Here is a 240,226-nt window from a genome sequence, read left to right on the forward strand (position 1 = left end):
GGACTATGTTACAACATTAAAGAATTTGAATGTTATTGGTAGCAAGAGAGATGATAGTATTTTATGGTAGGAATATTTGTTGCTTTTCAATTTTTAATTAATTGTTCACATCATGTAAAACAGTTTTGTTTCAATCAATGTTGCTTTTCAAACAAGGTAAGATTGTGGAAAAACCTGCTGTTTTCTGACAGAGAACAGTAAAAACAAAAACAAAAAAGAGAGAAACTTAGGAAGAAGTTTTGATGGTGAATGCCACTTGGTGCATACCAAGGTTTTGTTGTCTGTTGAAAGTCCAGTGGTTAAAGTCCAATGAGAATTTATAATAACTAAACCATGAAACTGCAAACTTTTTTAATATCTATTATTTATTTTGAGAGACAAAGAGAGTTAATTTTTCTTGCTTGGCTAGAGACCATTAGTGATGTAAAATTGCAAATTTGAATGACTGTATTATACGGAATCAAAAACTGGAATTGTTGAGATCGAACATTTCTGTCTTACCCTGAATCAATAATGGTCTAAAAGTTTATAAAATAGCATTTGCATAAATTGCTGCAACTGTTCTGATATTGAACTTATTTTGAGATGGTAGAAATCCATTTTCTTCTTGTACCGACTAAGATGTGTTATACAAATCAACTTCCAGGACCATTTAAACTGAATTTTTACAAAATGTCCTCAGTGGTAACATTTTAACAGAGACTCACATCCCATGAGTGAAGTCCTGGTAAAAAAAAAAAAAAAAAGGAAATACACCTTTCAATTTTAAGGTTTAATGGCCTCTGTTTTACCAAGTTGGAAAATTCTTTAATCTCTAATTTCAAGTGTTCAAAATCAGACAGTATACACCTTCACCTTATGCACATATATATATATACATATATATAGATAGAGAGAGAGAGAGAGAGAGAGAGAGAGAGAGAGAGAGAGAGAGAGAGAGAGAAGCACATATACATAAAAATAACTTTTTTCTCTCTCAATCAGTGCATTGATGTTAATTAGCATTTTGTTAACTTTTCCTTAAATGTTAGGAATTAGTTTCTATCTTCTGCTTAATGCATGAATGATTATAAAAAGCAGAATTGTGAGTTTTGAATATATTCTCTGTTAACCAGTGTTAACGTTCTCGTCAAAAATTATCACAATGTAGGCTCTTTTACGGATGCCTCATTTGTGATCATAGAGAGCTGAAAGAAAATTAGTAGCGTGAACAGAAGCAACTACACTGAAATAAGCTGAACTACTTCGGTGTAGTTCCTTCTGTTCTCTTCACAAATGTGCTGATTTTTCAGTGTTTGCATCATACAGGGTCACACAGAGTGACTCATTTCAATACAGTCCATCATTGGAAAATCAACATTGAGAAGCAAAGAGGTGGCAGTATTGTGGTGTGGGGATGCTTTTCTTTGGGAGGAAAGTAGACGCTGGTCACAGTTGATGGGACGATGCTTCATAAGTTAGAACCGCCCAATTAAAGTCCAGACCTCAAACCAATCTAAAATCTGTGGCAAGACTTGGAAGCGGTTTCTGAGTGGATTCTCTCCAAGGCGTCTTATTAAGCTGGAGCTGCTTTGCAAAAAAAGAGGCAAAGTTTATTCACCAGATGTTCAAGGGTGGTAGAGAGATGCCCCCATGTACTTTGACACTCTTTACAAAGATGCACTACTCTTGCAAAACTTTCACACTACATGACAGTTTGGTGGTTGCTGTATGGCAAAACGTGAACATGTTCAAAGGGTATGAAAACTTGTGTTAGGCACAGTAACTTGCCACCTGTCAGACAACATAACTTATGACTCAATTTCCAGAATTCAATGCAATTTTTATAAAATAAATATTTTTATTGTTTATAGATTCCCCAAGTCATTTTTTATGAAGTTATGACGTGTTTGCATACAACTACGGGACCAAATGGAAAAACTGTAAGAAAAATGCAACCAGCATATCCATCATAGAGTTGTATGTTTTTTAACATCAGCATGATGTATTGATTTTTGTACTGCATCCAGATTTATGGTTATGTGAAAGCAGCGAACGGTTTCGTGAGTATAACATTTACAGTACGCAGGTGATTAATGCTCACACTGAAAACCAGAGGCCATTTTCCATCACGTCTAAACTTTGCCTCGGCCGCACATGTCTGTCACCAGTTAGGAGAGCATTTGAAGGCAGCTGACAGATATATAAATCGCCATAAATGGTTCCCTGGACTGAATGTTGAAAAAAACACTTAACCCCACGGGATGAATGAGTGTAGACCTCCCTGGCTTTACCCACATTAAAAAGACACCCGAGCATCCAAATACAAATATGGGGTAATTTGTCAGCTCATTTTTTTGTAATTTCGTGACATTTCAAAATGGCAATCTGCAAACTTCAGACGGCGCGAACACAATCAATATGAGATTAGTTAGGCCAGAGTTTCCAAAGAGGCTTTGTGTAATTTAAGAGTCTGTGAACAAACATCTGATGAATGAAAAGCAAGTACTCGATTATGCTCACAGACAAATGATTGAATCTCACCGGCTTGTAAATATAGAGCGGCACGGGCCAAATGTTTAACATTTACCGTGTGCCCCTCTCATTGACAACACAGCACACACACACATGCACACGCGGCATTGCTAAAGTATTCACAAAACTTCTCATTTTCTCATTTTGTCACATAACCACAAGATCTAATGTGTTTTAGACCAACACTTTGAACCTGCAAATAAAAATCTGAAGAGTGGAGTGAGCGATTTATTTCACCCTTTGTAAAAAATAACTTGTCCTCAAATCCAGAGCAAGATGCTGCGATCACCATATCCTGCTTTGTTTTCATCTGACCAGATCACCTTCTTCTATGACTTCACATCGTCACTTACACATTTTTGTTTGTTTGTTTGTTTGTCTTTTGCAAACTACAGATTACCATAGCAACTATTAGTTGTGCTCTTCACACCTTTCAAAAGCAAACAATTTTTGAAGGAATAATGCACTCTATGACTCCCACAGAGGGCATTATTTGTTTGTTTTTTTACAGACTACCTGTATTTCTTCTGGAATTACACACCATACATAACTGGACTCTGTTTTCTAAACAGGTTACAACTGCATTGCTTAGTGTTATCCTGATGAAAAAGTACATATATTTTGAAGAACCACGCATGCTTTCCTTCTGTCTCACAATAATCCTGTGAATTGTGTTTGTTTTTTTCCACATATAATCCCATTATAATTATTCGAAGTCAGCGATTGTGATCTGTAAAGATGCATAAAGGTCAGTGGGGTATGCCGTTCCAAGCTACTGGATAAAACTGAGAGTAAAAAATGCGGCCCACTGAGTGTCGCCTTTTCTTTCAATAAAACCCCCTCAGGGTTACTGATGCCACAGGTCTCAAATCATATACCCCTGTTATGTCTTTTTCCCAGGGCGGGGGATTTATTTACTATGTTATCTCTCTAATCTCCAAAAGCAGCTGTAACTGGAACTGAATTAATAACAAATAAAATGTGCCTGGTACATAAAATATGTGTAGATTGCCGGGGGGTGCCTAAACAGGAAACAGCGAAACAATTAGACTTCTTGTTTTGTTCTGACCTCTCTCTTTTTGTTTTGTTTTGTTTTGTTCTGCAGCGCAGTTGAACAGAGTTACTGTTATGTGCGTCTTTTTTTGTTTTTGTTTTTTTCCTTTGCCTGTAATCACTGTGGTTCAGCCTGCCTGTCCGTAACACAGGTCAAATCAGAGCAAACACCCACTTTTGATCCTACAGTGGTATTAAATACAATGTTACACTCTGCATAAATGCTGTAATTCTCTGCTGACTGCAACCCACACCAAGTGCTGCGGTTAGCCACTCAGGCCCTTATGCAGCGTGCTCATTTGATAACAGGCAGTGATATGGCGTCGTAATTGCTGGGCCTGTGAGTGCTATTGTAGGGAGTTTTCAGCAGGTTTCTTTCTCACTTTCACTCCATTTGACGCCTTTGAAGCTGGGCTTTTATCTGACTTTGCTCCTGATGGCTGTTGTCTTTGGTGCGGTGCTGTGTGCGCCCTGCTCTTTGAGCACTCCAAACATGTAACAAAGGCAAGCCCTTAGAGGAAAAAAAGAAGAAGAAGAAGTAGAGAAAAGGGAGCGCTCGCTCTCCTGTGTTCTCACATGAATTCATAAATGCACAAACACCATTTACAACAGATCCAGCCACAGTCATTCAAATGCAGCAAAAAGAAATTGCTGCCTTCGCTGTTGTTTAAAAAAAATAAAAAATTAAAAAAAAAATTCCTGCTCTGTGAGATTGTTTAAAGTGTCCTAATTTGATAAAGAGCCAAGAGCGGGAAATGAGAGAGTAGTGCATTTGTCTCAGGGGTTGTAGTGGGGTAAATATAGCAACAAGACAGCACCAGTTGATGTGAAGGATTCCACGGTGTCGAGTGCTGTTGTGACTCACCAGGCACAACAGGCTATGGAGAGCTCTGTGTGTGAGTCTGCGAGACATGCATTCGGATTCATATGTCCACTGCAATTGATTAACTTTAATATAATTGCCCTTCTCCTGACTCACCCAGCTCCGTGTACAATAACGCCTGGGTGAGAGTGTGTGCGAGTTAAGCGGGGAGAGTGGGGCGGTGGGGGGCAAGTGAGTGGGATATATGGCTGAGCAGAAGAAGAAGCTGGCGCTCCTGGCTGGCTCCTCGCTGGCTGTGTGGGGGGTGTGTGTCTTTAAGAGTGTTGAGAGGAGAGTGAGAGCTCATGGCCAGCCTCCATGTCTAATCAGAACACTTGTGTGTCCCCGTCTCATTGTCTCCTGGGCCCCTCAGGGCAAAGACCCTCCTCTCCACCACTGTATGTGACTCGTGGACGAGCTGAAAGGTGGACAGACCTCTTCTGCCTCCGATTAACAAGAGCAAGGACTAGATGGATGAAGGACTAGATGGATGAAGGGAAATATCTGTCGAAAAGGTGTAAAACACTGAAAAGCGTGATTCACGTTAAAGTGCTCTTGTGTGGCAGTAACCTTCTAGTGTAAGAGCTCTAAACTATAACCGGGCTAAACCTTTAGAGAACGCTTGGAGTCAAAATGGCGAAAACTTTTGCTCTCGTTCTGCAAACATATTTTTCTCATTTTGACAGTAAGTTGATGTATTTATGTAGTTCTTTGCTGCTTAAACACTGCAGAGTCACTGTAGTTATTGGATTTCAAAGCAAAACTATTGTATTCCCATCAATCTTACATTGCATTCTGGGAAAACAACATAGGCCTATTTGAATTTTGGCCATGCTAACTGATCTTCAACATGTACATATTTTCTATGCAATACGACAAATTACAATTGTATTTTTAGTGGTTTGTGGTGTGTTTTGTTCAACATTTCTGATTTTCCGTTTTCCATAATACTGTTGCGAGTTGCACAGTACTGATGATGTCTTGTATATCAGTGTGTCATTCATTCTACATTCCAGTTAAAATACATGAACCTCTGAATAATTTTGAATACAAAGTGACCTTTTAGTAATTCATGTAGAGATTAATTACACACTCTTAGTGATAAATTTCAAGCACTTGTTTCTGTTAAAGTGAAAGAATGTGGCTTACGAAGGAAAGCCCAGATTTAGCATCACATAAAATTTGTATATTGCACGACACACCGGAAAAAAAAAATGTTTGTTTGCTGTGGCTTTGAAGTGTAACCCTAAACATGTTTCACTTTTTCCTTCCACTTAACTTTCCATTGATCTGCCTGGACACAGTTACCTCTGAGTGTTGGGCTTGCTTATCGATTCTTTTTTTTTTTGTGGCCTGCTCTTCTCTTTTGATTTCACCGAGTACTTGTAAGTTACTTGACCATAACGACATTTCTGTATTCGAAATCTTTTTTTTTATTTTGTTTCATGAAACATTTCATTCAAAAGATAAACTAATTCTGGGTTTCCATTTAGTGCAAGCTGCAATTATCTAAAATAACATGGAATTTAGAACTGTATGTGTATCGACTTATGAGCTTCATTTTCCAAGTTAAATGGGTGAGATGTAGCCTACTAATTTTTCGATTATATTTAGATTAAGTGAGCACAACCTGTACATCTCAAATATAATTCCTGGTGATTTACTGTTATAATAGCTGTAAATTATGGCTGTACAGTATAATTATGAAGACCTAACGATAGGGACGAACTCGACCTGAGACCTGGTGTCTCTACAAGCAAAGAATTAATTTGGGAGAATCCGAGGAAGGTGCGCGCCCCCGACTCCAGTGTTTAAGCCCCATCAAGCATGCGCGCCCCCCCTCCCCCAACACCCACACCCCGGCCCCCCGGATCAGCACTTTCCCAGTTCCGTCTCCTCCATTTACTGGCGAGGGCTCGCAATCAATAATTCAATAGTTTTGGCGTCTAAATCCTGCCCCAAACACCGATGAACACACAAACACGCCAGGCTCCCGTGCCGTGCAGGCCCGGTGAGGTCGGTATTAATTAATAGCTGAGGATGTTTGTGTTTTGAGTGGAAATAAAAAAAATAAAAAACATATCGGAAGAGTAATGCGATCTGGATTCCCATAATTGTAGGCTTCCCGTGTCAGGTGTTTATTAAATGTTCAATAAGAGGCGGTTAAAGATGTCAGGGAATGAATCGGGCAAATTTGTGACTCAAGTAAGGGAAGCGTTAATTAATAGGTTTGTTGTTGTTGTTGTTGTTGTTTGTGCACAGCCTTTTGGCTTCGTTTTCCAAGCTGTGGGCTGTCTGTATGTTTTTTTTTTTTTTAATCACAATGTCAATCTTCGGGTCATGCAACAAAAAAACAAAACAACACAGGAAACATTTGCATTCGACAGATACGGGCAGGCTGCCAAATTCATGAGATAATATCCTTATCATTTCCCTCTTAATGCTTTGCTTTATTTCATCTTTTTTGTTGGTCTGTTAATCGCTTGCAACACGTGGTGGGAAAATAATGTAAAATGGATCAAGGCCGAGTCTAATTGCGCGTTCATACTGCTGCGAGCCGATGTGAATGGGATAATTCAAATTAAACGTCTAGATTTGTTTTTGACTGATTATCGGGCCTCCAGTCCGGAGGGATTCAAATTCCAGTAACAATGAGGTTTTACATTGAAATGCCGCAATGGTATCCACATTGTAATGCACTGTATGTGTTTATTAAAACGCCTATAAACTTCATCTTTGAGATACTGAGCAGCTTTGTGTCTTTTATCTGCCTGTTAACTTGTTCTGGAAATGATCAGTTCTCTTCTAAAACCCCTCCATAAGCAAACTATGAATAATGCATGGCTTTGGCAAGGGCGCTGCAACACACACACACACACAGACACACACACACACACACACACACGTAACACACACGTAAAGTTCCCGAGTAAACGGACCTGTCACAACTCTGATGTTATCAAAAGACTTTCACCTATAAATGATTAAAAAATCTATTGCTCCCAAAACCTTCTCTGATTGCAACAATAACAATAACGACCATGAAGATTAATCGAATTAATATGAAAAATCAAGTCATTAAAGAAACTTTGTTAATTTATTATAAGAACAAAAAAAAAAAAAGACAACTTTTTGTTAAGGTGGTTTCACGTTTCACATGTGATGGAAAAAAATAAAATAAAAATAATTTTATGGTCATTCTTTCTCCCAGACCCTTTTAAAAACCCCGTGAGTTCATGTTCACTGTTATTAAAAAAAAAAAAAACATCCAAAATTACATACAGAAAGCACATGACTTTGTTTTTAATGCACGGGGAAATAATACAAAATGAATAAATCCCCAACAAGGCATTCATAAAGCCACTAAAATCATAAAAAATAATGCATGTTTTTTTTCTTCTTCTTCTTGAGTATAAACATATTTTTACATGTGCCCGTACCGGTTCGCATACTGTGTCAGAGATGGTGTTTGTTTATGAGATATGCCTTCCTTTAAAAAATAAAAAATAAAAAGAGGGGGAAAGTGTGTATGGTGGAAATCACCTTGAAGGCTAAATATATGGACACTGGCTCATATGATGATTTAAAAAAAAAAAAACGCTCGTCTTGTTTTATAATCTCACATGTCTGGCGTGGAGTCCGTTTCACCTTCAGCCACGGGAGGTCTAGTCAAAGTCAGGAAGGCCAAACTTTCAATTGAGAGGGGAGGACAGAGGATAAGAGCTGATAGGAGTGGGTTGCTGCGGGGGTGGGGAGGGAGTGGGGTAAGTAGATGGCTCACGAACTCATGCAAACACTGCAGAGGCATTTGGACGAGAAACAGTGGAGGGAGAGATAATGTCCCTATTTTGACAGAGAATGTCCGCTACTTTAACAGAGGGGTTTTGTTTTTTTGTTTTTTTTTTAGTTGTTCCTTTTCTCTCTCTCTCTCTCGTTTCTTTTGACATATTATGAGGCCAGCCTCTATGTAGAATCAAAAAGAAATCATAACAACAAGAATACAATATTTAAACAGGAACAAAAAAATGCAGAGTGGTTCGCCTTGTTTGACAAAGAATCGACCGACCCAGCTGCATCCTCCTCCTCCTTTTCCTCCTCTTCCTCGTACGGGGTTTCTGTCCCCGCGTCGCCGTCCAGCCCGTCCGCCTCTTTAGGCTTCCTTGAAGGCTATCACGTCACAGTCTTCCTCGTTGTATTTCATAAATAGCCTATATGTTATAATTAAACTCGTCCTCCTTCATTGAGAAAACATAAATTACGTCCGTCGGTACTTTCTCGCGCCCTTCCGCCCTCTCCTCCTCACTTCGCAAGCAGTTTTGGTTCAGTGTCTCCTCAGCCGCCTCGCGCCCTCGCTGTCACAGTCCCAACGCCGCCGTGTGTTTTTTGGCCTTCAGTCTCAGGTCGGCGATGCTGGAGTTCTTGCTCGTGTTCTTGGCCGCGGCGGCGGCGGCCACCACCGAGGCGGCGGAGGCCGACTCCGCCGCGAGCGTCGCCAGGGGCAGGCCGAAGGGCGGCGCCGGGAACATCATGTAGGGCGCGTGCGCCGCCAGGTGAGAGTGCAGGTGGTGCTGCGCGTGAGCCACGGCGCTGTCCAGCTGCAGCTGCGCCTGCACCTGAAAGGAGAAGGGCGGCACGTTGCAATGACTATCCTACGGGACGGGACGCACGGATGGGGAGGGAGAGAAGGGGGGAGAACATGCGTTAACTTTGCAGTGGGATGGATGCAGGATCATTTTCACCAGAGACTGTATTTGTGACTGCATTATTCAATCAGTGGCAGTTACCACACAAATGATCATCTTGTTTGCATGTCCATTTCATTTGTCATATGGAGATTTTCAGATGTTTCTTTTAAATGTGACATATGAAAATTAATGTCGGTTATGGATTGTTGATGGAAATCAAGTCTCGGAGGACTTAAGCTGGCATTAAGTGTACATGGCCCCTGCTTGATACACTACAAACACAAACAATTGGAAACAATCAACAGACAAGCATGAAAGCCACTCTATTCCAGTGGCAACACAATCACACCTTATTGTATTTAATGACTGCTAATTAAGAAATCAGCTGAGACTAAAAGCAATGTGAAGGACTGGTGGCTTTCATTGAGAGGCAAAAAAGCCCTAAATTAAAATCAGGGTTATTCCACACAGCATTAGTTTCTGAACTCTTCAGGTAAAACATGGGTACAGTTGTTTAAAAAGTAAGACGGTTGTGTTTGCTTTTTTTGTTTGTTTTTCTGCAAACTGCTTTCTGAAAATCTCAATTAATTTGGCATTTTCCAACATTAATGCTCAAAATGATAATATCACTATGTATAATTTGGTAGAAAATGTCAGAATTTTCAGAATAAAATAAAATAAAAATGCTAATTTCACTTAAACATGTACCTGTAAATATAAAAAGAAAAACAGAACTTGATTATATTTTCACCAGTTAAAGAACTTTCTGGTCATATGCAGAATTTTCACCCATCAAAACTGTGCTATAAAAACTGCAATTCAATTCAAGTTTGACCCGTCTAGATTTTTTGAGGGTCTCATCCTGACACCCCGAAAAGCATTAAATATTCTTTTTTGCATTTCACTGTTGGAATTAGCTTAGATTTTAAACTTGCGAAATATCTCTTTAGTTTTGCGGCGAAAATGAATCGGACATATTTACACACTGCGCAAAAAACAAATGGATGCCCTCTCACTCATCAACATGACACACCTCCAAAGGTAATGGAAGCATCTAAATGATCACTTTTATTTCTTTTGTCTCAACCTGGAAATCCTTGCCCATAACAGAATGACACCCTGGGCAAAGAGCCACATGAAAAAACGACACAATATGTAAATACATAATATTATGGATTGACAGCCTTGTAACTGAGGATACTATGGTCTAATCGACCTTGACCACCTTTGAAGCTGTTGCCATTCATTAACAAAGCAATAGCACTGATCCTTATGTTTTTATAAGCAGCAGCCTCCAGCGTCTTTGCTCACATCAGAATATTCGTTCAACCCTCATCTAAAACGTAGCACTTTTGTCCCTTTGAACCATGGTCTGAACTCAAAGACATTTTTGCAATATAGATTTCACCTTCAATAGTTTTACTGAGAACATTTTATGCAAAACTGTGTGTGGTTCAGTTTCCTATGAAAAACAATGTGCTTACTTACGCCAACAGTAGAGTGCAGGCCACAAGGCGCTTTTAATCTTTCTGTGAACTTTGAAGCAAAAGTCTCCACAATAACTGCATCACTAAAAACTATTGTCTATGTAAGTCTTTTCATGACAATCTCATGACATCGACCAAAGTCTAAAACAGTCACAAAAGTGCAATGGTCATTGTTTCAAAAGCAGTGCAACAGCATGAGGAAAATCTGCATGGGATCAAATCTGCATCAGTTCTGGTATAGAAACAATATTCTGCTGCTCACCAGCAGAAAACAAAAGACGCTGCCTCATGCAAAGTCTTCTAAAATGTTTTGTTTTCCTCCAGTATAAACAGGCCCAGAGATGGTCAAAAAAAACATGAGAGGGACTTTTCCAATTAAGCTGTGCTGTGCTGGCACAGTGTTCTCACCAGTGAGGTAATAAGAGTTTAGCCTCCCCCCCCACACAGTTCCCCTCACACACACACACACACACACACACACACACACACACATGGAACAGGATTTTCTGCACATAGCACTAGGGCACATCCTGTGCCAAGACAGCAGTCAGGGTTGGATGTGTGGATGGTGGGGGTAGATGTATTTTTGTTGTTGTTGTTGTTTTTTAAGCCTGGAAGCTTCAAAGTTACTTGCCTGTTGGAATGGCATTCGTAAAGCCCCCACGTTGACATATGGCGCTACACGACAAGCTTCAAACTGATTCGCTGCTCCAATCAGGACTCCTGCGGAAAACACAGATGATAGTTTAATTGTGAGAGGAATATTCAGAGCTGCATAGGGCAAAACACAACACTGTACAGTGGATCTTAAACTGGAGGAAGAACATCGTTTTGATGTACAAATTGTTCGTAAAGACTGACTTTCAAAGGAGTCCAAAGGTCTCATTCAGAAAGGTTTGTAAATGTAAAAAGTTGGAGAAAACGGAGCTTTCCTCAGCAACCATAGCAACCGACATATTTTTTGTGAATTCAGAAAACTTCACATGGTTGCGCAAGAGCAGTGAAGTGTATTTTAAAAAGTTTAACCTTTTTGTTACAGCGTGATGCCTCACAACTCATTTGGCGTTTTTGAAGGCATTTTATCCGTGGAAAAGATTTTCAACAAGAAAAACGGCACAAATATTTGAGAAAGACCTGAAGACTCTCCATTCATTCAAATACAATGATTTAAAAAAAAGAATTATTTTGTATATTTTTGAAAGGTTAAAGTCACAGCAGGCATTGGCTTATTGAACTTAACAGTTTTAGTTGAATGGGTTGAGATGGCACAGAGCATGCAGAGACAGCAACACCAAAAACAGAAACAGGATCACAACATTGTGCACCCTTTACACCATTCATGCAGCAACTCAGGAAATTTGAGAGAGCATAATTAACTCAATATTTAACAATGATGTTAGCTGTGTAACAACACAGAATAGAATAGAATAGAATAGAATAGAATAGAATAGAATAGAATAGAATAGAATAGAATAGAATAGAATAGAATAGAATAAGGTTTGCTTTGATGTGTGAGAGTTTACCTTTATGTAACTGGTTCTCCTGCTTCCTGCATTTGGCTCTTCTGTTCTGGAACCAAACCTGCGGGGACAGAAATTAATTAGAGACCCGCTGATTGGCAGCTGCTTGTGAGGCCATGTGTAATTCCTCTCAAAGTGACAACAACCGCAGAAAAACAATATCCCCGAGGAGCACTGAAATATTAATGCCTCTGCTTCACCCCCGGATTTTAATTGTTGTATACATTTAGCCTCCAACGAGAAGGAGAAAAGCAAAACTAAAAAATAAAATCGGGGGCTAAATGTAGTAAATCTGATGTCAAATTCATTAGGAGAATAGAATGACTCCGGTTGGGAAAACGAGCAGGACTTTCTCTGGTATAATAAATAACCTTGTCAGCGATGGTTTCATCTTTCCATAGATGAGTGTCCCCGAAGAGTTGAATGGACTCTCCGATATCGGATTGCAGCAACGCCACCGTGGCTTTTTTTTTTTTTTGGAGATCAGAGCGGAGAGGGACGTGAAGCGCTCGTCTCCCATCCTTCTCTGACCGCCGAAATTAATTACCCTTATCTGCGGGAAAAAAATCCATGTCGGAGTCACGCTCGAACGCCTAATCACCGCCACGACACTCAGTCCACAGAAAGCGAGAAGCGCCGTGGCTCACGTTTCCCAGAGAGCCGCCTCGGAACGCGCGTTAAACGGTTTATCCGCCTTAAATACCTCAGATGAAGCATTGTGGCTGCAGCAGGCCACACTGCGACGCGTCTGCCCGCAGCCCCACGCAACACGAGGCCTCGCAAACGACGCGAGCGTGATTGAAATATCATATCGATTTGGCTGTCAGCTGGCTTCATTTATTGATCACAGCGCGTGTCGCTCGGAAAGCCCTTCTCGCGCACTAGTTTATGGATGGGATGAAAACCCAAAACGCACCGAAGGCTGTTGTTGTTGTTGGTGGTGGCGCCCAAAATCATTATCTAAATAATATGTGGGATGAAAAGCTACTATAATACTCATATGGAGATCAAAATAAATAAATAAGAGAGAGAGAGAGAGATGGAGACGAAAGCTGGTTTCAAATTGGGTTGAAAATAATACATAATTTATGCAAATCCCTGGAGCTGTGCTCCTTGTCCGGGACACAATGTGTCTTATTTTGGAGGGGGGAGATTCCAGTTCGGGGCTCGGGGAGCCCCGCAAAAAGCTGGCTTGAACTTTTTTTTTTTTTAAAGGATGTAGTAGTGGGTGAGTTTGAGCCCGTCTGTGATAAATAAGAAAAGAAAACAAAACTTATTCCTCCAAAGAGCTTGTTAATAGCAAAGCAGTTGTGAGAATTTGTGATATTGTTATAAAACAGAGGGGTGGTGGGGGGGGGGGGGGGTGCCTTCATGCATCCTCTCCCCCTGATCGTCTTACACAGGACATGTCTGAGAACCCCCCCGAACCCCCCAACTCCTGCCCTCCACACCTCTCACATCTCCCACCACTCATACTGTGTTTCTGCACAGATGGTCTATCCCTGTGACTTAGTAACACATATCTTAAATGCAAAAAAAAAAAAAAAAAAACACTGTGGGAGTATTGTTTACTGTGCAATTTGGATAATAAAGATTAGATGAACAGTGGTGAAGCAAATAGGGACTAATTGAGACAAGTGCTTAAAAATAATAAAAACGACCAAAAGAGAGAGAGAGAGAGAAAGTGCATTTTGGGGCATTATCTTCACTTCTGGTGTGTAATCTGTTAAAGTACTGGAGGCACTGTCAAGTTTTACTGTGCCAATATTCACAAATCAAGGCAGTTTAATAATAATAATAATAATAATAATAATAATAATAATAATAATAATAATAATAATAATAATAATAATAAACATATCATATCCTGGAGCCTTATCATGGAAAAATCTAAAGGAAAAAAAATTAGAATTATTCCCCTGTTGTTCATTTTTATATTGCTGATAATGTTAAAAAGTTACGATTATTATTATTATTATTATTATTATTATATTATTATTATTATTATTATTATTATTATTATTATATTATTACTATTATGCAGTTATTTATTTTACCTGCACTCGGGCCTCTGACAGTCCCAGTCTCTGGCTCAGCTCCTCCCGCATGAAGGCGTCCGGGTAGTGGGTCTCGTCAAAGAGCCGCTCCAGCTCGTTGAGCTGCTCCAGCGTGAAGTTAGTCCGACTTCTCCTTTGCTTGATTTTTGTTTGCGTCTCATCCTCGATGGGCTTCGAGTCCTCTTTCCGCTCCTTCACGTCCGTGGTGCCTGCGAAGATAGCAGGGGATGAGGGATGGGTAAGATTCTGAGCTTGTGTTTTTGTTTTTTGTTTTTTTTTTTCTCAAGAATGACATCCTCCTTCATGGAGGAAAACAAAGCGAGCCCTGCAGTGTGTGTAAAAAAAACCGACAACATAAAACAGGATAGCGTAAAAAAAAAAAGACAAAAAAAATAAAATAAAAACAAAAATAAAAAAACGAGGGAGAGAGCAAAGGGGAAGGGAAGGCTCTGCCCTCTGATATCACGCAGCGATCAGACCTCGGATGTTTTGTCGGGCTACATAAAGCTCTTTAATTATTAACCGCTTATAAATATGCAGCGCCGTGCCTACTGTTGGGTGTCTGATGCGCGCTTGTCGCGGGTTCCGCTTTTAACCACGCTGCCCGTGACGAACAGATGTCACTTTTACAAGCCTCCCAACTCTAAGACATCTTGTCCAGCCTGTTGTCACAGGACACGGGAGAGGAAATAGCCTGCACATAAACGCCACGTGCATTACACAGCAACGCTATGCGGAGTACATGCTTGGATAAATGCAACACTTGCATTTATCCAATATTATTTCTGTATTCATTTTATTTCATTTTTATTATTTTCTTTTTTGCATAGAGTATTTAGCAGTTTTACGCTGAGGTGGGACAAACCACAGCAAAAGTGTCTCTTCCATCTGGAGGTTATATTGTTATAAAACAGAGCCCGTTTCAGATATTGATGATGTGATTTTATCTTGAAAATTTGTATTTGTGACGTTTTTCTTTCTTTTCTTTTTTCTTTTTTTTTTTCTTTTCAACTAAGACGCCGTTTACTTTGCATAGGCCAAAATGCGCTTTAATGAAACAGACATAAACAAGGATTCTTGAGGCAACTCACACTCGGTTGCTCTAATCTTCTCGCCAGAAATGAAAAAAAGGCCAGAATAAAATAAACGTTAGTTTGTCTATGACGTTTTCACGCGAATAAATTGAGTCCTCTCGTTTCTTTCTTTCTTTTTTTTTTTTTTTTTACATCTGTCTCCATCCGGAGCAGAATCCCTTTCGCCTTTTCGAAAAGTGCAACGAAATTGCATTGCATGACTTTTACATGCAATCGGGCTTTTCTCCTGTTTGTGAAGCTGCGTGATTTGAACTTCAGCAAACCTCTTAAAAAGATCGACGTGCGAAACAAAAACAGATTAGTTCAGGACTGGTTGTTGCTTCATGAGTGATACATGTCAACAAATAACTTTAAAAAAAACGCTTTCGCCTTTTTCACATAACTCGACATTTGTTGTTGTTGATTTAAAAATGTTAATACAATTTTTTTGTCCGGCCTTTTTTTTGTTTTTTGTTTTTTCCCCTATTCCGCCCCTCTTTCGTGAAGCGGACGCAGATCGCGGAGCCCTTACCGTCGATGAGTTTGGGACTCCCCGCGTCCCTGATCCTCTCCGGCCCGAGCATGTCCGTCTCCCTGCCCGGCGAGAGAGCCACGTTCCGGGCGACCGCGGCCGCCTCCTCTCGGCTCCCGGGCTCCGCGGATAAAGACTCCCGGCTCCCTGCTCGCGCCGCCCCGGTCTCCAACACCTCCCGGTAGGTTATCACTTCCTTCTTCTCCTTCACTTTCTGATCGAAGGACTTGGATACGAAAGCGGTGAGCTCTTCCATCACTGCTTCCTCTCCTCTCGGAAAAAACACCATGCACTCACTCCCTCTTTTCACACACACTCTCCCCACTTCGCTGCTTAAGACATCAATGGTGTGGCTCGTTGAAAATGATACCAGATGATGCAAGCCAAACTGTGGATGAAGGTGGAATATATATATATATATATAAATATCTTCTCAGCCAATTCCTCCTCCTTTGGTATAGCGGAGTTAGGGAACCTGCTGGTGATCCTCTATTGAAGTCACAGTATTTATACTTTACGGCGCCTTGCCCCCTTGATCCGTGCAAATTACCTCCCCTCAGGATGCCGGGATGAGCCCCCCCGTACCCCCCTCCTCCTTGCTTTTCAATGATATGGGAGGGAAAAAAAGAGAGAGAGAGAGAGAGGAGCAAAAACATTAAGCAGCGCCGCCGCTATTGGCCATTAATCCAAGATTGACAAGAAGGACTAATTAATTTAATTACGCGCTCATTCGCCGCTATTGTCCTGAGTTAGTTTTTTTAAACACCCGGGAGATGGTCATGGATCTGTCTCTCTCTCTCACTCTGTCTCTCTCTCTCTCTCTCTCTCTCTCTCTGCAGGGGCGTGGCTTAACAAAAAAAAAAAAAGAAAATAAAAAATCCGAAAAAATGACAAGCAGAGAGGGAAGCGCACGGATGAGACGAGGAGTTCTTCCTCGCTATGTATCACTGTGATCTGCGGGCGAGGAAAAAAATAAATAAAGAAATAAAAAAAATAAAGAATAAAAATGAGACGCACAATCAGGATGACGCGGAGCGGAGAGAGGTGACAGCGGACCAGCAGCGCAGGAGAGACGTGCGCTCCGAGCTCCAGGTCGAGCTCCAGTGAACACATCATGGGGTCCCCAAAACTTTGGCCCGAGGCCCTGCCGTAGTTTCGCTTTTAGATTGATAAATGAGACGCTATTATTATTATTATTTATTATTATTATTATTATTATTATTATTATTATTAAAAAAGCAGCACGTGCGTTTCTCACCAGTGATTATGCGCTGCAGCCAGACCATATCGCTTAATATTAATCCTCACTGGGCCATTTTAAGCCATTAGGGTGTTAAACAGCAAATAAACGCTTAATTATAGCTCAGTGCCTTCTTATACGACATGTTGCCATTGGGCTCGCTAATTAAAGTTTCTATCCCCCTGCTTTTTTTTTTTTTTACCCCTCCCTCCTCTTCCTGCTGAAATAAATGTCCATATTGAAGAATGCACAAAACCACGGCTTGTGGTAAACGCGGTAGCAAATTATTTCTGGGTATAATTTACACACACACACACACACACACACACACACACACACACACACACATATATATATATATATATATATATATATATATATATATATATATATATATATATATATATGAAAGGAAATGTCAATGTCAAATGCATTTAAAAAACAGGTGCAGGTGTAAAACTGCACCAAAGATTCTGAAAAGTGTTGGGTTGAAGAGTAAGACGCAAAACATCAAGCATGTTTATTGATAATCCATATAAAGCCCCATTTCTACACACAGAGCCCGAACAATTCTCCCAATTAATTATTAACGGCGCTTCTACTCGGACCGCAGGCATTAATTTCTATTAATCCCGCCGCATCCGAGAGCGCGGACGCATCCAGATAGCGTTAAACAGATTCTTTTATCAATTTGCAGCGCGCACTCCGATTACTTTGTTTCTCGTCAGCTATTTCCAGCCCGTGCGCGCCGCTGATCAATCAGTCGGTGTACGATATTAGTCGTTTCACCTTCAGCTCCGGTGTGTGTTTTAAAACTTCATCCGAGCAATTAATTATTCTGCTTTGCTGCAAATTGCCCGTGCGCTCCGTCTGACCTTGCAGTTTGTGCGTTGTTATTATCTGAGCAGATGAGCTCGCTGGCATTTTTATTTATTTTTTTTCCTACCAGAAGGAATATGCATTTCTGAAGATATTGGTGGAGCAGAGCCCAGATCAAAAACCACAATACTAGAAGCTCGGAGTGCTGGTGCCTACATGTGTTTCTTTGAAATGTTTTCATTCACTGTAGTCTGCAGACAATAAATCTGCACAAAGGGTAAAGAAAGCAAAACTAACCAAATAAATAAATTCATTTTTTACACGTTTTTCAGGATAACTAAGCTACTCAGTTTACTTATACAGAACTATTTCAAGTTAAAGGTTACCTGTGATCAGGTTACAAATAATCAATCAAACAGTTCAGCTGCTATGGGCCTCCAAACCAACAGGTGGCACCGAAGAGCAAGGTCGTTATCTCACGGATCATAATCACAAAGGCATTTGTTTCTGCACAAGGATAATTATTCTACATATTCAAAATTATATGAAAGTCAGTATGGTCAATTTAAAAAAATTTTTTTAAATATTCTGCTGCTCAACAGACTAGGATTTATTCAACAATTTTTACACAACTAAGAAGGAAGCTATAGGTTTTTACAAGTGTTGGTGTATGATTGTGGAATTTATAAGATGTAGACTCCAGCAGCAGATGAAATGCCAAGAAACACTTTTATTAACAAGCCAGCACAGTTTGGTTTGTGAGATTTATCAGATTAGTCTTTTGAAATGCAAATCAAAATGGATTAGTCTACTCACAAAGTTGCTACTCAGCACTTCTGATATCACTGGAATCTTCGAATGATCAGAATTTTGACCCTCTACGTACATGAACCTTAACAGTCAATAAAGTTGTTCCAGAAAGTTTGGCGTTTCTCGGTTTCAGATCTTACACATTTTAAAAATGAACTAGCAGTTGTAGTATTATTTAAACGCGAGCTTGCTTTTTCCACACATTTTAAAAGCAGTCTGTTTATCAGAATTAGGCTAGAAGTGTTTTAGTGTTTTCATCATTGCTTCTGGAGTAGTCTATGAGCTTTTTTGTTGTAACTTATCTTTGGAGTGGGTTTATTTTTTGTGTGTTTAGAGAAAAAAAAGTGCAAAAATCAATTCTAAAACTGTTGCTGCTTAATTATGACTTTCAGCTGAGTTAAATTATTCCGTTTATTTACAAACAGATACATCAGATTCAAACTTTGGAGAGCATTTAATCCAATTTGTAGAGCCAGTTCAAGGCATATCTAGTAGCTCTGTACTCCAAAGTAAGAAGGGCCCCCAGAGAGGACTCCATTTGACACATGAGTAAAATTTTTAATTGATTTTCTGCACTGGAAACACAGTGATACAACAAATTGTTGCAAATCATCGAGGTTTACATTTTTATATGTAAATCAGTTTTACAGTGATTTCTGACTTTGTACTTTTCAAACACATACTGGCATATTTTATTTATTTGTTTTTACATGCCATATTCTGAACAAAGTATAAAGACAATCTATTTACATCTGTGTCCAGATGTAAAGATTATTGGCTTTCCCAGACAATTCCTGGATTATTTTATATTTTAATTTTTTTTCTTTTGAAGGAGTAGATTGAGGATAATTTGAAACCATTTGGCAGTCAATAGCAAACATTTATGAGAAAAAGAACCATAACAAAGATATTGAAGCATTTTGACAACACACATGTAAGACGGATTTAATTTAAAAATTACGAAAAAGAAAGAAAAAAGAATCACCTTTGAAAATAAAAATTTTAACCAAAAACTACTGCTGCTAGAGTAGAAAAAAATAACATTATATATTTATATAAACTAAACAATGAACATTAAAATCCATAAAACGCGTCAATCGATTGTTTTGTGTTCAACTCTTAGTTTCTGAATTCGATCGATGTTTCCGGGCTCGATGAGTCGAGCCTAGTAAGCAGTGCGTGTCTCCAGTCGTGGGGAATTCAATGGAGTAAAAGAGAGGAGCGGGACGTTCACTATCAGGTTTCTGTCTGTTTTGCTTCAATGAACGTTCACGTACAGCTGAGCTATTGAAATGACACGCAAATAATCCGGCACGAAGGTTAAATACGTCTCTTGAAACGCTATGTTTTGAGATTATGTATTTTAGCTAGTTTGGTTAGCACAGTTAGCCTGCTTGTAGACTCAATACAAATCAATAAGAACTACTAATTACAGGTTTTTGTTGCATTATGGCACCGCAGAGTCGTTGCTGCTTAATCAATGACATACTTGACACACAGACCTCCTTTCTGAATGCGATCGTTAGTGAGTGGCAATGTTAAATGAGCTCTACATGAGCCGAGACGATGTAAACATTGTGCATGACAGCTGATCATGTTTAATGTGGTATTTTTTCCACCGCATCTCAACGCGGCTGTTATTCCAGCTGACCGGTAGCCAGGATGGGTCGGCGCTCCTCTGACAGCGAGGACGACAGTCGGAGCCGGAGGAAAAGAAAACAGCGTCGCCGTTCTTCGTCCTCCTCGTCTTCCTCCTCCTCCGGGAGCCGGGTGAGGAGTAGCCGCAGCAGGAGATCCAGTCGGAGAAGCCGCTCTCGCTCCAAAGACAGAAGGTGAGATAGCACTGATCCCCCCCAGAGGCGGCAGGGATGGAGACTGCCATACAGCAGTGGTTTTAAGGAAGATACTTTAAGGTTCTGATACAGGCGGCTACTCTGGTGCTGCTTCTGCTCATGAACCTTGATTAAAATAATAACAGCAATCATACTAATCTCTCTAAGTTTTGGTTTATCCATCCAACCATCCATCCAACCTCCGTCCGTCCGTCCGTCCGTCCGTCCCATCCATCCATCCATCATCCATCCATCCATCCATCCATCATCCATCCATCCATCCATCCATCCATCCATCCATCCATCCATCCATCCATTTTCTGTTCACCCTTGTCTCCAATGGGGTCGGGAGGTGTTGGTTCCTCTCTCCAGCTACGTTCCGGGCAAGAGGCGGGGTACACCCTGGACAGGCCGCCAGTCTGTCGCAGGGCAAAATAGAAACAAACAGGAAAAACAACCATGCACACACACGCACTCAAACCTAGGGAAAATTTTTAGAGAGACCAATTTACCTGACAGTCATGTTTTTGGACTGTGGGAGGAAACCGGAGTACCCGGAGAGAACCCACGCATGCAAACTCGATGCAGAAAGACCCCAGGCCGGGAATCGAACACAGGTCCTTCTTGCTGTAAGGCGACAGTGCTACCAACTGCGCCTTTTACTTTAATCAGTATAAAAAAAATCCCCCTCCTCTACATTTATGTAGCAAAAATGTTGATAACCATAAAAATGCACAATGTAAATAAAGAAAACTCAATTTAAATTATTTTGTCGTGTCCTATTATTAACAGTGGTGGTCTGCAGAACTACAAAGTTCAGCAATGAGTTCTGTCTTCAGTTCTGCTCAAGTTTCTGAACTGTATGTGGTTTTATTGTTATTTTCAATAAGAATGCCACCTTCCTGTCTAAAAAGTATTCATAATAACTAATAAGTATTCATCACTTTAAGCAGTGTAAGTCGTCATCGTCTCAATTCAGCCAATCATGTCGTGAAGAATGTGATAGAATTCACCTTCTATAGTCTTTAGATGGGGTTAACAATACTTATGTTGTCTAACAATTTGTTATGAACAAGGAAATTATATGATTCACAAATCAAGTGCGGGTTTTCAGAGGTTTTCCCGCTTTCTCGCGCCAATTTCAAACTTTTACTTTGAAAAATAACTCAGTGATTATCCAGTACCTTTACTGGATATTTTTTATTTGCTTAAAAAATACTTTCACTAACTGCTGTTTGTATAAAACTTCTTATGGCCTGAATGAATTAACATGAAACTTGACTTTTTGTGTTCTCGTTGGTGCCTCTTGTTCAACACTCCCTTGGAAAACAAGTTTTTAAATCGCTTTAATCAGGTTTTTTTTTTAATTCTGGTAAAAACGAGGCTTAAAAAACAAACAAAAAACTTTGGGATTTTAAATTTGTGTTTGTATTCATGTTGCTACAATAATTATTTATTGATAGCTTGAATTAATGCATGGGTGTCATTGATTTTCTTCAAACAATTGTGGAGTTATTGTTTAAAGAAACAATAACTCTATTAATTTGTTTTCTATATATTTGCATCTGATATAGTTTCTCTCATCTATCTACCCACTAGCAACTCCATCCATCTGTCAATCCCTCCATCCATCCTCTGACCCACACGCGACTGCCTTGGTTGTTCTGACAAGGCCAGTTGATGGTAATTATTTATGAGACCTGGTCAAGGTCCATTACCGCTGATGGAAAGTACTTGCGTGCCTGCACAGAGTGGGTCTGGGTGGACAGTGTAAACCATGGGACCACAGTCCCTCATCTATTAGCTGCGCATTTTGATCAATTAACCAAGACCTTGAATTTGTTTCTGTGCGTCTGTCGAAACAAGTTCCTTTAAATAGACTTTAAAAGAGTACACACACACGCAAGCCACCAACAGTGACCTCACTTGTGGTAAAACAGAAGAAGGCTTGTGTTCTGGGTGGGTGACATCATGACCACATAATTAACATGTATATGTAAGGAGAGTGATTGTAGCCATTACTGTGTATGCGTCTGTGTGAATAAGGAACAGGATGGTGAAAAGTGTTTGTGAACGAATAAGAGAGATGGCAGCTGATTTGTTCCGTGCTACCGAACAAATCAGCTGCGATCTAAGAGCTTTCTAAGATTAAAAAAAAAAAAAACATTTCCCCTGAAATTTGTTCAAGCTGTTGTTTTCTGCGACATTATGTCTGCACAGGCGTTGGTGAAAATGTGTGAGCAAACACCACCTTCCAAGGAAACCTCTGCTCACTCGTGTATGCGTGTCTTCTGTGGGATGTGTGAAGTGGTTTTAGCGGAGCAACCGTGGAAGTGATTTCATAAGGCTTCGCTCTCGGGATCAAGCCTTGAGAATACTAATAGATCTTTGCTGCGCTGCTCTAAGTGGTACAAATTTGGTTTGATAGTTCAGCCTCTGTGTTATTTGTATTGCTATCCTCTCCTCCTCTTCTCTATCTTGCTGAGGTCCCACAGGAGTAAGTGTGTTTTTTTTGTTGTTTTTTTTAGATTGCGCTTTGGAAGGTTTGGTTATTATTATTGTTTTCTTTGGTGAACCAAAAGGAGAGACTTCAGATAATGAGTATTGCACAAACTGTGAAGTACAGGACGGAGGTTTCTGCATTTACATTCACCCCCGTCAATGCCTCCTACTTCACGATATCAATAGAAACATGGTGTTAGCTGTGTTTGGGAAAACAGGCACTACACACGCTGCTGTTGCTGCATTAAAGAACACCAAAGGGCCCCTGTGGAGGAACTGTAGTGCAGTCAGCGCGGTTTTTCAGCCTTGGGCCATGGATGAGAGTGTTTACTAATGCAAAGTTGCTATCAGAGCTGCTTACTTCTGGAATTAGCTGCTGAAAAGGAATGCTGCCTGGGTTTTTCAGGGGAGGGGAGAGTTTCACATGAGCTGCAGGAAACTGGTGAATAAAACAAAACACACAGAATTGTCTTTGTTGGTTGAAACATTTGGTAGAAGTAAAAAAACAAAAACAAAAAAAACCCCCAAACTCTGAAATGTTCTTCATGGACTCGTGTGTATTTAGCTCCATCAAACTTCTCTTCTTTGACCAACTTCTCAATCCCTGCTGAAGAATAGCATCCCAACAACATAATAGCTCCATGGACATGGTGTGTTTGGGGTTTTGTTTCTGCGTATAGGGTGAAAATGTTCAATTTTGGGGTCATCGAACACGAGCACCATTTTTCAGGTTCACGTATCCCCTACATGGCTTGTGGCAAACTTTGATTTGAGCTTCTGTTTGTTCTCTTTCAGCAAATGCTTTGTTCTTGCCACTCTTATTTCAAAGCCTAACGTTTTGGAGTGTAGGCATAATAATTGTCCTGCTGACAGATCCTCCCATCTAAGCTGTGGATCTCTGCAGCATTCCCACACTTCAGTGCACCGGACTCAGTTTAGGAATATCAGAGGAAAGGAGGCTCAATACACATGCACATCTCACTTTTCAGGTTTTTATTTGTGAAAAAATGTAAAACCGTGTAATATCAACAGCATCTTTCTAATTATACTGACCACTCAAAGCACTTTACACTAAATCAACATTTTCCATATCTGCACTTACAATTGTAACTTCTCTAAGGCCAGACCAAAATGTGGGAAAAAAAATAGAATTAATCTCACAACTTGTGGATTGCAAAACACAACAAAAAATCCTCTGCACAGTTTTTGTAGTTGAACAAGAAGCAGTAAGTGGAATGAAATTGAACGAGGTTGTTGTGTGTCCACTTCAGGAGAAGACGGCGTTCCAGCAGCAGTTCATCCCAGAGTTCGTCTCGCAGGAGAAGGAGCCGAAGTACGGACAGAGACAAAGGAAGAAGCCACCGCTCACACAGATCCCGCAGCCGGGACAGAAGGTAGGAGGTCATTTGACTGGGTTTTAGCTTTACATGACCGTAATGAAAACGCATGATTTTATATTTATTTTCAAAGTTTTCAGACATTAGTAAATGGATCCTCATGTGTCAGCAGGACATAGTTATGTGTGCATGCAGTCTCAGTTGCCCTGGCTATGTGTATATGCAGGAGGGCAAGTGTGGATGATGCAGAGATGCAAGAGAAACAGCAGCATATATGCTAATAGTAATACAATGATATTAGCTCATGGACATTACTGTAATTACATCATGAAATACACAAATGCAAATGATGATCATCATTATTCTAGTATTTCACTACTTTTGTTTCCTAATGGACACAGTTATTTATGCTAAACTAAATAATAACTATACACACCTGCTCACACATGTCACACGCACGCATAAACACCGGGCTGTCTACTGTCGGATGATCTACATCGCAAGGGTGAAGCTTAAATTATTCATTGGTCTTCTGTGTAGACATGCACCGATAAATGAGCTAGCCGATAAATCGGCCCTGATGTCTTTAATTAGGGGAGATCAGTGATAAGCCGATACTGTGATGTGACTATTGACTGATCACCTCATCAAAGAAATCAACCTCTGTCCTCTTTTACTCTGTCGTGAGAGAAGTTTGACTGACAAACCGGGTCATGTCTGCATGTTTACAGTTATCAATAATCCTCTCCCCCCTGTTTCCAACTCAGCAACTTTCTTGCTATATTTAATAATATTTCAGACAAAAATAAATGGAATCTACAAAAACCTGAATCTGCCTTTCAGGCTTTTTAAAGATGGTAATTGGCAATCGGCTGGAAAACTGCAATTGGTGCACCCTTACTTTTGACTCTATAACATATCACATTATCCAGAAAAGTGTAGGACTGTATACGTTGGCGAAATCTGTTCCTATTGATGCTGCCAAAGACTTGGGCTGAGTTAGAAAAAAACTTGGTTTTGATTTATTACATTGTTTAATCTTTTATTTATGTCGTGGTGATCACTGAGGTTTACTTATTTTATTTTTTGCATAAATTTTCTCTTCGATTTTCTTTTAGTGCTGTTTTTGTTCAGGTCACCCCTGTAAAGGAGATCTTAAAAATCAATGGGTCTTTCCCGGTAAAATAAAGTAATAATTAATAGCGAGTCTCTTATCCCTTTCAGACACATAAAGAGAATATCTCTGTGTGTGGTGATCCATGTCATTTGCATCACTAATCTGTTGCTAATGAACCAGTAAACTGTTCTGTTTTTTTTTTTTTTAAATCCCTCACACACACCAACTACTCTGAAACACACAAAAACATGCACAGATGCGCAATTGAGGGAAAGGTTGTTATAATATATGCGCGAGCAAGGCCCTTTGTTTACTTGTGTATGGCTGCGGGGGAGAGCAGAGATCATTTTAATCACAAAGAGAAAAACTGATTTAATATCTTCATTACAGAGATTTTGGGATGAATGGATTATGCAACAGAAAAGCTTTGACACGTGTGGCTGATGGTGTCATGAAAAGACACCACACTTCCACTCTCCAGCCACAGAATAAGCGACGAACTGCAACCGCTGAGGGGATTCGGACGAGTGGTTTTGTTTCAAGCGTCTGTGTCTCCCAACTCTCCGAGGCTGTGAGTCCGTCACTCGGCGGAATTGCCTCTGATTAAAACGTCGGCGCAAAGTGGCATCGCTGGTGTGTTGTGAGATGAAAGGTGGAAGGGATTTGGGGAGATTTAGGACTACGGTGAACGCTGGTGTTTGCAAAACGCTGCGTTGTGATTAGGAGGGCTCCGTTGTGTAATCGGCTTAATGGTGAGCGAGGAGCAGGTGGACTGGCCGACGTTGGTGAGAGAGTGTGTTGGGGGGTGCTGCTGAGGCGGAGTTAGGGATGTGCAAAACGAGAGCATTAATTATGAATTTATGCGGATGAGTGATGGCGTCTCCAGTTTGTATGGTTTAACATGCTTGTGGTTTTTGTCGGTTTTTGTCTGCTGTCACACTGTTTCTTGTCTCGCCATACTTGTTGATGTATCTAAAAATGTGTTTCACCTAAATCTAAAACGGAAAGAAATTAAGAACATTTGGGGATTTTGTATTGTCGGTGTGTGTTGAGATAAAGGTGCCAAATTTGCAATTTTACCTTAGGCCGCTTTTGGGATTATATCCCTATCTTGTTTTATTGTTTTTCCAAACTTAGTGGAAACTAAAGGTCTAATGATTAAAGTTCAGTTTAAGATCTTCCAACTGGTCAAGTAATAATTATCTGAATTAATCAGAAAGTAGCCATGTAAAATTGCATGCAGGAGGCTGGTATGCTAACTATTGATTCAGTAAAAAGTAGCAGTTCTAATTACGTTTTAGCTCTAATGCCATACTACTTCAAATGATTAACTAATCAATTGCCGTGGGAATTGTTAAATAGTGGAATCAATTCTCCAAAAGCGTTGATTACTAAGTTAGTCAGAGCTAATACAGGATTACTTACTCAAAATAAAGTTCTGTCTTTTTGCATGAATTGGTTGTTTGAAAAACACAAAATTGTCATTTTGTGTAAACTAATTCTTAAACTCAATCCACTTCAGCAGTTTTTCTAGAATCTCATTTAAATGTCATCTAAATTGAAGGAAACTGAAATGGTGGCAAATTTAAATGTAGTCTTTCTTTGAAACATTTATTGTATTATAATTGCTATTTAAGTTTTTTTTTGTTCCTATGCCTGGAATTTATTTACTGGCACATTCTTGTCATAACATTTTGTGTGTCGACTTGTGGTATTTTTACTCAGGATTATCATTCCATGACAATCCCTGACACTAGTCTGCAGTAACCTGAATAAGTTTACATATTAGCTGGCAACTCCTTTGTACATAGTTTTTCTTAATTGCTTAATCTTTATCCAGCCTTTCAGTACTTAATAGAGTTATTTTATAAGGAGACATTTGACAATTTTCGAGCCTGTACATTTACGTTGGACACTGCCTATCCAACACCCAATAAGTTTAATAGATGTTGCACAATGCTTTGGTGCCAAGACCACCATTTGTCAGGGCTCTGTGTGTTTGTGCGTACATGTGTGGATGAGACTGTGTGAGAGGCTCTCTGATGGATCAGAGGAGGATTGAGTGGACAGGCCCTCGTGATTGATACTTAGACAAGATATAAGGCGCCGCCTGCCACCCCGCACCTGTCCGCGCACCAGAACCTGCTCCACCTTCAGAATGTGAAGGAGCATCTGGGAGATGGTGACAGGAGAGGGGAAAGAGGAGAGGAGATGAAAAGTTAGGGGAGAATGGAAAAAGCGCAGGTTCAGTTGGGAAAGCGAGCGGCGTGGGGAGCAAGAGATAGACTCGAGAGGGATATTATTCAAAAGAAATGAGAATAATCATGTCCACAACAGAATATTCCAGGAGGAAAGATTAGAACCGCGTTTGGCTGGTGCGGGTTGAAGTGAGGATTCTTATTACCCCTTTTTGGATCTCTCGCCTATCAATAAAAAATAGAAAGATCCATGAAATAAGAATAATGCTCCATCATGTGTTTACTATTTATTGGAGCTACCTGCCTCTCTTCTCTCCCTTCCTCCTTTTATTCCTGCCCTCAATCAGAGAAGCGCCAGGTCCCCCAGAGGCAGTCAATCTTGCCCTGAAATGTAAAACAGACAAGAGGAACAGATTACCTATTTGCCACTAATGTTTATTCTCTTTGATGTGAGCAGGCATATCAGGCAGTGTGTGTGTGTGTGTGTGTGTGTGTGTGTGTGTGTGTGTGTGTGTGTGTGTGTGTGTGTGTGTGTGTGTGTGTGTGTGTGTGTGTGTGTGTGTGTGTGTGTGTGTGTGTGTGTGTGTGTGTGTAAAACGGGCCTGGTTGTGGAAGGGTGATTGAGCCTATGCACGTATGTGCAGATTTCCATGAATGCATGCTCATATGGGGGTGTCAGTGAATAGTCCACTGGGGGAGAGCAGTGTGGATCGTGGCAGCTGCCTCGTACAGTGATCTGATCGGTGCAACAAAGACAACACGGCCTCTCATCACAGCCGGATCACAGGCTCTTCTTTAGGCGAGCACGCCAGAGCGCCGTAGTTCTCGCCTGTTAATGGCAACCGCATCAGGGGTTAAATGTGTGTGGCTCAGTCAGTCAATCTCTTCAGTTGCTTTTTCACTGCAGCCTGATGGCGCTAACGAAATGTGAGAAGGAATCTCTGGCGCAACAGACCCACCACTTGACCAATTGGGGAGAAGCCGAGCATATCGTCCTTTGTTAGGTATTCACACATGTGCTCGTAGGTTAGCGTTTACTTCATGGGGGCTGACACGCCAATTTACTTCATTAATATTTCAGGGCTGCGTTGAGCTAGCAGGTCAGAGTGCTGGCGTCAGGGTTTGGCCCTGCTAACACTGGAGTACCTCTCTTCAGTCAAAGAAGAATGAAACCTTTAATTATCGGTGTTTCCCTTTGGGGAGATGGCAAACTAAACACCCCACCCAGGAAACTGGATCAGACACCTGTGTATGAGACTCACAACTGGGGCCTGGTTAAAGTAGAGAGATAAAAACTGTTACACTGTGCTTCAGTTAATCAAATATTTTAAAGCAGTGATGCTTTGTAACACTATGGTTGAGACAAAGGCCCCTTTTCCTACCGACTGTGAAGTTACTGTACAACACCAGCCCTGCCCCTTGTACGAGGCCAAAGTAAAGCTCTTAGCTTGTGTGTGTGTGAGTGTGTGCGCACATGCAGCTGAGCGATGACCTGGTATTTATTTCACACAGCAATTTTCCCCCTGTATGAGATGAGGTGTCGTACATCTGCTAGATAGCTTTTTCTGCCTTGCTCCGACATGAAGAGTGCACAAGGTCATTCGGGCTGCTTGGGATTGGGGAGAACTGAGGTGAGGAACCGAAGGGTGGTGCAACAAGGTTTTACACACACAGAGAGAGAGAGAGGAAAGGATGGCCAGCTAGTTGATGTGTGAGAAGGCTGAAGGACCCTATTGTAGGCGACCTCTATGGCCTTGATCACCAGTCGTCCTTCCAAGTAAGAAAGGAGATATTGGTACATTTGTGGCCCTTGTATTTTCATTCACAGAGATTAGTGTGTGAAAGCAGTGCAGCAGGTGGCGTTGGGTGTTGCTGGTTTCACCAGGAAACAACCCTGAGTGTGTTTTAAAGATGTGACAAGTGGATTCTATGCGCTTGTGTTGTTTCAGGAGAACCGTGAGCTTTAATAGAGTGCTGATGGATGCAAAACGAAATCAAGAGGAACAGTAGAAAAGCTTAAATCTTCTTCAGGGTGCACGTTCTGTCATTGTGTTCTCACCTGTGTGTATTCTTCTTCCATTGAACTAAAGTGTGCTGGAGTGTTGCAACACTGGAATTTAAGAGCGAGCTCCTGGCTGTTATTTTTTTTCTTTATTTTTTTTATAATCCAACTGTCTGTTATCCCATGGCCTCTCAACATCTTCTCTTCTCCCCGTTCCACAAGATGACACTCTGCCCTTTCTTCCTTCTTCCTCTATTACTGGACCTGCAGAGGGTTGATTTAAACTGAAAGATGACCTGGTTTGGTTCAGCTACGTCTTCTCTACTCCATAAAAATCAACATGCTTCCAGTCGTAAGATCTGAACGCGTTTGTTGTTGCGCCTCTCTTTTCCTCCCTCTCTCTGTCTTGCTCTCTTTCTGTGTTGTCTTTTTTATTTATCTGCTGTAAAGGCCAGTCAAGCGCTGCTCAGCTTTGTTGTCAGAAACCTTTATTTACCAAAGGGAGGAATAAGTGACTGACACAGACAGCCTCTTTCATCCCCTTCTCGCCGCGAGCAGTGTTTCCCTCCACCGCCAGAGGAAACCCTCTGCCTCCCTCCCTCCCTCTGCTCTCTTCTCACTTCTGCCAAGCTGCCCCCTCCTCCCTCGCCCCTCCATCACACTCCTGCATCCTGCAGGCTCACAACACACCGGCCCGCTCCCTCGGGTAGCAACCTAGCTGTAGAGTCTGCACCGAGTTGCATGCAGACACACAAACAGAAAGTTCACCTCACACCAGTCATCAGCCGCTCCTCTCATGCAGGTTATCAAATGAAACGGACTCAAACAAAGATTAGCTTCACATACTATTCTGCGGCCTCTTTCGTTATAATCCTGTCTGGAATTTTCATCTTAAAGTAAAGCTTAGTTATCAACTCTATCCCTAAATAAAATAAATATCTTTCAATTGCTGGTAGTGAATACTGTTAGAAGAATTATTTAAAACAGATTTTTGTCAGAAAAACAAGGCAGTACAACAATGTGGTTGCAGAGTGCTAACGAAAAGCAATGTCAGTTTTTTTTGAGTGTTTATTTTTTGTAAAGCTTTTACCTTTTGGTACCAATTTCAGCATATTGCAAAGGCTTCTACGTCCTCAGGCAAACTGCATATCCTGTGAGCCAAGCGGCTGGTTGAGATTTTGTTGTTGATTGTACTGATTGCATAAATTTCTGATGACAAATTTCTTAATTTCCCACAAATCAAATGGATAGTAATACGTTTGATGAGCTGATGTCCACCAGAACAGCAATTGCACACCTGTTAGTACGCCACAAAGTGGCAGCCTGACTGATGTATTTCCTTCCTTGACTGCATCCAAAATTGTTTTATTGCAAACACTGCTTCCTGCTGAACCGTTTAGCATGCGGCATTTAATATGCAGTCATAAAAAATTATTTTCTGTCTTTCATTTTACGTCCACAGAGCAATTCAGATTGGCTTGTATAACGATGCTAAATAAAGACAAGTGCCTTGCCTAAGATGAAACTTTTCTGCAACAAACATGTGGAACAGTAAAACAGGAGTGATTATCTAAATGCACTTCATCTTCATTAGTAGGAAAACATGTGACGCCGTCGAGTTGTACCCAGTTCATGGCATCGATAGTCGTTGGAAATGTGACTTTCAGCAACAAATTGTGCTATAAAACTGAAAACAAGCCATGATTTGATCTGTCAGTAGGAAAATAAACCAAACCAAAACAGAACTGATTTAACAAAGAAAATTAACTATTTTCGTGGCCGTCTCGGGTTCAGTATAATGTTTTTTGGCCATCTTGACAATTCAAAGATTGCCCTCTCTATCTGTTCCAACCTTGTGAAATAGGGATGCACAATTATGAACAGTTGAGCCAATATTGATATCTGACATAACATCACTCTTTTGGCTGATGACGAATATTTACTTTTGCCACCTTGAAAAAAACGACCACCCTTCACCACTGCTTCAGTTAAACTCACCACAATCTTGATTACATCACTATCACTGTGACATGACCAAACACACAGCACTTACCAATCTCTTTCGTGGCCCTTCAGAAACTGATGAAAATAAATATCGGCTATTAATATCAGCCCAGTTTTACTTATTACTGATCCCAATATGCTGAAAAATGACTAATGACAAATGTATGTCCTGCAAGTTAAAGGATTACAACTGTTAGCAGCACAGATATTTATAAGTATATATGTGGCGATTTGTCTAAAATCACCACATTTTAGACAAAATGTCTAAATTGAAATGTGTCAATTTCAAACAGTTAATTTAGTAGTTGGCAGAAGTTTTTAAGAATGCATCTCAAATAATGCAAATATACAGTTAAAAGCTTTGTGACTGAAATGTCCCAGACATGGTGCCTATATGTGTGTGTATATATATTCACCAAACAAAAAAATCTGTTCTTTTGATAACTGAAATCTAGTAGAAATTTGTAATGCCACCTTTTTTTTTTTTTGGGTGGAAAGGCAGATTTCACTGTTTTGGTAATGAAACCTCCAGGATTGCCAAAGACTAATAATATTCAGTCCGCCCTTCTTGCGTTTACTTTGTGACAGTGAAAAGCTTCATCCGTCTGGCCAGATCAACAGAAAGAAAATGAACACCAAATGTATCTCCGTCTCTCTCTGCCTCCTTCTAGCCTTCTCTTGGTCTCTCGCTCCCATTTAAGCTTCTTGAAGTTCTTCCAAATTGGGTTTTAAATGCCAATTAGGAGGTTGAATGTAGTAAAATAAAAGCAAATGCAGGCAGGATGGCCTCACCTTCTGGCTGGTTAGGCTTCAGAGAGAGCCGAGCCGGACCTTTGGCTCCCAGCGAGGCTTTGAGAGAAATATCCTGCCTAATGAACACATTAATTAGAACCATAACTATTTATAAGATGATAATTAGAAACGAAGGGAGGTAAACTGGGCTTTTCCTGCAATTAATGGAGGATTAATTACGGGAGCTAATGAAGTGGATTTTTGAAACGCGTGGAGGTGAAGTACAGAGATGTGCAGCTTGCTTTGTGATCACTGGCATAATTATTTTCTCCAGCACCAAAGCGTTTGAGGCCCTGGTCCTCGCTGGCTCAGACCGGCTAATAAGCATCATTGCATCGTTATATATGCACTTAAAAAGACTTGCCACTGAAATGACTGTCTAATTATTTCTAATTGGCAGGCCCTGTGTGTTGTCATTGAGCTGTTGGGAGCGGCGGCAGAGCCTTGGGTCTAATAACGCTCAGGGCGGAGAAGGTTGGGAGAGAGAGAGCGAGAGAGCGAGGCAGACAGTGACACGGATGGGGTGAAGAGGAGGGGAGGGTGTGTGTGTGGGGGGGAGAGGGGGTCTCCACTGGTCTCCTGCTGCTTATAGTCGGACCAACACATTGGACCCTGGTGTCAGTCTCCCAGCAGGACATCAGGTCATCGGTGGTCCGGCGCACTCCGAGGTCACCCTGACAAGTATTCAATTACCAAACTTTCATTTTATCTCTGCCCGTTTTCCCGTCTTTTAATGAAATGCCTGTGGTCTTAATTTATGCACAAATAAACTATGTTTATGTGCTATGTGTGATTTGGTGGCCAGGTTCTGAGCCGGTCCTCTGAGACTGGAGCTGAGAGTGCATGCATGGACCAACCTCAGTCAGCTGCTCATGCTAGGGCTCTAACCATATGGATGCCGACACCCGGAGGACCCTGGCACAGACTTAAGTGTTAACTTTCTAACATGCATACATTAGGAAACTCATATTCCTTTATACTGTGCATGAAAATACAACCTTTTTCACTGTTAGACTTTTACCACATTTTGTCTGTTAGGATTACTACAGCTATTTCTATTTGCTAAGTGACAAAATAATATGAGGATTTTTTTTTTCTTCAAGTTAAAAATTTACATACACTGAGATTACTAAATCTTTACACAATTTGAGGATGCTTCGATGATAATTTCATGGATTTGAAAGCTTCTGTTTGCTTAATTCTCAGCATAAATTGTGGCAAACCTCAGATATTCTACTTTCTTGTGTGACAGCAGGGAAGCGTCAAAATAAACTGGGAAAGGATATCAGGGAGAGATCTGTGGACCTCCACAAGTCTGGCTGCTCCTTGGGTAAAATGTCCAAATCCTTGAAAGTTCCACATTCATCTGTTGAACAGACCCTCAGGATTATTCAGACATAATACTGTTTGAAAAGGAGACTGGGTTGTGGCAAAGGTGCTAGTGTTTGGTTGCAAATTATGTGTATTAATCCCTGGAACAAAAGACTCAGATACTTAAGTGAGTAATTTAAGTTGATGTAAGCTGAAAGGCCGCTCAGAGAAGAAGAAGCCACCGCCCCAAAAGCAACAAATGAAATGCAGGTTACCGTTTGCAAAAGCACTCAGGGAAAAAGAGCTTAATTTTTTGAGACGTCCTGTTGTCTGGTGAAATTAAAAGTCAACTGCTTGGCTTTGTCGATATTGTTATATGTCGAAATAAAAAGACGCAGAACAGAACACAATCGTAACTGTGATCATATTGTTTGCGTGTTTTGCTCCAGGCGGGCCTTGTGAACTTAATAAAGAGCTGGTATTGTGACAAAATAGCAACGTACAGATTCTGAAACAACATCTTGAGGAAGAATGTTTCCCCCAAGCCATACGGTTTAAAAAGACAATTCGACCAAATACTGAGTAAATTTGTGCCAATTTCTGAATTAAAAGAAAGAAATGAAAAAAACAAAACCCTAAAATCTTATTATTTAATCTCTTCGGTCAGCTGATCAGAGATGTGAATGAGAGATGTTTTTACAACGTGATTTATTTCAACAACGTAGGTATAAATTGAGCCTTTAAAAGGTGTGTGAACAAAGGATACTGTGTGTCAGATCACAAGTCGAAGCAGTTATTTTGCATTTTGTTTTTAGGTTCCATTATACGAGTTATCTCAAACTAAAGGTGTGCAAAGTTTTGATATAATTTGGCAAAAAACCCCCAAAAAATTGCAGTTTGGATCTCCAGTATAGAGAGTATATTTCTCTGTGCAAGTACTTAATTGAACTTATTCCAAGCAGAGCCGTGCATGTTGCCAAAGAAAAACTTTGTGACACACCTTCTCTCACTTCTGCACAACTCGAGAGCAAATTGCCTGCTAATGAAACCACTGCCTGCACTTGTCAGTTCACTTTGGACAAGCAAAGCACGACGCAAACACACCCGCCAACATGTGGTTTCACTCTCACATTTGGGAATATAGCTGTGAAAGCAAAAAAAGAAAAAAAAAAAAAAAGGAGAATCAATAGCGGAGGGTTGAAATGAATATCATGTGCGTCTTGACTCGAAAACGTGACAGTCGGTTTGAAAGTAATGAAACACTTTCTCGGCGTGCTCATGAGGGTTTTATATTTGAGGTTTGTCCTTCTTTTTTCCGCTGTCTATCTAGTGAGGGTTTGGCTCAGCAGAGGACAAGAGAAGCAAGCAGAGATAGTTGTGGCCTGATATTGTGTTGTACAAACAGCAGAAAAGAGTCGGTGCCGAGGTTGAGAAAGGTCAACCGCAATTTTGGCATTGGCATGATGAAAAACTGCTTGTTTTAAATGGAGCGAACAGTTTTGTCAAACCACGTTGGTTTGGCATTTTAACACAGACTAAATTAGTTGGTGAACGTCTTCTTGATTTTAATTAACCTTTAGATTTCGCATATCAAAATGACATAAACATTCCTCATTTGGATTAGAATAACTACAATCTACTTGTTACGTAATCATTTATTTATGCTAAGGATTTGCTTAATTTTAAAACTTGGGCACAAATTGAGATTATTTTTAAAACAAGCACAAAATAAGTGTTCACATTTTTAACCTTCATTTATGTTTTTTGTTGGCTGTGGGAACTCCCTATACAGTTAGTAACATGTAGAAAACTTTGGTATCTAGTATGTTCAGCTTCCTACTTTCTGCTGGAGTCTGACTGCCTGCTTAAAAGAGGGAGCAGAGAGAAGGAGCCTACGCACCTCCTTAGAAAATATTTTCTTTCCTAGAAGCTTAATAGATCCTGTGTGCTTCCAAACTTTGTTTTCAAACTTCTCCTTGATGCTAAAAGTAGCTAACTCTTTTTTTCCCCACTCAGTAACAACCTTGAGACAGAAAAATGTCGTCAATGTGACTCTATGTTGTTCGGGTGCGGTGCATTCACTGTTTCAAATCAGAGCCAATCAAGTTCTAAATCACCGGACAATTTCTCTGCGCATGATGCGTTGAGTCTGCTCAGACGAAGGCAGTATGTTGTCAGATCCTTTTTGTTAAACAGGTCTGCGTAGCAGAAATTCCCCCTTCATAATTTGAAAAGAAGCTAAAATCTGCCCTCTGTAGTCTGTGAAGCGAGAGCTTTACTGGAGAGGAGAGGGCTTTTCTCTCTGAGGATGGAAGCCTTTTCTTTGCTATTCACTTGTTGGTTTTTTGGTGTGTGTTTTCCTCCTCTCCTTCCTTATTCAGCCTTGACAGTGTATGGGAAACAAAAATGATTTTTCTGAAACTTCTTTGTGAGGGAAGTCTCTGTTCTGTCAGAAGACAACTCAATGTTATTCCAGCGAAGAGGCAAAATTATCACCACTGTTCTTTTTCCTGTTTTTTTTTTTTCTTTCCGCTTTTTATGGGGCGCTACTCCATTTGTGTCTTGGGTGTTTAATTAAGTGTAGTTTCCTTTTAATAGTGGAATGTGTGCCTGCTTTTTGTCGTCCTGTTCCTCGATGCCTTTTACAGTCTGCCCACATGGTTTGTCTCAGCATTTATGATTTTTCTTATACCGGAGTTGTGAGGTTCCTAAATCACTTAAGCACACGGGGCCCGAGCAGTCCCACATTTAAACAGTAAAAGGCTGTTATGCTAAAGGCCCTTAGATCTCCTATCACTTCATAAATATATGCGTATAAAAGGCAGAAAAATACATCTTCCCTGACCAGAGCGAAAGAAGGGGGGGAGGGAGTGAGTGTCTGAGAGCACACCTGCTAATTGGAGCCAGCTTGATGTGAAGCATGCTCTATCTTCTCCATAAACCCAGAATCTCTTTTTTTATTCTATTTTTTGTATTTTTTGTTCTTGACTGCCACGTCGAGGGTTACTTTCCTATCCTTTCTTTTCAGTGCTTAGTCCTCCCGTTGTCCTTCACCTGTTTTCTTTGCGTCTCATTGGAGCATACCAGTACAATCTTAAGATGTATGAAATTTGCTTTTATTGTTTTCTGGTCTGGATAAGTCTGGAAGAAAATAAAGTTTTTCAAAACTTTTTTCTTCTTCTGTTGTCCAAAGGAAAATACTTTTATCGCTGATTTGTCACATCAGCATGTAAAGATTTCACCCATTGGTGCTTTGAATTTGATTTTTGAATCATCTGACTGAATGCACCAGGAATCCATATCTAATATCAAGATAGGCCAATATTAGTAATTTTTTTATGTTTTGCTATCTGTATCGGTTCGATGTTAACAAATGATGTTCATTTCCTTTTTGCTGCATTTTGTTTCTGTAGGGAGAGTGAACGAGGTTGGTCATGAGGCAATGATAGTGATGCACACAGGATTGTGGGGAGTTCAGCTGAAGCAGTGTTGGAGTCGGTAGTGTTGTCCTGTTTTTCAAAGCGTAAAAAAGGATGCTGAAATATGCAAATAATAAGTAGAATTCCACCATTTTAACAGCAGTATTGATATTGTATATCTATGTTGGACCAAATTTACATATCAGTGCATCCCTGGTATTCCGACAAACTGCCTGTTCGCTCATCAGTTTGCGTTACATTCAAGTTGAACTTGACCAGTGACCTCAAAATAAACTAAATCGCCAGAAAAGCTCTAAAACTATCTTTAAGAAAAATGTAAGAAACAAAATAACAGATACCAAAGATCACAATCTGTTTTGAATAATCTACATTTAGTTTTAGATTTTGAGACAGAGCTGATCTAATGTATTGCTGATGCCAAAAGAAATACATTGAATAGACACCACATTCTGAAAATTAGAAACTAGTTTAAGGATTGTCCTGCTTCCTAATTTGTGAAATTAATTAGTAAAATAACCCAATCAACATTCAAGCAGTTTCAAGGTTGATATTTTGCACTCAAATGTTCAAACACTAGAAAAAATCAAAAAATTACAGCCCTGGTGCAGAGACTCTCTACATTTTAACCAACTACACTAAGCAACAAAATGCATTGCGGTGAACTGAGCGGTATAAATTCTATAAACTGAATTGAGTTGAGTCAAATTAAACAAAGTGAAACTGGTATTTTATTAGTAAAGCCACAAGATGCTGTCCCACTACTAAGTTGTAAAAGGAGGTGTTGAGAACCAAAACAGCTCTCTCCTAACTCGACCACAGAGAATCTAATTGTTTCTATACCTTATGCGCACGAGAAGTAAAGGAGAAAAAAAGTGGGTTATGGCTGCGCGAGTGGCTGTAAGAGAGTTGGCAAGTTAGCACCTAGTTGAGAAAGAGACCTCCACTTGACCTCGTGTCTGGACTGAATGGCTGAGCCGGGCCACACAGAAAACCCTTCCCCATAACTCCAGCTGCTAATGGGTGTCACGTCGAGCTGCGGCTGCACGGAGGTCAGGGGTCGCGCCAGACGGCCAAGTTTAGGATTGCGATGAGGAGTGATGCCAGTCGTATGTGACTAAGCATTGGACACATGCAACATTTAACAACACACACACACCTTCTCGTGCACAGATGCAAGCATGCAGATGTCGTCCATATCTAGCTGCTGAATGTCGTCTTTTCCCTTATCGTTGGCTGGCTGTTGTAGGTTCATATAGATCAGAGGTGCCTTTGAAGGCCTTTGAACTCTGCTAAATGACTTGACCTTGTGGCTTGTGGCTGAATCTAACTGTGTGAGTGTGTCTTGGTGGGACACAGCGAGTGGGTGGCCTGCATGGGGTCTCATTTCTGCTTCACGGCATCGCAGACGTTTGTGTTGACGACTGCTAAATTAAAAGCAAACTGAAGATTATGACAAATCTAAACACTGCTTTTATGAAGCAGAGGGGGGGGGGAAGAAGGGAGAGAGGGGAGTAAAAAAAAAAAGAAAGAAATGATTCTCCGAATCTTTCATGCTTCATCTTTTGCTGTGTTAATTGTGCTCACAGTCAGCTACTTTCCCGTGATTCCCGGCGTGCTATTTAGCGTGTGGAGTTATATTTATGTTTTCGCAGACTCGTGCACGGTGGATGACGGAGCCGAGCCAGAGTGTGTGCGTATTCTGTGAACCAGGGGAACAGATAATGTGGCTGCTTGGAGGGAGGAGGCAGCTTGGGAAATGATTTCAACAGCTCTCATAATTAGAGGAATATCATAAATTAAACTTGTGTCTGCCGTTGCGTTTGAAGAGCACTCAAAAGTAATAAATTCTGGATGGTTAACATATTTGCATTCCATTCAGCAGGCAGCGTCAGGCGGGAACAGCTGTTTTCCACGTCTTTTTGGCAGCAGGAAATGCTCAGTGCTCACTCAAGGTGCTTTTAGATACGTTGAAATGGCAGCAGAAACAAAAAGAAAGAAAAAGGAAAGTCACTTTTTAGTTGAACATGAAGCTGCTGCGAGCCTCCGTCACTGGAAATAACTCGACGGGGAACGACACATTAATGAAGTTCTTCAAACCTGGATTGCCTTAGATTTAATAGACTCATTTCCTTTTCAATCAATCAGCTGCTTGGAAAGTTGACTGGCGAGTTTTTCGGTAGTTTCCATGTGGCTTGTGGGTACTTTTTGATTACTTATTAGTCTGTGTTGCTCTGGTAAAATAAACTGTATCATCCAACAATTAGATCTAAACATTTAATGTAAATTTGGGACTTCCCAGTTGATTCTGTTCTTGATCTTTTTTAGCCCTCCTCATTCCAGAAGTATTCACGGCATATGCATTTCAAATCCTTCTTTTTATTGACTTATCTTCATACGACATAAATAGTCCTGTATTCTTAACCACACTTTCTACTTAGAACAGGTTCCTACCAAATGCCACTTTTTTTCCTCAGGCTGTATGGTATGTCATTAATAGTAAAGTTTCCAGGAAAAATCCCAGTTTAATGTCAATGTAGGTTAGCGCATATATACCAGCAGATTTTTTTTTTTCTGTTTTCATTTCACCAACATGCACATATGGCTTTTACTGAATATTATTGAGACCTGATGCAGTATTGTTATACCAGCTCAATAAGACTAAGATCAGAACGGAAACGATGGATAAATGCAGCGCAGCTTGTAAATACGAGCATATCTGAACAAACACAGATGTTTCCGAATACAGATGCCGCATTAAGACCCCTGGGAACATTTGTTTCTTGTTCTGTAGAGTTTTTTTTTACCTTTCGAACAAAACAAAACAAAACACACACACACACAAAAAAAACACTTTTCATTCTAGTTCATCGTATCAAACAGTTGCATGTCCCACAGAAACTGTGCTCATTTAATTTTATAAATTTTTCCTTTTACAATGCTTCTGTCAACCCTATTGTGTAGTATTAATGCCTGTTATGCCGAGAATGGCTGATAGTTTGGGTGTTGTTCATTTTTTTCAGGTGAGTTGAAACCTGTTGTTTCCTGTATTTTAAAAAGAGATTTCGAGATCCAGACGGCCTGATCAAATTAATTACATTTGTGTTCAGCAGTCCCAGAGTATGTTGAAATGCACCCCATTGTTAAAGAAGGTGGGTTGTCTGAGATGCTGCGGGCGTGTTTCTCTACCAAAATGGCAAGGAGGCTAGTTAAGTTGCACAGCATATTGAACCATTTGAAATACCAGAAGTCTGAAATGACTGGAACTGAGGAAAACAATGTTTATTTTGCTCTTGCGCATAGTGAGGAGCATGATAAGGAAGGCAAAATCCCTGAAAAAACCTAATCTAACTTTTAGAAAGCAACACTGGTTCATCTAGTCTCCATGACAATCGTTTACTTTAGCACTTGTGTTGCAGTGCCTGTTGAAGGAAACGTAAACTTTAAAAGGCTGTAGCTATTAGTAAAATGAACACCTTTGCTTAAGGACACTCCTATAGTTGTTTCTTTAGATATTCAAATGTAAAATGTAAGATAAAAAGTGTTTTTCTTTGTTGCATACGCTACCATTTTCATTCAGGAAAACAAGATGGACATCATATTACATCGGAAGCGCATTTCTGCTTTTCAGCTAATCATTTGTCAGACTGCCTTGAGACTACCAAGATGGAAATGGGTTAAAGTTACATGGACATCAATCACTGCTGTGGAACATTGGCTTAATGGGCATGCTAGCTCCTTTGGGTATCATCACTGATGAGATGAGCTCCATGTTTTACAGAATTCACATAATTTAAAGCTAAGCTTACCATTGTCTTCCTCTCCTGGCTTGGCAGTTTGGGGTAAAAATAAAACAGTGAATGTCCATCACTGCATTGAGCGGGGGGGCAAGATAAGGTTAGAGGAACGGTTCTCGGACGATTCGTCTGTTTCTGCCAAATGATGTACTATGAATAATGATTTGGCTGGGGTCAGATTCCAATGGAGACGCTCAACTGTATCTGACACTAGTGGTATCGCATGGCAGCCGTTAATGTCCAATTTTCAATGAAAACAGAAATAGAATACAGATAAAGGCAGCACACCATCCAGCTTCACACCCGGACACATAATTACCCCAATGGGCCGTGGTGAGGGATCATATCCCTGCACGCCGTGGGGGGTCAGCGGCGATAAGCTTCAGCCCAGCTCCCAACATGGAGCATAATTACTCTATTGATAATTCACCAGGAAAATGGTCCCAGCCAATTGCAGAGCTCCGATATAATGGATTGGACGATGAAACGAGGAACGAATGGAGGTAGAAGGCTGCGAGGGGCCGTGTGTATGTGGGTGGGTTACATGTGGGGGCAAGCAGCAAGGGCCTTTTATTAGAAATGAAAATATGTTTAGGTCATAGGGGGACCCATTTTCCCTGGAGATAATAAAGCCAATGAAATGTAAAGCAGGGGAAGAGCTTGGAATGGGGTCCAACTGGGGCTGTTTATCTGTGTGTGTCCTGCATTAGCCCATTTATTCCCAGCCTCAAATTAGCTAATCATTCTCCAAGGGGAAGGACTTGGTCAGGAAATTGACATTTAGCAGCATAGGCTCACTCTATTAACTACAGTAAATTTAATTTGCTGCACACCCCAGAAGTGGGATGTTTGTGTTGCCATCAGAGGGAGAAAGGGAAGGGAGAACAAGAGCAGAGAAACTGAACTGGGGTTTTTGCTTCCTCTGCTTCTGGCCAAAATTTGCTTGGCTGTAAATATGGGATTCAGACTTGGAACTCTGTGGCTTTGTTGCATTTTTTCCTCATGTACTGCTGATTATAAACACACACAAACAATGTTAACTCATTTATTGTTTTCTTCATGTTTTTTCCATTAGAACTCATTTTCTGACTTTGGCCTTGTCAAGTTGTGTGCAGTGCATTAAACACTATAAATCACATTTCTTCTGACCACTTTCACATGTACCCCTGAATCACATGTGTCGTTATGTTTATTATCCTGAGTAGATCAGCATTTAGCTGATTCGAGCCTTAAAATTTCCAGTTAATGTTTCCAAGTGTGCCTGGGCAGAATACGAAACCACCGATTTGATGCAGTTCATTTTATTTATAAAACAGACAATTACAATAAATGTCATTTCCAGGCAAATATAGTCAGATCCCATTCATATTTGGTTATCTGGAGTCCAGTTTGGTCCAAATTTAGTCACACAAATTTACTTGATCATTTAATAGCGTAGTTAAGAAGCAGTCTTTGGGAAACCAGCTGATTTGTTGACGATACAGCAATCTTTCCTCCTTAGCAAGCATATTTAATGACCTACTCTCTTTTAGAGAAAGAAACCAACAAAACTTGTCTTATTCAGGGAAGTGGTTTACTTTCTGCCCCAAGCAGCTGTAAAGTGACAGAACAGTGAGGTGAATTGAAAAACACTGGTATTCCAGGCTAGGAAAAGAAGCACAAATAAACGCAAGAGCACAGGGTCGGGTGTATTTTCTCCTGAAAACAGAATTCACAGAGTTTATGTCAATAATGTCTGACAAATGCTTTGTCTACCAAAACAAAACAGAGTAAGCCAGATGGACATTTTCTAAGAATAAGACTACACATGGGTAATGGCAGCAGTAGCTTCATCAGTGATTTGCTCCAGGACTGAAACACAGATAAGCAAAGAAACACAAAGTCAAGATTGGTTCTGGTGGGAAAGAAAAACAGACTATACAGAGTTGTTTTTAACAATAATCTTTGAAACCTGGTGTAAGGTCTTTCTGCATAGAAATGACACGTTCTCCCTTTTTCCGGCTCAAAACTATGGTCTCGAATTCGGCGGTATTAATCTGCATCCAGAGAAAGCTGGAGATCACAATCTGATAAAGCCTACAGAACCACATCATCTGCACAGGGGAGAGAGACCCGATCATAAGGCCACGTAAACTCCTAATCGGATCCCCTCAACACTTTAGTTGCACAAAGGACTTCCATCCATAAAGGTTACAAGCAAAATCGCTGACAAAGGGCAACCTTGGCGGAGGATGATTGCACCTTATAGACAGCAACCTGCACCTTCGACCTGAGGGAAAGAGAACAAATTCCTCTAAAAGGGATTGTCTCTGCTGGCTACGGTTGTTTTGACCTTTTTCACAGTCTGTCTGTTCCAGATATCAGACACGGGGTGCTGCCGAACGCCAATTATTTTGCTGCCCGTTTTAACAAGACAGAACAGACTGTTCTTATTTTTCAATGACACATTGCCATGCCAAGCAGTAATACCAAATGTTGAAACAGACTCGATAAAAGATTTGCAACATAAAAATGGGAGTGTTTTATCAAAGCTAAAATGATTCAACTTTCATTGAAAATCAAATCATTCTAGACCCTCCTTTCAAACTGCTGCAGTGTTCTGCTCGAAGTTGAATTCTCCACGATTGTCTCCGGGTATCTGTAACTGTCCACAGTTTTCACTAGAGATTCATTGATTATTGTTGGTGCAGCAGAGTGGGTAGTTTTCCTGAACTCTATGACCATGTCCTTTATTTTTCTGGCATTCAGCTTCAGGCAATGTTCACCACACCACTTCACAAAGTAGTCAAAAACAGATCCACGTTGAATCCCTTCCTACTGCAAACCGAATATAACAGTGTCAACTACAAGCTTGTAGGTTCCTGATTTCAAAGCCATTCTCGCTGTAAATTAGTTATAAAATATGCAAAAAAGGAGGAGAGGAAACATCGCTGGATGGAACACCAGTCATTCTTATTGTCTGCTTATGCATGTAAAAAGTCTTAAAATCTATTTTACTAAGGCAACCTCAAGATTAAGATGGTGGAGGAGTTTGTTCAGCAAGATGTGATGTTGAATCATATTGGGAGCTGAAGTAAAATCCATAAATGAAATCTGTGCAGGGGTTTTTTTGGCCTCAAGATGCTTGAACATATAACTGGTAAGCAAACTGTAACAGGTCAAGCTGACCCAGTTCTTAGTCAGTCCGAACAGAAGGCAAATCCACCAACCAAAAATTATCATCAAGAGTCTATAAAGTGAATGACAAATGATCAATAGCTGTTGCTTTTCTCCTCTCTTTTGCCCCCTAACTCTTGTCACTTTTTCTTACTTTTCGCCTTAGGATAAGTTGTTGGTTTATATTGCATTTTTCATTGTGTTTTAGGGATTAATGTCTTGATCCAGTGGTTAAATATCATTTATGTGAAGAAAACGGTTACATTTTTTGTAATTCTTCCACAACACAAGCCAAGTGAAAATATAATTTAAGAAAACATTCATCATTTTGAGACTTTAATTGCTAAAGAGAAAGTCCTCTGTTTGGGCATCGGTGACTTTGGAAAAAGTGCCTTGGGTTTTTGTATTTTTTTAATTTTTTTTTCAATCCTCTTTTTTACTTTTCCCCAAGATTCCCTCGTGGAGAGAATTTGACACGGCTCGGTGGCCCTCGGGTGATCAGGATAGCCGGGGCCTAATTGATTGCAACAGTTGTCGGAGTGTTGTCTGCCGGGGTGGTGACAGGTGTCTGAAGAAAATGATTAGTTCTCTGTTGGGAGAGAGACAGCTCTGGATGTCCCAAACTGCAAACTAATAAAGGGGGGAAAGCAATAAAGCTCACGGACAGCAGGTTTGACTGTTTTTATAGACAAATCAATAAAATGATAGATGATGGAAAATAACGGCATCTCAGCTGCCGATTTCTACTGAGGCAACCAATCACGGCCCTCCCCCCGACCACCCCGAACCCGTTTGACACACAGCGCACACACACACAATGCGCTCGAGACACAAACTGCAATCACGTAAACACTCATATTTATACACCATGTCTGTGTTATGTACTGTGACACATAAATAGGGTTTATTAGATCATTTAGCCGCAATGACACAAGTTACTTTAGATGTTTTTCTCTGCTGTTTAAATCAGCGTATAAATTTTTGTGTGCTACAACTAACAAAGTAAATCTTCTACTGTAAATCTCTGAGAGACCAGAGGTCCAGCGTCAGGATCAATACTGAGGACAGGTCTTCCTCTAAGCCCGTCTCTAATTGGCTCCATTTCTGCAGTGTGTGTGTGTGCGTGTGTTTTATGGTGTATTGGTTTGTATAGAACTATTATTACACCCATCCAATGAAAGATGAATCCTTCCACTCTTGGGAAATTTGATCAGATTAAGTATCATTTTGTGGTTTAAAGGATGCAAACATTGCTGTACTGTGATAGTATAATGCAATCTGTACAGTGCTGATCTAATTTTCTGATGGGTGTTTGAGTAGATTTCATCAATTTGGTTTTGATTTAAGGTCTGCTGTAGTTCCAAAAACCCAGCTGCAAGTCTTCATTACACTGAAATATGTTTTGCTCGGAGAGTTTCTCTGTGAAGTACAAAAACCATCCAAAGAAACATTACCTGTTCTGTTCTGCGTCTACAAATTCCAGGTTCACTCCTCTTCTCAGTTTTGTTTCCTGGTACTGCTGCCACTTACATCTTGTTGATGAAACTGCCATAATTACATTTGGACAGAATGATTCATGGCCTTTTTGTAAATACCTACAGAAAATAACTCAAGTAGAAACTTAAAAATAGAGCAGGTAGTCATATGTAATGAAAAGGGTTAAAGAAACATGGGTTGTCTTGCTGAAGTATTTATATTAAGCTGATATAAAATTAAGAAGTGTGCTTGTTATAAGAACAACATAGATTATGTAAGAAAAAATAATTTAACTGTTCATGGCTTTCTGCTTTGGGTTCAAAGCAGACATAGACTCCAGATACTGAGTACTCTATCCAGAAACATTTTAGAATGTCCTTGTCAAAGTCCAGACCTCACTCCAGTGTGGAAAGACTTGGAAAATTTGTTCATCCGACGCGGTTCCAGTATTCTAACAGCGGTTTTATTTTCTTCCAGGTCTCATTCTCGCCACAGACGGTCCCGCAGCAGGAGCAGCAGCCGCGGTCACCGAACAAGCCACAGCCGCAAAAGAAGCCGCAGCAACAGCAGGGAGCGGGACAGGAGTCGGCGCAAGGGTCGCGACCGGGACAGGGACAAAGAGAGGGAGCGAGATCGAGGAAGAGACCGAGACAAGGACAAGAGTAAAGACAAGAAAGGGTGAGCGGAAGGATAATTTGCGTGTTGACACGGCTGCTCCTGCTGCACAGCTCATTTGAAACTATCATCCCCACGTGGGAACAGAATATGTTGATTGGTGATATATTGATACAAACTTTGAGTCCAGAGTCTGCTGCTTCATCCATCACTCAGTCCCTCCATTCATCAATCCATCAGCTCATATTTTTCTTCTTCTCCCATCTTGCTATTAGGCATTGGCCTTGTAATGTCATGCGATTCCCTGCTGTCAGAAAAAAAAAACGTTACAGTCGGACAAATAAGTGGTAGAAAGGTACGCTGTACAGGTTTAGCTTGTAAGAGCGCTTTGGTCACCAGAACAACATGGTGATTATTTTTCCTCCCTCTGGAGTCAGGTGCAATAAGTCTAGAAACAAAACAAGATCATATGCGTCTTCAGTGTCTTTGTAGCTAGTGCCAGGAAAAAAAGACATCTTATTGAAGTAAGAAAGGTTGACATCTTCACTGGCAACTTTGTGGCCTCTTATGGCTGTAAAATAGACCAAAATCGGATTTGTTGTAGTAGAGACATCTATGCTATCACACCTTCAGAGGCCTTTCTCTGCTTCTACTAGAAACACATTCCCAATTCTGCCCCAAGACAATAATCCCAGACATGACAGGGAGGATACTGGAGTGCACACAATTGTTGGTAGATCTATACCTCACCACCTGAAGGTATTACACCCCTTCACTTTAATTTAATTAGACCGACCGTACAAAATTATTCTAATATAAATTTCTGCATATTTTCCTCAAAGATCTACACACTAACACGTAATGAGCTAGCAAACACAGCTTTTTAGATTATAATCCAGTATTTCATAAGTACTGTCATCCATTTTGATTTAGGTTTTTCCTATCCGACTGACTCTAAATTCAAGATGGCTACCATGTACTTCCTGTCACTCTAGCACAGAGGCCTGATTGGTCAAGCTTATTTGCACCTTCTGAATGGTTCTCCTGTCTCTATAGGAGAATAAAGTTGTTTGCTATAATGTCCACTAGTTTCTTCGTCACCTCTCTGACCAGCTCCCCTCTTTTTTGTTTGCATAGTTTGCTTAAGCAGCCAGATCTATGGAATGTCCTGGTAAAACAAGCACAAAAAACATTTCTTTTGCTCTTTTGAAATACATTCCTTAGATTTACAGTTGGTAAATTTTGCTAAAGTAAAAATCTGATGTTTACTTCGTGGCACTTTGTTACCAGAAAACTAGCTCGTCTCTTAGCAACAGATTAACAACAAATATTGTTATTGTTCAAAAATCCTTAAATTTCTTTTGCTCCTCTGAAATGCTGCTTATCTACTACAGAATTGTGCATTTGGTAAATTTTGTAGAAAAGTGGAAATGCGTTTTTTTTGTCATTGCTGGTAAATGTATTATAAAACAGACCTTCGACACAAATGTAAAATTCTGATTTATACTTCGTGGCAGTTCGTTACCAGAAAACAAATGCTTATCTCTTAACACCAAATTACTTATTGTTTATAAAACATAAGCTCTTTTGAAATACTGCTTACCTGCTTAGAAAGTTGGTAAATTTATCAAGAGTAAAAATTGGATATTTACTTAATGGCACTTAGTTTCCAGAAAAAACACACTCAATTCTCAGCAACAGATTAACAAGTTATTTTAATTGTTCAAAAATCATAAGATTTCTTCTGCTCTTTTGAATCACTACTTATCCTAAGGAATTGTGCATTTTGGTGAACTTTGCAGAAAAGTGAAAATGTTTTTTTTTTTTTTTTTTGTCATTGCTGGTTAATATATTATAAAACAGACATTCAACACAAATGTAAAAATCTGATTTATACTTTGTGGCAGTTCGTGACCAGAAAAAAAAAAAAAAAAGCTAATCTCTTAACACCAAATTAACAAGTAATATTATTGTTTCCAAAACATAAACGCTTTTGAAATACTGCTTACCTGCTTAGAGACAAGGAATTTACAGTTGATAAATTTTGCTGACGTAAAAATCAGATGTTTACTTCGTGACACTTGGTTACCAGAAAACGAGCTCGTCTCTTAGCAACAGATTAACAACAAATATTGTTACTGTTAAAAAATCATAAGATTTCTTCTGCTCTTTTGAAATACTGCTTATCTCATACTAAAGAATTGTGCATTTGGTGAATTTTGCAGAAAAGTGAAAGAAAAAAAAGAAAGATAAATAAACAGAAAAACAAAAAATAAATTTAAGAGATATGTGCAGTTATGTGTCTGTGTGTAAATAAAGTATGAGGTGAAGCTGCAGCTTCACAAAATCCCTCACAAAATCCCTGCCCATGAACTCAAGCAGCCGTCAGACTGCTTGAGTTCAGCAGTCTGACGGCTGAAGGGAAGAAACTGTTCCTCAGCCTGGTCGTCTTGCTCTAGATGCTCCTCAGCCTCCTGCCTGAGGGGAGCGGCTGCAGCAGTCTGTGTGCAGGATGGGTGGAGTCCTTGATGATGAGGAGCGTCCTCCTCCTGCATCACGCTGTGTAGCGGTCCGAAGTGGAGGAACGGCTGCTCCCCACACGGTGATGCAGGTGCAGAGAACGCCCTCCACCACACAGCGATAAAAGCTCCTCAGGACTGAGTTCCCAAATCCAGCTCTTCCTGAGGAAGTAGAGACACTAACCATAGATAATCAATAAAAAAAATAGTTAAAATGATTGCTCTGCAAGGCAGTGTGCTGGGTGGAGGGCAGTGAAATGCTACGTTTTACTTAAGAAGTGAATGCTAATATTTTTCCTAATGCCTCCTATGTGTTGCTATGATAGACCCCAATTAAATCTGAAGGTAGGATTGAAATATTCACAATTTGATTATTTTCTTTCTTAGAATTACACAAGCTAGCCAGTATTTTGTAAACTTCAAAGTGAAACATATGTAACTGTCTATATGATCGACCTAAAAGCATTTTGAGTGCAGATTTTCCATACCATAGCATGCATCTTTAGCTCTAAAGGACTTAAATAACAACAACATAACAGCTGATTAAAGTGCTGTGCAGAAAATGTAACGTTTTGATTAATCTTCCTTAAAAAAACACCCAGTCTTAATTGTTTTTTTTAACAGAGGGGGGATAGCAGCCTTACTTTGAAGGAAACGTGTTCCATTTATTTTAAGCTATTGCCTTTCTTAGATCACAATCGCAAAAACAAATAAAGCTAACAGTGCAACGTAAGGCCAGGAGACTATATCTATTTTCTTATTAAGGCTTCAATATCCTTTAGCATTGATAGGAATCTTTTTCTTTATCTCTGACCCTGCTTTCGCTGGTCTGCCTGCATGAATGTTTGTTGTTTTGTGTACCTGTGTGTTTGCATTTCCACCTGTGGACGTGTTAATATATTTCAAATGGTTGATACAGCTGTCTCGGAGGCAAGTTGATTAAACCTGCTTGGATTGAATCATTTTGATGAAACTGTAACACTGACTGGACACGAGGGGCCTTAACATTAAAGGAAACAATGGATATTGTTGGGATGTTGATAAGGAGCCTGTAGGAAGGAGTGTCCTGTCGTCTTGGACAGTAAATTTTGAGCAGGATCATTTAGGCCTGGACTTTCTTGGTTTTCCTTTAGTCGTCTTGCTATTTTCATTTATTGTTTAATTTCTGATTGATTAGATAGCTAGATAATTAGCTAGCAAGGGTCAAGCTAGCTACCTTTTTTACGTATGTCATGGGTATGTACATATTTATCACCAGTTGGCTGGACGATGTTTGTCTTAGCCAGTGCCGTACTTCTGTTGCCAAACTATCGGATGAATATTTTTGTAACTTTCTGTTCTACATTTCTGTTCTGATACAGGTCTTAAATGTCACTCATAACGGTTTTAATGTTTTGAAAAGGTGAAACCGACAGAAACCGTGTTTAAAGTGGACCAATCGGATCTGGTGTGAAATCGCCTGTAGAAGAGCTGACTGTCATCACCACACTGCCTCCTTTCCTTATCTACACCTTCCTGCCCATGAATACCACACACTGGATTTTTGACAAAGCCAACATTTCTCCTAAAGTGGCCCAACATTCAACAGGAGCAAGGTTGAGAATGTAGAGAAACCTTTCTCTGATATTCTACAAAGACCAGCAGCATCTCTGGCATCCCTCACAAAATGCCTCCTGTTCTCCTCGGTTACAGTTAAAATAGTTTGATGTTTAAGCTTGAGTTTAGGGCTTAGAAAAAGTCCCCTTTCCAGCAAAAGAAAATCTAAAAGACTTTTCCGTCGCAGAATCTTTGAAACCTCCTATTCTGTCTAAAATAAGATATGTCCCTTTTTTCCCCTCGCTTCCCATCCAACTTTTCCTGATAAAGACGAGGGTAAGATCTATTCCTAAAGGCGCCTGAGTCTCATTCTTTTCACCTGCATCCAAAACACGCACTCATACACCTATTATAACACTCCAACTTCATTTCTATCCAGGTTCCTTCGCTGGGTGAAAGAAGGAGAGCGAAGAGTGGGGTTGGGTGGTGAAGAGGCTCAGGAGCTTTATAGTGTCTGTCAGGATAAAAGAGGGGCCCCATCACAGCGGCACCCTGACACCAACTCTGTGTGCGTGCACATGTGTTTGGTGTTGTTGTCATTAAACATTTAAGACTCCTCTAGTATGACAGCAGGCAACTTGGTACTCCGGCGGTATGTTTTCATGCAAAATTTATTGAAAAAGACGAGTCGTTGTTAAGAGATCTTGTTGCCTTTCACCAGTGGCAAAGGGTAAGTGGTTGATGGTAGGGTTCTCCGTGTGTGTCTGCGTGTGCATGCGGGGGAGTTTAGTCAGGCTCGTGAACAAGGTCAGCAGTTCCGTTTCAGTCCAAGGTACCATCTTACTTCCTTTAGGAATCACACTGTTTTGTCTTCTGTGAATGTTTAGCTTTTTACGTAGTCGGAGCTGAGCTGAAGAAATTCTGACGAGGCTTTCCTGAAGTTTACTTTGATGAAAGGTTAAATAAAATTAATACAGAACTACTGATCATTTCAAAGCTGTGTTCATCAGTGCATGGCTAATTTGCAACATTTGTATGATTACACATGTTTTCAGGTTTGAAATTTTTCAGGCATGCTCTCCATTAACCTGATGTAATCCTCTGAAATGAACAAGGCGAAATGAATGCAATTTGTGCAAATAATTTACTTTTTAAAAGGTGTTCTTATCTGAAAAACTATTTCAGTTATTTGTTTCGCACTTTAGTACATATTGTACATCAAGGCACATTATTTTAACCAGCAATATATAATCAGTCAGATTCTATAAAATCCAATTAAATAGACTGAACATCTATGTGGACCGTAGATCCCAGATTCAGTGATGAATGGTGCAGTTGTATTGTAGCCATAATCCTGCATGGTTAAAAACAGTTGATCTTAGAATAATTAGTTAATGGTAAATAACTAAAGAAAGTTGAATTCTACATACTCACCAGCTGAAGGTGTGTTTTTTGTACATCATTTTTAGTGCTCCTACACAATAACATATATGGGGTTTCTAGGTGGCTCAGTTTTTTTTGTCACACCATGTTCAGAGGCGATAGTTCTTGATGGAGTTTGTCCCAGGTTCGATTCCTGGACTTGACCCATTTACTGCAAGTTCATTCTCTTCAGGCGCCACTTCCTTTTCTGTCAGATTATTGTTCAGAAAAGGGTACAAGAGCCAAAATTACAAATAGAAAAACAAAAGACGATAATATTTGTACAACAAAATACTTTTCATTTTTGGTTAGGCATGAGCCAGTTACCGATATACTAAGGTTCTGAACACCTATGCTTTCACCTTGAACCCTAAAATCTTCCATCATGCTGTTCACAATATTTAAAATGATTTTAGTAAATTATTGGAGTAATCAATTATCCTTAGTAGTGAGAAGCAACATATTGCTGCCCAGGGCCAGTGAACTGGCTCAGTGAAGGCTACACTTTTCCCTTTCTTAATGATACCTAGAAAGGTGCCTATAACCATACCAGTAACTGGTATGGTTACTGGTACCACCGTATGTTTGGAAACTATACCGTCAGTGATAGCATGGAAACTCAAGGAGCTCCGTCAATTTAAATGACAAAAATTAGCAGCAGTTGGGTTATCCTACATTATTGCTGGTAGATGTAAATCAAAAAAAGAACAAATAATTGTTATAGGTGATTAAACCTGACAAATTATATATACATTAAATTGCTTTATCTTTTTTAAAAGACATTCTTGCCCTTTCCTTTGAGCTCTGCCAGCTTCTTTTTCTCTGTGACGGATCGTCAGGGTTGGAGAAGAACGCGAACAGGCCGTCGTCTCGTGCTCAATCAGCGAGGTCTGTCCAATTAGGCTGAACTCGGTGTCCACACTGGTTCATTGAAGTGCGTAGCACCATCTTAGTTATTTCAGTGTCAGCCGAGTGAAGAGTGGGCAAAAGCAAGGCCGTCGGAGCGCCATGGAGACCTCTTATCCCTCCAAAGACCTTTAATGTTCTTACACTTATTATTTAATACCGAAGCTGATATAATGAGCTGAGGGTTAAAGAAATGAGATAACTGCCCGTCTTTAATTAAAGCCTCTCACTGATGTTCTCGTCGATGCATAGGAAGGATTTTCTGGCTCCGGGACTTCAGCTGGAATAATTTTTTATCAAGATAGGAATACATTTTTAACAACGTAGGTATTTGTCTGATTCGTGCCTATAAAGCAGTGCCCACTGATTGCAGCCGAGTGCCGTGGATGTGATTGTTTAATAATTCCTCTCATTACCGCGTCTCCTCCCCGACAAGCCAAACAGAGCCCAGCTTCACCGCAGGGATCCCGTCAGGGCCTGCAGGATCTGCAGGCCCTGCTTTGGCTAGCTTTTCTCCATCACTCAGCTTTAACCTCTGAAAGGCGAGATGCTGTGAGGTAGAAAGAAAATAAAAAGAGAAAAAAGAAACAAACCCACACACACGCACAGGCACACTCATGCACACATTTTGTACTTAGCGCTGTTGATTTTTCTCTCCCGTCTTTTCTCGCTCTGAGGAACTGATTGTCTGCTTCTTTGCCTCCGTCGAACATCTATCAGCTCATTAGGTTTGATAATACACCGAAAAAGTAAGCGTGATATGTGTGTGTGTTTGTGTCTGTAGCTCCTGCCTGCGGCTGCCTCTCAGCCTGCTGGGAATGTGTGTATGGGTGGTGTGGACGGGACCACAGGCTGCTGTGAGTGTCTGCAGGACTTTAGGCTGTGTCTGGCACTGGGAGAGAGGGTCTGGGGAGGTAAAAAAGACTTCAAACGCCGTACTCGGAAGGTTAGGATACACTCGCATTGACTTGAATCAGTGAGCTGTAAGTGTGGGTTTTTATTTGTTTGCGCACCAATTGGGTGGGGGGAAGGTGAGTCTGGTGGCCAGAAGCAAGAAGAGACAAGGATGGGTGAGGCTAAAGCCATGTGGGTGTGTGCGTGTGTGTTTTTGGGTGGGTGGTAAAAGATGGAAGTTGAAGTGATGTCTGCATGCAAAATGGGGGACAGTACACACACCCAGATGCTCTCACGTCCCAAACGCCTGCATGCACTGAGGGGTGCAGCTGCAGTGTTTCATGGCCCGTAGCTATTCACAGTCATTAGCTTTTTCTTTTTTTTTTGTGATCAAACAAAAATAAGATTAATTCTAAGTGGAAAACAGCCCAAATCCTCACTTTCACATTAAAACATTTATGCACACAAATGAAAGATTCTGATAAAATGCATCTGTGCTAACTCTCTAAACCTAATAATCAAGAACAAAAGTGTGTAAAAGCAATAATATTAACAATATCTTCTTGAAGAGTGTCTGTAGTTTTTTTATGTCTTGATTGGGTGTTTAGGGTAATTCATTTTGGTTTCAGTTTGTTTATGTAGTGCTAATTCATAACATGCTGCATTTCAAAGCACTTTACAAGACAAACGATTGCAGTTTAGAAATATTAAATTAAATTAATCCAATCACATAAACAAATTCAAGATCAGTTTCATACGGTTTTTCATTCATACATGCATACAGCACATGCTTATATACATGATGTTGCTGGAATGTTGCTCCAAATACCAGGCAGTGAAGACAACAGCAATCCATGCAGACTTTTGTAATAAACATCTTAAATTAATCCCAACTTTGACTGGCTTCATAACTATGTGAAGGATAATTAACGTGTTGCGAACTGCTTTGATCGCAATTTTTTTCTTCAAAGTATTTTGTCGTTCATTCCTGTTTCATGTTGTTGTTGTCAACATGAGCAAGTATAATAGCTCATGTTATTATACTAGCTCATAATAACATGAGCTAATAACGTCGAGGTATCCCGCGTTGGACCGCAGCTCAACCCTCATTGCGAAGAGTGGCTCAACCACTCCGATGAGCTCCAACCCCAGGCTTGCGACCCACCATCCTTATGTTGTGTTGAGAATTTGACTTTTACGGTTTGCAGTATTATATCATCTGACAAAAATGGAAAAAAGAACAACACCAGATTTGTTTTTGCATTCACATTACATTATTGATTCAAAGAGACATTTTAGTTGTTTGATTGTCAATTGAATTTGGAAAGCTTTCTGGAAAAGCAGAATTCCAACTGGAGTCGGAGGTTTCTGATATAGCCTGACCTCAAAATCCAATATGGCTCCCCACTTTTTGGCACTTCTTACAGTAATCCTTATATTAAATATTTAACACCCACACAGTACTTCAACCCTGCTCTTAAATCATGTTGCTTAATAGTTAATATGCTATAAAATTTAAAGAATCAACTTTATTTATTTTCACTAATAATATGAAAGTATTCAAAAATTGTACGAACGATAACAGAGAAGTATTTCCTGTTACTTATATTTGACTGTGTGTGTGTGAAGGGGGGGGGGGGGGAATTTGGCTATGTATAATCACCGGAGAGACACTCTGAGTGTGTGATAGAGAGCTGTGACAATCCACTTACTGCGCTCTGTAATCTGTTTAACCATTTAGTGAGGTGTTAAGGGAATATGCAAACACTCACACACGAGAGGGGAAGAACACAGCAGACACCCTGCAGGCTGCAGCGGCACACAGGAGAGTTTGACTCCTGAACCGGGTTGCATATTTGGAACAGTGTGTATGTGTGTGTGTTTTTTGAGACCTGCTGTAGGCTCTGAGAGAAGCCAGGTCCTGGAGCGTGATGACAGAGACCAGACCTGGCCAAATAGAAGACTCCCCCCCACCCCCGTCATCCCATCCACCCCCACCCCCAGCAATCCAATTAGCCTCTTCCTCTCTTTTATATTCTCCTCTCCTGTCCTTCTTTTCCACCCTGTCCTCTTTCCGCCGCCGTGTCTTAGCAGGTGCTGTCGAAGCCGCTGGCCGCTCCGCTTTCGCGGATCAGAAAGAGGATGCAGGCAGGATTATAAGCAGCAGGTTATGAGCTGCAAACATGACAGGCCAGCATCAATTTTGGAGGGTTTTGTAAATGGGAATTTGACAAAATGTGCTTTTTTTCCCCTGGAAATGCTAGGTAGGTTTTGTTTGAAGGAAACAGAGTAGTGTTGAATCTAAATTTAAAAAAAAGACACAACTTGTTAGTGTTTCCTTTTCTCCAGGCTCTTGTGCTTATTCATCTGGGCCACGGTTAAAGGACGGTGTTGGCAGAAGACTTTACAAAAACATATTACCAAATAAGGTTTTTTTTTTTTTTTTTTGGTCAGATAAAAGAGAAAGAAAAGTGGGAGGCGAGAAGAGAACAGCTTTCTCCGTGCACTTGACCCATGCTGCTCAGAGACAGAAATACAGCTCTGCAGATATTGCCTAATGGCATTGATCATTACAAGAATACCCTTCTCAGACTGGGTAAACAGCTTTTCAGACGTACAGTTAAGTACCATGACTCAGTGCTGGAAGTAAATATTGCCTGAGAGGCGCATATAACAATCGTCCTCAGTGGAGGCTTGAAATCGACTGCCACTTCCAGAGCATTTTCTTTTAGCTGAAATGAGGCAAAACAAAACAGACCTTGGTGTATTTAGCCAGTCACATGAGTGGGATTAATGTTAGACTGTGATGAGAGAGGGATGGGAGCGCTTATTAGTGTCACTGATAGAGTTTGGCATTTGTGTAGGGTTCTGATTGCGCTCCTCGGAGCAGAAGGAAGGTATAGTAGTGTCCTTTCTCTTCTCTCTCTTCCCCTCCATTCCTGCCCATTTAGCCTGGCACTTTTTTTCCAGTAGAAGTTTAGATCTCTTGGCCAATGTTTAATTCATTTGTACTAATGTCTCGCTCAGTCTTACGCTCATGTACTCTGTCTTGCTCTTTCGCCTGTCTAGCCTTGATGGTTGTCTAATGGAGGTATTCTACTTTGCCTCTTACTCATTCCCCTCTGGCATACACACGCACTCAGGTTTTTCAACTTCACACTTTTTTTGAGGTAAACACAGTCCTGATTTGAGTGCATTAGCTATTCATAGAGTCGAGTTTTACGTTAAAAATAAGACCTAGTCGATTTTTTGTGCCCAATTGAAGATGTTTCTCTCCCAGATGAAGCCGCTAAAGGAGCTACTACTTTCATTAACCTTTTGCTTCTTTTTAACAAAGAAAGTTCAAATTCTTTTGTTTCTTTTTGTGTGTATGCTTTGACTTCTCAAACTCACAGCCGGTCGTGTCAGATAGCTGTTCACACTGAGCCAAGTGTGATTTCCTCCTGTTGAAGTAGAGTTTTTCCTCTAGACTGTCACTACATACATGCATTTCTGATGTCATACATGACATGATACAGCAAAAAATGACGATGCAATTCAGTAAAATTTATTGGTTTTTTTAATATAAAGCGATGAATCTAAAATAAAAGATTTTGTGGAAAATTAAATCCATGACAAAGTCTGCTAAGTATTAACAAAAAATATATTTTAGAAACACATAATAGTTCAGTACATTTTACTTAAGCTTAAATAGAAACATCTGCAAGAATCAACATCACTGTTATGTTTTATCCTTTCTCAAACATTTAGTGTGGACATAGTTCACTAAACAAAAATGTCACTTTTGTCTGTGTGTGTGTGTGTGTGTGTGTGTGTGTGTGTGTGTGTGTGTGGTGTGTGTGTGTGTGTGTGTGTGTGTGTGTGTGTGTGTGTGTGTGTGTGTGTGTAGCTAATAGGTCACATTTCATCCACACATGATGACTAATAACATGGATCCCTGCCAGTACCAGGCCAAACATACGTACAGGGAAACTGGCATTCACACTATGTTTATGCTTTCAATTTGGAAACATTGTGTTTATGTGCTCTCATCAGTTCATCTATTTTTCTTCTCATCTTTTGATCTAAATCAAAAGATATTCTGTTTTTCAGTTTTTAGTTGTTTTTTTTGTTGCTCTCTCTTTTTTGAAAAAAGAGAGAAAAATTCAGCTGTTTTGCTCTTTTCATTTTTCACAGTTTTTCCTGTAAATGCCTTTGTGTGTGCCCAGCTCTGACGATACGGACACTATGCACGGCATGTTTAATAAAAGATTCAACCCAGCAAAGAAAAAATAAATTAATTAAAAAATAATAAGAATTAATGAAAAACTCTATGTATGGACACATTAATAGAGACTGTGAGAAATCAGTCAGTACTGCGCTCTGCCTGGAAACTGTTTAAGTGGAAAAGAGAGGACAATAAAACACTGCAGCACATCATCTTGTTAAGTTTTCAAACAGATATTAATCAGGTTGAATAATGCAGTTGAACACAATGTTATGGCACCTGCACTTTGGCAGGTTTATATTAAGGCTGCATATAGAGCGTGTATTACAGAGAAGTATGAGATCATACAGGATGTTGGAGTGTCTCTTTTTGCAGCATTAAGTATATTGATGCTGTGAATGGGAGGTGATGATAGCTAATATGTTTTTATTCCTATTAATTTTTTTTTAACAGTTCTTGTACAAATCCTTGTGTGCTTTGAGAAATATCCAAAGATCTGGAGTTTTACAAATTGCCCTAGCATATAGCAATTCAGCATAATAAAGTAGTTCATTAGTATGAATATAACCTTTTGTGGTTGGAAACATAAACTTGTGTAAAATAAATAATTAGACTGGATTTATGTTGTACTGCACTGGAATATTCTTGCACTCAAACATTTAAAAAACAAATCCAACCTTTAATTTGACTAGACATATTTGGTGCTAAAGTTTATGTGTTGTAATCACTACCAGTCCCTTCAAAATAAAACTAATTGAATCACATTCTTATAATTCACCTTTGTAAGTTTTTTTAAACTTTCTATTAGTAATTGGCGTCCTTCATTGAGATGTAAATATATGACTCAGAGTTACATTTCTTCTAGACTTTCCTCAGCATGGAAAAGATCTAAACCTGTCAATAACTACTGTGAGAATAACTAAATGGTTGGGATAAAATATATATATAAAAAAAAACTGGACAAGTTTTCCATTAGCTTTTTGGACTTTAACAAGGATCATGTTTTTGGGCCAGTTGAGACTTTGATAAATCTTTGCTGCAGTAAACATTCCAGATGAGTCGGACATGAGACAAAAAATGAATATGTGTGGAAAAAAAAGAGAGAAACATCTGACGCCCACTGATGGAGGAGCTGTGGTTCTCTGTGCTGGTTTCTCTTCCAATGACTCTTGTTAGACTTTATAACGTTGTCAAATCCTTTAAATGCGAGGAGATTTCAAATGAAAATCTTCTTTTCTCAACAGGAAAACCAAAAAAGGCTAATCTTATTCTCAGATTATGCCACTGCAGTAAAGTAAAAGACAATTTTATTGTAAGTCTTTACGCAGTAATCAACATAAATAAGATCCAAGCAGACATGAAATTAGACTTCCTATTTTTCAGTTTCTAAAACACTTCTTTAACAAACTCACCTTCCCACAGACTTAATTAGGCTACATTTATGCATTTAGAGTGGAGTATCTCGTTAACCACTTTGTGTGGATTTCAGCCTTGTGCTGTTTGTTTGCATTAGTGTGGGAACTGGGCTGGGTTTTCCTTCTACGCCCCTTTTCCTCAACGACGGCAGCCAAACAGAAAACCGTAAAGACACACAAGGGCGCAGCAGAGCGCATACTCCAGACATCTCTCCCTCCAGGCCCGACTGCAAAGTGCTCGGGGCGATGTTGTTTTGTTTTCTGACAGACCGATAGAAAGAGTGGCAGACTTACCCAGGCCAGCGATTACGCCAGTTTGACACCACGGATAAAAAGAAGCGAGAAAGGCAACAGCAGAAAACGGCGTGTGGATGATATGAATAACAATGTCTGCGGCGTGTCTCAGCGGACCCTGATAACCTGCGGACCAGAGCCCGGTGCCTGTGACAGGCCGGGCCTTTGTGGCCCCTTTATCCTGCCCGTACACTTGTAAGGTAGAGCTGGGATAATCGCACCTAATCTAATTAAGGCTAAAGAGGGCCATGACTGCGGCTGGCCAGGAGCAGACTGGGCACCCAACACACACACCGGCAAATTCAGCTCACAGGCGAAATCCTGTTTGCATCAGAAAAATAAGGTTGTCATATTGATTATGCAGATGAGGGACTAACGGGGACTAACTGGCTCACAGACCAGCCGGTTACAGCTGACACAGGCTAAAAGAGAGGGATACAGAAAGAGGAAGAGAGGATTAGAGCAGGTTTAGCTCTGTTTTCTCTGCATGTACCACTTTGGGTTGCGGCGCAGCATTGACTCGACTGGCACTCTCTTACTTGGCAAAGCAAATAGAGCCAAAAAAGTTCTGCAGAACATCCAACCAGGTGGACCAGGTGACCTGGTGGATATTACAGTACCAGTATCAGGAACTCTGGAAACCCAGCAGAATACATTAGTTGAAATGCAAATACTTTATTTCACAGTTATTCAAATTTGGAGCAAATATCTTGTTTTTGTTTCTAAAATATTCTGTAGGATGGCCAAACATTTTAAATCACCAAACTACAAGCCATCATGTCTTGTAGATCACAATAAATAAAAAAAATAGCAACCAAATATTCTAATGATGCAAAATTACAAAATCAAAATACAAACACATATGCAAAAAGTAGAGTTAATGCATGACACACTGGAAAAGCACAATCTTACCAAATATTTTTGTCTAGTTCCCTGTGCAAATATCTTACCGGCAGTTTTGTCTTATTTCACATGGACCTGCTTTTTTCACGTATAACAAGATGTTATAAATGAAATAATCTGCCTGTGGAACTAGAACTTTTTTTTTGTCAATATTAAGAAATTATTGACTTAAAACAAGCTCCTATTTCTTGCTGAAAATGTACTTGGTAGTTGGTTTTGTCTTATTTCACATGTATCAAGGTATGTGCACTAGCAGTTAGACAAAAAATACTTTTTTTAGTGTGACCTGCTTTACCTCAACTTTTTGCACACATGTATACATCTATTTATAACTTTACTTTAGGTCTGCGTGTGTGTGTGTGTGTTTATTCACCCAGGATGCTGCCAGCAGCAGCCAGATTGCTATTTCCCCCTCTGCCCCTATAGAAAGATCTGGGTAGTAGCCGTCTGAGGGTGCGATGTACAATTGAAGGGCAGGATTGAAACTGATTACCTTGTTAACTCCTGGCACCCACCAGCAGCTTGAAATAGACCTGAGCACCAGGGCCTGATTTGCAAATGAATTACCACCGTCGCCCGGCCCTCCCCACCCCTCCATCTTACTCCCTCTCTTGTGTTCTTTTTCTGCTTTTTTTGTGTGTGCGTCCATTCATTGCCAAGATCATCTTTTTATATTGTGCCATGACAGATGCTGCACTGGGTTGCCATTGTTTCCCATAAGGTTTTCTGGGGCTGTGAGGAGAGCCAAAAGATTTCCACATGTGATTTTTCTCCTCCAACCCCCTTCTTCTTTAAAGACAGGCGTCCTGACTGCTGTGGAATAGCACGGCGCTTCGTACGGCAATGTACATGGTTCAGGAGCAGAGAGAAATGTGGAGTGTCATTGTCTGGATCTCAATAATGGAGAGGTATTTCTTTGATTAGGATTGGTTGTAATTGGGAGCTAAGAAAGGGCTGAGCGCTATTGAGGAAAACCACGGGGAAATTGATTGCTCTCTCTGTTCCCATTTTACTTTTTGTCCAGTCTCCAACTCCTGAATATGAAACACTGAAATTAAATCAGTTTTTCCTCTAAATCTGGTTTGGAAAAGTTCTTAGAAAACTTTTACGTGCATTGTCACTAAAACGTTTTGTGAAAGCAGCTGCAAATCTCAGTGCATTTTATGTGATGGATGCTCATAAAATGCACTGAGCATTTGGTACAAACTGATACCAAAAAGTGAGCAATAAAACGAGTATTTCAAACTATTTTTTCAGGACTCCCATCTGAAAATGTTCAAAAACTTAATTTAATTAAAGAATCACCTCATATATTTTTGGATATATATTGTAGAGATTAGACTCTTCTGTCATGATATATAGGGATGGGTACACGTATTACAGATTTTATTTGGCAAATAAAAGAATCAAATTTAGTACACCTTGTCCTGTTGCACACTCTTCCTGATTATAGGAGTCAGAGTAAAGCAAATTTCTCTTGTTGTTTAGATTGCAAATATCAGCCCCACATGCGTGAGAATGTGTTCCAAAGAGCAGAAGGAGCAGCTATAAATTAGCTTATTTCGTTCCTATTCTTCCCTTCCCGACTTTTTTATCGACTACATTTTACCCTCCCTCCCAGTGACTTAAAGTGCTGAATTTGTTAGCTCCCTTTTTAATGGACTGCCTCTCTCTACCATTTTGGGATTATGCTAAAGTAACCCCGCCACCTCACCCCGTACATGCATGTGGAACGAGGCAGAGAGCAGGGAACGATAAGTCTGTGTTTTGTTCCCTCTCGCGTGTGCTGTACAGAAGAGTGACAGCTCCTGACTTACCTCCGCATTATCCCTCCCTGTCAGTCTGTGAGTGTGTGTCCCGCTAACTTCCTCTCAGCTTTATAAAACCCAGAGAGGTAGCTCTGATAGCACATACAAGAATACAATTTCAATTTCAATTGGCGGCTCTGTTAAAAAGGGCCTATGGAGATGGCAATCAGGCCTCAGGGAAAGCTTCGCCCTCCTGTATTGCAGTGTGTGTGCGTGGGTGTGTGTGCGTGTGTGTGTGTGTGTCTGTTCTTCAGTTGCATATCAAGCGTTTGCCTTCTAATAGTTAAACAGGCAGATGTCACTGATGCGGACTGTGTATTAGTGGATTGTGTGCGCTATCTGTGTGTGTGTGTGTGTCCCTCATCACATTGACTCTTTAATAAATACGCCTGCCATTCTATCAGCAGTCAGACAACATATGAATGCTCAATGACACGCTTGACAAGGCATGCAACTGTGGCAAATGGGATGCACACACTCGCGCTCGCTCGCTTTCTCACACACAGCGACTCTTATGTATGATGTCTCTTTTATAGCGTTGCCATGTCCCATCTTCCTTTGCTGCTCCTCTCAAGTCGTCCTCTCACCATCACTCACTGAGATCAGGCGGAGAGCCTGCTGAAGGGCAAGTTGTATTTTAGCATGCAAGCGATGCCAAGAAGAAAATATAGGTGTACTTCAACAACATCATTGTAAAAACAATTTTTACATTATGTTTACAAGTTATTTGGTCAGAAGCAGTTTGAACTCAGTTCAGGTCATTTATCTCCTAATATATAATCCACATATTAAATAATAATATTGACACATCTGTTCACTTAATAAACATTTGTTGACATCTGCATTAGTTATCTTCACATTCTACAACTATATAGAGTATTGTCAATTACTCATGTGTGCTGGCGGACTGTCTTTTACAGTTTTTCGAGCTAAAAAGTAGTTACTCAATATATCGAACTACAGTCATTATCATAGTATCAATGTGTGCAATTCCACAATCATGAAGGACGTCTTTGTTGTAAGCATTTGGTAGAATGCAAATTTTGTTTCTCTATGAAGTATTTTAGAGAATGTCTATTCTGTTGGGTAGACTTTCTTTGCCTTTGATGAACACAGTTAATGCATATTTTTGGTGGCCATGATACTGACGCTCACAGGGAGCTGCTCTAGAGGGGTAGGGGAGACTAATGAGGGAAAATGTCAAGAAAATTGTGAGTTTCTGCATTACCATTTTCATTAACAGTATCATGACTATATGTTCTTCTGAACTCTTCTTCAGCTGCACTGAGAATGCTATTTGAACCGTATAGAAACTTTCGTAGAGTCGCCACTAACATTTTTAACTAATTCAAATAATATAAATAATTTCTTACAAAAAGGGGTAATTTATTTTGTTTCATAAACTTTTTTTCTTTTTTAAAATCAAAATGTCACCACAGATTAGAGCTTTGGTACGTCTTTCTCATACTTTGTGTACGAACAAGCAAGCGCACTATTGCAGGTTAAATTACTACAATGATCTGCACATCTGTGCTCATGAACTCCCTTCAGCGACTGCTACTGTGGCATCTGAATGACATCACAGGCTCCCTTCTGGATCCCATGCAATTTTCTTATTGGGGAAAATAGTCAGACCATGCAATCAACTTTTGTCAACTTTCATTGACTGATTTAGGACCAGACAAGCGTGTCAATCTGACTCCAGACAAGAGACGGATTGACTGGTCCACTGATGTGGTAAGACCACTTGGCTGTGGTGATGTAGAGGTGAGATGGCTGCATATCTTTGGAGAAAACACCCCGCACTTCCTCCCCTCACCATCCTCAAAAGCACTGGCTTCTAGCAACCACCCTTTCTCTGGACATGAGATGGACGTCAGACATACTGTTCGGACAAAAGCCCAGGAGAAACTGTAATTTCTGTGACGACTCAAGAAGTACAACCAACTGCAGAAGCTTCTCGTCTTCTTCTCGATTGCCATAATTTTGTCGGTTCTGCGTTTGTTCATCTCTGTGTGGTTTGACTTATCGACCAAATAGGACAGACAACAACCAGCTCGGTCTGCAAAGAAAATCATCAAGCCTGATCGTCTGTCTAAACTAGACTTGTAGAGAGCCAAGGTCCAGAAAATGTAGGCTAAAGTTTCTCCAGACCCCACACATCCTGGACACTAACTGGAGACTTATTCTTTCATCGGACAAGAGGCTCACTTTAAAGGCTCGCTTTATTTGCTAAAGTGAGCCTCCACAGAGTTGAAGCACACATTTGGTGGACAAAGCTGATTCTGATGCTAAATTAACAGTACACTTTTGCAGTGAATGCCTACCTCAAAATACAATAAGCAAATATTTGCACTGCAGATTATGAGATAAATATATAGCTGTCATGTCCAAGATAGCAGAAATAAGTTAAATGGAGCCCTAATCTGTACACATAAAAATGCTTTAAATTTTAAGGTTATCAAATATAATGAATTAAATTTAAATGTCTTTTCAGTTACAGTGTGCTCTTCAGGAAGTTTTGCTTTCTATTGCATGGTCAGAAAGGCGAGCAGTGGGCAGCAAAAGGGTTAAAGCTTTCACTTTCAGGACAGCAGGTCTGAGAGGTAATGCATGGCTGATGAGTGCTGGGCTAATGGGCAGCTCTGTTAGCTGGAAATCAAATGACTGCCTCTGCATTTTAAGTCCCCGTGTCGCCTCCATTGACTGACTGAAGATATTCATCTCTGTCGTGTCAAGGGGCTGGGAAAGAAAAAGAGAGAGGCTAAGGGAAAGAAAAGGAAGGGCATCTTAGAGGAACCTGAAGACCTAATGCAATTATTAGAAACTTGACCACAAATGACAACTCATCTAGTGCTGGCCCTGTAATTAATTGTCTGCTAGCAGGAGCGCGTGGGCTCGCAGGAGAGTGAGGGGGAGAGAGAGAAGGAGAAGAAAAGGAGCGGCAGGCTGGTGATTGGAAGAGGACAAAATGACTGGAGAGGAGAGATAGGGGGACGGGGATGAGGTAAGGTGAGGCAACAACTTCAAAACTGTCATTACAGAGCAAGAGACAGAAAAAAGGGGGCTTTGGACACTTGGAAATAGAACATGCACTGTGACTGATGAAGGCAGGAAGAATGCGGAGAAGAGTCGGCAAGAAGAAAAAGTATGCGAGCGTAGGCAAGGAGCTGAGACAGGGAAGCAGCAGAGTGCAGACAGTGTGATGGATCCAGCCACCATGTTAAATTGGTCAGTATTGACCTTGCCAAGGCTCACTTTAACACTCACACTTGTTTGTCCAGTTTAACTTAATTGACCACGGATAACTAATTACCGTTTCCTGGAACAGCAGTACATTACTCTCTGTCTCTGTCCTCTCTCGCTCACTCGCCATTTTCTGTCAGCCTCCACGTCGTGGTGGCTTGAAAATCTTTCCAAGGGAAAAGAAGAGCAAGTTGGGAACATAAAGCTCATGTCTGACATTTGATCATTCAAAATTTCCATCTTTAACGTTTCTACCAGGCAGTTCTGTAATAGCTGATCATGCCCAAAACTTGGGTTAGAAGACTTTTCATCATTAGCTTGGTCAGAGTCCCACACAGTCTGTCCTCTAATGTCAAATACTTATGCAAAGATGATAACAGGGTACATCAAGTTGTGGCTTTTAGTCTATTCGTTAGCTGCTACAAAGAGAGTTTTACCGTCCTCTGCCCTTGTCCAGCCCTGGTCGGCACTTTATTAAATATTCATTTAAAAAAAAGTTTCCCAATCTCAGCCCAACAGAATGGTTTGGAAAGGATTTGAGGAGGAGTTAGCGAGCCATTCCACATTAGTGTCTGACTATCAAAACTGCAGAAGAATGGTTGTAAATGCCTCTGGAAAGCTTTCAAAGAAGAGTTGGACGTGGGCCGACATGATTAAAAAGTAAAAATTAGATGTTTAACATTATTTTAGCAACATTTGCATGTGACGAGAGACATCAAAATGAACACCAAGAAGTAAAGTCATTCATGTTTAACGACAACTTTTTCTTAAAATCGAAACTTAAAGGTTTTATGTTGAGTTTGGCAGCTTAGTAGCAGAAGTAGCACAGACATTTGAAACTTGCTTGTCAAAATCATTCGATCAGCTGCTTTTGATCAGCTCCAGATCCCTGATTCTGATCAAGGTGGATCTCTGGCCTATCTCTAGCACTGGTGTTGAAATGACAATAAGATGTAGTAAGTGCTTGTAGGGGTGAGAGCTGAAGGAATTGGTGTTATTCAAGCATTCACACAGCTGTAGCACTGAAGCTTTATTGTTGGAAAAACCTTTTATGGTGTATCAAAAAGAAGACACATAGATGTGTTAAATGTACTTTAAAAAGAATAAAAAATGTTACATAAATCCAAATTATAACTAGATACTAGAAGGAAAGAGACCAAAGAGCAGAGACGAGTTTAATTGGTGCAAGGTTTTCCGTCTTGCTCGGACATAATATAATTCCTGTCAGAGTGAAGTCCATCTTGGGAAGATCTAATATGAACAAAACAGCACTTGATCTGCCGCTGCAAGCTAATGCTACTTCAAGGAGCACCAATATTTAAAAGCAAGTTGTTACGGCCTGACAGCCCCTGTTTGGTCCTGAAGTAAAGCGATATTTCCTAATTTTTAAGGAATCAGAAATTTATTTGAATGTTTCCCATTTAAAATCTAAAGTATATGAACTGCTCAAATTTACCTTGGAAAACTTTGTTCTGTGGATTGCAATTTGAGCTTAAAAAAGCAAACTTCAGAGCATGCATTTCCTGTACATTTTTTGTCAACTATAAGACTACTTTGGCTCAAGACAGGCATAAATATTGCTCAAATATAACGTGTGATTTATAAAACTTGTTAAATCACAGTAAACAAAGTTAAAAAAAAACATTCATTCATTTCAAGTTTGTAAAGAGTTACAGGGATTGTAGTTTACATCAATTTTTTTTTTTAAGCTATGATATAATGTAACATAAGCACATGTAACTATATGAAAATGATGTTTTAATGTGGCATTTGTACTGTTATATGATAGTATCTCCCTCCCCCTCTGTCACATTCTTCACATTTGTCCTTCCATGTCTGCGCTCTGTTTTCCTCCCCATGGCTCCGGTCTCTCTCTCTCCCTCCCTCTCTCTCTCCCTCTCTCCCCTGGTGTGCCGCGACTGTAATGTGTTCCTGCGGTTGTAGTGAGCAGGCCATGGATGTCTCTGAGGCCTTGTGCTACACCACCATTACTATCTGGCCTGCCTCCACTACAAATTGGACGAACAGGCACTGACACATTTTCAATATTATTACATTAAACCAAGTGGATTTTGATTGATAACCTAATATTGGCCTAATGCAAAACATCAATCACTGCAAGTATATTAATTATTTAATATTGTGGCGTAATTCAGAAATCGATGCTGCCTCTGTGTTGAAGACATCGTGTGCAGGGAGGGAGGGAGAAAAGGGAAAACTGCCTCCCAGAAGGCCTCGGCAGATTATATGATGCTTTGAAAAGAGAAATGAGGATGTAATACGGGATAAGTGTGTGTGTGTGTGAGAGAGAGTGTGTGTGGACGGAGCGATCCCCTCGGCCCTGCTGAGGACACCGCTGGACAGCTTGTCCTTGATAAAAAATAAAAAAAAAGGTAGATGAAAGAGCTGGACATTAATTGAATGTGAAGAGCTAAATAAAGGTCGAATGGGGGAAAAATGCAAGAGGAGAAAAAGATGTCATTGTAAAAATGAGAGTGAGAAGGGAGATGAAAGGAGAGAAGTGGAGGGGGGAGAGGAGGAGGAAGGATGGAGCGCTGCGTCTCCCCAGTGTTGGATTGTTTCTCGCTAATTGCGCTTCATTAGCGGATTACACACACTGTCACCACAGTAACAAATGTCTTGCTGTCTGGTTGCCGGGCGCCCGTCATGTATAATGAATGTGGCGGGGTGTTTGTCAGAATGTAATGTAATTACAGCTAGATGAAGTTTGCCTTAAGTGGTCGACTTGTCTTCTTGCGGTTTTTCTGACGGAGCGCAGAGCAAACAAACAAACCCCCTTTCTCTTCTCTTGCGCATTTTTTCCCCATCCATCTGCCTCTCATTCTGTCCTCTCCTTCATGACATTGTTTTAGAGAAGCTGAGGGCATATATGTCTGTGGTCGTCGTGTGCGTGTGTGTGGGACACGTCCTGCAGGACGGCCGGATGGACGGACGGAACGGAGAGGCAGAGGGAGTCGGATAGATTAGACAGTGTGTAATTTTAGAGATGGTGTAGATTTACACAGTGATGCTGCCAGCTGCATTAGCAACTGATGCCTGTCGATAAGCCTTCCTCCCTCTCAGTGCAGGCACACACACACACACGCACACGACACTGTAAAGCGCTGCAGCCTGGGTGGAGTTGTCAGTAATGGAGGCCCGAGTTGGACGAGGAGGGGCGGAGTGGGTGCTTGGTGATCGGAGATGTCGAGCTGGTGGGGGGGAGGTGGGTGCTGTTTGTGTTCTCTTGATCTTTTGATTTGCACTGCCGCAAATTTGAGATGTGCCAAAATTGCATCTATTATTTACTGCCAATTTGCTCTTTTTTTTAAATTTTATTAACAGAGCCTCTCCCCCCTACCTTCCTCAGCTCAGTCTGCTGATAATCACACACACATTTCTATTATTATTATATGATTATTATTGTTATTACTTCACAGATAATAAGCTCCCAGTTCTTTCTTTGTAGTTGGAAATGATCATCACGCCTGCCAGCAGTGTGGCGACAGTATTAGTTAGCCTCAGTCTGGTTTAGATGCAAAAAGCATTGAAATGCGCTCTGCATTTTAGCCTTAGAGGTTAGCAATTAGGATAAATCTGTGTGGTTATTTTTCTTTTGATTAGCCAAACCCTCTGTGATGTCATACAGATCATTTACTCTGATTATTGTGATTTTCTTCAGTGTGAGGCTTGCTGACTGAACATCAGTCAATACTGAGATGATTTTGGATAATCTTTGTGATTCTCAGTGGGTGAGTTATGCAGTTTTTTCCCCTCGACTAAAACATGTCTCCCAGAGTGAGACCACAAATCCATGTGTCTTTTCTCGGTTGCACTTGTGTGCCTAATATTTTCCATGTCTTCTCTCATGTAAATATCAGTTGTTTTTTATTTTGTTTGTCTGTCTAACATACAGACGGCACAAACACGGCTTTCATCTTCAGCTTCCACCTGTTGCCTTCACTCACTCTGCCTCCAGCTAGCGCTAAGCCAGTTAGCATTTAACCGGATGTATGCAGCAGTCTTCAGGATGGTGTTGGTTGTCTGTTCAACTTGTTACCAGATTTATTGGACTTGTTGCACTGTAGTCGACAGGCTTCTTACCTCAAGTAGTGAGGGAAGTATTTGTATTTTCCCTAAAGTATGAATTGGGCAGGTAGACACAACTTCCTTTAAACATTCACAATAAGAACACAAAATATGCCCTTTCACCTTAAAATTCATACATTTTTAAAAGCTCATGAAAATAGCTTAGAGGTGCTTCGCGACTCATAAAAGCACTGAAGATGCACTTAGAATAGGGACTCACAACATACTTACCAGTCAATCACTGCATACGGATACCTGAATATTATATTTTCTTATTCCATAATCAGTTATTGGACTCTAACAAAACTTTTACAATTTTTGTATATTTTTTCACGCCATTTTGTGATAAACAGACAGAAATTGTATAATTTGCAACCCAAACCAGTTATGTTAGTACAAACCAGATCCCGAACTGTTACATGTGGGCTGGCTTGTTTCAACATACCGGATCACATATAATCTGGTATGTTAAAACTAGAGAAGTCCGCTTAAAAGAGTGTGCTGTAGATTGTTTTAGGTGTAAGGAAAATTCAGCTTTTATGGAATGAGTTTTGTGTCTGAATCGTTTTTTAAAGTAAGGGGAATTTGTGTTTGTGTGTTTCAGGGATTCTGGGAGTATCAAAGACAAATTAGAGCATCTGGTAAGTTGTATTCAGCACACACACACACACACACACACACACACACACACACACACACACACACACACACACGCACACACATGTGTGCGCATTGATATCAACATCCTCAATGAAGCCTGTGCAGTCTCCAACGGTCAGGGAGGCAGTGACAGAACATGGACATGGATCATGGGTATTGCCTCCACAAAGACACTGATTTCTGCTTTCTTATAGGCATTGGATTGGTCTTTAAAGTATCAACTTTTATCCTAACTGTTGGTTGATAACATTGGCATGTTTTTGTTCTTGTGTGTATTATTATTATTACTTTTCCATATTAAAAAAATTGATTATCACTCAGACACACATACACCTTGCCTTCCTCGTTCGGTATTGGTTATCCTGCCGACATGGTCCCTTTCCTCAGTCTCTTCATGTCTGTGAATCAAGGACCTTCTGGTTCTGCTCTCCTGGGACGGGCCTGAAAATTTAATCACCAGGTTTCCTCTTGCTGGTTGCTTTAATCCAGGGTCAGAGTTCCACGCAACAAAGTGAGAAGGTCTTTTTTTTTCTCTCTCTCTCTCTTTTTGGGCGGGAAGAAACCAGGGTTTGATGCGCCCCATATTCCAGGGGATGAATTATAGACAGGGGTCAAAGAGGGTCCCGCCTCTCTGTGGATGTCACATGCCCTCCCTCCCCTGCTTCCCTGCATACTAAGCCGCAGCTTCCAGCACCTTACACAAATGACCCACGCCCCACCTCGCTGTACGCAAATGACCCCGAGTGTGCCACAGAAATGTCCGACCCCGGATTCCAAACATTTCTCGGTGGTTGTCCAAGTTGAAATCAGTTCTTCAGAACATAAATTTCAATTGAGTGGTCTTCAGAGCTGAGTTATTTATCTGGAATTTTTCTGCATTTGGTCACATGGCTACAAAAAATGTCTATACACTTTTTCATATTTTTGCGATCGACCAACACAAAGTGGCACATAATGTAGTCGTGAAGAGTATAGAGAAGATAAACTGGAAAACATCATATGCATTTGCATTCAGCACATTTCATGGAAGTAACTTTTACTACAGTTTCAGATCCACATCTCCAATCCAATCAGAAGTCTTTTGTAGTCTCTAACATGTTTTCTTTCACAATTACCCCACATTTTTTGTTCCATCCATTGTTCAGTCAACTCTGACCAGCTTCCTCCATCATGACGCTGTCATGCCCACAGTGGGGATTGCTTGTTTAGTAGGATATCTGGTGTTCGTCTTCCATATAAGCCAGATTTGTGGAGTGTGAAACTACCTGGACCTCCTCCAGAGAACCTTCAGAAATTCTTTAATATCATTCTGTTTTGTGGGAGACTTCACCACCTTTTCCCCTCCAAAAATCTAATTTGAATATGAAGTACTGTATGGTGTACATTTTCCTAAAACGTTCGCGAGTTAAACATCCATTAGGCCTATCATATCTTTAAGTAGGAAATTAGTAATGATCCTTCCTGGGTATGGTGATTGTGTTGGTGTGGGTCTGCAGGTGTGATTGATGTACGTGTCCGTAAAATGTTATTTAAATTATTCACGAGGGGTTTAGATGCATAAACAGCAGTAATCAATACTCTTATGGGCAGTTATACCCAAGCAAACATTATGAGCGCCTATATCTAATGCTGAGATCAGTGTTTCCTCTTGTGTATGCAACTGAAATAGGAAAGACCGCAGCAATTCAGGGTCAGTGTACTGATGAATATATCTGCAAGTGCTTTACTCTTAAGTGCTTGAAGGCACAAATGAGTGCAACTGATGCAGTTTGTTTATCTACTTGGGAGAAAAGTATTAACCTTAAGGAAATGTTTTATTTTGAAAAAAGAAAAGAAAAAAGCTCTAAAATTGAGTGGCCCTTTTGCGGTTTTCATATCCGCTGAGTTTATCTGCAAATTCACTTTTGGTTTCTAATTTACTTTTGCTCAACTAACATAACTAAAAGCAAAGCACTTACCTTAGTTCACATATATGTTTTGGAAAGGCATATACAATTTTATGTTTTTGGTATCTTTGTGTGTGAAAACAAAGATAAATAAAAAGTTGGAAATTGATTTATTTTCTTGCATTAGTGTAACCTTACACTGAAAAGAATACAACAAATAAAATTTTTAATCTGTGCATGTCTATTTAGTGGGTTAAGAAATGATGTGTTGAAACACTAGTATTCACTCCTATATATTTTTGTAAAGTTCATTTTGGCAAGTTAGCTTTTTCCTTTAAGTTGTCTGATGACTTCTCATTCTTTAATTAGCAGAATTTCATATTTATTGCCTTTTATCCCATCAGAACCTGTAGAAGACGGTGTTTCTGTACAGATTTAAGATAACTTTTAAGTTGTATTAAAACCTAAAAGCTACTCCTTTTTGTCAAAATGGGAATATTTGTTTTTTTCATTATTGAAAACAAACATCTAAGTATCTCTCTTAGATTACAGTCAATATCAGCGCCAGTCGGTGGCAAGGAAATTGACTTTTTTAAATTATTTTTTTAGCTTGACATTAAAAAAAACGTTGGCAAAGCGCAGTTGTTTTGAAGTTGTGCTGTAAAATAATGATAATAAAAAAAAACTTGACAGTAGCATTCTCACTTTTTGAAACACAGAGCCCCATTTATCGTTCCAAATCTTCAAAATGGGAAAGATGTGAGATCATACAATTTGATTTGGTCAGGTGCATGCTTTTCTTCAAAAGTCAGTAAATGGCTGTAGGTTTTTAAAGGTTAAAAACAGGTAGATCTTTGAACAAAGCTGAACCAATTTGTGACCACTCACACTGAACAGGATATGAAGGGATGTTAAGATATTACAACAGTTTATCTGGTTTTGCCAATAGTTATAGAAACTGCTGTTTGATTTCCATTTTAATCAAGATTTTCCAGACCCGACTCTTAATAATCTACGAAAGGTCTTTGGTACACATTCTGTTGAGCTCTCTAAGTAACACACAACCTTAACTGGTTCAACGAGTTTACCCTCAAGGTCTTTTTATTAAAATGTATTGTTTAATTACTGCCTCCTGCTACGTCCTTATTTCCTCATCAGGGTGACCCTGTTTACAAGAGCCACATATTCACACACACAAGCACACATCTGTGTATTTACCGGGATATTTTCCGTATTTATATGTGAGGGAATTCGAATCCCTGAATACCGAGTGTTTGAATTTATGGGCGTGTTTATGCTTAGGGGGGAGATTGCACCCCAGTAGGCAGCTGCCTGCGGAGCGCAAGGCTCTGATTACGATTCGGGACGGAAAACTGTAAATAATGGAGCTCATCTCACTCGGAGCCGGAGTTTGCGGGGCTGTTCAAACACTTTTTTCTTTCAATGCCTCAATCTACATGTATAACGCATATCCCTGAAGATTTCTAAACAGACATTTATGACTCCCTGTTGATCTACCATGCTTAAGATTGGAGCATAAATGATATTTACGCTTGGCCTGGGGTGTCATAAGGCAGAGGAACATCATGTCGTCAAACGAGTACCTTGAACATGTCATCTGCAAAGTTGCGTCTTTTTGATTCTAAAAGAAAATGGAGATTATGTCGTATTTTTTCCTCAAATAATTGTTTTTGAGTAGCTGTTAAGCATCTAAGCTGGCGTGACGGGCAGGCGCTTTTGTTCCTGTTTTCCTTGTATTTGATCTTGCCAGCATTACCCTCTTCTGTTAACTGTAAAAGTGAATGTCTGCTGAAGTAATTAGGCAGCCAATTAAGATCTGTGTGGTCTGAGGTTTGTTTCATTGTTAGTTTTTTGTATTTTTGTTCCCCCCCCACCTCCTTTGTGTTTCACCAGATTGATTGAATAGAATCAGTAGCGATGAGGAGGGAAACGCTGAAGTTAATTGCTCCCAGCGCTCCGCTTTTACTTTCAGCTTGCGGTACGCGAATGTAACGCGTCCAAATAACACTCGAGCGGACAAACGCGAGAAGCATCAAGGCGGATTTTGTTGCTCTGGGAGAAAGAGGTGGCCTACAGCAGCTAATCGGTCCAGATGTACTGCTTTTTAGAGCAAAGCAGAAGAAAGCCAGCAGCTCAATCAATAACGCGAGGAATCAGCATCATCGGGGCTGCTGGCTCAATCAGCAGCTGTACCCATCGTTTTAACCACACACACAGCCTGAGGATGGACAGAGAGAGAGCACAAAAAAAAAAGGGGAGGGGAGAGGCGAATGGGATGAAGAAGATGTGTCAACAGTTTCAGGGAGAGAGGGCTGGACGCCCTGTGATGGCGGAGGCTAGTTTACAGGTCAGTCTGCGGTCATGGGGTGAAGTTGAGGTCACATTTTGTGGGACACTGAACATGAAATCTATGTTCACAGTGAGGTTTCAGCCAGAGCTCTTCAGGTGTAATAGTTTTTTTTTGTCTTAAAAAAACAAAACATGCATTTGCTTTAATGCATTTTTAATGCGTATAAATATTGCAGTTGCCTAAAAATATGTCATAAATCAGAAGGATTTTGAACCCCCTAAATAGTCTGTATCTGTGGAGTATAATGCTGATTTATCATTAGAGACAGTTTAGAATCAGGCACCTTTCTATGTTTGATGCCAGCGTTCTGTCGGCCACATGGCCCATTTTAGGCATGGCTGCTGTGTAAATGTCCCTCGGTGAGTTGAAAAGTTTACTGAAGCGAATAGACTGGTCGGCCTGCTGACAGAGCGGCAGCAGCAGCTGTATACAACACAACACGCTCCAACAACAACAGCGATGCAAACCTGCCGTCACTTAAAGTGGAATACGATCCACCCAGAAAAGTCCCAATGTGTGATTCTAGTTTGGAACTGGACCGTTGTGGATATTCATGGATATTCTTCGGTCAAATCCTTTCCTTTCATTGCTGCTTGATCTTCTGCTTTTCTTCTCAATGAAAGTGATTGTTCCAGTTGTTAAGTGTTAATGAGTTAGCCTGGCTAGCACAAAGTTAAGCACTTTTAAAACGTCACAATAGTTCCAAACCATTTTTGTGAATTCTCTTTCTGAAGGTGCAAAGAAAGTAGTTCTGAATTTGTTTTGCTTGTTTGTGTTGATTATGTAGTTGACTGATAAAGATTGTCCTTAGGGGTGGAAATTTGCACACACTAATGTCCAACTGCTGATAAAGGGGTGGGGAATGTTGTTGGAAAAGACCTAAGCTTATCTTCTTAACTAAGATAACTATCCAACCAAGAAATTTGCTTCTGTTAAAAAAAAGAGAAAGGCAACTCTCAGAAAATTAATAAAATAGCATCAGTCTTGAAGAACAATATTTCTAATTAAAAATTGCATGTCTCAAATGATTTGTGCTTTCTTTATAATAATCAGCTACAAGTTCTTTATTGGCATGACAACAATCAACTTTATTCTTGTATTTGGACAATTTAGCTTTGTTGACGTCTTTGAGGGTGGAAGGCCTCCTTGCCATCACCCTAATCTTCAGCTACCCCCCGCCCCAGATTCCTTCTTTGCTCCACATCTTATGATTTTTAAAATCTTTACTGAATATATCATTACACCCTGAGTGATTGTTTGGGATAAAAAGGATAAAAAAGGGGAACAGATAAAGGAGTGGAACAGGGGGTGCTGATTGTGGTGGTTTTGTGGGGAGGGGATGTCAACAATAATCTGCAAACAGATTTCCATGCTTATTACACTAATGATTTTGTGATTTGATGCAGTGTTGGATGTTTGCAAGACGCGGGAGCAAAAGATGGTGGTGGTGTGAATGAGCGGGGGTGGGGGAGATGTCGTTCTATTTTTCTCTCATCTCAACGCCGGGGCTAAATGATGGAGTAATTTGACTGACCCCTGACTCGGGGCAGGCCTACACATAATTGCATGTCATTCTAGCGTTGAACAGGGGGTTCACAGTGTTTGCAATACCTCCATTTTTGTCCCTCCTTTCTCACAAATCACATGCTTACCCCCCCCCCCCCCCACACCACACACACACACACACACACACACACCCCTCCACATTTGCGTCCTCGTCACTGTCTTTCCATCCTCTCACATCCCTACCAAAAAGAAAAGAAAAAAAGAACACCAGAGCATCACCAAACAAAAGAAAGATTGCATTAATTTGCAAATGATGATATTACATTAAGCGCGGGGAGATCTCATACATCAGAACGTGAGAACTACTCCCTTACTGTATGTGCTTCATCTTAATGGTATCGCTGGATGTCAAGGGCATGGAGGAAATTAAATCGGAAAGTGCAGATAGACCAAAGAAGATATTATCTCTGGATGATTGCAGTTTTGATAGGTATTCCAGTGAATTTCATTTTCTCCGGATGGGGAGAAGATGAGTTAGCCTGCACATTTGCTCATTTTTCTTCTACATGATTTATGTGAGTTGAGTATAAAACTCCTTCCACCCCCTTTATCAGAAACGCGCGCACGCGCACCGGGGAGCACGTCTCGGAGCGCCGAGCGGTAAACGGCCGCGCGTTTTCGCGCCGCAACTTGTTTATGCCGGCGCACGCGCGCATGGGCTCCGAACACACGTGGCAAGAGAGTCGCTTGAACTCGCACGCACGCTTTGGTGCGTGCGCGTTTGTACTTTTCGTGTCTGGAGCCAAGATAGTGGCGGAGCCATCAACGGGAATGAATCCAGGGAGACGACGGGGTGGAGGAAGAAGAAGAGAAGGAGGACGGGGCGGGGGAGTGTCATTACTCAGACTTGTTTACATTCTAAATACGTAATGAAATCTTGTTGGTAATAATGACGGGAATAAAAGTTTAGGAAATTGTAAAAGTGGTGAAGTTTGAGAAATGAGCCCCGGCCTGTGAAATAGCATTTGGGGGCAGGAAACGACATTATTATGCAGTGCTCCTGCCTGCCTGAGACATGAAGATGAACTGCTGGTGGGTCATAAAATGCTGTTAGCCCTAGCCTGAAGTATGGCACATTGTAAAAGAGCCCTGATCCCATATTGCCATTATATATAAAAGTATATCCATACACAACATTATTTTTCATATAAGATGAGCTCCGATAGAGTGGCTCCGGCCTCCCAAATACGTACACTGATAGGGAGGATTTCCCCCCCCCCCCTTCTCCCCTCTCTCTTCTTATAAAATATATAAATAAACATATTGCCGTGGAACCCATCTCTGCCCTGATCTTATAGACCTCGATATTAAAAACAGAAATATTGCATTTTCGAAGGGCTCTGTTTTCCTCTGGCCTCTTTTGGGTACGGGATATATCTGCGTGTTTGTTTGGGAGGGCGGGGAGGAGAACGAGGAGATGCAGAAGAAGCCCGGGCGGGATTCAACAAATAAAAGAAAATGGAAACAGATGAAGACTTTAAAAATATAATGAGATGAATATTGAGCATATCAACTGCAGGATAAGGAGAGTTAGTTGGGGTGAGGCGGCCTTGCGAGCGCGTGTGTATATTGGAAACAGGTTATTGACAGAAAATGATGGTTAAGGTGTCGCAATTAGGATTAATGTTCCAGCGTATGGACAGATGATGTGCTCTTTTTCTTCAACATGGTTGCTTGAGAGAGATTTCAAATGTATGGAGAGTTTACTGACAGGTACTAAGACGTTCATTTATTTTCCTGACTTTTTTAGTTTGAATTGCAAATCTGAAAGTAGGAATTTTTAGGATTTTTATTGTCTTCAAAGTCAGAAAAATGCATAAAAGTTTTACCCTGTACTGTATTTTTTTGGCTAACATCGCTAGGGAAACGTTCAGATGTGAAAGAATAGTGAGCTGCCCTTTCTACGGGTGGATTGATTATTTAGTACCATCATGTACCCCACCCCTTCTAAAATTTGGTAAAAAGCCCTTAACAAGTCATGATTGTGACTGCATCACCACTTTTTTTTCTGTCAGAATTGTTAGGAGTTTATCTAAATTGGTTTCCTGGCACAGACTGGGCTTTTAAAGATGCTCTATAAATTTTGAATGATGTTAAAGTTTGGCCCATTCCAACAATATAATGCTAGCCGGTTTTATCCATTATAAAAAACTGTTTTTATATCTATTTAGTATTTTTGTTCTGTTGAAACGGCTGGACATATCTTAAATTTTGAAGTTGTTTGATTTGTGGTAAATTTAATGAGTTGTGGAGGGGGTTTCTTTTCTGAATTGTTTCAACCACTTGATGTTTGAGCAGTTTCCAGCTTATTCTAAGTTTAATGGTTCTTGGAGTATTCTTAAACTCCAAGAACTTACTAACTTTTCATCTTCTTAAGTCTGTCAGTGTGGGTCAGAGGGGGGAAATCAGACTCAGTAGGATCATTTGGGCAGTCATCCCAAACAAACATCAGAGCTGGTTTTGGATTGGATGAGTCAAGCTAATAATACGCTTTGGAAAACCCTGACCCAATCCATACTATGTACTAATAAACTGAGCAATTTAAATTGTTTCAGATATCGACAGAATGTTAATCTTTTCAGAAAAAAATTTGAATCAATTGAAACTTTTGCAACCTTTTGTTCGAGTTTAGAAAAATTACACATCTTGTCCATCCTGAACACAGATTATTTGAGATGAATTATTAAACACCAAAGATAAATTACATTTATGCTCAGGCTGAGTGTTTGTGGACTCTCCACGCTGGCTTCATGTCGGCAATAAATAAAAAAAAACATAATGTAACAATAATTTGCTTCTCTGTTCAAACAATGAAGCAACATTTTGACTGAGAAAATCAATGTACATCTGACTTCCTCTTTAATTTTCAATGGAAATTAACTAGGATAGTTATAAAACATGAACATGTCCCTCCCTCAGAGTAGATCTGACACAAGGTTGTCAAATACTTATAGTTGATATGAATTGTAAAAACGAAAAAGAAAAAAAAAATCAAACGTTGGTCTGCGCTGCATGTGCCTAGTGATCTACGTTTCTGTGCCTACAGAGACACGGAGTTAGGTTAGAATAGCTGAGTAAAATGTAGCCTATGTCCAAAAGATGTTAGTATTACACTTTTTTGTGCAAAAACAAGTGTTTGCATGTAAATATGATGGGAGAAAAGTTCCAGTTTGCAAATAACTAGATTAGTACAGCCTCGAAATTCAGTAAGTTCATGTCTCATCATTTCTGTTGATTGCTCCAGCATAAAAGTCCTTTCTTTTTTCTTTTCCAGGTTTAATGTTGCTTCTCTACACTTTTTAAAATGACTTCCACCTGCTTTTAAGCATAAACTAGTTAATGGTGCAATGGTGTTTTGTTTTGTGCAGTTTTCCTCCAAAGTGACCTAATTTCTTCCTGAATGGTGCTCTATCAGTGATAATTTACAGTTTCTGCTTCTCCTTGGATCTGCCTGAGTGATGATCGCTTATTGTGCCTGCCGATTCAAGAGATCAACTAATCATGGAGAAGATGAGCGGCGCTTCCCTCATCACCCTGTCTTCCCGCTCTCTTCCCCAGATTTTATTAATTTCTCACATGAGCTGGTAGACTGACGTGAATTGAAGATCATTATCACAGATTGACAGAGAGATTAGTGAAAAACAAACGGGCGCGCAGATTATGTGAGGGACAAACTGCTGCTGACAGTGAGGTATTTGGCACAATTTAGTGGTTTGCTCCTTTTCTCTCCTGTTTGCCAAAACGTGAATGAGAAAATAAATCACTTAGTGAGAGAGAAGTCCAACAATCTGGTCCCGACTTCAGCAGAAACGTCCTGTTTGACCTTTGCTCTTCCTTTCTTTGTGTCCTCCAGTTATGGACTGACCGACCACACTGTGCTTTGCCTTCCTGGCCTCAGCCTCAGTGATAATAATGATGATAATAATCTTCTGGTTTACCAGAACAAGGCTACAAATAGATTAAATTTCCTGCGTGCTCATTATACACAAGATTGCATTGTCTTTACAAAGCAGAGTGAGGATAATTTATTTTTCTAATGGGATGTGTTTATTTTTGAGTAGCGCAACAGACACTGGGCACTTAACTCGGCTAAGCGTGTCTCGGTGCGTCTGTCGTCGCTGTGATTAGGTAGCGGCGCAGGCTATAGGCTCACTGGGAGTATGCTGGACTTCCTGTCATGTGTAAGGCAAGTGTTATCTGGCAGTAATAAACAAATAGTGGTAGATTTATCTAAAGCAGGACTTTTCATTTCCTTTTTATTTTATTTTCTTCCTATAAGTGTTGATAGGAAAGATTTTGCCTTAAATGCATTCAGTGGTGCTCCAAATATCATGGTTGACTAATAGTCTGCTTTACATATCACAACTAGAAAATATTTGCTCTTTGAATTTTGGATGGTTAATGTAGATTGACAAGATGAACAAAAATAAGCCGCTTTTGTAAAATTGGATGTTTTAATCTAAACATTTAATTGAAATTAGGAGACGGCAGCAGCCAAAATAACATTGTCACAAAAAAAAACCTGAAGTGAATCTAGAAGAATGATGAATTCTTGCGCTAGTAGTTTTTAGGAGTACTAGCGTTTTAGTCATAAAGGAGCAACAGTTAATTCGAGTGTGTATGAAATGTCCGTTTTGTACAGCTGATGTGCTTATTTTAACTCAAGTTTAAGTTTGAATCTTTTCAGTTCATTTACTGTAGCTAACAACAGGGTTCCCCATTGATCTGGATTTGTATAAAATAAGTAAAAAAAAGAGTTTGGAAGTATATTTATATCTATATTTCAGTAGGTGTGTGGCTTTTGGAGGTTGCAAAGAGTGGCCTAAAGAGATTTAATTATATAACTGGATGGATTTTCAATGAACAAGAGAGACATTTCAAACAAGGCTACCTTTCAGCAGTCTCTACTCTATCCTCATCACATTTTCAGCAGTAACATGTTTCTTGTGATCATTTACTACTCTTATTTAATACCGATTAAGAGTTAAGGTCTGTTCTCCTGCTCTCATTACTGGGGCGATGCTGTCAGCCTCAACCGGAATTTTTGAGATCTTGAACCAAAAGTGAAAGAACGAGTGTAATTGTTCTTTTCACTTTTCACAAAAAACTGCTGCTGGCTGCAGCAGTTTTTTTGCCACTTTTCTCTAGGTGGCCGCATACGCTGTCTCCTCATTAGGAACAAAGGAGGAAAAAATGCTGGCGTTCAGGAAAAAAAAAATCAAAGAGGAACAAACAGCGTTTGGACACAGGCACTACACACTACATCAGTTAGAGTTATTGCCAGGCACGTCATCCTTTTCACTGGTTAACAGCACTGCAGTACATAAGTGAAGTCCATTAACTGTATGAATTGCTCTGTAATGTAACGCCGTTCAATAGAAGAAGTGTATTAACCTTCTTCCTTCTTTCTTCCTCTCTCTCTTTTTCTTTCTCTGTCTTTCTCTCTCTCACTTTTGAGCAACACATCTCTGACTTATCACCTGGTTCCATTTAGCATTCGATCTCTGCTCTTTTAAATCAAAATGTCTCTCTAAACAGAAACCCACCGAGAACATCTTCTCCCTCACGTTGGTTTGTGTACGCTGGGATGGCACAGTCCTAATTGAGGTGGGATGCCACTTCAGACGCCTTCCTCCCTGTGGGAGGTGCAAAAATCTGCCTCTTGAGAGCTCAGTTTCTGTCTTCTTTATTGTTTGCTGATTAATTATGCGCAGAGGAAGTAGCTACGTGAAATACGAGAAAAATGTGTTGGAAAGCAATAATCTGTAATTTTATGACTGTTTAAGTGCCTTTAACAGTCCTTTATACTTTGGGATACATTTATTACTGGTTTCTTCAATCTTGTTAATGCTTTTCAAATAAACTGACAGGAATATATGACACTCCTCTCCTTGCTTGAAAATGTTGTCTGACTGATGGAAGAGAAATATTGTCTAGAAATATGTACAATTTTGGAAACAGTTACAGATGCTAACTGAGCTAACTACTAATACAAGTTACTCAAAACAGTTTAAATGTCCTACTTAACACTATAAACTGAAGGGAACTCTTGCAACTTTTTAAAGTTACAAGAGATATCACAGAGTAATGAAGATGCAGCTTAATGCAATCTCTCACTTAAAACTTTTCTCTCAGATCATGGTACAGGTGGGGGGGAAATCCTGACTGGGATTTTTGTATAGAGCTCCAGTGCTGAGTATAGGACCAGTGTTAGGATTCACTGTTTAGTTCCACTTGAGCCTGCTTTGTGTGTGTGTGTCTGCGCGTGTGGTTGTGGGTTCACAATGCGTGGTCCTACATATACCTCAAGGCCAACGTAAACAAATGCTAATGTAATTACTGGTTGTGCATGGAAATAAACTGTAACTAAAATGATTGTGACGTATTTATGTGTGGCGTTATTGCCTAAGGTGACTGATTGCACCGTGACTGAGCTGTGTGTCATTGTAATTGTTCAGCAGGTTAAGCTGAAGAGCAGCGGGTTTGAATCCGGTGCAGCGATTTCATGTTGCTGCCTCTGATCATTCGCATTTGACGTAGACAAGGAAAACAGCTTCAAAGATGCTAAAAGATATCGTCGTATCGGTTTCTCGCGCGGACGGCGATACGGAAGCAATCACTGTGCCTTTTTTTTTTCTCTCCTTTTTAAGGCATAATGATACATTTTATTTTAGGTTTTCATTCAGAACCCCGTACACGCATGCTACCACTAACTTGCATTAAATGCGTCCCGGTGGGTTTCTGCGGCGGCGCCTTGAAGCGCGTTCCGACTAGGATACAGCACCCTGACATCATGACATTAAAGCCGGTCATTATATTTCCCCCGACTGCCACCGAAAAGTGACGTTTTTACAAAGTGACAAGTTTACAACTTGATAAATCAGATTTTTTTTTTTTTGGGTGGGGGAGCAGTGAGAAGACGGGAACAGTGAGAGCAATAGCTGGGTGAGTAGGAGGAGGCGGAGGAGGGAGGAAGCGCTGCCTGTCAGCGACGCCCCGGCCTTGTCGTCTAAATGATGCTCCCAGGCAGCAGATTCAGATCCCATCCCCATTAGCATTTAATTTCTCTCTAATCCTACACGCCGTCTCCACCGCTGCATGGTAACGAGGGGCCGCCGTGCTCCGGCAGCTCCACAAAACCTTCCAGGAGCAATCTGCGGCGCGCGCTGCCTTTTTATAGCTCTGTCGTAGCTATCATTCTTTCTTGACAATTAAGACCCACAAATCTAATAGCAATGATATTGGAATTACAGCGAGGCCCTTTTGAGAGGGCATGTCAGGAAAAAGAGCTGCGCCTCCCAATACAGCTGTCAGAGCGCAGGGGCCTCCCGCCCCCCCTCCCCAGCTCGCTCCCGCTTAACGTGTCCCGCGCACGCGCCAGCGAGAGAGCGAGCGAGCACGCACACAACAGGAAGGGGAATATATTGAGCCTCTCGCTGTGATCTTTGTAAAATGTGCTCTCTGTGCCCTCTTATCCAACTCTCCAAAGACTTGTTACAGCAGCTTTTGTTTTCTCTCTTCCCCTCTCACTCCTCTCGCTCTCGTTCTTTGTCTCTAAATTTCTCTTTATCTCTTTTTCATTGATTCTCCCTGGTGTGTCAGAGTTGTTGCTTTCTTTTTATTTTTCACCAGCAGGGTTTTTTTTTTTCCTTTCCTTTCCTTCCACAGATGACAGGGTTAGTAACTCGCAGAAGTTGTCCCTGGGTACTCCGTGAGGACATTTTTACGGGTACATTCGCTCTAATAGTGGCAGTTAAAGATTATCATGGGTGAAATCTGTTTTAGCCTAAGGGACACAGCTGTTTTATCACAATATTACACGGATGAAGTTGTGCAAGTATGGCATCTGTCCTGGGCTGTGTGATCTCTCAGTGGCAAAGCAAACGAGCTGATTGTTCTTCTGGCTTTGGATCCGATTTACTCCGAGAAGCAAATTTACTTAGAAGCTTTCAAAAGTGTTGGCACCCCTGCTAAAATACCATTTTCTGTCATAAAAAACTAGATACTAATGTATTTTTTCTGCTTTAAATATAATTGTTTGGCCACAGTTTCCAACAGAAGAACAAACAAATGAGTTTGCAAAATTTCTAAACATTCAAAAAAAAAAAAAAAGTTGCAATGACCTGGTTGCATAAGTGTTCACATCCTTAAACAGACTCAGTTGATTCAGTGTTAAACTTCTCCAGTTCACTCTGGTCATAAGTTATGGTGAGTTTAATTAGACTGAAATAATGCAGAGCTGTCCTAGAAGGATGTTCTTGACATTTAATTATTTATGTACTTTAGCACAACACATTTTTTAAAGATCTCACAAAGGATTGTTTACAATCATTTTGTACGAAGGTATCAGTCAGGAAAAGGGTAACAAGACGGCAGTTGTCAGTAATTGGATAAAGTACATCAATATGATGCCATTTATTTGAAGTTCCTTACAAATGCTGTGTTCTTAAAGCCAAACAAATCTACATGCTACATTTTAAAAGAGATGCTTTTATTACGTTTCTCTGTAGTGCTTTTCTTTGGTTCTGTTCATTGTCATCTTTTTTTTTTCCTGCTTATTTGCCTTGAACAAACTTGACTTACCTCCTGTAAGTGACCTGTAACCAAGACAGCTCCGCCTGTTTGTCACTTTCCTGCAGACTCCAGCAGAGCAGGTGAAGGTTCGAATGCATTTGGTCCTACAGGCAGCAGGTAAGTGCATAACATTCACGTTTGTTCACTTCCACCTAAGTCTCTTGATTTCTTCATATATTTAGAGACAGAAATAGTTGAATTGTTGCCTATTCTTATCTCTAAAATGTCAGAAACTAAGATTGTATTTTAACATTGATTATATGGATTTTAAAATCATAGATTCTTAGAACTGAACTTTGTGCCATCTTAATAGATGGCTTTGCTTTGATTCAAATTGTTTCTCCGACTGCTTTAGTGTTTCCAGTAGTTTTTTCTCCAGAATTACTCATCAACACTTACCAGATTCTCTGTCCCTGCTGAAGAAAAGCTGTCACACAAAACACCATGCTGCCAACATCATGTTTCACAATAGAGATGTTGTGTTCAGGGTACTTAAAATTAATTTAGCTTTTTTGCTACTCTTCCATGAACTTCTGACTTGTGTAGTCCACAGCGAGTAGTTTTGCTGGTTTTTCTAATCTCTTTACTCTTAATCACTTCAGATTAAAAGCCAGATATTTGTGAGAGTTCACATCTAACTTCTGTCAGTCTCTCCCATGAAATCCTAATAAAACACGCTGAAATTTGGGGCTGTAACTTGATAGACTGTGAAAACGAACAACGAATATAAATACTTTCCCACAATATACAATATTCTGGCCGGGAAGAAAAAAAAATCAAATTATGAAGTAATATAAGAATAGAGGATAAATAAAGCTGCGAAAATCTGAAGAGCTGTCAGCTGTTTTCTGAAATTTTACCGCAAACGACATGTTCTCTGGGTTTCATTGTCAGTTTCCCACACGCAGTCTCACACTCCTCTTCCCACACGTCCCACAACTACAGCTCGAACACACAGCGTCTCAGACGACTGGGAGCGCGCGCGCTGTACCCACTCTGACCGCTCGCGGGCCCATATTCACTGCAGCTTAATTTCAAACGCTCCTCCCAGTACATAAGTCATAGATGTCACCATGCACACGGTGTATATATTCCAGTGTGTATTCGAGGAGTAGAGTTGCGAGCCAGATGTGACAGGCAGAGATTGACTGTGGAGAAAGATGTCTTCATGTTTACAGTCACGCACACACACACGCACGCACACGCACACACACACACACGCACACACTCAGATACACAGAACACTTCAGAACAGGGCTCTAATTTCACCACAGGAAATATATGAAAGGACCAGGCATCTATACATCATCTATAAAGCACCCGCCAGCTACATACGCACCTCACTTAAGACTTGTTCAGCTGCTGCGGAGGCCAAAGAACAACACTGCCATCCCTTGATCTGATTTTGCTGAATTGCGCTTTGTGAGGCATGTATTATGTACTTCGTCATGCTTCAAATTCACTCGACATAGTTTACTTCTGGTTACAGGAGGGGTTTTTTTGATGTGGGAACAACTTAATTTCTGCGTAGCAGTCAAGTTTAAGAAGAACGCTTGATCTTGATTCAGTATTTATCCTCGGCATGTGAAATGCCCCGACCTCTCCGTCCCACCTTAACGCTAATGTTCCGCTAATGGCAATAAAGCCTCCTGGCTTTGAGCTTGTGGCTTTGAGTGCTTCGGGCCAGACAGCTGCAGACGAAGGCTCAGGGCCTGGCGCACCGTGAGAGGAGAGGCTTTAATGCGCTGGTTGGGTTTCTGGTTTTTCTCTCTATCTCTCATGGAGGTTTCCCAATAAAACGTTTATGGCCCAGTCAAAGATTGTCCCGAAAACAGAGAACCGAACGGTCTGCATCAGGCCTGTGGATACAGTTGGTTTAGCAGATTTGAGCTATTTTTTGAGCTAAAACTAGAACTCTGATTGCTGATCAGAAGATGAAATAGTGAAAAATAAAGAAAAAAATCACATTTCCCTCCTGCCATCAGACATATCTAATGGCTGGGCCAGACTTTAGAAGAAGGATAGTAACCAATGCACCAATTTTTTGGGCGGCCCAAACATTTTTTTTATTTGTTTTAATGAATGCACTTTTCGCATTTTACTCTATATAAAACTCATAGGTCTATATCAGATTAACTATATTGATCTTTTGGACTTTTTATGAATATAAACAATACTCAAGTATTTGAAAATGGTGTAGTTCCAGTAATTTTATGGGGACAAATTGAGGCTAGTTTTCAGAAGATGTTTTAAACCTGCCATGCATCAGTTCATGTATAAAGCTACCTATTTTTATGGATTGTAATTTGCATTAGAAATATTTTTCTGACACAAATAGGGCATCAAAACTGGCTCCACATCCTTGTAAATTAGTTGTTTAATGTACTTTTATTCACTTTGTTTTTTTAGTTTAACCAATCAGATAAAAGCTTGGGATGCATATTGTTTCTCACTGCCACCTTCTTTATTCAAAAATCATTAATACTTCAGTTAACCAACAGATGCTAAGCATCCTGTAGTCAATCCTTCGTTTATTTTATCTACACTTCTTTATTAGTGACTTTTTTTTTATTATTAGTCCCTCTAGTGTCTCTCAGCTCACCCGCCATCCTCCTGTCTTTGTTCCAGAGTTGTTGGTGGGCAGAGGGAGATAGGGATGGAGGGCAAGGAGGAAGCAGCAGATGTTGGAAGGTTGAGTGAATGTTAATGTCCTGACGTAGCCGTGGAGCTTAAGCTTCCTCCTCCTCCTTCCCTCCGTTCCTCTCTGAGCGCCCGCCAGGCTTTCTCTCTCGGGGTCTCCTGACATCCTTAAAGCCCGCGGCTCTCCTCTCCTCTCCACTCCTTTTCTCTCCTCCTCTATGCTCTCTTCCACCTCGTCCCCTCCTCCTCCCCTCTTTTGTCCGTCTATGGACTCTCTAGTCAGTAGAGAGCAGATCATCCCATGGCTAAAGCGGCTCAGGCCTTTTGTGTTGGGGGGGCTCTGTGAACCTGTAATGAGCCCCCTCGGCTGGCCCGCTGGCCTGCTTAGCGCTCACTGGGGGCCTTCGATGGGTGTGTGTGTGCGTGTGTGTGTGTGCGTGTGTATGGAGTAGGATGAGGAGGGCAACACTGGCCCCCAATGAAAGAGCTGGATGGATATGTTTATGGGTCACTTCCTGCCTGGCCTACATATAACACATATAAACACGCACAGAGGATGCTGCTCCGCAACAGGGATACTTATTATTTTTGATTAATAATTAAAATTATCACGTAAATATTTTTGTTGCCACCTTAGTACAATGGTTTGAATGCAATGCCCTTAAATTTAGTCGCAATTTGCCACATCACAACTGGAAACTTCTGCTTATTTTATGACAGAAGAACAAAAAGGAAAAGGAAAAGTTTGTAAAATGTGCTTTAAATAAAAATAATAATAAAAATAGAGCATACACTTTTATTTAGCTCTCTTTACTATGCTTCCATTGAATAAATTTGAGTGCAACCATTTGGTGGTGGTCGCATCATGCTTGGGTTACGCCTTTTTGTCAGAAATTGTGTTGGGTATCAAACCTGATGGGGAGGAAAATATGATTCAGTTTTGTATGCAAACGTATTAGAAGTTGCAAAATACTTTTTTAAATGTTTTTTTTTAATTTCATATTTATTTCATTTGTTTACAGTTTCACATGTTGACAAAACTTTTGAATAAAGTGAGTAGTTGCTCAAAGGGCTAAAAATGACTGAAAACCTTTGAGTATGTGGCTGTCATGCGACACATTGTGTTGCATGTTTTTAGCAGGCCTGTATTTGTACAGTTCCAAGCAGCTAACTCTAAGTAGCAGCAACAATGCTTCGTATTGTCTGCTATGTCATGATCCGTTCCGCCATGTTTTTTGTGTCTCCACTTTGATTTCCACATCACAAGGAAACGCTCTGGACAGGTGCTCACTGCAGAGGAAGTTCAGCCTTTTATTTCTCGTTGCTGTGCATTTTTGCGTCGTCATCCACTGAACCGCAGCCGCTGCAGCTTCCCTGCAAAACATTCACAAAAGGAACAATTTTTGCATCCACATATTTTCGTGCACACACACGGCAACCATGACACTTTCACTCTTCATATTGTGCTCTCTGCTTTTCAGCCACTCGCTCGGGTCCTTGCTCTTTTCACAGCGATGTCCATTTCCACTCAAATGAGCATAAGTACTTTGCACGGCAGCGGGCTTCTACTTATCCACACGTCAATAGGAAGTGTTTGCAGAACACCCACTTAGGACCTGAAGGCCGGAGGTCATCAAAACCTTCTCCTTCTCCCTATTTAAACCTTCGACAGCAGAAAAACAAACAATCCTTAAGATCTCATCAGAGGCTTGAACTTGGAAGGGCCTCACTGGTCTGAATTAATTTTCGCTCTCCGGTTTGATACCTTGGTGGATTCGGTAGGAGGAAGGCTCAGTTCTTCATTCTCAATCTTAAATTTGTCAAAGTTTCATTACTAAATACTGCTTAACTAAAATGTATCTTTTACTATTGCACTTTTCTTTGAAAGTTTTGTGCTTTCTGTGAAAAGCATCTTTCATTACATTCGCAAACGTCAATTATTATTGGAATTTTTATGTGATAGATTAAGGGAACATAGTTCATCATTGTGAAATAAAAAGAAAATAATACATGGTCTTCAAAATTAGAACTTTTTTCCAATTGGGACTGCCCGGACCGGCTGAAGAAAAGCGTTCCCCACAACATGATGCTGCCACTACCATGTCTCAAAGTGGCTATGGGGTTCTTGTTAACATGCAGTGTTAGTTTCTCACCACATGTAGTGTGTTGCATGTTGGCTGAAAAGTTGGATTTTAATCTCAACTAACCAGATAACTTTCTTTCACGTGGCTCCCATGTTCCCTTCACAGTAAACGGGAGAAAATGTTAAAAACTTCTAGAGGCAGAAATACTTTGGCAAGGCACTTTAGAGGCTGAAGGTGCAGGGAGATCCATGATGCCCAAAATCATAAATTGAAACTTCAAATATAATTGTTTAATTTAAGAAGGTATTTATTATGCTTCCATGTATTTGTGAAATTCTTTAAAAGCTACTCTTGCAAGAAAAAGAAATGAACAAAACAGATTTAAAAAAAATCTTATTTCAAAGCAGAATGTGCTTATCTTGTGTTGATATTTGTAACTTTCCTGCGACCTGTGTAGAATCGGCCATTAAAAACTTCAACCACTCAGTCAACAATGGCAACGTTAAACCAAACACCTTGTTAAACATTTGCTTTGAAGTCTGTTATGTCATATTTTTTAACATATTAAAGACTATCACCTTCAGCATCACATGTATCAGCCTATTTCTACTGTTCTCCATCTATTTTTGTGTGTATATGTTTGCTTTTTTAATGAGTGACAGGCACGAAGGAGCAGAATGGTGACTGATTAGCTCAGCTTAATAGCATCACCTTTTATGATTAATACTTCCACAGTGAATACTGTGTTTTAAGCTTTTCTGTCTCTGCACGGGTCCTTCACACACAGACACACCCTTTCTCTCAAGCTTTTCTTCCCACTGCCCCTGACAGATGTGTGCTGAACAGACCACATACATGGAGGGTGTCACCTTACCCCCTCTGGAACTAAAGGGCTAATTTGCCACATTTAGGAGGCTGCCATCTTTTGTTCTGTGTGGATGATTGGGACAGAGACTCGGAGAAGATCTAGTTGCTCGATTCTGTGTTTTCTCGGTTTTTTATGTGTTTGTTTGAATGCAACACAGATTCTTTTGGGGATCCAGTTGAAGTATTTTTGTTTTAATTACCTATCAATCTGGTCATTTTGGTATTCTTCTAACATGACCCTCCTTTCAAAGGAAATTTCCATTAGACGACTTCAGGGGAGTTACCCTGTAATAACTACTAATAACATGCTATTTGTCAGTGTCTCCAAATGTCTTATTATTGTACCCTCAGCATATACCACTTTGCTGTGACAACTGGGTACTGTAATGCAATAAGGGGATTTTTAAGATAAAATTAATGGGGAGCACATTCTGTTGTTTTAGAAGAGCAGTGTGGTGTAATTACAAGAGTAAAGAATGTTTTCAGCATGTCAGCTCATCTGTTTTAACAGGTAAAATCTATATATGGCATTCAAAAGTAACCACCAATCATAAAATAGTTTTAGCTTGCAGTTCTTATTAAACTCTCAAGTTAAAAAAATTGCAGACGTAAGAAAATGAAACAAAAGCGGTTTTCGAGCCTTAGCTCTTGTTGTGGTCCAGTATGTGGACGAAGTACCTGGTAACGGCTCGTTTTGCATAAATTCCTGCATGTGATCAGTTTGATTTTTCTGGCCAATCAAGCACAGCAACACATTGGCCAATGGCGTCTTTGGCAGAGTGGGCAGGTGCTGAGTCCTGCTGGAAAATAAAATCAGTGTCTCTGTAAAGCTTGTCAGCTGAGGGAAGCATAACTTCACTTTATTGAGATGCACTTATAACAGTAATATTTTTCTTACAAGAGATGAATTGAGTGGTGATAAATGAGCAGCACCATGATGATAAGGTGGCCTGTGCTGTCAATATTCCCATGTGCAGTCGGAAAATTACAAATTACGCTCTGCACAACCGTGCTGCTGTTATTTTGTGTATGAGAATCCAAAGATAATAGGTTGATGTCATGTTTGGGTCAGCCTCAGAAATGGAGAAGCACAGAGAGTGGTATTGCATGTTCATCCATATACAGGTCAGGTGAGGTTAAGATTCAAATTTAAGAACGAAGTAAACGAAAAAAAGACGAAGACGTAACTGCACAGTCTATAAACTTTACTTTGCAGCTCACAAATTAAGCTTGCTGTTTCAGCTGGAGTACTCTCACATCATTCGTCTATTTTATTTTCATTGAGATTCTGTGTTGTAAAGGTAGAACCAGTTCCATGCAGCCTCCTCTTTGTTCGCATTAATGTAAGTATTTCGGACCAGCGGTTGAAGTCCCTTTGCCTGCTTGCAGGAATGTTGTCCTTCGGTAGGATAATGGCACTGGGCTGTCCTGTAATTTAGCCTCTGTAACCATTGATCAGCAGGATTTATGTGCCATTACCTCACTCTTCCAGTCAACGCTCGTAATTATGTCTTTGAGATAGAGAGGGGAGTGGGGCTTGGCCTTATATCGGACTCAAATACCTGAATTAGATTTTAACAAACAACCTCTAATGCTCACCTACTTGCTAACTGACAGCAGTGTGAAACAGACTGAACCACCGATGGACAGAAAGCTTTTATCAAACTTCATGTGCAGAGTCATATGTCATACTTGGAGCCTCTTGCCTCAATCTGTTTCTCCCAGCAAAGGAATTGCCTGACGTTCTGTGCTCTGTACCTGGAAGTGTGTTTCCTTTTAATGAGAAACTGTTTTTTCAATTCGGAGGTTCCTGTAAGCTGCAGCGGGGAGGAACGGGTGACCTAAGAACTGACGGGATCAGAGGTTTATGTACAATTGATTTTTTTGGTTTGTTTTATGGGTATAATAAACACAAGGCACTTCTGCGTCCTTTTTGTGTTGCCCAGCGATGCCCTCTCTTGTCCTCTCAGCCCTGCCACTTATGGGGTCAGTTCAATAAAGCTTGACCCAGTAATGCTTTATCCTGGAGGCTAATGCTAATCCCAAAAGTTTTAAGTAAGCATCATCAGAGCACTAATAAAGGGCTGATTATTTGCTGTACAAGAATTTCTGAACAGCTGTTTACATTTTTTGGGACTCAAATGCAAGTGTATATAACAGGTCTTCATGCTGTGTGCAGGATTTGTTTTTCAGTTTTCTCCAAGACATGTATAAGGAAAAGATAACAAATTGTGGGGGTTATTTCTCCTCGTTTTAAAAGAGCATTTTTGCTAAAACTGACTAAAATATAATGGATGTGAAACCAGAATTGTTCTTTGTAGCAATACCTTGAATGTCTGAAATGCATTTGAGAGAAATACTATAAAAGAAATATATATTTTTTAATCATTTCATTTTATCCTTATTAAACTGACATTCATGAACGTAACAGCCGATCTTGGTCAAAGAAGACTGCATTTACGTCTAGATCCAGACCCTGATTTGCCATTTGAAACCTCTCTTCTAAATTGGGAAAATAATATTTATAAAGTGAACAGAATATTTCATTACTAAAAAGCTTGTAACGAGATTTCACAATGTTAAAGCACAGCCATATTTTTTTGTTATCTCGCTGGAAAGTGAATGTTCTCTGTTTGTAAAGCACCATCTACAGTGCCTATAAAAAGTATTCACCCTTGATGAACACATTTTGCCTTTATTAAACAAAAAATGTGCAAAAAAAATCTAAATTTTAAAGTGAAGACTGATTTCTACAAATTAATAGCAATAAATAAAAATATTAAACATAAAGTAAGTTATTGCATAAATACCTCCTCCCTTCAAGGAGATGCACATTTTGCTGCAAACACAGCTTGTACATCTATAGATTCTGAAGTTAGGTGGCGATTGACTGTGAATTGCCTGTCACAAATTCCTCATCTGATTGAGGTCTGGACTTTGACTGGGCCACTTGACTGAGCTCAATATTAAGACTTGGTCACATTTTTATTTTAGACCATATAGGAACTATATATAGGAACTTGTCTAAAAATAGATTTCATGACAAATGTGTCATTGTGAACAAGTTTGAATAGAGTTTGCTGGGGTTTTATGGTTTTTATAGGATGACCACAGTCCAAGCACTTCCTGTTTGTACTGATACATGAAAAGGGGGGAAAAAAATGAAACTGAATTTTTAAATATTTGCTGCCTTTTGCTCAGGTTGGCATTGCAAATTAGAACTAGTAATCACTAATTAGATAAATAAAAGCAAACATATCTTCAAAATAATTTTATTTCTGAGATTTCTTTTTAGCAGACTTACACTAAGAAATATTCAGGTCACGGCTTCAAAATTGGTGTGAAATTCCATGTTACATACGGAACATGTTTAATAATCATTATTAAAACTGAATCATTTTTCAGTAATGAGTTAATTTATTGAACTCTGGAACAAGCCAGGACCTGCATCTCTAAGTTGTATATATTTTTTTGTTGATGTGTGTTATTTCTGTGTTCGCCATCTTCACATTTCATTGATATCGGAGGTGTTACTTACGGTACATGTTTGTGAAATTATGCACAACTTTACTCGTCTTACCTTGGGGAGCGGTGTGTGTACTTTGCCAGTCGGAGCCTGTTAAAGAAATCACTCTGATTCTGTGAACGTGTGTGAGAAAGAGCAGGAGAGTAAGTGATTGTGTAAGTTTTGTTTACCTTCAGTGGGCAGATTTCAAACGGCATCTGGCGAGCTTTTGAGAAAGAGCTCCTCCAAGTAAGCCCCCCCCGCCAGCCCTTCAGGTTTTTTCGCTCCCCTACTTGTCGGTGTTCGAATACACATGCAGACGACTGCTTCCCCCCTCCCCTCTTCTCGACATGTAGGCATTTCCATAACAGAAAAAAAGAAGAATATTTTTAATTTGCCCGCTTTCCATAATCTTCCAACATATGGTTTTAAATGATTTCGATGCAAATGTATGCGCTAATTATTTGCAGACGAGCCTTGTAGAGGCCAGCCATTGAAGTGGAATAAAAGCAAATTTGCAATCACCTTAAATTTTGCTAACCATTTACTGTTAAGTAAACTTTGTGAAGTAATTTAATTACCTTGGACTGCTGGCGGAGCATTTTGGGCGGCGGTGGAAAGGGAAGCAGAAAGGTAAAGAATGCAGAATAAAGAAAACTCAGTCGAGATTGTATTTTTGAATTCATGTGGCATTATTGCTGGGTAATCTTTGTGAGGGAAGAGCTGTAAATATTTTAGCAGGCTGTCTTGTGAAATCATGTTTTCATAGAATCATGCCATCTCCTCCATTTTGTAAATGTTTCTGCAGGGATTTAATGGATGTGGCAGCTCAATTGGCCTTGAATTAGACATAAATGGATTACAGCGGCGCTGACCTGCACTTTGCCTCATGATTTGGAGTAATTTCTGCTCTCTGACACACTATTCTTCATGTTAAGGCCAGCGCTGTGCAATTATGCCTGGAATGTAATCGCATCTTTACCTATTATAGAAGTGTTGGTTGTTAATCATGATTGGTGGTCTGTGAATTTATGCAGGGTGAGACTGCTCCTTGTGGCACCCTGAGCACACAAGTCTCATCTTTTACAAGGAGTACTTTACCTCCCAAGTAGCGCTAACCTCTGACAGGAGGAGACACTTTAACATCAAAGGAAAAACTGGCTTCTACATAAATTTTAAAGTAATTACAGGCGTAGAGTAGAAAAGACACACTTTAGTAAGACATGTTAACTGTTAACAACTGTGTTTTAGCCCTTTTTTAAATGTAATTGTTAAAAGAGGTAACTCGCATTGTTTGTAATGTTTCTTAACTTTCTGACGTCTCCTCTACCCTAAACTGAATACGAAAATAGAAAATGTCCTTTATATTGCTTGTATTTATTCAATGTACTCGGATTTTATTACATTGCAAGATGTCATTTTAAAATTAAATGAGTTTCTAAGCAAATATTAAGTTTAATTTAATTCAGTTTATCTCATTTCAAAAATAATTTACTAATCCAAAAGGGAAATTCAATTCAGCTGCTCAAATTAAGAGTAATTTGTAAGGCACATAAGACGTAAGGCTGCACGTTAGACATCAGCTCGTACTCTGACATCCTGCAAACAAAATGGAAATATTGTCAATTCGTTAAGTAGTTTAATGATATGGCTTTTTGTGCTATTCCACAAAAAGCATATATACAGACAAAGAAAATATGTATTAAATATAAATATTATGTTATTGTCGCTCTTATAAATGTGTTGTGAAAACCTGGGATAGCGACGAAGCATGTAGAAATATTTAAAATATAACATCCAGTTCGCTCACCAGCTTTGAAATTATATTTTGGTAAAATCTTTGGTGAAGGAAACAAATCAAAAAAAAATTTTTTTTTCTTTCTTTACCTAAAGTATGTAAAGAAAACATGCATTAGTAATTAAAAATGGACAGTCTCAAATAAACATTCTCTTTGCTGTATTGCCATTAAAATAGGTAAAAATAGCCATGAATGTAGACTTTTAAACATCAGTGTGTTTTTGTAATGAGTTAGCCAAGCATAAATGCGAATGACAAACAGAGTTAGCCTTGATCTGCCAAACTTTAGTTCTTCTGCCCTCCGTTTCTTTGCAGAAGAGATATAACAAATTCATCAGCTGGGTTGTAGCTGACGCAGAAAAGGGAAAGCAATATGTCTTTCATTCATTTTGTAGTTAACTGCTAAATGTTTACCCCCACCCCAAAAACTGTGATGTTCTAAAAAATAATGAAACATTATTTAAATCCAGATGGTCAGTCTTACAGCGCCTTTTACGGTCTTTTTGTCGTGTTTTTACTTTTAATCCCTTGCACTCAGTAGTACCGCATGGAGAAAAACGTGGACGTCCCATGCTGTTTTGGAAGCGTTGTGGTTACCCTGCATCAACAGGCTGCAAACATGCTGGTTAGGTCCTTGAAGCCTTGCATGATCAAGAAAAATCTCTGACTTTGCTGCTCGTTTCTTCATCTTTATCAACTCCTGTGGGGGGTATGTGTGGTTCACACACACAAGTGTTTGCTGCGTAACGTTTGTGTGCATCGTAGGTGAACGGATGATGCACTTGTGTGTTTCTGTGTGTTGCCGTCACGGGTTCGGTTGGTTCAATAACAAGCTCACCCACTGATTTCAATTAAAAATTTAACTGTGACAGAAGTTTCCATGCATAAGGCAGCCTTTTGCTATCATATATAACCAACTGTCATTTCAAAGGAGTTAATACTTCTCTAAAAGTTTTTTTTTTTCAGTCCCCCCCCTTTTTTTTTTTTTTCTTTCTCATCAATATGTCTCGGTGGTGAAGTTGAAACGGCGTCTCCCCTCTTTTCACACCAGGAAGGCAAAGGCTGGAATGGATTTGAAGTAATAAAAACCCCTTTGTTTTAGTTTGTATTGGACCATTCATCATCACTTTATTTAATACGAGGCTGTAATTGTGCCATCCCCAGCCATCACTAATGGCTGTGTTCGTCTGTGTTTGCTTTGTTGATGGAAATGAATGAAATTAGGATAAACAACCGCAGAGTCGCGTGTAATCAAGCCCTGATTAATGCACCAGCATTTCAGCGCCGTTTCTCATTCCACAACACCTGATATCTTTCCCATAAACAAATTGTGTTTGTCTAAATGAAGAAATTAAATGACGCATTTGATGAGTTTATGATTGACCCGGTCCGGCTCGTGGCTCATTACTCTCTGTCTTTGAGGCCAAGAGGTATGTTACTAATGCTCTGTCACTTCCCACACGAGGATTTATCACCACTGCTGATTAATGGCAGCCAAACAGCATTTTAATAATTTTATGATTGTGGTTTCTGGCAGCCAGAGGGAAAGATCTCCAGCGAGGCAGAGAGAGAGAGAGCGGGAGAGAGAAAGAAGAAGATAGAGGCTAACAGGAGGGAGGGAAGGGTGGGGGTGCAGAGGAATAAGGTCCAAAAGAAAGCGAAAAGAAAAGTGTTCATTGCAGATTAAATGTTTCAATGCTGGGGAGGCTATGCAGACAGCGGCTTGATTGCGCGCTGCATGAACATCCCCATGAATCTTCCTTTTGCACTTGAAAAGTGTTTTACACACATGTTTAAAGAATTTCTTCCCACTCATTATTATGTTTATTTTGCAATTGGAAAGCAACAAATTGGCTGCAAATCTGCATAAAATGCTCAAAGGGGATTGACATGTGGAGCTGGATGAAGGATTGGAGCTAAATTGTAGGTTGAAGAAGGGTCTCGGTCAAATAAAGATTATGATAGGATGAGTAGATGTTTCTGCAGTGTGATAAAATAAATAAAGTCTGTCCCAGTAGACATTGGAGATGCACAGATGATTGTTTTAATTAATACAGATTTAAATAATGTTTAAGTTCAGATGTATAACTAATATAACAACGTTGACCGAAACGGTCATGTTCCCTTGCTTGACACTGGATAGATTTAGCAATGATCTTGCTTAATGATACGCTATAATTTCAATTAATTTGACTTACATTCGGGAAGGTCTTTTTTTTTTTTTTTTTTAGCCCAAAGACAATGGAGAGCCATTCTCATCAGTGTAAATGGAAGCATACTACAAAATGCATTGAAATACAAATGCTAAACATTTAAATTAAATGTATGGTTTAAACATTTTCAAGCATTTTAGCCCTATTTCATCAAAAATACTCAACTGTCACGAGAAATAAACTGGCAACATTTAGTAAAGTACACAAGGAGATTATGAGAACAAAGTAAAAGGAGATTTAGGACCAAATGGTGACAAGAAGTCAGAAAATGTTGGTGCCATTAAAAGACAGTGTTTGATTTTGTCAAAATCAAAAATGTAAATCTTCTGAATGAAGTTCTTGATATAAAGTTTAAGTCTTTATTGGCTCTAGTGGCCTTTATTTGATAGTTAATTGACAGTAAATTGTATTGACAGTAGAGGGTTATGAGCGAAGGGGAAGACATGCGGCAAAGGTTACTAGGCTGGGAATCGAACCTGCGATAGCCGCACACATGGAGGACTAAGGCCTCCATGTGTTTAAGCTGAACCACCACTGCATACCCCAGTGCTTGATATAAACTCGCACGAAGAGCTGAAAGTCTGCTTACCATGTTCTTTAGCTGTGGTCTGTTGTGTTTTTTAAGGACTGTTTTTACCTTGGAAAATATTGTAGTATAATAATTTAGCCATATATTAAGTTAACTTTACCTTGTAGTTGACAATTCAAAAATAATCATCTTAAGCTAGTCTTGTGTCTTTGTTGTTTTAGTCTTTAAAAAAAAGAGCTGAATGTCCCTGATCATCAAAGATTGTGAAATTGAAAACCTGTTTATCCATTTGGCTTAATTTCAATACATTTCAGATCTCAAATGTAAACAGATTTGTCTTTGTAGCCTTTTTTTTTGTGTAAATTGATGTGCAAGCTTATGCGAGTGCTTGTGCCTAATTTGTGTTTAACCTCATAGTTGTATAGAGTTAAACTCTTGTTGCCAAAGTACATGTAGTCCTGACTCCCGAGGTTTTGAACAGCACATGTTTTATTCTTGCCACAGTGAATGTTAGTTTGAGTAAGATTTGTGCAGGTCATTTTTCCTCCTACCTCAGAGACACAAGAATAAACGCAGCAGGGCTGATAAACATTTAGACACCTGTCGTCTCCAATCTTACATTCCCAGCCTCAGGAACAGATGGAAGTCATGAGTTGTTTTAAACTTCTAATGGAGTCCTAATTGTGTACAGATTGCAGCGTTACCCGGATCCCCAATAGACACACGCACAGCCAACCACTTATTTCTCTCCTTTTGCCTTCCTATTACACCATTTTATCCCACCCATCTCTCATCATTGTCCTCAGTCTTTAGCCACTCCTCTGGTCTCTGCTTCCTAGTCCCTCGTGCCCTCGCCTAGTACTTTTAGTATTGCATTGCAGTCGCCACTCCAACCTAACAAGCATAGCGGTGTGACTAATGACAGAGACATCCACCCACATTCATTTAAAAAGACAGCGCTGACACATTATTTACAGAAGGCCACACACACACGCACATTTACAACTGTCAGAGTCGTTCATTTGTCCAAAATGCCACGCCCAATACTTCGTCCACTCTTCCTCCACATCCCACGATCTGGTGGTTCCAGGGGAGGAGTGAAGAGAAATAAACAGTTAATTAATCCACCATTGGCTCAATCGTGCAGATTTATGCCTAATTAGCAAACCAGGCAATAAGGGGCCCCTGGGTACCCATGCAGCCAAGGCCCCCATCTACCAAACCAAAACTCCAGTCGTGTGTTTAAGAAGACATAAATATCAGAACGCACACAACTCCTCTTTCATCTCCTCGTGCTGAGGAGAGGGAATTTCTAAGGGAGAATTAATGTTCATTTAATTTTTCTTCTTTCTTCCCCCCATGTATTTGCATTCTTCAGGTATTTCTTGTCTCTGTGTTTCTCTAACTCACTTTCTTTCTATCTCGTATACACAAGGAGAACAGGGGCCTTTTTTCATAGCTACTACATCTGCAGGACACATGTTCAGTGTGTGTACATTTGGGAGGGTTTCTGCCGACCCGTGAATTAGTGCGTGTTAGCTTAAAAGAAAGATGTCCAGGCTTGTATCTGCTGATGGTGAAAGTATGTTTTTCTTATGTTCTGACCATTATCCCTTGTTACCAAAGGCTAATCTGGCTCCCTCAGTTTGATTCATGTCTTTCTCGAGCCAACGGACAAAGCCGCGGCCAGTCCCGGCTGTGGACTCCAGAGTAAAGATTGATGTGATCAGCTTTGCTCCTGCTCGCAGAAAAAACGTTTTTGAGCTGTTGTTTAATGAGCATGTTTCAGCTTAACAGAAGCTACCAAAGATGTTCCCAAGTCATTTTTCCAAGTCAAGTGTAAAGTCTTTCAGTGGCAAGTGCAACTTAAATCCTGTCTTTCATCTAAGTTGAAGTCCAAAGTCTAAATCAAGACTAGGGTCAGTAGTGTTGCCTTAAATCCAAGTAAATATAGATAGATATAGTCTCAAGTCTTTTGCTCCAAGTTAGATGTCAATCCGGTGACAGCCAAATTAAAGTGAAGTCTCATGTCACTGAGGGAAGAGTTCAATTAAATTATCCAGTTTTTCACCCTACGTTAAATGGCAAGTCAAAGTCATGCTTAATCCTCTGAGGATCAGTTTCAACTGATGTTTTAAATCTTTCACGTCATATATGTTTCAAGTCATTAAGGAACTAGTAGAAGTCAGGTCTCAAGTCTTAGAGAAGTAGGTCAAAGCCACATTTCAATCCTAGTTTTGACCACGCCGGTTTTGACTTGGTCTTTGTCCTCTTGGACCAGCAGGTATGTTCACAACTTGTTCAATAGCTACTGTCCGCTAACATTTGTTTGTGATTTATGCAATCTATCAGAGATGAGTAGAGCGGCACAACTGAATTGCGTGTGAAGATGTACTACTAAATTTTTAATCTGATGAAGCTATGGGTTTTATGGGAGACTTTCTTAATCCCACAGGAGCAAAATCTATAATGTTGCGAAAATACAGTCCAACAACAGATGTCTGAGAATTAGTGTAGATGAGGGGGAGTGTAGTGAGGGTTGTCTCCAGATCAGACCTAATCGGTGGCATCAGCTGAAGTGAATAAGCTAGGTGTCCCTCCTATTGGCCAAATATGTGGATATGTGATAGAGAGCTATGGATTAAATCCCTCTGCCGGCATTGTTGGGTCTTCCATGCGAGCTTGGCTTTTCTTCCCTCACTCTTAACACACCGACACATAACAGCACCAGAGCAGTAACGATAAACGTCTAATCCCCGCACACACATACACCATTAAACCCAATGGATTACAGTTTGGGGAATTACAGGAAGGATTTCTCTGTCTTGCTCTTTCCTCTCCTCCTCTGCTTTCAGTGCCCTTGCTTGTCAACAGCCCCACTTGGCCCAGGCTGCCAATCCACAGCTTTGATGAGGCAGTGTCAGCTATTTGTTTGGGCCAAGCACAAATGAATATCTGAATGTGTAGAAGAGAAAGACAGAGAGATGCAGAGACAGAGGAGCTGATGAAGAGGCAGAATGGCCATCCTAATCTGCCACCTTCTTCCTCCTATCCCTCTTTTTGTTGTCTCCTTCACAGGTCTGTCGCTCTCTTCCTGCCTCCATTCTTAAGTCAGTCTCTCGCCCTTTATCTCTTAAGCACAGACTGAGCCAGTGTGGGCTTGCAGATGATTACCAGTGTAATCACTCACATTTTAGATGATCTGATAGGAGAAAAAGCCTACAAATCATCTTAACACCCCCTAAATCCCCTGAACTCCATCTCCCGTAGACCGTGGCCAACAACTACTTTATTTTGGTCCTCAATATCTTCTTTCTTTAACTGTAGGCCAGGAAATTCCCTGTGAAAGCTCAGTTAGAACAATGCTCCAGTAAGCTCATTCTACTAATATTCACTGCTTATTTCTGTGTAATGTAAGCCCTGGATTTGCCAGTGTAAGAAGATTGATGCACAATATGAGTACAAGTGGGGTTGATGTAGCTAACTTTGTGCTAAGTGGTGCTTTCTGCGTCTTAGTGTGGGTTGCTGATCAGTAACAAGGATCAGCAAAAACGGATCAACTTAAGTGTTGTTTTGCTTTCGAATGGGTCAAGTGATGGTTTAAGAGTAAATCTAATCTTCAACTCACATAAGCAACATTTTAACAAGATTCAGTAGTTTTAACTTCACAATGAACACTCCTCCAATTGAAAGTTGTGACATTGTTACATAATGTCTCACTTTTACTTGTGTTTAAATAGATTCGATTTTATATAAACCTGACTTGTTTTCTTTCTTTGTACTCCACCTTTAGTCCCTTCTCTATAAACTAAACTTGAACCAAAATGTACAAAATCTGATTATCTTCACATAGAAGAGCAGGAGGCTTATTTCAATCGCTGTAGTTGAAGACAAATCAGATTAAACACAACAGCCACTTACAAAAGTTTAGTAAAGTAAACAAAACAAAAAAAATTACAGAAAACTGTAAAATCTGAATCTTTGTTGAGATTTAGGAAGATCGTGGGTTTTAAAATCTAAATTATTTCTTCTGGGTAATCCCTCCTTTTCAAATAGATGCAGAAATATCATCAGACCCGAATGCTTTTAAGAATGTTTCATCAACATTGTGGTGATCTAGATAATTGCAGATTTATGCTCTGTGTGTCTGTCCTGCAACAATATTTTGGTCTTGAATATGTTGAAAATCTTGCAGCTAGGACATTGGTAAATATTTTGGTTTGGTTCGAAATTGTGATTATATCTTTATGACACCATTAGCTCCTGGTTCAGCCATGTATTTTCAGCAGAAGATGACTGTGGATAAATTTATTGTGTATGATACTTCATTTCTGGGTTTAAATGTAATCATAAAGCCTTTTCTCATTTTACTACACAAATCTACGTTTAGTCTGTTGAGCAGCTGTAGTAGAAACATGTTCTATAGTTTACCAACAGAATAGTTCTACAAATGTTTGGCAGATTTGGTTACACAAGACTTTCTTATCTTCTTACATCACAGCTTCTTATGATCTATTTGAGGTTCTGTCGTTTTAGGCTTTATTCACACAGCAGATGAATTTGACCCAAATCTACTTTTTTGTCCATATGCAATTATGTCCAACTTTTTCATGACAGACTTAACAACCCAATTCAAATCTTTTCACCATTGCAGAAATCTGACTTGTGGTGTTTCCATATGTGGTACTAATTTTAAGACATATCCGATTATTTGCGGATCATCTTGATCTGTTTCTGGACATGAACACAAATCCACAAGCGGTAAAACCCAAAACGAAGAGTAGAAATTTGAGCAAGCAGAGAACACAGTGTAATTGTTATCCTAATTGAGTTCAAATAAAAAATTAAAGGTCATCTGAATGCATTCAGTGCTTTAAGACCCATTACCTTTTCCAAGCTGTGTGATTCAGCTTGGAACTGTTAAATATACTTGAAGGTGTCCCCAAGCATCAGAACTGGAGTCCTAAGAGGCCAGCAGTGAGGCTTGTGGGGCAGAGGAAACAGATTACTTTGGTCTCGGGGCACCAATAGAAGGCCAGATGCACCAGCAGGGGCCTCTTTTCTTTTATTCATTATCCCAGTGGATCTGCCCACAGGTCCACATGAGACCTGTTCACTTTGGACCATGCTCACACTGCAAACCAGCTTTATATAAAGCGCTTTCTGCAAAATGATTTATATCGTCAAACAAGAAACACTTAGTGCTTTCACCGTGGGTGGTGAGATTTATGGTGGTTAAATGTCGCTACAGTTGTTTTTAATACGCCATGAACAAGTATCTTTAATAAATGCATGTGCATCATTTAGCACTGCTGTTTCTCTGTAATGAGGCATATGTGTGTGCGGGGTTGTGTGTGTGTGTGTGTGTGTGTGTGTGTGTGCAGGGTGATAATCCTGTCCCCCGTCTGCAAAGCCCCAGTGAAACCCCACTAAGCCACTTCATTCACTTTGATCCAGTTTTGGGGGCCAGTTTAATTTCCCATAATGCCACTGATCAATGATTTCCTTTCAGCCCTGATGTAATTAATGGTTTTAAGCCAATTTTGGGCTCCTATTTGACAGTGTTTTGGGGCTGGAGGGGTGTATTACCAGAGGAGCTTTAAAGAAAGATCAATATCAACTCACTCATAGACGAGCATGAACATTTCAGCTGCAGAGTGTATGTGCCTAGCAGCATTTATAGTTGCGTGAGCTTCATCAATTAACATTTACTTTGCCGTTCCTCTTAAACCACAACATTTGGTGCTGTTTGGAAAACTATGAAAATGTACGGTTCCAACAATTAAAGCCGTTCCCTTAACAATTAGATCCCATATGCATAATTCATCAGATTAATTATGGATATGGTATTACCCTATTAAGAAAGGGTTGTTTTATTAATTAACATGATTAAGTAGTTAGCGATTGTACAGGGTGGCCTGATTGCAAATGGTCAAATAATTAATACAGGCTTTCATTATTGTTGTCAGTGATCCTCAAGTGCTGTTTGGTCCCTAGAACAAATGAGTTAAACTTTAATCAAATGGCCAAAACACAGACCTCTGATCCACAGAGCAGACTAACAGCAAAGCCATGCTCTGCACTTCGCTATATCTCATCCTGACAGGTGCACAGAGACACGACCGACTGATATCAGTGTTGAAGGTTGAGTTAATTACTTTGGTTTGTGATGAAGAGGCAAAACATGGTTCGGATATTCAGAGTATATAGAGTTCCCCTCTATTATTGCACCTGCAGATCAATAAAAACTATAAAATTTGTTTTTCTATTGCCTTTCATTTTGATGCATTTTTCATTCATGTGACCTGCATAAGCAGAAGATAGTTGATGAATGTAGTTTTACCTCAAGCAGTCGCAGATGTCAATTATTCAGAAGAGCTGACCAAAGTCTGAGAGTAGAAACTTGTCGGGATATTGAGAAAAACGTTGAACACTACAAATACTCGCAGCTCCAATTGACTTTCTGTTTGTTTATTTTTTATAAAAGCTAGCCATCTAAAATGTAAACTTGTTTAGATATTTCTGTCCCTTTTCAACAGGGAGCCGCCAGCCACACCTGACCAGCAGCCTTCTCTCTCATTTACCTCTCTAGCCTTTAAACTACGTCCTTCCTGCGGGACTGACACACTTGTGTGAAGAGCTCCAGCCTGAAATTACCAGCGAACCATTTGCCAAGTCTGACTAAGTTGTCATTACTTAAAAAGCCCCTGAGTCTTTTCACCCTTCTGAAGTGTGTCAGAACGTAGATGCCAGCACCCTTCAACCTTGTTTGGCTCTTAAGTTACGTGTGTATTTGAGTGCCTCTGTGTGTGTGTGTGTGTGTGTGTGTGTGTGTGGTGTGTGTGTGTGTGTGTGTGTGTGTGTGTGTGTGTGTGTGTGTGTGTGTGTGTGTGTGTGTGTGTGTGTGCGTGTGGACTTCGCTGTTTCTATTTTGCTGGCCACTCTTTAAAGTTGATCACTGGCCTGTTTGCAGCCAGGGAGGACGGGGGTTGGGGCCATGGCATTGAGTTGTTTCAAATGGAACCAACCTAAGCCTATATGCAAACAAAACCCAGGGAATTAGGGGGAACTAAGCTGGGCTGTTCACAGTAACTCCCACTGGCCAACGCTAAAGCACAGAAGAAGAGCTGAGTAAAACCGAGGAGGGAGACAGGGGCAGGGCAAGGCTCTCGGTTCTCATGAATGGCCTGTTCTTTTAATTGTGTTAAACAAAGCATCAGGGACTAAGTAATGGGGTTTTAAAGTGAAGCACATTTGGATGAATTGTGTAACGCCCTGTGTGGGTGTGAAGCAGAGAGAGATAGAGACACCAAGGGCGAGTGGGCGGTTATTGTGTGGCAAGAACAAAAGGTAGAAGTTGGCAAACTGAGGCACCCGTCAAAAAAAAAAACACGAAAAAACAAAAAGAAAAAAACCCTGGATCCAAACTGGTCGGCTAATTACTGACATGCATTGTTGAGGTGGGGGAAGAAAAAAAAATGGGATAGAGATTTGTTTTACACTACATCCTCCTCGCGTTTAGTCAGAAACGAATCCTGTAATTTAAAAAAAAGAAGAAGAAAGCTAAGAAAAAGAAGAAGGCATACAGAGGTAGAAGAGGGGATTGGAGATATAAAGCCATGGGAGTGTAAGAGAACAAAGCGACGCTCGTAATACTTTCTTTATTCTTTCAATCCGAGCTCTCAAACGCCAGCTATGGACTGGTATTTACATTTCTCTGCTGAAGAGTTTTGGGGCAGTGGAATGTTTATGGAACTAAATGAAGAAAATAAATAGGCCTGGAGTGCATTTACACTTGCTGACATGATTCATATTTTTAGGTCGGTTATGAAAGGAACAAGAGCCTCAAAGGTTTCCAAGGTGGTCGGAGTAATGTAGAGGCTGCAGTTAGGAAACGCAGAGGCCGCGATCTTGAGTGGGTTGTAATGCACAGTTATCTTGAGGAATAATTTACAAAGAAAACCGTAGGTGGATTGAGAAGAAATGTTAAAACACTGAGCACTCAGCTCTTTAAACTCTTGTTTTTTTTTTCTTTTTTGCAGAAAGTGCTAACATCTCCTGACATGTTTGTTCTGCATCCAGCTCTTTCAGACTTTGGTCTGTCAGTTTTCTCAGTCTTTGCTCCTCTGTTGTATATTGACAAGTGTTTTGGAAAAAGAAATAGCTTGTCATCCACAAACTATGCCGGGATTTTCTCTCTCTCTGCTTTTCCACTTTTTTTTTTTTTCAAATTACCACGGAGGTTTCATGAGCGTACGCCGGCGATTTGGAGATGAAAGGAACTGAATCAACCCGATTCCTGCCCTGCCACTGAGCCGCTCAAACTCCCTGACAAAGCTGTCAGACTCCATTTTGGCTCCAGCTGACAGAGTAAACTTGCTCTGCCATTTACAATCAACAAGAGGCAGTGCAAAGAGTCCCGCTCCAGCCCGTGTCAGAAGCCTCTGACTGCTTCTCTATTCAAAGGCATCGAAAGTGTATTTTTCTCTTCTTTGTCTTTTCTCTCTTTACAGCATTTTGAACATACTCATACCTCAGACTTTTAGATTCGGTTTCCTGTGTCTTCTGTGTCTTTTTTTAAGTTTTATAATTTTTTTTTCAAGTGAATTAGTTCGATTTTTGTAGCACCAACTCACTCAAGCACAAGATTTGTACTGTGGTAGAAAAATGGATCATTTTGCCAGTCATTATCAGGGAAAGATCTCGTTGTATCACTTTTGATTAACTTACATTTCTCCTAATTTTCTGCCTTTATGATGCTCCCAACACTCTTTATGAGCTTTAGCATCTCTGTCATCTAAATCAGACGTGTGCGTTAAGGGAAATGAGAACCTGTTTGACTTTAAAAACGCATTATTGGTGTGATCAAGTATTATCACCATATGATAAGGGCGTCCGTAAGCATCACAGTTTGACTCATCGTCTTTTTCTAGCTGATCAGCAGGTTCAGCTCGAAAGTAACTTCATACGGCTGAGGAATACACTCTTAGGCCTTTAGCTCTTTCTCAAAACTAGTACACTTATAGGTGAAAAAAAATATAATTTAGAGCTTTTTCATCACTAAAGCCATTGCTGCAACAACACGTAATCTTGTTTTTTCATGCCTGAGCTCTTCACAGTTTCGTGATACTTGGTTTGTTAGTTTTTATTGAACGTTGACATCAAATTGACAAACACTGACAAGCAATAGTGAACCACAACAGGAGATTAGTGTGCTTTGCATTTCCTAATCGGGTAATCTGACTATGGAGATAATTTAGAAAGCTGTGGTGTTTGGCAGTCAAAGTACTTTTGGCACAACCCCGTTTAATGTTTATGTATTTATTTAACTATGTATAAATTTAATGAGCTCAGATAGATTTTGTTTGCTCAAACAGATATTCAGCACAGATCAACTACATAAATGTTCACTGCAATAAGCATTGTTCTACTGCACCCACACACACAGGGCTGCTTTCAGTGCAGCTGTTTCTGCTCTAACTTTTTGTCTTTACCCTTTTCAGAAAATGATTGACAGCTAATCTTAAAAGAAGAAATCATTTAGTTGTTGCACATTGTCTCCAAGCTTCTCAGCTGAATAATCTATCACTACTGCCGCTTAACCTTACCTCCATGTTCCCAGGAGGAGCTATCAAACTTGGTTACAAGTGAAAGTTTAAAGTTCTGCACTCGATTCACAATTATCTGGTCTTCATAGTTCTTCAAAGCCAAATCAAGAGGTTAGGATACAACCTTTCCACCACATGCTGGTTTTTCGTTTGCATTGTAGCCATGAAGGTCAACTTTGGTCTTTATGTTCGACCCACTTACTCTGAATTTCTTCTCCATATAAAGAAAAAAAAAATATTAAAATGATCCGAATCCTTCCAGGTACCACCCAGGCTCAACCCTGCCATGAACTATATAATCTGAACACAAGGGAAGCTTGACGAAAACATAATCTTTCCCATCATGGTCGACAGTCTGTTTGTCAGTGGCGTTGGTGCATTGGACCAAACGAATCTATTAATGAAAACAGAGTTCTACCTCAGTATTCTTCAACTTTACATCACTAGCTCAAGTCATTAGTTGCATGACTGAAACTTTGACACGGTTGTGTCCAAAGGGGTCAAATAATCCCAAACAAAACTCAGTTTGGGAGAAGGGTAAAAATCCTCATTTTTACCCTTCTGAAAAAGTGTGTCTACTTTGTTTGTTGAGTGCAGCCAGAATAAAGTTTACTTGGTCAAGGCCATGAAAAGGGCATTAAAAAGCAAATGCCGAAGTTGTGTGGCATTCTTTTATACCTGGGTGTATATGTTTCTCATTTTGAATATGTACGCTATCAAAAAATTCACACTAGATTCAAAGTTTGCACAAAAACTCTTGTTTTTAAAAATAATTTGTTACATAATGTTGCACTATTAAGAAGTTGTTTGATTTATTCATTAAAAGCCCCCAAATCAACCTAAAATTCATAGGTAAGTGTGTGTGTGTAATTCTTGCTAGCACTGTAGGCAGTCAGTGGTTTTCTGGTGACTGCAGCACTTCCCTCTCACAAATCCCTGTTGATATTTTTCTACCGACTTGTCAAAGAAACAAAATAAGAATCTCGTGTCCAAGAGGACATACAAAGGACAAAAGACAGACATGAGAGAGGGAGAAGGTGAGGAAGGATGCTTGTTCTCTCAGAGAGTGGTGCTCCTGGTGTGAGAGAGGAAGAGTCTCCTTCTTTAGCTGAGCTTTTCATGTCGAAATGCCCAGGAGAGCACAAAAAGAAAGATACACACAGAGGTGAGATGGTGCCATGAGGTGTTTATCAGGAGCTTTTAAGCTTTGACCCAGCTTCACCACCAGTCTGTGAAACGGAGCTGCAACTGTAAGGCCTTTAATTGGCAAGTAACTATTCTAGCTGATAAAGCTTCTACTAAATAATAAGAGATTCACATATCAAAGTATTCTGGACAATTTTGATGTTTTTTTTTCTAAAGCTTTGACCTGCAGAAACAGGTTTTAGCTGATTTTTTTCTTTACTGTTATGTCTAACTGTAATACAAAGGAATTACGAGAACAGCTTTAAAATATTATTTCTACAGCGTTCCTGCTGTAAACACTTCAAACTGTTTGAGAGAGCAGTCATAGTAGGACATGGTTTTGCTTTTGTTTTAAAACAAAGTCAGGGTAATTTCAGAGTTTACTTTTCAAACTGGCTTTAGCGCCTATCATTAACAATTAGCATGCAAATATAAATCCAGCTTACACAATATTTTTGATTGTGAGAACCAGATAAGATTTTGATTAAGATTAAGAATCTTTACAGTAGTCTAATTCTGAGATGGTGTCAATGCCAAGAAAAAATGGAAAACTCCCAATAAAAAAGGATACAACTTTTAAATAACATGAGATATTTTTATGGAGTCTCTTGTCAGTGTAGAATTATCCAGTTATAGTTTGTCTTGAATTAATTTAGGTTTCATGCAAGAGACGATAAAATGTCTTTATATAAACTGTGGAATATATTTTTTGATATAGACGTGCTTTGCTCCGAAAGAGATGTTTATTTTAGCATCATTGGCAGCTAACAGTTGCCTCTCACTGTACTTTGCAGCTTAACTGTTAGCATAGCGAGGTTTATGTTTTTTGGTGGTTTATTGGAAGCGAGCAATTTTACCTTGGTTGGACCAGGCTGGCTTCTTCAATGCTGTTGTAACAGCTGGTGGCAGTCAGCTCCACAAATAATAACAGCAGAAAATATTCACACTGTGATGTCAAAATAAAGGTCTCAATTCTTAGTGGTTAATCATTTAAAAACCAAAGTTAAGCTACCTGCACAGGTTTTAAATTGCAAAAGCAATCTTTGCTGTACTCATATGATTGAGACAACAGTTTCCTTATCGGTATTCTTAAATCTGATGCACTTCTTTGGATGCCATTTGTAAACATGTCACTGAAACTAACAAATTTTAAGTCTCTTTTCTCAGTGACAGCATCCACACTGAAGAGCTATGAGGTCAGCCTGACCTGGCTGCTCTTACTGTGGTGCATTCAGTGATCTGAAAATGATCAGAGGTGTGTGTTTTCAACTGAAGCATGTCTGATCGCTGTCAACGGTCAATTTCTTGGTGCAACTCTGCAAGTAATAATTGTACAAAAATAATTTGTTATTACTATAAATATTATATATATATCAGTAGACGAAGTTACTGAAAAAAATTTATTTGTGATTTTAAACTGTGACACATACTCTGTTGCCTAACCTTTATCAAACTAACTTGACTGCAGTGTTTTTAAAGCTCTACCTGAGATCTGATTGATGCTTAAGAGGAGGTTTTAGTCTGCGTTTGTGCACCTTACACCACGGTTACTTTCATTGCTTTGAAGTGGAACAAAAATTTCAAAACCTCGTTTCCACGTTAGACACTAAAACGGCTCCCTCACCATTACAAAGAGCAAATTCCTCTCCCAGATTCGTTTATTCTGCCGTTGCTCCACCCAGCCAGAGTTGTCGTCCTGGCCGGACTCAGCATGGTCCAGTTCAGCTCGGAACGAGCGGGCGAGTCCTTAATCTCTGTGCCGGCATGTTAATTTTCAAGTCAAAGGGGCAGCTCCCTTTTCATCACGGCGGAGGCTGTGGAATATTCAGCGCGCTGCAGATGTTCATGAATAATGTCTGTGGCCAAACCCCTGGCTGATGGGGGTGGGAGGCGCAGAAGAGGAGGGAGGAGAGAGAGGTGAGGAGGATGAGTAAGAGAGGGGGGAGGTAGCGGGGCCAGATGAATTACACGTAGGGGGGATCTGACAGGCGGCGTGAAGCTTTGTGATCATTCCAAAGTTCTAATAATCTCTCTCACCTTCTCCATCTCCCCAGTAATGAAAGAGAATAGGTGATTGCACCCCAGGCTATGTTCCCCCACGTAATGACTCCTCCAAAGGCACAGAGCCGCCAAGGAAAAATGAACTTTGAAATAGTGGCGAATTGGCTCTGACAGAGTGATAGACCATGACACAGATTCTGTAGCAAAACAGACGTAGTGCTAATTGATTATCAATATTTTAAGCAAAGTGATGAAAATAAGCATTAAGAGATGAGAAAGAGGGAAGAGATAAGGTAGCGAGGTGCACTGCCTTCAGCGGGGGCTGTCATTTGTCCAAATTTCCCTCAGTATTTTTTTTTTCCCCCTTGCATTCAGGCTCCCCCCCTTTCACCACACACATGCTTGTTATTTCTATGGGTTTTGTTCATCCTCTTTCACAATCTGGTATAGTAGCTTTAATGGTCCAAAATAAAGATGAACTTATTAGGATTGGGCAATATGGCTTAAAAGTACAATCTCTAAGTATTATTTTTTTTCTTACCAGATCCAATTTCCGATTGTAATGGAGATTGGATCTGGTGAGAAACTTCCTTTTCTAAAAAAATGGAATTATAAATTTATGACAGGAAATATTTTTTAAAAGTGTCTTTTAAGTCAGTCAACCCATCTGAGAGTTGTGCTGTTGTGTTAAAAGGTTGTTTCCATAAACTAATAAGTTTTAGCATTTAAACTAATACCAAAGTATAACTTCACAACATGTACCGCAAGGAGAGCATTAATGGGGAACATGTTTAAAATTTCCCAAAAATTTAATCTTTAAAAACCAAAAGTTATAACTGACAAAATCAATTTATCACCCAGCCCTAAAAGTTATGTTGATTTTACAGTGGTTTGCTCTATTACGTTTACCTGCAGTTCATGGTTGACTGCACCGTATCAGGGCTGTATCAGTTTTGTTGCCACTTCAACTTTAGTCTTTAGAAGGACAATAATCTCTAACTTCAACTAGACCACAGACAGTGTTAGCCTGACCCAGCATGGGTTACTCACCACCACATGGGTACATTTATGAAGTGGAGAGTGAATTTGATCAAGTAACAAAGGCGCTCAAGCTTCCAGATGTTGAAGTCAGTAGAAGAAGAAGTGAATAACAGTGTGGGATGAGAGTCCTGATTTAAAGCTGCTGGTACAGACCAACAAACTTTCTCAATAGGAAATAGAGAGCGAGCTAAACTGGCCTTGATGCCAAAGCTGTTTTTCTGTAAGCAGTGGCTATTTTAGCAAGTAAGCAGTCAGTATTGAGGATCTTAAATCTTCTCTGTTCTGCCCTTTGCAGCATTCGCTGACTTTTTAGCAGCATAGAAAAATTATGATGTTTTTTTTCTATTTTATATCTCTTGTAGAGAGATCTAATCTATCATTACTTGGATGAGTCACCTGGCAAATTATGAGAGCTGCCATCGACAGAAATTAAGCATAATATAACGTTTTGAGAGAATGAAGTAATGTAATTATATCTGCAGAATTTTTATGACCTTATTCTATTAAAACTGCTTCACAACCTGAGAAATAAACTGATGTTTATTTCTGATGTTTATCTCTTCCTATTTAATTAGGAAGTGATGAATTGGGAAGGGATCGCTATGAAGTGGTGGTAAAAATGTAAACATATTGTCTGTTTTGTTTGTGTTGCGGTGATTACATTATTAAAAAATTGGGGGGTGAGGGGGGTACTTGTTTTATTATACAAGAATACAAAATTTAGCTTTTGTTTCATCAATTGCAATGCTTTGGGGGGGGAAGGATTTTCACCCCGAATCTAACTAATATTCATCATATCGACACCAACCATTGGACCAGTTTAAACCAGGACCACCAAGTTTGTGTCTATCCGCGGTTGTTTCTGTAATGTCAGTTGTGCTTGCTTCAGCCTTTCTTTTCCAATTGGCCGCCCTTTTGAACCCCCTAGTGTCCGCGCGGCGAGTAGCGGCCCTCGCTTTACCTTTCATGTGCGGGGGTCCAGAGAGATTTAAGTCCCATTTGCAGCGACTGCCGCCTCAGCGAAAGACATGAGACGCACTCTAGGTGGTGTGCCATTACAATGGCATCCAACAGGCTTTCAACTTGGGAATCAGAGCCTATTCTCTGCTATTCAACAACACGCTCAAGTGCATTCATACTTGAACAACTGAACAGATGCAACTCACACATTCACGAGACACCTCTAATCTACAACACAACCTCCTTATCTTTCGGTTTCTATGTTCATCCCTGTGTTTTTAATAATAAAGAAGCAATTTTTACAATTCATGAACACAGAACTGCCTTCAAATTTAAACAGTAATAATGTCATAGGCATTACTGTTACTATTCTGCATTTACTATCCTTGGACAGCAAAAAGGCAGCTTTTCTCATTTCTACCTCGATTGACTTTCCTATTACTTTAGTTCAAGTGCAGTCTGTGTTCAATTTGCAGAGGCTTAACAATGCTCTTATTTAAAGGAAGAGTTTTAATATGCACACATGCAGAATTACTGCAGTCCAGCCGGTTGATATTAGCTCTCTTTTAGCTAATAAATGACATACATTTAAAAGTTTTTTTTTTTATTTTAACGTGTAATCCTGAGTCACAAACCTAATTTCTGTAGCCCAGTTTTGTTCCAAGCCCAACAGTAAACCATAACCCAGTTGTACAGAACCAGATATTGTTGGGAAATACGTAAAATACCTTTCTGTTTGCTTATTTTCACATAATATATGGAAAGTATGTCATATATATAGTAAGGAATAATAGAGAGAAATATTTCATTGTTATATATCAGTTGTCTTGTGAAAATGTGAATGTAAAAAAATACAACATAATGTGGATTTTTTTTGTGTGTGTGCATCAGTCTTCTTGTATTTTCAGCAAGATTATACATACATAAAATCCCAAGTGGAAACAATTGTCTTAAAAAGTGTTTTTAGAATTTTTGTACAGGTAATTTGAACACTAGAAAACCAATCGCATTGGTTTATGTACTTCCTGAATCTTTGTGATAGTAAACAACACAAATATGCTTCTTCTATGAGCCGTTTTCTGGTTGCTTGACTGGTAGGACTTCCACCTGATTTTTCACATCAATACGGTGCAGTTCACACCTTGTTTTTCTCCACAAATTTCTTCCATCTGGAAGAGTTGCTATTATGTAATAGTATGCCAATTTAAAGGTTAAAGGAGAGAAAAATAAAAGGTGGAGGGAAACAAAGTACAGCGGAGAACATAAAAGAAACAAGAAAACTACATAGGCATTAGGAGGAGACAGTAGATTTTAGAGATATGAAAGACTTGATCTTGAGGTTGAGATGTCATACAAAGGCCCCAGGATACTTAATATTTTACTGTGTGATCCCTGCATTATAGATTTTTTCTGATTGCCCTCTCATGACCTTTTTGATGCTCATACACAATGCCGATAGGAAAGTTTCCGTCTACAGAACTTTAGTGTTTATGCAAAATGGATGCTTAGGCTTTCAGCAAAACAACAAAACACTGCCATTTTAAACCTAAGAAATAACAGGAAATCTTCTAATATTCAGTAAGAGAACATGTTTGATTTAGAAGTGGAATTTCTGTGCTGAGAATTTCAAGGTTGAACTTTGGTTTAACTGGCTATTATGGTACAGAAACCATGATTTGCATCGACCTCTACATTTTAAGCTCATACAACCCCTTTTTTCGTCTTGGCTTTTTACATTTTGCTTAGGTAGACTTACAAAATTTGATGCCAAAACGGGAAGTTCTTTCAGTTACATTATGTTGACTTCAGTGTACACCCACAGGTTACTATTTTGTAAAACCCACACAAAACCATGGCAATTTCACACAGGTGTGTACACTTTGAGATGCAGTGTAAAAGCTTCTGGTGCATCATTGAGTCGAAGACTTGAGTAAAAGTTTAGGAAAAGAACGTAGTTATTAGCAAATCTGTCAGTCTGACTCTGAATAGATCAGTTAATCTTTTTAGGGCACAGGCAAGACAACATGTCGAAAATCCACTGAACAGTTTAGGTGGAGCAGAAGTGCTCTGTCTAAATATTAGAACATGTCTTGCAAGAAGAGAACTAAATGAAAGGACCTGGTGTTCTACACAGTCAGTGGAGTCGATTCCCTTTCCAAAGAAGAACATTTTCTGAACATACGGATTAGATTGGCCTCGTTAAAGCAAGGATCCAAATCCAGGTAGAACATTGCCAACTTGGATTTCAAGTTTCATACTTTCATGTATTAACTTCCACCGTGAACTCTCTTTTAGTTGTTATAGCATGGTAAAAAAAAAAAAGAAAAAAAGAAAGAAAGAAAAGGAAAACTTTTAAGAAAACAGTTTTCTTAGAGTTTAATGCAGGACGCTGACTAGAACAAAAGTGAAAATCTTTAGCGGTTAGATGCATACTTAGAATTAAAGAAAAGAGTGTTGAATAACCCAAAGCTTATGGTTCGAGTTTACATTTTACTTGAACATTGAAGCGAACAATTCAAACCGTCCCTATTGCTCCACAGCATCGCGCAAACATCAGCACATCGCTGCGCCGCGGCGTCTTGCTCCTTCATTCAGACAATAATTAGACTCTGAAGCATCCATTACATCTAAACTGTAGAGGACCTAATTGATGTAGCGCTCAGCATCACAATATAGCCGTGAAAAGAAGAGAGCTTCTCAGACGATTTCAAATGAATAATTGATTGATTTTGTAAGATATCTCTCTCTAATTGTTTAGTTTGTGAATATTTTATGGGTGTCATTAATTCAGCTTTGTGATTGTAGTAAAAGGAAACACGGGGATGAGAATCCCTCAAGTCTCCTGACTGAAAGATGTCTCGGCAGCACAGGAAAGGACTGCAATTTTCTGTCCTCCTTTTAAGAACTTTTGATTTTATTGATCTAAAATAAATGGCTTTATTAATTATAAATTGACTCCAGGATTTAGAATACCCCTATAGGATATTATCATTGTCATAATATTCCAGATTAAAATATGCTTTATAGTTGTAAAATCTGTGCAAACTTGTGAACAGATCCTCATGCACCTGCATGTTAGCTCAGATCTAAGACAGACTTGTGCTGTGTGCTGTGCCACCCAGTGGATCTTCAGCGTATTACTACTTTTTTTTAAATCCATTTTTAACCTAACACCAGCAGTGTCCAAAGGCCCAGTATCCTGCATGTCTTAGTTCTTTTCCTGGTTCAACACACTTGAATCGAATGATGGCTCATTTGCAGTACCTCTATCGAACTTTGACCTGCTGAGGAGGAAGTTGGACTGGACACCTCTGCTGTACTCCTAAAGTGAAAGCATCATGTGTGTGTTTTCGCTTTAGAAACAACACAGCTTACATCTTTTGAAGAAGTTCTTTACAACCCAGCTGGGGTGTCCAAGCCTGTTAAACAATAAACCCCAACTTTTGATTAAAAAAAAGAGAATGAGATTAGTATACTGCTCAAATTGGTGTACATTTTGTTGTTTTTCATATAGAGTCATCAGTTTCATACTTACATTTTCTAACTATTATTACATTTGAATGTTTTTAAAGATGCACGGATCAGGCTTTTTTCCTGTGCTGACACTGATAAACTGGGTTCTTTGGAGATTGAGCTGCCAGTGATCATTATGGCTTAGGACAGTAGTACGCCAAGAGGTTCTGCATGTCTTTTTGTTTCTTATTGTTGCTTTTTTCTATTATGGTGGTAGGACTTTTTATTTTAACTGAAAATGAAGGAATTAGATTATCCTTCATCAAAGCAGATGACCAAACCGCTACCTAGTTTTAACTAACTCAAAAAACACATGCTATTGGTTGATGCTGGAATGGTGTGAGTTCTTAGTTTTAATTTTTATGCATGCATTAAAAAGAAAAAAGAAACAATTTCAGTATTTGACCTGCCAATAACAGATTAGCCCCAATAAATAGAAAAGTAGGTCACTGATTGGTGCATCTTCGGCTATTTTCTGTTTTAAGATTGTACACGTGTGGAATCTGTCTTCTCTCAGTCTGTCTCTGCTTCGCCTTTCTTATTTCAGGCCTGTTTTGTGTCAGTCAGTGCGCGTACCTGTCTGTCCAACAACCCATTGTTTTTTTATGATTCTTTTGTCTCGACTTTTCTTCCTGTCAGGATTGCTTCTCATCAGGGTGTCGACACTTTTGTCTGCCCGAGTTCCAAACTCCTCTGTCTTTTATTTTTGTTTTTTGTTCCTTTATTGTCTTAGAAGCCTCTCTGGTGTTCTGTATTGGTTCGGGGGGGCCCGGCTGGCGCGGTTTACTGTAAAGTGCTCAGCTGATTGGAGGGGACAGTTTTCCAATGGCGGCGCGCTGCCTCTAATATTCTGTTTGTCGTCGGGCACAAGGCTGATTTATCACGCCTCCTCTGTTGCTGACATTCGGATTCACTTTGATTGGCGGTCGGACAGAATGACACCCGCCGCGACAAAGCCCCGCCAGCATTTCTATGGCTTTTACCATAGCTTCACAATGGTACAGTTGCATAAAAGTGATTTAGAATATCATCAGAAAGTTAGTTTTTCATCTTAATCTGAATGTGGGTTGTGTTGTTTGATTGCTAAGATCAAATGGGATGGTGTCGGAATCTGTCTTCATGATTGGATTGAATTTACTTTTTTTTTTTGTAAGGCTCCTTGAGTCTTCATGTGTTGTGGTGCTATAAAAATGAACTGAATCAAATTAAATGAATTGAATTTAAAAAGTAAAAGACATATCGTAAATGTGCTCACTGCACAACTAATACGTTGAACATGCTTGTTTTTGTTGAATTTGATGATGATTATTGTTTTTAACTGATGAAAACATCATATTATTGTATAAAACCAAAGAAAAAACATTTTTTGTCAACAATGTGAGCACAAATGCGGCATAGCAGGAGCGGTCTCAGCCTGTTGCCGTCCTGAGGTTCAGGAAGATCAGGTTTCACTATAGTGTGATGAGAGACCTTTATTTTTGGTCTCGCATCTTCTTCCTGGCAGTAGAAAACATTTTAACCAATTTGCATGATAAACTGAACTTGACTTCACTCTTTGATAGTAGGGTAAAATGTAATGTATTTGATTGACTTGAAATCTGTCTGTATGACTGGATCAAATTGACATTTATCTTTATAAAGGGGCTCGAAATGACGTGTTGTTAATTGGACTGCAAGATTAGAAAATCTTGCGACGGTGGTAATATTTGTAAATATTGTGATTTAGGAACGATAATAAATGCCAGTTTTTCTTTTTTAGCTGTTTTTTTTTTTTGGCTATTCTTCCATCTTTGACTTTTAATAACACTTCAAATATGTCATCCAACTATTGTTGCATTTCAAGCAGTCCTTTGCGATATGAATGTGGGGCACACTGATACTTCAGTGGCATACTGAACTGAACTGAACTGAACTGAATTTTCCTTCGATGCCATGCAGAATTTTGAACCACTTAGTGGTGTCTATGAAAATGTGCAGAGAATCCATCTCCTTCATCAACAAGCTTCTGGTGAAATTCTTTTTGGATATTTAACTTTTCTTTTTTCCTGACATTGTATCTGGGTCTGGCGTGTTTTACCACAATTCCGACCCGTATCCCGCTTACTTCATTGTGAAACTCCCCAAAACTCTTGAAGCAAGCTTTGCTCCACATTCCCCTCTAGCCTGCTGTTATCCTTTTTACTTGTGGAGCCTTTTCTATCGCTTAACCTTTGAAAGGTATGCTTGGAAACTTCCATATGTGAGGCAGCCGGCTTCGTCGATGACCTTTTGTGGTTTACGCTTCGTGTGGAGAGAGTCAGTGACAGTCTTTATCAACTCTCACGTCCAGGAGTCTTTCCCATGAATCTACAAGAAGCACTTTTATTTACTTATTTTTTTATGTGAGTTACTTTGATAAATAATGTTGCCAATATTCAAGTTTATTGAATATGGGATTTTGTTCACAAACATCTCGGTCTAATCTGCTCGCATTTAGAGATGGACGTCGAGCTGTTCCACCATTTTCTAAGTGCTTTAAGTAGTTTATTGAGCAACAAAGGGAAACTGTCCTTTGACCTTGCAGCCTGACAATATTATATTAGAAGCTCACTCTCTACCTATAGTCCCTTACTGTGCCCAATTCGAGGCTTGATCTGGTCCACCTTTACATTAAATAACAAACCCTCCTCGCACACACAAACTCGCACACATATCCCTCCTTAATAACTCTATAACTCACCTAAGCCTTAGATTTAATTGCTTATCTGTTTGTAAACGCATTAACCCCTCTGCTGGATCTGTTTTGCTGCCATCCCGGGGGCCCGACAAGCTCCTCCGACTGCCGTACCTTACATCCAATGAATAGTCCTTCTCTGAGCGGTAATAGGGAATCAGCATCGTAGCAGCAAGCATTGGCGGCGTGTAAGAGATAAATCAGATTGGGGGTCTTGCTTTGCCAGTTTATTGAATCTAAATTGCGTGCGCGCTTGGCCCCCGCCGGCCCTACACGGCCCATCCATCTCCTGACTGATAATGGAGCGGGCCCGATTCCACCTGGTGGGAGCATTATTACATTTCCCCTCTAACGAGACCCGGCTAATCCTGCCAAGGGAGGAGGACGGAAAAGAGAAAGGGAGAGAATAGGAAAGAACAAGAGAGAAAGAGGAGGAAAACGTTGGTGGAAGAGGTGAGGAAGGAAGGAGAGAGGAGGGGGAGAAAAAACAAAAAAAAAACGTCCATCCTGGCAGCCTGCCTCTGCCTCCCACTCTCCCTCTTTTCTTCTCATTCTCACTTTCCTTCTTCTCTGTTGCTGCGCATAAAACATCTTCTAGCGCCATCAGAGCTACATGGCCCCTGGGCCCCTGAGCTGCAATTACACTCATAATCACAATGTGATTTCACTGACGCTCTCCACCACCTCCCCGCCGATGCCGTCCCCTCGCCTTTCTGCTCTCCACCCCTGCAGCCAAGACTGAACGAAGTCTAAATGAAGTGAAAGGCTTCTCCTCTCGGTAACACCCGGCCGTTTATTACCCGCTTTAATAAAAGTCCATCACAGAATTACCCTACAATGAACTGAAGCCACTCAGTTGCCGAGAAAATATACTTCCAATAAGCGGCCTCCGCTCGCAGACTCAGACGGGTCGCAGTTGTTGATTATTTTCGTATACTTTTTTTTTTTTCCTCCTGTGCTGTTACAGCTGTAGCGTTAACAGGCTTTTCATGATGGTGCAGCAAAGTATGTTGCCTTCATGTTTTTTAAAGCAGAGCTCCTTATTGATGTAATTAAATCACATCCCAGGCTCGGCGCTCAGCCTTACTTTCATTGTTTTGAGGGGGCAGGAGCCCCCGTGAGGCAGTGCACTGATGAGAGATGGATAAACAGTTTGATTTGCTGCTATTGCCCCAAGGCACGGTGTACTGGAGAGATGAGCAAGAGAAGGGAAGAGAAAAGCATTAAAAAAGGAAAAAAAAAAAATGGGGACGGGTGGGATACGGCAAAAAAGAAGAAGCAGGGAAGCAAGAACAGGATAAGAGAACCTGTTGGAGGAGGGATGAAGGGATAGAAGGTGGAGGATAAACATGCAGAGAAAAAAAGGCGACAAATCGTTCCTGTTGTTTGTGTACAAATTTGTGTGCACGCAGGCAATGTTTTTTTTTTTTTTCCTCCTTCTTCTCTGTTATTTTTTGCTTGTTTGCCTGTTTCCCTCGCTGTCTTAGCTCTTCCTTCATCCTGCATGGCCCGTATCTATCTGCCTGTCTCCTCAAATCCTCCCCCCCCCCCACCCATACCCCACTCCGCTCCGTCTCTTACCTGCCTCCTGGTAGCCCCGAGCAAGGCGTGAACCAAACAACGAGAAGTTCATTCGCGCACACACATAAACGTGTCTGTGCATACAAACAAGAAGCGGTTGCAAAGGTGTACAGGATTTTACAAACGGCAATGGTTCTGCCGCATTTCTTCAAGCCTAGTTTTCTTTTTTGGGGGGTGGTTACGTTTTGAATGTTCAACCCAGAACTACTGTTCCCTGGAACTTAATTTGCCAGAACCTTTTATTTTTCCTCAGCAATTAGCTCTATCTGTTTCCACCGAGGAGTCCAAAACCAAACGTTTTACCGCTATATCTTGTGTGTACTAGTCCCACAAAAGATATACCTCGCATATCTTGTGTGGGACTGGTACCCATTTCATCCCTCTTCAGAATTTGGATGTTTTCCTGCATTTTGATTGATCAGCGGGTGATTAAAATAGGGGGCTCGTTCAGCATGCCACGTACGCAAAAACGTTTATCTTTGGACCATTTTTCAAACTTAAAAATGGATATTGATACATCTCCAGCAGACGTGATTGATAGGATTTGTATTTTGGAACATAAACACTGCGAACCATGTTAACTTTACCAGTTTTGATGAGGAAACAACTCCTTATCACGTCTCATTAAATGCATTCAAAAATTATCTTACTAAGGCATTTGAAAGTAACCACTTTAAAACACTGAAATTCGTCATAAATTAATAAATGTTTAAAGTTGGTGTTTGCAAACAAAATGCTAACTATTTCTGTGGGATCTTTTCAAATGACCAGGAAACATAAATTGTGAAGTAGTTTGAAAAAGGAAATGACTGAAATGAAAATGTTGGGAGCTTCCGAACTCAGTGACAATTCCTACAGAGCTGTATCGGGCTGTTTTTCAGTAGTTGATTTCTGTCCTCAAATCTGACACAGAGTAGAATAGAAATAGAAACAGTTTTTATTGAAGTGCCAAGCGAAAATTTAGATGCAAAAGCAGCATCACAAAAAAAAAAGAATCTTAAAGTGTTGAAAACAATATATAATAAGATTGACAATAGCAACGCTAACAGTGATAATAACAAAAATGTACTGAACAAGACAATGACAAAAAATACTGAGCGGTTATTAAAAATAAAATCATTTGAGCCTGGTTCCAGCAGCGAAAGCATTGTGGGTTGAAAGACACCAGAAACAATCTCCACTGCTACCTGGAGAGGTTCATGCAATGGAAATGCACCTTAATTTGAGTGCCCAATAATTCTCATTGCTTTGCTCCCAAACGCATTCACCCTTCACTGCTCAGAGGAGACAGAGGAGTGTTCAATCATCCGCGCAGAGTCATTGTTGGTAAAGATGCGGAACCTCCAGACTTAACCAGCCATGTCAGCCCTGTGACGGCTTCTTTGTCTCCACCAATTACCGAACAAAAGCGGCCGTTCGGCCGTCGGCCTCCTGTATCCAGACATTTTCCTGTACGGCTATTTGTACTTGTAGCACAAACTCTTTAACGATCAGAACATATGTGTGCACGGGCATGATGAGTGGTGCAATAAACCCCACTTGGACACCCACAGCTGTGCCCTAAAACAAACAAGGCTGCAAGCGCTCGCAAACACTTACACCCACACTCCGATTGTATTAACCAAAACAGTGCTGCGGTCTCATTCCCTTCCTCTCCCTTCTCTCTCGTCATCTCGTTCGCCTCAGTTTCTCTCCCCTGTTTTTTCCTCTTTTTTTCAAAGTTTAAACTCATTAAGTGTAATGATATTGGAGACTCAATTTTACATAGCTCACTCATCAACCAAGTGAGATAGCAATAAAGGCGAATGGCTCCACCGAGGCCCTAACACTGCAAAATAAATGATGCGCCGCAACGGAAATGTAATTAATTTAGAGGCAGTATTGATAGTCCTGCCATACACGGCATTATATTTTTTAATGCGGCTTAACATCTTGATTATTCGGAGGGAAAAGTGTGTGTGGTTGGGGGGGGAGTAGAGCAGAGACAACGTGGTATGTGATGAGGCCACGCTTAAGATGCCCTGACGAGTGTTTGTTCCCGCTGCCTCACTTTCTTTTAAGCTTTTCATTATACCAAAACGATAAACACCTCTTAGGAGGAAATGCTGACTTTGCGCAGGTATAAATAAAAAGCCGAGAAGGGTACCATCTTGCAGCGAGATTATGTTTATGCAATGATAAATCCTCATAGCTTACAATGGGGATTTTTTTCTTCTTCATGAAAACATAAGTTTTGCAAACATAAAAGCTAAATATTCCTTCCTTTCTTGAGTTATCTGTAAAAATTGATTTCAGAAAAAGGTAAATTTACTGTGAATTTCAGCACAGCTGTGCACTCATTATAGTACATCATTTTGATCCGTGGTTTTGGGGTCACAAGATTGAGACAAATACAATTTTAGCAATATTTTGTGGAAAGCTGATAATATCGGCTAACGTAAATTTGAATGGACCTGCGAAGGAGGACCATTGGAGGTAGATACCAGCAAGGAGAATTTTAAAATGTTTTACAAAATGTTTTACAAATTATCGGCACCAACTGATCATCAATAGATGAAACTTTCATTGCACAAAACCTTGCTTTTACGGACCTGACTGTGTCATTATATGCAGGGCTCGACAATATGGCTGAAAAACGCACTGTTTTGTCAAAAGATAAGTTAATGAGCGTAGACGGACTGGCTTACTTAAAAATAGTCTCTCATTCAGCACTACATGCACATCAGGCAGTTCAGCTTGTTTTCACAGAAAAGAAACAAGCCTGTGCCAGCTGCTACGTCCTGACATCTGAACCCTGAACATAGAGGTGGGATCAGGGTGGCTGATATAGTTTGAAAGAAATGCAAATTCCTCACTTTTTCTTTTTTACTGAAAATAAATTTTAAATGGGCTTTTAGTTTGTTTTTGGTGTTTCTGTGGATGATTGTACAAAAATGGGGCATATGGTTTTTATTCGTGGAAACTGGCCCACAGAAAAAAGATTTGAATCACACGACTAAGTGATAAGTTACGGTTTTTGTCTGGCAAATTTTGAAGCGACTCAATCTAGATGTGTTAGATTTTGAAGTAGAGAAGATGTACTCGTTTAAAAAAGCAAAATAGTTTTTTTTTCCATTAATATTATCAGGATGCCAGTATGTGTATAGTACTTAAAAATCATTTGTATTTAACTGTCACTCTTTCTCAATTTCTTTTTTCTACCTGGGTCACAAAATATTGCAACATTAAAAGTAGAGAAAGCTCCGTCAATGAATATGTTCCCTGCCAGTTTCATAGGTGGACCAAAGTGTCAAACTCAAAGGTTCACCTTCACATCCGAGGCTCATAATACTAGCTGAGACTACTTCAGAAAACAAAGAAAATAGCGTCATTATGAGAAATCAAGGATAATCACATTTGTATTTGAATAATCAAGTCAACATTTAGAATATTGACTTTGCTTTTAACTTTGTTTCCTGCCATTTGTCATTTCAGCTAAGACAGATGAAGTTCTGAAGGCCAAAGTCGCCAAAAGAGAAGAAGAAGCCCGAAAGAAGCTTGAAGAAGGTAAGTGTTCATGCTGATGTTTAGAACTTGGAAACGTTGACTTATAAGCCAACGTCAGCATCTAACACTGACTATTTTTAGCCAATATGAAAACTGAAATTATGGTGAAACAGATTGTGTCAAAAATTTAGGTCTGAATGGATCCAGGGTGATACATGAGAATAGTTTTGATCCACAAACACATAAATCTTTGCTTAAAAATTATACACACAAAAATTGTGTCCAAATAAAAATCTAATTGTTAGGTCAACAATAATGGACAAAACATCAAGTTAGCACATTTTGCAAGTCAGGTAAGACATTTGTATTTTTTTAGTCCATTTCCAGCCCAGATTGTTTATTAATTCTTTAATGTTTATACCAGCTTAATCCTGTTTAGGGTCATGGTGTGTGTCGCTTTTAGCTTTTAGCATAGCTACTTTACTTGCTCAGGAACACACGTTATAGGCCAGAGGTGGGAATACACACAGGGTGAACAAGTGTGCATTCCCACACATGTTCACAATAGTATGGAACCAAATTCTCAATTCTTGTTACATAGTAAATGACATGAAGTGAATAGTATTTCAAACGAGCAGAAGAAATATTATGTTTTTTGAACATCAATAGTATTTGTTGGTAATTTGTTGCTAAGACAAATTCCTTTGTCTTAGCTTCAAAACAAGCTGAATGGCTTCTAAGACAAATGGCTTCTTCAGACATTTCTGAAGAAATTTAAGCGGGGCCTGCCAAAGTGTGCTTGTCTGTTGGAACCCAGCGATCTGATGCTAAAAATTAGCATCAATGCTAAAGTAAGCTACAATGTACTCAGTAGCATGTGGAACGTCACAGCATGTTGAGTAACATGGAGTCTATTCTCTGTACTCTGTTCAGTATGTCAAAATTGGTGTAGAAGCTAAAATTGGCCAAAATGCTAATGTTAGCCTCACTAACATGTTGTCTTACATTAGCTGTGTCCGAATTCAAGGTCTGCATCCTTTGACGAATTGGTTTTGGTAGACCAGGTCCTTCCAAGGCCGTGAATAAACTAAGACCGGAAGAGAAAAGCTGTGAATTCAGACAGGTCTCGAACTGTTAACTCAGCGGGAGCAGACTTGTCCGAAAATGTCAGAGCAGCTCAACTGAGCAGATATTTTAGACTTAAATTTTCGGCTAAAAACGTTGTACAAAATTGTGTGGTGTTATTTAAAGTGTAACATAACAAAATAATTTCTCTTCACTGCCAATGTTGCTGGCAGTGAAGCAACAATGGCGGTTGCTTCACCGGACCCGCAGTGGATTTTGGGATATGGGGGGCTGTGAAGGATACACCGGGCCCGTCCTTCAAACTTGGGGAAAAGAAGGACGCATTTGAAGGAGTCTTCAAATTCAGACTGGCCTTGTCGCCTCGCTATGATGTAATCAGCCTACAAATCTGTCCTTTGAAGGATGCAGACCCTGAATTCAGACACAGCTATTGACTTCCTCCATGCTAAACATGGCTAACAAGTAAACAAAATAGCTAATGTGGGCAGTGCAAAAGTCACCTGATTTAAATACTGTATTGTATACAGTGTATACAAATGATTAAGCACACAACTTTATTTACATTCGGTGCCATTACTTTTACAAATCAGGAGTAAAAGTAATGGGAACCTCAGGATCAGGGCAGGGCAGTGCAGACAAGAGGCTCTATGAGCCGCCCCCACTTGTGGGGGCAGTGCACTGCTGATGTTTATGCTAATGTTAATGCACTGCCTTTTGATTTTCACTTTTCCATAAGTAAAAATCAGATGTTTACTTCGTGGCACTTGGTTATCAGAAAACACACTCATCTCTTAGCAACAGATTGACAACAAATATTGTTATTGTTCAAAAAACATAATATTCCTTCTGATCGTTTGAAATACTTCTTACCTTATGTTAATTAACAAGAATCGTGCATTTGGTTAATTTTTCGGAAAAGTTAAACTTTTTTTTTGTCATTGGTGGTAAATACATAACTATTCAACACAAGGGTAAAAACTTGTTTTGTACTTCGTGGCAATTTGTTACCAGAAAAAAAAACACAGAATTAATTCTTGTTTATAAAACATAAGTTCCTTTGAAATTAGACCCAAGAAATTTACAGTTGGTAAAGTTTTCAATAGTAAAAACCAGATGTTTTCTTCGAAGCACCTTGTCTCTTAGTTACAGATTAACAACAAATATTGTTATTGTTCAAAAAAACATAAGATTTCTTCTGAAATATTACTTACTTTATAATCCTTGCCATTTAACAAGATGTGTGCATTTGGTGAATTTGGCAGAAAAGTGAAAATATTTTTGGTTTTTTTTGTCATTGGTGATGAATATATTATAAACAGACATTCAACACAAGAGTAAAAATCTGATTTGTACTTCGTGGCAGTTTGTTACATTAAAAAAAAAAAAAAAAAACGCTCATATCTTAAAACCAAATTCATAATTGTTTATTAAACATAAGCTCCTTTGAAATACTCCTTGTCAGCTTAGACACAAGAAATTTACATTTGGTGAATTTTGCAAAAGTAAAAATCAGATGTTTACTTTGCGGCACTTGGTTACCAGAAAACACGCTTGTCTCTTAGCAACAAATTACCAACAAATACTATTGATGTTCAAAAAACATAATATTTCTTCTGCTCGTTTGAAATACTATTTACTTCATGTCATTTACTATGTAACAAGAATTGAGCATTTGGTGAATTTTTCAGAAAAGTACAACTTTTTTTTTCATTGGTGGTAAATATATTATAAAATATATTATATTCAACACCAGAGTAAAAATCTGCTTCGTTGCTGTTCGTTACCAGAAAATAATGCTCATCTCCTAACACCAAATTAATTATTGTTTATAAAGCTTACCTTTCTTTGAAATACTCCATGTCTGCTCAGACACAAGAAATTTACAATTCTTAAATTTTGCAAAAGTAAAAATCAGATGTTTACTTATTTGCACTGGGTTACCATAAAACAAGGTCGTCTCATAGCAACATATTATCAACAAACATTGCTATTGGTCAAAAAACGTAAGATTTCTTCTGCTCTTTTGAAATACTACTTACCTTGTAATACTTACTAGAATTATGCATTTGGTGACTTTTTCAGAATGCTAGTGCAGGCCCCAGTTACCTTAACACGCATGTTTTTGTCTGAGGGAGAAAAACCCTGAAGAAATCATAGAAACTGTTGCAGCATATAAGTAATGCTAACCACTCCTACACAGTGCAGCCCCTTATGTCTGCTCACTGCTCTTTATAAAGATTAATGGAAATAGATCTCCAACCAACCACAAAAATATGAAGCTTTTAATCCCTTTTTGTTTTTTTTAACTGATCCTTGGTTGTTTCATTCTACTTCTAATCTGTCAATAATAATTTAACTGGTTTCCTTTTGTAACTTTGCTAAAAAATAACAATATTAATAATAATTAACTATTTTAAAGTAGTATCAGTTCAACAGTTGTAACTATTTCAAAACAGGGACAAAATAGATAGCTGCAGTATTTCGCAATATTTTGGATGTGTTGTGTTTTCTCATGTAAATTTAGCATTAGCTCTAACATCTGTGTTGGCATTACAGGCTGGTTTTAGCAGGTCTATTTAGCAGTGAACCTGGACTATATTATCTGTAGTCCCACCCAATAATAAAAAGCAAGGCATAAACAATAAAAAAAAACAAAAAAAAACGTGTAAAGCAATTTCCAACAATACCTTCTTTTTTTTGCTCGAAAGTTGCAAAAATGTATTGCTGCAAGTCAGGTTTGTTTACAGTGTGATTCCATAAGTATAAACTGTAGATAAAATTAGCATTTGCTGAATGAGAGTTAAACATAGTGTTAATTTGCTAGCATTTAAATAAATAAAAACTGGATTTAAATATGTCTCATTCAGTCTCTATAAAACAACCGATGTCTGATACTGCTTTCTGATACACTTCACCTCTACTTCGCTAGCAACAAATTCAGGGATGCTGATTACAATCTGTAGTTTTTATTAGAACAGCTGTGATCTGCATGGAAATGCAGGCAGAAAGGAAGAAACATGCTTAGCATTGCAGGTGATAAATTCAGTCGAGCTCCTTCACGACCAGCAGCATCGGTTTTACATACACAGACACACACACTGCCTCAAGATTATCTTGATGCACATTTAAATAAAGTCAAGAGTAATTTGCTGTGGATATACTAACAGTAATAAAAGTCCTCAGATAGAATTAATGACCCAGGTCCCTTGACTGACCAGGACATAATAGAAATGAGAATATCAAATGTACCACAAGTGTCTATGTGCACGCCCACACAGATGTGTGTCGTACTGTAAGTTGTCCTTGTTTGTGCTTGTGTTGATGTTGCTGGATTTAACTCCGTCACTCTTTGTGGGGATTTTTTTTTTTTTTGCGTTGAGTGTGTGTGTGTGTGTGTGTGTGTTTCTTTGTACAATCGGTGGCAGCGTGACCTTTAAAGTTAGCTGACCTTTTAGCCAAATGAAAGCGTAGCTATAAGGAACTAATTAGCCCTGCACTTTCTTTTTCTTTCACTTATTTAAGGAATAACTTATTCCCTTCCTACCTTTTTTTCTTGCCCTGTTTTTTCTGTCCGGTCTCGTTATGATTTGAGTTAATGTAATTTGTTTTTCTTTGTCTCAGAGCTCCATCTTCTCTTTCCTCATGAATAGTTTTAATACTTTCTCCTGTTTTTTGTCCAGCAAATTATGTACTAGTTTCATTTCTCCCTGTCAGTTTGTGCCTTTTTCAAGGTCCAGCCAACCTTTTCACTATTCTTCACTTCACATCTGCAGGGAGACATAGAATATGTTGTGAATGTCTTTCTTTTTCTGTGTAGCCGTTTATTAAGCAAAGTTCTTACAAAAAACAATCAGCTTCTTGCCTCATAAGATTTTTTTTCTTCACACGAAGAAAGTTTAGAGAAGCAACTTAAAGTGACCCAGGTGGCCCTCTTTCTTTGCAAAAGAAGCAAGTGCTTCCATCACAAGTACCTCAATGCACTATCAGAACCATGCAGCTTCATCCTCTTCTGCCCTTCCTCCAAGCACACTGAAACTGAATAGTTGGACCACTGCTGATGCTAACAGCAGATCACCAGGGGTCTCCTCACTCCCTGCAGGGCCTCTCAGAGGTCAGCACGACTGCAAAGTTTGCACTTGAACTGCTAAGTCAACTGAAATGAGAAATCCTTTTAAAGAGAACGGAGGGGAGAAGTGAACGCTACCACCTACACTCCTTGTTCATAAATAGATCCGCATCCTAGACCGTCGGTGCATTTGCGTTAGTTTAGCCCTAATCGAAACCACTGAGATCTGATTCATGTGGATGCTATAATATGCAAGCTATTATTGTAGCAAACCGCGTACTGTTGAGCCCTGAGAGAAGAGAGAGAGAGAGGGGGGGTTATCAGCCAGGTTTACTGAGAGGGAGGAAGAAGGGGATCAATAACTGGCCCCGTGGTCATCAGTTAACAAAGTAGTAGCTGCTTAAAAGGAATGTTTGGCTTTCTGGTTAAGGGCAGCCAGATGATGCTAGTGGTTGAAATCGGAAGCGTAGGAAATGAAAGGGGGTCAGAATGAGCGAGGTGTAGGATTCCTTTGTTAGTTTTATGCTTCGTTTAGGCTATTAAAGCTTAGAAATGCAGTTTGTTTGCCCAGGGGTCTCCAAGCTAACTTGGTGACCCAGCTATAATAAGATGGAATCACTGCCAAAGTTACACAGCTGGTTTGTTTGGACTCTACTTTAACTGGGAACTTTATAAAAGCTCAGTTAACACAATAAAAACCATTATTGTATGATTAGTTTTCTAAAAATAACAATTTAACCTGCTATATCTGAGAAGTTTGTAGTTATTAATTAGCCCTTATTGTACTTGGAACTTGCTTATCCCACCATAAAATTATTCTATTTTTCTTGGAGGGGGGTGATAACATTTTAACGTTGATGTGTGTTTAGATAATGACTTCTATTTTCTATTTGCCACATCACAACTTGAGTTTTCACACAACTCAATGATTATTTTATTATTTGAGTTACTAATAGTTATTCTAAAATAAAAACAGAAATTTCCATAAAGTTTATTTTTGTCATTTAAATAGTTATAATTCTGGATTTTAAACTGCACCCAAACTTTTCAAACTGGTTCGGGCTTAGATGCCAATAGAAAAGAATGAGTTCACAAAATTATTTTGAAATTTTGTGAACAAAGTCATTCCTAATTGTAAACTGTGATTCAAAAGATCTGTATTTAATGTTGGATTTTCTGGTTCAACATTAAATAGCATTATAGTTTGTACAATATGCATGTTTTCCCAAACAGCCAAACAAAGTGAAATGGCATTTTACTATGTTACTAATATAATTAAAACATGGTGACAAATCTTGATAAGTGAATTTGAAAAAGTGTGGGATTTTTTAAATGGAAATGTTGTAGAAACCCTTCTTGGTTGTTGGAGATTTATTATTTATAATATCTGTTCTCATTTTGATTTTGATTCTTATACTCAAGCAAAAACATTGCTCATGTCATACATACACAAACAGTATGACAGTGTTGTGATTAAGTGCTATTGCACTTAATCGAGAACCAGAGATTTATTTGGATCATTCTTTTGAAATTGAATTATTCAACATGGCTGTACTATAATGTATGTTATACATATTTTGAAAGACCCTCCAGTTTAGTTGCCATTTTGTCATTTTCAAACTTCTGACTCTCCATCCAAATATTTACATATTTTAACTTTGTTCAAAGCTTTTTGAACAAGGAATGGCAACACAAACCTCAATATGAAGTTATGTTAATTTAACACAATTGTTTTCATCTTCTGTAATACTTAATATTAACAATTACTTTAAAATTAGTTTTCTTGAGAACTATTCAATATTTCACTGTGTCTTCTGCTACATCTGATGTAAAATTTATGCACAGATTTGCTAAGGCCAGTAGTTAGTGGTATAAACATTGTGAAAGTAGGGAAAAATAGAGAAGAAGAAGAAAAACGTAGGTAAATGTTGACTTATTTCATCATTGCAGAATAAACTTATAATGACACAATGTGTTTTGCGGATGTCATACTGCCCTAATTGAACAACTTCTCTTTAGATTTCAGGGTAAAATGTAACACAGCTTCATTGGAAACTGCTCCTTAAAAAGCCTCCAAACACATACACACACGCACACACACACGCAGTGTTGACTTGTGAAACCTCAGCCCGGTGTGTCATTTGTGAGAAACGTCTTTTCATCTGTGCTGCCCTTCTGTAAAATACAGAATCATGTAGATATGGATTGGACACTAGCCTATAGCCTACAGATGGTATCTTAGCCTCAAACCTGCTCTGTCCCCATTACCTCAAACTGCCACCAGATTGGGAGATCATATATTTTAATGAGACGTATAATAGCTCTTTAACCCATATCATTAGGGGAATATAGTATACCTACCGTTTGCTCTTTTGACTGTTAAACGAAAGGACTGTTTCCCTAATTACGTGGCGCGTAGGACAGGTCATGGGTTGGATGTGTACCTGTGTGTGCTTGTGCGCGTGTGTGTCTATGTTCAGGAATTGTATGACCATTAAATATTCAACCGCAACTCCCCCCCACCCGCTATCCAATCCCCCCTCTTTCTCGACCCAGCATCCATTAACGCCTCATCACCGTTTAACTAGCTCTGTTGTCAATCACCTCAGGGCCTTGCCTGAAACTGGAAAATGACTGGCTCTGGTTTCCTACCTTAAAAAGACGGAATCAGAGTCCACACTCCTTGCTAAGTGGTTGGATACCTCAGTGAAGGACAATTAAATATTACTGGAATATAATGTCATTAGGGAAAGTGTGTCTGCGCCTTCGTTTGTTTGAATGCTCTACTAAGCAGTTTGGCAGTCAGCTAAAATTTCCTCTTCGCAAACATGCAATGATAATGTGGGTATGTGTGCATGAAGTTAATGATGCAATACCTTTTTTCTAATTGAAAATAATAACTAATCCATGGCTAACAAGCTCTTGTACAATCCACAGCCATGTTCCTGCAGTTCTGGCCTATCTTGGCTGTAATAAAAGAACAGGAAATGAGAGGCAAGTGAGAGCGGTGGCTTGGACATTGATGCTTAATGTAATCTGCCTTGAAATCAAATTATTTGACCTGGAAAGCCTAACAATACAAAACTCCTGCCAGGCTGCTGTTAAATATTTAGCACGTGCCTGTCATGAATACAAATGGAGCACAAATTAGAATCTACAGGCGCGTGACCCCCATATCAGACCCGAGGAGCACGGGGGGGGGCTGGCTCTGCTTTAAATGTTTTAATTACCGGGGCCACGGTGTGGCGTGCCACGCTACCTCGCCGAGCCGCGTGGCTTGAAGGACAAGCAGTGAAATTCAAGTGCTGGTAAACATGAGCAATCCGGTGTCCGTGATCTCTTCACATTAACTAAAACACGGGGATTCAAGAGGGAGATTGTTTGAATTTTGCCATGCTGTTGTTGTGCACTTGCTGGACAGTTTGTTACATACAAAGACATACAAATTACAGCAGAGGTAGAGAAGGCTCAAGGACACTTCTGATATCAACCGTTTCCCCATTCATCACAAGGACAGCTGACATTTGATAACGACTTAAGACTTGGACTAGTCCCACACTGTTTTCTCAACATTGCTGTTACTACTACAATTAGTATTATTTCTAAGCATCTAATTTCTCTAATCAGCAATGCGCACATCATGTTGTCTGTATAACATTCAAACTGTCATGGATTATTTACCATCAGAAGCCAGAACAAAGAATGCATTCTCATCATTATCTTTTTATGAGCATAGAGGATACTGCTTAAGACTCTTATTGTAAAGATCTGGAAGGAAGTTGTCTGACACAATTCTGTAACATAGATGGTCCTCAAACTGTAGAGAACTGCTATCACTCTTTTTGTTATCCTGGCGAGTATGATCACGTGTTTTACTACAACACTGATGCTCTAAACTAGTAGGAAAATAAATAAGACAGAGCATCACAAAGATTGCAAACAATGATTCAAAGTTAACTTACCTGGCATTAAACATTGGTGGGAGTGAACATTTTCTTCACTCCCACTCTTTGGAAAATATTTCTGGCACCCTTTGGGGCCCTATATAATAATATAGGGGACATCCATTGACATCTCACTATTTGCTCGTATGGGGTTGAATCTATTTGCTAGTATGGGGTTGTTATATATGACATGATCACTCAAACCAATAAGGACCAACTAAATAATTAAAAAATGACTCATAGATGGTCTCGATGTACATTAATTTGTTTCATTTCTGACTTTCTGGAATTACACAAAGCCTCAACTACAAGTATTGGTCAAAGCACAGAAAACATTGTCGTACAAGAATATCTATCCCACTCAGACTGACTCAAAAATGATCAAACTTCCCTATTAATTACTCATTCCTGGCATCACACTGACGATGCCCCTGGGTAAATCTTCATATTACACTCATTCCAAGCTGGCTACACCCAGTATAGCTATCAATAGATAAAATTGTTGAGCTTTGTGTCACACACTCTGTCATTGTTAAAGCAGCCTATGAATATCGTCTCTCATCATGTCCATTGCTTTTTGACCACACTGTAACTTACTTCTGGCGACTCCTACTAGCAGGATAATGCACCACGTCACTAAGATCAGATCATCTCAAACTGGTTTCTTGAGGTCACTGCTCAATCCAGTGAAAAACATTTGGAGTGCTTAGGAACAGGAGATTCACATCATGAATGGGCAGCAAGCTAGTCTCAGAAAATCTATTGCTGTCATATCAATATGGACCAAAATCTCCGACACCCTCATGAATCATCTCTGCTGTCAGAGAAGTAAAACAATACAGAAAGCAAAGGGGGTTCCAACCCGATACTAGCAAGGTGTGGCTAATAAAGTGGCCAGTGTGTGTAGTTTATTTTATACTCTCTCAGAATAAAGGATATACCAGTTTTAAACTGTTGTCTTTCTATTGGCTATATGATCTACCGCTGGACTCGAGGGAGGCACTGTATTGCTGTTGTGCACTCCGAGCTGAAGAAAGATCCGTCTCAGTGATTTTGATGTAAGAAAATCTGGTTTGTATCGACTGGGTATTGATTAGTGGAGTTGGCCTCATCTCCTGTCGTTACTTCAGATAAATGGCCTTATTTGTTGTGTTATTATGTTCAACACAATCATGCCAGGAACAGTCAGAGGAGTATTGAACCGACACTTCATTGGCTTCATGGCTTCTATTTGTTCCAGGAATTAAAGGATGTTCTATGCCAGTACAGCACTGCGAATTGAGCACACTGACGGTCAATTACGCCATCACTTTAAAGATCTTTTTCAACATTACTGAAGAACAGTCAGGGTTATATCTGACTTTTTGTCGTGTCTAAATCAGGACTGATTTAGGGATAAATAAAGCCTGGGATTGAGTGTAGCCATCCTTCGTTTTCTTCCTATTCATTCAGGTTTGTGGTCCCCCACCCCACCCTTGAAATGATTAGTTATGCATGGCTTGTAAGCACTGAATCAGAGTTATGGTCCCTGGGGAAATAAATTTGGCAGAAAATCAGTGTGAGAAGATTTAATTATCACGAGGAGACCTTTTTTCCTTGCCTTGGCCCACTGAAGCCCAAATGCCTTTCCTCTCCTTTCCTTTTCCGTTCTGTGCTCATCTCTAAACGTAGCAGCCGGGGGGGAGGGGGGGAGCCCCAGCGTTCATGCAGCATGCCAGCCCTCTGCTTGCCTCCCTTCTCCCCCCAATTTGTTTCATTGCATGGTAATAAGTAAAGCAATTACTGCTTTATTGATTCTTCATCACGGCAAATTTAAGGCTGATTTTCTTTTCCCGCTTACTCCTCACATACCCACCCCTCACCCCCCCCCCCCCCCCCCCCACACACACACACACACACACCCACACACACACACACACACACACACACACACACACACACACCTTTATCCCTTCGGAAATGGCACAGCAAGGTGATTAGTTGACCTCCTGTCCTGAGCGCTGCTGGTCTCGTGAACGAGTCGCGGTGAATGCCGAATTCTCCTAACCCCGTTTGATCTCCCATCCCCCTTGTCCTGGACTAATGGGATGCCGATGCCGCCCATGGTGGCTGTCACATCCACAGGAAAGGAAGCCATGGCTTGATAGTTTCTGTATAGATGACTATGGAATGACATGTTTAACTCAATAACAGTGGGGAGCTATCTGTGCCATGGGCAACATTACTCAGAAATTGACCATGTATCCTTTTTACACTGACTTCATCCAGGCCAACCTGGCAGATGATTGACAGAAACCTTTTACCCCTTTCACTCATAATTGTTTCTTGGGTTACTCTTATCAATTATCCTGTTGCCAGTAAACCAATGTCCAAAGAGTCACCAGATAAAAGCATTTTATGGGTACTTTGTAGAAGATATTAGATACCTAATAAGATCTTCTGTTAGATTAAGATTAAAAAATAAAAAATTTTTTAACTTTGTATTTGGTTTTTTACCTTATAGATTTGTATTTAATACTAAATTGAAATCATTCTCTTAGTCTGCCATTCTGTCCAGTAGCTGACTGCCATGTTAACTGGAGCAGGTAGCCTTGCTAAGTAACCAGCTGGTTATACATTCAGTGTTACTCCATGTAGATCAGAATAGCTAAACACATAGTATTTTTAAGGATGCTTACATGAAAACAAATTAAATTTAGTTGGTTTTTAATTTTTTTTTTTGTTTGTTTTGTGTGTGTGTTTGTGTGTGTGTGTGTGTGTGTGTAGCAGTAGGACAAATTTGTACTTCTTTGTTTCAAATAAAAACAATGAAATGTTTTTTTTTCTTTTCTCAAGGTTGTTTAGATTTAGATTCCAGACTATTGTCAATATATCAACATATGAAAAAGGCTGCACATACCCCATCCCACACACACACACACACACACACACACACACACACCCGCACACAGGGGCTGACACATATCTGGACTTGATCAGCAACAGCACACACACCCGCACACAGGGGCTGACACATATCTGGACTTGATCAGCAACAGCCTGGTTGGTTTTGCCTGACAGGGTGGACAGACTCCTGTGATTAGACACACCCACAGACTGCTGCAGGTCAGAGTGCTGACATATTGGGGAGGCCCCTGGCCATGTGTTGGCCCCTGCTGGGTTTGTCATGAGACATTAGAAGTCTCTTAGGATTTTGTGTGGCTGTGTTTCAGTCCCTCTGTGGGGGCCCCTCAAGTATGTTTTAAGGTGAGAATTTTATGAACAAATAAAGCAGTGAAGTTGGAGTTTTCAAAAAATACTGCTATAAGTATGGTGACATTATTTATGTATTATTATTTATCTATTTAATCTATTTCAGCTAACTTCAAGTAGTCCATCGAAGTTTGAAACTTTTCATTGTATTTACGGCGATTACGGGAATTCCCTGAAAATTACGAGTAACTTTAGCATGTTATTATATTTAGGCATAAATATAAATGTGTTGTTTTGTAATAGGAAGACATTAATGTTTGTAATAATTGTAATATTTGTAAGATCAACATTAACACAATATATCAGGTATAATCAGGTGGTCTAGCATAAAAAGAGGTGGTTTTAGTTAATAGTAGACAAATCTTTGTTGAAGTTGAACAATTAACATTCACAAGATGACACCAGAAACCTGTGAAGGGGAATTAAAACTTTAAGTGCCAGTTTAAGCGGACAAAAATATGTGAAAAATCAGCTGAGACTCAGTGGTTAAGATAAATGCAACCAGCAGTGTCAGACTGGACAGGACTTCAGATAACTGGCCTATATGTGCCTGTCCTCAAACGCCAGCAGGCACAGAGAGTAGATGACTCCCTCAGTGCATATTGTTCTGAACATTGCCCAGACAATGTATATTGATAATGAAGAGTGACAGTGGAGTATCTATTTAAAACATCCACCAATTATGCCGTACTATGGATTATGCTACATATAAGTAAAGTATCTATTCAAGGCAGGAAATAACCATGGAACTAACACAGGATTTTTATTTTTGCTTGATGCTTTTTCAAAGCATATAACTAAGATCTGAATGCTTTCCAGTCCCTTATTCTCGCTGGCCTGCCCCTTGCTTGACCTTCTGTCGCCTTCTAATAAAAGTCCAGAGAGGAATCGTTCGACTGACGTTATCAGTACGAACACATAAGGTTTTTGAAACATTGACATATTTTTATTTGATCCAGCTTTATTTAAAACTACTGTTAAAATTTTTAATTTGACTTGTTACAATTCTGATGCCTGCTCAGCAGCTGACTGCTGACTTATCCGGAGCAGGTAGCCTAATTATTTAAACAATTTGTAAATCTTCCAGTGATGCTCCACATGGACTGGAACCTCTAAAACATATAGTACTTTTTAACATGTGTACCTCAAGTACATATGACTCTTTCTGAATTTAAAAACTGTTTATATGTCTAGCATTTTTGGTAGTTATCATCCCATAAAAATGTCATATTTGCCAATACCTACTTAAAAAAAATTTATATGCTATTCTTTCTACTTCAAATTACAAATAATGTATCTTTTTGGGTCTTCTTTGACCACCTATTTAGAATTATTTCCACCTGAAGTTTATACTAACACAGAGTCATGGAGCATACTTGCACAACTGCTAGATTTAAAGGATATCTGAAAATGACATTTTACTAATTCATCTTGCATCAATTCATTCATTCACTCATTTTTTTCTCACTCATTCATGCATTTACATCCTACTTTATAGATTACGAAGAAATTTCATGGATTTACATTCAAATAACACTGTCACTGTAGGTAAGTTGAGATTTTACATGGCTTCCTTTAAAGGAGAGTTATGTTCAACTGATTGCCAAGGTTGTTAGTCCACAACTGAGGTCATCCAGAGAGGAGGTGGGCAACATTTGCCTAATTAATTACTACTCAGACACTGCGCGCGCACACGCATGCATGACCATGACCTTTACTTATATAGTTTGTAGCAGACCACACAGAAAGGACACACACACATATACAGAGGCTGCCAGGAGCCAGCAGAGTTAAAGGGAGAATCAATTACAACTCAACTAAGGGGAAAGAGTTGGCCGCTTGATGGGTACTTGTCAAGACGACTGTAGGTCAGGAGGTGTGTGTGCTTGTGTGTGTGTGTGTGTGTGTGAGTCTGCTGTGTGTGTGCTGACATTCATGTGTTAGTCTGTTAAAATCGAATCCATTTCCAGGATTCTGATTACATCATTTTCATTTTGAGGACCTTGCTCCAATTAAGTAATTAGTTGCTTGGTGTTTCCCTAATTATAGAGTTGTTCGTGAAAGAGCTGCTGACCAGCCTGGGATTGAAAAATGGAGGCCGATGCACTTTTTTTTCCCTGCACTTACACACTCATGCACACATTTGACACACACACGCACACACACACACACACACACACCCACACACACACACACACCCCCCCCACACACACACACACACATGCACACACACACACACACACACACACACACACACACACACACACACAGCCCGGTTTAGAAATCAAGTTAATGCAGTCAAATGCTTGTTATTTCTGGTAAAGGGCAGGGCGGATGCTGCATTTCTAATCACACTAAAACAAGACTTTACTTAATAAAAAAGATGTAATAGTGACTATATACAAAAGCAATGAGTTTATCCTGACATTCAAAAACTTTTTGGCAATTCTTGCTTTTGTGTTGTGTTTTGTCAAATTGGGACAAATGGGAAACAAAATGTAATAAAGCAAGGAACCCCGCCCATACCCGTTTGCAAACAGTTCACATAGAAAGTAGCTGTGATATCTTGAACACTTCACCGCTCAGCCTGTGAAAACGTCGCAGTTTAACGAGATTCTGTGACGCTGCCCAGACTGAGGACATCGACTAACACTCATGCTTCTCTCTTTTTCCCTCTTTCTCAAGAACACACACACGTGTGTAAGAGAAGCTCACCCAGCTGGTTTTGGTTAGCTCGTCATGTTTGCAGTCATAACTGTGCTGGCAGGTCAGCGGAGTGAGTCAGGACCATTCTGGGTCAATTTGCTCTTTCACTAATTTATATCCCCTTTTGTATCCACAAACTGCCATTTCATCTCAACCTACTTCCTGTTGGTACCTTTAAGCGGCTTCTTAGAATCAGTTAATTCTCACGGCATAGTCATGTATAACTTAAATTTAATTGTTTTTTTTTCTTCCCTAAATATTTTATACTACACCTTATTCCACTTATTATAGATCAGATCTCAATTGAGTCTGTTGACGCTTTGGAAAAATTTTGAGTCGCCTCCTTCTGTTGAACATATTTACTACAGTCAGATATTCACATTTCCTTGCAATAATGTGTGAAAAGATTATAAAATATTCCTTCAAATAATACACTTTCAAAACCAACCTCCCCAAAGTGGTGGCAAATTGACACATTGTAACTTTGAAACTTTTCTTGGCACACTTCCGCAGCTACTTAAAAAAGCAAAAGTAGGAAATGGTGAAGGGGTGAAATCACCCGCAATCACCAAAACTCTGTCAAGATTATGCGAACCTCAAGAATGGTGTCTTGTGAGACGAGCCAACAGCTCAGCGCCTATCATACTTCCATAATACTATGACACTGCACACCCTACCACCACTCCAAGTACCTACCGTCCAAAATACTTTGCAGTCAATGTGAAGTACCTTCTGTTTTTTTTTTTTTGTTTGTTTGTTTTTTTACAGTTCGCAAATGCAAACAGCACAATAAACAATAAATAATTTAATGACCTCATTGAAGTTTTTGTTAAGGTAAGGGTTAGGAAATAAGAGCAAAGTGGACCAACATTTTTCTTTATGCATGCAAAAGATGTCTGCTTGGCACAGACCAATGATGATATTTATGCAATTAAACCAAAGCGAAAAGAACACGACTAAATTTAAATATTGTTACTCAACAAACAGGACTGAACACAAAAAGCCACCAGAGACCATAAAGCCATCTAAAACCCATGAGGACACTGATGATCAAACAAACAAAAAGAAGTGTCCTGTGAGCAAGAGTTAAGGACTATGTGATAAAACCATGTTTCTTTAAAGAGCATGAGTGAGATTTACTTTAAATTGATGGTTGTTAACGGTAAGTCAAGGGTAAAATGACCTGCTCCACTAAAGTGACCAGCTTTATAATAAATAATTTTTATTAATGTGACAGTCGACGAATGGCAGATTTACTTGGAAGTGAAGCCAGACCTGCATATTGAGGTGCTCTAACAGGATGGTTGAATAAAGATGGGGTCTGTTAATGGGAGGGATTCAGCTGAGTGACGGAGGAGAGAGAAGCGGTGAGTAAGGAGGGATCAGCTGAGATTTGGACGCCGATATCTGAGCATGACGCGTGGCTGCCATGTCATCCTGTCATTAGCAGGCTATTTGGATCTTTAATTTATCATTCAGACCTTTATTGACTGCAGAGTGGAAGATCACTATCAGCAGAAGACGGGACAGAAGTGTGTGTATTTGAGACACTCAGTCCCCAGCTGCTGCTCATTTCCTGATGCCAAACAGATATCACATAAGATCATATAAGCCTGAGGTTAAATAATGCTCAAGGCAGCATTTTTGACATATCATATTCTTTGCTCTAAATTGTTCCAATAAAGGTTTTCACTATGAAAGCAGAGTATTTGTGACAGGCCTTGATGATGGTGACAGGATTTGACAGAAATCCACAGAGACCGTTTGACACTGATAACAAGGTGAGCACCACATGGGATCACTTGGCCTGTTTTGCTAAATAGAGCATCGCTACTATAGCGCGGCCGCAGACACATGCAGCGTTTTTAAAAGAGGGGGTCGGTATAAGATGTATAAGTAACTGTGCTTGGTGTGTGCTGTCTCATGGGAGCTCAGATTAGAATAGCTCAGCCACCTGCTCTGTCATTGGACATCGCCCCACTCATATTCCAGCTTACAAACACATACATACATCTAAGGGCGCTCCTCTGGGACAGACTCAGGACATCTGGCTCACGCTGGTGGAGTTTTCCTTAATTTAGCATGACCCGTTGACCCTGGCCGCCACACATTTCAGGCAGATGTCAAAAAACAGCATCACAAGTCATTGTTGCAATTCAACCACATGTGAGGATCCTAATGTTCACATTGTGGAAAGAAAACTCTGCACTCGCAGCTCTGGCAAGAGATTTAAATTCATTGTTCACTGACATGAATGCTATCAATTTATTGTCATGTTCTTTTTCTAGTCTGAAATGACTGACATTGGTAACATACAAATTTGAATTCATGTCCCATTTGCTCAGGTCCACTCAGGGTATTCATGCACACCTTCTTCTATTTGCACCTTGAATCTTTGCTTCCTGCGCAAAGCATTTCAGAAAAACAGCATCGCATTTACGGTCACACACGGTGGCAGTAGCGTGATGTTCTAGGGCTGCTTCATGAATCGTGCTGTAATTGATACGATTATCTTGGCTATCAGTTCCACATCTGTAATCTCACACCTGGATGACTCGGGGGTGGGGGGAGAAGAATGGCCTAGTCAAAGTCCCAAATTAAATCACAATGAGATGCGGTGGCAGGACCTTAAATAGGCCATTTAATTTGACAGAATTTGAGTAATTTTGCAGAGGAGAGTGGGTCAAAGCTCCTGCACAGCGATGTAAAAAGTGGTTATGTGGCATAACTTGTCACTAGGTTTAGAGGCTAATTACTTTTCATATAAGGCCTGGTTAGTTAAAATGATTAGAGAAGTTAATTTTGTGTTTTTATCTGATCATGTGAGATTTATGAAGCATTAAGTGTGACCAAAAATAAAATACATAAAAAAACAGAAGTACTGTTAGAGATGCAAGCCTTTCCATAATGCCACAAGGCTTCAGTTTCTTGATTTCCGCTCTTTGTCAGTTGGAGAAAAGTCAATCCTCGTCCATATGAAATCATTTAGTGCAGATCAGCAAATGTCTTCAGACATATTTTAATAAGCAGCTCCGTCTTTTTTCCTGTTACTGCTTAGTCCAGTTCCCAGGCATGCACTGCAGCAGCCTGTTGTTTGGGCCCGGAGAATCGCACATTAAAGACTCCGACGCAGGCAGGATGCTGCTGCTGAGAACAGGGCCAGACCGAAGCCCCTCCATCGCCCCCAGCACACAGCCCTGCTAAGCTTGACTCAGTTTGATGCCAAGTCTTGCGAGCGTGTGCGCGTGCATTCACGCATGTGTGAGTTTACTCAGCTCAGGGGTTACATAAACAAGAGCAGCTTAGCCTACAGGTAAGGCCCACGAGAGACCAGCCGAGACAGAGAGAGCGAGATGCAGCGCCTGGTCTCTCTTTACCGCGGCGTTCCCCTGATGTTGTCGCCACTGCTGGAGCTGGATCTGTGCTAATGAAGCTGGAAAATGACTAAAGGAGATTGTAAACAAAGTTATAAAGGAGCATATTCGCTGTGCACTGACACACAGCGAATATGCTCCTTTTGTTAAGAGTGGTGGAGGCAAGCATCCGTGCACGTGTTTGTATGCTTCCCAGATGAAGAGATGGGGAGAACGTAGGCGGACGGGATTTTGGAGGTGGAGGCTGGCAGCAGGGCACTTGGCCACTGGTGCAGAGAGAGAGAGGAAAAGAGAGAGTGGGGTAAGGGCTGGGGATGGGGATGGGGATGGCGAGGGGAGGCAGCGGAGATAAATCATTAGAGAGCAGGTTATTGGAAATGCAGAGAGATAAAAGAGTGAAGAAGCCAGTAATTGCCTTAAAGATCAGACTACAAAGCATTACTTTAGATTTTACAAGGCCAGCCGGCAACAAAAGAGCAGTAATTTATGAGCTCAGTGTAAAAGAATAGCATAATTACATTAAAAATTAATGCTAATGAGGGCTAAAATGGGGAAGGTGGTTATTATGAAAGTTTGTATTCATCTTCCCTGGCTTGAATGATGGCTAGTGGCTTGATTAATGGCTTAATTTCTATCAATTAGCAGGCAAAAAAAATCTCCACTGAGACGGGGCCTAAATTGAGCATTGAATTACACATTTTTGCCGCGGCACAGGGAGAGAGATGGCTACCGAAACCTGGGAAATAAAGAGACACTGCTGAGTGTGTACTTGTGAAGATAAGACATGAAATCCCAAACTTAAACGTCTATCCCAGGATTCCTGCACAGTCTGGAAGCCGTTTGAAATTTGATTCAAGTATTTTACAGTTTCAGATAAGTGGGAAAACAAAACAGTGGAGCGCAGACAAAGTTTCGGAACTTGCGTCGTTGCTTCGTTTTCTTCATGATGATCTTTTACAAAGTCCCTAAAATAATTTGCTCCAAACAGTGAGCTTTTTATGCTGCTTTTATATAATAAATGCAAACTGGTTTTTAGTTTGATGTGATAAACGAAGAAAATATTTTTGGTTACTGAGTGAAAAACCACACAGGCATTCACACTTAAACACCTGTAAAGGATTTAATGGATGGGCCCCTGAAATTTTTACTGTGGGAATTATTTAGTAGGAGGGAATTACTTTGTATTCAACCATCCATCCATCCATCCATCCAACCATCCATCCATCATGTTTTTTTTTGTTGTTGTTTTTTGATGTTCTACATTTAAAGCTTCCCCACTGTGCAGGTCTCTCCAATAAATTCATAGTTAATATTTGAATCCAAACCTTAAAATAAGTTTCATATGGACGAAAATAAAAATTTGAGCCGAGAAAATCACATTTTAAAATGAGCAGTTCCCATAAAATGCTGTGTTTTGTAAAATGTTTGGTTTTTAACTTGTCCAATGTGTTGTTGCTTGGAGAAATGCAGAAAAGCAACACAAAGAAAATTATATTTGAAACAAGTCTTTAAAACTTTTGAGCCCTTTTAAGAAGTCCTGTGTGCTGTAATTCAGCTGGTTTATATTAGAAACCATTCAGCAAGTCCCAATGTTGTTTAACTAAACATCAATTACATTACAATCATAAATTAAGGAACACAGTTTGCACACTTTTACAACTTATTTATTTAATATGTTCATTAAATGACTTTACATTTCGTTTCCTAAATACCAACAAGCAAGTCTTTATAAAACAAGCAGTCAGTTCCTCTTTTGTTCGTCTTTTCCACATATCAACAACAAGGTCTGCAGTAATTCAGCTGGCTCGTCAGTGAACTCACTTACTGGAATTAATCAGCAGCAGCAGCAATATATTCAGCTCTGCTACTCTTGATTGACAAACTCTCGGGCAAAGTCAAGTTTACAAAGACAACAAAGCTGCAGCAGACCGTCCTGTGCATATGCGCTGTGGAACAGCCCCCTCTTTTGGTGCCTCAGCGTAACTGCTGAGAAACGCTCCTGCCTTCAAGGTCTAAAGGAGACCATCTGAAATCAGTTTCCATTGGCTGGTTTGATTTCCCTTCCTCGTCTTTGGGTCTTAATCAATGAAGTGGACAAACAGCTATTTAGGGAGAACAATAGCCTATTGATTTTGAGCCACTCATCAGCACCCCTGTCTATCTTACTAATTTCAGTAATGAGATGGCGAGAGAGTTTTTTGACTTCGTTCTTTTTCCTTTCCTTTTTTTTTTTTTTTTTTTTTTTATAAATCAGAGCAAAACACGTTTGCGCGGATGCAATTATGAAAGGACTTTTCGGCCCACAGTTTCATAGCTAATAATGAGGCTGTTCTCACCTTTATTCCTTCTCCAGGTTGTTAAATTTCCAGCATGAAGCAGCCGCTACTGTGCATTTAATTGCACCTCCTTTGGTTTCCCTACTGCTTCCCTGCTCTCAGATTTCACTCTAACCTCCTCATCGCTGACAGAAAAGCGCTCCTAATGCGGTGACAATCGAGTCGACCTGTTAAATTAATTTGCCAGATACTGTGTCAATATTAAATATCAACTTTGACCTCCTTGAGCTTCAGAGTGCGCTCGCCCAGCTGGAGTATTGATTTTTTTTGCCCGCCTCTGAGCTCACTTGGCCCGCACTCAAAGTCCATTATTTTTGATTTTCTCGTGAAATACATATCTTTACCCGCTGACATCTGACAAACAGCATATGGAAGTCATTTTATCTACCAATAATGTGTTTGTCAAAAAGTCTGAGGTCTTAATGGATTCCTGCTCTGCACGTGGAAAACATCCGCCAACGAGATGCTGGTAGATGTGTGTGTGGGTTTGTTTGCGTGTGTTGATGAGTGCGGGTATTGTTTATGCAGGGCATTCATGCACAAAGGACAGCAGCGATGGGAAGGTAATTGGAAAAAAATGAATTAATTGTGCTGAATTAATTGTGGGTTCGTCACAAGCGTGAGTTTCCATTCAAACACGCACACAAACACACACGATTGCGGTGTGAAGGACAGTCCACAGTCTTCCAGGAGGATATTGGCCCCGTGTTCAGGCTCCCATCTAGAAGCCCCAGTCAAGGTAATGACTATTTTTGGAGCCACGTCTCCCTGTGCTGGATGACAAGCCGATAGTGTGTCACATAGGACGGCTTAATTCAACTCGTCAGTCAGTTGTCCAATTCTGCAGCGCATTAAAATCAGACCAGAGTTGTTGAAGTGCTATTATGAAGCTTAATAAAGTGTGTGCGTGATAGAGGCTGACATTTTGCTGTGAAGGCTGGACCAAATATTCATTTATTCATTAAACGCCGGGGCCGTAAAGATGTGTTGTGACACCCTTTCTATAGCTGCTAATGGATTGAATTAAATCATTTTTATCAGCTCCAAATGCGTACTGTATTTGAGTATGCTTGCAAAAGTATTCACACCCCTTGAAGGTTTTTCACATTTTGTCACACGACAACTACAAACCTAGATGTTATTTTTCGGGATTTCGTGTGATAGACCAACATAAAGTATAAATGTGAAGCAAAAAATATATATATACATGGTTGGATACTTGGTCTTTAAGTTATTTTTCAAGTATAAATATGGATAGTGTTGGATATATTTGTCTTTAGTCCCCTTTACTCTGAAATATATAGAATCCAGTTTAACTACCAAAAGTCGCCAGATTGGTTAAATTGAATCTACTGCCTGTGTGCGGTTCAAACATAGCCGTTTCTCTGCAGATCTGAGGTTTGTCAGAAAACATTACTCAAGAACAATGAACACATAGATAGGTCAAGGATAAAGTCGGGGAGACAATTAACAGCACTGTTACACTGCAGAATTAACATGCAATATAACAAGCTGACTTGCCTTGTGGGGTACCTCAAGGACCTGTTGTGGGGTCTTTTTTCATTTTGCTGTACATTCCCTCTTGGCCAAATTATCAATATGTGGACATCATTTCTATGCTGATGACATCTTTAAATCCAGTTATGTTGGTACCAAGCCAATAATGGATCACAGTAATCAGAGAAGTAGCCCAGAGCCTAGCAAAGAGTGACTTTGGAGAGCGTGTATGGAAACCACATTTTCATTTGAAGGATCTGTTGACAATGCAACAAATCTCTTCACTTTGCCACAAGCTATGTAGAATACAGCATAAACATGCTGTGGGGGTTATTTTCTTTAGCAGGACCAGAAAAGTTGGTTAGAGATAACGCAAAGACGGATAAAACTACATACAAAACATTATGGAAGAGAACATGTTAGCTACAAAAACCTTGAGACTGCGACAGAGTTTTGCCATTCAGCAGGAGAATGATCATAAACATTCAGCCAGAGCTAGAATGGGATGTTTTAGATTGAAGTGATTTCATGTTGGAATATTCTAGATCAAAATCTAGCTGGGAATTGCAATACTTGAAAATTGTTAATTATTCAGTCTAGCTGTGCTAGAGCTGTTTTGCAAGAAAGAATGGGTAAGACCTAGCCTGGCCATTGTCTTCCTACAAAATTCTGCTAAATCCTCATCTCATGTTTTCCTATTGAACTGGATTTCTCTGGTTGAATTCCAATCGGGCCAATCAGAAGAAGGAATTATTAACAAGGACATTGATTTTCTGCTTTGTTTTTGAATTGTAATCTTCCTGAATAGGGTTGTGGTATGGCAATGCCAGTGGAGGAAGTGAACAAAGACATTCAATCTTTATTATATTTGGGAATGAAAGCACTTCCAAACAAAATTACAGTCGGAGCAATGTGAATGTTTAAGACACTGGCTCATTTCATACATTATGACTAAACATTAGCAATTGGGTAAAATTTAGTCCAAGCCTCCAGGAAGCAATTGTTTCTCAATAGCCAGGGTTCCAGTCTCTCTGTTTGAAGCAAATGGGCTAGTTTTTACCAGGCTGGATAACACATTCAGACACTGATATTTCTCTTTTACTTCACAATAATTTTCGTCTTTATTTATTCAGTCAAATGGAATACTAGTACAATGAAATAAAGTTTGTGGTTGCAATGGTAAAAGGTGTTCAAGGAATATAAGTACAAGGTACTGTAGGTATTCTATCATGTCACAGTGTTGGCATTTAGAACTTAAAAAAGGACTTAATTCAGTCCAAAAAGAGTTACATCGTGTGTAATCAATCATTGAAAATCTGGTTCACCCTTCAGAGCAAAATCGAAGTTTTCCGATATCCTACTCTCTAACGCACGTTCCCATTTGTGTTACTGACGCAGCCTACATCCGTGCCGCTCAGAAACACGGACGCCTGCTGGATTGACAGACAGCGAGATGGGAGAGTGCAGGAGAGGACGGATAGATGGGAAAGAGAGGGATGAATATTGACTGATCAGTAGAAAGACTGACAGCCAGAAAATAATGAGTGCATTCAGACTCCCCCCTCCCCGTCGCTAACTTTCCTCGGCACACCTATTTTTGCCCTCCCACGCTCACAAAGACTGCTTTTAGATTCCTGAAGTGATTTGTCATCTGATATGCAGAAATCCTGATGTGTTTATATCCAGGAGTAATTTATTGGAAACCCTTTGTGTCTGTTTTTGTAAAATTGGACAAGCCGGAGAAGTATACTCTCTGATACATGAGGTCTGAACTGAATAAAACTTAATCACATTTATTCCCTGTAATGAAATTCCACTGCAGTGAGCTTGTGTTCATATTTTGATTATTTTAGAATGCCATTATCTGAGTGTAATTCACTGTCTGGCTATTACCTTGTTAGTATTTTTCCCCTCTTTACCTTTTGTAGGAGTCCGTGCCCTTGGAAAGGCATAAATACTTTTTTTCTCGGAGGCACAAGATTAAAATAGGGGGATTATCAGATTTATTTTACTGTATGTGTCAAATGGTATTATACTGGAAGAAGAGGCCAATCTAGAGGAAATCCAAATGTTTTCAGATCATGACAGAAGGTGGTCCACACTCTGTGTGATGGAGAACATGTGTGTCTTTCTCTGTATGTGTGTTTCTGTTCATGGCTTCCCTTGTTTCACGTGTTTTTCAGAGGGAACCTCTCTGGAGGAGCAAGTGCGAAGGATAAAGGACATCGAGGCCATCGAGAGTGATTCCTTTGTTCCTCAGGCTTTCAAATCTTCCCGGGATGACACAAAGGTGCGTTCTGTTCCTCTTTCTCCCCTGGCCCTTTACTCTCTGAGCTTTTTTTGCTCCGTTTCTTATTGAATTTCGCCCCTCCGCGTCGCTCCGCGCCGTCTGTCCAGAGACGGCCCAGACCAAATCAAACGTTCCCATTGAATGCCATTTGCTCCCGACCCGAGAAGGTTTCATCGAAATGTTTTTTTCCCCCTCTACGACGGCAGCGCCCCACACAAAAGCCACAGCAGGCGGCAGCCGTCCCGCGTCTGTGTCTCTTTCCCTCCCCCCTCGCCTTTCTGGTTGCACAGAGGCAGACCAAATGCATAGGTCATTATTGAAATGTTTCTGCCTTCTGAAAGAGCTGGAATTAGATTTGCCTGGACTCCGTGGCTTTTTTTTAAAATACAGGTGACATCATTTGACAGAAAACCCACAAAAGTTATGATCCATGTGGCCAAAGGGAGCCACATGCTGCAGAAATTGCACGCTGCACAGCATGTCCAAAAACAAATATTCTTACAAGATCTACCAGATGAAATGGAGAAATAAGTTTATATTAGGTCTCTATTATAAACCTAATAAATCAATTTGTCATTACATAGGATTTTTTTCCTTCTTGGGATTCAGTTCAAAATATTCTACAGTATTTCTAATATGTATCTCTTTCAATACTGACAGCTCAGAGCCAAATCCAAAATTCAGTTTCCAACATTAGAATATGACATAAGACCTATTAATTTTAATGCAGGACTGTTGTCCTACTGTAAACTAAACTATGCTCACGTACTGTAGCAATATGTGCACTACAGTCTTGGCCACAGTTTCTTTTGCATGACTTGCTGCATTAATGTGGCTTTGCTAGAGTATTGCGGTTGCTTTACTGGTGGTCTTCAGTCACGTCTGGTGTCATCAAGCAACTTCTCTCCCTCTACGTTCTTCCTCCCGGCTCTGGTATATTGATTCTAATGAAATGAAAAACAAACAAAACTTTAATCCAGAGTGGTTCAATCTTTGTACTCCCTAGAAGAGGTAAGATACTTCAGGTGTGGCTTCACATGAGGATCATGCCACATTTGTTGCCCACATCCTTGGTTATTTCTGTGTATTGCCTGACTCCAGCCAGAATCTACATTTGGTGAATCTGCCCCAAAAATCTTGACAGCATTAATGTTCACAGTCTTCTAAACGTTACTATTATCCTCACATGTGGAAGGAACATGCTTTTTCCTTCCACTCAACCTTCCGTTAATGTGCTTAAAAACAGCATTATGTGAACAGCCAGCTTCTTTAGCAACGACTTCTTTTGACTTTACCATTTTCTAAGAGGATTTTCGGTCTACCTCCTGGATAACCAGGAAGTCTACAATCTTCCCCATGCTTGTGTAGGCTATAACATGGTAATAAAATAAGATTTATGTATTTAAATCAGAAATAAGCGCCTTAAATATATCACAGCATCGCTTTTTGACTTGTGAATTAAAACAAAATCATTTTTGAGGTCTGATTTAGTGCAATGCACCTCTCTGACAGAAAAAATTGAGTTTTAAATTTTTAGTTGGATGTCAGTTTGATTTTAAAATGTATTGCATTGTTTCTTTCTACATGAATTTTAATCCAAATTATTTTGCAAGTACTGTGAGTTCTTTTACAACCCGCTGATCATTTAAAGTTTGAAGTATTAATCAATACTCTTGAGATAAATGCAAAAAAAAGTTATGACAACACCTACGTTTTTGGAATATAATCTAGTTTTTAAGACATTTTCAGTTCTTGACCATCACAACAATTGTGACACAGACTTGTGGCTCAGTGAACAGCTATGATTGCTAAGCCAAATAAACAAGGATTTGTGTCAGTACAAAGAACACAAACAGATTGTTTTTATACATTGCAATTATATTAGATATATATTTTTTTTTTTATGACACCCACAGACTCGGTTTCTTGTGTGCCCATGGTGAAACATATCACCAAGTTTGTAAACCTCTGCACAAGAGTACTTTATAGATTAATCTGTCCACTTGATTAATCCAGTTAATCAATTTGTAAACTAATTTTCATCCAATAAAAACCGCTAAAAGTTTTACATTTCTAAATGAAGAGGTCTTAGTCTGGAAAAATTATAAAATCTTAAAAAAAAAAAAAAAACATTTATAATGGGGATTTTTCACAGATTGTGTCAAAACATCTTTGTAGTTTTGCTGAATTGTGTATTTTTCCAGTTTTGTTTTTATGTTTATGAATTATAATAAAACAGCTAATCAAGCCAAAGAAATTTTATAACATCTACTTACTTAATTTTAGGTCAGATATTTAAAGTTACAGATTAAATTAAGATTCAGACCATTTGTCTGAATTTTAACTCAGACAAATGGTCTGAATTAAAGTTGAAAACCTTTCTTAACTTAAAGAATGTTTTATGTATTTCCCTACAATTTAAAAAAAAAAAAAAACACAATTACTACAAATTTAACATTTTTAATCTGCACCACAATACATTTCTGAGTTATTTAGAAACAATAACCTAATGTTTACCAGCAATTCAAATTTATTTTAAGAATATTCTGTAAAAATAATTGTTTAATTTCTGTAATTCACTTTGTTTGCTGTTTTTCATTAGCGCCGTTAGAAGTCACTGCAAATCCTTTTCAATCATAAGTTGATGAAAGATTAGTGAAGCCCTTTATGTTGGCTACAGCCTTCATTTTAAATAAATGAAGAAAAGAAGAAAAACAAGCAAGCTGCATTTATTAAAAATGTATATTCAGCAGATTGTTCCGCAGGAATGTGATGAGTAGTTTTTTTTGTGCCTCACACTTGGCACATCACCATGCTTATTAGTCAGTGTGTTTCATATCCTGCTCACTTTTTGTTTCCTGCCAAATGAATTTTAAAAAGATTCGTCCAACTGGGTAAACATCTGCTCTACGGCTGGTACTAGGGGCGTTTAAAACAGTAATGGGTTTGGTGAAATGTTAATTTAGTTATTTCGTCTTTTAATAAATGTAACAGTGAAGACACGCCAGCCATTCAGACATGATGTTTATTGTAACATATGGTAATGTTTCCACACTGCAGGGTGTGAACATTTCTAAAAGCCATCTTTCTGTCTGTCAGCTCTATAAATGGCTCTACGGAGCAACCCTGAGCAAAGATCTTTGAAACATTTTTATCAAATTAATGATTGCAGTAGTGTAAATAAACTCAGTTTTTTTTATCTATGTTTTAGACTTTTTAACTTATTTTTCTCACGGTACAGTCAGGTTTAAGCAAGCAGGCATTTTCTGACTAGTGAAGCTTTAAGCAGATCTGGCTTTATTAATTGATATGTTCTCTCGTCTTTCCCATTTTTGAAAATGCCAACACATGGATGTATGCGCATTCTGTTCATTGGTGGTATATAGATATATTTAGACATTTGAAACCGGTGTATACAAAGAAAGACTTAGGAAAATCATTTTGTTTTTTTAGATACCAGAACATATAAAGATCATTTTTAGATTATGTTTTTAAGTATTTAAACTCAAGAGTATTTATACATTTTCTTAGTATTTGATACAATTATCTTTTAAACTGTGTTACTTGAGTCAAATGTTTTGGATCAATTTACTTGTATGTACAAGTGAATTGGAATTTGATTTTTTTTTTTATTTTGTGCCTCGAGATGACATCTGTTGTGAAACGGTGCTTTATAAATATACTGAACTGAAATTGAATTGAATTTAAACTACGCTGTAACTAATTTGCTTGTTCATTTGGAGGGGCCTTGTCTTTCTATGAGTCTGAATGCTGTAATTTGCCTTTTTATGATGCTTTTTGAGTAATTGCTTTTTTCTTTCTGAGTGGCATTGCTGCCCCTGGACTGATTTTGCTGTGGAAAGTGACGTTCGTTGACCAACTTCAGTTGCTCTTTGCTTTTTGTTTATGGGTTGATGAACGCTTTTCCGAGACAAACCAGTAGTTCACAAAACACGTCTTCTTGAGCAGAATGTTAGCTGAACATTTCCATTCTGTTCATACTAGGATATTGTTTCGACAGGTGAACATAGCACCGTCATCTACCTATTTATCATTCCTGAGAATGAACCAGCGTTTTGGACAACCACAATTCTCATTCTGATTTTTTTCTTTTTGGTGTTTTTCTTCCCATGATATTACAAATTAAATCAGTGTGCTTGAGGAACTGAGTCAAAATATTCCCACAGGTGTCTTAAAAATGACTGTAAATTGAATCTTGAGTGGGGTTTTTTTCTAACTAGGTTTGAGCACAAAGAATAAAAAGACTTAAAAAGAAATAACTAAATAAAATAAAATAAAAATACATAACTTACAGCTGTTTTTACATTGAAAGATAGATGAGTCCATTGAAGTCTAACAATGGCATTTCAGAATGCGTGGCTTTTCTTTTATTACTGTTTTTCACAGTTGAACAGTCAATATGTGTGTGCCATCTGCTGGACAAATATCATATTGCAAGACCCAAGTCTGCTGTGCCCTGCAATTCCATACGTCATACAAAAACATTTAAATGTACAGTTTGTTTGATAATCTTATTGAATGTATTACTTGAGACATACTTTAGAGACATTTCACAATTAACCTTTTTTTTGCTATAATTGTATTAATATTGTGTCATGATTGCATGCTCGGTGCAGTATGCGATTCATTTAGTCTTTGTTTCATCTGTGTCTGTGAACACAGGTTGTTGTAGCTCAGAAGAAGCAGGAATCGGAGAGCGTTCCGTCTCAGGACTACTCCCTCCCGATGTCTATAGTCTACGATGACAGCGGCACCCTCGCTCATCCCAGTGTAAGTTTCCTCCAGCTGAATCCTCTCCAACCGTTTCCTCCAACATCATCTCAAACTCTCGCTCAGTTTCATTAAATAGACTTTTTAAAGAGCAGTAAAATGCCACCACCTCGATAAGAAGTTACGCCTCCATCTTATGGTTTTATTTCCGCCTTGTTTTTTATGAGTGTGACAAAATCCATATGATTTTGAGTCTATGGCAGTTTGGACAAACTTTTTTTTTTTTTTTTTTTTTTACCCCCTCTAAAAGATGTCACTGCTTCTACAAACACCTCCACTATTTACAGCCCCCATGATTCCGGCGCATTCCCATCCACCGCATCACGTCGTGCGAGACTCTGCAGCTCGCCGGTTTACAGGCCTTCTCCTCTGATTGCAAATGAAAAACGAGAGGGGAAAAAACTTTAAACTCCAATAACGCTCCCTGGGGCTTCCCAGTCATCTATCTCCACTGGGGGAAACGAAATTATGCCCTGATGTATGCAGATAACCCACTCGCAGAGATGCACCGTGCCCCCCCAGCCCGGCACACACACGCTCACACGCATACATGCACTGTCAGACAGGCTGATATATGGTAGCAATATGCCCCAGGCAGGCCCCGGCCTCGGCTCCAGCTCCTGCTCCACTTCCAATTAGAACAGATGAGTCCCATTAGCCCGGTTCAGATACTGTCATCCCACACACACAGCCTCATTAGCACCGTGACACCAGCCCAGGGCCGACAGACAAGAACTAGTGCCGAGTCTAACATGAGATAACACGCGGTGCAGCTGTACGCGCCGTAGGTTGGAGATGAAGGATTGACGTGCTCGGCGGCGGGGGGTTGCTGCTCGACCATCTGCATAGTAATACACGTATCAACACCTAGATGTACAGAATGTACATATCGCCGGCATGTCAACGTCATCTCTCAGCCTCGCGTAAAGACATGCAGTGGATATAGGAATAATCTGATATCTTCCACTCGGTGCCTCAGTGCTTTGCATCCCAGTCATTGTGTTACTTCGTAATAAACAGATGCCTTCATTCGTCAGACGCTCGCAGCTGTAGCATTAAAGCCGCCTCACAGTCAATGCCATCACTGCCGGTAATGTACTGAATATAAGTAGTAAGCAGGCATTTTCCCGCAGCAGGCCTTATAGGAATGGATGAGATACATGCTGAAATGTACTCCATGCAGCTGGATCTGAGTAGGCGTCACTCGAAACAGGGCGCAGTATTCAGGGTACTCAAGGTTCGTAGGGGTGCTTGACTTCCCTGCAAATGTTTGAATTTCAATTAGATGTTTTCAAAGTTTTGAAAGCGCTTGATATTCAAACGTCATATTTGTGTTTCACATTAAAGTGCAATCTAGCAATTTATTAAAAGCCTAATTATGGAAAGCATTATATACAGTTGAAACCAGATATTTGCACACACCTAATAAACACACACACACACACACATTTTTTTCCTCACTGCCTTGAAGTTGAATCAGACTAAACATCTCATGTTGTAGGTCAGTTAGAATTACCCAATTATTTTATGTGAGACATACAATTGTGTTATATCACAAAACATTATTAATAATAGTAATAAATTACATCATATTAATGTGAATTAAAACTGTCTCTTAGGTCATTTGTATTGTTTTTCTCTACAAGGTGTGATGCTGGAAAATATAGTACATACTACACAGTTTTACGTCTTTGTGTAAAACATTTCATTTATTTACATATTGTCAGTTAAATAAGTATATAAAAATCAGTTAGAAATATATTTAGGGTGATTGGTTCATTTTCTTGACAGACTTTACAATGAATCCATATTAAGCCTTCATATTGGTGCATAAATGCAGATCTTCATTTGGATCTTGAGACTTCTTGTCTTTTTTTTATAGGACATAGCTAAAGATTTGGGAATTTGAGTGACAGAGAGTAGAATTTAGTCCACAAGGGTAATTAGCAAATACAGCAAATAAGGGGATTCTCAAGGTTAGATTACCTTAATTTACAAATATCACAAAATTATGATATTAGCCTAAAGATTGACAACAAAAATCCCTGACTTAATTGATTTTATAATGGAAAAAAACCCAAACAAACAAAAGAGACATAATTTTCCATACTGCTCTTAAAATGATACATCACATTATTACATTTAAAATACAATATTATTTTTAACAATTTGCTGATTGCTATATATTGACTTCAGCAAAATCAATAATGATTTTAGTCGTCATTTTCAAGTGTTTATTGTGTGGAACATCATGTTATTTGCTGGTTAATTTGTGGGAAATTTGAGAGAAAAAAGTGAGCAAAAGAAATTAAATGTAAGCTCTTATAACACAAAAACTGTTAGCTAATACAGCCATGTTTTCTTATTATGAATTATTCTGGTATCAGTCGGCACCTCGTGACGGTGAGCGATAATACTAACGATAACTAATGCCCTCAGTAATATAACTGATCAACTAAAACAAAAAAAAAACTTGCTTATTATCAAAGCAAAAGCAGAATAATTAAATATTCAAATTGCAGTTCAAGTTTGAAGTTTTATTCCAGATTGTATTGATGGGCCCCTAAACTTCACCTTTCTGATAGATGGACTAATGTGGCTCTTGTGCAAAAGTATGTTTTGCTCCTGTAGATGAGTTTGCTCAAACTGTTTCTTTCTTTAGTCTTCCTAACGTTTCCTCCTCTCTCTCTTCTGGCCTGCAGTTGTTCATGGATAAAGAGACGGCTGAAGATCTCTGGCTGAGCAGATTGATCTCTCTGCGACAAGAACGACTGATGGGAAGTCCTGTAGCCTGAAGACCAACAGCGTCCAATCAGAGCTTTTTGTTCCGAGCGTCGTTTTTAGTTCAGATCTTCACTTTCGGTCTTCTTTTGGAACATCACAACAATGCCTATCTCCACTTTTGCGAGGCTTTTTGAGGGAATTTGTTTTTGGTCCATTTCGGTTTTTTGTTTTGCTTTTTTCTGATGTTGTTGATTTTGATTTGGTTAATTCTGTTATTGTTTTTTTTTTTTTTTTCAACATAGATGTGAACTTTGACACATTATGTTTTATCTTTCTTTAAAAAGTTAGTTGTGACTGATGTGGGTGTATTGTAATAAAATTTACTGACGAGTCTCAACAAAACACCATGGCTCTTGTTGAGTTTCTAAAGTTAAATAAGCATATTTAGTGCTCCAGTCACAAGTTTGCATATTCCAATCATCTGCATTACCATAATTGTATGTGGCTTTAATGATTTGTTTGGACTGTTGTTCAGGGTGGAGAGATAATGCCACTTTTTTAAGAAAATGCACATTTGAATTTGTTGTGGATTTTCTCTAATTCTATAATAATTTGGATGACAATTTCATTTTTAGCTAAATTTGTTCAGATATGAACATTCTTTTGTGGAAATAAATCCAGTATTACAATTATCCTGGCAAAATGCACTTGATTTCAGGGAGGCTTAATGTTTGCCTGCGTATCCATTCCAAACCCAAGTTTTATGATTGTTCGGGCTCATCAAAAACATATATTCATACAAACTCTAGCCAGTCTTGAAGGTGTTGATTTTTCTGGAGCAAATTCCTCTTTTTTGCTTGGGATCCACCTCCGATCCATGTAAATGTTGAACTTAGTTACGAATCTCCCATCTTCTAGTTTATGATCAACTACGCTTGGTTGTTTATGAAAATCCCAACCAGCTTCCCTTCCTCTTTTTTTTTAAATCACAAAAGTTATATGTTGCACAGTCTTCCTTACACCTGGAAGAAGAAATGTACATGTACCATCAAAAAGTTTAGCACGACTGACCGGATTCAAACCCCTGGCCAAAACTGTAACGCTGCACTCTGCCTTGAATTTTATTCCTTCTACTCATGTGTACTACTGAGGGATTTAAGTCTGTGTTTTCTCAGTGTTGTGTTGCTAGTTGAGATATATTCGTGGAGGTGAGTCGACCCACAAAGCTATTTGTGGAACCTCCAGCTGGTAAACCTATACAGTCTAGGACTTGCTGTCGCTATTATGGTCTCCAGACACTTGGTGTCAAAATGAAATGATAATTAAGAACATAATATAACTCGGTAACTAAGCCCACGTTAAATTTAGTTGCATGACTTGCTTGCATTTGCAAAAAAAATAAATGTTCTACATATCTGCAAACTAGGTGAGCTTTTTTGTAAAAAAAATAAAAAATAACAGATTCTTTCTTGTTTTTTCTTGTTTGTTTGTTTGTTTGTTTGTTTTTTTAATATAGTCCAAGAATAACAATAGATCTACCTAAAACAAACTTAATGTCACTTTGGGTGACATTAAGGACAAGGAAATGTGCAGTAACGCGCATTAGCGCGACAAGCCACGTGAGTTTTCTAAGAAATTTCTTGAGTGCCGTTGCCATAGCAGCCAACCCCAAACGGACAGCGCGCGGACGGGAGAACCAAACGACAGCCAATCGGAGCGTCGGGCTCGTGTCTCGTGGCCGGTGTCAGAGTGACTTTGGTCCTAATCGCACTCGGGGATCAGCTGCTGCTGTCGAGTCTCCTAGCGGAGGAACGTGAGTGTCGGACTGGAAGTCTTATTAGAAACAACAGCGAAGAACTATCTGCGCCTTTAGGAAGCAGCGGAAATGTACAACAACATGCTGAAGGAATTGGACGAGGACCCATTCTTCTCGTAAGTTCCCAAAGCGGGGCTGGATAATTTTACCCGTTAGAATTTTCTAGCTTGAATTCAAGATGACGCGTTTCGAATTTTCCGACATTATTATGAATCTGAACAGCCTAAAAAAATGTATATATATATATATATATATATATATATATATATATATATATATATATATATATATATATATTATATATAACAGTGGGGGAAACAAATTTTAAGTGTCAGAAAATGTAAAAAAAAAAATGCGTAATTTAATTCTAATTTATTTTTTTTTTAAAGTGCCACGAGCTTGTGTGGAAAAGTTGTTTCGTTTTAAGTTACCTAGCAACAGCTGCTGAAGATAAAGAAGAAAAACGTCTACAAAGCAAATAAATAAATACAAAAAACTCCATTGTGTGAGGTTTTTAACAGATTTAAGTGAGGAGTTGAATAAAGTACGTTTCTAAAACATTTTCAGAGACACTTTCTGTTCATGTCTCAGTGAGTGTTCACTCTGTCAGAGGCCTGCACCCACTTTGACATGATCCATGAGTGGGAGGCCTGCAGGGCATTGGTGTGGCCACACTTGACCCGACCTCTGAGTCAAGTGTTGAGGCTGGCCAAATTTACTTCAGGGGTTGCTTCTTATTTCATGGTGGTGTTTTCGTTGAAGAATTTATTCGCAATAAGATCCGAGTCAACACAGGAAAAGGGAGTCGTTTTGGGAAACTGCAGTTCCTCACAAAAGTATTCACGACCCTGCAACTTCTTCAAGTTTCAACCACAAACTTAAATGGGTTTTATTTTGTTTGTTTTTTTCAGTAGAACCCCAATGAAAGCACGTATTATACATGGATTTTTTTTTTTTTTATTAAATTTTTTATTGAAATTAAAAATCCCTAAATACGATCGCCTTCCAGTTGTTCTTTGGAGGCTTCTGGGGTTTTTAGAAATCATTCACAAGCAATCGGTATCCTCAAGTACAAGGAACACACCTACTAGGTCAGGGATAAAGTTTTAGAGAGGTTTAAAGCAGGGCCGGGTTATAAAACAATTGCTCTAAACATCTGTTCAGTCCATAGAATAGAAGAACTGCAACTTAACCACACTTCTAAAAGATTGGCCAAAATTTGAGAGTTGTGAGCAGTGTTTGTGATTTGAAAAAACTGGCTAATTGCATTATTTTTCTTCAATATGTTTTCATGCATTATATGTGTATTTATGTTCTCTAAATTTTAATGAGTATATAAGTGCAAAAACTGAATTCATTCTTTCATTATGGAAATTTGTTCTGAAACATAAAAATGCAAATGACATAGAAGTGTTTCAACATTTAAAGCAAACTTCCATGTGGTGTTTAAACAAAAATTATGAATGACCTTCTATCAAAACTTCTAATTGGGAATCTGTGTCAACATGCTTTTCATTCAGTCTTACTTTTGTGAAGAACTTGCCAAAGCTCTAGATCCACAAAGTTGACATTCTCATAACTTGAACTGTCTCATAAAGGGATTTCAAAAATTATTTGGTGGGAGGGACTGCGTACATGTGCTTACATCACACTTTTTATGCAAAAACCTTTGAAAATCATGAATCCTTCACAATGTTGTGCAACATTTATTTTGTGAGCTAACATGAAACTGTACCGTTAAAATACAATAAAGTTCAAGGCTGTGTCTTGACATAATTTAGAAAAAGCACTACAGTGTAATGACATTTTTTTGTCTATGTGATTGCTAAGATGCCCTTTTTGTCTTTTCTTTCTCTCTGTCTTTCTTCAGGGAACCATTCCATGCTCATAGAGAGCACATGAGGCAGGTGATGCGCAGTTTCTCAGAACCATTTGGTTTCCCCTTTGGCACAAGCATCACAGACGGGAGAAACCGCCGCCGCGACATGGTCGAACATCCAGGCCCTTCTTTTGATCGAAGAGACGAGTATCGGGTGAGAACCTCTCTTCAAATTTAGGCGACGCACTTTTAACTTTTATTATATTCCTCCATTTATATGTTTCAGTCGTCCTGTAAGCTGCCCAGTGCTTTCTCCCGAGGAAGCGCTGTGTTTACTAAGGTTAGGCTCTAAAAACTGGCCACATCTACTGCCACTTGCAGAGGTGATTGACCATGTTTGTCTCTGGTTATGTAGAAGGGTAACCCCGTTGGCCTCTCCTAACATCTAGAAGGCCTATTTATAGCACATTGTTCCACTAACACACTGCTTTCTTGTTTTATTTTTATGCATTTCTTTTTGACAACACTTCTCTGTATTTGAAGATTTGTTGAAATCAGTGAGGGAGAACCAGTGCTGTTCAAAGGGATTCACATCTTTCACACTGCAGCTACAAACTTTAGTGTGTGTGTGTGTGGTTTTTTTTTTTATGTATAAATCTGAACCCAGGCCAGCTTCTCTATCTCTTCTGAAGAATGGCATGCCAAAACAGTAGGATACCGCCACCACCATGCTTCACACTGGGAAATGTGTGTTTTGGGTTACAAAACAAATATTCATCCGAAAGTGTGTCTTTCACGTTTTCTTTTTATGACAGCGGAACATTCAGTCATTCATGCAATCACACACACACACACACACACACACACACACACACACACACACACACACACACACACACAATGGTTAACTACTCCATAGGAGCAACAGCTGCCTTTGATACGCCAGCAGGCAAGGTGGTTTGGAGTGTTTTGGCAGATGGAACAGGGATCAGATTGGCAACCCACTGATTATGGGACTATCTGCCACCATCGTCCCGGTAAACTTACACTTTGTTCTCATCTAAAAATAGAACCTTCTGACAGCTTCACAACTTTTGCTGAATTTTAACAATTACTTTCTTCTTCTTTCTACACTTCAGAAGCCATATTTTGTAGAGTGCAAAACCTGTGTATAAACCGACTCTGCTATAAAGTTAGCCGACTTGCATGGTGGGCTCCTTCCTTTTCAGGATGCTCGTCGTTCTCTAATGCCCAAAACTTTTAACATCTTCTCAGAACATGTTGAAATAAAAAATGACATGCTTAAGTAGGTGACACTTGAATTCAGCTGTATTTTATTTGGTTGTAAAATTATGAAAGGAGCAGACTACATGCTGTACTTATTTGATTTTACTGGTAAAAAAATAATATAAAATAATTTTAAAAAAATTCTGAACTTTGTATCTTTTGCTTTCCACTTCACAGTTAAGCACTACTTGCTGTTGGTCTTTCACATAAAATATTACCAAAAAATATTGAAGTAGGTGATAATGGATTCCGCGTAGACGGTTTGGTTCATTTGTGTTGTTTTACCCAACTTGCTCCTTACCATTGTGGTGTTAATTTCTCTGGCTTGTTATAATAAAAAGAACATGTACTGTATGTAGGGAAGTGGTGTATATTTGATCCGCTGAGTCAAACTTAGCCGGAGTCACCTGCTTTAATCCAAGTCTCCCATGAGAGCTGGTATATTTATCCTTGATAATGGCTTTCATCAGAAGTGTGACCTCAGTCCCAAGCAGCGTGCTCTCTGAGTACTTAGAAGTGATCAATAGAATAATAAAATATGAGAAGACGCTTGCAATCAGTCGTATTAACCAGGATATGCACTGTTTATGAATAAAAAAAAAAACTAACTGCTTTCTGATGTCCCACTTGGTCAGAGGAAGGCGAGACCGGCAGTGGTGGAAATCCTGAAGCGGCGCTCAGATTGCTGGCTTTGACGTGGCATGTGTTCTATGTTCAGATGTCACGGGCACTCTATTCCCTCATTGTTGCTCTTTTCGTCCATCTGTTTCGCAGAACTTGGCATCGCTGCTGCATTAGCAGCTACATGACAGACAGCTCGCTCCCAAGCTGTTCTCCAGTATCAGGCACAAATGTGCACACGGAGACGCATTCGAAGAACACACACATATGGCTCCAAAATGTGCATGCAAGCAGTCACCCACAGTTCCAGCTTGCAATATTCACGCAAGTTTGGATGGTTGCGCTACTACTTCTGTGATCAGAATCCCAGTGGGAAGAAACGTCCACCTTCCTCGACTGCTGAGTTCTCACATTTCTCTCTTTTGCCTACACCTACGCTGCCTGGTTTGGGTTACCATTCACAGCCTCCATTCATCAAGGAACCTGTTTACAAATGTGATCGTAAATAACAACACTAATGCCGTATTAGATTATTGAAATAAGCTGTCTTTGCCTGCCATTTTAAGTAGTGTGCCGAGGCTTAATGATAATGATAAACAGTGTTGTGTTTGGTTGATGTCACATTTGTGGATTTAAACATCTCTGCAGGTTTTGTCATTTCTTTGTTACACTTAAATCTTTTGATATAAGAAAAGATAAGCTAAGTAAAATTGTTGCGAAAACTTCCCAGGTATGAGCAATCCACCAAAATTACTCCAGAAGCACATTAACAACTCAACCAGGAGGACGAAAAAGAATTAAGTAACACTGCTGACCTCAATTAGGATCCGGGTTCATTATTCAATAGAAAAGAGACTGGGTAAAAAATAGCGGCCATGAGAAACCACTGCAACAAGTATTCAAAGGCCCATAAAACACTTCCTAAGGAAACATGTTGATGATCCCCAAGACATTTGGGAAAGTTTTCCTGAGCCTAGCACAATATAAGTGAACATTTTCTCATTACATTCGTCATAAAGCTGCCACAGCAATTCAAAAAAACTATAGATTGGTTTATTTGGACTGTTTTTTTAAATAATTTGATAACTCTTTTTTTCTTTTAATTTACTCAGCTTATCTTCTCTGTCATTAAAATTTGTTTAATGATCTGAAACATTTACGTGTAATGAAGAAAAGGCGAAAAAAATATAGTATTTAAGTGGTCAAATGAATACTTTTCAGATTAATACACATGCTTAAATCAAATAGTTTTTGCTGCAGGGTAGAGGAAGTGATGAAAGTGAATATATGAAAACTGTGCATTTTACTTTTCTCATCTCTTATTTGAATCTGTTGAATCAGTTGCTTCAGTTCAAAATCACAATGAGCGAAACATTAAAAAATTGTTCAATTTCAGAACTCCTTACAATTTTTGCCAGTGTGTAGACGAGTGTATCTGTTTAACTTTGTTTGCGCTCTCTCTCACACCTTGTCTAAATATACTGCATACTGCTGTCCAACTGACATTTATGAGTTCATAGATGCCACGGTGGGATAAAATTGGCAGTTCAGGAGCGTTTTTACATCAGCTTGACCTTTGAAAAGAGCTGAGAGTGCATCCATGGACTCTGCAACCCCCTTAAACCCCAGGGGAGTCATGTCCTGACTGGACCGCCCGGCCCACTGCAGCCTTCCGAGAATGAGGCTCGCTTTCAGTGTTAAACCCACTCTAATCTCTGGCCATGCAACCTAATTACACATGGAACACAAGTCATTCAACACCCCACTGATCGCACACAATAACCCTGCACATCGCAACCCCAGAAAATCCCCACGCACACATAGTGATGGCTGTTGAGATGTTTGGCCAAGACCGTGCGGTCACAAACACCTGTGGTCTTGGCAGGCAGAGCTCAGGCTCAGGATGTGGGAGGCTGCAGGATGCTCCATTTTTATCATCGTTGAGGTGTTTTCCAGCTGCAAAAAGTTTGTCACCTTAAAAAAACAAATCTTTGCTGAGGGCAGAGTGTAGCACTGTGTAGGTTTGTTTCACGAAGTGAAAGAAAACCCAGTCACTTACTGGGATCAACTTCAAGAAACATGTTTTATTGCCAACAACAATTTGTTGTTCTCATGGAAAAAAATGAACAGGTAAAGAATTTATTGCAAGCACAATGGACTCTATTTAAGGAAGTTTATGCACCTTAAAAACTTGGTGTGGGTTGGTTTGTTGCTTTTATTGATTGCAATGTCTTTTTCCACCAATGTTGTTTCTGTAACAGCATTTAATCAATATATTGATGTTTACATCAATATGTTTTAAAATCTGAATTATTTTGGCAGTTTAGCTTTCCTATTGTTGACGCCATTTATAGATCATTTTTACAGGTCACTTTTATCATCACAGTAAATACAATCGACTTTCATAAAATATTTATTTAATGGAAAATAATCTACAGATGTTTTTTTTTTATTCACTCTGACTAAACTTGTGTCATTTTATAAAGGAGAAAACGCAAAGATTTTGGTCTACATACTTGGCCCTGGTGTAAAACAAACCTGAGAAAAGCTGTAGTTGTAGTAAAATTTGGTCTTACAGCACAGACACCACCATTATAGATTATTTTATTTGAAAACCATGTTATATTTCCTTTGCCCTTCACAATTAGCTGCTGTTTTGTGTTTATCTTTCATGGACAGTTGCAGTTTTGATGTGTTAGAATGCAGACAAGTGCCAGAAATATGAATACTTGTTGATTTAAATAGAAAATCCCCATGTCTGAGCATGTCTTTGTAACATACAGCTGTTGAGATGCTAAACTGATATTGTTTCTTCAGGATATGAGCCAGTCATTGCTGCCTTTTGGCAGTACTGGCAGCACGGTGAGTTGGGTCTGTGTGTGTGAAGAGAAACTCACCTTACTGAGTGCATGCTCTAACCGCAGCTGGCTGCATTCTTTGCATTTTAGCATTATCCAGCAAAGTAAAGCAAAGTGGGTTCTGCTTGAATACTCATTGCAAGTAATTTTCATTATTTAGGATGCATTATTAGTACACCAACGCTGTCATCCTATGAATATAGGACAACAAACAACAAATAAAAACAGCAATCAGAATGAGAAGTAACCACTGAACTGCTTCCTTTCTTTGCAATAAACCTAAACGGGAGATACAGCTATCTTAAACAGATACTTCTTTTATTGTCTTTTGAGAGATTCCTGTCTCATTTGGACATATTCAATTAGTGTCAGATGGATTGGTACATTTTTATTTAGAACATATGGTTAGTGCTTTAGCGATGATTAACAAACATTAATGATTATTAACATTCAGGTCAGGTTATTATCAAAGCACTGGCTTTCATTCAGCTTTTAGCATTAACAATCATTAAAAAAAATCTCGCGCTTTTCAGTGTTTGTGAGTGTGCAGTGACTCTCACGGTTTTTGTTTTTTGGATTGTTTACTCATTATTATTGTGGTTATAGTTTGCAAAATAGTTCAGAGGAAGAAATATTTATGCATGTATCTGCATGTATATTTTTTTACCCACATAATGCAGCTGTTTGTGACTTGTTAATGTCAAGTGACCATCAAGAATAGTGCAGTTTTTGAACTGACTTTTCATTGTGGTTTCCTTTCATGTCCGGGCAGAACATGATGCGGAACCATTTCAGCATGTTTGACAACATGATGTCCAACATGAGAAAAAGCATGGAAGAAATGCACAGAGACTTTGTGAGTTCACCAACATTATTTATTTTCTTTGTGTATATGGTGCTAAATAAATAAGTAGCAATCAAATCTATTTTAAGTGAAAGCTGTCTTGTGTTGCACTCTGTGCTTGTCTTTTTTTTTTTTTATTGCTGTCGTTTTTTTGGGGTTTTTTGGAGGACGCGTCACCAGATGCAAATGCCCTCTCATGCAAGTCATCATCAGTAATGTCATACTCAAAAGTTGGAGATGAGCCTCCAAAGGTGTTCCAGGCAACTTCATCGACTCGCTGTGCCCCAGGAGGAGTAAGTATTCTAGTACTCTAGGAGTGGTGATGTGCTGAAGAATCCTGCTTTATGTCTGGAAATGCTAAAAATAAATCTGCTTGAAATTAAACTCTAAATAGAAACACTTGTGATGTTATTACTGGCACATTTAACTAGATATGCAATGATCTTCTTTTTAGCTATAATTTCAGATCTCTGTTTTCTTTTGCTTTTCTTTTTGGTAATTAATTCATTTTAATCAATTCCAACTTCTGTTTAAAAACTCCAATTAATATTAATGTCCATAATGTTTGATAAAACATAAATTATGTTTTAACATAAGCTGTCATTAGTTATTTTTGTTAGGACCACAGGAGATTTCACACTGTGTGTGATGGAAATGTAACAATGATTTTTCTTCTCCTTCTAAGGAAATTACATGGCTGACATTTCAATTTATTTTAGTGCAAAGGTTCTTCATTAATCTAAAAAATATATATAAGTAAATCTTGTAGCTTAAACTACCCAAGTTTCTTCAAAGAGTTGTTAGTAGAGGGTGATGGAGGATCTCTTGTAGTGGTGTGTATTACAGTGCCTCTGAAGAAGCCTCTGACTGAAGACATTTTGTTTTTGTATTACATTCTAAGGAAGAGGATGCTCGGGATTGTCTGTGATGTTCAGGCCCAGTTAAGCCAAAAATGGTCCGATTTCAGACACTAGGCAATTTCTTGCATGTATTTATCATCATTATAAAACAATCTTACAGATACACGAAACTCTTCATAAATGAATGAACTTGTTTAACGATTATGAATGTAACAGCCTTAAAGCTGCTGTCTTTCCCAGATAAAGGAGACACGGAAAGCTTTTAAAGACTCCGAAAGCGGTCTGGAGAAGTTGAAAATTGGACACCAAATCCAGGACAGACGGCATGTTGTCGAGAAGAGACATAACAGAAAAACTGGAGAGGAAGAGATTAAACAGGATTTTGAGAATATGGATGAAGGTATGTGAAAGCTTTGCACCTCTGCCCTGATAAGGTCGTCTGACTGTAACTAACGATATCTTCCCCCCACAGCTGATGCAGACTCTTTTGATAATGAATGGCAGCAGAAGGTATCCAGGCTGCTGTCACCAGTCTCCATGCCTGGCCCAATGCAACGTCAGCTTGGTAGTCCTGAGCATCCCCGTAGGTCAGTATTAACTTCAAAGGACACCTAGGTTGAGATTAATCATGACTATTTTTGGTGCTTATTTAGTTTTTGGTCTGTTTTTTTTTATTTTTTATAGAGGTCATCGAAAGAGAAAGGCTGGACGCAAAGGCTCAGGCAACTCCAGCGAGTTGGAATATTGATGCCTCTGTCTTTACGTGCAATTAAAGCCATTTACGCATCTCACAGTTCAAAGTGGTGCCTTCCTCCAACTCCAGAAACACACACCACATGAAACAGAGAAAGAATCTATTACAGTTGGACACAAAATATTATGTCACACATATGTGTTCTTTGATGCACAGCCCGTAGCGTATGTTACAGATGTGTCCTTGTTCCATCACATCTGGTTTAAACTGATGAATAATTATCAGCCTCTAAAAGGCTTGATGTCAGACTTTAGAGCTTCTTTTCAGGTACAACTGAAACAATAATATAACTGCAGGAACATTAACAAATCAAATCAGAGTACCATGCTTTGAGTTCCTGTTTAGTTCCAAGCCACAAAGCAAAATAAATCAGCAGACAATCTGATGGAAGTAAAAGGCTGCATTTATACTGGAGTTGTGGTATTTTGAAGTTTTATTTTTATAAAGAAATTTAAAAACTGCAGCCTTTCATTTACAGTGCTTTGCACACGTATTCTTACACATTGAACCCTTCCAGGTCTTGTCTCATTACAATCACAAACTTCTATCACATTAAATTCAATGAAATCCCAAATCTTGGAATTTAAGAAAAGCCAACACAAAGCATTGCATAATTGCGTCATGATTACGCTCACGACCCGAAAGGAAATCCAGCACAACCAATCGTCTTCAGGGTTCACCTAATCAGTAAAAAAGACCCCACCTGTGTGTGATGTAATCTCAGTTTGAATGGAGATGTTCTGTGAAGGCCAATGAGGTTCGTTAGAGAACATTAGCGAACAAGCTGCACCATGAAGACAAAAGAAACAGCAGGTCAGGGATAAAGCTGAGAAGTTTGAAGCAGGATTAGGCTCTAAAGCAGCATCTCAAGCTTTGAACATCTCGCATGTACACATCATTCCCACCACGAAACACGGTGGTGACCACATTATGCTGTGTCACCAGCATTTTTGTCAGGAAATCTGAAAAATAGAATTTTACACATCATGTAAACATTATCTCTTTAGCTTATAAAAAAGGTAACAATGTTCATACTGTGTTTGTTGTAAAATGAAGCAATGCACACAGAACATATCCGGTTTTGTTTCTATTTAGCGTCTGTTTTAAATACTGAAATCTTTGTACAAACTGACCTGCCCTTAATCTTTTTATATTTGTTTTTACTTGTTGAACTTTGTGCTTGATTGCCAAGTGTAGACGAACCCAGGGACTACTCTCACTAAATAATATATTCTTGTACGTTTTGTGTTAAAAGTGAGGTCTGCCAGTTCAGGATGTCTGAAAATAAAGTGTGAATGAACCTGATCCTCTTTTCTTTCTTACTCATTGCCCCGTATCAGATATAGCTTTAATTAAACAGCACATCAGGTTTATGAGTGCGCAAGTACCTTTTGAAACTTCTATGCCTGCTGGTGACCCAGAGAAGTATTTTTGGATGGCAGCACATGTCAGTAACTCAGATGTGGCTGAGGTTTTGGCCAGCTGCAGGCCAGCCATACGCCACTTTCACATGCTTGTGTTATCACACCGTAACACAGCAGCATGCAGACCAAAGACACTTATGTTCCTCGGACATGGATAGCTTTTGTTCAGCTCAAAAACTTACTCCATGCCACTCAAGGATCGTTCGCCTTTTTTGTGTAGTTGCAAATTTGTTTCTACATACCTAAACGGTGTCGTTTGTTACTAAACCATGTATAGTTTAGCCATTTAATTAGTTCATCAATATTTGACCTTTTTTATTTGTTAACTCCTTGGTTTTTCAGCTTTTGCACTCACAAACATAAATATTTTACATACGTCCCAGTTCATACTGAATAAAAAAAGAAAACATGAGCACAAAGGTTTTAATCGTCAATACAAATATGTTACAAAATAGTTCTTGAAAACTTTGTCGCCTCCTGCTGGTCACCACAAAGCATAACTGTCAGGAATATTTACACAGCATTTACAAACCACAACAGAAAACAAAAACCGAGAAATTGTGGCTTTGCGTCTTCTCGTCACAAGATATAAAAAGAAAATCGAATAAAAATATCTAGTCCGAGTTTACATGATGCCCTGAGGCTGTCCCTTTCCCGCGATCTTCTTGGCGCACTCCAGCAAAGCATTGTGGATGTCTTTGGCACAGGAGATCTGAGACTTGATCATGCTGAGGTACTGAGCGTAGGACATGGACTCCGTCTGCACCGTGTCCGGCTTTGTGGCTGTCGGGACCAAATTGGGGGAGTGCTTGGCGCTGTCGATGCTCTGAGAGAGGCACTCGTATGCCAGGCGCTTCAGAGAGAATGGGAAAATGTGAGTTTGTAAGTAGTAAAAAACACAGTATTAATGTTAAAAATCTTAGAAAATTAAAAGTTACCAATCACAATATTATATTTGGCCCAAAATAATCACCTGGTTATTAAAGCCCTTCAACTCTAATTCAATAAATCAAGAAAAAAGCTTTAAACAGATCAGCAATTGTCCAAGTAAATGTATTTCTAAAGACTCAAGTGACATGAAAATCTCACACAAGGTTTTCATTTATTATACATAAATTTATAGAAATCTTAATTTGATTTCTTTACATATGTGGACTGAAAGCGATATTACCATCATATGATGAGAAATTGGAGACAATTGTTCAGTAGCTTTATAAATATTCAGTTTTGGCTGTATTTTGACAAATGTGTGTGGGGGGAAGAAATGTCCAAGTGGTGCAGAAAATCTAACAATAACTGGTCCATGCTTACCAAACACAGCTCCACTTGGTCACACAGGGCGTAAAACTCCTCTAAGCTTTTATCAAAACGCTGAACAGAAGTGTCGCTGCTTTTACTGAGCAAACAGAAACAAGAAACACGTTTCAGAAGACAAGAGCTAACTTACTAACTGAGGTCAAAACGGACCTCAGTAAAAAAAAAAAAAATAAAAAGTACTGACACTGTACTTACACGCCGTTGTCGATTGAAGTGTTATGAGTCAAATTCAATGCTGCAACCTTCATTAGATTCTTTTTTTAAATTAAAGCAGACAGATTAGCGTCAACAGTATCCATTGTCCAGTTTTTAGCTCGTTCATAGCGGGGTACTAACCTGTAAACTCTCCTTCAGCTGCGGAATAAGCATCTTAAATCGATGAACTGGATCAAAGTCTTGCTGCTGACTGAGCTGTTGCTGCTGCTGTTGTTGCTGTTGCATTGACGCAGTTTGGGATATACCGACTTGAGAAATTTGACCAACAGCTTGCTGCTGCTGGGACGCCATCTTGATACCTTCGCAACAACGCTCATACGAAATATCCGGTTGCTCTCGTTTCAAAATAAAAACTTCTGCGTCATTTCCGAATTTTTGTTGTTGTCTTGTTAAATTTACCTCTTCGCACGTAGATAATTAATACATTGTATCCCATTCTTTTTCCTTGTCCAATTATTTGATTAAAAAAAGCCATTTTAATAAATTAAACTTCGGATTTGTAAACTAAATCAGTTTTTTTTTTTTGCAATAGCAGTTTGATGAAGCCATATAATGGAGGTATGGAGATTTTTTTTCTCCATACAATGAAATCAAGTATAATTAAATAAAATTATAAGTTCAGTTACTTAAAATGTAGTTTTCACACAATGTAGGTCTATTTGGTTGGGACTAATTCAATCAAACATAATTTCACTTCATTTAAAACACCATGATTTGGTAGAAGAGAACATTTGATTTTTCTTGTTAATGACTGTTAGACTCCAACTCCATTGTATTTTTGTCACAATATAAGTATTGAATTATTTCAATGATAAGCTATTAAACATTCCGTTAAACCAGTCAAGTAAATGTTTGCTACATAATACCACATATCATGGTTAGTTTTTCTTCGTGTGTTGCTATTTTCTTCTTTATTTGCGTTTTTAGTCAAGTATAATGCCGCTTCTCGGTGGTTCCGTGAAGGCATCATGACGGCGGAGACCGAGGAGGCAGCTCCTTGCAGCGGTTGTTCTTGCGCAGAAACCCCGTAGTGCCGCCCTGAACAGCAGCGCCATTCGAAAACTGCACCAGTATCCAAAATGGCAGGAGCTGATGGAGACGACTCTCTTTACCCGATCGCCGTCCTTATTGATGAGCTTCGAAATGAAGACGTCCAGGTTGTATTATTAATTAACGCAATTAATTGTTAGTATTGTGTAACGTAAAAATAACGCTTTTTTCCAAGGCGGGCCTCATATTCCTGGCTAGCTTGTTAGCAATTATGCTAACTATCGTCCCAATTGAGGCCTGTCGGGAATTTTCTGCCGGGCGTACCCTGTCCGGGCAACCTTGTTTTTGTTGGTTACTGAGGCGAGATTTGTTCTTCTAGAGAAACTATTGACGTCGGTCTCCCTCAGTGGGTGCTAAGATGTATAAATATAGCTACTTGTTTTGTTGCAGTGGTTCGAAAACCCGAAGCAGGTCATTGAATCCACTGCTAGCATTATTGCATCGTTAGCATCTCGTACCAAATGACGAGTAGCATTCCGAGTGAAATGCCGACAGTAGCCTCTGTATACAGCCGAGTTATTTTAAGTTCCGCATTTTTAATGTTCAACTTAGATTTTTATCGGTGATTCGAACGATGATTTGCTTCAGCTAATTACTTGCAGTCTTAAAGATGCATCGAATCAACACTTAACAGTAATACACTTCTGTTGTTTTCTGTGACGATTTTGTGGAGGACGGATTTATGCTCCAATGACTGTGCATGCATTATCAATCGATCTCCTGTTTTATTTGTTTTATCTTTTTTTTCCCACAGCTGCGACTGAACAGCATCAAGAAGCTGTCTACCATTGCTCTAGCTCTAGGCGTAGAAAGGACTCGCACTGAACTCCTTCCCTTCCTTACAGGTAACGTTCAGAAGCTTGTTAATAAATCAAAAGGTCATTGTGTCATCTTTATTGTTTTCTCACTCACCATGCCACCAACTTCCAGACACCATCTACGATGAAGATGAGGTGCTCTTGGCGTTGGCAGAGCAGCTTGGCAATTTCACTATGTTGGTCGGAGGACCGGAGTATGTCCACTGTCTCCTGGTACGTTTGTTGAGATGACGCGAAACTTTTATTTCCAAGTGGCTTGTGAAATGCTGCTGTTCTGATTTGTAAATGCAGTAGAGAGAAGTCGGTTCCATTTTAGCTTGATGAAGCAGGGAGGATTTCTGTTAGACTGGTCCAAACAGTTAATTGGAAAGCAAATTTGTCTATTTAAACCAACTCATAAAGATACATTTTTATTTATTTTAATTTTATTTCTTTTTTGCAATGAGGTTGCCTAAAACGTTTGTTTTTCTTCTAACAAGGACATTCAAAAAATTTCAAAGAGTATCAATAAAGTAATTTTGATGAAAATATTAGATTTGAGTTCAGTAAAAATCAAGGATTTACAAATGTTCCTAATCTTCTTCTGTATATTTGAACGGAAAGAGCACAAAAGCTGTTGGCTGGTGTGCATAATAGACTGAAAAGGGACTTTCTTAATTTTGATTAAGTTAATAATAGTAAGAAAGAGACCATATTTGTCATTGTTGCTAAAGAAAAAGTATCTGGTTCCAGTCTTTGTCTGATTGCTTGTTGCATCTCAGTTTAGAATGAAACACAACCTACTGATATTCAGAACCTGGAAACAACAAATCTAGTTCAATATAAATCCTGGCATTCTTCTTCATGAAAGAAGACCTTATTTTATAGTTGTCTGTTTGTTCCTACTCAGTTAATGGTTAGCCTGGATTAGAGAAGAGAATATTCTTGCTGTTATTGTAAAAAGAATCATAAGAATGAATCATCCAGTGTTGCAAACATTATGGTCCAATGCTTACAAACCCCAAAACCTGACAGAAAGGCTTTGATTGCAATTCTTTATTATGCTACTAATCATATTTCAAAATTTGATTTAATGTTATCGTGTCCTGGGGAGTGATAAGGGATTATTCTTCTAAATGTATAAATGTACTGTTTTGACTATAAAATCTTTTGCAGCTCAACGTTTTCTGCCAATCGCTGTTGTTTTTTTGTTTTGATAAAGTCTGACACAGAGGGCTACCCTTCTCTAACCTCGATCTGTTTTTGATGCACAGCCCCCTCTGGAAAGCCTTGCTACGGTTGAAGAGACAGTAGTCAGAGACAAAGCTGTGGAATCCCTGCGGAAGATCTCACAGGAGCACTCTCCAGTTGACCTGGAAGTTCACTTTGAGCCTTTGGTGAAACGGCTGGCCAGCGGTGACTGGTTCACCTCTCGCACGTCAGCTTGCGGCCTCTTTAGCGTGTGTTATCCTCGTGTCTCCAGCACGGTCAAGGCTGAGATTCGTCAGTAAGTAATGACTTAAGAGAGCGAACCTATTCTTTAGTTTGAGGCGCTCCTTTGTTTTCAATGTGATTCATACTTCATGGCGTCTTACTGAGCTCTATGCTCGGGTGTGTTGTAAGGATTGTTGCTAAACGAAGTGTTTTGTTATCACCAGGCATTTTCGCACCTTGTGCTCCGATGACACACCGATGGTGCGTCGCGCTGCAGCATCTAAACTCGGGGAGTTTGCCAAAGTTCTGGAGCTGGAATATGTAAAAACCGACATTATTCCTCTTTTCACTGCTCTGGCATCTGATGAGCAGGTATAAGCAAGTTTGCTTTTTCTTAGTTTTGTGAGCAGCATTCACAGTTCTGTTTGCGACGACGCTGACCTTATTGTTTCCCTGCTAGGACTCTGTTCGGCTGCTTGCAGTGGAGGCGTGTGTCAGCATCGCCACCCTCCTGCCTCAGGAGGACCTAGAGACTCTGGTGATGCCAACGCTGCGTCAAGCCGCCGAAGACAAATCCTGGCGGGTTCGCTACATGGTAGCAGATAAGTTCTCTGAGGTAAATTAAAGACTTCTTTCACTATTATTCTGTTTTAAATGTGTCTGTTCTATTGCACTTGATTGTCCATATTTTATATTTCTGTGATCTAGTAAAACAATTCATCACTGAGGAGATCATTGTCTGATCTCCTCAGTAAAGCAGTTTATTTCCAGAATTTTGCTGGAATTTTTATAATATTCTAAATAATTTTTATGTACATGTGAACAAAAAAGCACATTTCTTCTGAGTTTATTCATTTAAATGGTGGCAGCATAATAACCTGTTATAACAATTTAGGTAATTTTGCAGCTATGAACTGTAAACTACAGTTGCAAATCAGAACATTTGCAACCATAGTTTGAATTAGATGTTTACAACTCTTCAGAGTGGGTGTCCGCATGCTGTTTTTTCTGATCTTCCCCATGTAATATATATTAAATTCTACAACCTAACGCAAAGGTTCCTTTGTATAATATTGTATTCTTATGTCTCTCATTTTATGTCTCAATCTGAAAAATCTAAAAACATCAAATTGAGCAGCCTGTCAGTGTGCTTTAACATTAGTGACCCCAAATCTATTCAGAAGTGCCCTCATGTGTAAATGGAGTGCTCTCAAAGCTGCTGTTCTCGTCACAACTATAGATAAATAGTATTATTTCTGTTTCATAAATCTGTGTTTGACAATAAAACCTGAATATTGCAAACATGTTTTGAATTGAGACCAAGGTTTTATTTGGTGTGTTTCCAAAGTTGGATGTGCAGGTACAAACTTGCACAAAACTGCGGGCGTAGCCCTTCTTTTTTTTTCTTTTCCTACTTAAGAGACTTATAACTGAACATTAGTAACTACATATATATTTCTTAAATGTTGAGGCAAAAGTTATGAATGCAATTTTAAAAAAGACTACTGAAATCTGTTTTAGATTTCAGTAGTCTTTCAGTAGATAGATGGCTGCATGTGTCGCCATCCTCCAAGAATACGTTTTTTTTTTTTCTTCTTCTTTTCTTTTATACCAACTGAATGTTGTATCTGCTTTTTCTAATTTTCATCTGGAATAATTATTCTAAAAATACATATGTTGGTTATTAAAGATGTTTGTTCTGTTCTTTTTTTCTCCTTGCAATGTAGCTGCAAAAAGCTGTAGGCCCAGAGATCACAAAGAACGACCTGGTCCCAGCTTTCCAGAATCTCCTGAAGGACTGTGAAGCCGAGGTCCGCGCTGCCGCTGCCAACAAAGTCAAAGGTGAAATGGCCGCTAAATTGGTCTGAAGTATTTCAGCGTCCCTTCCTGCATTCTTAATTTGTTTTGTTGTGCAGAGTTCTGTGAGAATCTTCCTGAAGATAATCGTGAGCAGATCATCATGAGTCACATTCTGCCCTGTGTCAAGGTAAGGAAATAACTCTTTGTTCTTCTCATTTAGCATTTTTGTGGATTCAGCTCCCATCGTCACAAAAGACACTTTGCTGTGAGTGCTGAAGCATGAGTTTAGCTGCTGATGAGGTTTATCTATTTTGCTGTCTTCCTTAGGGCTTTTATGTAGCCATGTGATGCTCTGACAGTAACTTCATGTTTTTCCAAACTAGACATGTCTGTCTTTGCTAAAAATAGTATTTGGTTGCTATGTATTGATATATATGTTAAGACTGTTGCGAAATTAACATTTTTTCTGTTTTGTATTTCTGTTCTGGCTGGCTTTATATAAAAAAAAAAAAATAAACCCACCTGGGTTTAGTTGAATGGATTTCTGCTGACCTAATAATTTGATTGTATTTCACTTATTAATGGGATTTGTGATGTATTGCATCCTCAGAGTACCATGTTTGTTTTATCCAATTGTTTTAAATATGTCAAACTGGTGCTGACTAATAAAGTCATTATTTTATCAAGGCATATAAAAAAGATGACAGAGTGAAGCTTTAAAATTCAGTAGGACATAAAACACATGTGACCTACCATTAAATGAAAAGACTACAACTAGTGATGTAAACATATTTTGTATTATTTTATGTTTGAATGTGAACATTTTTGCGATCTTAAACATATTTGTTACATTAGTCAGTTGATGACAATGAATTGCATACAAGTACTGAACAAGCACTTGTTCAGTACTTGAACTGAGAATGTTGATTGTCCTTGATTGCCACTTGTTTTCCTCCTCAGAGTGTATACAGTTACAGATCTTCTCATACTAATTCATTAAGTAGTTGTCTGGAAGTATTTACTTCCACATTTAAGACAAAGGCTTGACCTGCTGCTTTTTCTTTCACTAACCAGTTGGTTTTATATACTACCTAGTATTTGGTTAATGTAATCCACTTCTGTTGAGTTTACTTATTTAGTGCTGATTCACAGAAAATGTCATCTTTAAGCGCCAAAGACAAACCGATGTAATATCAGATTTATCCAATTTTTCACACAGATTCTTATTTAATTACATGGATCCCAATTGCATCCTGGCTATTAGATGATATAAATTGTAATGTTGAGGTACTAATTTCAGCAGTGTGTAAATATCACTTGGCCATTAGGCAATTTCCTGCCTTTTCAAGCTAGATCCAAATATCTAGCTATCTGTAATAATATTCAGTCCTCTGTAGATCCGAGGTTGTTAACCCTAACCTCTGAAGTAACCAATCAGAGCCGAGCATTACTCGGAGCTGGAGAACAAAGTTCATATCACCTGGTTAATTTTTGACTTCAGGTCTCAGTAAGATCTGTCTTTTTGAGTAATGTAGGTTTTACTTATTTTTACAGCAACTTCATAACTGTTCTAAGGTGCACCTGAAATATCCTCTTTTTTTTTCTTTTTAATGATTCGGTTGGCTGTGAGCTGCTGCTATTTCTTACACGCCATATTCAAAATTTAGTTTATACATTTTAAAATAGATTTTAAGCTCTTTCTATTAAAACTGTGTTTATTATTTGGCTATTTCTCTTTAAACAAGTTACATGAAAGTAGGAAAAGGAAAGTACAAGGCATTAATTTTCAAGAGTCACAGTATTTTTAAGGGAATTGCAAACTAAATGCAGCAAAATTTTCAATTACTCAAAGACTTATCATTTTATTTGCAAGTTAAGTGAGACGTGGTCTTCAATTTCACAATTTGACCAGTAGATGGCACTCTTGTTTGTTTTTTTAGTGTTTAAAGAAAGCCATACATCATTAAAAATATAATTTCATCTACTCTAAAACTTGATTAAGTTTATTGAAAGCAGTGACAATAAAATTATCAGACTGTAGAGATGAATTTTGGTATATAAGAAAAAAAAAAAGAAAGATGACGAAAGGAGAACACCTGCTCTGTTTATCTTGTCAACATGTCAACAGCAAATTTAAACTGAACCGGTAGCAACACACTCGTACGCTTTCTCAGAAAACTATAAATGATTGGCGGCTCAAGCCTGTGTTACCTGAACATTCAACACTCATTCCTGGAACCAGTTTCTTTATGCGATTATTATCAAATTTCTCGTATAGCAGTTCCTATTTTGGTGACAGTTTTGTTTTTTCTTCCTTCTGTTTCTTTTACGACTGATTCATAGTAATGGAGTTGATTGTTTCCTGTCTGTTCTGTTCTGTTTGTTCCTGTGTGACCTGTCCCTGATCAGGAACTGGTTTCAGACACCAACCAGCATGTGAAGTCAGCTCTGGCGTCTGTCATTATGGGTCTTTCCACCATTCTGGGCAAGGACAACACAATAGAGCACTTACTGCCTCTCTTCCTGACTCAGCTGAAAGACGAGGTAACCAAAATGGGACGTTTAAAATCATGAGCATCAAATGTTTGGTTTAGTTTTTTTTTTTTTTTTCTTTCTTTCTTGTATATCTGGCACAGGTTTTCGAAGTCGGTGTAACTTTTAGCAAGATGTCTTACACTTGAGGCATCATTTGTGTATTTCTAAAGTAAGCCGTCTTGGCAAAGCCACCAGATGTACCTGACTGCCGTCTGGATAGGTAGGAGGATGATTCATGTGGCTGGCAGCCAAACTGACACCTTCTAATTGGGGACTAGCTGTGTCGAAGAGGGGAGGGGGATCCTAGGAAAATCTGGACGAAGTTTAACTAAAAAGTCTCCCGCTTAATTCGTTTGACGGTGAAGATTTGAAACCTTTAAAAACAAAAAAAGAAAAGTCATTTCACTGAAACTCAACTGCGCATCTCCTGTTATTTGTGTTCCAGTGTTTGACTTTAAAGATGTTTGTTCACTGTCGAACAAAGTCCTTTTCACTCTCCAGTGAGTTTATATTTGTTTTGTAGCATTTGTTTTGTTTAAATAAATAATCCAGAACAGAAATCCAGTTTGTGTTCTCTCAAATAATTCCACTGATTTGACAACAGTTTTGCATATTGAAATCAGCAGAGAGTTTGCTCACAAGGACATGTAAATGTATTGGAGGGCTTCGGATCATATTAATCCTATTTAAAGATGGCCCATTTTCCTCAAAGCACCAACCATCACTGTCTAATTATACTACAGTCCAGACTGACAGCTTTGACTTGCAAATTTCACTTGAAGGTGGATTTTTGAGCACGAACAACCTTCCAGTTTGTGACTACGTTTTCTCTCTCTCTTATTTTGCCACCATGACTGGACGTTTGGAGGTTCTGTTTAGTAATTTATTGTTCAAATTAGGGGAAAAAGAAGCACAGCGCTACGTCAGGTTCACTTTGGTGCAAGTCTGCACAATTATTTTGAGGAAGAAGGCGTAAGAGTTCAAAGTGGGCTCCACAGTATATCGTCGTCTTTTCTATTTCAGTGCCCCGAGGTCCGTCTCAACATCATCTCCAACCTGGACTGTGTGAACGAGGTGATTGGCATACGCCAGCTGTCCCAGTCGCTGTTGCCGGCCATTGTAGAGCTCGCCGAGGACGCAAAGTGGAGGGTCCGCCTGGCCATCATCGAGTACATGCCTTTGTTGGCAGGACAGCTGGTGAGTCACACGGTCGAATATCATGTGAACGGTGTGTGAACGGAAATATTAGCAGTTTATCAACAAAACACGTTAGCGGAGCCAGATTTGGCAGTAGGCGTCAAAAAAGTTGGGTCTCATTTTGCTTTCTGTGTCTCCTCAGGGGGTGGAGTTCTTCGATGAGAAGCTCAACACTCTTTGTATGGCGTGGCTCATTGATCACGGTAAGGCTCTTCAGTAACTTGGAAGACATTTCCTCAGGGGTGGGATCTGGCGAGGCCGTCACAATGCGGTGTTTGAAGTTTCGGAGTTTCTCTTACGCAGACGCAGCTCGTATCTGCCGGGCAACATGACAGGTCTTCTGTTTCCGTACAGACAGCATATGATTAGCACAACAGTGAACTTTGGAGCTCAGGAATGAGACTGAGGAATGTTGGGAGTGAGATAATAGCGAGTCGGAGGAAGGATGACATGTGGCACTTTGAAGCTCTTTGCTTTATTGTACATATAAAGGAGCTGTAGCTACACCATTGTCTGCAGCTACAAAAGAATTGTTTCAGTTGTGAAACTGTTTTTGTCAATGTCGTTAAAGAATATAATGGAAAGCTGAACTTTCCTGTATACATTGACAGAAAAGCTTTAGATCTCTTAAAATCCAAGATTTTTCAGACTTAATAATATTCTACATCATTTAAAAACTTTTTCCCACACTTAGTTTCACATTTATGCTCTGTATTTCAATATAAAATTAACAAATCTGTTATAGGGAAAAATAATGCATATGTAGTAACCCTTTTCAACTAGTGCTGGCAAACTGATTGTTTGTAGATTCATGTATTGAATAAAATTCAACTTTCAATTATTAGGAATCTATTAGATAATTAAAACCTCCAGTGTACCAATATCTACCAAATTTTGTGTAAATCTTTTGTCCACAGTTTTTCAGATAGTGCCTCAGATTTAGTGTCAGTTTTCTGTAACTTTATCTTGTGATGCCATTGTTTTACTGAATTGGATAAGTGCTGGGATGCTTTCTAGGAACCACCTGGTTGTGTCAGATTTCATCCACCTACAGGAAAACTAAAGACATGTAGCTGCAGACTTTGACGTCTCCACCATCATGTCCAGCAATGGGAATGCTGTTTCTGCTGTTTCCACTTCAGATATTTACGTCCAGTTTCATCAAACCCTAATAAATGATGCTACAGGGCTTTAGGGCCGTCATGTTTTCTTTGGAGGATATGGATTCTGTTTTGCAACTCAACTACTGTGTGTGGACAATGCAGGGGGTTGTTGTTGTTGGCAGGAATAGCGCAGGCCTCTTTCCTGACAAGTTTCCATTTTGTTCTTTTGAAATAGTTTTTGAAGGTCGTGCAGCTTCTGGTACTGATTCTGTTTTTTCTTTAACTGCTGATGAAGGTCTATACATTGCCATAGCATGTGCATGTTTAATGTTGTGGACTTTGGTTTGCAGCCTTTTCCTGACTGATGCCTTTGGTACAATAACTTCTCTTTTTCGTTTGACCTTTTCTGCAATCAATGGCTTTAAGCTCAAGGATGCAAGTAAGAAAATGTCAGAAACATTCTGCTAAGGCAGCTGAACTTGATTTTAGGTCAATCAGATGCATCGTAAATTCTGGCATGTGGGTCATTAATAGTTTCCACCCATTGATTACACCAAGTTATTTTAAGTCTGCTCAAGTTTACTTGGGTAAATTAGATTACGTCTGATTATTATTATCAGAGGTCCTGGTATTTTAGGTTTGATAAGAGCCTACTTATCCAAACAGAGATTAGATTACTTGAATAATTGAGTAATATGAGGTGTAAGGAGAAAATGTGCAACGAGTTGGTTTGGAGCAATTTCACAGTAATTTGTCGTCTTAATCCCTAAAGAAAAGCTTAATTGTAGTGTAAATTCTGACACAGCATCGTAGATATAAAATGGCAACATGTGATTATGAGATGGGGGTACACCTCAACAAAGAAGCACTTAAAAAAGAAAAAGAAATACAACAGCCCAGTCGGTTCACTGTCAGCTCTCTCTTTACTGCTTGTTATGTCTGCTCTGCGGTGCAGCCGCCTGCACTCGAAACACTGGAGGGGAAGAACAAATGTGCCGCTGCACAACACACCCTGCTGAGTCTTAGAACTTCTATATCTAACATAAAGCGTAGGCTGTGTATGTGGTGTTCTCTTGACACCGAGTTTTCCAATTAGAGAGGCAGATACTCCGCGTTGAGGACAAAGGGCCAGCTGGGTTACATCATCGGAATGCTGCTGGTGTGAGTTTCTATGTGTGAACGGCTCGGGTTAGGGCTGTGCCACCCTTACATAAGCCTTTCAAAGAACAGGAGTACAGGACTGAATGCACAGCTTCTCTCATACACGCTCGATTTTAAAAAGATAACACCTTGTATTTATTTTTAAGGCGGTCTATTTCTGCCGTGATTGTTTTTGGCATTTTGTTCTAAAATTGACTCGGCTGCGTATTGAACCCACTCTGGCTGTTCATTATTTTGTTCTGTTCTTCTTGCTCGGGGTTATTGCGTAATGGTAAGAGCTGAAGGACAGCTGAGGCATTTAGAAACGGTTTGTTTTAAAAATGTCATGAAGATATTTGCTTGCTCTTTGGGAGGGCGATCATCCAGGTTCTGGCTTTTAGCTAAATGTCTTCTGAACGCCTAAGGAGATCAAGGAGTTAACTCTTGAAACATATTTTAAACCCCCAAATATTTCTAATTTTCAGTTTATCTTTGGTAATGCGTAAACGTACTTTAACTGACATTAATAGGATGACTATGAGAAATTTCCGATCAAGAATTTGTGCTTGTATCATGTTAGTGTTGAGCTTTGACTTCTTGATGACAAATTTGCTGCTCCTGTCTCTTTAGCAGCAGTGATTCGCAACGTTCACAGTATTCCTCTGTCTTGCTGCGAGTAGTGATGAAGAATTTGGCAGAAGAAACGACGATGAGGACAAAGGCTGATCTGAAAAGCATAAAACTGAGTGACGTCACCCACAGCTGCAACATGTTCAGCCATCTTGTGTTCAAACCTTGTAAAGTTTGCTTCTAATACCAACTTTTGTTTTTAAATACGAGATGATGGACTTTATGAAAAATACATGACATCTAACCACCATCAAGCAGAGTGCATTCACACCAGCCCCGTTTATTCTGTTTTAATCAAACTCTTAGCTTGTTGGATGGAACATCCAGTTTGCTTCAGTAGGTGTGAAGGCGCAATTGAGCGGTGATCAAAAAGGCGAACTCTGGTCCGCCAAACACCCAGTTCACTTGAAGTGAACTCTGGTGCAGTTCAAATGCTTATATGAATACCAAGGGAATTGGTGGCCGCTCCTAAAGCAGACAGCGGATAATGGTGCAGGGCATGCTGGGTGAATACAACCACAACAAAGGTGTGAGTCTAGAACGAGCTGGAGAAATGGTTTTTGCTCTTTTGCCAGAGATGTAAGAGAAATTCTAATAGAACAGTTAATTGTTCTATTAGAGAACAGAGAAGACGATTTCCTTTTCATCGAAACGGATATGAGGTAGCATCATCTTCACTACGTCTCAGTAGTTGGGTACGATGCGTTCCTTCATTGGAAGAAAGATCGGATTTGAGTGTTTCTGGCCAGCTGGTTAAGCTAAAATGTGCAATATTGGTCACTGAACGCTTGTGCTGCATTTCCAGCTCTGATGCGTAAATCTGAAAAGGTTTTGTCTGCCTCAACCAGACTCTGTAAAAACCTGCAGAGAGCCAACATGTGTAGTCAGTCATCAGCGTAATTTGACCGTGTTTGTTTTCAGTGTACGCCATCCGTGAAGCAGCCACCAGTAACCTCACTAAGCTTGTTGAGAAGTTCGGGGCCGAGTGGGCCCAGAACACCATCGTCCCCAAAGTCCTGGGAATGGCCAACGACCCCAATTACCTCCACAGGATGACCACGCTGTTCTGCATCAACGTGAGCAAACGGCAGTTTTTCCATTTACCTTGGATACAGGGTTAAGTTAGTTTCAAATCCTAACTTGTTGCCCTCCACTTGGTTCATAAGGCTTTGTCTGAGGCTTGTGGTCAGGAGATTACCACCAAGCAGATGCTCCCAGTGGTCCTCAAGATGTCCAACGACCAGGTGGCCAACGTCCGTTTCAACGTAGCAAAGTCACTTCAGAAAATCGGACCGGTCCTGGACAGCAAGTACGTTGGTCCCCAGACCAGAACAGGGTTCTTCTAAAGTGGAGAACCTGGTTTGATAAATTTAACTGTCATTTTGTGTGTTTACTTCCAGTGCCCTTCAAACAGAAGTGAAGCCAGTGCTGGAGAAACTGGCCTCTGACTCAGACATGGATGTTAAGTACTTTGCCCAGGAGGCTATTAGTGGTGAGCATTTTTCTCCTCTTACGGCAGAACAACTTGGACATTCATTTTATTTGCTTTACTTTGAGTCTTTGACAAAATCTTTTTTCTTTTTTTTTCTCTCTCCTTTCTCTCTCTTTACAGTTCTGGCACTAGCATAACCAACCCCATCACGGCTAATCCAGCAAAAACCCCCCAAAACAAAAATACACCCAGGTTTAGAAAATATTTATTGATGTTCAGAACCAACTGATTGATGTATAAAAAAAAAAAAAGCTGTTAACAATTGTTTTATCTCCCTCCCACTTGTCATTGTTTGTTTTGGTTTATTTTTTTTTATGTTCAATGATAGTCTATGTACAAACTAACACAGGCTTCTTTACTATTTGCTGTAAATGGAAGCTTTTATCCAGGCAAAGTGACGATTAAAGTTGAATTAAGTTGTGCATGCTGACAAATGTCCTGCTGTACTCACTTAAGTCTGCTGTTGTACCTCAGCATACTGCGTCTGTGCTTGCTACCTAGCGCTGCGCTAGCTCTCTGTGCTGCTGCACGTTACCCGCCAGTGCTGGACGGAAGCTTCCAGCTGCAGATGGCGAAACCTGCTCTCTGTGGTTTGACCTCCGGTCGCACTCCAGACCAGACGCGTTTCTTCTTCAATGTTTTACAGAACAATCATCGAAAACAACCCCCGCCCCCCGGTGAAATATTTCAGGGTGTGTATTACTGCATGTACTCTGATGAACCTTCTTTATGATCGCACATCCTTATCAGTCTCTCAGTGTTCCATGGACCAGACGAAGGTGTCCCTCTGCACTGTTTGTTCCCTGCAGTAACACAGATTGAATCAACACGTTGCCCCATCATGTAACAGGGACCAACCCATATTTAGCATGATGCTCATAATGACACCCCCATCCTTTTTTTTTTTTTTTGATGTTTTGTAGCCAAATGAGGTTTATTATTGTCATATCTGTTGACAGAATTGCTAATTTAGAAGCAACATTTTTATTTTTTATTTTTTGTATGCCTGGATAAACCGCTTTGCTCTGGGGGGGAACAAAAAGCCGCCGTTCTTTTCAGTTTTTTGTTGCATGGTAAAAGTAAATTGTTGACGGCTGTCATGGCAAACAGAAAACCACGGCTGTTTTAACGGCAGTCAATTTTTCTTTCTAAGCCGAGCCGGGTCCTCCGCTCGACACGAGGTCCGAAAGCAGGAGGTCAGAGGACTTCCTGCTTCGAAACCTCGGCGGGACGGAGAACGAGTGCGTGCCGTCAAAGACGGCTTGTAGGGGCTGCTTGTGTACGTAAAGCTGCGTAATGTTTTATTATGGGGTCGGTGGCGGCGTGGTTAGAGGGCGGGTTGAATAAACGTCGGACTGTGTTAATAAAAGAAACTTTTGTCTTTCTCTGAACTGCTCCTCCTGTTCGTCGTTCCCTCTCATCCTCTTCTCTTGAATAAACCTTAATTGTCGATTGTCCTGCATCACAGAGACTGTGCTCTGATTTTTACTTTGAATTCTCTTCGCAGTTGGGAAGCTGTACTACTGTATCTTGATCCAAATAAAGTAACAAACAAGCTGTGTACCCTTTGGTTTCTAATTTTCTTGCCAGCTCGTTCAATTTTAAGTTTTTCCTCGGCAGATGTGCAGTTTCGCTGCACATCCACCTCCATCCATAAAGCGACGCGTCCGCAGAGATTTATCACGTTGAGGATGAAGCTCCGCCTCAGAGCTGCAGTTTCCAATCTTCCGGGCTTCTGCCTCACAAAGCACTCCAGCCCTCCGACTCCAACCATTCAGCTCCTGCAGACTAGCCAAGAGCAATTGGCAAACACCAAAATAATTAGCTGATGCTGCTGAATTGCTCACACTAGGCACTTGGTGCAACGCTTGTCAATACGTCTTTTATGGGCTAATAGAGGAGTCAGAAAGACCAAGAGTTTCTTAAAGAGACAGAGGCCCAATTTATAGCCGTTAAATTGGGAAGTCATATTTGGTATGTACAGCATTTTTATAACAACTGCAGGTAGAGTGGATATATATATATAGTCACAGTTATGAACTATAAAATGACTGGGAAACGTGATACTGCCTGTAAACCTTTTATGACTGTGAGAGCTGAAAAAAACCTGGAGGTCACGTGTGAGGTCATTTCAAGCAGGTAATCTGCTTAAATATGAAAATAAGTGAAATGTTTAAAGCAAAGCTAGAGTGATGCTGTTGTAAAGCAATTCTGCTCTCTTGGCTTTATATTTTGGTCGCGTTTCCTCACTGGAAGAAGCCCAAATGTATTTATTTATTTTTGCCTTTTTAAGGACAGTAAATCGCACTGAAGGAACATTGAACCCTCTGCTTTTCAGCTTGCCGTGCGTTCTTCTCGATAATTAATCCCACATGTTCCCATCTCTGTGTTTGCTCAGATCTGAACCGGTCGGTAGCTCCCGAGGAGATGAAAGTGCGGCTCCTCTGGTCGGCTCTGACCTCAGAGGAGCTCGCCGAGCAGGACTCCTGACACCTGACCCCTCACCCTGACCGCTGCCGGGGTGCGGTGCCGGGCAGAACGAGGGCGAGGCCCAGTCATCCTGTTTGGGGAGAAAACATGTTTGGATCGTCTTCTTTAACAATGTTGCCATGGGAGGGACAGGGGGAGAATTTTGAAACCAGATTTGAGCTGCTGAGTTTTGCAGAAGCAGATCTAAGATGCGGCGTCCGTTTAGTTGTTCCAATGGAGCAGCTGACAGGATTAGGGCGATAAATCGCATGGCAGAGGCCTTTATGAGAACCTCAACTTTGCTCTCTTTAATCTCCTCAAATCTCCCATCAGCCCTTGTTGGTGCTTTGAGCTTTCCCAATCCTCCACACGGCTCTCTGACTGCGTACCTCATTGCTGGGGTTTAGTATGCACTGACTGGGGGTGTTTTTGTGTGTGTGTTTTTTTCCTTTTTTGTCACACTCAAATAACTGATTGATGAGCATAAAATGCAGTTTGTGAAAAAAAATCCCCTATCTAGACCACAGTTCCTCCTGCAGCAGCCAAATATCCCAAAGGTTACAGCTGACAGTTTTAACTAAATGTTTTGGGGGAAAAGGGAAGATATTTAGCCAGCAGAGCATTATTTGAAAATCAAGTCAGAAATTGGAGGAGTGTTTTTATCCTCATTATAGTTTTTGTTGTTTTGTTGATTCAAGTCTTAGGAATTGGAAAGGGGTTTTATTTTATTCGGGCCTTTTCAACATAAAGGTCCAAATGTTATCACATTTTCATTACAGCACTTTATTACATCATTGACTTTATTATTTTGTCCAAAATTACTACTTTATTACACAAGACCTTCTGCGATTGAAGATGCCTCTTCAATAGCACCTGATGGACAACATGAGGAAGGCAAACAAATCTGAATTATTGCTCATCATCGTCTATTGGTCTTAAGAGCGACAGAACTCTTTCTAAGGCTTTGGGACTCCAACATGGAGGGCAAAAAAAACATCTGAAGTTGACAATAAAACATCTTTTCCTCTCGCAGAACAGGAGGCCAATCCACCCCTCCAATCCGCTGGCAGGAATGAACCAGCAGCAGCAGCAGCAGCAGTCCATTTCTCTCTATTTAGATCCGGCTGTATGGGGGGATTTCAGCAGCTTGAGCCCTTGATGGAGCCGAGAGCCTTGACGTCAATGCAGCTGCCTCCCAGGACTGTGTCATTTATAACGAACGGAGTCAAGCAAAGCCCGCTCACAGTGTGACAGTGCCACACACACGCACACACACACACGCACACACACACCCACACACAGTGTGAGGTCAGTTCCTCTCAGGATGACAAATGACAAACATCAGGCGGGGAGAGGAGGCGCTCTGTTGGCCAGCTCCGTTTCTTCAAGTCACCTTGTCGCTCCGGCTCTCTCCCTCCGTTCTTCTCTGAGCTGCATCACAGGGTCTGTGAAGCGATGAGTGTTTGACCCCTTGCCCAGAGGTCACACTGCCAGGTGGGCTTTTTTTTTTTTTTTTTTTTCTGGCACTACTAGGTCATGTGTGCTGGGATTTTAAGAGTTTATCCAATCTGCTGTCCAGCGTGAGCTTCGCCAGAAACCAGAGACAAGGAAAGGCCCCCGGAGGACAGCTAATCCTCACACATTTGGAGGCCTTTTGTTTTAGCTGTAGCATCTGTTTCCAGTTGTGCTTATGGAAAAATGGATGAATGATTTATTTAATTAGCAGAAAAGGGAAGGGAGCTCAGTTTTTGTAAGTAAACGACTAGAGAAACTGGACGTGAATATAGCTTTTGCTTTTTAAAAGACATTGCAGTAAATATGTATTTGTTCCTGAAATTAATACACAATGAAGGCATTGTTTCAATTTAGACAAATGAAGAACTTAATGTATTATTACATATGCATTGGGTACGTTTATTCTCCACCATGCACTCATTTGACAGAAGACGCGGGTCCGTTCCAAAACGTTCTTCTCGCCTCATCGTTGTTCTGCGACCTCCGGCTCTGAAAGACCCGGTGGGTTGTTGTCATCCATTCCCCCCCCCCATCCTCCCCCCTGCAGGTTGTCATGGCAACCATGGATGTCATCACAGAGTGCTCTGGCCCGACTAGTGAACTGGACCCGCCGACACCGTGATATTTCACTGAGAAAGAACAGGAAGATTTTCATTGAGTGGGTCCAGCCACTGTGAACTATAAATAACCAGGTTTCATATCAAAATCCCGCTGTCTTGTGGGGAAATTTATTGCCAGCCTGCATGATTTTTTTTAATTTTTATTAAGAACGTAGGAAAACAGACTTTGTGGTAATCCATATCAGAGCGGAAGTGAAGTAGAGAATTGTTGGCTGTTGTTTTCCCCTCTCCCCCGAGATTCCTTCCCTGATCCTGAAAGGTCAGTCAAATGCTCAAGATGTGCGTCTGAGCGGCGACACGGCCGAGATTTCTTTCTCTGCCAAACTGGATCTCGGCGCTGGACTCGGTTCATCACAGCATCATTACTGACAAATACAAAAGTTGGTAAGATTGTCTGGTACTGTTCACGTTCAGCTCCTGCATACTCAACGTACCAGGATGACTTCGTCTCATTGGGCAGGTATAAGGTCTGATCCCCTAGGCTGTGTACTTGGCCCACTTTTTTTCAGTATTTGAATGCTTCCCCAAGCTCAGAAAATGACTCACATCAACTGCAAAAGATAAGCCGGTGACTCACAACTTTGTATTTTTGTCACCGACACGTGACCAAAAGTTTCCTACAGTCAGCGCGTCAGGTTGTCCACAATGTCAATCACTAAATGGGTCAGAATTTCTTCCAAGTTGATGCAGACGAGACAGAAATGACTGGTTTTACCACCCAAAAACATAATAGTGTGCACAGAGCTAAAACTACACAATGCTTGGGTTTTAGATCATATTAAATGTCAAAAATGTTGCTTTGATGACTTTCCGTCAACAAATTTGAAAGGTTATTGTGGTTTCCAAGAAGGTCAAGAGTTTTATCAGGTTGTTTTTAGCAGGCCTGAGCCAAGTATGCTTGAAATCTGCATTTAAATGCACATAGTACATGAAGTCTTTGATGCTTCACTGTCTCATAAAGCAGCTTTAATTTCATTACCTTGTGTATGAATTGCGATATTCCAAGTGCCTTGCGTTCTAAGACCTGAGAGCCCAGGAATGGGGCCGACTGGAATCTGATCCAGAGGGAGCGCTGAACGGTCGTGACCCACCTCGGACGCTTTGGCCCGGCGGCCCAAACTGAGGTCGTGCGCACGGCCTCACCCTAGTAAAAGAAGCCCTTCTCTGGTTTCCATGAACAGACTGACCCCCTTCCTTGCATCCACCCCCCACCTACCACTGTTGGTGTATTAGTAGGATTAGCTGTCCTCTGTCTGAGTGGGCTGATTGGATTGACGTGTTCCCTCCACATGAGCCCTTCCACACACATCACCCGTGTTTTTTCTCATCACCCTGATTACTCCCTCCCTCCACTCTACGGGAGCGTAGTTTCGCTCTGGGGACATTTTGGCTGAAACCTGCAGTTTCTGTGGAGACCAATCAAGAGTTTTCGCCTATTTTACACCGAGAAAGAAGTGCTGTTTGAATTTCCTGCAGCTCCCCACGTACCGCCAGATAAGTTTCCCTGAGGAAGGATTCAGTTTGGTGTCGCGGTGCAGAGCTCAGCCTCTGGTCAGAGCTGCAGCTCTCATCCCTGCTGATGAATTATTCACCGCCTCCTGCAGGTTAACACTCATTGGTAAAAGAGCTGTGCAAAACGCTGCAGCTTCACAGCTACTTGTGCAACAAAAGAAGAGCAGCATTGAAAGAAATGTCCAAACCGACAACATCTTCTTCTGATACCATTGTAGATGGACTTTTACACTTTCCTGTTGGTTTTGCATAAATATACATCTCTCCACTTCAAGTTCTCCAGTCAGTTCGCCCAGATGAGCAGCAGCAGTCCAAAGCTCCTAAGATCAGACGTCAGCGATGCTGTGGGGGAACATTGCGATGACGTCCTGAAAGCGTGGGTCGGAATGAGAAGGAGCTTCTTAAAGAGACAGAGGCCCAACTTCGAGGCATCGACCTTTAGGGTTATGTATGATAATATGCAGCATTTTAATAATAGAAGGTAACAAACTTGAATGTGCTATAAAATGGTACTTTGTGCCTGGAAAAAAATACCACAAATTAAGGCCCTCAGGCAATTTGATTGACAAATGAAGATATTAAAAGACGATGGAATGACAACAGGAAAATAGGGAGATTCATAAGTGAATGGGCAGAATAATAGATGGACTGACGGAACGATGCATGGATTGGTCCATGAATACCAGGACTTTAAGATAAATGACAGATCATGGATGAAATTAATAAATGAATAGATACATTAAGATTGAGGTGGACTGAATGACTGATAGTGGACAGACTAATGGATGGATGACCTTAGCAGGAACCCCAATCGGAGCAGGACGAGTCCTTTAACCCACTGATTAACCAAGACAAACACAAACATGAAAGAAACACACCCGACTCTGTTCAATAAACCTTTTTAATCTCAACAGCAAGTTAGCTTATGTGTGGTCAACATCAATGACGGTAAATATAAAACTGGATTTCTATTGATTGACTTTTGTTTTTAAATCAGCGAGAGGTGAAATTATGATACCTGGAAACACATCCACTAGAATCTTTATGACTTTAGTCTTCAGCTAGAGAAATATTGCTATAATACTTTTCAATGGCATACACAGATTGACCAGCTAGAAAAAATAAAAATAAAAACAACAGAAGAAACTAAAGAAGCTCCAAAACTCCACCTGGTGGGTTGTACAGGGAAACTTCTGAGGGACTTTGGTACCTTTGGAAAACCTGGTTCTACTTATGTTTAGGAAAAAACAAACAAATCATAAAAACAGAGAGGAAGTAATAGTAAAGTAAACGACACAGGAGCCAAACCAGGAATAGTCATTCGTATTTAGATTGAAAAGAAGTAAAAAGGCACACTGAACACTATTCAACACAACTCCCCCGGGGCGAGGATTCACTACAGCCACACAAAGGACACTCATCATAATAAACTGACAAGTTTTGCTGTTTCTCAGATTCAGACCGACGGTCACATAAAGTGTCACGCTCGTCTGGTCTTTCCTCGAAAGAAAATGGGTTTTGTGTCCGTTATTGTTGGGGAGGAGAGACGACGAAGCGTCCTCCCGCTTCGTCCTTGAGGACGCTTCGTCCTTGAGGACGCTTCGTCCGCAAGAAAACCGCAAACCTTCCCCACGTCTTTCTCCTCCGTCACTTCTTCCCTGTAGTGAAAGTGCTCCAGTGTTCAACCTCCCAAGATCCTCTGGTAGATCTTTCAGTCTGACCATTCACAAAGGCAACTCCCCTCCCTCTCTTATGCCAAGCCTCAAATATTTTTGCTTCACTCTTTATTTCTATCTAATGGACATTTAAACCCACAAGCGGGGTGTGAGCTTTTTTTTTTACCCTGTCAAACTACGGCTGGATTACGACAAGAGCAACATGCCGAGTTTGTAAATTGAAGGGTGGAACTGTTAATGTGACTACGAGGTGAATTTCGCAATAGGCCTGCATTTCATTCTGGTCAACTGAGTCTGCTGAAGGTATTAACAACCAAGTAAGTGACCAAATAAGCCAAAGAAGCGCACAGTTGTGAAATATTCCAGGTTCCTTGTCCCTGCAACCCCACAGCATGATGCTGCCACCACTTTTTGTATTCAGCCCCCTAATGGCTGACGCCTTTATGTGATGAAACGGTTCACATAAAGGCTTGTTGATGTGTTTAAAACCCACTCATCAGTTTCCTTCCACTTCACAGTTACATGCTACTTTTCTTGGTCAATAAATCCGACTAAAAAATTTAAAAAAATGTTGGTCAAACTAAGAAATACTTGGATCATTGGGTTGATTCACTCAAACTTTCCACACATGACAAACAACCAAGGTCAGACCATCTTTTGTTGACGGTTCAACTGTCAGTTTCAACTCTGGGTCAGACGAATCTGAACGAACACCTCGGTCTGCTGCTGGATCCGACTCCAAACCTTCCTACAGTTTAACCACAAACCACCACAAGCCGCACGGTCTGGCAGATGGTCGCGGTACCATAATCTCATCTCAACTGCTGTCGTGACGATCGATCATCTGTCTGAGGGAAATCTAGCAGATTGAACACAGTCCGAGTGCCGTTAAAGTAAAACACACACACAAAAAAACAAAGGGTGAGGAAACAAATGAGATCCTCTGTTAGCAGAAGGATACTGGGCTTCATCTCACAGCAGCCGCAATGTCAAAGGAAAGAATCCACTCAGAAAATCTTTAAGGGGGTTATTTACTTTAAAAAAAACAAACAACAAAAAAACACAGCAGAGGCATGACTGGAGCAGAGGAAGTAAACCAGAAATAATCTCTAAAACAAGGACTGTGGAAAAGGTTTAAGAAATCTAAAAACACTGTTTCTGATTTGATTAAACCTCCGTTCACAGAATACCTTAAAAAGATAACTTTTGATGTTTGCAGGGCAATTACAGTGTTTCTTCCATTTTTCACAAAGATTTTGATTAAATTAATGCTCTAAATGATTATTACTGGGGAAAAACTAAACAGTTTCGTCGACTTCACCACAGGAACCACCATGAAACGTTTTCCAGCAGGAACAGAGGTGAGATTATCTCCCGCTTACATCATCCGCTCCAGTGACATCACCGCTGACCTGGAGGTGGCTGGGAACCAATCAGAGGCTTCCGTTTGCGACCGCCCCGCCCCTCAACATTCAAGGATTAATATTGCTTCAGTATTGCCACAGAAACACACGTTCACCACCAACGCTCCACTTTCCGTTGAATCGACATCAGCCCTCATTTACCAGGCGAAGGCGTGGCCCACTGAACTGGTAATCATAGTAATGGGTGAACTGGAACAGCAATCAGTAGTGTTGGAAATAGCTTGAGATCAGTAGTTAGAATTTATGAATCAAACATCACAAAAAAAATAAAGAAAACAGACAAAAAAAAAAAAAAGATGTCATTAACGGTTAAGAAATGCAACGCCATAGCAGGTATTTGTTACATTTGTGTGTCAAAGTGATAGTGTTAAAACCTGTTTATGACTCTACAATATAACTGCACAAACCACCAGCTTGAATCGCTTGAATTTGCGTTGATATTTGTGGTACCGTGATAAATGAGGACCATCTTCTCCTGCTCACTTGGTTTGCCCCCCTCATCCCCGTCTTCTCCAAACGAATTGAATAAAAAACCCACAGAAGTCTCATTCAGAGCCCGCCTTACTGTCTCCAACGGTAACTTAAAAAGCACGACCAGCCTTTGTGCTTTTGGTTGCCGTTCAGTTTCAAGTCCCTAAATTAGTTTGCTCTCAAACCATTTCTCGACGAAATGCTGCGGCATCCCCCTCCGCCGGTCCCGTTAAACGGCTCAGCGCACGCGGCGACGGCAGCCTCGCCGCGTCGGCACGGCGACAGGCCTCCATGCTGCCTTGCGAGGGCAGATGGGAACTACAACAGGGGGTGCAGAAGGAGAAAGGGAGGTAGGTTGAGGGAGGATTTTGGTACAAATGTTGAGGCTTCTTACAACTAAGAAATGAAGTTTCTATTAGTTGCACAAAAGTGAACACTTCCTTCCCTGCTGCTACGCTTATGACCTCCGCTTACATCTCCATTCTCCCTGCTCTTAATGCTGCGTTGCTGCTTAACACCGCTCTGTAAGAACAACAATGAACTCCTCGGTCGGGTTCAGTTGACCAGTACGAAGCCCTGCTGGGAGTCCACGGTCTCCATCATCTCGCTGTCCAGCAGGGAAGCGGGCAGCTCGCTCATCCCCAGGCTGTCCGACTGGGCCGGCCCGCCCAGAACCCCGGGCGCGGCCCTGGCCTCCACCTCTCCTGGAGCGGGATGCAGCAGCGAGGGGGGGTTCATGGACAGCTCATACTGGTCTGGTGGAAGAGCCTCGGGAGGGGGACCGAGGACGGGCTGTTCACAGCCAGGAGGGAAGCTGAAGCCCAGGCCGCAGCTGGAAGCATCTTGAGGCAGATGGGGGTGGAGCTGGGGGTGGAGGTGGGCTCCGTGAGGCAGATGTTGAGTGTAGTGGTGATGGCTCATGTAGGGGTCGTAAACCACGCCTTCCCCCGGCTCCAGTAAGGGGCTCAGGCTGAGGGCGTGGCCAAAAGGGGCGGCGGCCTGAGAGCTGCCTTGCTGCTGCGGCTGCTGGCCGCCCGCTGGCATGGCGGGGCCCTGCGGGGGGCCCGGAGGCGCTGTGGGGTCCATAGCGGGGCCCACCGGAGGGTAGGAGCCTTCAGCTATCTGCATCTGCTTGAAGTAGGCCTGCAAGCCCATTCCTTGCGACTGCTGCAGATACATCCTCTTCTGGTTCAGTCTGGAAGGAGGCATTAAATTAGCACAAAGCATTTAAAAAAAACAATCAGAAAACATAGGAAAAGGGGAACTAAATATCTAAATCACTAAACTGCTGCATGTGTGTTTTACAAGAAAAAAAATGTATCTAACAAAGAAGGATGGAGAGCTGTAGCTATAGAGTTGGGAACGTCTTTATTGGAATGAAACAGTTCATAGAAATGTGATAAAAATGTTCATGGGACTGAAACAAAGCAGCCTACTTAAAGCGGCTCTGCTCATCAGAATCACATGAGAAGCAAAGGGAAAAAAAAAATGCTCGGCATGAAATCAGCACAGCAACATGGAAGATGCTGAACAAAATGGAGCATCAGTCCGTTCACCAGGCTGTGTCACTGTGTCAGCTTGGCTTCCTGCAGAAACAACGTGCTAAAGCATTTCTACACGTTTTCACAATTCTGACAGTTCTGTTTTGCTAAATACTGTAATTCTGGATGATTTTCAAGTCTTACACCAGATTTGATGTCCACCTTAACTGGACCACAATGTTTCAAGTATTTTAAAGCATCTAACAGGATTGCGCCCCGTCTCTGTCTCTGTTAAAGAATGTCTTTTCCCACTGCACGAACCTTCAGCCATGATAGTGTTCATGATGATATGCAAAGTTAGTTTTCCATCACACAAAACATTTTGTATTAAGCTTTATATACAGTAGAGCATATTTCCCTCATTTTTTCTAACACTAACTTTATTCCTCTCCGTCTCTCAGATTCGTGGAGGGCAAAGCTAACATTTGTACTAGCAGCAGATTTCATGTTGTCATAATGAGACAATTACTGAAAGGATTTAAGGATTTGAATACTTTTGTGAGGTTCTGTGAACAGAAATCACCAGGGATTCAGAAAAGAAGAGGAGAGCTCAGAGGAGACATTTTTGTTTTACCTGTGCTCCTGCAGCTGCTGCTCTAAACTTCGAGGAGTCTCCTTACAGAAAATCTGACAGCTAGCAGGACTGTTTGCCAAGATGTTGGCCTTCTGGGCAAAAAGAAAAAAAGAATGGACATTTCAACTAATAATTATGACTAAGATGGTTGCAAAATGTGATGCTAATCTTCAGTTGTTTTACGTTTTTGTTAATTTGCGAACGACATCAACAACTACTCAGTACAGCAGCTACAGCTGGGTGTCGAGTGCAAACATGTGTGAGCTTGTAAAACCGGTCAGTGAGTAATGGTGACTGTACCTGCAGCCTGTGTGTGAGGTACTGTGTTTCCAAACTCTGTCTGCGGGACAGGAGAGGCGGCTGGGCTTCACCTGGGTATAAAGCTAGGCCCTCCTGCTGCTTGCAGGTCTCGCCCTTTAATTAAAAACATAAAACATTGGAAACAAAAATCCCCACAGATCCTCCCTGCCCACCTCTGTCAAACAATAAAAGCGGTGTCAGGGTCTGGATGCTTCACGGAGCTTCACGGAGTAAGCTTTGCTTTGTTCTGCACAGATGCCTGCGTGGCGACTCATCGGCCTGATGCCTTTTCCTAAATGGTGTGTACCAGAGGGATTTCACATTAGGTAAATGGAATGAAAGCTAGTTAAAAGGATGATGGGGGCTTCAAGGGTCATAACCAACAAAGAGAAGCTTTATTGCATAATGAAAATGGACAAAAAAATAAACAAACAAGAAAGAAAAAACAAAACAAGAAGATCTTGTTTGTGCTCATTTGGGGTTTTGTTTAGAAGATAGCAACAGTTCTGTTTCTCGGACGGTTCCTGTTTTGTTGTGTGTGTGTGTGTGTGTGTATAAGTGTGTTTGCCTGGGGTTTTTTTTGTGCGTGTGATTGTAGTTCTTGTCATTTCTATGGGCGAGTCCGACGCATTTCAACAATGGCTGCATTCATTTTGGCCGGGGCTCGGAGCTCCAGGGGGACGGGAGACAGTAAACAAGCCGGAGTTGGCTGCCTCTCCCGGGGTTACACAACAGCGCGGCTGCTTGTGTACGATTATAACTTTTTTTTATGTACAATATTACATCAGGAGGGATGCAGGGGTGAATCTGAGAACTGGTTATTGGGGAAGCAGGGGGTGCGGGGGGGGGATAAAGACCCAAAACCAACCTCAAGCAGGTTGTGCAAATGATGCTGTGGTCCCAGGAGGCTGGAGACTGCCCCATCTCCAGAGCCCATCTGCTCCACCAGCATCTGGACTTTGTTCAGCTCTAAGATGCCTTTGGTCCTCGCCAGGTTTTGGAGGTGCTGCCGAAACGCCACCAGACCTGAAAGCAGAAGCCAAATAGAACTGATTAAAACAGTGACAATTTTCAACAAGAAAACCTCCATTCAGAAGTACCCACAAGAATTTTTACAACTCTGAGTCAAATCTCAGCTCCAAAGACTGACATAAACATAGTTTCAATAGATGCATGGGATCTAATCTGCCTACAATAGTAATGATATTCGTTATGAACTCAAATGTTTATCCAGTGAATTATTATTAGTTTCTTAATCATCTATTACTTTCCTAATTTTCAATTAAAATGCAAAATCAGTTAAAAAATGCTAAAAAAATTTTTTTAAATCTGTAAAGTGTAAAAATTTACTCCATCTAGCTCCATAGTAATTCAATCCAACAATGGGATTCTGTTAACTTTACTGACAGATAATTTAATAGGCAACAACAAAAAAAAAAGGATTCTGTAAAATTTCAGAATAAAGAGGTACGACCTGTAAGGGTTTGCAATAATGGCTGCTTGAAAGGTAAAAAATAAAAGTAGATTTTCAAATGTCTGATACTCATCGAATGCAGAGTTAATAGGGAAAGACAAATATGTCTCTGTTACATTGAAGCATAAAAGTATGGCCTCTGGCCACAAAACTAAAAATTAAACACACCATACAAAATGGCAGAATGTGGCTTACATACTAGCTAAATTTCACCACTGATTAGATGACTGAAAGATGAATGAACCTGAGTCTTTGTTTCTATAAACTCAACCGACTTGAACCTCCAGCTCCGGCTCCATCCCTGTACAGAAACGGGCCTAATCCTCTCTGACGTCAGACTGCTGAGGCTTTGTCGATCTTTCTGACACTGGATGGACGTCAGCTGTGTGTGTATATATTTATATATACGAGACAGTGTGTGTGTGTGTTTGCGTGAAACAGCAAACAGCTCTGATAAGTTCCATCCAGTGGTGACGAGCCTGGGCTGTGAACGATGGGACCTGACTCACTGAGGTGGTGGGAGTTATTTAAAACCGGAGTCAGCAGTCTGACGCAAAAGAATCCGCAGCATCAACACCCTCCAAAGAAGATTATGGAAAATAAATTAATAACTGCAAACACCAACTGGGAGTGCACACTGCAGCCTGTCAGAGCTAAGCCAGGGAGGATCCATATTTTTAACTCAAGAGTAAAATCAGCTTCACTTGGCCTTAATACAGGTGATTTACAACCAGCAGGCACATAAGTAAAAAAAAAACAAAACAAATATACGGTAAAACTATAAACACCAAAAGGTATATGGAGGTTGTTTAGCAAACCCCCTCCTTGTGTTTTGGCTTCCATTTCCCTCTGATGTGCAGAAGAAAGAAATCTAGAGACTGCAGCTTTTGGAAAGAGAGGGAACAAGCACCACCGAGACAGAAAGTGAGTTAAAAGATGAGTGGAGGCATTGGGATATGGGTTGAGGGAGAGGAAGAGAGAGAAATATGTGGGCTGAAACCTTCAAAATGTGCCTCTGATTCACAAGGTGAATCATCGCCGTTGTCGTCATCAAGAGAAACCGAGAGGATGAGAGACGGGAAGAGGGAGCAGGGAAAAAAAGGCATGTGAAAGAGGAGGGGAGCGACACTCAGACAGTCTAACGACAGAAACACATATATGTGATTTTAAAGACATAAAACACACATGTGCGTGTCTGAAAGTGTGAAGAGTTAAGGGAGGAGCTTTATTAGGATCAAAGTTCCTTCATCTTAACTATGAGACTTGGAAAAATCAAAGTAAACTCACTTGCAATTCACATTGTTCTCCAACAGACATAGTCAGCTCTAGTTCATGTTGAGATGCTTTAAATCTGTAGGAAGCTACAGTCCTGTTAGCATCACAAACTTCAGCGTGTCATTTTGGGATTCAACTGACAAAGTCGGGTGTGCATTTATATTCAAGTCTGAGTCAGTACTGTTTACAATCACTCTTTTCTGCTACAGCTGCAGCTCTTTTGGGGTCATTTGTTGGTATAAAAATTAAATGAAATACATCAACGTGTGAATCCTGACATGAGAAAATGTGAAAAGTTACAATACTTTCAAAAGGCACTGTGAGCTAGCGGAGTAAAGCTCAGTGTCAATTAGATTTAAAAAATCTGGATAGTAAAAACAGAGAAGACCTTCCAATTAGCATTCGCTACCTTGTTTTGCCTTACAATTTAATACATAATGGAATACAGTAATGGAAAAATGATCTGTTCTGCAGCTCAGAGAATAAATCGAGGTAAAACCAGCTCCCATAACTTTAATTGGCTGCCTTTAAATCTGGAGTTCACTCTGTACTTGGTTCATTACGATGAAGCAGGTCTGGTTTGTTTAAATAAAGTTCATTGACTCTTTACTCAATGCCTTCGGCACAATGTAGTTAGACAAGCTTTTCTCTATTGAATTTGGTTCCTTTGTGTGACTGCAAGGAATGTTTTGCATTATTATGGGATAAAAGAAAGAGGTTCTGACTTTCATATCTTATATGAAAAGGGAGGTGCAAATTTCTTTATTCTTAAGACTCCTCCAATTCACTATTTTATAAACCTTTATACTGTTTTCAGTGTTTGCATGTGATTATTAAACAATAGAGCATTCTTAAGATAAAGACTATTAAAGCTGCTATATAAACATTACTTAGATATGGGAAGCAAAATTGGTAAATCAGTGAAGGGTTTCAGACCAGTTTGGGTCATTTGTAAACCTATTCACAACCAGAGGACATAATCCAACCAATTGATTCAGGTGTGCAGGACCAAAGAAAAACTAAAAAAGCAGGACAGCAACTCTATAGGATGGATATGAGACTTCTGTCTTAAATTAAGGCCTACTTTTAAATCCCAAAAGATATTCACTCATTGTAGAGTAAATGTAATCTGTCTGCTCGCAAAAACAAAAAACAATTTGAGGAAATAATTGAACCCTGTTGGCTCTGACCTTGTGTGAGGGAGGTATCGGATGCACGGCGTCCTTCTCTGAAGCTGATCGGGGAACGGTTGTGCGTCTCCCTGTGCTGGGATGTCAGGGCAGCCATTGCTGGGTTTGGGGGTCTCGCCATCATGAAAGGTGCAGGGCTGCAGCTGGCAGCGGGGCTGCTGGCTGGCATCACTTCGCTGAGGGACGGGGAGTCCTCCAGCAGGCCCAGGTCACTGTGTGCCGAGCCCATGTCGTAGCCAATATCTGAGTCCACGCTTCCCATGGATGGGTTGTGCCCCAGACTGAACAATTTACCTGAGAAGATCCCAGTGAGATCAAGGACCTGATGGACACTTTGTCTCTGCGATTAGATATGAACGTGACGTCAAACCTTGATTTGAAGGTCCTGGCTGGTTGGTGACCTCAGACAGGGTGTGCCGCCGCTGGCCAAATCGAGCCGTCTGATAGGCTGACAGCAGGTGGGCAGGATCGTCCTCTGCATCCGGCTCCTCAGTCTCAATGCCCTCATCAATCGATGTCTCCATCATGTTGCTGGGCGATGAGGTAGAGGACTTGCGAAGGACAGTAGTGGGAGGGAGGGGGTCTAGGAGACATCCGTTCACCTAAGATGGAGAAAGAGAGACGGAAGAATGACTGCGTGGCTAAAACTGTAGGGCAAAAAAAAAACAGTGACAAAAAAAAAAGGGTTTGAACGACACTTGAATAACATCCCTCAAAAGTGTTAATACTTCTTGATCTTTTTCACATTCTATCAAAGGTTTTATTCTAGGACTGCTGTGTTTAACTCCATCGACTTTTACCCATCAACTCTGACCACAAGAAAGATGACGAAACCAATCCCCGTAGCATGATGCTGTCACCACCATGTCGAAGGGTGTGTTATGAACACATATCAATTTATATAAACGCCGAAACATTCCATTTTGCTCTCAACAGACCAAAGCACCTGAAGTAAGCTACATGCAGCGCTTCCTTCACAAAAACTAACTTAACAAAGCAAGTCCCATAATTTCAAAAACTTCAACATATAAAATATAAGACAATTTATGTTTCAATTAAACAGATCAATATTATTCCCACTGGCTCAATCTAAGCGTTGCACGTTAAGGTCACGACGTTCCTGCTCAAATTAAAATGTATAAATGCAACATAAATTTGAAACCAGATGCTTACATACACCCAATGAGACAACAAATACTTTTTCTTTCCTCAGTCTGAAGTTAAATTAGATCAAACTTCTCTTGCTTTAGGTCAGTTAAAAATATCCAAATTAAAGATTTTTTTTGTAACTTTTGCTCAATTATAAATAATGTTTTCAAATGTTATTCAAACATTAGAAAAAATGTTTTAGATGAGGTTTATTGCAAAACTGCACTGTTTTGAGTATGAAGAACTTTAGATGAGAACATCTAATTGAAATTCAACTAATTTCAAGGACTTCAAGAACTCATTTGAACCCTGTAAAATGACAGCCAGGTCTTAGTAGTTGTTCACATGATGTACTGAAATATGCTCCACAAGATCTTTGTAGACTTGCATCTGCAAAAAAAATAACTAAATAAATAATAATAATACAAGGATCCTTTTTATTGCATGGAGTTGATCAATCATAAAATACATTGAGCTTTGCATTTGTTAATGTGATAAAAAGTGAAACAGTTCAAGGGTTATGAGTAATTTTGCAAGCCCGTATGCAGTCACACACACAGATCATCTGTATTGACTGCTGCAGTAACAACAAAGCCTGGTGTTGATCTAGAAAGAACAGCTTTGCCCAGATCCACATCTGCTTTCTTTAGTGTGCCGAGATAGGAATGCTGTTATCTAACAGACTCACATCGAGTAAAAAAACACATTGAGAGCTGAGATACAAAGACGCTGCAGGTCATGGGGATACAGACGTGAAACGATCGAAAAGAGTGGAGAAGGGCGAAGCTGAATGAAAAGCGAGGGGGCAGTTAAAAAAAGAAACAGGAGGAGGAAGCTTGCCCAATGGCGAGGAAGAAAAAAAATTATTTGTTGGCTGAGGGGCGGGAAGTCTGGGCGGTGAGATCGCGGAGGGTAGCACAGCAGCTTCCTGTCCATGTGTGTTCACTCGGCTCCGCATTAGGTCACATCATCATCACAGGACCGCTTACATAACCAGACTCCATTCAAGCAGATAACATGCCCCCTTACTTACCGCTTCGTTCTGCTTACCAAACACACACGCAGACTTACAAGTCATTCTTTATGGAAGCTGTGAAAAGGGGGGGTAAGATGGAAAAAAAAGCTTTAACTGAGCATTTCGTGAACGCCTGAAGGTGTGTGAAACCGACGCGACAGATGAACAATGTCTATGTTCTGGAACAGGAGGTCAGGGAAACAGCAGGCCTGGAGGTAAAGGTCGCTGGTTGGCATTGATGAAAAGGAGAGCACAGTGTGTGTGGAGCCGTGCAGGACAGGCAGCTGTCCTGTCTGATGTGAATGTGGCTGAGTGCTTACATAAGAGGACGTGTCAGCTGCACTCAAGCAGGTCGACGCTCCAAACCTCAAAGGAGTCTGGTGTGCACACACACGTGCACACGCACGCTCACACGCAAGTCTGGTTTACCTCAAGTGAACACAGCTAAGTCACATGCTGATAATGACAGTTCTAACTAATACTTAAAAACAAGTGGGAATTAGAAGGGACATGGATGCAGAGACACAAACAAAAACGCACCCTCATGCACCCTCTTGGACCTACTTTGGGCGTGCTGATGTCCTCCACCATGAAATTCTGCTCCAGAGGAGATGCGGTCTGGGGGAAGTTGCAGGCGTCAGAGGTGGATTGGGGAACGGTGGGGGGACACAAAAAGCGTACACCCTGCAGGGGCAGCCCCACCTGTGCTGAAGCGCTGGTGGACTGTGAGGTGGAAGAAATGCCAAGACAGAAGTAATGTTTTTAACAATTTTTATGACCACATTAAGGTAAACCAGGAACTGTTGCTGAAAAAGCTGGAAAGATATAGTAATATATAAATAACACATTCTTTAATAAAAGTTACTTTAATAACATATGTCAGTAATTTATAATTCCCTCATTTTCTATGGGGCTTAGAGCTACAACCTCAACCAAACAATCTGTTTATGAATAAAAAAACTAAACAAAATCAGCTGTTCAGTCGACAAAGAAAACTGGAAAGAGCATGTGCCAGAAAAAACCTGATCAGTAAAAAATATATTATGGATCACAGTATAAAGTTCATTTTATGATACAACTTAAAACTAATTAAGCAAAGGTTTACAATGAGTTCTTTAAGCAGAAGAAAGACATGATAGATTTAAAGAAAGGCTTTGATATAAATAATTTAAATTAACATTAATTTAGAGAATAATTTCGCTTTTAGTAAGGGACATTTTAAGTCAAACATTAGCCTTGTGGTAAATGTTGATGAAACTTTAAGAGAAACCAAATTTGTGACCATAAATAATTTTGAGAGCCTCACATTACGGTTCCAAATGGTAAAATGACCAAAACCAAGGCAATGTTGTATATAAATCATCATATGTGGTATAATTCTCCTCAGTAGTTCTGTATATAATTTATAGCCAGGAAGTATAGGGTAATGCACACAAAACCATTGCAGTAGATTTAACGTTAAAGCTTCATACAGAGAATAACTGCATCCTAAATGGTGAGGCAAATTAAAGACAAGTTTCCCTGGGATGTGAGAAGTGTTCACAGACAGGAAAATAATGAATAATGTAATCGAGGGCAACGCATTAAGATCAAGGCTGAGCGAGAGCAAAGAAGAGATGGATAAATAAATAATTGGGCCCTCTCTGTCCATTTGTTCCAGGGTGCAGGTGTGAATGACGCAGCTTTGATCAGAGAAGCACTGATACTAATCAGCACACATTATTCAGATGCTCTGAAGCTCTGCTGTTACCTTGATGACGGTCTGTTCAGCGATGGTGCTGGGGCGCCGCTGGCGAGCGTCGAGCCTTTGTTCAACAGGGAAGCTGCAGCGATGTGCCTTGAGCCGCTCCACCAGTAGGTAGTAAATAGCAGCAAAGTGGTTGTAGCTTTTGTTCTGCAGAGACTGGAGGATGACAGACGGGATAAGTGCTGGAGTCTGCAAATTCAAGTTCACACTCCTGCCTTTTTTTTTTTTTCTTTTAAAGATGACTTAAATGTGACAGCTTCTAACATCTGATGAGATTATTCCTTAATCATCCCTGTGTGAAACTGGGACATTGCAGAAGATGGAGAGCAGAGGGAAGATAAAAATACAGCCCACAGACTGTGTGTTAAAGGAGCATGATGAAAAACCCAGAGCATGCATAAATTAGATTCTGAATAGAACAAACTGAGAACAGCATGCAGGTTCAGATAATCCTGGCAGATTAGACAGTCAGTTGCTTGGTGCACAATAATTCAGAGATCTTCACACCATTCTTCCTATTTTTTATATTATAAAATTTTTCCTTATGCTTGTGCACTTGTCCTATTATGTACTTTGGATTCAATGCATTTAGCTCTCGTCAGCCAGAAATCCCAACATAACACCAACTCCTCCATGTTTGGTACGCATTGATCATAAGTTGTCTCTTTCATTGTGTCAAGTCAAACATAATTTTGGTTCAGAGACAAAATCTCCCCACAAACTGTGCGAACGTCAACAAATCACATACAAATGCTAATTATGTCAACATTATTTGTTGGGACAAAAATGAAATAAACTGTAATTGTGATTAAAATAAATGCCTAAACACCCGGGAGAATGAGCAGATTTAACAAAGTTTTAAAATTGTAGCAGTTAAAATGGGCATTTATGTAAAAAAAAATTTATGATAAAGTAAGTTTGGCTCCAAAGGTCCTGAAATCTGTGTTTTGAATCTGGATCATAGAGCTCACACTACTGGGCTGACATAAGGTTGCTTTAATAATAAATAAATAAATTAAAAAAAACACCATAATCACAATTATTTTTGGTCAATATGGATAACATGGTTTAGTCATTGCACATGCTTACACACTGTGCAGGTTCAGTCAGTGTTTTGTGTCGTTTCTTACATCTATCTTCTGAGCTAAAGCATCCATCTGTGACAACAACGCACCCAACTCTACAAAAATGTACCTGACTGAGCAAAAGGTTGATTTCTTGCAAAAATGAATTACACTGTTGATCAGTTCACTTATAACAATCATATAATCCTGGCACCCATTACTTGCATAAATGCTGATTTATTACAGTTGTAAAAAAAAAATACACCGATAACATTAGGAATGTTGTCTTTTATTTTACAGAAATAATGAGAAAAAGAGCACAATTAGGTGAAGTGTTCATCTTCTACAACTTGAAGTTACTGCACTGCATTAACATATGCAGAATGATGCCACGCCTGGCCCTTACCTCTATGGTCTTGTGTTGATCGATGCCGAGGCTGTGCATGAGGCGGAGGACCTGCTCGCTGTACTCTCCGACGCTGGCCTCGCCCTCTGCAGACAGCGGCTGCTGGTACAGAACCGGCCTCTGTACAGGAACATCCAGAGTCATCCACTTGTGCTCCTTAATCTGGGCCAAAGACAGACGCTTGGACGGGTCCAGTACCAGCATCCTGCGGATCAAGTGCTCACAGTCTAAAAGGAGAGGATCGAGAAATTACAAAGAGCACAAAAAGTTCTTCTGTATTTTATGACCACTGTATTATCAAATGAAAGAAACATTTTCACAAGTCATAATAAACAGGAATAAATGCCACAAGCAGCCCTGATGGAGTGAGGTGAAAATGATGGTTCAAGAATAATCGGCTATATTCTTTTCTTAGTTGCTCTCAAGATTTTCCACCTTCCTTCCCTCCTAACGAGAGCTCCTCACTTCCAGTTGGTGGCTTGATGAGTTTGACGTCAAACACAGCTGGGCAGTTAACAGGATTACGGTTCCCTTGGCTGCACCCTGCATTCCTGCCTGCCACTCAGCATCCTTCCAACATTTACTCCACCATTCTTTTCTTGAATCAGAACCCGTGGACTCATAAGTAAAATCGCTGCAATCATTCTTCCACTTTTAACATAGAATGTTTTGAACACTTTTCATTTTTAATCCTCCGAATGTCCAATGTGACAAGATGAGGCTGGAGTTTGCATCATATCGAGGGATTTCTAGGCATCTGAACCAATTCAAAGGAGCTCCGTTTCAAAAACTATTAAAAACACTTTATCTTTTCTGTGCTATAGCTCCGTCACCTCACCGGAACCAACCGTGAATAATAAGGACAATCAGCATGGCTAACAATGAACAGTTTTTCCTCTAACAGTAAGTTGTTTCTCTGCCATTAGTACGGCTGCAACACATACACAAGGATGATTGATAGCACTAAAATCCTCCTTTTGTCTCTGATTGGTTGTTTCTGACTGAACAGTGTATTTCTGCAGATGGCTATAGGACAACGTTATCTGTCTCAGATTTAACTGTTAGGACAGAGTCATTTTTTAAAACAAATGGGTATAATCATATTTTTATAAACATTACCTACTGCCGCTTTAAGGTAAAGATCAATTCTCTCTAGGGAATAAACACAGCTAACACACTTCATCCAAATATGTTTTACAGTGGCTGCTCACCGACACACACACACACACACACACACACACACACACACACACACACACACACACACACACACACACACACACACACACACTAGATATATAACTGACGACTTTCAGCAGGAAGGCCAGAATAAAATTATTTTCAAGCTGTTCTCAAGTTTTATATTATCGTGCTTAAGTAGAGATTGAATTTGACTATTACCTGTATTGTCAGGTTAAAGGTCACAAATTGACTTTATAACTCTTTATATAAGTGCATCTCTACTTTGAAACTGTTACACCAATAGATTTTCCAACATTTAACTAGAGGCAGATTTAGACATGCAGTTTATAACCCTTGTATAAAGTTAAATAGAGGAAAATAAGCAGTTCGACGGCCCAGTTTTTCAGTTTTGAACAAGTTTACATTCCAGGAAGTAAATGATTGCTGAGAGATGTGCTAAAAGTAAAATAAAATATTTAAATATACAACCAGTGTAAAAAAAAGAAATGTATTCATTATTTGCCTTGTAAAAATATGAAGCTGCTTTACATTGCAAACTTCAGGCCAATTTCCAAACTGACAGTACTCCCTAAATTCAGACTTTAAGACTACTTATCTTGCAATTTCAAGATATTTAACCAATACAACCTTTTTTAAATATTTTCTTTAAGTAAGGATCAGGCCTTCAATTCCATCTTCCCTAAAGAACACATTAGAAAGCCCAAGGACCTGCTGGCCCACATTAACTCCTTGTTGCAGAGTCTCCTCATTCAACCTGCTGATCTACTAACGTCTCCATTCAACATGTTTTCCACGTCGTTAGTTCAGCCAAGTTAAATTTATCCTCCCACTTGACACACAAACAGTGTGACCTTCACTCCAGTTTTACATTAAACTCCCGCCTTTCAAAAGATTATCAATTGCAACCTGCTTCAAAACAAATTCACAGCGTTATATTTGTTTGACCCAGAAAGCACCTGACTTTGCTGCAACCATGTTTGAGGTGACAGTTAATACCAGAGATTTTGCTTCACCCCAGGGCAGGTAAAACTGTAAACTTGTTGCCACTGAAAAACCACGGTGCTACATGGCTGATTGACTGACGCGCCATTCTTAGAAGGAACATCGCACCATCATGACCTAACCACAAAGCCATCCGATTTAACACTTGAATGCCCGTGTGGGACAGAGCTGCAGTGAGGGGAGAAGAGGGGGAGGCAAAACCAACATGTTGTTCAGGTAAAAAGCTCTGGTGTTTCCAGGATTCTCAGTTCTTCACATTCATTTTATAGCTTAAGCTATTGAAGCTCTTTGTAAACTTAGGGCAAACACATATGGATAGTGGAAGAAAGGAATGAAGGAACAAAGAAGAAGTAAAGTAACAAGTACGGACTTAAGGATGGAAAGGAAATAATGAAATACAAGGAAGAAAAAAGGAAAGATTGAAGCGAGGACTGAATAAAAAAGGGAGAGTAGGAAAGAACTCAAGGACAAAATGATGTATATAAGGAAGGAAAAAAAGAGAGAAGAAAGGACACAACATTTACATAATGAGAGAGGAGCTTTAGTCTGGAAATACAAATGTTTGTCCATGCTCTTATTTTCTTTTTCCATACTTAATACTGGAAAGGATTGCAATTAAATTCCAGACTGTGTAGGAATCCTGCTAATAGTACTGGTATTGGTTGTATTTAAAACACATTAATGATCTTTAACACATTAATGCTAAGTGCTCAAAGGTCCTGTTCATGAAGGAGACGTGTGGTTGATGAGTCCTCTGTATTCACAGAGCTCTGATGTGTTCTGGTGAGAGTTTACAGCACCGAGCTGTACCGCACACCACGGCGTTAGTCAGACACAGCAAAACAAGATGGACTGTTTCTGGATGAAGTAATCAGCACACTCTGTTCCCCTCTGTTCGGGGAACGGGGGGGTTGGACTGAGGGTAAGAAGGCGGGTTTGAGTTTCAATTTGGCCCATGAGGTGAGATTTTCACTCCTACATTCCCTCCATGTCTTGAAAGAAGCAGAACAGAAACAAAAAGTCCTTATTGGCGAGGCCAGGCTCTCAAATCAGATACAAGGGAACTTGGATGGACAGGAAGACGTCTCACGGGACAGGAGGGTGACTCAAACCAACACGCGAAGTCTCCTGTGAGTTGCTGAAGGGCTTCACTGGCTCTTCCCCACGTTACATAAACAGCTCCGGCTCTGGACTTAATCTGCAGCCAGCGAGCTAGCACAGCCGTTAACAGCAGGGCTGTTCTGAGACAGCCTGACTCACTGCGAGTCCGGCACGCACACATAACCCTCAACACTCCCAGACTGCCCCATACTGAATCCCCTTCAAATGAATACAACACAACATCCTCCTGACTACTGTAGCTGAAAGATGGAAATATTAATTGACTTCAAGCTGCATTTCCAAACTCTACTACAGACATATTCTTCTGCTTCCCAGAATAAGTCAGCTGTTGCTTCTCACCTTCAGTCATGAAGTAGGGGATTCGAAACCTTCCTTCGAGGACTCTCTGTCTCAGCACAGGCAGAGTGGGCCCATCAAATGGCAATGCACCACAAACCAGCACATACAGCACAACCCCCATGCTCTGCAAAACAAGATGGAACAAGGTGAGCTTAGGAGCAATCAGTAAACTCAAACAGATATATGAGAAATTTAAATCCTTTTAGCATTGTATACACCTCAGAAAGCAGCTTTTAATCTGCGTACATTTATTAAAGAGAGGTGAGAAGTCCTTTATTAACAAATGTTTTTGAGAAAACCAGTGACAGACCAACACCGTTGTTGGTAATACTTTTCTCAACATGAAAAGAATCAGGAATTGGTTATGGGGACTGACATCATCGTGGGAAGTGACTGTGTTCAGTGAATTATTGCTGTCTTGATTTGTTCACTTGCTTAGGATAATTATAACTGTATAAAAAACTCATGATGACACATTTTCAGTTTCCTTGTGCAAATTTTTCATTTGCAGGATTATTGTTTTTAGATGAACAAACCCACAGCATTACAGAGCCACCACTTCACTTAACAGAGGACTTTGAGATACTTTCCCCCAAAATTAATCTTTCATTTTTCACCTAATCTAGAAAGTGTGTTGCTGAAGAAGTCAAGTCCCATCTAAAGCAAAAGCAACAGAGAAAGCAGCAAAGTCTGGATGTTTGCATTTGTGATGGTAGGTCAGAAAATGACTATTTTTGCTTCCTAAATAAGTGGTTGCGATGCATGTACATAGATGGAACAACCTTCTCACCATGCAAGGTGATGAGATGAATATGAGTCCTCGTTCAACCTTGATTGTCACAATTCTAGTTATTTCAAATTTTACTCATTACTTAGAGGGTAGGAAAGGTAAACTTGAGTAAGTAACTAATTTCTTGACTGAACATTAGACTTACTTGAAAATGGATGTTCTCTTGTGTTTCCCATTTTAAAAACATGGGCCTCTTTATCATGTCATTTTAAAAATAATTCGCAGAAAATTGTTACCCTTGACCCTACAGACAATTAACTAAAGTGAAATCAATTGGCTCAGATCTGTTTATGCAAGACTTTTTGACCTTTCAATAATTGTACCACAAAGGATTTTGCTAATGAACATTTTGAAAGCTGGGATTTTTTTTCTTCACAAAATGAATAAATTTAACACTGCAGACTGGGTTTTATTTTCTTAGGATGAATTTATCTAAATTATTTTAACACATCTTTAATATAATTGACGGTAAAATAAAAAACAAAACAAAACAACATTCAACATATAAATTCTCCACATCAGCTGATATTTTTGATGTCCCCGTAATAAATTAAAGAATTAGAGAGCAAAGTGACACCACCATCTTCTGTTACGTAATCTGTCATCTTACCCAGATGTCCAGCTGCGGTCCCTCATACTGTTGTCCCTCGAAGACTTCTGGGGCAGCATAAGGCGGGCTGCCGCACCATGTGGCCAGAGGCTCCCCGGGCTGGAAGAAGTTCGCAAACCCAAAATCTAAAAGGGGTCAAAGAGCATTGTTAAGAAGATTAGAGATCATTTCAAAACACCCGCATTTAGTCCATATGGCAACAAATAAAGTGCAAAAAAACTTTGCCTGAGAAAAATTGTAAGAAGATGAAGCACCCTGAACATCTATTGCAAAAAAAAAAACAACAACAACATGCAGAACAAAGTTGCTTAAACATCAAGTGTCTGTGAGGAGGTTTTGCGTAATGCAATTTACAATCCACATTTTTGCACATTGAGGAAATGGGCCTTTGTATGAGGCAACCTCCCCTTGAGACTGACATTAGGCCACTCATGTGGGCTTCTATTGGTTGTATGCAGAATGAATCAAACTTTGATTTTCATCTTAAGAGGAGAGTAGCGCTGGGAAACATAGTATTAAAGTCATGCCTGCCTTTTAATAAAATCCAGTCAAACTACACAAATCCCTCTGCACCAACATTGGAATGGGAAATCATTCAAGCAAAGCATTTCATCTTTTTGTCTGATTTTCCTCTTTTGTATTTTTCTCTTATTTATGCAAATTAGATATTCTATCGACCTGTTCTCATTAATAGTATAATTAATCCCTTTAAACAGACACGGCTAGTTGTATTTTATGATTTATGACACCTAACAGAAAAAAAAAAAAGAGACAAAAAGCCCTCAGTTAGCAATCCATTATCAATGGAAGCTGTCAGGGGACCAGACATGTGCACTTTAGTTTCCACCCCCTCTGTTTTTTCCATAATCTTCACCAGTTACATAAACAGAAAAATGCACTGAAAAACAAATAAATAACAGATTAAAAAAGAACAAATCTGCCTTACATAATGGGGTTAGAGGTGGTGTGGGTTCATGCTCAATATGCAATGTTATAGTCTGAGACAGCATGTTTAATCTAATGTGGGGGTCTATAAATATAAAACTCGTCCCCAAAGCCATTTACTGTGTCTTTCATAATCTCTTCCTCTTCTGAGTTCAAACAAACAAAAAAATTTATATATATATTTTTTTAAGTCTGAAAGGGGATGATAGCAGTAAATCCAGATTGCAAACCTTTTCTTTCCTGGAAAAGATGCAGAAGGGTCAAGAACAAATACATGTAAGAATCCGATTCGAGAGATTATCAAACTGCTGCAGTTGAGAGTCAAATCAGAGCATTTTGCGATTGCAATGCAGGTGGCACCAGGTGCGACATGAAGGGGAAAGTAGTGCGACATGTTGGGTTTACTACAGATATGCTGACAGTCAGATGTTGCTGCAGAGGTGAGCTGGGAGATGAAGGCAGAGCGGAGAGCTGCAGCTGGTTTATCGTCAGAAGCGGTGACCCATTTCATGGAGCTGAATACTGAGCAGACGAGTTGACGTCAAACGCTCACTGCAGGCTACCAACAGCAGTCTCAGCTCTGCGGGAAGGGTGGGTGGTAGTTGGGGCGGGTGGAGGAGAGGAGAGGTGTCTTGGTGTTGAACACGGCAGCATTAGCATAATATTAGACAGGTTGCACTGGAAATACAGTTCACCTTACGTCATGCTGCTGTTACAAGCCAGATTACCGAAGTTGCAGATTTAATTACAGTGGTAATAGAGTTTGGATGGCAGTGGACCGTGGTAACTATATTAACAACAGGTTGTCCTTTTTCTCCTCACATTGTTGAAATACCTATAACTTTAGCCACTTCCTCTCCCGACTCATCCTACACATTCCCTGTTTTAAACTGCAATGCTTCTCCCAAGATGCACATTAGGAGGTTTAAATCAACTTGACATGGCCATAAAACCATCTACTGTAGCAGCAGGGTTTTATAATCAGTATGCATCCAGCACTACATAAAAACCTTAGCACCAAACAGATGAAAAGCAAGAAACAGCACTTTAGAAAAATAAAAAACTGACTTTTTTCTGTTAGATGAATTTGAAGAATTCTTCATTTTTGGTAACCATGTTTGTGTAAAAGTTTACACCCTATGTTTGGATCTAGACTGGGCTCCCTGACTAACGGCAAGTTTTGTGTACAGAAAATTAAATTTTTCATTTAGCACTTCATACTTTTGGAGCAGTCTTTTAAACACAGGACAGCTGACAGGTTTTCTTTGGATGTATGGTGCTTTTTCACTTATTTTAGGCAAATCACAGACCAAGAAGCTCCTATCAGGCTATTTTTCAATAGCAGTTTTTTTTTTTCCAATTGTGACTTGTTTTTCTCTCAAAAAGACTGAAGCATGGAGAAAATATTACAAAATCAAAACAAGTGAAACTTTTGACCAAAAAAAATTTAATATTTCAAAAAAACCCAAAAGCCAAATAAATTCCACCCATGTTATAAAAAAATAAATATTGCTAAACATGAAGATATGCTATTGAGCCATTTCTTTCCTACATTAGAAAAAAATAATCAGCAAATAAAAGTTGTTAAATTTGATTGATAAACACTGAAAACTAATAACTGACTATTACGTCAGTTATTAAATTGACCTAATAGTCAGTAAAATTTTAACTTTACTAATCTCAATTAAAAATGAGAGAGCAGCTTTAACAAAATTAATTTCTTTTTTCCCCACCACTGCAGTAATAAAATACGAAAACACAGACGAATTAGTTTTGTGGACGTGCACTGGTGAATGTCTGCAGTGTCCACATCTCCTAACTGGCCATGAAAAATACCTCCAGGGTTTAGGGCTCCGTCAACAACATTCATGTATGGATGGTTTCAAATTAGAAGAATTAAATTATATTTAATACGGCTATAAAGGCTAGAGTGTGGCAGAGTGTTAATGTGGTGTTATTTTTTTATTCACCATGTGAACCTAAGAAATTACAAGCTGAAGAACATTACCATTTTGTCATTCCTAAGGGATGCATATTAGATAGTTGCAAATTAGATCGTTAAAAAAAATCCCCATATAATGATAATGATTTATTAAACAGCTATTTCTTCTAATCCTGCCACTCTTTACTTATTAATCATTTCTCCACTTCTTTTTCCATCGCCTTCAATCTGGCAACTTGACCCAAAAGGGGATGTTTGAAGTGAAAACATCAAGGGCACTCCCTGCTGCTACTGTTGCTCTCTCCTCTGCAGCTGTCATGACTATGACCTTTCCTCTGACTGACCAACGGTTAAGCTCCATACAGATGGACCAGAGGTGGCCTTTAGAAAGCCTGGAGGCTTGGCAGGGCTGCAGAGCATGAAACCCAGAAGCACTGGCGCTTTGTCTAGGCTCAGAACTCAAGACAAGACTTATTCAAACTTGTACTGGGTTCAAATAATAAAAACCAGAACTGAAAGGAAGTAACTCAGAGGATAAAAGTGTGCAGCATCCTCAGTAATACGCAGCTCTAATCTGACATTGATTGATATGAACCACCAACCTAACTTGTGATTGCAGGTTTCAGGGTTAAGAAAAAGCACTGAATGTCCAATCTTCTGTGCTCCACACATGCTTTGTCTCATCATGAGTCAGGTAATGTTCTGTTCATTATTTTGCTGCTTCAAATTTAATCCACTGTGCAGGAAAGACAAGCTGTGAGGTAGGCATGTTTGGGAAAATTATTGCTCTGCTAAATTACATATTCAGTTTTTCATCCTTAAAAAAACATTGAAAAATATTGTTGAAGAATAAAAAAAGACTGAATCAAATTATGTAGCTCATCAGTAAAGCTTCAGTAAACCTTGCTATTCCAATTAGAAGAACTAAAGGGCACTGAGAAATGACATGTACATCGGGTGACTAGCAAAGAAAATTTCTTTTTCACTGTTATTGGTCCCAGTTGTTGTTTTCCTTCAGGGAAAGACACAACTTGGCTGAAATCATTGAAGAACAAAAGTCATTTTCTCTGAGTTACATAACGTTACACAGAAAGTCTGACGTTCTCTGACATCTATATTTTTACCCACTTTTATGGGGATGGCTCTCTATGTTGGATTATAATTTCTTAGCTGCGGTCTTTCACTCTTTCTCCAAAGTGGTCAACTCGTCAATCTTCAGGTGGTGATGTGTTTGAAAAATGGATCAGTTTCTCAGAAATGTGAATTTTTAGTACGTAAATGTTATTTTATGTTTATGTTATAATACAATCAGAGGTGGAGAAACGTGTCATAATGTTAGGCAATGGTGTGAGAACAATTATGACTTGTGATTAAAAAAATAAAACATCATCAGCTGAACAGTGTTAATGTCTTTCTGCTTTGGGTTAATGGAAAACATAGCTCCCAGATAATGCATTATAAAATGCATTTTTTTAAAATCAAAACAATGTTTTATTAAAATCAGGCTTTCTGGAGATATTTATAAATATTTACATAAACACATAAATACATATATACACACACACAAATACACGCATGTATCTATATTACATTCTTTCATACTGTGATTTTAAAGTACCTGCAATCTTGATGTTCATGTGGCCGTCCAGCAGCAGGTTCTCTGCCTTCAGGTCTCTGTGGACGATGTTTCGGGTGTGACAGTACTCGACTGCAGACAGGATCTGCCAGAACTTTCTCCTTGCCTCCAGCTCGCTGAGACGGCCGTGCTTTGCCAGGTAGTCTGCAGCCACAAGACGCAGGCATTGGAAAAAATGTGCCGTGTTATGTTAGAACCCCATGCAAATGTTACTTTTCACCAGTTGCATAACATTAGTCTCCACAAGGCCTTTCAAACACAGAATAAAGTACAACTCCAAACAGAACACCTCAAAGTTATATTTTAAAATTCTGCTTTATCGTTAAAGTTATTACAGGGATGGTTTACTGTGAAGGTAATACTGGGCTGTGTGATTTGTTTTTATTGTTTAGAGCTCCTGCTCTAATTGTGTGTTGGGTGCATGTTTAAGTAGGCAGAGTCTGCCAAGTTTACACATGCACACAGCTAATCTAAGTATGAACAAATATTTTTTTGTCCTGGGAGTAATAAAGTCCTTTGATTTATTTATCTTCTGAACACAGAGCAGCAGAAATCTAGTTTGCAGCTGATTAGAAAATTACACAGTCGATTCTGTTCCCATGGGGTCAGAGAAGTAAATTTTTACCATTTTCTTTTTCCAAGAGTCCATATTCCTGACCTCGATCTCTCACCACTTGTTCTCCTCCTTCAATAACCATTAACATATACGTAGTAAGCTTAGTTTTGTTCACATACTTATTTTTCCCTCACAAATGAGAAAAATAGATTGTTTAATGGGATGCCCTGATTTCAACAACACTGTGAACTTTGACAAGTGTGGCGTTTGTTGTTGTTGGCATGGCTCATCTTCACACTTCTCTGTCTAGATGGCTTGCAAGCTTTTCCATTCACACTTAACAGCAAACAAGACAGGACACTCTGCACTGGCTTTCTGTCCAGCTGGCATGGACCCAGACTACTGAGCAACCCCAACAACAATCCAACACACACCCATAATACAGTCCATCAATAAAAGGAAATCTAATTTCAGAAAAAAAGAAAAACAGAAGCATAAAATCTACTACAACTGACCTTAATGCTTGTGGTTTAAGTGTCAGATAATTTATCCTTTAGAACTAAATTAAAGATATTAAAGTTAAAGCAACACTTGTTCTGCTGCCTCAGACACAAAGAACCTCCTGTGTTCTGCATTTCCTCAGTTGAAGGTTCAGCAAAGAGTTACGACACGTGTTATAACAAACTCTAAACACTAAAATGACTTAGCTCCAAAATTATACATAAAAGACCCACTTATCAAACTTTTACCAATACCAATTTGTGCTTCTTTTAAGGCCCGACTCTCTGACTCCAATTCACTCTAAAAAGAATAAATCATTTAAACTAATTGGTTTAAACTAAATTCAACAGTTACTGGATAATAAAAAGCATAACTGTGCAGGCTCCTTGATGGAGATAGTAGTTTTGAGTCCAAGACTTTACTTCATGAAGGGCCTGCCAGATTATTCCTACTTGTGCAACAAATATTTTCACATTAAACTTGATCTGCTATTTACCAAAATATAACATTCTGATTGTTTATAGAGGGGTCTCTAAAGTGTAACATTAGAGGACATTGAGATTTATTTTGTGGGGCCCACAACCACAGTCTAAGAATAGTACAAGTTAGATGGTGATGATTACTTTTTTTAAGGCTACCTGATCTCCCATAAGTTGAATAAAACCAAAGATGCACGGTGACTTTTCCTCCAAGTAGACTTTGGGAAATCCATTCATAAAACTTCAACAAGCTTTTTTTAAAGGAAAAAAAATGAGTGACTGCTAGAAAGTAAATCAGCTGGGCTTCCTGAGATAGACATCTTTTTTCCACTAACTGACTAATTTTAATGGCACTGTACTATTATTAGCATTAAAAGTGACCATCTGTACAATCTGAATGCAATTTTTTATAAATTGCATTAATCTGAACAGAATTTGGACTTAACTAGATTCTGTCATGAGATGTTTGTTGTAATTTGGCCCTGGATTAAAACGGAAAGATTGATAAATAGCTGCCATCTGACAGACTGAAAACGGCTGATTAGATCATAGCTGGTGAATTTCATAGACTGGTTCTTCGGGGACCACAGCAGCTTTCAAACAACGCTGCTAATCGAAAAACACGGTGGAGAGAAATGTGTCGAGAATGTCCGAGAATGTTCCTGGACCAACCACACGACTTTGAAAGTGTAACAATTTAATGATCAAACAGGCCTTCAATAATTATACAGAAGACAGTCTTGAACGCACTCTGAATAAATTGTGATTCAAGTGAACGTCGATCTCATGGCTTCAAGGTAATGTAATTCAGGTGTTCCTCTAATTGCTTTAAAAACTCCCAGATGCCGTAGCGATCATATTCATACCATGTCCCTAAACAGAGTATTTGTTTATGGCAATAATAACTATAACTGAGGATAAAAAAAGAAAAGAAATCCATCTATCCAAGATAGATAAGATGACCGTTGCTGAGTTAGCTCCATCCATTTATGATCCTAACAAACAGTTTGCATTATCTCAGTTTACACTGAAAATTGTGTTATATTTTGGATTATTGAGCCACTCCCAGTTACTGCTCTGCTTCTATCAGCCATCAAAAAAGGTTTTAGATACATACAGGACAATTCATAAGTTACTTACCAGGTCAGGATAGGAAAAGAGTTACAAATTAAATGAACAAAATCACAACAGATTTCTTCTTAAAAGCTTACATTTTTATATTCTTTATTCTCCATGTGAATTATTGATATGACAGCATATATGGGTAAATTTGACCAAGTGGTACCGATGGTCACTTTTAATGCTAATAATAGTACAGTACCATTAAAATTTATTTGTCAGTTAATGGAAAAAAAGATGTCTATCTCAGGAAGCCCAGCTGATTGCATCGGGTCATTTACTTTCTAGCAGTCACTCATTTTTTCCTTTAAAAAAAGCTTGTTGAAGTTTCATCAATGGATTTCCCAAACCACTTGAATTCTAAAGAGCAACAAAAATACGTCTCACTCGGAAGGACTGTTCTCTTGCCTTTTCCATTCTGAATAGTGAGATTATCAAAGCCCTTACTGTTGAGACATATACATATCCTAGATTAACCAAATCTTTAACCTCGCCACGCTTAAGTCACAGAGTGACTTAAGAAAATGCATACATACGTTTTAAAATACATAAAAAATGTTTCATTTGTATGTTATAGAACTGCAATGATTACCATTATTTACCGCCATATAAATATATCTAAGTTATATAGTTTACATAGTGAAATAATGTAAATATACAACTATATTTACATAGTAAATATAGCCTAAATCCTAAAATGGATTTAGGCTCCATTTTTTTTATTCATCAATAAAGAAAATGTCCTACATGTTGTAGGCAAAAATGGAGCCTAAACCTAATTTCTAAAGCCTGATATGAAAAATCAAAGCTTCTAAACAGGATTTTTTGCCTCAAAGAAAAAGTCAGAACACAAAATAACTGGATGAGAATTATGGTCAACAAGTCTTTTTCTTTAGAAAAAAACGGTCTCAAACAGTGATCGCTGATCATTTTAAATAATCTGAGAAATTCTGTTTCAGTTGTTCAATAAAACCCTAACATCTGTTAAATCCCTTTTCATTGACTGCAGATTTTTAACACTGAAGCTTTAATGTCATGTCTGAGCTCTGCAAGAACAAGAAGCAGCTTTGTGTGCCGTTGTTGCACTTGGTTGGCAAGCTATTACAGCTTGGGTGATCAACACCCAACGCAGAATGCAAGATGTCACTCTGGTTGATCGATGAGTGATACCGATGTTGGTGAGAGCCTAGGCACAGTGAGACATGCAGAGCTGCATTCTGGGAAAGGGAACAGAACAGGCATGAATCATAGGGGCATCAGGGAACGGCTCGACGGCCGGCATGTTCCACTTCTGCGCGTAGCGGGGTGAGAAGATAAGTCTCTTAACAGCTGCTCAGGTTTGGACGGGACAGGCATCGTGGGTACAAACTGGCTTATTGGACTGAGCTCTGGCAACACTTCTGATAACTTTGTGGGGCAGGCAGAGAGAGAGTGGATAGCTTGTTAACACACACTCCGTTTCCACAACAGTAACTGATGCTCCTAGCCACTAAAAGCAGCAGCCTCATTAAAGTCACATCTATATGAATGCTGATATATGTCAGTGCTGATTTATTACGGGCAGGCCAAGAGGATGAAATGGACCGCAGCCAGAATGAGCTCAGCATTGATATTTTCATTCATTGAAAACCCATCAAAAGGATCAACTCTGCAGTGTCATGCAAGTTGCATTTCTCAATTTTTGCATCATTTAACCATATTTAAACCACAAAATACTGGAGGGTTTTTCTTAAGGATTTTGCTTGAAGTTGAATAAAAATTATACCAATTTTTTAAAGTTTCTTTTGATATAAAAATCTGAAAAATGAAGCATTCAGCTTCCCTGATTGAAGTCTTTCAACAACCACCTCTGACCATCTTTCCAGTCCATGTTGAAGCAAAGAACCTCCCGTATTTCACTATAGGGATGTTGTGTTCATGGTGAAATTGGAATATTGGGTTTTTGTCACAGAGAATTTTGCACAAATGCTTGAAAGCAGGATTTGATTCTCATGTGAACAACACCTGAACTAAATGACTTTCAGCAGATTTTTTCCACAATGTATTTGTTCTCTATGAAGGCCACATTCGAGGCGTAGAAAACCAATAGTTGTCCCGTCTACAGAGTTGCTGATCTCCACAGCTCTTCAACATGTACCTTATACCCATCTCTGCTTCTCTGATTAATGCTCATTAATGGTTTCTTAAATATGCCTGGCCTCTTAGCTCTGGTGGACGACCATTTCTTCATAGGTTTGCAGGTGGGGCATTCTTTTTCCAATTCCAAACAAAGTCTTCATTATCCTATTTAGTCATCTGTGTTCTCTAAAAAGCCTTTGAGGCCTTCGCACAACAGCTGTGTGCACACCAAGATTAAATTATATAAGGATGGATCCCTCTTGCAAATTAAGTGACTCCTGAAGGCAACTGCAATTCATTAAAGGGATTATTGAACATAAAGGACCCATCCTTTACGCACACTTTTTTGTCAAAGAAAAAAAATTAATACAATGCATCATTTTTCGTAATATCACACGTTTACGCACAACTTCATTTTGGTCACATAAATTCCAATGAGCATGTGGTTTTTAACATGATAAACAGAAAAACAAGTATGACTCATAATAATGCACATCTTACGAAGAATAAGCAGGAAAGATAATGAGCTATAATATTTAATCGTTTTCTTCCAACTCAGAACATCTGGCAAACATTGTTAACCTAAAAATCAAGGGTTTTTAAGTTTTATGTGAAGCCCTGCGCTGCTCTCACATGTCAGCAGTTACTGAAGATGGGAACAATTTACCACAGTTCATTTTGAAATGAGGATAAAAAGAAAATAAACGTGAGGTTAATTTGACACATTAACCTCAGCATATTTTTCACTTACAGATGGTGGATTATTAAAGCTGGTCTAAAAATCAGCTTTAATAATCTCTTTGTCGTACATTTCAAAGAGAAAATCGCCTCTCTGCATGTCTGCATGAAGGTAGGTATTAGTTTCATTAAAGAATTACACAGTAATAATTGCTCTGAAGCAGTCAGGAAGTAGAAAAATGCAAACATTGGTTACTCTTTAGATCCCTGCCTACATGACACATAAAGCTAATTGATAAAACCAATAAGTAGTTTAAGTCTCCATATAAAGTTGATCCTACTAGGAAGCTTCCAAATTCTTGGTCTAATTCTGTCATTTAAACACAGCCAAGTCAGTTTCTCATCACAAATGCATCTTGTTTCTCCAGAGGTTTGACTCACTTCTTTAAAACAAAGAACCCTAAAGCCTTGGTGACATGTTTTGTGATACCAAACAATTGTCCAAATGATTCATCATCAGTTATGCTGCTGAGGTCATCTGAGTTGAAGCTGCCACACCCTGATGCTTGTGAGACCAGGAGCAAATTGACTAAAGAATATTAAAAACGATGTATGGACAGAAGTAATCGTCTGCATATAAACTAAAACGCACATCATAAATAGACTGAGTGCCCCCTCGAAAGATACACTCCTTTGACTGGTGAGATAAGAGATCTGCTCGAGTGATTTCACTCACTGCCAGCTACTACGCTCCCCTTTCTCCAGCAGTGGTTTCTTAAATATGCATGCCCTACATTTCCCCACTGCCTCTCAAATTCAAAAGGATGTCCCCCCCTGCTTGCGCCTCTGTTTTCCTTCGTCTCCCCTCCCGCCACTGCCACTTGCCGCTCGACGTATTTGTGGCTGACCCAGTTTCCGGGTTTGATCCGTCTTGCAGTGCTACGGCAGACGGCGGAGAGACAAGCCTGACTGACAGACACAAAAGGCACATCGGCAAACTGGCATCAGTGTCTCTAAATGTGTGCGTCACATTGCCCAAGCACCGTTTGGCAGGAACATACCCATCCGTTCTGACTCCTGGCACTAAACCAAAATGTTTGTCTTTCAATTTCAAACAAATGTGTCCCCACCTGCTGCACCAACTCTACCTGATTTACTTCATGACCGTACTACAGATCACACTCTTCAGTCTACCTTTGGTCAGGAGCAGACATGAAAGATCCTTCATGTCAGGAAAAGAGGAGAATCTTTCCAGGGAGAGACAGTGAGAGCAGCAAGCTGAGATCTGCCCTGGCAGCTAATCCGTTTTCCTCAGCCCTCCTTACTCAACAACTCAAACCACTGGCAGAAAAGTATATTTCTGAGTCAAAAGCGATAGTTCACTTTTGTGAGATTGAATGCTGTAATGCCACAACTACAATTTTATCTGTCAAAGCTGCGCTTGCTGTAGCTTATGTCGACATATGAATACCTTACATAACTTCATCTCATTGTGCAATCAAAGCAGAGGGGTCTGAGGAATCAGGACACAATAGTTTCATAATGTGTAGAGATAAAATGAATAGAATCTGTGGATTTATAAAAAAATAAACATCATCCCGGTATTTAGAGGAACATTGGGTTCTTTGTGGGTTGAACAAAACTAGGTTGGCTGGATAAATAAACAATTTCTATAAAGCAGTAAAGATGCATCTTAACAAAGCAGATTATTTTGGGAAAATGAAGTTATGTCATTGTACATTTTGACACAATGTTGGACCTTTTCTTTTATAAGATTAATAAGTACATAAATATAAATTTTTTGTACTCATTGTATCTATTGACAAAAAAATGACTTGACTTGTGGTTCAAGTCACTTTAATCTTGTTTTTATAACCTTTGTTTTCAGCAAGACAAATTACTAATTCTTCAGGGATGACAGATAAAATAGAGCCTTTTTGCTCATTCTGGCACATTTTACAAAAAAAGTTATTTACTGTGCATTGTCCCTCTGTAATAAATTACATTTCTTTATTGTTAGATAATGAAGTAAGTACTGAAATGTATGTCTATGTACGGTATAGTATTTGGACTCAATAGCTGATCAGGGTTCCTTTTGCATTAATGTGCGTCAGTGTGGTGTGACTTGGATCCAAGTTGTTACTTTATTGGATCTGGTTTCACATTTTCCTTTTGACAATTCCCTTTAGATTATCTATGAGGTTTAGATCAGGTGTGTTTGGAAGTGTGGATCGGTATAAAGTCTCACTAGAAAATGAAATCCTCTCCTCCATGAAGTTCTACTGCACCGGGACACATGACATGCTTCAAAATTTCCTGGAAACGTGTGTCAACTTTGGACTTGATAAAAATCTCCCAACACTTATTCTACTCTATAATTTGACTGATATTCTGAAAATTAACATTACGCTTTCAGTCAGACATGGTGGTGGTAGCATGGTGATCTGGGGCTCTTGTAGAGCTTTAAACCTGTATGACTTGCTGAAATGGTTTGAAGTATAAAACAGGCTCTCTTTCACAACAATGAGAGGGAAATGAGAAGATTCAAAGCACATCATTAATAGCAAAAAAACAAAAACAACTTTGAAGTGTTCTAGTAAAAGTCCAGACTCGGAGGAAATCCAACCGAGATATTTTGGCAATATTTAAACCATTTCATGATTGAAACAACAAGCTACAAAGAAGGGGGCAACATTCCTTCACACTGACGTAAAAGACTCACCAGATGCCACAGATGCTTGACGGCAGGTTTTGCTTTTTTAGAAGGTAATTTCAGACAAAGGGAAGCAGAATTACCAAACTTCTCCCTTACAAAATAAAATCAAGTGAAAACTGCATTTTGTATTTATTAGAATATATAGAACTGTATATGTGACTAAAATGTGGAAGGTTGTGGCTCGGAGAGCTTTCTTTAGGTCACAGGAGCTGCTGCTGAGTCAACATCACAAGTGGAGCACTGGACTCAGGCAGAGACGCATACATGCACGATGACAGACGCAGCACATGGCTTGAGTAATCCTCCAAGCTTCTCTGCCTCGAAGTAGGTTACGCTACACACTGTGCGTCACAGGTGAGGTTCTTCATCAATGAAGCCATTAGACCCACAGAGGGTCTCATTTTATTTATGTTAGTTATATTATGTAAATGTGGCCAAGTTCTTAAACATTTGCTCCATTCACTTACAGTTTTTATTATTTGCCCTATTTGAACATTACTATATCCGTGTGTCAATGAGGTCTTAGTGGGTAAAGTAGCAGACCGAGTCAAGCATGACCTCATTCAAGTTTTAGAAAAGGATGCAAAGAACAAGTTTGTGCAACTTATTTTGTAATAATTCTGTGACAAATATTTTTTAAAGTTTGAGGCGCTCCATGTCCGACCTAGGAGCAGCGATATTCCCTGTTGTCACTGTAAGGTACGGTGACGTTTCTTCAATTATAATTTGAATAGGGGAAAGTGCAGGTTACGTTAAGATCACCATTTTATTTTGGACTTTGGATGTTTGCATATGACTATACGCCATTCAAGCTCTCCTATTTTTAGCTTTCCTTTACTATTAACAAAATATGTTTTCTAACTCTAGAATTTGGCATCTATCCTCCTTTAGCAGTGTGGTCACTTGCTACATAAATAATTACAAGGATTTTATAATTACAAGGATGTTATAAGAGATAATTTAGGAGAATGCACAAGTTTTACTTTTTGAAAATGTAAAAAAAAAAAAAAATCCAATGATTAAAAGCTGGTTAGGATTTATTATTTCTATCAAATTAATATGCAAGCTCACTTGTAAAGCAAACTTTATTTTGTTTCCTCCATTCATTCTCCAAAGATGCATAACCAACATAAAAAAATAAATAAATAAATATAAAACTGAAAATAGCATTTAGTAAGAGCAAACATTTGGATTTCTCCAGCAATTTTTATGGGCTCACGTCCAACAGACTGGATTGAAGATTGCATCATGTACAAACTGTGCATGTGCTGTGCAAGTGTCACAGCGATAGGGTGCACAAGAGAGTCATGGGAGAACAAGATAAGTTGCTATCTTTGCGTACTATTTTTGCGATGTTCAGACTTGCCAGACCAAAGTTCTACCATTGACTATGGACTAGGTTCATTGAAACTAAATATTTTAATACTTTTGATTTGTCTGTAATACTGTTATAGCAGGTAGCCTTTGTTCATTCAAAATGTAAAATAAATAAAGACCAATGCACTTTTTTTTTTTTTTTTTGCCAAAAATTAGTAGGTAATATTTCAGTTGGAAAAGATGCACCAAGACAAAAATGGTCAATTTGGCTGTAGTAAGTATTTTTTTAAAACACAGGAACTAATTACATGTACAGTATATGCTTGAATTATATGACATGTATTTATCATATACACTTTATTCAGCTGCTGCACATATATGAGACACTTTCAAAACAAATTTTACTGCAGTTTTATAAAAAAATAAAAAAAAGCTCCTTAAAGACAAAATTTCTAAATTTATTTGCATTTCAGAGAGAGTTGTTTCTTTTTTATTAAATCTCAAACATTTACATAAATATTTAAATTTTAGTCATTCAAGCTACTGAAGTAAAAAACAAGATGTGGCTTATCCTGTTGTTACCCTTATGGCCTTAAAGTACATGCGTCAAACTCAAGGCCTGTGGGGCAAATCCAACCCACCACAACCACTTATACTGCCTCTGGACTTTACTCTCAAAAAAAAAAAAGGGCTACAGCTCTTCTAAAAGATAACATTTTATTACCATTTAATGTACCTAAATGAAATCAGCTGAAAAATATATATTTAAGAATATGTAACTGAAAATTTAAAACAAAATGCTGAAACATTTTATGTATGATGCAAAGCAACCCAGAATAATGTTGTCATTCAGAGTCACGTGGCTCAAAACAGTATTATAAATAAGTGATTGAAAAAAACTTTGATTTTGGGATGGAAATATTGAATTGCACAAGTTAAACTAATTATACCACTGATTAAAGTACATTGAGTTACAGAAACATCATTGATCTAATCAAGATAAAGAAAATGTAATACTTATTGTGCATTAGAAAAAAGTAAGTTGGTCAAACTAATATTTCAAAATGGATCAATGTAGAATGTTTAATTTAGAGCCCCGCATATTGATCTTTAAGATAGCATTTGTGTGCTTAAATATTAATACATCAGTAAAATCAAATCAGTTATTTATATAGGGCCAAATTACATCCACATGGATAGATGTCAAATATAATTTAACTTTAAGCAGTCCTCACTGAATGCAGAGAAAGCTGCAATATTTTAAACAATTAGTTGAGGGATTTCATCAATATATTCTGCCTCCTCTCAGGACATTCGTGATCTTAACGTGGCCCTAAATGAAAGTGCCTGACACCTTACCTTGAGGTTTAACAGCATCTACAGATTTTCTCTCTTTTTCTAAATTTAAAGTTTAATGGAAGGTATATTCAGAAAGCTTAGAGTTTCTTTGCCTCTCTTGTCACATGCTTATTTCCTGTTACTTGATACAAAATTGCAGGAATAGTGCAAACAGAGATAAGCTAAAACCAACAGCCTTGTCTGTGCAAACACATGACAAATATTCCTGTGAATTCAGTCCTGGCAAAGACTTGACATTATTCAAATGCGAGTTAAGTGAAATTTTGCTCTGGAGGAGGAATTGTAAGGCAGCTAGTAAAAAGTGATATCTTGATACCCCGCAATAAACTTGTCAGGTGACAATGAAGGTGCAGCACTTATAGTAATTAATTAACCTTTATTTCTTTGAGGTTGCCCCTCTGAGGCCTTAATAGGAGTTTGGTGATGTCATTTATAGAAGAACAACTTCAGCACCATTGGAGGAGCTACAAGAGGTAAAGAGGACAGTTACATGAGGGGATTGTTCTCTGAGGGGATTGTTCTCTGATTTTCATCAATCATATGACCTTTGAGATTTCGAAAACTGCGAAACCTCAATGAGACTTTGACACTTCCATGTTTGCCAGAAGCCTCGCTGACGCAAGGAAGCAGTTTTCTATCAAACTTAGCGAAATAATGTGAAAGGAAAAGAGGATACTGATAGTTATATGAGCTTTAGATTAAAAAGAAACAAACAAAAAAAAAACTCACCGAAGATTTCGCCATTCTTGGCATACTCTGTGACCAAGTACAGCATGTTCTTTGTCTCCATCACCTGAGGGAAGGAGATGATGAAGGAATGGGAAGAAAAAAAGTGAGTGAACACACATAAAAGCATTTTCATGAGCAATTTTATCTGAAAACCTACAAGAATAAACACTTGAGAGTCAAAAGATCCAAAAGTAATGCAAAATAAACCCAAGAGCTCACTGAGTAGCTAAACTCCAGTGGCATTCACAAAAATAAAATCCCAAACAAACAAAATACATGAATGGCAACAGGCTCTAAATATGGCAATCATGGAAGAGAACGGAGGTGGACTTGGTGTTGCTGAGTGTATCTGAATGGTACTTAAAACCTTTCAGTCCTGACATGGTGCTGGGTTGTGTAGGAGGAGGACCGATTTAGAAGCAGAAACACTCAGGAGATGAATAGAATTAAACCTCCGAGTGGAGAATCAGATGGAGATGGTGGGATGAATCAGACACTGAGAGCCAGACATTCACACTAGAAATCCCACGCGCTTTGTTTGAGATCATTTTTCCATCTGCTGCACTGACCAATTCACAGATTTGGGAAATAAAAAAAAACAAAAAACGGTGGGTTGTTCAGTCCACGTTATTTACCCCCCTGTGACAAACAACTGATTGGTTATTTAAGCTTCACTGGTCAGACAAAGCGAGAGCCAGCACAGCGACTGAACGGGAACATACTGTACAGTTTTCACTGCCAGGGTGGAATCGTGTTAAAGCTCCAGGACTGCTACTAAAACTAAACTGTAAAAGACAGAACTTTATTCTGAGTGGAAGATAAAGATGTCAGACTGTTTATATTTAAACTACGGAGAAAATATACTAAAAGGAAGACGACAGACAGATGATAAGAGAGAAATGGTCGGTAAATGTAGGGACAGATTAATAATGGATAGAGGAATAGATTGATGATAGAATGAATGTAAAGATAGAATTGATAAATGGATGGATCTAGTTTTCCATTCTCTAATTTTTCTAATCCAAATATGACTTCAAATCCCAAAACGAAGGCAAGTCCTGTCGTTTTAATTTGATTTCAGACATCTCTCAACATTTACCATAAATAATTGTGCTTGTATTGCATTACCCATTTCATTTCTAAAATTACTAAATTATTTTAAAAAATGTTAAAATTACAAAAAAATTCTTAATTCATTTAAATGCATGTGTAGGTCAAATGTCAGTTAACAACTTCTTTGTGGTTTATTAATTTGTCAAAGACGACACCCAAGTTGCGTCAACTTGAAGACACATTGACACATAACTGCTGTTTTTGACAGTAAAAGCCGATGACAAAAGCAGAAGTCCAAAAATGTTTGATACAAACATTTGATAAGCTTGGTTTATGCATTTAAAACAAAATAAACAAAAAAAACCCCCAAAAAGCATCTTCTCCATGAAAACCTCCAATAAGATGAGAAGCAACAAAAACAGGACATTTAATAAGCTTTGTGTGTTGGAAATATGTTGGTCTGTAGCAAAGGAAATAACTGTAATGTGAAAGAGGAAACTTGGAGTTAAACTATTTTTGGATCACATTAACATTAATTATGCTGTCACAAGTGAGAGCAGCAGTACATCCTGCGGTTAATCAAGTGCTTTATAAGGCTGTACTCTTTATCTGTTTACACAGCAAATATTTAAATAAATGGTGTACTTTTTATTAAAGCACTCCATGTTTAACACTGGGTTTGATTTTGGGGAAACGTATGCAAACTCCCAGATTGCTTATAGTCACAGTTAGTCGCCAAACCCACGGACCCGGAAAGGGTAACGTGGAACACCCAGGAGAGTCTGAAGACAAGTGAGAAGAGAATGAAAGACAGAAAATAATGGCTGAACGGGGTCAAAGAAGAGACCATTAACACATGAAAAAAAAGAGAGGGGTCCACAGTTAATGTGTGTCCTTTGTGAGTCTTCATTAGATAGGCTTTCCTCGGGGCACTGGGGTCAGCCCGGGTTTTTGAGACGGGAAGGGGACAAACTAATTGAGCTGAGCTGATTGGACGGATGGGGCCTGATAAGCAAAAAAAAAAATTAGAATAATGACACACAGTAAAATAACACAATACAAAGCCAGAGCATTGTCACACGGTTGTGAGATGATAATGAACTTTTATTTACATTCTTTAAAAGAAAAGAGCAGGACCCAGCCATTTATGTAACATGTTTTGGGGAATGTGGGGGGTTTATTGCAGGGAACCATTTTGTGACAAACAGCAGACACTGGAGTGACAATGGAGAGTACATAAGTCTTCTTCACCTCGAAGAACATACAAGTGTACAAACAAGAACAATTGGAAACTTAGCAACTTTTGAAACTTTTAAATTTATTTTTAAAAAATCTTCTCTCAATTATTATAAAAAGATGCAAAAATAAAAACTACACTTCTAATTATCTAATAGCTTTTAAATCAATTATTTTCCACCTTTAATTGTCACAATATTAACATGTTTCCCACAACAATTTACATCTTAATAAAAAAAAAGAAAAAGAAAAAAGAAGCTCAAGGTTTTAAGTTTGAAACAAAATAGAGATGTGCCTATAGTTTTTCCTCTGTCAGTCATAAACTTTTCCAGCTTTAGATCAGTTTCGATAGCAAAAAATGTTTTCTGTGCATTTTAATGCAGCACCTTAAACTTAAAATTTTTAATTTTTTTGAAAATTGTGAATGACCCAGTCAGGGTCATTCACAGTTTTCAGATGCCTGAGGAATGTCCAGGCCATGATACTATTTGGAGCACCAAGTAAATATGTGAGGCACACAATGCCAACATCATCCCCACACAAAAAGAAGAAAGTATTGTGAAGATGCTTTCACAATCCACAGCGAAACTTTCTGTACCAACATTGCATTTAAGGCCACGAACAAGAAGAGACACAGCTTCAGAAAAAAAACAGGATACAAGACATTTTGGAGGCTTGTCTTATGTTCTGCTAAAACTATAGTTGATGTGGCTTAAGGACAACGAAGCCAATTATTTGGGGTGATTATCACAAAGCCTTGATCTGAAAAATCAGTGGGTAGAGCTGAAAAGACATGTGCAAGCAAGGCTGCTTATAAAGCTTACTCCATTATATCCACTCCGTCAGGAGGAACGGGCCACAATTCTACCAGAGTATTGCAAGAATTTATTTATTGAACCCAAGTCATACAGTTAGAGACAAATTCACTAAACTCCACAATTCAAAATGTTCTTTTTTTGTCTTTTTAAATAAATAAATAAATAGGCCGTTTGTTTTCAGGCTCCAACCTGTATCCAAAAGGACTGGGAAAGCAATAAGTATTCATATTAAATCTTATGTGAGAAATTCCTTCTAGCCTACATCTGGTGACAACTCCCAGACAAAAATTACACTGCTCCCATGTTTACCTTCATAGTTTACATTGTCCTACCAAATGATACTCATTTCAGAAGCCCCAGTAAATAAAAGGGTGGATCCCTGATGGAATAAATAAAGCTGAAATGTGACATTTCAGAAGATTTAATTCATATCATCTCAACCATCTAATGATATGAGTGTTTTGCCTTCGCTTACTCCCCAGCAGGACGCAAACACCCCTGAGAGTCAGTCAGTCATTAACTATATTCTGTGACTATGTAGCAGTGGCAGGTTCTGCTGCGCAGCATCTGTTTGCTTGTGTATAAGGACATGACCTGCATTGGTCATGCACTTCAACACCCCAGGCTGCTTAAGTGCCCAAAAACAAAGAAGATCGACAAGAAGCAGCGGTAGATTCTGCTTCTCAAAGCTGACTTTTTCACACTGTATCCCCCCCACAAGCCCACGTCTACTAAAACACGTGTTATATTGAGTCTGTAACAAGCGTTACATATTACTCTGTGACCCCTGAGCTCTGACGGGCAGACACAAGCGGGCTGCACAGAGATAGACTTTGACTTTGCTTAGATAAATTGGACTTGAGACGCACATGGACATTCATCCATGGTAACGTTAGAGATCTTCAGACTTTCTGCCATTGGGTTCTGATCTGATAGAGTTCATATTTACAGAACATGTAGAGTCTTTTTTAAAAGTCAACTTCTGTCTTGTCCAAATAAGATGTTCTTAATTAAATAGATTTCAGCAGTGTTCTTTCAAATACATAGATATCAAAAATGTCTAAACTTTCTCATTAAAAGCCTGATTTGGAGACACTTGTCTTCGAAGTAACAGTGTTAGCTTATTACATCCATATACTCATCCTTCTATGTATTTTTCCACAATAATTCTTCCACATCAAAACATGTTCGGCCTAAGTTTGGATTCATTTTCTTTTGCTACTGACCCGAAGGTGTTGCTTTATAGAACAGTAAAAACTTTATTTGGACATAACTGAGATCTCTCCCCATCTTCTAAACAGGCTTTAAAATATAAAACTTCATAGTCAGTAGAGACTTTGTGATATCCAGAGACAAAGAAGAGCATTTATCTCCTCTCAGGGGGTGTTGGGTATTTGCTAATGAGCCATCACAGGTCATTTCATCTTGATATCTTGTGGACCAAAGTCTGTCTTTTCATCTTCTTAATTTGAGATAATCATACCATCCCCTTGAAGATAACACATGGCAAAATAGGAGCGTAATTACAAAAGATAGGACAGAACAATAGTCTTCACCTGAGGGGAGGGTGGCTACGTGTTGAGGCTAAAAATAATTCAAACAATATCAGGCTATTTGTGTTCAATTTGACTTACATAACATCCGTAAAATACAAGTAATTTAGAGGCAATTTAGGCTGTCCTAAAATATCCCTGTAAAAAACCAGGATTAGACATAGAGCAATGATAACAGCTTTAAAGACTTGTGCAGATCAGTGATGGCCAAACAATTTTACTTTATATGGCTAAAATAACACCAAAAGAGACTTGTTACCACCACAAAGTGACAGTACATACATATAGTTTATATTGTATTTATTTTTATTACATCAAAAGGCATTAAAGTCCACAATTTTGAAGGTGTCAGTCAGTGATCATATCCAACCAACTTTTTCAGGACAGCTCAGCTGCAAATATGACAATTTATCAAATACAACAAAACCAAAAACTCTCACCTTTTTTTTCTGTAAATGGATCAACCACCAATAAACTTTCTTCTGAACTAAGAAAAACAGTAATGGTTTGGCCTGTAAACTTTTGCAAAGCTTTACAGAAATTAATCTGAGCAGGAGTAGAAATACGGAAAACAAAAAGCGATTAAACAAATATCCAAAAATGCATGATACATACATTACGGTGTGAGACAATAACACCTAATAAAGATGATAAATTTAAGAAAAATGATCCCTCTGTAGACTTCAGGACTTGGTGCAGACACTAACCTGGTATAGCTTGATGATGTGGGGGTGATCCAGCATTTTCATGATCTGAACTTCCCTGTAGATCTTCTCCAGGTTGACAGCGTCCAGTTGGGTCTTGTCAATGATTTTAATGGCCACCTGGAGAGAAATCAAACATGAGCATTAAAAGTGGGACTAAGAAGTCAGATTTTAGATAAACAATTGAAAGGATCTCATTTAGACCCCATCAGATTTGATGGCCAGTAAAACAAACACAAGCTCTACTGTAGCCAGCAATTTGATATTTAACAAGCAGAAAAAAACTAGCAAAGTGCTCAAACTTTGCTATTTTTTTGAAAAAGAAAAGCATTTAAAATCACCCTGTAACTCTCAAATATGAGAATACAATTCAGTCTTACATCTTACACACATGTGCGCAAAGTGCATGCTCCAAATGTAAACATCCCAAGCTTTCAATAACAGAGCCAGGGTAGGTAACGAGGCAATAATAACATCTTTCCTCCAAACTCTCTCATAAACACAAATTCATCAGAGTGACCTGAAGTGCTCCAAGCATCTGTGAGCCAAGGAGGTGAAGTAAACAACAGGAAACTCTGGGTCTCTGCCATTACACAACGGTTAGGTGAAGCTAAACAACTGAGATCAAAGTCAGTTGGAAAGTTTTAATGAGCAGTGAAAGTCTTTTACCTTTTTAAATAAAAACAAAAAAGAAAGGCAAGAGTTAACAGTTTGAATAAAATGGGGGAAAAAATTAAAAGCAGAAAATTCTGTATTATCATTTTTTTTTAGGATGGTCAGCAACAAAGCCCACTGTACAATACTGCGCAGCAATTTGAAAAACTACCAGAAGATTGTCTCCTGCCCGCTTATCAGCGAGGCGCTCATTTTATCCTCCATCTTCATGCAAAGATTACGAGCAGCTTCACTCTCTCGTCTCTTCATTACAAAGGAATGTGCAGGATAACTGCGGTACACGGTCCATAGCTGAAGCAAGCAACAGATCAGCAGAGATGCATTTATGTCTTTACCTTGAACCACAACAAAATAATAGTAGCACTCCATTTTTTTTTTTTTTAACATCGTGGTCATGTAAGCACAAACAGTCTTCTGTTTACTTCTAGCCTGTTGTAGTTTTGCCAGCAGTTTTAAACTTCTTTTGGCAAGTTTGTAGCCAACAAGGAGGAGTCGAGGGAGTGTTTAATAGGTTTAGCACTCCATTATCGAGCCCCTTGCCACAACACAAGCAGACATGCATCGTGGGATTAAATCCCATAAAGAAATCTAAATCTTGTAGCAGAATCCAGCTTCAAACTCAGACCTCTAAAACAAAGTGAGAGATGGGATAAATACTTTTTTTTTTAGCTCCGGGGGGAATTTAAATATAAAGAAGCTCATTAAATTAAAGAGCATCCATTCTATATAAGATATAATTACAAAATTGAATAAAACAGAGTTAATAAATGACAGTTAAATGTAGAAGTGTAAACAGGGATAAAAAGATGATTGTGGTAGAGATGGTAGAAAGTGTTAAAGGAAAAAAAGATAAGTTTGTCGTATCTAAGAAATTCAGAGCTAAAGGTTTAACATGACGTTCTTACTTTTACTTAGAAAGGAAAAGCAACAATTATCCTCACTGTTTCCAAAGTGACATTTATTTATTGGTTATTTGTTATTTTATCAGATATAGTGGCTTTAGAAGCACCGAGTAAAACACCAGGTTTGTGTGGTGACACAATTAGACAATTTAACTGAAAATCAAATTATATTTGAGGAAAGGAAGGAAAGTTATAATATTCCCCGCAGCTTAAATATCCAGACCGCTAAAATTCTGATTCGTTCAATCTTTTTCAGGTCCAGACTTTGGCAAGAACTAAAATTATAGTGAATCCGACTAACCCGAAATAAATTTCAGGGGTTCTAGTGGCTTTTTTCTGAACTTTGCTCATTTTCTTCCTTGAAATAAACTCAAACTTTGCTGCCAGGCTAGGAAGGATCAACATAATCTCACTGTACCAGGAGGACAGGAAAAGGGTAAACAAATTCTCAACAAGATTATATCCACACACAGACCAGGGAGAAATAAAGGTACCCACCAATAATTGGAGAAAAACAGAAAACAGTTGCATATTAAAATTGTATATTTCCACAAAACTGATGAAAAGATGCAGGAAAAACTGTTCAGGGAAAATACCAAGAGCGCAGACGGCAACGCAGAAGAACCAAGTTCTAATCATGTCCGTCACTCCACAACAACCTCCTATACTCCACATATTTATGTATGTGGAAAAGCCACATATATTTGCACAAGAATCTTCACTAGAAGTAGATAGAAGCAGGTATCAGAAAAAAGGTAGAGAATAAAGCAAACAAAAGAGTTTAAGTTGAACAGCTGAAATAATTTTCCTCATAAGTAAATAAACGAGAGGAAAAGTCTTCTTTCAACCCAATGACAGGTAGGAGGCATCAACCAATGGGTAAAGAGCAGCAATCTATTACTCTATATTCCTTAAATCTGAGGAAAACTCCTTAAATGAACTTCAAACCATAGGACCAAAATGTCAGTAAGCTTAATTGAATCTATAAATTCTCAAAAGCTTGATACCATGATTCATAGGGGGAAAAGTCCTGCTGAACGACAGTCACAAAAAGAGCCTTTTGCCACTTGTCCACTGTTGTCCATGATAGCACCTAGTTCACTCCATCACAGATTTTAATGAGTCTGAATACCTGCCAAGCAACAGCTTTTTATCTGTGTGGCTGCAGCCCCACACACGGCAGCATAAAAGAGGACACCAGAGGTAAAATGTGCAGCAACTCATCTCACTCAGCAAAAAGACCTTAGCCAGCTTCGTCTACGGAGCCTGAAGTTTCCAGGTCCAGCTTGTTATGCATATGGATTCCTGTCTACGTGTGGGAAGCGCTCCGAATCAATGCTCTGAGGTAAGCAGATGGAGTGCTACAGCTACAGGTTCAACTATCTCACAGCACTGTATTATCATAAATTGTTTAACAATTAATATTAACCATTCAAGTAAAAAGCATAGGCAGGAATAAGCCAATTACAATTACAAGGTAAACCAAAAATAAAATCGAAGATATGTTTGAGCAAATTATTTTTGGGGTAAGTTGTTTTCAGTGAGATGGCGGAGATGGTGTCGGATCTGCCAAAGCTTTGTTTCGAATTGATGAAGGGTCGGCTGAGTGGATAGACAGGGCCACGTTGGAGTGGGCAAGACACGCACAGGCAGAAACATACACCAAAATGAGACAAATGGGTCAGATGAAAAAAGTAGGTTACACACACAGGAGTTTCACCTACCTAGGGACGTGTAAACATGGGTGCACAAACATGCCGGATCTGCTGTTTCATGTACTGTTAAACTGTGGTTTACTGTACAAACAAGAACCAGGCAGACCAATCCAATGTCTCCTGGCATCGCCTCACGTCAGATGATGATGCATAAAAGTTTATTGCCTGCCTTTCTGGTTAACTTTGTCTGAGCTAAACATCTGCAGCCGTTCAACATGCCAACCAGCACTAAGTGATCTCCAACAACCACTGTCGGTATTATAATGATGTAGCTAACCTGGCAAGACTAACGCTTGGCCACTTCACAGGCCTTAATAACCAGATTACGACAAAAAGAGCCTCACACACGACATATCCTTGCCCTGTTATCCATTAAACCTTTGAAGGATCCAAACTGGGTGACGCAGATATTTCATTTTCTTGTACACTATAATCGCTCACATTCACCAACAAACAAGTTGCGCAGATCAAAGATAAATGTTTTTACAAATCTCCTGGAATATGGTCTAATCACGCCCACTCGTCTTACAGCGGAGACTCTCTACGCACTCTGGGCGCTGTTTACAGTAAAGTCCCTGTCTCTATCATTACAACAGAGAGTCATGGCACTCCATGGTACTGCTTGAGTAAGGCTTTTTCTGCAGACAGGGAATGAGCAGACAGAAAGTTGCAAATTAGCTCCGACTAATCTCAAAAGTTTCTGATGTGCGTTCGGTCTGTTGCAAAATAACTTAAATAGATATGCATTTTATCACAATTTAGTTACAACTACAAAAGACAATACATTTCATTTGCTACAGTGACATTTAGTAGAGAGTGAAAGGGGTGGACTTAAAATTTGATCACCATATGTTAACATAACGTTGTAATACTGAAAAAAGTGACTGCAAGAAAACTATTTACAACTTCTTTTTCGGTAACTGTGTGCATGTGATTGTGCAGTCCTAAAATAGCCCCATAAACATAAATACCACTAATAAAAAACATACCTGTCTGAAATAGGCTTCTTAAAGACACCAGTCACAAAAACGGGAAATCAATTTAATTAAAATTGCAACTTTATTTATGCTAACATGGAGAAAAACAGTAAAAACAAAAATTTCAATAACAGTGTCAGTTTTGAACACTTTTAATTGAATTTTTTTTTGAAAACAGCTTATCAAAATGTGTATCATTGTAAGTAATTGTTCACAATAAACAATCTGGTATGTGTCCAAAGGGTTAAAAAATAAAACTATGTGAAGTTTTGAAGCACATCCAGCAAACTCCAGTCAAAAAAAATTTATTTACACTAATAAATAAAATTAGAGCAAGCATGAAGAAGATGGGGGCTCTGATCTGAAAAAAATTATTAAGTCTTAAGACACAGATTGTGTGGCTGAAAACTTTAAGAACACACCGACTTCATAGTGAAGCATGGTGGTTGGTATTGATGGGGAAAAAGTTGAAGCTACATACAGAGCAATGGTGGAAAAAATAGACCCAAGACAGGACAGAGGTTCAACTTCCAGCAGGATGAGACCCTAAACACAGTGGAATCAGTGGAAAGTTTTAATTCAAAGCAGATACATGTGTTAGAATGGCCCAGTCAAAGTTTAGATCTAAATCAAATAGAACATCTGCAGCAATAAGTGATGTTCAAAAATGCTCTTCATAAAACTCTAATGAGTTGAATTTATTTTGAAAAGCAAATGGAGTAGTAATTTCAGTAGATGTGCAAAGCTGGTAGACACATCCCAAATGACTATTTGCAGCAAAAAGTGGTTCCACAAAGTCAAAACTGAGGGAGAGCAGAGTAAAATTGTATAGCAATTTTTTTTTTAAATTGCAAAATAAGTTTGCAATCACACATCTTCTCTGTTGAGCAGAGAAAATTGTTGCGCTTGTAGCAAAAAAAAAAAAAAAAAAAGTGTAGAAGGGCAAAGTGTTATGAATATTTCTGAAGGGCACTGTATGCTGCACCGCTCTGGAGATTGAAACTATGAAGACCCCAAAGCCAGTGTCAGGGAGTTGCTGTCTGCAAGAAGCCGGCAAAACTCCACACTTTCCAATTAGAAAGACATAAGCAGGGGATCCACGCAAAGCTCACCGCACTGCTGGGACAAGAAACAGCTAAATCACATCATTAGTTAGATTGCATAATGGGACCACCAACCTGCCCTGCATCCCCCTTGATACAGAGCAAATTGGAAGTTTACACCGGCTAGACTCTTATGTTGCCCCACTGTGGCTTTGAGTGGGGTCATTATACCAAAATGAGAGCAGGTGTCTGATGCAGAGAAGAAGAAGAAGAAAATGAGAGGAGTGTGTGCATGTTTACAGTCTGTATTTCCCAGCAGCAGTGGTGGTCAGACCTCTTCCTGGCACTGATATTCCTGAGGGGGGGATGAACATGCAGACAGTCTCTGCTCCTCTACCTGCATGGCTCAAATGCACCAGCACTGCAAGTCATGTGTCCACGGGCAGCTGCATGACCCGGGTCTGGATTAGCGCTTCAGTGGTTGCTGGGGTGTCAACTAGTGCATAAAAGTTATATAACTCTAGCAGAACAGCAGCCCAAGTTAGCTTTCCAGGCTAACAAGTTCACCCGTGAACTCACCTCGGTCTTGGTTATGCGGTGTCTGGCCAGCTTCACGACAGCGAAATTGCCTTTTCCTAAAGTGCGCTCGATGTCGTAGAAGCCCACTCGGACCGGACCCCGGAGCAGCGGTTTTTGGACACTGTCGGCCATGACCATGCTGTTCTAAATGGGACTGCTTGTTGGAAGGAGGTGGAGGGGGGGGGACTCAGACAGGCTCGAGCAGCTAGAGATAAAGACGAGAGGAAAACAAACCGCCCCTCGCCGCCGCCGCCGCTTCCATCGCCGCCCGAAGCGCGTCCATTAAAAAGAGACAAAGTTGATTTCTGCGTCGCCCCTACCGGCTTCACAAAAAAGAAAGAAAGAAAAAAAAAAAAGCCGCCAATGTGGCGCTAACTCTCCTTCATACGCGGCGAGCCATTCGCCGAACCCACAGGGTACAATAGAGCGATAATATTTCAGGTTGAGGTGCCTCTATCAGCGACAGAGCACACGAGTTGACTCGCTGAGAGGCATCATATTCTCGAGTTGACGTACATTGACGTCAAAGCCATGGGGGTATTTGTACAGGGGGCGGGGCCACAGAGCGGCTCCACACTTCAGTGCCAATTGGTCGTCAAGACAACCAGACCCACCTCTTACGTCAGCCGGTAAAATTGCTATTCTGAAATCTGTTTGCTCGCCTGCCCTTCTTGATTGCACGCATAGGTAACTTTGAAGTTCCGCCCCGCAGGTGCTTAGCAAGCACTGCGGCTAAAAATGCACGAAGAGAAGATTCCACATCACTTCCTCTTACTTGGTCAGAGAAATTACTCAGCAAAACTAAATGGGAAATAAATGAACAGGCACATTTGTGCACAGACACATTTTCGCTGCTTTGCACAAGCTGTGATTAAAATGCATCTAAAACAATGCTTTTACAAAAGCATTTGAAGCATTTATCAAAGGGAGTTATTTGAGCAAAGAAGACACTTTGTTCACCTACATCACAGCGACATCTTTTGGTAAAAGTATGCAACTGACAAGGACTCTCAAGAGACCTTAATTGTATAAAGCGGCTGCAGTGACAGAAAAAGATCTGTCAATACAAATGTTACAATAGAAATGCTGTTTATAATATTATAATATTTATCTGACTTTGTTATATATGTTATATATATATTTATATTTTTCGCTTGCATGATTTCTTTTCTCTCAAAAATAGAATGTCAGATGGTCTCAAATAACCCCTTTTCTGAAGGACAATTTTGTTTCAGAATTAATTTTGATTATTTTGGTTCTTTTGTTTATTTACTTGAGTATTTAAATGTCTTTTTATCTCTGAGAATGTGCTCTCTTATTATTATGCCATTACCATTTTATTACTAGAAAATGGTCTCAAAACAACAATATTATTGTTTGCCGCAATAACTTCTGGGACAATTTTTTTATGTCTGTGTAGCTACATTCATCTTTTGTTAGCCTGCATAAACACAAAATGTAGTTTCTGAAATTGTAAATACTCGGCCATGAATTATGTAAATTACCGTGGTAGAATTCTGCCCATGTTTTATTGCAAAATTACTTACGTTCAGCAATTAAACTGATTTCCGAACATGAATTCTCCATACCGGCCACAACATTTCAATCAGATTTAAGTTCACAATGTAACCAGGTCACACCAACGCCTTCATTTTGTAAACCACATTTAGTAGAATGCTCAATTTTCCTTGTGGCTCAAAGCTTTTGAAATGGCTGTGTAACATCCCAACACGGATATTTATGATTTTTGTCATCTGCTTTTAAATTTCTTGAAACCAGACATATTTAATATCTGGATTCTAAATGTGTCTATAGTCTTTCCAAATGAATGAATAAATAAATAAACACATAAATAAATGTTTGACCATAATATTTTAGGATTTACAAAGATGGGAAAATATCAAATTTCATATAGGGGCAAATAATTTAAATAGTTTATTTTTTTTCTTTTTTACTTCAATCAATTAAATCATAATTTTCAAATGTATCTTTATCTGAAAATACTTTTTTTGTTGGTGATCTGGACCATATACCAAAACTAAACAAAGGAGCTGAAATCTCTAAAGGGAAAATATTTTTTCATGGTTCAATAATATATCCATGGCCCATATTCACATCCAGGGATGTTCCCTTCATGCCATGCAGTGACAGCCTTGCAGAGCACAGCAGACTGCTGAAGCAGAAAGCCAGAGCAGTGCTCCGAAGGCCTCTGCTGTCACAAACAGACTTCCTGAATGTAAGAGTTCCAGATGTGCTTTTGGCATTTCCTGTCTAACTTTCTCCAAGAACACACTCAGCCTCTCCTTACTGGGCTCCGCTACATCTTTCCAAATCGCTAACCAAGGCAGCCCACACAGCATGTACTCAGAGGAAACACAGGCATTTATTTTCAGAAATAGGCTTTTGTGTTGTCTTTTCAAATTTACTACAGAGGAACAGATTATACAGGGTAAAACTGATGCAGCTTGTCATAACATATTGTAAACTAGACATAAAAATTTCTTTCCATCAAAAATTTTGAAAATGGATGTTTTTGGAGCCTTTTTTGTCAGTTATCTGTCATTTGTCTTTCCTCATGTCCTGTCCTGTTCCCTGACATCAGCAGCCAAACAGGAAGCTTTCTACTGTGATGACAGTTTTGATTTCATACGAAGGGGTTGAAACAGCCCCGAAATGGAAAGTTCATTTTTACAGTGCGCCACATGGATGTTTTTTATTTTCTCAATAAATGTTGCGAAACTATATACTAGTGCTCAAGAAGATTCATTTGGGATTAACCAAAGCTTTCAAGAACAGTATATTCGGGGTGACCAATGTTTATTATTATTGTATTCTTCTGATTTAGCTTCAGTGTTTAGTCTTTAGCTTTTACCTGCCATCAGTTATAGTTAATGCCAATAACTTCATATAAAGTTCTTCTGTTAAATATTTGATTTAAGAAAGGCATCAGTCAGGAGAAGGATGCAAAAGTTCTCCAGCATTCTCTTTAAACGATGGCAGAAAAGAGGCAATGGTCAACAACTGAAGAAAGTTGCAATAAAACAAAAGCTGGTTGTTTCTACAAAACTATTGAAAAGACA

The 240,226-nt window shown here is 39.6% G+C and overlaps 6 protein-coding genes and 1 long non-coding RNA gene across 12 annotated transcripts; 3 read left to right on the forward strand and 4 right to left on the reverse strand.

The window, feature by feature from the left end:
* Positions 1 to 7,504: 7,504 nt before the first annotated feature.
* shox2 (short stature homeobox 2) lies at positions 7,505 to 16,312 on the reverse strand. 2 transcript variants are annotated; one of them, XM_055027723.1, is made up of 5 exons: positions 15,784 to 16,312; positions 14,179 to 14,387; positions 12,125 to 12,182; positions 11,236 to 11,324; positions 7,505 to 9,042 (listed from the first exon to the last, which is right to left on the reverse strand). In XM_055027723.1, exons 1-5 carry the CDS (start codon positions 16,070 to 16,072, stop codon positions 8,785 to 8,787), a joined length of 903 nt encoding a protein of 300 aa, XP_054883698.1. In that variant the 5' UTR covers positions 16,073 to 16,312; the 3' UTR covers positions 7,505 to 8,784. The 2 variants fall into 2 exon arrangements, with proteins under 2 accessions (XP_054883698.1, XP_054883697.1); XM_055027722.1 differs by having other exon boundaries at positions 7,505 to 9,078; positions 15,784 to 16,310.
* Positions 16,313 to 19,793: 3,481 nt separating this feature from the next.
* On the forward strand, positions 19,794 to 157,779 carry rsrc1 (arginine/serine-rich coiled-coil 1). Its single transcript, XM_055028768.1, has 10 exons — positions 19,794 to 19,892; positions 20,299 to 20,484; positions 24,258 to 24,380; positions 46,091 to 46,291; positions 70,072 to 70,108; positions 84,590 to 84,641; positions 124,237 to 124,308; positions 148,693 to 148,799; positions 153,483 to 153,590; positions 156,293 to 157,779. Exons 2-10 carry the CDS (start codon positions 20,315 to 20,317, stop codon positions 156,383 to 156,385), a joined length of 963 nt encoding a protein of 320 aa, XP_054884743.1. The 5' UTR covers positions 19,794 to 19,892; positions 20,299 to 20,314; the 3' UTR covers positions 156,386 to 157,779.
* On the reverse strand, positions 45,464 to 48,312 carry LOC129359264 (uncharacterized). The gene is made up of 3 exons (XR_008605885.1): positions 48,238 to 48,312; positions 46,408 to 46,535; positions 45,464 to 45,682 (listed from the first exon to the last, which is right to left on the reverse strand). It is a non-coding gene; the product is annotated as an uncharacterized LOC129359264 (long non-coding RNA).
* A 212-nt stretch (positions 157,780 to 157,991) lies between the features above and the next one.
* mlf1 (myeloid leukemia factor 1) lies at positions 157,992 to 168,478 on the forward strand. 4 transcript variants are annotated; one of them, XM_055028888.1, is made up of 8 exons: positions 157,992 to 158,246; positions 160,001 to 160,163; positions 164,675 to 164,719; positions 165,488 to 165,571; positions 165,724 to 165,852; positions 166,660 to 166,819; positions 166,892 to 167,006; positions 167,104 to 168,478. In XM_055028888.1, exons 1-8 carry the CDS (start codon positions 158,200 to 158,202, stop codon positions 167,165 to 167,167), a joined length of 807 nt encoding a protein of 268 aa, XP_054884863.1. In that variant the 5' UTR covers positions 157,992 to 158,199; the 3' UTR covers positions 167,168 to 168,478. The 4 variants fall into 4 exon arrangements, with proteins under 4 accessions (XP_054884863.1, XP_054884864.1, XP_054884865.1 ...); XM_055028889.1 differs by having other exon boundaries at positions 157,994 to 158,246; positions 165,727 to 165,852; XM_055028890.1 differs by lacking the exon at positions 164,675 to 164,719 and having other exon boundaries at positions 157,994 to 158,246.
* A 528-nt stretch (positions 168,479 to 169,006) lies between these two features.
* med29 (mediator complex subunit 29) lies at positions 169,007 to 170,435 on the reverse strand. Its single transcript, XM_055028892.1, has 4 exons — positions 170,251 to 170,435; positions 170,110 to 170,168; positions 169,909 to 169,993; positions 169,007 to 169,450 (listed from the first exon to the last, which is right to left on the reverse strand). Exons 1-4 carry the CDS (start codon positions 170,419 to 170,421, stop codon positions 169,223 to 169,225), a joined length of 543 nt encoding a protein of 180 aa, XP_054884867.1. The 5' UTR covers positions 170,422 to 170,435; the 3' UTR covers positions 169,007 to 169,222.
* Positions 170,436 to 171,135: 700 nt separating this feature from the next.
* ppp2r1bb (protein phosphatase 2, regulatory subunit A, beta b) lies at positions 171,136 to 184,871 on the forward strand. The gene is made up of 15 exons (XM_055029001.1): positions 171,136 to 171,287; positions 171,935 to 172,025; positions 172,111 to 172,211; positions 173,252 to 173,484; positions 173,636 to 173,783; positions 173,872 to 174,027; positions 175,139 to 175,253; positions 175,328 to 175,398; positions 177,621 to 177,755; positions 178,770 to 178,943; positions 179,086 to 179,146; positions 182,738 to 182,892; positions 182,983 to 183,125; positions 183,217 to 183,308; positions 183,429 to 184,871. The coding sequence occupies exons 1-15, from the start codon at positions 171,210 to 171,212 to the stop codon at positions 183,443 to 183,445; spliced, it is 1,770 nt and encodes a 589-aa protein (XP_054884976.1). The 5' UTR covers positions 171,136 to 171,209; the 3' UTR covers positions 183,446 to 184,871.
* A 5,436-nt stretch (positions 184,872 to 190,307) lies between these two features.
* On the reverse strand, positions 190,308 to 237,650 carry sik2b (salt-inducible kinase 2b). 2 transcript variants are annotated; one of them, XM_055029004.1, is made up of 15 exons: positions 237,147 to 237,650; positions 231,259 to 231,375; positions 225,892 to 225,955; positions 214,302 to 214,463; positions 209,797 to 209,921; positions 208,397 to 208,520; positions 204,731 to 204,957; positions 203,264 to 203,416; positions 202,078 to 202,236; positions 199,720 to 199,951; positions 199,350 to 199,643; positions 196,279 to 196,436; positions 195,411 to 195,524; positions 195,111 to 195,199; positions 190,308 to 194,190 (listed from the first exon to the last, which is right to left on the reverse strand). In XM_055029004.1, exons 1-15 carry the CDS (start codon positions 237,282 to 237,284, stop codon positions 193,551 to 193,553), a joined length of 2,796 nt encoding a protein of 931 aa, XP_054884979.1. In that variant the 5' UTR covers positions 237,285 to 237,650; the 3' UTR covers positions 190,308 to 193,550. The 2 variants fall into 2 exon arrangements, with proteins under 2 accessions (XP_054884979.1, XP_054884977.1); XM_055029002.1 differs by having other exon boundaries at positions 195,111 to 195,202.
* Between the last annotated feature and the right edge of the window lie 2,576 nt (positions 237,651 to 240,226).

Source organism: Poeciliopsis prolifica, unplaced genomic scaffold, assembly GCF_027474105.1.
Source record: "Poeciliopsis prolifica strain line A6 unplaced genomic scaffold, Auburn_PproV2 SCAFFOLD004, whole genome shotgun sequence".
In the NCBI taxonomy this organism is placed as follows: Eukaryota; Metazoa; Chordata; class Actinopteri; order Cyprinodontiformes; family Poeciliidae; genus Poeciliopsis; species Poeciliopsis prolifica.

Bases quoted from the DNA above. Each gene is read 5' to 3' on its own strand.
- ppp2r1bb (XM_055029001.1), top strand. From the start codon at position 171,210: ATGGCAGGAGCTGATGGAGACGACTCTCTTTACCCGATCGCCGTCCTT. The intron at 179,147-182,737 runs GTAAGGCTCTTC...GTTTGTTTTCAG, and splicing joins GGCGTGGCTCATTGATCACG to TGTACGCCATCCGTGAAGCA. The intron at 182,893-182,982 runs GTGAGCAAACGG...TTGGTTCATAAG, and splicing joins CCACGCTGTTCTGCATCAAC to GCTTTGTCTGAGGCTTGTGG.
- shox2 (XM_055027722.1), bottom strand. From the start codon at position 16,072: ATGGTGTTTTTTCCGAGAGGAGAGGAAGCAGTGATGGAAGAGCTCACC. The intron at 14,388-15,783 runs GTAAGGGCTCCG...CTATCTTCGCAG, and splicing joins GAGTCCCAAACTCATCGACG to GCACCACGGACGTGAAGGAG. The intron at 9,079-11,235 runs GCAAGTAACTTT...CCCGTCCCGTAG, and splicing joins TACGAATGCCATTCCAACAG to GATAGTCATTGCAACGTGCC.
- rsrc1 (XM_055028768.1), top strand. From the start codon at position 20,315: ATGGGTCGGCGCTCCTCTGACAGCGAGGACGACAGTCGGAGCCGGAGG. The intron at 24,381-46,090 runs GTAGGAGGTCAT...ATTTTCTTCCAG, and splicing joins TCCCGCAGCCGGGACAGAAG to GTCTCATTCTCGCCACAGAC. The intron at 148,800-153,482 runs GTGCGTTCTGTT...CTGTGAACACAG, and splicing joins CTTCCCGGGATGACACAAAG to GTTGTTGTAGCTCAGAAGAA.
- mlf1 (XM_055028888.1), top strand. From the start codon at position 158,200: ATGTACAACAACATGCTGAAGGAATTGGACGAGGACCCATTCTTCTC. The intron at 158,247-160,000 runs GTAAGTTCCCAA...GTCTTTCTTCAG, and splicing joins GACGAGGACCCATTCTTCTC to GGAACCATTCCATGCTCATA. The intron at 166,820-166,891 runs GTATGTGAAAGC...TTCCCCCCACAG, and splicing joins TTTTGAGAATATGGATGAAG to CTGATGCAGACTCTTTTGAT.
- med29 (XM_055028892.1), bottom strand. From the start codon at position 170,421: ATGGCGTCCCAGCAGCAGCAAGCTGTTGGTCAAATTTCTCAAGTCGGT. The intron at 170,169-170,250 runs GTTAGTACCCCG...ATTTAAAAAAAG, and splicing joins AGCTGAAGGAGAGTTTACAG to AATCTAATGAAGGTTGCAGC. The intron at 169,994-170,109 runs GTAAGTACAGTG...CTGTTTGCTCAG, and splicing joins ACTTCAATCGACAACGGCGT to TAAAAGCAGCGACACTTCTG.
- sik2b (XM_055029002.1), bottom strand. From the start codon at position 237,284: ATGGTCATGGCCGACAGTGTCCAAAAACCGCTGCTCCGGGGTCCGGTC. The intron at 214,464-225,891 runs GTGAGTTTTTTT...TTGTGGCTGCAG, and splicing joins CAAGAATGGCGAAATCTTCG to ACTACCTGGCAAAGCACGGC. The intron at 195,203-195,410 runs GTACAGTCACCA...CTTTTTGCCCAG, and splicing joins ACCTCACACACAGGCTGCAG to AAGGCCAACATCTTGGCAAA.